Here is a 282,700-nt window from a genome sequence, read left to right on the forward strand (position 1 = left end):
GCAGCATTGCTGCTCCTCTGCCCTCCCATCAGGTGGTGTGGAGGAAGAGAAGAGAGGGATTCAAATTAACCTCACTCATCCTCTCCACTCCTCCTGCTGTCCAGCCCAGCCCCTCTCCTGTTGCCTTTGCATAGCTCAGGAGCAGATAACGTCATCTCTGCCAGGTAACCGCTGCTGTCCTCCTCCAAAGGCATGTGTGTGCTTTAACCCAGCTGCCTCTGAAAGAGCTGGCGTTATGCCTTTCCTCTGTAGCAGGGAAATGAGAGTTGTCCCCTTCTGTCTCCCGCTTGTCTGGTCTCCCCCTCGGCTGCTTTTCGGCTGCCTCCTGACAGCCCCCTCCGCTCTCGTCCGGCTCCTCTGACCTCCTTTGACGTGTTGCATTTCACTGTGACTGGTAACGGGGAGCCGATGAGAGATAAGAGGGGTGACAGTGTTACCGGCTCACGCTGCGCCTGAAAGAGCCAGCGAACGGATGCTCTGCCTCAGCCCTCTCTGCAAATGAATCGATTTTAGGAATTGCCCTGGACCCCTCCCTGGCAGCGGTGGAGCCCATCGGAGGGAGAAGGTGGGAGACGGAGGGGGGCGGCTGTGCGGAGCAGCGGGTGGACAGCTTTATTTTTTTCCTGGCTCTAAGAGGGAAACAAGCCTGAGCTCTCCCCTCCCGATGTGCAAACGGGAAGGAGAAGGTGCTGGGGGACCATGTACCTGCTCGACGGAGGGGCTAGCAGGGTCCCCCATGGCCACGGGGTCCCCCTGGTGCATCGCCACCCCCCTGCTTTGTGCACAGGTTTGCACCGGTTCGCTCTGTTTTGCTGGGGTGAATGTCAGTGCCCGCAGCCAGGAGGCAGGGAGCGGAGATGGTTCAAACAAATTAAAAGCCTCCCCCAAAGAACGGCGGGCAGGGATGGTGACAGTCGCTCTGAGAGTCCCAAGCAGCCGGTGGGGGTGGGCGGCCACCCGGGTGACCGTGTGCTGTGGGGCTTCTGCTCTGTGGGGTGTACCCAGCTGCTTCAGGCGTTTAATTCAGAGCGGGAAGCTGATCAGAGCCTAGAGGAAAAGGAAGAAAATAAGGGAGTAGGGAAATGGGGCTTGGCAAGGCACACAGCAGGTTTTCAGCAGCGGATGGTTGTCCCTCGTTGTGAGCAGGCTGCTTGCAGCAGATAGCTTTAAGCAGGGAAATAACAGTGAATGGATTTTTGTTTATTTTTTAACATGGCATCCACAACAGAGGGATCAAGAGGACATGAAGGTAGCTTGCTGGTCTGCTAGTTGAGTTAATACTGGTTTTCTTTGCTGTTTCCTTGAGGGTCTCCTGGCATGGCTGTCAGTTGCTCTTAGACACCCCTTCCCCTGGACATGCTTCACTGACTTAATCTGGCTTTGCTGTGTGGGGCTGTAGCGAGAATTTTTTTTTTTTTTTTTTTTTTTTTTTTTTTTGAAGCCCTTGTTTTTCCTCCGCCCAGCTGGCGTCAGGCAGTGAGGATGCAGAGATAAGTGCTCCTGACTAGGGGTGGTTTGGCAGTAGGATTTCCCTTCAGGTTCACAGCATCCCTGTATCTGCTGCCTGCTGTAGAAGGCTTTGTGCTGGAGCTTGGGGAGCAGAGCCTGCAGGTGACTTCTGACCGGATCAGACTTCTTGCTTTAAATGTCTGTCCCTCTCCTTGTGCTCAGGTGTTTGGTGACAGGCTGGAAAATCGTGTTAGGAAGGTGCTGCTGGAGGCTAAGGGGTGCCTTCTGCTTTGGAAAACAGGGAGGGAGGAAAACTGGTGAGCTCTGAATAGCCGCAAGAAGAACAAGCGGGGATCCTTTGCAAGAAGAGCAAGCAGGGATCCTCTCTACTATTGTGCTGGTCTCCGAATGCCGTAAGAACAGACCCTTTGGGAATTTATCTGAACAGCTGATTTCTCGGGGTTTCTCATCGCCTTCTGATCCAGACAGCATCCCCTCTCCCAGCTGAGGGCCACCACAGCCACCCTGGGCCACCCACCAGAGGCCAGCTCCCTCAGCTGCCAAGGAGCCACTTGCTGTGGGGGCTCATAGACCTGTTCCATCGCTACTGAGGGAGCCTTTCCAGTGGGCATTATTATTGTTATTTTTTCCCCTTCTTCCTTAATTCAGCTCTGCAGCATTGCACTAAATAAGTGTGCAGATGCCAGTTGTTCTCATGCAGCCCAGAACCTACGGTTGGCTTGGGGAGGCAGGGCTTCCTACCCTCGAAATTTGAGGGATTGCCGTGAAGCATGCTGTGGACTGTCCAACAAGTAATTACTGGCTAAACTTCTCCTGGCTTGTACTGTCTCTCTCTGACTCGCAGCGCTCCCTTCCCAGTCCCGTGGGCTGACGGAGTGTGCGGGGTTGTGAGTGAGCACAGCTGGGGTGTAGCATGCATGAGCGTATGGTGGGACAGGCGCCCAAGGTCACAGGTGTGTGCGCGCTTGGATGCCGTGGGGGCCATGGCTTCGTTTGGGAAGCTGACGGAGTACTTCAGCCTGAGGAAGTCGAGGACGGAGCTGCGCTCTGGGCGGCGGGGCCGGCGGAGCGGGAGCTGTTGCTGTAGTGTCACGGAGTGCAGGTATGGGGTGGTAGTGGCCCATCTGTCCTGATCCCTCCGTGTGTGCACAGGGGGCTTCGGGGTGGGAGATGCAGTCCTTGGTGCTTTGCTTTCCCTTTACCTCTCCTGGGGCTGGGGAGGGGGCTGGGAGCAAGCCAAGAGCTCTGGAAGCATCACCTCTGTCCTGTCTGGGGCTCCTAAGCGGCTCATTGCCATGGGACATCTTGGGCAGGCTCCATGCCCTGGCATCCATCTCCCTGCCCAGGGCACGTCCCGGGTGTCAGCGGTGCATCAGGCATCTGCTGGGTGAATGGGTGCACATGTACCTGCTTGCCTCTGTCTTCTGCTTTCTGTGTTGTGCTGCTGCACTGTCTCCTTGTTACAGTAGTGAGGGTATTGTACAACTGCCCTTCCCTCCCTCTGCCTTTTGTGCTGCCGCATGCAAAATCCCTGACTGCAAGGCAGCAAGAAGTGGCTTCACAGGTGGAGTTGAAAGCTTATGTGTATGTGGTGCTGATGGAGCCTCCTGGTATGCAGTGGCCGGAGAAGGGAGGACCTGTGTCTCTCAGTTGTGCTTGAGGACAGGGTGCAATGGTGAGGGGGCTTCTCTGGGCAGACAGACACAGGGTTCTTCATCAGCTCGTTTGGGGTGTGGATTGATAAGGGGATTGCTAGGGACAGGGAGGTGTGGCATTGGGCTGACTGGAAATCCCCTGGGAGCATGCTGTCGTTAGGGTGCTCAGGGTCATGGCGGGAGGCAGCAAGGCCAGCCCCAGCTGTGGGGTGCACACATTCTTGTTTTGCAAAGTAAACAGAGTTATTGCAATTAAGAAAATTGCTCTGTGCGTGGGTGGCTTATCTCTCCTTGGATATTATGAGCAGCTTGTAGGTCGTGGCTAGTACTTGATGCTGCTCTGGGCTTTTTCCCCTCTGTGAGAGCTCATGGTGGGGCAGGCAGAAGGTTACCAGCCTGAGCAGTGTGTGTCCCCAAATCCTGCTGCTGACCTGCACAAGGTGCCTGCCTGCTTCTGGAGGGGTGCAGGTCTATGTGGGGACACATGGGGGTAAAAACATAGCACCAAGATACCCACTCAGCTTCTTCCCTGCTTGTTGAGCGTCTTGTACTCTGTAAAGATTATTAAAAATGTCTGTGCAGATCAAAAAAAGTTGGAGGTCTGTCAGTTGGGCCGCTCCTGCTGCTCTCTGCGTTGCTGCTGAGACGGTGAGACATGATATGCTGTTGCTCTCTTCCCTCTTCACTCAGTGGTTACAGGAGACTGTTGCCTCTTCCTTGCTTGCTCAAAGCATGGCATGGTTTCCCAGAAACGCAGAAACGTTCGTAGCTGAGCTTTGTTCTGATCTTTCTTGGTGGTGTGCTCTCCATGGTTTCTGCCCTCAGGTTTTTGCTGTGCTGGTGCACACCCACTGGAGCTGGGTGTGAGGAAGGTCAGTTCTTTGGGCGCTGCTAAGTGCGGTATGTGCCTGGGGTTTACTGCTGTGCAGCTGAGCACCGCATGGAGGGCAAGTGTATGCCACATCTTGGCCTCTCCCTGGCACAAGGGAGACAAGAAGCTGCTCAAGGGGCTCTGCACCCTATTGATCCCCTGTGCACAGGGTGCTACAGCCCGGGACCTTGTGTTTTGGGGGGAATTGGGTTGTTTCCTATGTAAAGGGAGATATCATGGTGCCTTCCTAAATCTGGGGCCTTAGCCACAAAAGTGGCATTGCTGGTGTGTAGCTCAGGTACCAAATTTTCGGGGGGGATGCTGGGTATGGACATGTTTGAGTGCTTCTCTTGTGCAGAAGCGTGGCTCACCATGCATCAGTCACAGCCGTTGGGGCTGCTGCCTGTCAAAGCTCTGCTCTGTGTGGGGCTGGTGGATGTGGTTTCCCCCAAGCAGAAGCTTCTCCATGTGCCTGGTTGGTCCAGTGTGGCTGAGCTTGAGATGCTGGGAGCCATGCTCTCCCTGCTCCTTCACGTGCCTTGCCCCCTGTGCCATGCAGCTGCTCCAGGGCAGCTCCTCTGGACTGGCTCTGAGCATGTAGGCAGTGTTCCTCATGCCTCTGACTCTCCCAGCAACAAGGCTTGAGTGCACCTGCAGATACCGAGCCCTTTCCATTCATTGCACGTGGTTGATTATGGAAGTAAAAATCAGTGTTGACTGAAGCACAGGATGCTTTTGAAATCAGTGTCACTTTTCATCCAAGCTACTTGAGATTTTGCCTGTTTTTTCCCTCCAATATCTGTACATTGAGAAGTCCCAGTTGAGATCCCTCACCCAAGCTGAACTGGCTGCTGGCATCCAGAAAGCTGAACACTTCATGGCTGGGATCTGAAAGCAAACAAAAGGCATCTGCTGCTCTGTCTGACCCTGTCCATTCTCTAGATAGTGCTTTTTCTAGCTCTGATGAGCAACTTTCTGGTTTTATTTCATTTCTTCATGCTAATGTGGGCAAATAAAATGAGGAAATAAGATGCTCAGACCCCACATTTCCATGTTCATGGAGGTACTGGAGATCCTGCATCCTAGGCTCAGCAGTGTGATGTCTAATGAACCCCACTGGAGCCCTGCCCTGGCCTTTGCATGGCTCAGAGCAGCTGGGCTCCTGCTGCACTTGCCAAACGTGTAGTCCCCTGGGACCACAGCAAACAAACGTAGGCAGGTCTGCAGTAAAAAGGATGCACTAACTGGAGTTATTAAATTCTAAATATAGTTGTCCCACGCATTCTCAGAGGACCTAACAGATATTAGCAGGTGTGTAGTTATGGTCTTAAGTAATATGCCTGCATTTTTAAACTACGCCTCCAGAATAAAGCAATGCATATGAGGTGGGTTGAGTAAGTCTGCTGGATTTGGGAATTTGTGGGCTCAAACTTGTGCACAGAAGAGGAGGCCCAGCAATAGGATCATCTCTCCCCATGTTCAGGTGCTATTGGCCAAACATTATGCTTGCAGGAGCTCTTCAGCCTCTGATGTGCCCCATGCCCTCCTGTTCTGCTGTGACCTGTGGCACAGAGCTGTGTCGTGGTTTACACCTTCACTGTTACGTCAGCTGGAGGCTTTTCCAAACTGAGACTTGCCCGCTGTGCTCAGCAGGAGGACAGATGCTCTGCTGTGGTGCTGTGGCATAGTTGCCCCATGTTATTAAATCAATTGGACAGTCAGATTGCTGGGGGTTGAGAGGCTCCAGGTGTGACAAGCTGGGGATCGGTGTGTCCCCAGCATGCAGCTTGTACTGGTGAGCTGATCTCAGGAAAGTAAGTAATTATTTGCAGTAACTTTTTTCAATCTAGTAGAAGCATTGATGGATGAACCAAATGCTCAGCTTGACTGGTTTTGGAGCTGTACTGCTTTGTGCAGGATGAAGGCCTGGATCATCGCAGGGGTTGATTTTGCTGCACCTTAGAGGCTGCAGCACTGGATGCAGGTGCCTGTGGGCAAAAGACAGGAGGGGCTGGGGGTGCTTGCTGAGGTTCGGGGGTTTTGTTCTTTGTATTATCGTATGGTGCCAGCCTCGAGGTGTTTGTGCCCAGCTCTCTGCGTGTTGGCAGGATGGGTAGAGAGGATCTGCTGCTGGCATGGAGGAGTAATGAAAGGAAAAGACAGGTTATACAAAATAGCTCATTTATTTAGTTAGCTATTTTTAAACTGAAAGGGTTCCTGCAGCTTTTGAGAGTGGATCAGAAAATTGAGGAGGTTATTATCTTGTAACTGGGCTCAGAAAACAGCCTTGCTCCACTGTGTGTGCCGGGGGAGGCTTCCAGGGCAAGCTGAAGTCTTCAGAAGCAGGCTGGCACCTTTCCAGGCTGCTGGTTTCAGCCAAGGCTGCTTAGCAGTAAGCTAGCCTGGTAGTCCTGGGCTGAGATCCTGGGCGCTTACAACAATTCTGGGAGGATGAGGATCTGGCATGATCTGATGGAGTTAACCATTTTTGGAGAATTTTTCAAGGAGACTGTTGGAGTTGATCTTGGTCTGAATGCAGTGCTGGCATGCAGAAACCCCCTAAGAATGCCAGTCCTTTTGTGGGAGCCATGACTTGCAGCAGTAACAAATGGCACTGTGTTAAAAATCCCAAATACTATCCAGAGGTGGCTTTTGGGAGGCATTTTGTCCTCTAGGCACAAACTTGAAGGCTGTTTGATTTAGTGGCTTTCTCTCTTGGCCCATTACTGGTTTTGGCTAGATCGGCTCACCTGGCTTCAGGAGGCTGATGACACATTCCCTCTTTGAGAGGCGAGAGCTGTCACCTCTCCCCTCCTCTGTGGTCCCCAGAGACTCATACAGTCCTCGCAGAGGGGCTTTGACATGCTTACCTGGAGATTGCTGGTTGTGGAAAGGAGATCGTCAGGATGGGGGAAGAGGGAGGAGAGATTTGTGTCTGGTTTTAGACCTCGCGTCCACCTCTGGGGGACACCTTCAGCCTTGGAGGCAGCAGAACTCAAGACCGCTGAAAACTTAAGGGGAGAAGAGCGTACATCCTCAGTGGGCTCCAGGAGAGGAGCTTTTTTCTGGCTTGGGGGGGGCAGTGGTGTGACCTGTGGTGAGACCTAGGGAAGCCGAGCTTGGAAAACGGGGAGGAGAGGTGCTTGGTTTGTGCTGAACTGGGGAGCGGGCAGGCAGGGTGTTTGCTTTAGGGTTTCAGTGCCTTTTTTCTCAATACCTGACTCATTGATTGGAAGTTGTGTTAATTAGCAATTAATTAAATTGTGTAAGAATTACATTGCATAAAAATTCCAACTTGCCCAGCCTGCTTTGCCTATGTCATTAAATAATCTCCAGCTGAAGGAATGGTGCTCCGGATGATGCTCCACCCTTGCATTGCAGGGGGAGCAAAGGTGGGTCCAGCTGTCCCTGCTGCTCTGTTGGAGTTGGAGCCCATCCTAGGCCTTGTGGGAGGCTGGACCAAGGAGCTGCTCAGGGAGCTGTTACCTCCCCTCCTTTGGCAGTATTTTCCACACTGATATCCTGATTCACATTCCTTGCTTTGTAGTTTGATGGGCTTTGAGGTGGGTGAGTGGGGAGGGGTAGTGGGCAATGTTTTCCTGGCAGGATTGTGCTTAGTTGTTTTTGGGGTGTATAAAAATATCTCTTCAGCTCTGGCAGCACATCTATGTTCAAGCACGTGGTTGTGATGGGGAAGAGGAGAAACTGGTAAGTTTTGGGGCTGGAAAACTGCGCTGAAAGAACAAATCCTGTGCTAGCTGCACACAGCATGAGAGAAATAAAAATGGCAGCAGGTCTTCGCTTCTGACTTACAGCGCAACCTTGCAAGAGTCCCCATCACTGGAGTGTGACTGCCTTGTGTATCATCCTGGGGTGTATCACAGTGGCACTGTGTTAGAAACAGAATGGTTTGGGTTGGAAAGGACCTTTAAAGGTCATCTAGTCCAACCCCCTGCAATGAGAAGGGACATTTTCAACTAGATCAGGTTGCTCAGAGCCTCATCCAACCTGAACTTGAATGTTTCCAGGGATGGGGCATGTACCACCTCTCTGGGCAACCTGGTCCAGTGTTTTACCCACGTCATCATAAAAAATTTCTTCCTTATATCCAGTCTGAATCTACCCTCCTTTAGTTTAAAACCACTGCCCCTTGTCCTGTCACAACAGGCCTTGCTAAAATGATTATCCCCATCTTTCCTATAGGCCCCCTTTAAGTACTGAAAGGCTGCAACAAGGTCTCCCTGCAGCCTTCTCTTCTCCAGGCTGAACAAGCCCAACTCTCAGCCTGTCCTCACAGGAGAGATGCTCCAGCCCTCGGATCATTTTTGTGGCCCTCCTCTGGACCCGCTCCAACAGGTCCATGTCCTTCTTGCACTGAGGGCTCCAGAGCTGGATGCAGTACTCCAGGTGGGGCCTCACCAGAGCAGAGTAGAGAGGCAGAATCCCCTCCCTCAACCTGTTGGCCACGCTTCTTTTGATGCAGCCCAGGATACGGTTGTCCTTCTAGGCTGGGAGCGCACATTGTTGGCTCATGTCCAGCTTTTCATCCACCAGCACCCCCAAGTCCTTCTCTGCAGGGCTGCTCTCCATGCCTTCATCTCCCAGCCTGTATTGATATTGGGGGTTGCCCCATCCCAGGTGCAGGACCTTGCACCTTGTTGAACCTCACGAGGTTCACATGGGCCCACTTCTTGAGGTTGTCCAGGTCCCTGTGGATGGCATTCTGTCCCTCAGGTGTGTCAACTGCACCATTCAGCTTGGTGTTGTCTGCAAACTTGCTGAGGGTGCACTCGATCCCACTGTCTATGTCACTGATGAAGATGTTAAACAGCACTGGTCTCAGAACGGACCCCTGAGGGACATCACTTGTCACTGGTCTCCATCCGGACATTGAGCCATTGACCACGACCCTCTAGATGTGACCATCCAGCCAATTCCTTATCCAGTGAACAGTCCACCCATCAAATCCATATCTCTCCAATTTAGAGAGAAGGATGTTGTGGGGGGACTGTGTAAAAGGCCTTGCAGAAGTCCAGATGGATGACATCTGTAGCTCTTCCCTTGTCCCCTGATGCAGTCACTCCTTCATAGAAAGCCACTAGGTTGGTCAGGCAGGACTTGCTCTCAGTGAATCTGTGCTGGCTGTCTCGAATCACCTCCCTGTCCTCCATGTGCTTTAGCATAGCTTCTAGGAGGATCTGTTCCATGATCTTCCCAGGCACAGAGGTGAGGCTGACAGGTTGGTAGTTCACAGGGTTTTCCATTCCTCCCTTTCTAAAAATGGGCACAATGTTTCCCTTTTTCCAGTCACCAGGGACTTCACCTGACTGTCATGACTTTTCAAGTATCATGGATAATGGCTTGGCAAATACATCAGCTAATTCCCTCAAGACTTTGGGATCTCATCAGGTCCCATAGACTTATGGATGTTCAGGTTTCTCAGGTGGCTCATGAACCTGATCTTCTCATACAGTGTGAGGGACTTGGTGCCCAATATTGCATGGGACACAGTGCTGTGGACTGAGCCCACTCCTTCCAAGTCCCAGTCTGGGAGTTTTTAGTCAATGCTGGCTGTTTTAAACACATGTAGGAGTGAGAGCTGGTAGGATGGAGGAAGCAGCCAGGTGGGGTGTGCAGAGTGGCAGGGCAATGCCTGGAGCTCCAGCGGAGCCTCTGTCTGCCAGCCTCAATGGATGCTTGGGTGTGTCTTGTGTAGCCACCTACAGTATTTAGTCTTGCAAATGTGCTGGACCATTTTCCCCAAGTACTATATCCTGTAGCTTCAGCTGGGTGAGAGGCTTTTAACACGTGGTAAAACTTTCCCCCAAAGAGGCATCTGTAAGGGGCACTGAGGATCTCCCATACGTGACTGATAGTTTGACTGACTTTTCCCCTTTTGTTTTTGACATGTTTTGAACAAAACCTTTCTGCTTCCAAATGACATGTCAATATGGAAAGATACCTGAAAGATACCTAAAAGAGCAAACAAGTAAGGATCTTGGAAGTGTTTTGGGTTAAGTGAGAAGTTTCCACCTGAAATTAGTCAATAAAGTGTTGGTGGCACTTATATTTCAAACTTTGCAGCTCTGACACCTTGCCTGCTGGGAGGCCAGCAGGAAAATGTGTGTGGGTGCATGGATTTGCATTTTTGCTGCAACAGATCATTGTAATCTATTAAAAAAAAAAATTAAAAAACATTGTCCATTGCTACTGCATGGAAATGCTCTGTGCTTGTACCTAACCAGGCTGAGCTGGAAAGAGAGTCCTAAATCCAGTGTTAGTGACTCAGACTGTGGCCTGCTTTGCAGAAGTGCTGAGTGCCCACTAATCCTGTTAACTGTAGCAGGCAGCAGGTACTCAGCATCTTTACAACTTAGCTGGTATTGTTTGCGTGGCCATGCAAGAACAGGAAAATGTGCTTTAGGAGTTGGAGCTGAAAACTTCAGCCTCTTTCAGTTGGAGAGATGTTTGGTCGGGTAGCTTGATGGTGGATCGCAGGGTGCTCTCAGGTTGCACAGCTGGATGGATAGCTGTCCTCAAGCACAGCTTGTGTGTGGTTGGGTGAAGCTTGTTTGAAATTGGGAGTGCTGCTGCTGCTCTTTCCCACCTCATTTGGCATCGCGGCGCTGTGTGGTTGTGGCTGTTGGGGTGACCAGAGCCTTTCAGCTCTTACATTTTGCAGCTGCCTCCTTCACCCTTCGTGCTGGTGGTGCGCAGTGAGGTGAAGGACCACATCTTCCTCCCCTCTCCTCTGTGTCAGCTTTTTCTAAGGCTGTGCAGGTGCCACATCCCTGGTGTCTCACAGAGATGACAAGCCGTCAGACGTAAATGGTTCTGTTCTGTGAGCAGAGTGGCAGTGCCACGGGAGGAAATGACATTTAGCTTTTGTTGCTTGATTGAGCTGTCTGGGCTTTGCATATTAAACCTAAAGAGGCTTTTTAGCTTTGCTCTCCCCTGTTGTTTGCATCACTCTGGCTGTGATCTAGCAGGAAGGGGCTTGGGGAGCGGCATGGACAAGAAATCTCTCTTCTCATCAAACCTGTCCTTGCAAGGGGCCTCTCCACCAGAACCTGACACATCTTGGTTCTCCACAGAGGTTTCTGTGCACTGGAGGATGCCTGGGTGCCTTTCCAGTTCCAGCACCCTGTAACCTGACCAGGTGTGCCTTGCTTCTCTGGTCCACTCTACCTCTTGATGCTCCTTGAAAGTCTGCTCTTGTGGCTGTAGGTAGAGGTGTGTTTAAGATCTCTTCCATGAAAGCACAGGCACATGTGGGCCTGGGAGCAGGCTGGGAAATTCAAGGTTTCTGGATCTGACAGACTGGAAAAGCACGCCTGAGTGCTCTTTGTGTCATCTTTTTGGGTTTTGGTGCCATGGTATCTAAAGCCAAGTGATACGGTTTATACCTGGTGTTCTTCCTTTATGCCTAGCTTCTGGCCTCCTTTTAAAGCTAATCTTTGGGACAGGAGATGAGGTTGGGAGCTGACTATTTTCTGCACAAGCTGCAACTACTCTTTGCCTGGATTAGGCAGAAAAAAATGGATAGTCATCCTTTATTTTGGAATGGTAGTTGGATGGAGTAGTGGGAAGAAGTTATACTGGTATTAAGGGGAATTACATATGTAGCATGACTACAGAAAACTTCTCCTTCAGCAGAAAGCTTTGGCCTGTGAGTCATGGTTGCTAGAAAGACAGTTTGATTCCTAATTCACCCACTGTTTTGGCACTGAGTCACAGCTGGGTGGGTGTGCAGGTAGGAAACAGAAGCACCAGCAATACACACCGTGACTTACGTACGGAGAAGGGGAAGGAAGTGATTTCAGACAGCGGATGTGAATATTAACAGCTTCTAATAAAAGTGGTGGCTGGCAAGGGGAAGATTTCTGAATGGAGGTTGTCCTTGTTTGCCCTTCTCAGCCTGCTCCTGCCTGCACAGGGCAGCCCCTGGGGTGTGTGGAGGATGCTAAACAGCTGGCTCTTGGCTTGTGTGGCATGGCAGGCTTTTCTCGCTCCGCTCATGGAGCAAATGCTGCTCTTCAGCTGGGAGCAGGTTTTGAGGGAGCCCTGCCAGGCACAGGGGACCTATGGGGGTGTTGGCTGCCCTGCTAACAGCTGTCAGGATATCTAGCTGCATTGGCATCGCTTGCCTTTGGAGGTGGAGGGAAGGGGCTTTGCGCTTGCATCCCTCAAGGAGTAGTTGTTGAGCTGAATGGCACATGGGGAGCCTGTGAGGATGGCAGTGTCAGAGCCTGTGAGTGCTTGTGGGGGCAGTGGGCAGAGCCCTGGGAGCAGGGAGGAGATGCTATTGTGATTTAGAGGGGTCTGAGCACAGAGTATCATCTATCCATTGCCCTGCTGGCATGCTCAGCACCCAGGTGCAGGAGGCTGAGCAGGGGATCACCTGTCCTTGGATGCTGAAGGACCTCCTAAAAGTGACCAGCCCTGACCTGGCCCCCATGCGAGGGTGGGAAATCGGAGGCAGAGCAGCGATGTGCCCAGTGCGGCACCCTCCTGTGGGGAAGTTTGAGTGGGTTAATTCCTTCAAATCCCTTGCTGAGGGAACAGCCACCCCAGGAGGAGAGGGCTGCTCCCGAGACACCATCCAGCTGATGGTTTCCTGCAGGAGGTGGGCTGAGATGGGGCTCCTGAAGAGTTGGAGAGGAAGGGGAGGGGGGTTGACAACGGAGACTTTCTCTGGACCCAGAAAGAAATATTTCAAAGAGGAAAGAAAAAAAGGAGACTTCTGTTTAGAATTTTTCAGATGGGAAGACTAGAATACTTTCTTTAATAATTAAAAAGTTTACATTTTTTTTTCCAAATTCTGTGTTTTGTCCTGTAGGAATAGTTGGCAATTATACAAATTTATGCAAAATAATTTTAGTTTGCATTTTTTGATGGGGAAGAATGCAGGTGGGAATAAGCAGCTCCTGGTTAGCTGGGTATGGCAGCCACATGGGCATGGAGGGAGCAGAGCACAGCCCTGACCCTTGCCCCTCACCCGAGGCAGCCCACTGGGTGCAGGAACTGCTGCCTGGAGCACCTGTGTCCTTCCATGGGTGTTTAGTGCTTGGAGCCACCTGTCTTGGGTTTGCGTGGCAAGGTTTTGGTAGTGGGGGGGCTACAGGGGTGGCTTCTGTGAGAAGCTGCTAGAAGCTTCCCCTATGTCCGATAGAGCCAATGCCAGCTGCCTCCAAGACGGACCCACAGCTGGCAAGGGCTGAGCCAATCAGTGACAGTGGTAGCGACTCTATGATAACATATTTAAGAAGAGGAAAAAAAAAAAAAAACCAAAAAGGCCCGGGATGCAAACTGCAGCTGGAGCGAGGAGTGAGAATATGTGAGAGGAACAACCATGCAGACACCAAGGTCAGTGAAGAAGGAGAGGGAGGAGGTGCTCCAGGCTCCAGCGTAGAGATTCCCCTGCAGCCCATGGTGAAGACCATGGTGAGGCAGGCTGTGCCCCTGCAGCCCATGGAGATCCATGGTGGAGCAGGTATCCACCTGCAGCCTGGGGAGGACCCCACGCCGGAGCAGGTGGGTGTGCCTGAAGGCCTGTGGGCTGTGACCCCATGGGAAGCCTGTGCTGGAGCAGGCTCCTGGCAGGACCTGTGGACCCATGGAGAGCCCACGTTGGAGCAGGTCTTCTGGCAGGAATCACAGAATCATTTAAGTTGGAAAAGACCTTTAAGATCATCCAGTCCAACCACTAACCTAACACTACCAAGTCCATCACTAAACCAATTAAGGGTAGAGTAGCAAATTCATATTTCCTGGCTTGGTGGCTGGATTATTTATAATGAAAGTAAAAATGAAGAATCATTAAGACTGGAAAAGACCTCTAAGATCATCAGTCCAATCATCAACCCAACACCACCATGCCTACTAAACCATGTCCCAAAGTGCCACATCTACCCATTTTTTGAACACTTCCAGGGATGGTGACTCTACCACCTCTCTGGGCAGCCTGTTCCAATGCTTGATTACTCTTTCCGTGAAGAAATTTTTCCTAATATCTAATCTAAACCTCCCCTGGCGCAGCTTGAGCCCATTTCCTCTCGTCCTATTGCTAACTACTTGGGAGAAAAGACCAACACCCACCTCACTACAACCTCCTTTCAGGTAGTTGTAGAGAGCAATAAGGTCTCCCCTCAGCCTCCTCTTCTCTAGGCTAAACAACCCCAGTTCCCTCAGCCACTCCTCATAAGGCCTGTGCTCCAGACCCTTCACCAGCCTTGTTGCCCTTCTCTGAACACACTCCAGCACCTCAATGTCTTTCTTGTATTGAGGGGCCCAAAACTGGACACAGTATTCGAGGTGCGGCCTCACCAGTGCTGAGTACAGGGGGACAATCACCTCCCTGCTTCTGCTGGTCACACTGTTCCTGATACAAGCCAGGATACTGTTGGCCTTCTTGGCCACCTGGTCACACTGCTGGCTCATGTTCAGCCAGCTGTCAAGCAACACCCCCAGGTCCTTTTCAGCCAGGCAGCTTTCCAGCCACTCTTCCCCAAGCCTGGAGTGTTGCATGGGGTTGTTGTGACCCAAGTGCAGGACCCGGCACTTGGTCTTGTTAAACCTCATACAGTTGGCCTCGGCCCATTGGTCCAGCCTGTCCAGGTCCCTCTGCAGGGCCATCCTACCCTCCAGCAGATCGACACTCCCACCCAACTTGGTGTGAGACTTATGACTCTGTGGGGGACCCATGTTGGAGCAGTCTGCTTCTGAAGGACTGCACCCTGTGGGAGGGACCCCACGCTGGAGCAGGGGAAGAGTGTGAGGAGTCCTCCCCTGAGAAGGAAGGAGCAGCAGAGATGACGTGTGTTGAACTGACCGCAACCCCCGTTCCCTGTCCCCCTGTGCTGCTCGGGGGGAGGAGGTAGAGAAAATCGGGAGTGAAGTTGAGCCCAGGAAGAAGGGTGGGGTGGGGGGAAGGTGTTCTAAGATTTGGTTTTATTTCTCGTTACCCTACACACGTTCTCACTCCCCTCTCCTACTTAGTTTGGGTAATAAATTAAACTGATTTTCCCTAAGTTGAGTCTGTTTTGCCTATGATGCTAATTGCTAAGTGATCTCCCTGTCCTTATCTCGACCCATGAGCTTTTTTGTTATATTTTCTTTCCCCTGTCCATTTGAGAAGGGGAGAGATAGAGCAGCTTTGGTGGTCACTTGGTGTCCATCCAGGATCAAACCACCATACCACCGGAGCTGGTGTTCATGCCCACTGGCCACTCCGGGCCTGCTGCTGCCTGCCTTGTGCACAGAATTCAGGTCACCGCCTCTGTTAGCTCTTTTTTTGGTGGCAAATCCATGTTTGTGAAAAAACTGGAAAGCTTCAGCTAAAATTTAGATAATGGAAGGACTCTGCCCTGGTGCATGTTATAGAAGTCTCCAGAGATACACCCACAGCTGGCACCCCTGAGGTTGCAAGAGCTTGCCACTTGGAGCAATGGAAACTCACAGGTTACTTATTCCTACCACCTTGATGACCTTCCAAAGGCATAAAAACTGTATCATGTTTATATTCATGAGGAACAGGGGCCATTTTTATCTTGGGAAGGCTTGCTGCTGAGGAAATTCCCAGTCTGCTGTCAGCTGGGCTAGACTGCTGATCCTCTGGTGATCTCTGGTGCGGATGGCTGCAGCCTCCTCCTGCACAAACCACCCAGCAGCCGGTAGGAGAATATTATTGGGGAACACATGGAGAAAACACATCCTGTGACCAAAGCATAAAAGCAATTCACACTGATGGTGCTATTAACCCCTTGTGGTGCTGTTTGATTAGGGTACAAGTGGTTGTGCAGGGGAGGAAAGGAGAGCAGAGCCCTGGTGCTGGGCTGCAGAGAGAAGAGGCACCAGAGACGTGAGCTTCAGCAGGTGTGTGTTGATTCATTCCCCTGGGGCATGTGTGTTGTGAGACCCTGAAGCAAGCAGCTGTGCTGGCTTTTAATGTTCATCTTTTCCAGAGAGAGATAGGGAGAGCAGGAGCTTATTCAAACTAAGGATTTTAGGGGCTGTTTTTTACTCCTGAGGGGTAGCGGCAGGTATGTGCTTCCCCTGGCAGACCAGTCTCTGCCTTCCTCTGTGGGTGCTGAGCTGAAATTGCTCAGAGGCAGCCTGGTAGCTAAGGCTGTGCCCGGGTTCTTGCTTAGAAACAGGATGCTTTTGGGCTTTGCTTCCCTTGCATCCCATGGAACAGACCTGCAGCCCAGCCTTGCAGGGCGGTTTCTTGCCCTCTGTGCTGGTGACGTTGTGCAGTGAGACCCTGGGGCTGGCTGGGACCAAGACCTGAGCCTTCCTCGAAGGAAACCCGTACCTGACTGCTCCTGCCTGGCCTCCGCGCTCCCGCAGCTGGGGCTGCTCTTCTGAGCCTGGCAGCTGATCCACACTGTGCTGTGAAGACCAGGGGGTAGGTTTCCTCTCTGGTATTTTGGGACTGTTTGCTCCTTGCTCTTTTCCTCACAAGGCAGATAAAACCCATTAACTGCCCCCCTGGCCTGGGAGGGCAGAGGCGAGCGTCCACTGTGAGCAGCTGTTACGGGGGGTCCTGCCCTTGCTGAAAGCTCTGCTGCCAGCACCTTGTGGCATCGATTACTCCTTCATTGAAAGCCTTTTTTTTTTTTAGGGAAGTTACTGTGATGTGTCGGAAGCATGAAAATCTGTCATATTGAACAGTCTTGTTGCCCATCTGACCATGGAGGTGACCTGCCTCTTGTACTACTGATGTTCTGGTGCTTCAGAGGGAAATGAAAACCAGCCTAAGGCTCTGGATTAAAGGTGGTGCTCGGGAGGGTTTAAAACAACAATATTCTGTCCAATTTATGGTTATGAATATATTTTTTGACCAGACCATATGAAATAGTTATTTTTGCCAGGGGGTGGTAGTTAGAGCTAGGTCAGCTTTGCCATTGTTAGCCTTACGTGCTGGAAAACTTGGTCATGCTGCAGAAATTACAGAATTTAAAACAAACTGAACAGCCCTGACAGATGTCTCGAGTGTCTTTATGCTTCCTGTGCTGGAGCACGTAGAGTTCGTGCCTGAAGCGTCTCCCCAGTGTTTGTCAGGAGCAGCAGTGTCCTTTCCAAGATGATCTCAGAGGCTTTTTGTCTCCTCCGTCATGTGACTCAGGTTTTGAAGCAACAGGGGAGACCAGCCCTGTGTCATGAGCCTGGGAAAACGGGATTGGGAGTTTGCCTATGCAGCCAGTGGGCATCCCTGGGAGGGCCTGTGCTGTGCTGGGGTGGCAACAGTGAATGCGCATTGCAGCTCCGGTCCTGCCTCTGTGGTCTTGTGCCAGGGCAGGTCTGGTGAGAGGAGGGAAGTGGGTGCTGGAGGTGGCTGTGGTGCTGAGCATCACGCTGGACCCCCTTTGCATCCTCCCTGAAAGGTATTTACAAATGTAAAGGAGGCAGTTATGTATTTATCTTGCAAGTTAGCCAACCTTTTAAAGTTTGAGACAGGATGCTTGTCTTCTGTGTTACCTGCACTTCATTAGCTTTTTGTCTCTGAAATTTTTCAAGGGCAAACAGGAGATGAGTAATCACCACAAAAGAAAAGCAGGAGCCAGGGCACAGCGTCTGTGGTTCAGTGTCTTGTGACGCTGGGAAGTGGGAGATTTTTGCTCTGTCCCCACCCTTGGCAGGTCACATATTACCTTCTCATCACTGCTTTCCCCCATCTTTAAACATCAGTTAATAACGATGGTTAATTAACGATGGTTAATAACGATGTGGAACTGAAATGTTTGTCATTTAAAGCGAGGAACTGCATTACTTTTCTCTGGGCCAATTTGTCCTCTGACGTAATGTGCCTGTTGCGCAGTGGCTGCATCCCAAACATGCTGTATCCCTCCCCTGCCTTGGGGCTGGCCGTTTCTGAGTCATTGGTGTGTCCCGGGGGGCAGCATCCTGCTGGTGGGCTGAGTTTCAGTGTGCAGGATCTTTAGGTAAGCTTCCTAATTCATCTGAAATAACCTTCTTAGTAAGGTGGGGAGTGCAACCTCAGGCCTCTTTCTTTTGGAGAGTGGTCCATGAGCCTCTTTTGTTCCCAGAGGAGCATCCCAGATGCCTTTGGCCATCCTCTTGGCTTCGCAGGTGCCTGGATACCAGGGCCTGTCTACAGGTGCGGGGACCCTGGGACTTTCACAACACTGGTCCCTGAGGGTGCAGAGGTCAGGCTCTCGAGCTGCCGTGAGGGAGGATGGTTGCCTGTTCTGCTGTCGTGCTGGGATTCATGTGTTCACCTTCATCTGCCCTCTTTCTCCATTTATCAGAGAGAACTCTGTGAGCAGGATAAATGTTCACACTCCATAAACGTTTCTGTTTCTTTCCCTGGCCCTGGGGAATTTCTGTCTTTGGACTTTGTTTTTGTTGAGGAGGTGCAACTCCAGCAGGTCTGGGCTGGGCATCTCTGCCAGAGCCCTCCCGGGGGCCCAGTGCCTGCTTTGCCCCTGTTAATTGTATTCAGGTCAGTGTAGCAGGTGGGCAAGAGGGTGCACAGGGCTCCTCTCCTCTGAGGGACATGGAGGGTGTGGTCTTGTGGCATCATAGGGACAGAGCATGTCTGTGCACTGGGGTCTGGTCAGGGCAGGGTGGCAAGGGCCCCCGCGGGGTGCATGAGAGCTGGGGAAGGCCCTGTGGGGGACTGGGGAGAGCTCCCTGCTGGCTGGGGATTCAGTTCGCTGCCTGCAACAGAGCCGGAAAGAAAGGTTCTTTTAATGAAGAAACCAACATACTTTGAATAAATGAATGGCACTGTCTGGCCCCAAGGTATTTCCTTTTCCCTTTTTAACAATTACATTTAAGTAAATGTTGAAATGGAAGCATTGCTATAAAACACATCCATGGTGCTTGGGTTCAGAACTACTGATGTGAAATGTTAGTATTTTTTTACCTTGTTTCGCTGAAGCAGTGTGTGAGGCTGGCCATCCGGGGGTGGCTTTGCCTGTTGACCAGCTTGGACTGATGGGATGGTGCCAGGGGGTGAGTGCTGGCAGAGCGACAGTAGGTCTTTATCACTGAGTAGATGCCCGGTGCGTGAGAGGCTGTCAGTAGTGTCGGCAGTCGCCAGGTGCGACATCGGCTGTCACACACCGAAGTGCTCAGGGATCAGCAGGCAGCTGCTGCCATGAAAAGGCCTTTTGGCCTTTTTCTGGGAAATTTAGTAATTGGCACCAAGCCCAGCAGGGTGGGTGCTGAAAGCAGGGCTGTGTCTTGGGGCACGGCTGGACTTGGAGGGGGCCATGGGTGCTGAATGCTCCTCCTCCAAGTAGCTCTTCTGAAATGTTTTGCTGAGGCGCTCCCTGTGTTTCCTGGCACATGGGGTGTGCAACCTCCTCTCCTGCACCTCCCGGGGGCCCTTGAAGCCCATGTCACCTGTCCTAATTGAAATGCAGTTTTGCAGGGAGAGGAGCAATTATTCCCCTGATGCTGGGTGGTGTTTTGTTCAGTGCTTGGGTGATGGCCCCTGCTGGAGAGATGCACTTCAAGCCAGAGAGATGGCAGGAGAGAAGGCTTTTGCAGACCAGCTGGTGGAAATCATGATATTTATCATGAACTTGGGAAAGTATTTTTATAGCTTCACATGGTTTGTTTTGTTTTTATTTTTAACTTTTCTGAACTTGCAAGCTGAATGTTGTTTTGTTTTTTGTTTTGCTTTGAAATTGTTTCACAGCCAGATAAAAGATGCTGTTTTCAGCTATCATCCTTCGCTGTTCAACCCCTGTTACCTTTTAACAGCATGAAGACAGTTTTGTGGAGCCTTGGCTTGAACTGGGAAGAGAGAGGTGTTTCATGGCTGAACTCCACCTGCACAGGGGATACCAGCTGTGCTCTGTGCAGGCAGCAAAAGGGTTGCTGCTGCCTCCTCTCCAGTCCCAAATGGTTAGAAAGTAACCAAGCATGGTTGTGTGGTCCCCAGTGCAGCACTAGGACTGTCTGAACTTCTTGTGCTCCAGGGATGTTCTTGGGTACAGGGGAGGACATGGCAGCAGCACCTTGCAGGTGATGGAGAAGAGCTGCCCGGCAGCTGTGCAGGGTGGGGAGAGGACTGTGCACAGTGCTTGGCTGTCCCGTGCAGTGATGCTCAGGCTTCTCTGTTAAAATGGTTGCCTCCCTTGGTGGTGTCAGCTGCTCCTCTCTGCTGCTAAAAATGTGGCTCTGTGCAACAGGGGGTCCTGCTACAAGGAAGTGGTGGGTGGTCGCTGCTCACTGCCTGTGAGATGAGAACTGGTGTGGGTCTGTGGCTTCTGCGTTGGCTGCTGGATAGTTAACTCTGATATATATTCTGGGCAGTGAGAAAAGAAGAATTTCTGTTTGGGTGTTTTTTGAATGTGAAGGGAAGATTCCTCAGTGATTTTCTCTGGCTTTACAATTCACAGGGTCACTGGAAAAGTACCAGTGAGTCACAGGTTTGCTAACAGTTGATAAGGTTTCCAGAGCAAACTATGGTAATTTGAACACGTGCGGATGCCCTGCAAAGACTATGCTCTTCCTAAATCCTTGGGCTTTGGTTTTCAAGGCCACCCTGTATTTTGCCCAGTTGTATCACTTCCTCTCGGATGCCTACTCTAGGCTTCCCCACTGCTGTGCCATCCCCTATAACTTCACGCCCTGCCCTCAGTTGGGTGCTGCTGCTGCTTTGGGCCACGGACCACACTGACTTGTGTCCCAGAGGCTGCTGCCACTGTTGCCTTGTGCTTCTGTCCAGAAACAGCTTCTAAGGCACTTGCACCCTCCCCTGCTTCACCTCTCCTCCCGCTGCTTTCTTTTTCTGTGAAGTCACTCTGCAGAAACCAGCTGCAGGTAGATGTTGTCTTGTCTCCTGCTGTGGTACAGACAGGGATGGAGGAGAGCATCGCAGAAATCGCTGCTCATCTCCTCTTCGTCATGGCACACAGCCTCCCTGCAGCAGAGCTCGCACCTGGTGAGCACCGTGCGCTCCTGGGGTGCCAGATGCACAGCTATGCCTTGCTTCGGGCTCTGGGAGCTGAGCTGGCCAGGGCCCGGAGCCCAGCTGGTGGGGTGTCTGTGATCCAGCTCTGCTCCTGGTTCGTTCCCACAGGAGCAGGCTCTGCCTCTCCCCTGGGCATGGACAGAAAGTGGGTTGAGGCACCACGGAGATGACAGTAAAAGATGAACCTTGCACCATGGAGGTGAGCACTGCTGGGAAATCTCTTCCTGCCCTGGCCTCTCCACCTTTTTTTTTTTTTTAATCCTTGTTTGCCTTTTGGGCCTGTGAGCTCTTTGGGATACGTGTTGTCCCCCTGTGCCTGTCACCTTACACCCAGCTAGGTCTCTGCAAGCTGTTTCAGGGAATGGATGTGGGTGTTTTGTTTATTTTTTTCAATTTTGCAGCCATTGCTTGTGGTAAGAGGCTGTGCGGTTCAGGCTGCGGAGGAGGTGCACACCGCTTTTGCCCTCCTCCCCAAGCAGAGGCGTATCTGCCCTTGCCCCAGTCCAAGAGGGTTGTGGTGGGTAATTGCTCCTCTTGGCTTGTAGCATCTCTCATTTTCCTGAATCTAGCTGAAACCTTTGCCGAGTTTTTAAGGTCAGGTTGCTAAGTTACACCTCCTTGCAGGAGCAGGCTGAGCAGTATGTTACAGGCAGGAACAGCCACTGGCTGGGAAGATCTGGCAGTGGTGTCCCTTTCCAATAACCAGGCTCTCCTGGGCCCTATCCCTGCCATCCTCCATAGTCCCAGGCTAATCTCAGCACCTCATTTAGCCGTTCTTCCGCAAACCTTCAGCTTTATAAGCTTGCTTTGCTTGGCAGATTTAGTGAACTAATTGACTGAGGCTGTAGAGGAGCCACCCACAATTACCTGTGAAATGCTGTGCAGGAGGAGGAGCAGCCATTTGGCTTCTCCATCTTGTTTTTTTGAAGCCTTATTTGCCTTTTGGGGCTGTGAGCTCTTTGGGACATGTTTTGTCCCCCTCAGAGCTTGGAAATGGCCTTGCGTGTCAGGGCATATGGCTCTCACCAAGCCACAGCTCTGGAGCAGCCAAACAAGGTCCAGAGCAGCTGGTGCCCTGCTCTTCTGCCCCTCTCCCTCTTTAGCCTTGCTCCCTGGCTTAACCTCCATCCCTCCTTCCCATTTTCCACAAGCAGCCTGGCTCTGGGAAGACTGCAGGGAGCTGGATTAGCACAGTGCACGCTTGGGTTTGAGAGCTGCTGGGACTGAGCACTGTGGCAGGGCGAGGGCTTCCCGCTTCCCAGGGATGGGACATCTCTGGAGGGTCACCATCCTCAGGCATTTCCAGATGTGCAGGAGGTTTTCTTGCTCAGTTCCCTGGGAAATCATGTAATCGGTGAGGTATATTGGGGTCCTTTTTGGATTGTGAGAGTAGTGGGTTTAGGGTTATTTTTTCCCTACTGCTTGCTATCTGCGTTGTGTTGCTGGGTTTCTGCTGTGGCTGGTATAGCGGCTCCTCCATCCTTCCCCTGGATAAGCTGGAGACTGTCTTCTCTAGATTGGGCTGGGAGGTGCCCTCCAGAGAGCAGCTTTGCCCACAATTGAAATAAGCAGGGAGGACAGGCTGGGGCAGGGCGTGCAGTTGCTTGCAGGAGGGATGCAGCACCTGGCTTTCCCTGGTTTAACTTCCATTAGCCTTTTCTCTATTCCTCCCTTCTTTTTATCTCTGCTCAGCCCTTCCCCTCTCTTTCCCTGGGGTGATGGAGAAGCGTTCCCGTAAGGACATCACCATGGGGAAGGTGCCAGACACAGTATATCTTTTGAGATATGTTTTGCCTCTCTTTTTTGCCTTTTTTTGTCACAGTGTTTTTTTGTGTTAGCCTGTTTGCATTCCATAAAAGCCTGGGGAAGTAGTACCCCTGTCCTCCTCGTGTCACTGGATGTGGCTTGGGTGGGGGGTGCTGGAGCAGTCTGCTGGGCTTGCACCCTGCCTGGCACAACCAGCTTGTGCCCTGCGGCTGTCCCCAGGGCTGGTGGCAGGGGACCTGGCCCTAGTGACTATTCTCACATTTCCCCATCTGTCTGCAGACTGGGAGTGATGGAGCTGTCACTGGGCTCCCGCCTGAGCTCTCGCACGCAGCCAGAAGGATTTTTCAACCCTTGTCAAGACTTGATTATGTGCTCTCCTTTCTACCAAAACGCTGAACAGCAGCTAAATATAGGCTGTAACAGTGTTGATTATGGCTTTTCTAACAGCTTTACACTCCATCAGGGATCTTTACTAATAGGATGTGGCATCCTTGATAACATGTAGCTATGGAGCCTGCTTGGGAAGCATACACAGATGCAATGTGACTTCCTAGTGGCATCAGGTTCTGGCTGACAGTTGCTGCTGAGGCCTCTGGAGTTGTGCATGAGATGGTAGATTCATGGAGCCAAAGTGTGCTTGGGAATTCGAGTTCAGATTTCAGATCTAAACAGGTTTCTAGTTGCTTTGCTCTTTCTGATATAAACCATTGCAGCTATGCTTAAAAATTGCTCCTCTAAGGGTGTGAATTCTTCCCTTTTTACCCTTATGTGATTTGTGTGAGTGGCACTGTATGCACAAAGGGATGTTAACACTTAAAATGCTAATGCCGTTCTGCAGGTGATGGAGCTATATGCAGGTACGTTTAAAAGCACTGAGATTTACATGCAAGAAAAAAAGGAATGTTTTGAACTCCGGCAGAGCCCAGGACTTATTTATGCAGCACAGTGATGTGTTAAGTTACAGCCCTGTTGTCTTGTGCCAGTGGAATATCTTACAATGGGAGGTACATACGTTTTACTGAAATAGAAACAACGCAGGATGCTAATTCTGGCTCTGTATCTCCTGGCGTAGCTTGTTTTCTTGTTGATGCAAGTGAAGCATGGGGCTTGGAGTGGGCAGGATGGTGCTGTGTGCCTGGTGCAGCTGCAGCAGTGCCTCTCCAGGGCTGGGGCTGTGCTGTCCCTGCAGCCGTCCCCATCCTCAGAGTGCTCAGTGACAGCTCTGTGGAGCAAAGCAGCATTGCCTGGGAATCAAAGGCAAATACAATTAATGCAGAAATTAATAAATTTCTGAGCCTAAATGTCAAAAAGTCATCCCTGTCCCTGCTCTGATGGGCACATCTTTTAAGGTCTGGGTAAGAGACCCCGGTGGTGAGCACAGGGGCTGCCCGGATCCCAGTGGCTGTGACTCCTGCCTTCTACCCAAGCACTGCCCGTCTCTTGCTGTGCACCTGATGCATTATGGTCCTGCAGGAGCCCTGCACAGTGCCATAGCTCTGCCCTCGCCCCTGTGTTGCTGCTCGCCTGTGAATTACATCAGATGCTGACACCAGTCAGGAGCTGCTGTCACATTTGTAAAGGGAGTGAAAAATGATCATAATAAATGTAGTGGTGACAGGCAGCTGCCCAGGGCAGGAGCTTTTGCATGATGGACTCTCCCTGTGTGACCTTGAGGACTGGCTTAGTGGAAATAGGATAAAATTTAGTGCTGTAACGTGCAGGGAGGCAGAGCGCTCGCCCTGCCATCCACACTGGGAGCTCAGATCTGCATGATGCTCCAGGATGGGTGGAAGATGCCAGATCTGAGCTGGAGGGAGAGCAAGCGAAGGGTGTGGAAACAACCATGGGGAGTGAAAGCTCATTTTCTGAGAGGAGTCTGAAAGAATTTGCCTTAATTGGCCTAGAAGAATGCAGGCCAAAAGGGGCTGTGACTGTGGTGTAAGGGAAATTAATCATGGGAGCAAACACCAGAGACAGGGAATAATTATTTGAGCTAAAGGTTAATATTGGCATGATAACAAATGAGCATAAATGAGATAAGAATTGAATTTTAGATGGAAATTTAAAGGTTTCGTACCATTCAGTATGAGCCACCAAGCAAGGAAACATGAAATTGCTACGCTACCCTTAATTGGTTTAGTGGTGGACTTGGTAATGTTAAGTTAATGGTTGGACTGGATGATCTTAAAGGTCTTTTCCAACCTAAACAATTCTATGATTCTATGATTTGGGAACAGCCTTGTGTGAGGAAGGACCCTTTGCCGAGCCCCCTTGGGGCGTGCTGGGAATCTCGGTCAGGCTCAGGTGTGGGCTTAGACAGTGGGGGATGGGGCAGGACAGCCTTGGGATGATCCCAGCCTGCAGCCCTTGGCACAGGGTGATCCACCCACACCTCCTCACACCATGGCAGTGCTGGGCATCTGTTCCTTTTTATCACATTTCTGGGATCTTTGCAGCATGGCCTGGGCCAGTGTCAGCCCCGAGGACGGCACCTGAGGACTGTCCTTTGAGGGACACTGCGGGGTGAAGCAGGAGAAAGGGGACCTCCTCCCACACCCCACTGCGAGCCTCAGCTGTGGGATTTTGGAGGAGAAGGAGGCTTGTGGTCACACTGCTAGCACGCTGGCGTGCATCTTGGTCACCCCTGCAGCTTTTGAGCCCCATCATCAGACTTGGTTGAGTTTTGACCCCATAGAGACCTTGAACTTGTGTTTCTACATGTTGCATGACACATTCATGACCTCTATAGTGCCTGCTGCGTGAGTCTGCCTGGACCTTCCCCATAGCGCATGTCCCTGGGACCCTTGAGTGACCTGGTTTCCACCACAAAAAGCATTCTGCTGTCTCAGATGATGCCCAGTGCTAAGTGCGGTTTTTAACTCTCTTAAAGGGAATTTGTTAATTTCAGTCTTGAACCCTCTGGTTTGTTTATTTGCTTAATTCTGATTATCTGAGTTTTGAGGTGGGGTGGGTGCTACAATGCTTCATGTGCTGTTTATGCTGATTGTGGCTTGCAGCTCAAGATGCAAATCCTAATTAAAATACACTGGTGAAGACAGAAGGCTTTACTGAAATAGCAGCAGCTTTGCAAATGAAGGGTGCAGTTTGGTGTTGGGAAGGATTGTATGCTCTCAGTCCAGCATTGGCGGCATTGTGTGTTACAGAAGGGTCCTGGCTTGAAGAAGCCATCTCACCTACTGAAAGGGGTATGTCCTGTGTTTTCTCCCCTCAAGGTCTCTGGACAGAAAGCTGCAGCGACCGCTCCTGGGGAAGTCCCGGACACTGCCCAGCATCCCGCAGTCCCCAGTCCTGAGCAGGCTTCCCCTCCTTGACTCCACGGTGTACAGGGAGGAGATGCCGGAGCAGAAGCCGTACAAGAAGCACTTGGCCTCTGACCACCAGAAAGGCTGCACGGTCCCTTCTGCTGGTGAGTGCTGCAGCGCTGGGGTGAGCTTCCACCCCATTCTGCCAGGGGCCTGCAAAATCCTAGCAAACCTTTCCTGCTTCAGGGGCACAAATAACAAAATAAATCCAACCCCAGTCTGTGGGGTTTATCCTGCTCCAAAACTGGCCCTTCTTGATGAGGTTGGGTTTTTTCTGCCCCTCTCTGGGCCTTTCTTTGAGCCTGTTGCTTAAACCTCCCCATCTTTTGTATTATGCTGATGAAAAAGTGGAGTCTGCTCGTGAAAGCCACTCAATAAGGGGAGCTGATGCTCAGAGCCTTCTGCCTCTGGGTGAGCTGCCTCTCCTGCCCACCCATGCTGGGGTGAGCTGCTGCCTCAGTCGCTCTCTGGCCTTTGCGGCAGGCCAAAGTGCCTCTTTTATGGTGTGAAGTGCCTTCAGGCTACTCATTGCTGGTCTTCATCTGGAGCAACAACAGAGAGCAGCACCGCTGTGCTCTTCCTGCAGTCCTGGTCTGGGGTAGGGATTCGCTGTAGCAAATGCTCCCCAGCCTGGTAGTGTGTGTTGGCCTTCAGGTCAACTGAGCGTTTTTATCATGTTGTTTTACTCTTGTGTTAATCTGATGAAACACTAATATGGTTGGGCCAGCTGCTCTGAACAAGTTTATTGGCAAAACCGTTGATGGCCAAAGTGTTTCAGTGCTTTTGGTGCCAGCGGAATCATGCTGGGACCATAAAAATGTTGGAGAAAGGGATTATTAGCACTGAAACAAAGATAAGGCCTGCAAGCCAGGGCTGACAATCCAGTGCTAAATAAAATCCTTATAAAACAGCTCCCTTCAAAGAGCACCCTTGGATTTTTTTTTTTTTTTTAAATGTAACCTGCTCACAGTCAGATCACTGTAAGCTACCCAGCAGAGCAGCTTTCCAAACCCTGGATTAATTTTAATGCTCTGCAGGCTGTGTTTCATTTCCTGGTGCTACTAATTCTCCTAGAATTCGTACACAGAGGGGATCTTGGCACGTCGCTGAGCCTGTCCTGCTGCGCTCGTCGCAGTGGTGTTCCTGGGTGTGCTGCAGCATGTGAGTGACTGCTCTCTGCCACATGCAGGACCCATGGTTTTCCTTTCAGCCTATCAAATTGCTAGAGTGGGTCTCTGCGTGGGAGGAAGACTTGTGGGAAAGCTTGTGTAGCTGACTCCTGGGGACGTGAGGGAGTGGGACACTTGTGAGTAGGTAGGTAATTGCAGGCAACTCCATTGCTTGGAATCAAAGACAGCTTGTGAGGTTTTGTGAGCCCTCAGGATTTCCTGGGTCATGGTTTCCAAGGGCAGACCTGAATAAATGGTGGAGGTCTGCCTCCTGGTAGAGAGCAAAACAAAGTGCTTTGCAGGACTTGTGCCTGAGAGAGCATCCACCATTGAGGGCACGGCATCCAGAGCACCCTTCAGCACCTGGCAAGTCCCTGGTTGGTGTGCTGGTGCTTCCAGGGAGCTGTGCTGGAGATGGAGGGAGGGAGTGGCAGGCTGGTGTAAGACCGTGGGATGAAGTCCCAGTGTTGAGTCAGACCCACTGCAAACCTTATCACCACCTGCTGCAAACGCCTCCTCTCATGTGAGTGCAGACATGCTTGTGCACCATGGAACAGCCACCCTAGAGCAAACCCTGTGCACAGCCCTCCCTGCACAGCAAGTGTAAGGAAGAGCCCTGATTGCACATAGCAAGTGTTTAGGGATGTTGTTTTATTTGTGGCTGGAGGGTGCCTAGGATGCCAAGTATGAAGACCCTTGTAGGTTGGAAGGCTACCTCCATAGCCAGAGCCTTGGATGAATGAATGAGGAGATGTTTTCTGTCCAGATCCTCCCAGGTTCTTTTCCTGGCTCCTTGATACTCAGTTAGGTACTGCTAATTAGCTACTCATTAAGGCTATCAGCATGCTATCGTGGAGCGGGGGAAAAGAAAGATGATTTTCTCAACATTGCCTGGCTATTATATCAGTCTCTTGCAGCCTGGATCATGGGTTTGGCAGTATTTACCTGCAATACACAGCACTAAATTTGTCTGAGCCCTGGGACAAGAAGTGGTGGCCTCGACCAGTGCAGAAGATCTGGCCTTGCTTGCAGGGGTGAGCAACCCTCAAGCTGCAAGGATCGCACCGCTAGCAGGGTGTGGTATCTGGACAGCAGGACAAGACTGGAGCAGTGCATGGCGCAGGAGGTTAACAAGCCCCGGTATGCTGATGAGTAAAGCAGGATTCCCACAAGTACTTATGAATGAGAGCTGGGCTACAGGGTTTCAAGAGGGAGAGAAGATCCTTTCCTTAAACAACTTGTGAATTTACTTTGAGCAGGTGCCACTGCTCCCCATTCGAGGGTGGGGACACATGGCCAGAGCCACCTCAGGAAGAGGCTTGCCCCCAGGGGTGCCAGGTTTTGGCGGGTGCAGGGCTGTTTGTGGGAGAGGTGGTAAGCTCATTGTTGTGGTTTACCCCCAGCCAGCAACTAAGCACCACACAGCCGCTCGCTCACTCCCCCTGCCCTGGTGGGATGGGGGAGAGAATCGGAGGAGTAAGAGTGAGAAACACTCCTGGGTTGAGATAAGAACAGTTTAATAATTGAAATAAAGTAAAAATAGTAGGAGTAATAATAACAATATAATAATAATACTAGTAATAATAATATACAAAGTAAGTGATGCACAATGCACTTGCTCATCACCCGCCGACCACCAATACCCAACCAGTTCCCGAGCAGCGATTGCTGCTCACTGACCAACCCCCAGTTTATACACTGAGCCTGACGTCACATGGTATGGAATAGCCCTTTGGCCAGTTTGGATCAACTATTCTGGCTGTGCCCCCTCCCAGTTTCTTGTGCACTTTGTGCATGGGAAGCTGAAAAAGCCCTTGACTAGCATAAGCAGTACTTAGCAACAACTAAAACATCAGTGTGTTATCAACCTTATTCTCATACTAAATCCAAAACACAGCACTATATCAGCTACTAGGAAGAAAATGAACTCTACCCCAACCAGGACAGTATCCACCTCTTATTCTATACCATCTATGTCATGCACAGGTCCTACCCTTTCTAATGCATTCTAATTAATCACCACCGCTTTCCCTGTCTTGATATATACACACAGATATCATTCCCTTTATCTATGGGCCATCCCTCTAAAATGTCCATTTTGTTAATTTAGTCCATGACTTCGGGTTCCATCTGTCATCACAGTCTTTCAAAGCAGGAGAGATGGTGTGTGGTGTTGGATTTTTGCATGCTGAAGCCAGCTCTGATTCCAACACTACTGCACTTTGCTCAGTTTCATCAAAGTTCATTCTTCATTAAGCTGGGTGATTCTTACTGTAATACCATTGATGTGACATATACCAACCGTAAGAGATAATATACAGTATTATATAGCAATTAACATCATACAGTTCAGTTCATTGGCTATTTTCACCCAAAATCAAATCCCCTTGAGGTGCACATTGGACTTCCCCATCCTTTTGCATCACCCACCAGGTCCTTAAGCAAAAGCCATCCCACGAATGGGTTTGCCTTTGCCCGAGGGGGAAGTAACCCAGACTGTCTTCCCCAGCATATTTTCTTTGTGCACTACAGGGACTTTATCTCCTTCTACAGTATGTAGAAGTTGATTAGGCAGGGCCAGCTCGATTGGCAGATCCCCTAGTGTTGACTAACCAGGTGGCCTTCGCTAAATGTGTATCCCAATATTTGAATGTCCCACCACCCATTGCTCTCAGAGTGGTCTTTAACAGTCAGTCCATTGTATTGTTCTATTTTCCCAGAGGCTGGTGCATGATAGGGGATGTGATATACCCACTCAATGCCATGCTTTTTGGCCCAGGTGTCTATGAGGTTGTTTCGGAAATGAGTCCCATTGTCTGACTCTATTCTTTCTGGGGTGCCATGTCGCCACAGGACTTGCTTTTCAAGGCCCAGGATGGTGTTCCGGGCGGTGGCATGGGGCACGGGATATGTTTCCAACCATCCGGTGGTTGCTTCCACCATGGTGAGCACATAGCGCTTGCCTCGGCGGGTTTGTGGGAGTGTGATATAATCAATCTGCCAGGCCTCCCCATATTTATATTTCAGCCATCGCCCTCCATACCAGAGAGACTTGAACCGCTTGGCTTGCTTGATTGCATCACATATTTCACACTCATGAATAACCTGTGCAATACTGTCCATACTTAAGTCCACCCCTTGATCACAAGCCCATCTATATATTGCATCTCTTCCTTGATGGCCTGAGGTGTCATGGGCCCACTGGGCTATAAATAATTCACCCTTATGTTGCCAGTCCAGATCCACCTGAGGCACTTCAATCTTAGTGGCCTGATCCACCTGCTGTTTGTTTTGATGGTCCTTCAGTGGCCCGACTCTTGGGTATGTGAGCATCTATGTGACGAACTTTTACAACCAGGTTCTCTACCCAGGCAGCGATATCTTGCCACAGTGCTGCAGCCCAGATGGGTTTGCCTCTGTGCTGCCAGTTGCTCTGCTTCCATTGCTGCAGCCACCCCCACAGAGCATTTGCCACGATCCATGAGTCAGTAAAGAGATAAAGGACTGGCCACTGTTCTCATTCAGCAATATCTAAAGCCAGCTGGATGGCTTTCACCTCTGCAAACTGACTTGACTCCCCTTCTCCTTCAGCAGTTTCTGTGACTTGCCATATAGAACTCCATACAGCAGCTTTCCACCTCCGATGCTTTCCCACAAGATGACAGGACCCATCAGTGAACAGGGCATATTGCTTTTCATTTTCTGGCAGTTTATTATACAGTGGGGCCTCCTCAGCACGTGTCACCTCCTCCTCTGGCAATATTCCAAAATTTTTGCCTTCTGGCCAGTCCATGATCACTTCCAAGATTCCTGGGTGACTGGGGTTTCCTGTTGGAGCCTGTTGTGTGATTAGTGCAACCCACTTCACGTAGCATCAGTTGCATGATGAGTAGAGGGCACCCTCCCTTTGAACATCCAGCCCAGCACCGGCAGTCGGGGTGCCAGCAGGAGCTGTGCTTGGTACCAACCACTTCTGAAGCAGCTCGAACCTCTTCATATGCTGCCAATACCTCTTTCTCAGTTGGAGTATAGTGGGCTTCGGATCCTCTGTATCCCTGACTCCAAAACCCTAGGGGTCGACCTCAAGTCTCCCCTGGTGCTTTCTGCCAGAGGCTCCAGGTAGGGCCATTCTCCCTGGCTGCAGTGTAGAGCACATTTTTACATCCTACCCTGCCCGGACTGGCCCAATGGCTACTGCATGAACTACCTACCGTTTAATTTGTTCAAAGGCTTGTTGTTGTTCAGGGCCCCATTTGAAATCGTTCTTCTTCTGGGTCACTTGATAGAGAAGGCTTACAATCAGACTGTAATTTGGAATAAGCATTCTCCAAAAACCCACAACGCCTAAGAAAGCTTGTGTTTCCTTTTTGCTAGTTGGTGGGGACATAGCTGTTATTTTGTTGATCACATCCATTGGGATCTGACAACGTCCATCTTGCCATTTTATTTTTAGGAATACTGGATCTGCTTTGCAGGTCCCTTGACTTTACTTTGTTTTATGGCAAAACCAGCCTTCAGAAGGATTTGGACTATTTTCTTTCCCTTCTCAAAAATTTCTTCTGCTGTATTGCCCCACACAATGATGTCATCAATGTACTGCAGATGTTCTGGAGCTTCACCCTGTTCCAGTGCTGTCTGGATCAGTCCATGGCAAATGGTGGGGCTGTGCTTCCACCCCTGGGGCAGCTGATTCCAAGCATACTGAACACCCCTCCAAGTGAAAGCAAACTGGGGTCTGCACTCTGCTGCCAAAGGGATGGAGAAAAACGCATTAGCGATATCAATTGTGGCATACCAGTTGGCTGCCTTTGACTCCAGTTCATATTGAAGTTCTAGCATGTCTGGCACGGCAGCACTCAGTGGCGGCGTGACTTCATTCAGGCCATGATAGTCCACTGTTAGTCTCCACTCCCCATTAGACTTTCACACTGGCCATACGGAACTGTTAAAGGGTGAGCGAGTCTTGCTGATCACTCCTTGGCTTTCCAGTTGACAAATTGGCTTATGGATGGGAATCAGGGAGTCTCGGTTGGTGTGATATTGCCGTCGGTGCACCATTGTGGTAGCGATCGGCACCTGTTGTTCTTTGACCCTCAGCAACCCCACATATTTGCATATTCCAAATTACAGTCTGATTGTAAGCCCTCTCTATCAAGTGACCCAGAAGAAGAATGATTTCAAATGGGGCCCTGAACAACAACAAGGGTCCTCTGAGAGACCAGGCAAGGTGGACAACTGTTTAATTTCCTCCGTCTCCAAGTCAGCTATGCCAAAAGCCTACTGGTACCCTTTTGGGTCCTTGAAATACCCTCTCCTGAGGTAGTCTATGCCAAGGATGCACGGAGCGTCTGGGCCAGTCACAATGGGGTGCTTTTGCCACTCATTCCCGGTTAGGCTCACTTCAGCTTCCAGTACAGTTAGGTGTTGGGATCCCCCTGTCACTCCAGAAATACAAATGGGTTCTGCCCCTCTATAGTTTGATGGCATTAGCGTGCACTGTGCACCAGTGTCCACTAGAGCCTTATACTCCTGTGGGTCTGATGTGCCAGGCCATCGAATCCACACAGTCCAGTAAAGCCGTTTGTCCCTTTCCTCCACCTGGCTGGAGGCAGGGCCTCTCTAGTCCTGGTCATAGTATTTGTTGTTCACTTCTTGTAAATGTGAATCAAGAGTCCCTTGATTAAGATCTGAAGTAAAATTAGCCATTTTACTCTGTCTGGGGAACTGCTCACTGGAAACTGGAGCTGCAATTTTCCTGGAAGAACTGCCTTTTGTGATAGTTTTTCCTTACAACTCACACACCCGTGAGACTGGGGAACATATCCTGGTGGTCAGATGAGGAGATGTTGCATCTCAGCCATGCAGGAGGAGACAGCTTCTCCCACCTCACTTGACGACTCCTCTGCTTCCAGCCCCAAGGACAGCAGTGAGCCAGAGCTGGGTTTCTTCCCTGCAGAGCAGTGAACTCTCCCTGAAGATGAGTGTCCTGGTTTCGGCTGGGATAGAGTTAATTTTCTTCCTAGTAGCTGGTATAGTGCTGTGTTTTGGATTTAGTATGAGAATAAGGTTGATAACACACTGATGTTTTAGTTGTTGCTAAGTACTGCTTATGCTAGTCAAGGGCTTTTTCAGCTTCCCATGCACAAAGTGCACAAGAAACTGGGAGGGGGCACAGCCAGAATAGTTGACCCAAACTGGCCAAAGGGCTATTCCATGCCATATGATGTCATGCTCAGTATATAAACTGGGGGGAGTTGGCTGGGGGGCAGCGATCGCAACTCAGGGACGAGCTGGGCATCGGTTGGTGGATGGTGAGCAATTGCATCATTGTTTTTCCTGGGTTCTCTCCCCCCCCCCCCCCCCCCCCCCCCGTTGTTTTCAATTGTCTCTTGACTCCTGGCTCTGAGACTTCATCCCAGTACCTGGGCAATGTGCCACCCCCTGTGCAAGACAGGAACAGACAGGCCTTTTTACACCAGCCCCATGCATTAGCGTTGGTGCTGAGGAAGACCTTTTGTGTTGCTCGCAGCAGCTGAGGCATCAGCCTGTCTGTGCTGAGAGAGGAAGTATTAGAGAGACAATTTACATTACAATTTCATTACAATTTTTTATTATCATTAATATTTTATTTTATTTCAATTATTAAACTGTTCTTATCTCAACCCACAAGTTTTCTTACTTTTGCTCTTCAGATTCTCTCCCCTGTCCCACTGAGGGGGGAGGGTGAGCGGGCAGCTGTGTGGTGCTTGGTTGCCAACTGGGGCTAAACCAGGACAGGAGGAAAAGAAAGAAGCTGAAAGGAAGCGGCTGGATTTGAGCTCAGATCAGGACTCTGGAATTAATTTTCCTAATACTCACGGGGATGTTTTAGGTGGCCTTCCACAATGTCTGGATGAGTGTCAGTCTTGCATCTGTGTGGAACTTAGGGTGGGCATATGGCCCCCTCCTGAAACAGCTTTGCTTGTGAAGATGCACGCCTTGTGCTTTCAGCTGGGTAGTGGTGCTGGTTCCTGTGCTCTTTTCTGTGTTGGATGAGAGGAAGACTCCTGGCTCTGAGACTTCATCCCAGTACCTGGGCAATGTGCCACCCCCTGTGCAAGACAGGAACAGACAGGCCTTTTTACACCAGCCCCATGCGTTAGTGTTGGTGCTGAGGAAGACCTTTTGTGTTGCTCGCAGCAGCTGAGGCATCAGCCTGTCTGTGCTGAGAGAGGAAGTATTAGAGACAGCAGGTCTCTGTCCTTGCTGCCCCTCCATCCTTTGGTGCATGTCCTTTCCAACACTTCAAATTCAGAAAGAAGAAAGATTTTGCAGCCATTGTTATTGTCAAGCCCAAGAAGATGCTTAATCTTTTTAGAGGTGCTGATGTTGCCAGGTGTAGCTCTGGACAGCAGAGAAGTGACCAGCTTCAAGGCAGAAGAGCATAAAGATGGTTGGACTCCAGTCTGTGGGCTTGCTCCTGTCCCTGGCATTTCCTCTCCAGGTACTTCCTGATCTTTCCCCTCTGACCTCTCCAGGCTCTGGGCTTGATCATTGATTTACTTGTTTGGTAAAAATCAGGAGCAAGCTCCTTCAGCATGTAGAAAAGCTTTTTGGGGTAGGGGGGTTCCTGGCTCCCCATTCCCAGGGAAGAGGGACTGTAGGCCTTCTGCCTGAGCAAGGGAGAGGTTTGGAGGGGAGCAGCTCTGCAGCTCGTCCTGCTCCAGGGCTGTGCAGAACAGCAAAATCAGTGGGAAACAGTGAGACCAGATGTGACCCTGTTGGTCTGTGGGGCTTGAACACCAACTCCTTCATCCTCAGGAGAGATGTCCTACGTGGAAGAGTGGGTACAGCAGGTGGCTGTCCTTTCCCTTGTACCCTGGCAGCTGGGCTATGTTCAGCCTGCAGCCTTGGCCCTCCCTCACCCAGGGTGGCAGAGCAGTGGTGGCCACTGCCTGGGCATGCTGTGAGGCTGGGAAGGGATGGCCTTGGGGACAGAGGATGGTGTAGGTGGAGGCTGATGCATTGCAGATGAGCAGGGGCAGCAGGACTGGTTCCTCCTTCCGTGTGTGATTTTCCTGCATGGTGGGTGGGTCTCCTCCCAGGCTTGGTGCCTGTGTCGTGGCATTTCCTGCTGTGTCCCTGGAGCGATGCTATCTCGTGGTGGCAGTTTGGATCTGGGCTCCGATTGACGTGTTTGTGCCTTGAATAATCACAGCTTTCAAACAGCAGTTCCTGTGTTGACATTTGGAAAGGAGCAGCAGTAGCTTATTAAATTGAAAGTAGGGGAGGAAAAAAAAAGAAAGATGTGATGCTAGGTAGTGCTGTGCTCCAGGTTGCCTCTTTGCATTTTTAAGCTGTCTTCCTTTCTATTCTTCCCTCTTGTCGTCTCGGTTCTGCTGGTTTTGATTCAGTCCCTTCGGATCCACTGGCAGGACTTTGCATGCAGTGAACTGTCTTTATACCTTAAAAAGCTCGGGGAGCTTGGGGAAGAGACGTGTTTGTTGAGACGCAAAAGATGGAGTGGTCAGTCGCTGCTCTGAGGCTGTGGTGGCTTGTAGTCCAGCCTGTCTCTCATCATGTTCAATGTAAAACCCACAGCCTTGCTGGGCAAACTAGACTTCACTCACTGAATTGTGGCTGGATTTTACCTTAGGCCCTTTATTTGCTTTAAATGCTGGAGGTATTTTGCTCCTCAACCCTGGCGTAGCAGGGTCATGGTAATTCATACTCAAAGATGCCGTGTTTTTCAGAAACCAGAGACAAATGATCTTGCCTTGGGAAGATGCTGCCTGCAAGAGGGAGAGAGTTTCTGAAGACAATCATGTGAGACAGCCTTTTGGGCTGCAATGGCTAATAATTGACCGCTTTTGCAGGAATTGAGCAAGACGGTTTTATTGTTTATTTCTAATGGGTACTGAGAAGTGATTTATGGCTGGGGGGTGGGAGGCAGGGCAGACTCCAGATGTAAAGATGAGATTGGCAGCAAAAAGCATGCGGCATCCAAGCTCCTTGGAAAAGAGAAGAGTGGTGATATTATGGAGACATTTCCTATTGTGTTTTGTTATTTTCCCTTTTGTTGCAATGAAATATGGTCAGTGCTACCTCGGGAGCGCCAGCTCTGCATGATGCTGACTGTCCTCTGCTGCCGCTGCTTTCTCAGTGTCAATAAGGTTTTGTCTGTGGGTGCTCCAGCCCTGCAGTGCTGCATCAGATGCTGCTGCTGGCGATTGGCTGTGCAGAGCTTGAGGAGACTGGAGATCTGGTTTCTGTCCTTGGTTTGGCTGTTGATTTGCTCTTGGCCGTGCCATAAAGAGTTTTCTGGAGGAGGAGATGGCAGTAAATCCTTTTGCAATTTGCAACATTTGTGGTGTCTCAGTTTTCCCATTCATTCACAAAGCAAGATTTATTATCATTACCAAGTACAGAACATGTGAATACCTCTAGGAGAGAGGTTTGATACAGGTGTGTAGCATTAATGCTAGCAGCAAGAACGGTGTGTGGTTCTTATTGTAGGATTTTTATTCCTTTAAAAAAAAAAACAAAACACAAACTCTCCCTCCCCAACCCAAAACATTTTCTTTTGATGTGGAATGTCTTATTGGACTTAGGGTGATGAAGAATAAGTGAATTTTTTTGTTTCTTGATAAATGACCCTTTTAAATGGGATAACCCTATTAGGGTTAAATAGCAGGAAGTTTTTAAGTATTAGGATTTTGGTCTGCTGATTATTCTGAGTAATAATATTTATACAGCAGTAGTGCCTGGAGGCCCTCACTCTGGCCAAGTCTCCATTGTGCTTAACTGTATTTGACCAATTCCTGCCGGGAAGAGGTTGGGGGCTGTGGATATGTACAGGCTGGATAGGGTGGGAGCAGGGCTGTTGCCTGGGGCAGGCAGAGGCAAGGGGTATGAGGTGCTTGTGGCAGGGATGTGCCCTGACCCCCTCCAGGCAGTGAGTTCTGCAGCACCCGTACCTTGCGGCATGTGGGTGGGTGCGGGATGGGCAGAGGAGGTCTGGGTATCCCCACTGGTGGGCTGGAGGGATAGGATGTGGCTCTGATGGGGTGGCATGTCCTTCTGCTCCCCAGGGGAGGCCTGGCGGCTGGAGGACGATTGCACGGACCCCCCCAGGGACCCCCAGCTTGGCACGGCAGTGGAGGATGCCCCCTTCAGCTACTTCCGCACCCGCTCCTTCTACATGAGGAAGAGCCTGTCGGTTGACAACCACCTGGGGTCCCTTGGCTATGCCGTCCACCCGGCGGAGACGAAGGCTGAGCGCGTCAAGACCAAACTGCGGCGGCAATTCGTGAGTATCGGGGCATCTGGCTCCCCTGCGTTCACAGGCACACAGCTTCCCAAAACCACCAATGTGTCGGAGAGCTATTTTTATGCGCAGCATTACCAAAACAACAGAAAAAGAGGCCACTCCAGCCTGGTGGAGCAGATGGTGGCAGCAGCTTGAGTTTGCCCACATCATGGCAGAGCCCCTGTCTGCCTCGCCTGGCAGGGTTTCTGGCTCCCCGCTTTCTGCCGGGCTGTGGCTGGCTTGGAGGTGGCTGTTGCTCAGTTGGATGATGCATGGGGCAAGCGCCTTGTCTCTGGGTGCTGCCGTCCAAAGTATGAAACAAGGTTGAAAGTAGGAAATGAGTTTTCCTGTCCTCTGCCTCACCTGCACAAGCAACTGGGTCTTTCTGAGGGTTTGCAGACGGGCACAGTGAGGGGCTGGGGTGAGCAACGAGCCAGTGCTGAGACCCTGGGGCAGCTCAGCCCTTTCTGGCCCTTCAGAGCATCCTGGTGGTGGGACTGCAGGGACACGTCAGGGCTGTGCTGTAGCTGTGGGAGACTGATCAATGTTTAATGGGCTTTGCCTCTTCTCTTTCCCAGAGACACCTGATATAGGTGTTCATATGGCCTTCCTCCTGCCTTGTTACTAGCCTTGGGGTTGTAATGAGGGCTCAGGTGTCCCTGTGCTGAAAAGCACTCAGAGATGGCTGGAAACGGGTGAGAGCATTGACACAATGGGGGTGGAGGGGGGAGTGGGTGCCCATGCAACCCAAAATGCCACCAAGAGCTGCCAGCTAAGACAGTGGTGCTCACCCTGCCTTGTAGGCTTTAGACAGATGCATCTTTTGAGACCCCCTGCTCCCCTGTCGCTAACTTTCCTCTAGCCCAGAGGAGGGGCTGATCCCCCCTGCCAGGTCACACAGACTGATGCTGCTTCTGGTGTCCTCTGGCCTGCGTCACTGCTGTACAGTGTGATTTTGGGGGCTCGCCCTCTCTGCTTGTGCTTGGACGGACTGTTAAACATAGCCGCTCCTTTTCTTTTCTCCCTGAGAGGACAGTTCTGACCTCGGCAGCATGTCGACGCTTTTCCGTGTGCAGCAGTAGTGGATGCCCGTGAGGGTGAGTCTGTGGGATCTGGTCACAAACCTGGCACTGCCAGCAGCACCCATGAACCGTCTCTATGGGAGCTGCTGCCTCGGTCTCAGGAAGCAGGTGAAAGCCTCAGGGCTGGAGATGAGCAGAAGTGGGATGGGGGTTTGATGAGTGGCTGAAAGATGTTGGAGGTGTTTAAGATGAGGCGATCCTGCTGTGGGGTAAGGCATGGATATCCGCTTTATCTGTCTTTCAGCCTGGATCTGCAGCCCCTAGCTGCGCCCAGAAGAGCAGGAAGGAGAGGAGGTTGCTGAGATGTTGGGTCTTTCAGTATCTCTGTGAGACCTGTCACCCCCAGCCTCCCTTCTGCAGTGGAGATGGGCACAAAAGGCCTGGAAAGACTTGGGCTCTTAGCCCAGCCAGCATCCTGGTGCCTGTGGAGACGTGGGATCTGTCTGTCCCCATGGGGCAACCTGCTGCCCTCCGCCCGTGGGGCCAGCCAGCTGCCTGCTCAGTGCCATGCTGGTAGCTCTGGTTTGCAGAGCTGTCTGCAGCTGGTTTGCTTTGGCCTTTCACTTCATGGGGTTTTGGGGACCTTTAGCTTGCCTTGGTGTACCCATGGAACTGATTTATGTCCATCAAGGAACAGCAGGATTTTTGTAGGGTGATTCCACCCCCCCCCCCCACCCCCACCCCCCTTGCCTATGTCATTTCTAGTTTGTTTTAACAGCTAAAAGATGTTGCTGTAGGCTCAGCCACGGGCTGTGACCCTGTGAGACCTACTGAGAAAAGCAGACTCATCCTACCTGGAAAGGGCATCAGCACGGGCCTTCAGTGGAGGCTCGGGGCAGCAAGTGTGCAGGAAGCTGAGCCCGCAGCTTGTTAGCTGAGGCTTGAGCCGGTATGAGACCAGTATTCCCCACACAGCTAGAGCACCTGGTTTTTGAGTTCAAAGTAAAGGTCCTGCCAACCTGGGGAAGTTAGGTCAAAGAGCAGGTAGCTAGTGCTGGGGTCCATGCCCTCCCAAGGTTTGGTAATTTCTTTCCATCTCCATGCTGGAGGTTTCCCCTGGGTTTGTGTTGTGCCCTGGCCTGCTGTGCGATGCCTGCTCTGCCCAGCCCTGGCTCTCTGAGTGTGGGTGGTGGAGGAATTGGTGCCAGGTGAGAGCCACTCTCCCCGTGCATGGCAGAGCATTTACAGGAGACAATATGATTTGCGTTTTCTTCACTGGCTCATCTGGGACCTTTTAGGAAAGTCCATATTTAGAGCTTGATTCATTTTTCCAGGCTGTTGCACTTACCCAGCTCGTAATGTTAGATTTCTGGCTTTGCTCTTTCCGTGCTGACAGCCTAAGCTGCCTTGGCCTTGCGATGCAGCTGCTCGGCTTTCTATTTTGGGAATTGCTGAGAGGAGAAGCTCCTGATGCAGGGCTTTTGGGGGGGGAAGCCAGGACCCTAACCTGGCAGGGTGGATGGAGATGGGGCAGAGCTATTGCCCGCATGCATCCTGTGTTGTGCCGCTGTCTTGCATCCATTTGATTAGGCTCTATGCCTAACAAAGGCTTTGTGTTGGTCATGGTCATCTAAGCTTCTCCAAGGGATAATTTATTGTAGCTCATCTGAAAACATTTGAGGCTTGCCTCCCTGCACCCCTGGGGTATGGCATGCTGAAGTGCTGCTGGTGTTGCTGAGGCATCTTTCTGCTTCCCTGCCGGTGTGGAGGGAGCACCTGTAAATCCTGCTCCGGCCACCCTTCCCGTGTCTGCTGGAGATGAGCATGCCTGCCTTCTTCCAAGAGTGCGGTGAAGGGCAAATTTTCCCTGGCCACATAGCTGGTGGCACGTGTCTGTGGTCCCGCTGCTGGCATGTGATGGATCTGCACGTACAGATTGCTTGAATTTGCATAATTTGAATTTTAAATGAATTCCAATTCTTGTGATTGTCAGAACGAGTTTTCTAGCTAATGAGCCTTTCCTTTTACCTCCTCTAAGGCTTGTAATGATGGTGACGTTTCCACCTTAGAGAAAGAGGAGCATTCGATAGCTTCTGACATCTGTCTCTCACACGGATCTTCTGTCTTGCTCCAGTGGGTCCAGCATGTCCATACTGGTGGAGCTGGTGGCCATGGCCAAGGCTGGGGCTGTGCTCTGAGACCTTGTGTGTGGTGTTTTGAGTCAGTCAGTGATGGGCAAGGGACTGTTTTGGGTTTCATGCCCAGCTAGATCTGCACTGCCTCCGAGACACACAGTGAGGAGCAGAGATGGGACCTTCTGCAGTGTCCCTTGCCTGGGGGGAGGAGGAGAACAATGACGGCTGCGTTACAGGCTGGGTGAAACTTCTTGTCTTTATAGGAGCCCTGTTCATTACAGGCACCTATTAAACTCAGTATTAGCCTTATGGAGCATTAAAGGAGGTCACCCAGGACTCAGTCACTGTCTGTGATGATTGCTAGGACAGTCAGTGCAGATTACAGCAGGGCTCTGAGTGAATTTGTACTCTTTCCCCTTGGGATTTTGAAGTACTCTGTATCTAGGCCAGTTGTTCTGGTGTTGCCCACTGGCATGATGTTATAAGGCAGCCTGTTAAACAGCACAGATCCCACTGCTCCCCAGAGAGGAAGAGCCAGCAGTGCCTGGGGTCCTGGCGTGCTGGCCGATGGGTCATAAGCTTGATTTGCAGTGGGTGTCTATCCTGACCCCTCTGCTCCTCTGAAATGAAATGCTGCTCTTTGTGCATCACAGAAGAGTTAGCCAGTTTTCCCAGGTGAGATGGAGGAGAGTGGCAGTTGGCATTGCACTGCCACAGCAGCTGCTGCAGCTCTGCCATCCCTGCTGCTGCCACAACTGGCTTGATGCTTCTGCTTGCTTTAATTCATGCATGTTTCAAGTAGGTGAGACTCAAAGTTGTGTTGCTTACCTGGCTGTGTTCTCATGCACTGATTTATTTTATTTTTTAATTATTATTATTTTTTGTATGGTATTTCTTGCAGGCAGTCATTCTGTTATGAAATGTCTGTGTCCTCCAGGAAAGACCTAGAGCCCTGTTTGTCTTGGGAGCTCTACAGATGAGTTGAGCAGAGGTAATCCTTGCCTTACAAAACCCGTAATGAAGGAGAAAAGGCTAACTGGAATGGTAGAGCCTGGGAAAAGGAGGCAGTGAGGAGACCAACTTGCTTTGTGGCAGAAACCTGATCAAATCTTGTGCTCACTGAAGTTATTAATCATGCCTGGACTGTAGGAGGAGGCAGGCACTGGCTGACATGTACCCATCCAGGTTTTCCTATTCCTATGGATTCTGGACATCAGTCCAGAAACTCCTCCTGTTCCTGATGGACACTGCAGTGATACTGGGGAGGTGGAGCGCATGGGTCTGTGCAGAAGCTGCCTCACCCCAGAGCAGTACCAGTCTGTGGGATGTAAATAACCCAGTCTGGGTTGTTGGTGCCAGGTGCGCTGGGCAGAGCCTGGAGCAGAATGGTTTCTGCTTAGTGGGACCCATCCCTGTGTTATCCTGACAGTTTGGTCTTGTTCCTAAGTGTCCAGGGACTTACCAAGCCTGTTGGGTGCAGTTCATCGTCTCCTGTATGCAGCCAGTGCCGGAGGCTCTGGTGTGATGCTTACGGTGACAGCAAAGTCAGGCTCAGCCCTGCTGTAATCCCACTGATGCCGGTGAAATCACACTGGTGGTAACACTCTCCTGCTTGCTTTATTTTATTTGGTTATTTTCTGACATTGCTACAAAACTGCTCTCTCTCATACCTGATTTCAGAAAATGTTAGGAAACAGCCAGTTAATGCTTGTTTGTGCCCTGTAGTTCAGTGTAACAAAAAAAAAAAGAAAAAAATAATAAAAATAGAGGCTGGAGCCATACAAGAGGCAGGTCAACTGTGTTTCATGAAGAGGTGGAGTAGAGTGACGAGTGTCGTCGTGCTGCCCTCAGTTTTGCAAAGCACAATTGCAGCGACTGTCTTAAGGAGGTAAAGGCAAAGGTAGATGAAGGATGCACACTGTATCATCTAATTGTGCCCAACCCCACCTTGGCAAATTGCTCACTTGCTGACTATTGTTCACTGAGGAGTAGTTAAAAAAACATATGAACCTGAAAATAATGTGACACTTGAGCCGGATAGCAGCTTATTCACTGGAGAGCAGGCAGCAGAGCAGTCCCTGGGAGCAGGCACCGAGTTGGAGAGGCCACCTGTGAATCATTCAGCTTTGCGAATTAGTGCGGGAGGGAACTGACACAGTAATGCTTGAAACCAAAACGTACCTGGCTCATTTCTTTGGTGAGTGTTGTTTTCTTTGCAACAGCAGCTTGTAGTGTCCCAGCAAATGCTTTGTGATGCCTGTAGTAAAAGTGGTGATGGTTTTGGAAGAGGAGAGTGTTCTGTGGGTCTGCTCTTAGCGTCCCCACACAAGGGGAAATATCTCCTGTGGGGAGGAATTAGAGGGGCAGCTTTGTGGGGACCACTCAAAGCTAGGCTGGTAGAGAGGGTGTTCCTGGTGGCATATGGGGACAGTGCGATACATCTAACTTTTTCAAAGCCAAACTGGGAACAAGTATCTGTGATAAACAGTGTAAACTGAGCAAGATGGGGTGGATGTGCCTACGGCTGCTCTTTGGGATCCAGGATGTGCAGCCAGTGCCACACTCATGATACAGATTGAAGTGGCCCAGAGGTGCTGTGTGAGGTCAGTGCTGCCAGAAATGATCTTACGTGCCATTCACCATAGGGAAATGCTGCTGCTTTGCTTGGTGGGTGTGAAGGGGCTCATCAGGTGCAAGGGCATCTTCTGGGATGAGTCTTGCTCAACTATGTTTGGTTTTTGGCCAGCCATGCTGGCTCCCCTCCCTGCTGGAGCTGCCAGAGCCAGGTGTCTCTGGCACCCGTCTCCGATCGCTGGGTTGGTGGGTCTCTGAGCTGCAAGGCACAGGCAGGGCAGTGGGATCCCCAAGCAGCAGTGGTTACTTTTCTCAGAACCTGGATTAGACTGGAGGGTTATACTTCTCATGCTCACCTCCGACATGGGCTGTTTCGCACTTGGCTGCATCTCTGCTGTTAGGAGGGGGGAAAATCCCCCAGTGCAGTCTAGGAATTTATTCTGTGCCTTGGGCATGTGATACAAAATTTTGGTTACTCTGTCCCTTATGAATGCAAATGCCTTGGAGAGCTTGGCTGAGACAGGCGCAAGATGGGCAAATAATTATCTCTTTTTTTTCTGCATCCACTGCTTCTGCAGCGCCTGCTGGCTCTCCATGCAGTGAAACCTACTGTCTGGGCTCTGCCAGCCCTTCCTGGCCAGCCTGCCTACAAGCACACAGACTGCTTGGGAGCAGGATCATCCCTCTTTGTGCAGAAATGTTTTTTTGCATGCTTTCCTGATGGACAGAGGTTTATTCTGTTCATCCCCTCCCACCCCCAGCCTTCCCCAGGGCTTTCTGTGCATGTTGGGCAGCTTCATCCAAATCTGGGCAAGGGTTGGACATCTCAGAGGTGTTGTTACAGCACACCGGGAGGATGGACACAGCAGAGAGGAAACAGTCTAGGAGGTTCCTGGAGTGTGTGGAGGATAACTTCCTGACACAGCTGGTAAGTGAGCCTGCGAGGGGTGGTGCCTTGCTTGACCTGCTGTTTACAAACAGAGAAGGACTTGTGGGAGATGTCGTGGTCAGAGGCCGTCTTGGGCTTAGCGACCATGACATGATAGAGTTTTCAATTCTTGGCGAAGTAAGGAGGAGTGCCAGCAAAACCACTACCATGGACTTCCAGAGGGCAGACTTTGGCCTGTTCAGGACACTGGTTGGGAGGCAGTCCTGATGGGCAAAGGGGTCCAGGAAGGCTGGGCATTCTTCAAGAAGGAAGTCTTAAAGGCACAGGAGCAGGCTGTCCCCATGTGCCGTAAGACAAACCAGTGGGGAAGACTACCAGCCTGGCTGAACAGGGAGCTATTGCTGGGACGCAGGGAAAAAAGGAGAGTTTACCACCTTTGGAAGGAGGGGCAGGCAACTCAAGAAGAGTACACGGATCTCATTAGGTCATGCAGAGAAGAAATTAGAACGGCAAAAGCCCAGCTAGAGCTCAATCTGGCCACTGTTGTAAGAGATAATAGAAAATGTTTCTACAAATACATTAACAACAAAAAGAGAGCCAAGGAGAATCTCCATCCTTTATAGGCTGCAGGGGGGAACATTGCCACCAAGGATGAGGAAAAGGCTGAGGTGCTTAATGCCTTCTTTGCCTCTGCCTGTAATAGCCAGACCAGTTATCCCCAGGGTATTCAGCCCCCTGAGCCAGAAGACAGGGACGGGGAGCAGAATGAAGCCCCCATAATCCAGGGGGAAGCAGTTAATGACCTGCTACGTCACCTGGACACTCACAAGTCTATGGGGCTGGATGGGATCCACCCAAGAGTACTGAGGGAGCTGGTGGAGGAGCTTACCAAGCCACTTTCCATCCTCTATCAGCAGTCCTGCTTAACAGGGGAGGTCCCAGATGACTGGAGGCTTGCTAATGTGGCACCCATCTACAAGAAGGGGCAGAAGGAGGATCTGGGGAACTACAGGCCTGCCAGCCTGACCTTGGTGCCAGGGAAGATTATGGAGCGGTTCATCTTGAGTGCGCTCAACAAGCATGTGCAGGTCAAGCAGGGGATCAGGCCCAGCCAGCATGGGTTCATGAAAGGCAGGTCCTGCTTGACCAACCTGATCTCCTTCTATGACCTGGTGACCCACCTGGTAGATGATGGAAAGGCTGTGGATGTCATTTACCTGGACTTTAGTAAAGCCTTTGACACCGTCTCCCACAGCATTCTCCTAGGGAAGCTGATGGCTCATGGTTTAGGCAGGTGTACTCTTCACTGAGTAAAAAACTGGTTGGGTGGCCGAGCCCAGAGAGTTGTGGTGAATGGAGTTAAGTCCAGTTGGTGACTGGTCACAAGCAGTGTTCCCCAGGGCTGTTTTGGGGCCAGTCTTGTTTAATATCTTTATCACCGATCTGGATGAGGGGATTGAATGCGCCTTCAGTAAGTTTGCAGATGACACCAAGCTGGGTGGGAGTGTTGATCTGCTGGAGGGTAGGATGGCCCTGCAGAGTGATCTGGGACAGGCTGGATCGATGGGCCAAGGCCAACTGTATGAGGTTCAACAAGGCTAAGTGCCAGGTCCTGCACTTCGGTCACAACAACCCCATGCCATGCTACATGGCTTGAGGAAGAGTGGCTGGAAAGCTGCCTGGCTGAAAAGGACCTGGGGGTGTTGGTAGACAGCCAGCTGAACATGAGCCAGCAGTGTGACCAGGTGGCCAAGAAGGCCAACAGCATAGAATCATAGAATCATAGAATGCTTTGGGTTGGAAGGGACCTTGAGAGATCATCGAGCCCAACCCCCCTGCAGTAAGCAGGGATTGAACCTGTGAACTCGGCGTTATTAGCACCATGCTCTAACCAACTGAGCTAACCCGGCTGGTCGTGCATCCTGGCTTGTATCAGGAGTAGGAGCAGGGAGGTGACTGTCCCCCTGTACTCGGCACTGGTGAGGCTGCACCTGGAATACTGTGTCCAGTTTTGGGCCCCTCAGTACAAGAAGGACATTGAGGTGCTGGAGCATGTTCAGAGAAGGGCAGCGAAGCTGGTGAAGGGTCTGGAGCACAGGCCTTATGAGGAGTGGCTGAGGGAACTGGGGTTGTTTAGTCTGGAGAAGAGGAGGCTGAGGAGTGACCTTATTGCTCTCTACAACTACCTGAAAGGAGGTGTCGTGGTTTAGTCCCAGCCAGCAACTCAGTACCACGCAGCCGCTCGCTCACTCCCCCTACCCTGATGGGATGGGGGAGAGAATCGGAGGAGTAAGAGTGAGAAACACTCCTGGGTTGAGATAAGAACAGTTTAATAATTGAAATAAAATAAAGTAAAATAATAATAATAACAATATAATAATAATAGTAATAATAATATACAAAGCAAGTGATGCACAATGCAATTGCTCACCACCCGACGACCGATACCCAGACAGTTCCCGAGCAGCGGTCGCTGCTCCCCGGCCAACCCCCCCCAGTTTATATACTGAGCATGACGTCATATGGTATGGAATAGCCCTTTGGTCAGTTTGGATCAACTATTCTGGCTGTGCCCCCTCCCAGTTTCTTGTGCGCCTGGCAGAGCATGGGAAGCTGAAAAAGTCCTTGACTAGCATAAGCAGTACTCAGCAACAACTAAAAACATCAGCATGTTATCAACATTCTTCTCCTACTAAATCCAAAACACAGCACTATGCCTGCTGCTAGGAAGAAAATTAACTCTATCCCAGCCGAAACCAGGACAGTATCCACCCCTTATTCTATACCATCTACGTCATGCACAGGCCCTCCCCTTTCCAATGTGTTCCAATTAATCACCACCGCTTTCCCTATCTTGATATACACACAGATATCATTCCCTTCGTCTATGGCCCATCCCTCTAAAATGTCCATTGAGTTCATTTAGCCCATGACTTTGGGTTCCATCTGTCATCACGGTCTTTCAGAGCAGGAGAGGTGGTGTGCAGTGTTGGACTGTTGCATGCTGAAGTCAGTTCTCATTCCAACATGGTTTCATCAAAGTTCATTTTCATTAAGCTGGGCAATTCTTACTGCAATACCATTGATGTGGCATATAGCAATCATAATATACAGTATTATATACTTAATATTAACCTACTATATTATTATATTAACATGCAGTTAAGAGATAACATACAGTTAAGAGATAACATACAGTATTATAAAACAATTAATATCATACAATTCAGTTCATTAGCTATTTTCACCCAAAATCAAATTCCCTTGAGGTACACATTGGGCTTCCCCATCCTTTCGCATCACCCACCAAGTGCACCCAGGTCCTTGAGCAAAAGCAATCCCACGAATGGGTTTGCCTTTGCCAGAGGGGGAAGTAACCCAGACTGTCTTCCCCAGCATATTTTTCATGTGCACTACAGGGACTTTATCTCCTTCTACAGTACGTAGAAGTTTTGATTGGGCAGGGCCAGCTCGATTGGCAGATCCCCTAGTGTTGACTAACCAGGTGGCTTTTGCTAAATGCGTATCCCAATGTTTAAATGTCCCACCACCCATTGCTCTCAGGGTAGTCTTTAACAATCCATTGTATTGCTCAATTTTCCCGGAGGCTGGTGCATGGTAGGGGATGTGATACACCCACTCAATGACGTGCTCTTTGGCCCAGGTGTCTATGAGGTTGTTTCGGAAATGAGTCCCGTTGTCTGACTCAATTCTTTCTGGGGTGCCATGTCGCCACAGGACTTGCTTTTCAAGGCCCAGGATGGTGTTCCGGGCGGTGGCATGGGGCACGGGATATGTTTCCAACCATCCAGTGGTTGCTTCCACCATGGTGAGCACATAGTGCTTGCCTTGGCGGGTCTGTGGGAGCGTGATGTAATCAATCTGCCAGGCCTCCCCATATTTATATTTCAGCCATCGTTCACTATACCCAAGGGGCTTGAACTGCTTGGCTTGCTTGATTGCAGCGCATGTTTCACACTCATGAATAACCTGTGCAATACTGTCCATAGTTAAGTCCACCCCTCGATCACGAGCCCATTTATACGTTGCATCCCTTCCTTGATGGCCTGAGGCGTCATGGGCCCACCGAGCTATAAATAATTCACCCTTATGTTGCCAGTCCAAATCCACCTGAGGCACTTCAATCTTAGCAGCCTGATCTACTTGCTGGTTGTTTTGATGTTCTTCAGTGGCCCGACTCTTGGGTATGTGAGCATCTATGTGACGAACTTTTACAACCAGGTTCTCTACCTGGGCAGCAATATCTTGCCACAATGCGGCAGCCCAGATGGGTTTGCCTCTGCGCTGCCAGTTGCTCTGCTTCCATTGCTGCAGCCACCCCCACAGGGCATTTGCCACCATCCATGAGTCAGTATAGAGATAAAGGACTGGCCACTTTTCTCTTTCAGCAATATCTAAAGCCAGCTGGATGGCTTTCACCTCTGCAAACTGACTCGACTCCCCTTCTCCTTCAGCAGTTTCTGCGACTTGTCGTATAGGACTCCATACAGCAGCTTTCCACCTCCGATGCTTTCCCACAAGACGACAGGACCCATCAGTGAACAGGGCATATTGCTTTTCATTTTCTGGCAATTTATTATACAGTGGGGCCTCCTCAGCACGTGTCACCTCCTCCTCTGGTGATATTCTAAGGTTTTTTCCTTCTGGCCAGTCAATGATCACTTCCAAGATTCCTGGGCGACTGGGGTTTCCTATTCGAGCCCGTTGTGTGATCAATGCAACCCACTTACTCCATGTAGCATCAGTTGCATGATGAGTAGAGGGCACCCTCCCTTTGAACATCCAGCCCAGCACCAGCAGTCGGGGTGCCAGCAGGAGCTGTGCTTCAGTACCAACCACTTCTGAAGCAGCTCGAACCCCTTCATATGCTGCCAGTATCTCTTTCTCAGTTGGAGTATAGCGGGCTTCGGATCCTCTGTATCCCCGACTCCAAAACCGCAGGGGTCGACCTCGAGTCTCCCCTGGTGCTTTCTGCCAGAGGCTCCAGGTAGGGCCATTCTCCCTGGCTGCAGTGTAGAGCACATTTTTAATATCCTGCCCTGCCCGGACTGGCCCAAGGGCTACTGCATGAACTATCTCACGTTTAATTTGTTCAAAGGCTTGTTGTTGCTCAGGGCCCCATTTGAAATCGTTCTTCTTCCGGGTCACTTGATAGAGAGGGCTTACGATCTGGCTGTAATTTGGAATATGCATTCTCCAAAAACCCACAACGCCTAAGAAAGCTTGTGTTTCCTTTTTGCTAGTTGGTGGGGACATAGCTGTTATTTTGTTGATCATATCCATTGGGATCTGATGACGTCCATCTTGCCATTTTATTCCTAAAAACTGGATCTCCTGTGCAGGCCCCTTGACCTTACTTTGTTTTATGGCAAAACCAGCCTTCAGAAGGATTTGGACTATTTTCTTTCCCTTCTCAAAAATTTCTTCTGCTGTATTGCCCCACACAATGATGTCATCAATGTACTGCAGATGTTCTGGAGCTTCACCCTGTTCCAGTGCTGTCTGGATCAGTCCATGGCAAATGGTGGGGCTGTGCTTCCACCCCTGGGGCAGCTGATTCCAAGCATACTGAACACCCCTCCAGGTAAAAGCAAACTGGGGTCTGCACTCTGCTGCCAAAGGGATGGAGAAAAATGCATTAGCGATATCAATTGTGGCATACCAGTTGGCTGCCTTTGACTCCAGTTCATATTGAAGTTCTAGCATGTCTGGCACGGCAGCACTCAGCGGCGGTGTAACTTCGTTCAGGCCACGATAGTCCACTGTTAGTCTCCACTCCCCATTAGACTTTCGCACTGGCCATATGGGACTGTTAAAGGGTGAGCGAGTCTTGCTGATCACTCCCTGGCTCTCCAGTCGACGAATCAGGTTATGGATGGGAATCAGGGAGTCTCGGTTGGTGCGATATTGCCGCCTGTGCACAGTTGTGGTAGCGATCGGCACCTGTTGTTCCTCAACCTTCAGCAACCCTACAATCGAAGGGTCCTCTGAGAGACCAGGCAAGGTGGACAACTGTTTAATTTCCTCTGTCTCCAAAGCAGCTATACCAAAAGCCCACTGGTACCCTTTTGGGTCCTTGAAATACCCTCTCCTGAGGTAGTCTATGCCAAGGATGCACGGAGCGTCTGGGCCAGTCACAATGGGGTGCTTTTGCCACTCATTCCCGGTTAGGCTCACTTCAGCTTCCAGTACAGTTAGGTGTTGGGATCCCCCTGTCACTCCAGAAATACAAATGGGTTCTGCCCCTCTATAGTTTGATGGCATTAGCGTGCACTGTGCACCAGTGTCCACTAGAGCCTTATACTCCTGTGGGTCTGATGTGCCAGGCCATCGAATCCACACAGTCCAGTAAAGCCGTTTGTCCCTTTCCTCCACCTGGCTGGAGGCAGGGCCTCTCTAGTCCTGGTCATAGTATTTGTTGTTCACTTCTTGTAAATGTGAATCAAGAGTCCCTTGATTAAGATCTGAAGTAAAATTAGCCATTTTACTCTGTCTGGGGAACTGCTCACTGGAAACTGGAGCTGCAATTTTCCTGGAAGAACTGCCTTTTGTGATAGTTTTTCCTTGCAACTCACGCACCCGTGCCTCTAAGGTTGAGGTGGGTTTTCCATCCCACTTTCTCATGTCCTCTCCATAATCACGCAGGTAAAACCACAGGGTGCCCCGTGGTGTGTATCCTCTATATCCTCTCTCTTGAGCATAGGGACGTTGACTCCTAATGGCTGAGACACTGGTCTGTGCAGGTGGGGAGTAGGACAGATCCTCTCTGAGTTGTTGGAACTCTTGGCACATTTTTTCAGACAGTTTTTCCACAGCCGAGACACAGGCCCGTAGGGAGGAAGAGAGCTTTTCTTTGTATTCCCGGAGTTGTCTAGCCACTTCATCCACCGTTGGTGCCTCGTCGTCTTTCCAGGCTAGTATTGCCAATGAGTTGGAATACGATGCTGGTGCGCTCCGTACCACCTTCCGCCACATGGATTGTGTGCACCTGACTTCATCTGGGTCTTTGGGTAACTGCTCATCATTCAGGTCACTGTAAATCACCTCCAGCACGCCTAATTCCCTCAGGTACTGGATACCTTTCTCTACGGTGGTCCATTTGCTTGGGCGGTATAAAACATCCTCCTTGAAGGGATACCTTTCCTTCACGCTTGACAGAAGTCGCCTCCAGAGGCTGAGCGGTTTTGCCCCTTTTCCAATTGCTTTGTCAATGCCCCCTTCCCTGGAAAGGGATCCCAGCTGCTTGGCTTCCCTACCCTCTAAATCCAGGCTACTGGCCCCGTTATCCCAGCATCGGAGCAGCCAGGTGATGATGTGCTCGCCTGGATGACGACCGAAATCTTTTCGCATATCTCGCAGCTCACTCAGGAATAGGGATCGGGTGGTCACCATCTCATTTATGGGTTCTTCCTCCTCTGGTTCTCGTGATGGCCCTGGTTCATCTTCATCCCTTACTAAACGAACTGATTTCCTCGTGTATTTTTTCTTCTTTATAGGGGCAACTGATACCGGCGCAGGTTGGTTCTCTGGTTTAGCCGCAGTGCCTGCCACTGGTGTTGGAGTGGCTGCAGTACCTGTGGTGGGTGTTGGAGTAGCCGCAGTGCTTGTGGCTGTGGTTGGAGTAGCCACAGTGCCTGTTGTTTTGTCATCAGATCCAGAGACCCTCTCTTTCCCTTGAGGGTACTGAATAGTGTTGAACAGGGCTCTATAAGCATGGGCCAGTCCCCAGCATGTTGCAATGAGTTGTGTCTCTTTGGAGTTGCCAGGGTGAGAACATACTTCTTCCAAATACTTTACTAGTTCTTCAGGATTCTGCACTTGTTCAGGGGTGAAGTTCCAAAACACTGGAGGTCCCCACTGCCCTAGGTACTTGCGCATACGATCCCACACACCCTGCCACTCATAACTCTCCAGCCTTGGGGCAGATCTCTGGATGATATTCTTAAATTGCTTACTAACCTTTGTCAAAACCAAAACAATATTCCCAAGAAGTATCAATAGAAGTATCTTAACTGCCCAGGGATGTTCAAAATACTGAAAACTTTCTGTAATGAGGGAGGAAGCATTATAGAATAAGGTAATGAAGGTGCCATTCTGTAGTTCCTCCACAACAAACGTCTCCGAGGGAAAGGTATAATTGCTAACTCTCTCCATCAGGTGGTACCCGAAGTACAGTAATGACTTGTGTATAAAACCCAGATACAAAACCATGCTCAAGGTCAGGATTTTGATAAGGAACCTCCCAATCAAAACATCCTTAATCACTACAGAGCATAGCGCAATGCACGGACCAACACCAAGCTTTAACATGCACAGCCAAGAAAAGAACATGGTACAGATCAGATGAACTAATATCATGACCGGCAACTGTTAACAGATTCCTTAATACACTCTAGATAATCTGTTCTTATCTCAAACCCTTCGTGCCCCACGTTGGGCGCCAAAAAGGACTGTCGTGGTTTAGTCCCAGCCAGCAACTCAGTACCACGCAGCCGCTCGCTCACTCCCCCTACCCTGATGGGATGGGGGAGAGAATCGGAGGAGTAAGAGTGAGAAACACTCCTGGGTTGAGATAAGAACAGTTTAATAATTGAAATAAAATAAAGTAAAATAATAATAATAATAACAATATAATAATAATAGTAATAATAATATACAAAGCAAGTGATGCACAATGCAATTGCTCACCACCCGACGACCGATACCCAGACAGTTCCCGAGCAGCGGTCGCTGCTCCCCGGCCAACCCCCCCCAGTTTATATACTGAGCATGACGTCATATGGTATGGAATAGCCCTTTGGTCAGTTTGGATCAACTATTCTGGCTGTGCCCCCTCCCAGTTTCTTGTGCACCTGGCAGAGCATGGGAAGCTGAAAAAGTCCTTGACTAGCATAAGCAGTACTCAGCAACAACTAAAAACATCAGCATGTTATCAACATTCTTCTCCTACTAAATCCAAAACACAGCACTATGCCTGCTGCTAGGAAGAAAATTAACTCTATCCCAGCCGAAACCAGGACAGGAGGTTGTAGTGAGGTGGGTGTTGGTCTCTTCTCCCAAGTAGTTAGCGATAGGATAAGAGGAAATGGGCTCAAGTTGTGCCAGGGGAGGTTTAGATTGGATATTAGGAAAAATTTCTTCACGGAAAGAGTAATCAAGCATTGGAACAGGCTGCCCAGAGAGGTGGTGGAGTCACCATCCCTGGAGGTGTTCATGTAGATGTGGCACTTTGGGACATAATTTAGTAGGCATGGTGGTGTTGGGTTGATGATTGGACTGATGGTCTTAGAGGTCTTTTCCAACCTTAATGATTCCTAGTTTTACTTTCATTAAGAAATAATCCAGCCACCAAGCCAGGAAACATGAAATTAATTATGACTCTACCCGGAATTGGTTTAGTGATGGACTTGGTAGTGTTAGGTTAGTGGTTGGACTGGATGATCTTAAAGGTCTTTTCCAACCTAAACGATTCTATGATTCTAAGAAGGGATGGAGGAATGCAGCCTCACTCAGCGTTCACTCCAAACCTCCTTCCTTGGCATTGCACGGTGCGTGAAGGGATGGGTCTGGGCACATCAGGATGTTTTACTGTATGCTAAATATCTCTGAAGATGCAGTGGTGGGTGCGGAGGTGCCCTGCTGCACCAAAATGCTTTTGATTCCCTGCTCATGCAAAGGTGACTCTGGTTGGGAGGGGGAGTTTTGCTTAATGTCAGCCAATGTGCCCTGTTGGTTATTGGCTTATGAGGGAATCTGGAAGTGGGTTTTGGTGAGATGTATAAAGGTGTGTTTTGCCTATTTTAAATGTCCAAAATGCAGGTCATTCGAAGTCTTGTTTTTCTGGAGCAATGTCTATCTGTATGAATATCACAGTAATATTTCTGATATTCCTGAACCATGCTCGGCTGCTACTTTGTACTTACCTTCTTAACTTTCCTGTCCTTTCTGCAGTCAGTGGAGGACTTGTCTGTGAGAATAGGAAAAAGACAATTAAATCCAAGTATCACAACAAAGCCAGATGGCCAGAAACACTGACAGACTGCTGGGACAGTGCTGGGCTGTGGTGTTTGTAGAGTTGATTCCCTGGAGCTCTGTGAACCTGTGTAGCTCCTGACCCTGCCCTGGCTTTGCATGGTTTCCCCTGTTTCCCTTTGGGGACTGTAAATTTGTCGCTGCATTTCCCAGCACTCTGCCACTGCTGGGTGCATACCTGTGGTGGGCAGCTGGGATGTGGCTGCGGTGTTTGCCCAGTGGCAGCTCAGCTCTGCCCTATCTTCAGCTCCACACAAGGGTGAGTCTGTGTGTGTTTAATCACCCACCTGCCTCTGCAACAGGGATGGGCAGAGGTTGACAGGCTTACAGGGTGAGGAAAGCACCTGTGACTCGATGCTCAGCATGCTGCAACAGTTTACAGCCCCGCAGGAGGGCGAGGGGATATACGAATGCTGCGAGCCCTGTGATGTTTCACAGCAAGCTGCGAGTAGGTGAGAGACAGCATTTCTTTTCCTTTCAGAAAATACTGGCTCAGCCATGAATTCCTCTCCCATTGTGGAGGTTAGGTGAGCAGGGCACAGCCTGGGAGCTGCCTGTGTCATGTTTTGGCTATCAGGGCATCTTTATGGTGCTCTCAGTGGTCTTGGTGGTGCCCGTGCTGACCTGCTGGGATGGCTGAAGAAGCCTGTGCCTGCAGTCAGGGTGCATTTGTGGCCACAGCCAGTGTGTTAGCGTGGAAAGGTTACAAGCTCCAACAACGCTGGCAATAGTAGAGAAAATCCCAGGTGAGAGCAGCAGGTAAACATGCAGCACTCCATCAGTGCAAATTTAATGGCTTTGCAAAGGGGCAGCTGATGACACCTTAATTGCTTATGTCCATTGTGTGCAATGTTTGGTCAGTGCTGATGCATGACATGCAGCAGGTTCCTGAAAGCTTGCGCACACTCTTCCCTTTTCCACTCTGCAAACCCTTGCCACCAGCCCCGCGGCAGCCTTCCTCCACCCACAGTTAAAAAGCTCAGTGCATCCATGGGGTGGGTGCATAGATGCTGACTGGCGCTATACAGTGTTTACAGCCTGGGGGGGTACACCAGCCTCCACCAGCAAACCTCTTCTGGTCATGGGGACCTGCAGGCAGAACTGGAGTGTGTGCTCCGTCTCTCAGATGGAAGGAGCAGGAATTCCGGTGTTAGAGAGATTTTCCAGTTCTGTGAAGGGAAATTACTCAGCAATTTGTCTCTTAAACCTGTTTGTTGATATTTATTTGATATTCAATACAGGGCAAACTGCATTGCATTTGTAAATCACCTGTAGGAATCCTCTCCTGTTTGTTGTAAGTGATTTGAGACCTGCTGATGGACAGTCTTTCAGGGTTTTGAGAGTACAGTCTCTGACAGTGCCTTAAAATAAATAGATGGTACATGTGGACCCCTGTGCTTGAATCTGGAAGGTGTTTATTGCCAAGGGACAGACTTTGGGTTTAATTTGAATGCTGCCATTTTGCAGGTTGGATACTAGTGTGAACTATATGTCATTTTCCCAGGGCTCTTACAAGAAGGGATGCAAATTGGCTTTGGTCCTACCTTGGGCCTGTCCAAATAACTTATGCAAACTACTAGGAAATAGCCTCTAGATTCAAAATATAATAACCACAATTAAACACTGCCACGATTTCCCTGCAAACCTGCAGTGTTTGCTCCCTCTGCTGGCTTTACTTTGGCAAGGAGCAGCCTGGGTTCAGCTGTGTGCAGCCTGTACATGGATGGGGATGCTGGTGGAGCGCAAGGCTGGCTTGGGAGGTGGTGGAGGGAGCATCCGATGAGCTGACAGGGAGAAAAGTAGCGACTTTCCAGCCTCTGGTGCGTTAGCATTTTGCTTCTGGGCAAGGAGCATCAAATGCACGGAAAGCAGCGGGGCTGAGGAAGAGGAAAGCAGAGTCCTTTGCCAACTTCCAATTTTACTCTGCTTCTCTAAGCTAGACTCGCTAAAAATGTGCGAAACTTGAACAAGTTTTCTGGTTGGTGTTGCAGCCCAGGGTGGGGTCTCAGCGATGCAGGGTGGGCTGGGGATGCTTTGAGCTGCAGGCAGCAATGGTCCAGCTGTGTGGAAAAGCAAATGCTTTTGGATGGCTTGCTCTTGCTGAGCACATGGAGGCTTGTGCTGGCAGGGCCCAGACCAGTTTCTGGTTGGGGAGAGGAGGTGCCTCTCCCCAGCACAGCTTCTCTGCCTGCCTTTGGCTGGTTGTCCCCTCCCAACAGTTGGGTGTGATGGTGACAGTGGCCACACATCTGTGGCCAGGTAATTCCTGGCCTCTGCATTGGGCCAGAGAGGCCCCAGCTGCTGGGGTTTTTCCTGTTAATCCCAAAGCACACAGTCTGGTGTTTTTTGTTATCCTGGTTTCTTTTGCTTCTCAATTCTGGGTTCTGTGGTTTGCCAGCAAGAACGGCTTCATGATTGTGGATCCCTGGATCCCAGCCTGGTTGCTGCTTAGATGAGGCATAGTAAATCACATCCTCTGCTGACCATAGGGCCTCTTGGTTCACCTACAGACCTTTTCTGTGTTTCTCCTGGCAGAACTGCTCCTCTCCTCTTCCTCTCAAACCCTCTTGCTGTTGCTTTCCAGGATATCAGACAGCAAATCTGGTTGCTGTAGTCTGTCCTCTTACAACTCAGAGCTCACAGTCTGCAGGTCTTTGGGTCTTCTCGATCTGGGGAAGGCAGGTGCCCCAGGTTCATGAGCAAATGGTGCAGCTCTTTCCAAATAGAATCCCCCAAATGCCTTTCATTAGCTATTGGACAGTGCCAACGAAGAAACTTTGACAGCCTGAGGTTTAAATGCTTCAGAGTACTTTCCCTCCCTGCAAGCAAATTCATGCAGGGAGGTGCTTGTGCCTGAATAAGCCCTTTTGGACATTGTTGTGGCTTCATATAGGATTCTTCAAGGATCTGGCAAGTGGATTCAGCTGCAGAACTGGGAGCAATTTAGTGTAGTGACTGTCTGTAGGTGGCACTTTGTGTGTGCTGGATGCCATCAGCTGGATGCTGCAAAGCCTCACTAGGTGCAGCCTGCCTGGGGATGCACAGGATACATCACCAGTGTGCTGTAAAGCTTGCTTTTTCCATTAGAAACCATGTGGCTCCAAGAGATGCTTCGTGATGTCGGGGCATGAGTGCAGTAGCAGTTGTGTGCTGCAAGAGGTCTCTGCAGCACTGTGCTTTAGTGCACTGGTACACACCGCAGAGCAGCAGCTCCTGGGGCTGCTTGGACTTTTCTTCTCCTATCTCTGGAAGAAGGGCTTCATTTTACCTATCCCTGCCCTCACTGGAGAGGTCTGAGTTCTCCTCAGCCTCCAAATCCTCATGATCTCCCCACTCCTCCTTGCACCTGGGAGCCTAGTGAAAACTGCCCGAACTCCCCAAAGCATTGTGGGGTCGCCATGTCTGAATGCAGTCATCACATCTGACCATTCATTGTTAATGGGTGCTGTCAGGGCTCTGCGCTCCCCCCTGCATCTGTGCCTGGAGCCGAGGCTTGGCTCTTTGCTGCTGTCTGCTTTCCGGTGTGAGCTGTGATGGTGCGGAGAGTGCTGGGATGTGACCCTGGTGCCACCCAGAGCGTGCTTGTCCTGCTGCAGGCACTCAGGGTCCCAGCACATAATGTAGGGTTTGCTGCCTGCTTGGCTTTGCTGGACATGACTTTGGGGGAACGTTGTTACAGACCAGAAACCGTATCTGAATAGAGCTTTTTCTTGCACAAAGACTGCCTTACCTGCTCCTCCTGCATCTGCAGCTTCCATGGGAGCTCGGCAGTGGCAGAGCTGATCTTCAGCTCTGGCCCTCCCCTGCATGAGCAGCTTCCCTGGCAGTGTGATGTGGCACAAAGGCTGTCACCCTGCTTCATGGGACACTGGCCCATATAGGGGAGAGGTGATGTGTCCAACTTGTGTTGCCATGTGTCTCCTTTCCCCCTCTGTGCACATGCATTGGTGCTCACCCCAGCACGTGGGAACATGCTGGGCACCATGCAGTCTCTCTGGGTGCAGACTGGACGTGTCTCCAGTCTTACACAGAGAGGCTGGGAAAGGGGAGAGCTCTCTGCCATTACCAGAGTCCTTGGCAGGCTTTCTGTGAGCTGTCTCGCTCGCTGAGAGACTTGCGGTGATGTCTGAAACCTCCCAAGGAGCACAGCGAAGCAGAGGTTCTTAGAAGGAGCTGGCAGTGATCTCAAAGGGGACGTTGGAGGCTGAAGATTAAGTGGAGCATTTCCGGTGGGAACAAGATGATGTCTAGGGTCAGGTGTCACCTCACTTTGATGGCAACAACAGTCTTGCTGCTGTTGGGAAGGATGGAAAAAGAAAGGATCCTGAAACCTAAGAGCTGTTTTGCTATTTACTTTGATTCTGTTTTTACTCCAAGAATAGAAACAAAGACGATGGATTTGCATCACCAGGAGCAACTTGAGGAGGGAGGAGGAAGTGGTGGGGCCTCATTAGAGGCAGGAATGTGCTGGCAAGAGGAGGGCCCCGGTGACAGGAGAGGCTGTTTGACCTGGGGGTTCCTATTAGCATTTTGTTCATCTCACTTCTCCCCTTTTGTGTTTTATTTTTTTAATGAGTAGTTTATGAGCTTCAGAAAGCCGAGCCTTATCTCTACAAGGGAACATTTGCAGAGTCAGAAATAGCCCAGGCTTCAACAGAGAGTAAGGTGCCTTTGGAGGCTGCCCTACTTGCATAGTTGGGTCTTGATCTCCTGGAAAGAAAAGGAGATTTATATCTTTCTGCACTGACTATTTAGAGGTCTTTGCCTGTCACATGTAGAAAGCTGTTTTTCCTCCCTGCTGCTGCTGCTGCAGTTGCATCTCCAGTTAGAGCCCGATCACACCAGAGGACTAAGAATAGCTGCAGAGGGGTGGTGATGGGGTGGCTGTATGGCCCACAGCTGTGAGACCTTCAGCCTTGCTGATCCTTGCCCTGGAGGAGGAGAGCTAGGGGAGGGAGGGCTCGGTTGAAGAGGGATGGGATGGATGCTTAGGCTGTGGAGCTCTTGATGCCTCATTCCATGGCAAGGTGTGTGCTTGCTGCCAGCCTGCTGAATCTCTTCTTGCTGAAGCCTCCAAGCAGCCCAGGAAAAGGTTGAACTGGGACTCAGGGCCAACTGGCAGTGGAGTAGAAAGGCAGAGTTATGCTTTTGCGGGTGTGAGATCTTCCCTCTGTTTTCTTTGGCTGTTACAGAGGTGGCTTTCCAAGGTAGAGAGAATAGCTTTTCTGAGATGCCCAGCTACCAGTATGACAGTGTTCAACTTCTGGATCTTCCTGACAGCAGAAATGTCCTGCCTTGTGAAAAGTTTCAGCGCTTCTGGATACTCTGAGGAAAGCACTATGAAAGCTGCTGTCCTGGAAAGACCCTGTGTGCACCCAATTTCCCTGTGGGATGGTGGGTCTTGAGACTCTTGCCTGGGCCCCTATTATCTCCTGGGGAGGAGAGGGAGGAAAGTGATTGCTGGAGGAGACAAGGTCTGGAGCTTCACATAGCTCCTAGGGACATTGACAGGGCCATGTGGGGCCGGGGTCCTTGTTCAAGGACAGGACAAGGAATAATGGTTTTAAACTAAAGGAGGGTAGATTTAGACTAGACATAAGAAAGAAATTTTTTACAATGAGGGTGGTGAAGCACTGGAACAGGTTGCCCAGAGAGGTAGTGGAGGCCCCATCCCTAGAAACATTCAAGGTCAGGTTGGACGGGGCTCTGAGCAACCTGATGTAGTTAAAGCTGTCCCTGCTCACTGCACGGGGGTTGGGGTAGATGACCTCTAAAGGTTTCTTCCAACTCAAAGCATTCTATGATTCTATGATTCAACTCCTCCTGCATTCATCTATGGTAATAACCGCATTGCATGGTGAGGAGGAGACACGTGCATGGCCTGTGGTACACTGGGGCTGGAGGAGAGCATGTGCTGAGTCTGGTTTTAGTTCATGCTGCTTCCCTTCTGGTGGGGATCTTTCCCTTTCAATAGTTGACCTCTGCGTTTTTATGGGTGGGTTCCTCTTTCAGGCTTGAAGGTCAACAGCAAATCCAGCCCATAGCTCAGGGTTTCATCCAGGTTTTTGTTCAAATGATCATTTACTGTTTCTTGTGGCCATTTAAGGTACCTCTGGTGAGCATCTGTGGCATCGGCTCTGGAGCAATAGGTCACACAGTGGCTGCTTGAGTGATAGGACAGAGCATTGGCAGCCCAAAAAGTAGGGTAAATAAGAGTCCAAGTGCCTGATGCTGGCTTGAGAGGGGATTTGTTTTGACTTGCAGACCTTTGCTTGGGGTCTGCACTGGAATTAAGCCTCGTGATGCTCCAGGAGGAACACATAAAGCCACACAATTTCCCTGGCAGACTTTCTGTTGTTGACCCTGTTCTCATGCATGGGAGCATTTAGGGCAGGAAGCAAGAGGTATGCTGGAGACTTCAAGCGGGTCTTTAGACGAATCCAGCCTTTCCCACAGACCTCTGGCTGGTCTTCTGTGGGGGATGTTTAATTCTGGTGTGCTGTGATCAAGGGCCTCAGGGTGACAATACTAGTTGTCTGATACGTCATTCCCAACCTTTCTGCATTGACCCTGCGAGGAGGTACCTTCTCAGGTAGGCGCAGGCCTTTTTACCATCCTTCCGTGTTCTTCTGAGATATGGCATTGGCACTAAAGAGCCATTTGACGTGATTATGCATTGCCTGGTAAATCAGCAAGCTGATTTTTCATCTGAGAAGCTGAGTGGGACACTGCAAGTCTTCAACGTGAGTGTTGCTGATGAGTGAATTAAGTAACTGGAGCATCTTTGGACATTGCTTGCTTCAAGTTCACCTTATGCCTGTTTGATAGGACGTAACTGAGTTGAAGCTGGCTGCAGCTGAGCACTAGTCAGGCATGTTCTCCTGGGACTTGTACACTGATTTAACACCTGCAGGCTAAACCAAACTGGTTTTAGTTCCTGACACGTACAACAGATCAAAATGTTTTTCTTTCCTACACGTGGCCGTAAGCATCCATAGATGATATAACTGAGCTTAATTGGTAGCAGTGCCTGACCTCCCCCCATGGAGATGTCTGTCCAGCCATGTGTATGTGCCAGGGTCCGCTTTTGTGCTTGTATGTGGTGACTGGGAATGCTGAGCTCTGGCCATCTGTCTATTTGGGCTAGATTTTCATGGGAATCCTTCAAAACTGTAAAGTGGTGAAATAGATACGCCCCAGCACATATGCCTGTGGGGTATTGATGGACCTGTTCGTTTTCAGTGGTTGTTTTCAGTTTTACAAGGGCAAACCTGCTCTTTTCAGGCCCACGGCACTTGAGACGGAGATAGGCATGGCTTTGTCTGGTGTAGGGCTTTGTCCCACACCCCGGGAGCCCTCTGCTCCTGCAGTGTGCTCCCCTCGTGGGAGCAGCCCTGGGCTCTGCTGGTGAGTGATGCTGGTTGGGGTGGGCAGCGTTTGGCATGCACCAATGCTTTTCCTTCCTGCTGGTGCAACTGCAGTTGGGTTTGGTTTGTGCTCCTTGTTTTCTGTGTGTGTGCACCATCACGGGGCTCGTGTGTCTGAGGAAGGCTAGAGCACAGCAGCCTCCCTTCTAAGAGCATTGGGAAGCCACAGAAGCAAGCAGGAGCTCCACATGTGCTGCGGACACTTTATTGGAGAAATTAATGACCAAGCTAAGAAAAGGCAGGTTTTTCATTCTGCGAAGGAAATAAATGAGTAAATTACTGTCACAGAGTGGTGGGCAGACCTCAGTAAAGGGGCCCAGGAGTTTCCTGGGGCAGAAGCAAGCCTAGGAGGGAGGAGAGGGTGGTATCCAGCCCTGTTCATCCCTCAGGAGACCCAGCCCGCGCAACCATAAGCAAGGAAGTGTCTCCTTGCTCCCCAGCTGATGCAGGGATGAAGTAACCCCCTCCATGCCCATCCTCCTGGCTGCCCACCTGTAAGCCCGGGCTGGCAGTGACAGAGAGCCTGGCAGAGGGTGGAGTGGATGAGGCTCTGGTTTATTTTAAAACACAGGAGGTCGAGGTCCTTGGTCACTGCGAGTCAGTGTGGGAGCTGCAGGAGGCTGTGGAGATGGTGCAGCTCAAAGCCTGGTCTAAATATATTTAATTACCCTGCATTTGGAGACCTTTTATAAACAAACCAGTGACAAGCCGCCTCTTTTTCTGTTGCCAAGGCCTGTGCAGAAAATATTTAGATCAGCAGCAAAGGCAAATGATCTCGGTCTAGGGACGTGAGGGGTTTTATTTTGCAGGTTCTTCTTGTGTAGGCTTTATTTATTCTTGGTTTTGTTTAGTGGTTCCCATCATACATAAACTCGGACCCTGTTAAGGCACGGATGTGTCTCCTTTCTCCAGGACCATCCAACACCCCCATGAGCATCACTCCCCCTCCTGAAAAAGTTATTGTTCCTAGAAAGCAGAGCAGCGCTGCTGGAATGTTAATTGGGGGAAGTGAATAACCACCGCTACCCTCCGCCTAACCTTCCCCAGCCCCCTCTTAATGAGCAAATTGAATTTATTTAGGCATTGAAGGTCCTGTCTCTCCCTCCCCTGGGCAGACTGAAGTGTCCATTGTGCAGCTCCGCATTGGGATTTGCTGCCATTTATTCAAGGAATTTTTTTTTTTTTTTTAAAGAAAGGCAATTTTTAAGGGGGGGGGTGTGTGCCCTTTCTCTCTTGCTGTGGGGAGAGGAGATGAGTTGTGGCACACAGAAGTGGGCAGGGGAGCGGGTTTGTCACCGTTGCTGTTCCCAGAGTTGACTCAGGCTTCGTGCAGGGGAGAGGATGCACATGTTTTCCCATGTCTCCTTGTCAAAGCCCATGGAGGAGATGTGAAGTCCAGCCCATGTCTGCAGTGGAGAGTAAAATCCACCATGTGTCTTGGCAGGTGCTCAGGGTGCTGCTCTCTGCCAGCTCAGTGCCTGTCCTGGGGCCTCGGGTCCCCATCCCACCTCATGCTCAGCCCAGACGGTGCAGCACCAGTGGAGGGGAGGGCTGTGGTGGGCTGCGTCCGATCCCATGCTGGCTGGAAGAGGTTTTGCTGGTGAGGACGAGGCTTTGAGGCCATCTGGGAAAACCTGCTAATGCTGCCACAGCTGGCATGGGGGGATTGTGGTTTTGCATCTGCATTTCTCAGTGGTGAGTACTCCCATCAGGCGCTGCTCTGACACCCTGTCCCAGCCCCAAGCTGTGGTTTTATGGCTGAGATTACAGTTCCCACAGATGTGCACAGCTGGCTGGGGAGCTCTGGTTGTGTGGCTGGGCTTGTGGCTGGGGCGGGGGGCAACCTCCCTCATCGGAGCTCAGACAGCCCCATGGCGTAAAGACTGTGGGTTTGAAGGGCTCAGGTTTGCCTGCAGGCTTGAAGGTGGGTTTGTCTACCCAAGCATTGGTATTTTTGTTTTCCTGGTCACTGGGCTTTGGATTTACCAGTTGCGCCACTGGATGGGTTTTGCTGGTGGCTGTAGGGATGCAGGTGTCCTGGGGTCTCCATCCCATGCTGCTAATGCCATGACTGTCCCAGGTGTCAGAGTCAGCTGCGCTTGGGCTCCTGACCCTTCGCTGCACAGTGCAAATGCTTTGCTTAGATTAAAGCCAAGAATTTTAAGTACAGATGAGATTGACTGGTGGAGTATCTCTGGTGCTGTTTATTTTGACATTGAATTTATCATACAGGGTCTTCAGACTGTTAATTCCCATATCTCAGCAGGCTGCTATTGCTTGGCTGGCTGGTTGTTGGCTGCAGGTACAGGGCTCTCTGGGGAGGGGTTCATGGCCAAGAGGGACGTCCTGGCATTTCCATAAAGTGCTTCTGCCAAGAGGACCAGGGCTGATGTGCATATAAAATCCTGGAGACTTCAGAGCTGGTGGCAGTGGAGGGGAGAGGTTACGCATGTCTGCTTCCTTGCAGAATTGGGAACTGGACTTTTTTCTTACGTACAATGATTTTTATTGTCAGTGTTCTGCATTTAGTGTTGTTTGGTTGTCCCAGGTTTGACTTGGGAGCCTGACCTAATGTTTGGAGGGAGCCTTGTTTGATGGCCTTGGGGTGGAGATGGAGGTGAGGTGACAGGGTGTCAGTGGTGGGCTGGACCTGGGATGCGAGTGCTGCTCCCAGAGCTGGGTTGGGGAGAGGGTGAGCACCAAGTACACCACCCTGTTGGGTCTCAAAGCTCAAATATCCCCTGCGGTCCCTCCTCGTTGTGGCATGTTTTATGAGGGAGTCTGTAGAAAGGAAGGAGGGTGATGCAGAAAGTTTGCAAGTTTGAGGGCTCAGCTGAACCCCCCAAAATACCTCTCTTCTTCCATGTGTAAGCCTGTTTGTGGATGGGAAGACTGTGGGTAACTGGCAGGGTCACCTTGCCAGTGTGCTGACTCCCTCCCTCCCTTGGTGTGAGGAGCTCTAGCATCAGCTACAAGTTGGGGCAGAGCCAAGGAGCAGGACGTGCACTTGATGCTGCTCTGATGGCATTTATGGGATGTCTTCCCTCCTCCACTGAGGTGTCTGCGCAAGAGGAGGTGAGAAATCCTGGGCCATGCTAAAGCACAAAGCCTTAGCGTGGTAAGGGCAGGGTTTTGCACTGGGTGAGGACGTGTGAAACTGTATTGCACATCTTTTCTTGCAGCCTCTGCAGGGTCCTCCCGTTCATCCCCTTATCTCTCTCTCCAGATCTGCTTTGTCAGGATGGCCGGGGAGACCTTGCTCCTCTTAGTGGCAAGGGCTGCAGGGAAAGGTTTATTTTCATTACTCCACAACCCAGCTGTCTTTTTCCAAGCAGAGGAAAATATCAAACTGACTCACCCTGTGCAAGAGGAGAGGACGGATCCTTTCCCAACGTGGGGCAGCTTGAGTGCTGGAACCCTCCCTTCTGGAGCAGGATGGACGTAGATGCAGTCTTTGGGGTTCAAGGGCTGCACTGCAGTGGGCAGGGAAATGGGATGCGATACTCCCTCTGCACGAGGATTGTTTTGGCTTCAAAGCCTGATGTGGAGCAGTTTCTTATGATGCAGGAAGGTGTCACTGGGACTGACTGCTGGAGCCATGGCTTGCACAGAAATTAGTCTCCCAGGCTGCCAGGGACCGTCCATCCCCTGCACACCACCCCAGTGGCCCACGTTCAGCCCTGGGTGCAGCCTGGCACCCCACAGGAGTGGTGCCTCCTAGAGGTGACTCCTTATGACCTCTTTCTCTCCTGCAAAAACAAACACTTTTTGCCTCTTTACAGCTGCAGCTGGGTCCTGTGAATGGGCTTGTAGTGTCTGGTCACCGTAAGAAGAAACTAAAAACTTGGGCATGGTCCTTGGCCATTGCTGGGTGGTCAGGTGTCTGCTGTGATGGATGCTCTGCAGTGTCTCAGGCCCTCAGGAAGCAAATTCCTCATGTGTTGTGTGCTGAATTTAGGCAGGCAGGCCTGCAAGCTGAGGAGCAGTGCAGCAGCTCCCAGCAGCAGGAGAGAGGTGATTTGTGGCTGGGCTGATGCTCAGCCCTGCCTCATGCTCGGTCCCTGCCCTTTTCATAGGAGAAATGAAATAATCCGTTCTGCAAAGCAACCCACTGGCAAGCTCTAGGTAGCTCCTGTTTCCTCTCCCAGCTCTCTCTTCCAAGTAGCATATGCAGTGTTTTGCACTGATAGGTATTGATTGCTGCCTGCCCCATGTTCAGTTGCACACCAGCTTCATAGCATCTTAATGTGCAGAAAAAACATAAAATGCAGCAGAAGGCAGGTGCTGGATGCTTGGGAAGGGGTCCTAAGCCTCCTTGGCAGCAGCAGCCTTTGCAGGACATGCCCTTTAGTAGGTTTGGTGTTTGATGTTAAGTGTAAGGGTGTTAGTCTCTGCATGGGAACTTGCGCTCCTTCACTTTGGTGTGCATCCCCCCTCTGTGAACCTCTGGGTACCAGTGTTACCCCCGTGCTCCGCCCTGGCCAAGGCTCAGACAGAAGTGAGCAATTTCCCAGCACTTGTTGCATTTCTTTTGCATAGATTAAACCCCGTGTTTTTCCTTCCCGGTTACCTACTCGAGTTGTCTGTGCTGCTCCAGCTGCTCTCCATCCCCCAGCCTCCTGTTCCCACCAGCCCTTGCTTCTGCCCTCCCTCCCTCGCTTCTCCTCCTTCTCTTCTTGCCTTTGCTGTCCTCTGTGCAGCTGCTGCTTCCCCCTTGGCAGTGGGGAGGCTTTGACGGAGGAGGGAGAGGTGTGGGCTGGCATTCCTATGTCTGGGAGTAAATGGGAGAAGCACTGCTGGGCTGCCTAAATGCGTGGTGGCAGGAGGAGGTGGCAGGTCCTGGCTTTACCCATCCCCTCTTTCCTTTCAGTGTGAAGGAGGGAGAGCAGCAGCCAAACCAGCCTGAATTCTAGATCTCCCCGTATTGCATTTGGAGGCTCCTTTTGTTGTTCGTTTGTTGCTGATTTGTATATTCATGATTAAACCCACAGTTGTCCAGTGCCTGGAGGATTTGGAATGAATTAGAATGACAAGAGACATGGTCTTTGCAAATAAAGTAATCATTTCTCCCTGCACTGAGCATTCATCCTCTTTCAAAGGTTCTCTGTGTGACGCAGATTTGCTGCACTTTCATGCTGGGACTGCGGGGAGATGTCTGGTTCTTGCAGTCGTCTTTATTTCTGTGGCAGACATGGGTGTGATGATGTGGGAGGAAGGGACAGTGTGTTAAATGCTCTGATAGTTTTTAATAGTGTCAAAGTCTGCCATTTAAATTGGGACTTTCATGCTAGAGAAAAATTGAAAGGGGAAGATGGGCGTAAAAATCGATGCTATGGGCCTCTGTTCCTCTGCAGCGTCCCTGTCGCAGTGCTTGTTGATCAACCTCCCACCCTCTGGTCCCACTTCCCCTCCTGCTGGAGCTTAATCCTCTGCTGATGGCATCCTTCTGTTGCCATGGAAATTGCCATCTGGCTGGTCTGGCAGTTCACTTCTGCCTGGTGCGAAGAGCTGGAGCTGGATCCTGGTGGTGACCTAGCTGGGGAAGTAGCACCATTCTTGCTGGGTCAGTGGTTGGCACTGTGGTGGCTGGAGGTCAACATGTGCCCTGCAACAGCAGGGGTCTGGGACATGAGTGGCATCAGCAGTCTCCCTGTACACCATGTTATAGTTGTGGCTTTGACTTTTTATTGTGTGTCTGAAGTTTATCAGTCGTAAGAAGTGGTGGCCTGTGCTGCAGATGCGAGTGTGGGTGGTCAGTGACCTGAAGGTCTCTCTCTGGCTGCTGGGGCCTGGCTTCCACAACCAAGCGGTCCCTCTAGCCTGTGTTCCTGGGCATTGTACCCTACATCCACGCTACCATTGCCCTAGCGTGCTGTTCTTTTGGTAAATTATCCCACAACTCATCATAAAGCTTCCTGAAGTGACTGCAACTTTTGCTTCTCACCTTCCTGGAATCCAGGAGACCAGTGTGAGATATTTGCCCATCAAAATCCCCAGAGATGGCTGGGACCTCTCCCCTGGGTGCTGTGCTGGCTCCTGATCCCTTCCTGAGGACAGTGATGGAAATATCTGCTCAGCATTCCTGGCATGGCAAGAAGGGAATTGGTGGGAGTGGTGGCAGAGGGTAGGCATAACTCAGGATGGGCCATGGCCCAAGGTTGTGTGAGAACCATGTCTGCAGGGTTGTGGGACCTGCCTGGCTAAGGAGGGTTGGGGGCAGCCTTGGGAAGCAGAGGAGCAGGGTTGAGACGGGCTTTTAATGTAAATGAGGCAATGAGCAAAGCCATAAGTATTTAAACTAGGCATTCCCTTGAGCTGAGGCTTACAGGAGTGATGGCTGTCCTCTGGTCCAGAATACAGGCACAGGCTAATTGGGGATCAGGCTGTGATGAGGACCATGGTGAGCAGCAGCTGTGTGCCCTCAGGAAGAATGGAGGGGTGTCTCTGCAGAGAGGAGGAGGTGCTGTCTTTACCAGCTGCAAACATTAATCCTCATGATGTGGCTGAGGGCAGGCAGGCTGCCATTGGATCCTCAGAAGGCTGGTTGGTTGCAGTGACCTTGCTAGATGTTTTTCATAAGCTCCAACTTCGTCATGAGAGGAAGGCTTGATGGGTGGTGGTGGGATTTCTGTGGGTCCTGCTCTTCAGGGATTGCAGTGTCCAGGGAGCTCTTCAGGATGACACACAACCTGCTTGTGCTGCACGGTGGTGGCAGTGAGCTCTTGGGCATGTACTGCAGGAAGTTGGTGGTCAAGCCCAGAGGCCAGGTTCTGGGTGAGGGCAGCCCTTCTGCAAATGACACATAATTGGCACTGGCAGGTGACAGATGTGTGGTGCAGCTGTGTCCTTGGGTGCCAGGGCTGGGTGGAAGGAGATACAGTGAATCATGGTCTTGCTAGAGGAGCTGCTCTGTGGTACGCAGAACACCAAAGCTGCTCCTGCAGCACTGGGGAGGCATCAGAAGCGGGGAGATTAATGGGTTAAAATTAAAAATGCTGCATGTGAGAGTCCTCACTGGAGTGTGAGAGAAGTGCTTGCTCCTCAGACACTTTCTTAATTGTGTTGTTCGAAAACCACTTTCATTACATGAATCATTACACCTTTGAAGGTGGCTGCTCAGATCTGGCTGAAAGCTGAGGGTGCGACACCTCCAGCCAGCTGTACATCAGATGGCATTTCATATTAAATGCAATATTTGGATATATACCGATTGAAGGCTTCAACCGATGCTGATAAGTCTTAAATGTCTTCTGATATTTGGTGTGTCTCAAAAAACTCTCTGGTTGTCCAGGCCTTGGTCTAGCAAACTGTGGCAGCAGGCTGTTGGGTGGGATGTACACTGATGCCAAATTGTGCCGCCAGCCTCAGCTTGGCCTGTTGGCTTTCTGGGGCTGGCTCCGCTTGCACCTGCCTTGCGTGGGACAGGATTGGAGGCAGCACATCTTAAGTAATGCTGTGTCTCGAGAAACAGGTCAGTGGCTGCCGTGATTCATTTCCTGTAGGAAAAAAACCTCCATTTGCCTGATCTGATTATAAAGGAAAAATGGACTGGGCTGTATGGAAAAGCTGGAAGTTGTGTAGTAGGTAGGACAACCTGGAAAGTGGGTTTATTTGTGTCTTGTGATTGAAAAGCCAAACAGATGATGGTTGTGCATTCATCCACCTGATTGAAATGAGGCCATAAAACATCAACATTTCCCAATAAAAAACTGTTGACAAAGTAGCTGGTAAGTTCCCGGAAGTAAAAATACTCTTTGAATTAAATGCAGGGCATGCCTTTTGGCAAAAACGAGCTGAGTAAGCCTCCAAGCTAATTTTTTTTTCCTCTTTAAATAGCATGTTTGGAAGATAAGAAAGTAGAAGAAACATTATTTGATAGTGGGTCTGCTTCTGGCAGGGGAAACGCATGGAGGACACGTGGTTGTTTGCTGTGGCTGGGGTGTTGCATACATGTTGGAAAGATGCGTGGTTGGGAGGGCTGACATGTTGGTGTGGGCTCGGCAGTGATGAGTCTCTTCATTCCCTTTTTTAAGAAGTACGTGCGTTGTCATTAGAGGCTGGTTTGGTAAGCCGTAAACAGAGCAAACTTTGCTTAATTGCCAATCCAGATGAGAAAAGATAGTTTTATAGAGATTTATGGGGATAATAAACTAGTCAGGGAAACTTATGACATGTCTAGCTGTGATCAGTGAACCTTTAAAGGGTTTATTGGGCAAGGATATTGTCTGCCATGGGCAAGTCCTGTGTGGTGTTGGATCAGTTGGGCTTGTGCTGTTGGCTTAAAATATTTCAGTTTAAGCCATTTATTTGCCATCTGATGCCTCTTCCCAGAGGCTTTCCATAAATGAGCCCTGAAACTGCACCCTGGGCACAGGGAGAGGACTGGTGGTCAGTCATGTCCTAACTTTCATCCAAACAAGAGAGAGAAGCAGCTGAGGGAGATCAGCTGCAGCAACCCACTGCAGAGCACCTTGTGCAGTACAAGGCTGTGTTGTCTTCTGGTGTTCGTGAGCTTAAAATTGGGATAAACTGAATTTATGTGCCCAAGCAGTTGACTTCAGGGTTTCTGATTGTCCAGATGTGCATGTCTTCCTGCCAGCAACTGAATAATACCGTAAATAAAGTCCTGCCTGTCCTGGGAAAAAAGGAAAGGGGTGGAAAATGGGGAGGTGGTTGGAGGGAAGGTGGACATCATTATGGGGAGGGCCCTGAAATGAGTGTCATCTTCTGTGTCTTGGCAGTGCAGATGTAATGAACAAGCCTTGATTCTCCATGTACGGACCTGGACCTGTGTTGCACAATTTGTAGGAAATCTGTGAGTGAAAGATGGAAAAACCACTGACCTTTACAGATATGAGTAATCTGCATGTCTGTGGGAGAAATCCCAAGTCCCCTATTACTTTTCTTAATACTTTAATACTCACCTAGATACTAAGACTTTGTATAGACTTTGTGTACTAAATTGTCTCAGAAATCTTGAGGTAAAAGCAGGCTGTTTTGGGCTTTTAGGCAGGTAGAAGACAAAAGAAGCTGCTTCACAGTTAAGTTACCACAGGAAATAGCAAAACCTCATGTTCATAAACAGCATCTCTTCTTCACTAACTGTAAAGTGTGTTTTTCTTTGTAGGTAGCCTCTTCTAGAGGCTTAAAAATGGACGTTAATCCTTTTTTGTAATAGTGTCCTTATGGTGTGCCCAGTTATGACCAGAAAGCCTGGGAAGCGTGCGAGGGGAAGGACAGAGCTGCCTGGGTTTTCTGCAGGAAGCAGAGTGATGTTGAACACCACGTGGTCTGTGCAGTCCCCTGGGTGTGGGTCCCACCAACTCCTGGGAAAGCAGTACTGGAGCCCAAGGGTACTGCAGCAGCAGGGAAGGATCCTGCATCTATCTCATCATACTGCCCTGGGCTGGGGGCAGTGCTGGGAGCAGCTAGGTGATGTGGGATGTACTGGGATGAGCAGCGCTGCCCCATCCTGGCTGCACTCTCAGCGCTTTGCAAAGTTGGTTAAAAAGCCAAGTAAATAACCTGTCTCCTTTGCCCTCATTAACTGTGGTCAGGGGCAAACATACAAACAGAAGAGGCAGTTTCTTCCTCCCCAGCTGTAGCTAGTTTTGCCTTCCCTTAGCCCTCCATCAGCCCAAGCAGTGTTCAGGGTGGCTGGGTTGTATGGAGATAGCTTTGGGATGCATCTGTGCCCTGAGGTTGTCCCAGCTTCCTCCTTGCTCTCCACCAGTGTAGCAAAGTCCAGGTGGGACCTCTGGGCTCTGCTGCAGCCTGGCCATGTAAGCTCTTGGCTTCCTTATCTGTATTTCATACCCCAATGAGCATTAAGTGTAATTGATTGCATTGATTCTTGCCCACAGCTGGAGAAGTTTATGGGGAAATGTGTTCCTTTCTTGCTGTTGGGCTGCATGAAACAGAAGAGAGCTGAAAAGGGGGAGGCTGGTGTGGGAGCTATTTTCCCTGTCGTTGAGCTCAGCATTTGAGTAGTTACCCAGATGCAGAGCAGGTGCATAAGTCATGGAGATGGACTTGATTTCCAGTTGTGCTCCCAGTCCTGTAATGCAGGTGTGTGCTCTCCAGGTCTCTCTAAACCATTTCAGCTAACTTTTCTTTATGTACATGCTTAGTGTCTCAGGAAATCTTTTTCCTCCTCTCCTGGACTTTTCAACAGACTGAAAGGAAGGGAAAGCTGGAGCTTCATGCCCCAATATCCCCAAATTGGGGCAGTAATTTTACATCACTTTGTCATTTCTGCAAGAAGGGCTTTGTGTGGATGGGTCTGTCCCTCTTGCACCTGCTGCCTACCCAGGGCTCAGCTCGCTGCCTGGCAGCAATAGCCTGTTAAATGCTGGCTTCCCACTGGCTCTTGCTTGGAGTCTGCTCTGCTCTGACACTGTGCCACTGTTCGCTTGCTGATCTGTAGCTCTGCAAAATTCCCTGTACCTGCTCCAAGAAGAGTGGCTATTTTTGCTTTTCAAGGTGAAAAAGATATCTTTAGTTTTCTTCTCTACCAAGCAAGCACAAAACCAATTTACATGAGAAATTTTTCCCTGTCGCTTTGTGAGCCTGATCTCAATTGGTGATCTGAAAACTGCCAGGAGGTGGAAGCGGCACTTGTACGAATGCTGTTTGGCAGCACAGGGTGCTGTGATGGAGCCACATCCTCTGTGGCAGGTAGGTCTGGGTCAGGATGCTCTGCTCCAGGGGACGGTCCAGTGTGCAGCTGAGACTTGGGCACTGAACTAGGGAGATGCAGGAGATGAAGAAGCTGGCTGGAAAGACGCTAGGAGCACTGGGGCCAGCAGGCCTGATTCTGACTTTGAGCCCTGGGGTTTTTTTGTTTGTTTATTTGTTTTTGGTTTTGTGTTTTTTAATGAACTTGGCTTGTAAGAGGATTTTCTCTCTTTGCAATAAACAAAGATTGTATGAAATGCCTCATCTGGTGGTCCCTGCAGAGGGTTCAGTGTGTGCCTCGTAAGGAAACGTGGTGGTGGTTTGCTTTTCTCATGTTGTTACTTCTTCCTTCAATTACAGGATAAATATTAATACCACAACCACCCACTAAACAGGCGCTGCTTGCCATGTCTTATCATCCTGTCCCTGGGCAGTTGGAACAACTTTACAACACCCTTAAGTTTAAAACAAACACATGCGAAAACCAGTCCCTCTGGATATATTAGAGCTGACCAGCAAATGTGCATGTCATTACCTAAAATATGCTGGTAGACCCAGAAGAGTGAGTGAGCCAAAGGGAAGTAGACCTGCAAAAGGCTTTGGTACTGGATAAAATAGGAAAACTGTTTTTTTTTCCACCCCTCCCCTTTCTCTTCTTGATTTCTCCTGCTGTGAATTCCTGGGTAAAGACTTGCATTTCTGAGGGAAACCCAGGCGCCAAGCTGAAAGACTCATTGCGCAGCCCAGGCACAGAAATGGCAAGGTAGGAGCGAACCAGCAGACACTTAGAAGAACGTCATATGTTTTATTTTTATTTATTTTTCTCTTTTCTTAAAGGCATCAGTGCTTGGATCTGAGTGCCTGGAGTGAATAGCTGCTTGGTGTTGTCCCCTGACATGGTTCAGAGCCCCGTCAAGGTCCTGCAGTGAGAGCAGAGCTTTTGCTGGGCTGGCATCCTGGGGGAACGTGGACAGAGTGTTCCTCCTCTGGTTGGGGTGGTTGGCGCAGAAGGACAGGGACGATGGGGCTGTGTGGACCCTGCGTGGCTGGGGACCATGGAGCTTGGCACTGTCTGGGTCTGGCTTGTTCACCACCAGAAATCCACTGTTGTCACCTCCATACGCACGTATGTCTTCAAGGTCAAGCCCCATCCATGGAGATGTATCTCTGATGAGGACTGGTAACACCGAGCCCTCCATTTATACTACTTGGTACAAATTACAGACATCAGGGCTCCCCTTTCATCCCTTCTTGGTGGGCTTGGCAGGAAAAGTGCTTGCCTTTTCCAGTGGGATTTTGAAGGCGTCCGTTAGTTTGCAGTGTTGATATCTTCTGGTGCTTGGAAGGATTTAGTCATCCTTGTGCAGTACAAGGATCCTGTATCGGCCCTGATGTGAAGGGGAGGCTGGGGCAGAGCTGATTTCCATGGGCTTTGAAGAGCCACACAGCAACGAAGTGTGTAAAGACTTATCATCTTCTTTTTTTTTTTGAGAAGTGTTTTGCCGTTGGATGACTGGCTCGTTGTTAATGTAGAGCAATGATTTTTATTCAGCAACATCCACATATCCCACTGCTTCCCCTCCAAGAAAAACACAACGAGCTGTCTCACCAGTTCCACCAGACTGGTCTCACAGAGCAAACCCCAGCTGGTGGCTTTGTGCAGGGAGTGTTTTTGCATGCAAGATGAGTCACCATCGGTTGCTTGGTCAACAGCAACTGTGTGTTTTCTGTCTCTTTTTGGACAGTTTAAAAGAGGCATGCCAACTCTACCCCCTTTTTTAGATGAAAAAAGAGGTGGGAACCCACACTTGATCAAATTAAAGAAAATTCCAGTCTTCCAGGTAATATTAAAGAATGGCAGTGGCTGCACTGGTGAGCTCTAAAGTCAATTCTTCATCAACTGCTCGATGGACATCTCTCTACCCTCTGTCTCCAGTTCCTAGAGCTCTGTGTTGTCATCACTGCAGTGTCCACACCCGATACGTCGTGCTTCATATTTAAGATACCCTCTTACAATTTTATCCTCCAGGCTAAAAAGGACTGGTGTAAGCTGGATGTTAGTCTGAAAGAAAAATGTTTTCACTCTGTTAACAGCTGTGGTGGAGTGCTTGTGCTGCAGGCTGGGGAAGCAGCAGCAGCTCCCTCCCTTCATCCCCCCCTTTGGCAGGATTTGCAGCGATGCCGGCAACCTGAGTGAAGTTGGTGGTTGGGTTTTCATCTTCTTGTACCAAAGGGCAAACTCTCTGAAGTGGCAACGGACCTGCTGAGCTGAGTAACCAGGTCCCTGCAGACAGGATGTTCTCTGTGTTGCAGGGAAAGGTGGGTTTTGGTTGCGGTTAGGGAAAAACTGCAGATGAAAGCGGTGACAGGGGGAGCAGCTTGCGAGGGCTTCAGGAGAGGCAAAACAAAAGCCCCCACCACGGGTGTGCACGCATGATGGAGGGGTGCAAACAAGCAAGTTAAGTGTCCCAGTCCCTCCCCATCCTTGTGTCGCAGAGCTCCTGGTGTCAGCCTCCCCAGAGGCAGTTTCACTGCCCCATGCTCTGTGTCCTTTCACTTGCTGCCCTCCCTCTCCTGCTTCCCTTGGGAGTTTCTCAATTGCTTGATCATTTAATGCAGGTGTGGAGCGTGGGGTGAAGCCTGACCCATATTGCCTGTCTCCCAGGTTGTGCTTGGCATGTTTCACCCTTCCCTTCTCTCTGCTAGCTGATGTGTGGTGCTGGCCATGGAGAGGACCTCCTGTCCCCTCTGGCCAGGGCTTTCTGTGTGCATCAGAGCTTCATATTTTAAGAGAAGGGTATCCAGAGCTTTGTCCATGGTGATTAATGCTCCTCATAGTGATTACTTTGTGCATGGTTTTCTTGGGACCAGGGAGAACAAGGGCTTGTCCCAGCCATCCTCTGTGAGCTCAGAGGGCTGTCTTACCTCCCTGCAGCTTTGCTGGCCAAGTGGTTCCCCCTGTTAGGGCATGGTGTGAGCTGGGGGGGCTCACTCTGCACACGAGCCCTGCGCAGCTGCGGAGCCAGGCTGTTGGGCTGCCCAGACGCAGTCTGATGGGGGGTGCCAGACTTTATATCTCTACATTGTCATGTCCTAAAATGTACAAAACGATGTGCCTGATGACTGGAGAAATGGAGAAGCCTGGCCCATGGGAGTCAGGTAAATTCCTGTTTAAGACAAAAACGTTTTACAGCTGCAATTAGTCCTTGTTCTTCCTCTCTTGCAACCTGACTGATCCTGTGACACTGTAGCCAGGCCACACACAGGTACCGTGTGTGTGGGGTTCCCCTCAGAGTCCCCCAACTCTGCCAGCACCCCACTGGGGCATGGCTGTGGGGGGCCGGGAAGGGCTACAAGGACAGAGGTCACGCATCCCTTCTTCCCCCTTTTTTTCTTAATTTCCCTGTGGTCGTCTTAGCACCATCAGGACACCGCCAGGCTCGGCTGGGTGTGATGCTGGGAGAGGTCAGGATGTACTCAGGGTTTGAGCAACCCCCCAGGTGAAACACTGTGGGTTTGGGGGTGCTTGCTCCATTCCCCTCTTTCAGCTGCCAGTGCTGGTCTGGGAAAGTTTGGTGGTCGTGCAGTCCTGGTTAGCAGGAGGTGGTGTGTCTTTGTCCGGGGTAGGACAGCAGTCTAGTCCCAGCTCAGGGGCCCTGAAAAAATAGCAAATGGCAGGCTCTGAACCGCTGATGCAACAGCCCAGTTCTCAGCCCTTTCTTGGTGTGCAGAGATGGAATCACAGCATCCTTGCATGGCCTTTGCAATCGGTGACAAATTAGTGGTGCCAGTTTGAAAGCAGGTGTTTTGCTTTCACCTCCCATGAGGTGGGGATCCTGGTGCTTTTCCACTGTTGGGATCTCCAAGAAATTTAGGGATGCAACCCAAGACAAAATGTTTTGCTACACCATTGGCTGCAGGTTGAGTAAGGTGAAGGGTGGAGTGGGTTTCAGAGGGGGAGTGAAGAGCGGGAAGGGCCACGAGAAGGTGAGCCACAGTAGTAAAGGTTTAAAGAAAAATGAAGAAGGCAGAGCTGTGGACATGAGCTGATGTTTAAGTAGCAAAGGACAAGAAAAAACTTTTCTCAGTGGCAGATTATCCTACTTCAGGGCTGCCAGGACCCTGTGTGTGAAACAGCCAGTGCTTTTGGCCACTGTGCAGAGATGCTGAACCAGGTGGGTGGGCATCCTGTGTTGTCCTGTCCTGGGGATTTTGGATTTCTACCTTTCTCAGGAGGTATTTGCTTCAAAGATCCAGTAGGATACATTGTATCTATGCCACTGCATTCCGCACACACACACACACACCCCCTGACGCCCCGCATCCCCCCTTTGAAGCATGTGCACCCTTGCTGCTGATTGCCCTGAGGATGGGCATTGGTACGAGCCCCTTTTGCTGGCCACCGGGACCCCGCTATTCTGGACTGCTAAAGGGCAGGCGCACAGTCTTGCTTTTTTGCCTTCCCAGGAGGCATTTCCCCTCCCTGCATCATCTTGGCGTCTGGCAGTCAGCGGTGTGAGAAACAGGAGAAGGGGCTCTGCTCTGTTTTAATGTGTTTCCTCAAACTCTCTGTGCACCCCAAGTTGCTGGTGCACCTGGTCACCCCCAAGCTGGTGCTTCTGTCGCTGTTCTCCAATGCCTTTGTGCTCAGGGCATGGCCGAGGCTCCTCCAGGTCACGGTGATAGCAACTGGGAATTTTTTGGCTTTCCCTTTTGCTCTGGGGGTGAAGGAGGTGCTGAGCAGCACTGAGGCAGAATGGCCCATCGCTGTTATGAGAGTAAGCCCAGGCCTTTGGCTTTCTCTACAGAGGGTTAATCTTTGGAGAGAGAGACTGCACAGTTAGAGCTGAGCCTCCCTTGCTGTGCACACAGCACAAGCAGGATGGGCCATGATCTACAGCAGCATCTATGGGATGCCTGGTGGTGTGGGCTTGTGGGAGAAGGCTTGCTGACCTGAAGACTTGCTGGATCTTGTTTTGAGGTCCCGCGTGGGGGCTACAAGGGGTCCAACCCGAACACCGATAGCTGCGCATAAAAAAGGCACCAGTATGTTTTCAATTGTGTGAGCGGGATGTATTTAATTTGCTTTATTTTAATTTGTAAGCCTTTGGACAGGCACGCTGCTTATCTGTGCTGAAGCTGCCTGCTGCAGGTGGGTTTTAGCTGTGATGGCTGAGAATCGGGCCACTGTTGTTGGGCACCTGTGTATCAGCACAAGTGACAATAAATTGTTTCACAGCGGGCTGTGAAGGGTCCCTGATTCAGCGCTGGCTGCATTTGTTAAAACGAATTAGTCTAATCCAGGATGCAAAATCCTTGATAAACTGCTTTTTAACGTTTGCCTGCAGGATGCAAATAAGCTGGTGATCTGCACACGTTAGCAGGTTTCTTTATTCAAAATTAATTAATTAGACTCATAATATAGGTCTCAGTATATACCTCAACCTGAACCCTCCAAACTTCCTAATTTAACAATGTATACACCGGTGTATCAATGTATCAAAGTATCAATGATGACTGAGCTGTTGGTTTTGGGTGGCCCTGTGTGTATCTGACAGTGGCTCAGTCTGGCTTGGCCAGTCCCAGAACCGCACTGGGGGCTTTGCCTGTGTCAGCAAGAGGTGCTGTGCTCTTTCTTTTGCTTTTAGAATTTTAGGATTTCCAGTGTGTGGGTGTTAAGAAGCAGAATTTATGGTTATTTTTTTTCTGTCTGGGGAGTAGTTGTGCCAAAATGTATTGGGTGGAAGTGGGAGGAAAATGGAGACTGGGATACTTCCCTGAAGTAACGCTTAGGTGGAGGGCAGAGCCTGGAGATGGAGGATGCCCTGTGCCCTCTTTTGCCATGGAGCAAAGGAGCTTTGTAGAGGAGCGGTGGGACTGAGGGAAGGAGAACAAGTCCAACGAGCTGTTAAGCTCAGCAAGGGTCCCCAGCCAGTGTTTGGGGCTGCAGGCTTGGATCTAGGACCAGACACTGCAATTGATGGAGGTTTTTCAAATGACTTGTGCCGCAGCGATGGGGAGAGATTTCAGCAGCCCCAGCTTGCTGCTGGAAGCCCTTGCCATGACTTCGGACATGTCACACCAATTTCTTCCTTGCCATCTTTGCTCCAGTTGTGCTGGGATCAACCTGCACTGCATGGGCAGAGCCTCCTTGGGCATGTTCTCATCAGCTGCCTTTTCTATGGCCTTTTACCCTTTTCCTGTGTGCACTGGTAGAAAGGGAAAGGTTTAACCCACTAAACCAGTTTGTGCGACAAATGGTCCTTCTTTCTTCTTGTTCTCTCTTTTTTGTATCCTTCAGCCCTCCAACAAGTACCTTCCATCTGCCAGACCATTTCAGGGCGCTGGGCTGGTCTGTACGCTAGGAGGAAGATGCCTGCATTGAAGGAACAATACTGTTGTCTTTTCTGCAGTCGTGCAGCAGCTGGTCTGATTAGTTCAAGTCATCACAAGTTGATACAGATCGGCTGGGCCAATCATAGAATCATAGAATCGTTTAGGTTGGAAAAGACCTTTAAGATCATCCAGTCCAACCATTAACCTACACTACCAAGTCCACTCTAAACCAATCAAGGGTAGACTAGACTAAACCATGTCCCAAAGTGCCACATCTACCTGTTTTTTGAACACTTCCAGGGATGGTGACTCCACCACCTCTCTGGGCAGCCTGTTCCAATGCTTGACCACCCTTTCCGTAAAGAAATTTTTCCTAATTTCCAATCTAAACCTCCCCTGGCACAACTTGAGCCCATTTCCTCTTATCCTATCGCTAACTACTTGGGAGAAGAGACCAACACCCACCTCACTACAACCTCCTTTCAGGTAGTTGTAGAGAGCAATAAGGTCTCCCCTCAGCCTTCTTTTCTCCAGACTAAACAACCCCAGTTCCCTCAGCCGCTCCTCATAAGACCTGTGCTCCAGACCCTTCACCAGCCTTGTTGCCCTTCTCTGAACACACTCCAGCACCTCAATGTCCTTCTTGTACTGAGGGGCCCAAAACTGGACACAGTATTCCAGGTATGGCCTCACCAGTGCCGAGTACAGGGGGACAATCACCTCCCTGCTTCTGCTGGTCACACTGTTCCTGACACAAGCCAGGATGCTGTTGGCCTTCTTGGCCACCTGGTCACACTGCTGGCTCATGTTCAGCCAGCTGTCAAGCAACACCCCCAGGTCCTTTTCAGCCAGGCAGCTTTCCAGCCACTCTTCCCCAAGCCTGGAGCGTTGCATGGGGTTGTTGTGACCCAAGTGCAGGACCTGGCACTTGGCCTTGTTAAACCTCATACAGTTGGCCTCGGCCCATCGATCCAGCCTGTCCAGGTCCCTCTGCAGGGCCATCCTACCCTCCAGCAGATCCAGCAGATAATGTTGAACTTGGGCTTGTAATCTGGCCACTCATATGAGCATCTCCCAAATATTGCTGGTTTTACTGGAATGGTATTTTAGAAGAAGCATAGAATGCCTCTGCAGTGGTGCACTGACCTCATCTTTCCCAAAGGGAAGGGACGAGCATCATGGCTAAAGGGTTAGGCTTACTGGTGACAAAAGGCCCTCTACTGCTTGACCCAGAGGTCTCAGAAGTACAGCTGTGGGGCTCCTGTGCCTCCTGGGCTGGCAGCAGGGCTGTTGGCACCCTGCTTCTGCCAGTGGTAGTAGGCACACTCGAGCAGATGAAGGAGTTGCAGCGGACATAATTTTTGGAAACTGGATCTTCCTTTGAGAATATGGGAGGCGGTATAGCAGCACAGATCTTGCCGGCTTCAATACGTGGTGCTTGGAGAAGTGTGCAAGCTGCCTGGGTAACTGAGGAACAGCCCTCGATACCCTCTGTCAGCTGGGAGACGTAGCCAGGTACCAGTGTCTGCTGAGACACATTGTTTAGTACATTTTAGCTGAGGAGCCCATGGTAATTGAGTCTCATGTTGCTCAAGCCAGGTAGGTCACTGCTAATACTATTTGATAGATGAAAGCCGGAAAGATTAACAGACTTTCCGAATTTTGTACGCAGATAGGACTTTGTAATAACAGTTCAGCAGGGTTTTTTTCATGTGATTCTCAGAACGGCTGTTTTCATTAACTACCCATCCACACCAAGAAAGCAGCCTAGCCTATTCTTGGGGAGGGCTCCTGAAGTCCAGGAGATGTGCTAGCAGCAATACCTGAATACGTGTGTGTACTTAAACCCAATTCCAAAGCTGATGCCAGGAGGCTTTTTGGAAGAGAGGGCTGAGCAGGGGATCAGGCTCAGGACACCAGTCCCATGGACCATGTGTGGCTGTAGCCCTGATCTACACCATACCCTACAGGTGTCTTCTGCCTGCAGTGTCCCCATTCTCTTCTCCCCAGTCCCACCAAATTTCAGTTATTTGAGGAACAAAGTGCCCTACTTTAGAGCCTTCCTAAATCTCCTGTTGGGATTAGGAGCCTGTGTTTCCTTTATTGAAAGTGGAAGGGATGTAATTTTCCATGGGCTGAACCACAAAATCTCTGCTCCCACACTGGTGTCTCAGCGGTCTGTCCCTGGGTCTCTCTTCCCAAACACCACCACTTCTCGTTTTTAACATTTTTGCATCCTATCTGCATCTCCTGCCATCCACTTCTCTGCTTTGGGCAGAGAAAATGAACCTGTAGGTGCAACCACAACAAGGAAAGGTGGAGGTCCTGCTGTTTGGCCTGTTGCTTGAGGCTTTTTCCACTAGCAAATACACTGCATGCGGGTAGTGGGTGCCCTGTTACAGTTGCACAAGCTGGGGCAGAATAGAGAAGGGATTTCTTCAAGGGATGCCTATGGGAAAAACCAGTCTGGAGCCTCTGTCCCTTGCTCTGTGCACTGGGCTGTGCCACCCAGATGTTGGCATCCCTCACAGGGGGACGTGAGCTCAGTATCATGCCTGAGACCACACGTACAGAGAGACCAGACTCAAAGTCTCCAGGTGCTCCAGATCCAAGTTTAACTCACCAGTCTGTGCTGCCTGGGGGTAGTTCCCTCTGTGAATATATAGTGGGTTTAATTAATCATCATCCTGTAGAAACCATGTATTCAGCTGTTTGTGTTAGCAAGGCGAGTGTGTGAGCGGGGTAGCTGTGTCTCTGTGGGTGTGTTATCCTATAGAAATATCTTTCTATAAATAAACAGATAAAGGGATTGCTGCTACGCGATGTCCCTGCAAACAAGCTCTTGGTATGTCTGCAAACCTTCTCATATAAATAACCTCATTCAACAAATAAAGGGCTAAGTGGTCCATCTGGGGATGGGTGTGCTGTGCCTTTGAAGGAAAGCTGGGGATGGTGGAGCAGGCAGGTTCCTCTAGTGTCTGCAGTCAGACACTCCCTTCTCGCCCTGGGCACACTGGGGTGGCTGCAGGGTTTATCCACGATGGCATCGGGCTCCAGTGGTGGCCCTGCCTCCAGTGGCATGATGGCTCAGGCAGATCAGAGCAGCTGTGTGATAGTATTGTGCAGGGAGAAAGGACTTCTGGTGTTCTGCTTTGCTAGACAAGGAGCTGGTTTGTTGGGCTTGCTGCTCCCATTCCCACTGCCCCAGCTCTCAAGGGATGCAGCAGTGGCTGTGACCTGGAGAGTTGGGCTGCCAGCAAGTGCCCAGCTCAGCTCTGGATGGGGAGCCCATCTCTGCTCCCAGTTGTGATCACAGCTGGTGAATTAGGAGAGAGCCAGCTCACAGCACCCAAAGGGAAACCCAGTTTGGCTTCGGGAAGCAGAATTGAACTTGAAGACATGGCAGTATGGGGTTGCTTCAGAAAACCAGAATGGAGATACCTAGTTCTAGAGATGGCCAGGCTGCTTCTGTGTTTCCCCCCGCTCGGTACAGGTGTTTGTGCCACTGCAAAATGGAAATGATGCCTGAACGCAGAGCCTGGGCACTGGTGCAGGACAGCTGCTTCCCAGCCCTGAGCCCGGAGAGCTGTGGTGTCCTGGTGGCTCCTTGTGAAAGGACTGAAGATCACTGAGTGGAAGGCAACCAGCCTGTTTAACAAAAAAAGGCTGCTAGGACAGGGCCTGCCATGGATGGCTTTTGGCTTTGCAGGGGAAAGCTATAATACACTGGCAGAGTCAGAGAGGGGATTTGGATGAGGAAAGGTGGGAAGAGAACTGGGAAAAAGAGGAAGGGGTATAAGAGAGCAGAGCCCTGGGGCAGGAGGATGACAGGAGTAGAGAGGGGCTGGGAGTGAGCAGGAGGAGCACCCCACATCTGGGCATCTTTAACCCCCCCATATGGGCTCCCATCACTTCTCTAGTGCCTGTTGTCATTGCATCTCTGGTGTTGGGAGTTTGCAGCTCTGAACTGCAACCAATTAACTCAAGATAGTTAATAACACATTTGTTGTGTTATTTTACACAATATTTACAAATTTACAATTTGTAAAGGTTAGTTTGAGCACAGTCCTCCCTCTAACTTTTGTTCCAGACAAGGAACATTGGTGTCCCTGTAGGGCAGAGTGCATGCATTTATATTCTGCTATTCATGTGCAGGGAGTGACCAGCTTTGCAAGTTAATTGGCTATCAATTAACTGCAGATTAGAAAAAGACCAAGCAGAAAAGAAAGCCTTTGCTGTATGGTGTGGCCGTTCACTGGCTGACTTTTGCATTTCATAGAGGCTCTTTTGGTAGAGATAAAATAATGTGGGTGATGGAGACTCAGTGCTGCAAAATGCCACATGATCCTGATGAGCCCAACACTCTCCACCAGTAAGTCAGAGCCTTGAGCTGCTCTACCAGTGCCACCCGGCTCCAAGACTGCTTTTTAATATTAAGCTTATACCACACAATGACAAGCTCAGTGAACAGACAGAAATTGTAAATTTTTCTACCAGCTGGAAATTCATGTTTAGTGAATTAACCCTGTGATGACAGAATCACAAGAGAGCAGAGGAGAGCCCATGACATTAGACTTGCAGGAGGGAGCCAGGGAGCTGATTCCAGCTCTTCTCATTAGGAGAGAGTCCAAGATGCAGGTTACAGCATGTGTAGATGCTGACACTGAATCAGTCGTCTCCATCCTACAGTCTGCCACAGAGCTCTGCTCCGGCTTCAGGGGACCCTCTTTACTATGAGGGTGATGAGGCACTGGAAGGGGTTGCCCAGAGGAGTTGTGGATGCCCCATCCCTGGAAGTGTTCAAGGCCAGGTTAGATGGGGCTTGGAGCAACCTGGTCTAGTGGAAGGTGTCCCTGCCCATGGCAGGGTGGGGTTGGAACTAGGTGATCTTTAAGGTCCCTTCCAACCCAAACCATTCTATGATTCTATGATCCCCTCCCAGGCTGATTCAGTCCCTGCTCAATGAGAGGGGCTGCTGCAGCAGCCTGACCCCTCTTCCATTTACAGGGGCACAGCTGGGTTCTCTTGCAACCTGAAGCTCCTTGCAGAGTTGTTTATGCCTCTGTTCACGATTTGTGTGTCTGTCTGTCTGTACGCTGGGGAGCACTCTTGTCTCTCCATGCACATCCTGTGGCTTGGAGCACGTGTGCTGTGCAGCACGCTCAGGAGTCACGGGGGGACCTTCCCATTAGTGGTGCAGCTTTCCTCCTGCTGTTCACCAGCTCAGTTAGAAGCGATTTTGTGGACAAACAAAAGCTACAATTCCAGTTTGTAACCGTGATTTATCAGTGGCTCCATGGGCTGGAGTTGCTCCATGAAATGGTTTTCCCCAGCTGAATGTTTTTGTTTCGGGGAATAGAGAAGAGTTGATGTTAAGGTAGGGCATGAGCTGTGCAAATAGCTGCTCGTACAGTATTTTGAAGATATCTTACCCAGAGCAACTGTTTCATTTCAAGACTCTGCATGCTCAATGTGAACAAGCGAGGAGTTGCTTTGACTCCCCTGCTTTTTGTGGGTGAAGCTTTCAACAACAAAAATGCCCCTTTTTCTCCTTTCTCAAGAGAAAAATTGCAGCTGGTCCACAATATCACTTCTAACTGAAGGAAGGAAGGAAGGTCAGGATGACCACTGGTGCGCTCAAGTGGTTGTAGAGCAAAAGCACCTCTTTGGAAGAGCTCATGGACTCGTCTTTGCTGCAGAGCTTCCCTGTGATCCTGGTGGCACTCGGGTGCCTCAACACAGCAATGCTGTCACTTGTTTTAACACCCGCCCCTTCCTGAGCTGACCCCTAGGGCCCTGTTTCAGAGGTGGCTGTCTTGACCCTGTGGCAAGTCTGGATATGAAGTGGTTTTTGGCTGGCGTGGACCATCCCTGTCCCAGCTGGCAAAAGGCAGGTGCTGGGCTCCATCTCCCCGGGCTGCTCCTGGGCAAGGAGGAAGCTCAAGGCTTATTTTTCTTCTGTGGGTGTACTTTTCTGCCTGAAAAAAGATGCAGTGAACGTAGAAATGCTAAATTAAAACTATACATGGTTTATGGTTACTTGGTTTGACTTTGCCTAGGCTCAGCAGAGGAGCACTCCTTGAGCTGGGCACAGGTCTGGGCTGGGGGACAGTGACCACAGGCATTGCTACCTCCACAGTGCCTGAGTGGGCATGTGGCAGCTGGCTCTACCCTGGTTAAACCAAAGGCATGAGACTGAAAGGGCTCTGGCCTGCTGGTTGGTGAGCTTGGATGAAAGGAGCAGTCTCGAGCCCGGCATCCAACAGCAGCCATCTGAGTTTGTGGTTATCTACTGATGGAAAAACACCTCCTTGCAGCTTCAGGAGAGCAAGCAGGGAGGGTCAGCTTGCTCTTTTTAATGTGTTTCTAAGTACACGTGGGGGATGCAAACTTGCACACTCTTCAAACAGCGAGGAGAAGGGGGTAGGATGTTTTTTCCTCTGCCAGTGCCATTTGTGGCAGGAAGGACCAGCTTCTGAGCCCATCTGCTAGTGCCAGCAATGCAGGGGAGCCTAATGTTTATGCTGTTCTGAGTCAGACGCAGGGGTTTGGGGACCTGATGCTCTCCATTCCTGGAGTTTTCCAAATGCCATTCAGCTTTCAGTGATTATTCTGGGTACCTTTTGAAGAAGGTCAGCGAATGGAGTGTGCGTGCCCATGTCTTAAACTAATACACAATATGTGGTCTTTGGTGCAGCAGCATGGCTGAGCCTGTGTGTAGCAGCAAGTACAAAAGTAGTTTGATTGTGCCCAAGGAGATGAGAAGCCTCCCCAGTATCAGCTCACAGAGGGGCAGTGATAGGCTGGCCAGCAGCAGGGGCTGGGAGAGGTCTCCTTGGGAGAGGTCTCTGGTCTCCTGTGCTTCCTGAGACCGGCAGCCCTTTCTCTTACCCCACAGTATTCACCAGCTGCTCCACTTGATACTCACTGTTGTTCAGCCCCCACATTTTGGGGAACATCGAATGACAGAGGTCCTTGGTGGGACCAGAGGCTGAGGGTAGATGGCAGTCCATGGGTCTTGGTGAAGTGCTGAGCTGTGTATGGGACACAAAGCATGCTGGAAGCCCTGGAGAGCTCTAACTGCGATATTTGGAGCTGTCATAAGTTGATCAAAACCAGATTATCTGCGTTCATCAGATATCTTAAAGGGACCTTCTCACTTCCTTGGGACGTTATTACAAGGCTGTGACCACCATGTCCTCATCTGATCCAGAAGGAGGTTGCTCCGAGCTGAGAGGAGTAAGGGGTGGGAATGAGCAGCCGTGGGGAAAAGCGCTTGGTGGTCCCGTTCAGCACTACCACTCAGAGGTGTTCCCAGCAGCCCAAGGGAGCAGCACAGTGTTAAATATCATTTTAATGTGGACAGCATCCCCCTAAATGAAGCAGAATGCAATAGGAGATGAATCAAAACTGTTAATGGTGGAAAATGTACATGGCCTTTAAAAACTAATAATAGTGTGGGACTCAGTCTGTGTGTCATAGGAGACCTTGAAAGGTTGGTGTTTTGCTCAGCCAAAGAAGACAGGAGAAAAACTCCCACCTGCTGAAATGTCCCATGTTGAACTTACAGTTGAGGGGCAGAAGAGGGAGGGAGAGGAGCAGTTACATGGGGGGGAGAGAGAGGTTTGCCCAAGGGATACTCAACCCATGCTGCCTTCTGATTAGCAGTGATGGATAAAAGGGAATGGGGGAGAGGGGATGGAGAAATCTTCTATTGCCATCATTGCATGGGGTAAAGGGAAAGTCAGACTTTCCCCGTCCTGTGGAGTACCCCCATCCCCTGGATTTAAACACTGGCTTTAAGAGGAGAATAAAAAATAATGAGGACATGGTAGATGGTTTCTTTTTATCTCTACAGCTGAAGAGATAAATGTGACATTAATTATGTGACACAGCTTTGAAAATCATTATATAATCTCTGTTTTTTTTTAAAAGGGGGTTTCAGATTTCTGCCTGGGACTAATAAAGAAGGACAATTTTTAAAAAACTTTAAAGATGATCTGTAGGGAGAGAGTTTGCTGTCTTAATTTTCTCTTCTGTAGATGAAGCTTGTTCAGCTCTCCTGTCTCTCTCATAGAGTGAGCGTGTGTGTGTGTGAAGGAGATGCTGAGAGGGGGAAAACCAGGGTGGCTTGTAAAATTTAATAGGAGAATATGGGCTTTTGGATGGGTGGGGGGTGAGATGGGGCCGCGGGAGGGGGAAGTGTTGAACTGTGCACCCCTCTGTCCCGAGGAGAGACGAAATTAGAGTGGTTAGCTTCACTGAGTAAGCAGTTTGCATGTTTTTCTCGAGGTCTGCAGGCATTTGCCTCCTGAGCTTGGTTGTTATAGAGTAGGCAGAGCATCGAGATGGATGAAGTTAACGAGAGTTTGAAGCGGTGGGTTAGTTGCCATCCCCATCCCTGCTGCAGGCTGGGTGGCTCCATTGACCCTGCCTGGGGCTGACTGGAGGAGTTGGAGGTTTTGCTCTGTGGAAAGCCTTGGTGGGGGCTGGTTCCTCCTCGAGAGCTTGGCTGGGTGTCCAGTTGCTTTGCTGCTCTGCAAAACCCACTCAGCGCTGCTAGCGAGTTTGCTGATGGCCCATCTGACATGCAGGTGAACACCCGGGAAGGTGCCTGTCATGCAGAGGGTGGTTCCCTAGCTGGTGCTGGGGCTGTGCTGGTCAAGAAGCATCTCAAAGAAAAGTGGAGTTTCTCATCAACAAGTGGCTCATGGATCACTGGCCTGAGACTTTTTGCTTGTGGTATCGAATTGAAGGTTTCTGGTTGGGGGTGTTACTGGGTAGAAACAAACCTGAGAAGCCTTATTTGAGTTCACTTCTCAGCTGAGGGTCCAATACAATGAGGAGCTACGGCAGGCTTGCATTTAGCCTGGGCTTATGTGGGAGGAGGGTTGGAGCAGGCAGCCTCATGTGAGTGCAGTGATGGTTGGGGGTTAGAGGGGATGCAAACTCACTACCCAAAGTTAAGAGTTTCTTACAGCGGTCTGTTGGTGAGCATAAAAGGATGTGGCAGTAGGACAGGCAGGGGAGTTTGCTTGGGATGGAGGGAGGAGGTGGAAAAGTGTGAGACTTATCCCTATCTACAGTCAAATCCTTGTGCAGAGCCAAACTGGGGCCAAGGGCTGTTTCGGGGGAGCAGGTGGTGCTGGAGTCTTGGGCACCTTCTGGAAAGAAGCCTTGATCCACAGACAAAGCTGGTTTTAAATAAATATTTTGTAAAATTGGACTCATTAAATGGATAGTTCCTGCAGATTGCTTGGAGGATGCCATGGCAAGGTCTCTTGTGTCAGTGACTTTTGGAGTCAGGTAAAGATGGAGTCCTTCAAGTGGGAGGGGAACAACACCTGTGTGTTTGCTCCCATTTGCAGAAATCCAGTGGTTCTCCTGCTTTATGGATCTTTGCAATGCTAACCCAGGCAGGGTATGTACAGCAGGGTTTTCAAAGCAGTAATAAGGGCTTTTTGTACCAAGAAGTGGTTGGAAATTCATGAGCATTAGGTGTCTAGCTGCTGTAAGTGCTGCGAGGAAGCCCAGGCAGCCTGGTGCTTTCCTGGCCTCCTCCCCAGTGTTTGGCAGCTGGCTCAGGGGTCTCTTGGCAGTGGCTGCAGGCGAGGGGCAGCCTGCAGCAGAGGCAAGCTCCAGGGCTGTAAACATGCCCCACTTGAAAGCGGAAAACTATTTGATTTGCCAACGCCTGAGTCACTGGCGCAGCAGTTGTAACCTCAGTTTGCGGCGTGGTAGACGGTAGAGGCGCTAAGTGAGATTTCATTAGTCAGAACAAAACCCTAAGGCCAGATGAAAACCATGGTGGCTGCGGCTTTTGTAGTTAATTTGGGCTTTAGATGCATCTCTGTTTACCCTGTGGGTTTCTCTGGAGTTGGCTGTGTTGGAGGTTGCAGCGTGGCTAGTTATTTGGAGGAAATAGCTAGTCCACGTAGCTCCACTGTGAATTGGTGCCTGTGGCTCGGGAGAGCTCCAGCCTTGCAGTCGGCGCTGGATCTGTGCAGTACTGGGGATGCACGCTGCGGGGCTTCACACATTTTGTGCACTAGAGGCTGGGGTCTGTAGGCTGTGTATCTGCAGGGCTCAAGCTTGTATGGCATGATGCTTCTTAAAAATGAACTTGCTGCATGGTACGCCAAAGCTTTACTGAGGTTGAGCTTGATTCCTGCTCTGTATTCTGCCCCCACCACCTGAAGAGCAGCCTGCAGAGACGAAATTGCTCTTTCAAAGGGCAAAGCTTTCCCAAGTTTGTTACTGGCTTGATCTCTTGCTTGCTGCTGCTGTTTTGGTGAGGGACCTGCTTCCCTGTGCTCTGTGTGTGGGGCAGTGGCCAGGGGAGCTGTGGGGCACCGCAGGTCCTGCTCTGCAGCTGGGGCTGGTGGAGGGATGTGGGAGCTCTGACTTGTCCCTCCCAGGGACATACCAGGCATCCGTGGCCATGCACCACAGCTCATCTGCACAGGCAGGGCAGCTTTGCTGCTTAGCATGACCTCTGCCTTGAACATGTCCTCCGGGCAGGTGGTTCCTCTCCTCTTTCTCAGTCTCTCCATGCGATGGGCATTTCTCCTGGGCAAGCAGGTACCTGGGGTGAGGAGCAGAGAGGGCTCTCAGGTCACTGCTGCTGTGCCCATCAAAGACCATTGGCTGTCTCAGACAGTGGCATAAGGGATATTGTGCTTTGCAATCACCATCAGGCATGGGGAGTTGGGGAGTGCAGAGATCTGGCAATGAGGAGGACAGCATGGTAATGATGGCCACTGCATCGAAAGGCAGCAGGGAAACATCCTTGTGAGAAAGAGGGGAGGAAGGAGGTTCTTGCTAGCGTCAGTGCCCTCCCCCTCCCTCCGGCACAAGATAAATTTTGGAAAGACATCCCAGAGAAACACGCTGCTGAGTTTGGGTGGGTTGGGTGTCTAGAGTACATGGTGGCTTTGTGATTTTTATAACATTCATCTGCACACTTGCTGATGAAAGGCTAATAATTCCCATATGGGATCTCTCAAAAGGATTGCATCTTGCTACCAGAGATGGGCTGCAGGGAAAAGCCAGGCGGCTCAGGCCCCTTCTGCTGGGGAGTGGGATTTTTCTCCTGCCTCATGCATGGTGGCTGGTAGTCTGACACAGCCCTTGCCCATCAGAGCCTGTTGCATCTTGGCATCTTCCCAAGGCGAGATGATGCTGTGGTCCTCCTCCACCCTCGTGGAGGGTGGCCGGACAGGCTGGAGGACCTGCCTGTGGCAAAGCAGGATTAGGTCACCCTCCATGGTGGCTCCCGCTGTGCAGTGGCTGCACTTGGCAGCGGTGGCCCTGCGTAACCTCCACCACAGGTCCTGCTAATATTTGCTTTATGACATCTTTGATAATGTCTTGTGTGTGCCCAGCGAGGCCCTATAACTCAGCAGCACCGTTCCAGCCAGCATAATTTTAGACCAACAATAACAAAAATAAATCACTCCACACTTTCCGTTGAGTATATATTTAGACACTACTGTACATGAACCATCAAGAGAAAATGATGTGTTTATTGGGGGCCAGCCTTGCACCTCCCAGCACATGCCCCCACGCTGGTGCTCCCCGCACCCCATGATGCTTGGTCACACCAGGATGCAGACCCCAGGGTCAACCCTCCGGGTGCCTGTCAGCATCTCAGTAAATTTTGGAGATTTCCGTGCCCTCACCCAGCGTGGGCTTGAACTTTCCCTTGAACACAGGGGCTCAGTTGAAATTGGCAGAGCCCACCCAGAAGGTTTTGGTGAGGGGAAGCAGGGAGGCACAGAGATGCCCCCTGCGTGGGGCTATCCCTTCCCACCGGCATGGCAGAACACAGGCTCTCATTTACGCTTGGGAGCGGCGTCCCTTCTCCTGCCAGCTGCCTCCCCAGCCTCCTCCTAGCTGTTATTTTAAGCACACCAACCTCAGCGACCACCTTTCAGCTCCAAAGTTTTCTGAGAAAATAAAAGCGTGCAAGCCTGCAGGGTTGTTCTTCCCTGCTGCACTCGGGGAGGCTGCAGGTTGCCCTTTGCTGCTGCTTCCAGCCTGTTTTTGACTGCAGCTTGTGGAAGTACCTGCTTAAAAACCTCAAATGTGGCCCTTGTCGGCTGCCCATGCTGCAGGAGGATCCAGGGAGCACCTCCCACTGCAAAGGCAGATGCTGTCTGGTTTGCAGCACTGTAGGGTGGGTAGGAAGGTGATGTGTAAATGAACATGGAAACAGATATGCTCACCAGTCTTGTACTCCCCTGAGCAAAATTACTGTTCTATTTGTGGCCAATCTGCCATTTTTTTAAAGGATCTGGTTGTGTACTTTTTTTCCCAGTAGAGCTGGGCATATGCGGGAAGTGATGGGACCTCTTGAAGTACAGAAACCCAGGTGCCCTGAATCTTTTGTTGCTTTGGGATATGTGGATGGGGGAGTCTGGGAGAGGAGGTAAGATGTGGCTGGAACATTCTCAGCTCTCCTAGTGAAGAGTGCTTGTCTGTGGTAGTTCTTGAGGCTGCAGGGACTGAACCTTTCCAAATGGTATCAGATTTTTTCCTGTTATTATTAAGAGTTGGTGTTTTGTTCCTCTGTGCGTCAGGATACAGACAAAGCCTTTCTTTAGTCTCTCTCCTGTGCATGGGGCTAGTCCCAGTCCGACAGCAATTCCCTACCGTGTCTCTTCTTGTCTAAAGCCTATTACCAGTTCTTGGTCTGGCAAGCACTTCCAGTCCCTGACCTTTGGGTTCATGGTGCTTAATGTGTTTATTATGAAATGATTTCCAGGTGGTTGCATCTCCTGGCACACGTGGCTGTGATCTCCGTGGCTCACCATCTTGCACCCCATTCCTGTGCAATCAGAGGCTGGAGAGTTAATTTGCAACTGAGCTCTGCTGCTCCAACTCCTTTGCTGAGCTGCCGTGAGCCTGGGGGGCTGCAATGGGCCCTTTTGCTCTTCATCTCCCCCCTGCCTTCCCTGCTGGGTCTGAGGAGGGGGAAGCCCCAGCCCCAGTAGTGCTCTCAAGCCACTAGTGTTGGTAGCTGTGCCTGTGCTCAGTGCTGCCTGAAGACAGGACATGTCCCTTTTTGATTTCCAGCTGGGTATGGATTAACCACTGTGTATCCAGAGGGAATTGCCACCAGCTCCCAGCACAGCAACGCAACAGCAGGTGGGCAAAGCAGAGTGAGGCCTCAGGCTCTGGCTCCTTTTATGATGCTGTTCTCCATGGGAGGGTGCCAGCAGAGCTGGGCAGGGGCACAGCTGCATGCAGCTCCACGTGCATTCTCTTCCTGAGCCCCTTTGCACGTTGCTGGTGCTTACAGGGTGAGCCAGGGTTTGGCCAAGGTCTGCTTCACCCTGCTGCAGTCCTCTGAGCACCCTGTGGCTGCCCACCCAAGGCTGGAAAAGCACAGAAGGTTAGGAACGCCCCAGGAGGGAACAGCGACGGGGTCTGGGGTTTTGCAGTCTAAACTTCTGCCTGTAAAAGCAGCATAGTCCTGGGGTGCATGCACACAGGGAGGAGGCAGCAGGCTGGTGCTCTGGAGGAGACACAGTCTCTGCTCAGCCCAGCTTTGCTAGCGGCCTCGGGCAGCCACTTGGCCTCTGCATGCTGGAGAGCCCTGTCTCTGAGTTCAGATGCCAAGCCCATGCAAACTGCCCAGCTTTCCTCGTGTACGCATACAGCCCTAGACCTGTGCCGTGCTTTGCTTGGGTGCAGCAATGCTGGAGCATGAGTAATAATTCAAATCAAACTAGAACTTGGCTCTTCTGCCCGCAGTGAGTCTTTGACCTGATCTTGCTTTGCCCTGTGCAAGGTCTTTTTTCCACCAGGACACCCACCAGAAGAGAACACGGGAGTGCTTCTCACTGTTTTAAGCCCAGTATGGCATTAGGACCAGGCTTAGATATTGCAAAACTTTTGAGGATGCTTTCCCCTCCCCACAGTGCCTTGAACTACCCCGGCAGCCCTGCTGATCCTGTCCCATGTGGGCATGAAGTGGTGATGAGAGCTGCCAAAGCTGCAGATCTTCTGAGTCAGAGTTGTTGTCCTGCTGCATTGCTTCTTTGTAGTGGGGATTGTCACCTGCCTTTGCTGATCCCCAATGGGACCTCATTTTAAAATCTCCTGGGGATCCATCACAACAGAGAGTGGGGACGGAGAGGGCAGGGTGTGCCTGGGGCAGTGGGAGGGCAGTGGCTTGCCTGGGGGCAGCTGCCTTGAGGCAGCCTGAGTGCTGCCTAGATGGCAGACCTCCCATGTGGGTGGGCATCCTCATGAGTGACCAGCACAAGGAGGAGAACAAATGCATGCCAAGGAGGATTTGCTTGTGGGAGTGTCTTGCTCTGAGGTCATGGCAGAGGTTGCTGCAGGAGCTCAGTGGAGGAGGAGGTGGCTGTGGCCTCCAGAGCACACAAGAGCTATGTGTGGGGTTGCCTTTGAAAGCGGCTGGCCCTTGTTTCTCTTCAGGGCTGGCTGGGACACCCCTGGCATGTCATCTGGAGGCGGGAGATGTGTCTGCTCCTGCAGGATTCACCCAGAAGTTAGACCATGTAAATGATTTTTTTTTCAAGTATCTCCCCCTCTAGACAGCTCAGTCTGGAAGCATGCTGACGGGTGGCCTTGCCCTGCTAGTTTTAGGGATCATCCATCTTTGCTTCAAGGCTTGACAAGGTGGGCAGAGGCTTTTTCACAGTAGCCCATGGAAGCCAATGTTAAGATTTCTTTTGGCATCAGTGAGTTTCAGATAAGAACTGTAATTGCTGCTCAGCACTGTAAGCCTTATCTTTTTGCTCCTGAGCCTGAACTTGCCTGTCTTGGACTATAAATGATGTGCAGCAGTAAAACATATGCGCAGCACGTTTGCTTCAGGGCTGTTCCTGAATATTTGCAATCAAATATCATTAAATCAGCACAGTTCATATCCTGCCATCAGTGAAGCTGTTCAGGCTTGGAAGTAGACTGTGCCCTGGGATCTGCCTGTGCAACTGCTTATATTCAGTAAATGCTTCACTGAGTGGGTCTTTTCACCTTGGCATCCCTTGCTTGGTAGAGCTAATGCAGGAGCAGGAGTCTGGGTTGCACGTGTGCCCTCAGCCACATAGGAGTGTTGTGCTGGAGAAGAGTGGCCGTTGCAGGAATAGCAGCAGCTGGCAGAAGACCTGTGGTCTCTGCATCTGGCAGGAAATGTAGCCCCTGCCGTAGCACAGAGTTACTCCAAGATGTCCACTGGTCCCCGAGATGTCTACAGAGCCAAACCACGCTGCTGCCTTGTTGGCTGGGGGCATGGGTGATGCTGCATGGTCTACATGGATGATGCTGAATGGGTCTGTGTGGCACCATTGTAGGACAGCAGGTCTTTGGCTCTGCCCTGCTCAGCTGTGGAGCCTCTGGCTCCATCCCCAAATCATAGGCTGATTCCCAGAGTGACCCTGCCCTCATCCTTGTGGACCTGCCTAGGGAGCACTGGGTCTGATCCTGACCCTGATTATGGGTTGACATCCCAGCATGACCTCAGACCCGCCTCATCACCAACAACTTGCTGGTGATCTGGACTCTTGCTTGAACTTAGTTGTGATCTCCAGATCTGCTCTGCTCCTTGCAGGGGAGGGATGGTTCTGCCCTGCTGTCCACAAGGTTCCCCTGGCTCCTGGCCCTTGCTGCATCCCAACAGTTCCCACTGAGGCTTGGGAGCAAGTTGGAAGTGTTGCTTGGGGCTGGTAGCAGCCTCCCCAGCATCTGCTCCAGTGGGAGAGCTGTGAAACCATAAAGCTTTGCAGGGATCTCCTTCAAAATGCTTCCAGATGCCTCCAGTGTCGTGGGAGAGGAGGTTCTCGTGCTGGGTCATGGTGAGGTCTTCCCATCTGGAGAATGATGTTGCAGGTTTGCTGTGGTGCCTTCCCCCTGCCTGGAGCTGTGCCAGACACTGAGCCAGGTCCTGCTGCGGCAGAGCTTGGTCACAGCTGGCCAGAGAGCAGTGCAGAGGGGCAGCTGGAGCAGGGTGTTCTCCATGCCAGAAGTGGTCCCATCTCCTTGAGGTGCAAGAGAGTGCCAGGCCACCCGCAGAAACACAGGAGCACCTAAAGGCTGCATGGAGCAAGATGGCCCCAGGATACCTGCTGCCTGCTGGATCCTGCTAGCTTCCTCACAGAGGAGCTGCCCTTGGCCTTGGCTCCTGCTGAGTTCTCTCCCCTTGGAAGGGGTGCCCATGCTGGAGCAGAACTGCTGCTGGAGAGGCAGGGGCTGATGCTGCTGCATGCAGACCTTGAGTTTTTTGGGCTGCTCAAGATTTTGCAGCTGGCAGAGCATCCCATCTGAGTGCAGCCAAGCTATCAGCAGGAGCTGGGATCTGCAGACCCCAGCTGAGCTCTTGCTGATGCTCCCCGCTTGGGAGCAAGAAGTGAAGAGCTGGGGGTCCAAAGGAAAGCAAATGCTGCTGAATATGCAGTACCATGGTGGCTTTATGGAAAGGAGTGTGTCCTTGCAGGGGAGCACAGGGGCAGGCAGGGTGCCACACTGCCTGGGGCATGGCAGCCCCTCAGCTGGGTAGCTGCTCTGGGGAAGGTGCCAACACTAATGTCGCAGTACAGACACTCTTTGGTGTCTGGTGTGCATGGGAAGGAAGAGTTTGTTACCCACTGTGATGAAGGACCAAACCATCCAGCTCCCCTCCCATCTGCCGAGCCCAGGGCAGCAAGAGCTGGTCCATCCTCCACGGCTGGTGCTTCTTGAAAGAGCAAATACTGAGTGTGCAAACCCAGGGCAGCCTGGCATCTGGTCTGTTTTAAAAATAACCCTTGTTGAGCTCTGTTCCCATACTCTCCTTGGCAGAGGAATTTATTACTGATGTGCCTATAAAATTAGTTGAGTGCTTTTTTTTCTCCCCCTCATTAATATGAATGTGGCAATGACAAGCAGGAAGGTTTGGTTCCCTCGGGAGGAGGGATCTCACAGGCATCCTCAGTGAGTCTTTCAGATAGTGCGAGTGCTGATCAAGGAGCAGGGAAGAAATAAATTGCTGTAATTCTGCCTCTGTAGGAGGAAATAAGTGAATTTCTGCCTCTGACGTGACAACATAAACTCCAAACCTTCAGAGGTGCCATTGTGCTGGTGCCCCTCCACATGCACTGTAGCAGGGGACTGCATTTTAACATATGTGTAGATCATGAATCTGGGTGCAGAGGGTCTAAGTACATGTGTATTGGTGCACGTATACGTGCACACACTTGCTTTTTACCCTAGAAACATGAATTTTTGGTTTTTTTGGGCAGGCTTCTCCTCAATAACTGAGAACGAGCCAGAGGATTCTTTAATTTTTTCAATTCTAGGTTTAAAGAATGTAAGTTCTTAATTTTTGAAAGTCTCTTTCTTCCTGAGTTCTTTGGGTCTTTAAGCAAAATAAAATCAAAGGATCAGGCTTTCCCTCCTACTCAGTCATTTATTCCTCTTGGGATGTCTCGTCTGTTGGTTCTTAGGTATCTTTGTGGTTTCTAAAGCATAGATAGTGTTTGAATTTCTGCTGTAGGAGGACAGATCTATTGCCCTAGATTAAGCCAAGAGCTAAGGTGGTGGCGGTCAAGAGAAACAGCTCATCTGTGGGAAAGTTCAGCAGGTGGCTGTCTTTTAGCCAGGCAGCGACTGTCACATTCACATATGTTTCCTGGGCTGGGGCTTTCACCAAAGACCTGGAAAGCTGTGGGGTTTGGTTTCCAAAGCCACAGAAGAAAGGTTTCCTCTCAAGCTGCCTCTGTTGGTGTGGAAGCAGCAAGCCTGTGGTCAGTGGTGTGCCCCAGTGCTCTCGCACTCCTGGCGTGTTTGCACCCAGCCTGGGGCTGACCTCAGTGTGTTTACCTCTGGGGCTGTTCTGCTTTCCACAGCCTGCTTAGCAAGACGTGCACTCGGTTTGGGTTTACGGGGTATTATAAGGCCCAGGAGGCTCTTAGCTGAGGAGAGATGGTATTTCAAGCCTTCTTTCCTCATTTAAAGATTGCTGGGGGCAGCAGGCAGAGGTGTCCTCCCTTGGACAGAGGAAGAGAAGTGTCTCACCTGGCTGCTGGACTGACTGCCCGGATTGACCCAAAGATGGGCTTGTCTGCTCATCCTGGTGATGTGCAGTCTGGGTCTCCTGGTACTTGCTTTCTGTGGTTGTGCCAGGGCACCACAGGCCTTTTGCAGAGTGCCAGCAGGCTGCTGGCTGGGACGGACCATTGCTCCTGTCTGCCTGTGCTGCCCGTTCTCTGCACAGTCCTGTCTGCAGGGTTCACATCTGTATTTATGTCTTTGGTGGCTGCTCAGCCCTGTACTTATTTTGACATTTTCATGCTGGGCTTTGTGGCCTTTAGCTACTCTGTTGGAGGAAGCTCCTATTATCATTTCTCAACACAGCACAAATGCTTGCTGCCTCCTTCCTCCCAGCCAAGAGCCAGCTGGGCATCACCAGACATCTTTTCCGCAATAGGAGGTGCCTCTCTCTCAACCCCGGTGGGTTTTCATACACTTATTTCATTCTCAGGTGCCTGTCTCTGCACACAGGGTCTGTTTTGCCCGGCTAGCTCACGTGCGTGACAAGCATGGGGCAGTTTTGCCCTGTGCCCTCCTGCCCCACATGCTCGCAGGTCAGTGGCTGCCTGCGTGGGCTGGGCAGCCCTGCCGGTGGGAAAACTTGACATTTTTCTACGTAATGCTTGCATTTTGGGAGTGCATTTTGGGAATGCAAGCGTGCACTGCAGGCTTTGTGCTTGAGACGACTCTTTCCTGGTGGGCCACAAGGTCTGCTCTGGATATGTCTGCTCCTTAGCATCCTTTCTGCATCCCTGGCATTTTCGGTGTTGGTTTTGGAGTTGTCAAGGCACTTGGGGCACCCAGTCTGTTAATGAGAGTTAACTGCATTTGGGCAGGAGAGGTCTGTTGGCAGGAATGGGTGGCCAGCCTGAAGATGCCTTGAGAAAGGAAGCGTAGGCCTATGGCTGAAATAAGGTAGCTCAGGAGGCTGAGATTGACACTTCTATACGTTTCTTTAGTGTTCAGCCTAGTGAGACCCAGGTTTTATTTTAGAGCATGTCACCTGGACATCCTCACCGTGCTGAACCCTGCGGAAAAGGAGGGCTGTCAATTCACCTCTCCCTACTTGGTGGTAACTCTTTGTGCCTGTGCCCTCATTAGTTGTGCAGATTTATACTGTAATTTTTTTTGTTGCAGTAGTTCTTGTTCTTAATTACAGGGGAAACCTGTAATCAAAGCAAAAAGCATCATAAGCTTTGTTGCTGTTCTCATCTATGACAAGCAGCAATGATAGCAAGTCAGCTTCTGTTTCCACTTTCCTTTGCTGGTCAACGAAAAACACAGGCAAGTCCTTTGTCCTCCAGGCTCTCCTGGATCTGGGCCATCGGGACCAGCTGGAAACCAGGCACACACCTTTCCTGGTGTGCTCCCACGTACTGCATTGGCAAGAGCCCCCACATCACCTGGGTGAGAAGCAAGCAGCATTTCATTGTTAAAAGGAGCTGCAGGGCAGGCAGATGCCGGACTGGAGATGATACATATCCTGCTGCCACGTCCTGCAGCACTTGAAGATTTGGGGTTAGAGTGATTGATGAGTTTAATTCAGTCTGGTGTTCCCATCCGGATCTCAGCTGCTGGATTGCTCAGTGCTAACCACAAAGTGAGCTGGTACCCAAAAACGTCGTGCTGTGAAGATGGAGAATGAAATTTATCCAGGCAATCAAAGTCTCATATGTGAAAGCAATGTGTTCTTTGCTGTACTCTTCTTGCTGCCTGTGGGTAAGCAACCTGCATTTCCTTCATTTGATGATGCCTCTGATACGAGGGGCGAATGGGAATGAAAATAATTGCTTGGTTATTATTTTTGCACAAACAAAACTTGACTACTGGGTAGCTTCAAGATAATTAACAGAATTTGGTGGTGGTATAATCTATAAGTATCTTGCTCTCCTAGATAATGATCTAAGTGAGCACCTCCCTGCCTTACACACTAAATCTATTCAGGTCAGCTTATAAGGTACAAGGCTTATGTTAATTTTAAAAATGATAAAGATGAATGTTTCTTAAATACTTCTGACTTCAAATACACATTCATAGTTTGTAGCACTACAATGCCTTTCATCTGAGGAGCTCCAAGCAGTCAGCAAGAAATGAGGCAGCTGGTGTCCTTGCCCTCCTTGTGAGAGGAGGCACCTCTGCAGCAGGGCTGGGAGAGCAGCAGCAGGAACGGGTCTGAAGGGGTTCAGCAAATACAAGCAGGGCTGGGAACAGGATCTCTCTCCTGTTTTCAGGTGTACGGCTTAACTATTCAACAGTTGTAACGGGGGGAGTGGAGACATCAAATAGAGCAGATAATTCCTGGTCAAATCTGGAATTATTTTATTAATGCTGTGCTCTGGATGTAGGCTTATCCTCACCACCCAGAGGTGAAAATGATCAGAAGAAGGCTCTTGAGGATGTTCTGCTTTCTCCCTGAGTGGGCTGAGGCTTGGTGGCTGTCAATGGCCATGGGAAGGTTTGAAGGCAGTTGTTCGTACCTCCTTAAGCAGGCTGCCTCCCTGCTAGGGATGCTGCGTTTGGGTAATTACATGGAGGTGGATCAGAGGCAGCCCAGCGTGGTCTCCCTGCTGCAGTCAAATGGATGTTTGGCTCAGAGCAGTTAGTGGTGACTGTTGGGAGACACCCCCATACTTTCTGCTGCTCCATGGGTGCGGCAGAGGCTTTCTCTGCAGAACAGCTTCCCATCAGAAGCTCACCCATAGGTTTTCAGAATGCCTTCCTGCACTAGTCTGAAGTAGGATTGGGTTTTGCATTTCTTTTTCGTCTTCACTGAGTGTCTGCTCAAGATTCTTCTCCAGCGTTATCCGCCAATAACAGCTATGTTCTCCAAAACAGGATTACATACCTGTCTTGAATGTCACAGAAAGTCTGGTGGTTCCAACCCATTCACCTCAGGCAGCAGCTGCCAGGAGCCCCAAAATGAAGGGGGACAGGATGACAGAGGACTGGTAATAGAGATGGAACTCTCCTCCTGTAAATAAGTGCTTTGAAACGTGTTCTGGATGACCAGGAAATTAGTAATTTCCATTTGTTAGCATTGGATCTTTATGAAAGCAGGTGATGGTTTTGCTCATTCTGCATGGGACACCTGCAGCCAGCAGGGCCAGCGCTCTCCCAGTGGCAGCCATGAGGACTAGGTGGCTGGGATGTCCCCACAGCACTGAAACTGGGGTTATGCAGTGTCTTGCCCCCACTGTGCAGAAGCCTGCTGTGGCGGTCGCTGCGTGGAGGATATTCGTTAGTCAGTGTCACGTGCTGTGCTACAAGGGGCTGGCTGGAGCAGAGAGCTCAGGGCTGGGTGGCGGAGCTGCTGCCACCGTGGAGGCGTTGGATGTCCAGGGGTAATGGGGCAGGGACAGCTGGCTGCTTTGGAAGTAAAGGCAAGGAAACATGCTGCTCCCTGCTGAGCACCTGCCCCTCCTGCCCCAAATACTCCCTACCCAACTGCACTGCAGGCACAGAGCCATCCAAAAGCGAGCTGGTCCTCAGTGCTCAAGGTTGGGATGGAGCAGTGCTGCAGCATCCAGACAGGAGCCTGGAGACTTCCAGGCTATTTTGCATTTCCCAGATACTTTGCAGCTGAGGTTCTCAAAGCACATTTCAAATAATAGGCAATTTGTCCTTTTACTGCCCCTTTCAGGCTTGCAAATGCTATTTTCCTTTTCCACGGAAGCAATCTTGTGCACAGTGAAGCTTCTTGGCCTCTCTGCACGCATGGTGTAGCCGAGGCTGGGAGAGGATTTAAGAGTCCCAGTCCTGAGTTCTCCTTTTTGTGCAGCTTCTGCCAGAAACTATGGTTCTCCACAAAAAATAGCAATGGCAAAATAGCTGTGGAAATAGATGCTACATGGAAGCACACTGGGTGATGGGTCCCAGCCAAGCTTCAAATCTGCTCCTGGTGTCAGGGTTTATGAATTGCTGTTATTTTAAGAGGTTGCTTTGTACACTTAATAGGTGTGTGATTGATCCTGGTACCCAGGAGATTGCCTGTTTTCATCAGGTCATTTTTTATTTATAACCTAAAGCAGCTGGAAGTTTCCTCCTAGAGGGAGCAGAGGTCCCTGGAGTCACGCTGGGCCGATGGCAGGGACAGGTCCTTCTGCCGTCTCCAGCCGGCTGCAAGTTGGCATCGGGGTGAGTCCTGAGAGCCATGGCAGCTTGAGCAGGGGGCTCCCTCGCCCCAGCGTGGCAACAGTGGAGGAGAGCACAGTGCCGGTGCGGGGACCTCTCAGCCTCATTTGGTCTCCGCAGGAGCAGCTCTGGAGAAGGACCTCCAGCTCCTCCCAGCCCGCGGCTCCTCTTGCAAGGAGAGGTTGTACCAGGAGAGACAGCACTTGGGATGGAGCCTGCTGTCCCAAGGGGACTCCCCTCCCTCTCTTGCCCAGCCCCTTCCCCACCCATCCATCTGTTTAAAAATAGCTTTTGGGGGTCTATTTAATCTGGAAAGCCTCAGACTAATGGTAAGACTTGCTGGGAGAGGGAGGGAGCGATATCCCTGAGTGTGCACACAATTCAGTTAACCAGCACGGTGTAAAACATGACCTCCCCCTCCCCCTTGCCCAGACTCAATCAGCTATCCCTTTAATGAGGGCCTGCCTCGTGCCTCGGTCAGCTAATTAAAGAGACCATGCCAGTAAGCTGTGGCACCAGGTTGACGGTGGGGAGCTTTTCTGAGCAGGATGTGAAGGGAAGAGGGATCACGCTGGCAGCAGCTGCTTGGCTGGGGGCCCTGTGAATTCAGCTCACCCCCACTGAGCTACTGGAAATGGAATATCAGGTTTTAAAACCCAGTTATAAATATGAGCGCAGGAGCTGATGCAACCCCGGTGGACGAAAGCGAGGTGTTTAGAAATGGGAGACTGCTGGCAGGGAAGGCAGAGCTGCCCTGCTCCCCCCAGCTGTGAAACCTGAGGCGGCCCCCCCAGCTGCGGAGGCGGCCCCCCCGGCTGCGGAGGGGCTCCCTGCCGCCTTCCACTCCCTCCACTGAGACCGCACATAAGGGACAACTTTGGGCTTCGATGAGTGAATTAGCCCATGCAATTAGCAGGCTAGATTCACTCATGGTTCTCTCTCCCTCTAATAAGTGTGGGACTTCTTCTTGTCGGCATATGTATTTAGATATACATACAGTAACAGATGGGTGAGCCGTTGTCTAAGCAGCTGGATGCCCTCTCAGCATCGGTGATGCTTATTGATAGATTTTGTTGGATGCTGCTTTTTCAGTCCCCAAATGTGATTGACGGGATCAGCACTGCCCAGCTCTTCTGCAGGACCTGAGACCAGCTCTGGACATGTGATACTTTTCCCAGCAAGGCACAAAACCTGCTCCTCTCCCTCCCCATGATAAGATGTGATATGCAAATATTTCCCTGCTAGGGAATATTTATTAAGATTTCCCCTGCTCAGAAAGGGTGGGTTTTGAGGCTGTTGCTGCTTTGCCCACAGGAAAGTGCCGTGGTGTCCGAGTCCTGGGAAAAATCTGGGGGCATCCAGGTTGCCCTGTCCCACAGTCAGTCTCCTCTCGTCCTGCACTGCTCACCTTGCCACACCTTTGCACAGCAGCAGCCAGCAAGCCCTTTCCTCTCCCTCCGCAGCATGATTCAGCTGATGGGGTTGGTTGGCACTGGGGCTGCCCGTGGTGTGCAGGGGCTGCCAGCCCTGCTCAGCAGCTGCCTGTGTTGTGCTGGGGGGGAGCTTCATCCATGGGGTGTGTACCCAGCTATAGGTGAAGTCAGACACCAACAGTAGCTGAACTGATGATTTCCCTGGTAGCATGCTGCCTGCATTGGGCAGCAGTTTCCAAGGCGCTTGGAGCATCTTGGTTCTCTCCTTCAAGAGTGGATCTGTGCCGAGGTGGGCCAGAGAGGGGCTGGATGGGAGAGGGTTTTGGGGCAGCATGCTGTGCCCCCGCAGCACCCATGGGTGTTTTCTGGCTGACTCCCATCTGCGGTCAGCTCATCACCTGCAGTGCTTCAGGGTTGGAAGTACCCAGACCAGACCACCTCTGCTCCGGGAGCCTGTGGCTGCTCCAAAAATCCTGTTACCTTTAATAGAAATAATGTCCTGGTCTGACTGGGGCAAATCGGGGTCTCAGTGGGTTTAGATGGGGTGAGGCTCTTGCACTGTAACCTCTCTCAGTGGGTTTAAAGAAATGACTGTAATTTGTTAGGAATAGATCTTTGTTTGGAATTTAGTTAAAGAAATTTGCACCTGCCAAGGAATATTTCAGGCTGGTGTAGAAGAAACACAGAAAAGACTCTCAAGAATAATAAACTCTGTAGGTTTCAAAATAATTTGTCGAGCAGCCTAATAGTTTGGTACCTGCAAAGTTCCTTGCAGGACTTTCCCACGAGGCATTTAAAAGCAGGTGGAGAAGCACTGGGAAGCAACGCATTCAATAAGGTAGGCAGAAACAGAAGTGCTTGGGCGTGGGGGTTGCTGGCTCTTGGCTCTGTGCTGGCACCCGGTGTGCACTGCACCTTTCCATCTCACCTATTTTCCTCCTCAGCATATAGTTTTGTTCCTTTACAGAAGGTAGTCCCTGAAATGAGAGCATGGCACCAGCCCACGAGTCTGCATAAAATAAAATGCAAACCCCACTGTGGCTCCTTGCAGCCCAAACACTGCTCCTCACACTTGGCACACGTTTGTCTTGCAAAGCATGCTGCCACTTTATTCCTGAGTGTCTGCACTGGGATGCTTTGGCCAGGTTTGGTTGTGTCTGTGAGGGGTGGAGCTGCTGTTCCTGCAGCCTCCGAGGAGGGCAAAGAGCTGAGCTGGAGATGTTGGTGCCAGCCCCAAACCCACTTCCCCTTTGGGGACATCGCAGTTGCCAGAGCTGCTGTTTAGAGTGCTGGTGGCAGCATCCCTGCACGCCCCGCATTCCCCAACCCTGTCTGCAGGTGCTGCCCGTTCCTGGCAGCACTGATGGCTCACTGGGCCGAAAAAGATATGCTGATATAGGTGAGGCATGTGCAGTCACTCTGGTATTTTAAGCCCAGCATCACCTAAATCTCCTCTGAGCCCGGGTAGAAGCCACAGTGCTTAAGCCGCCTGTGCGTGTGTCTAGCACTGGTGCCTACAGCCGGAGGGATCAAGCTGGAGCTGGGATTCAGCAGCAAAATCTTCCTCGTGCATCCATGTGCGGAGTCCTTTAGGTGTCGCGCTGGAGCGACGAGTCCCCTGCGAGCCCTCGGCCTCCTCCTTGCCTCCTGCCTGGCCCTCTGGAGACTTTGGTAACTCTGTCTCCTGGCATCTGGCTCTGGGCGAGTCACGAGGAACTGCCACTGCTGCATCGCCTGGCACGCCGCGGGGCCGCCGCCCGCGGCGGCATGTTAGGAAGGGGCTGGCACGGCTCTAGTCTGTGGGTTGGAAACAGTTTTGGGGATCTGTTGAGCTTGCAGGGTCTCCCGGGGTACTGCCCCAGTGCCACTCCTCCCAACCCTGTGGGGGGCTCACACTGATCCCTGCTCCCCTGGGAAAGGTATAAATCAGTTTCCCTTTGTTAGCCAGCCAGGTGTCTGGTTACCCTCGGCTCCAAAGCATCCTCCTCATGGGACCGTGTGCCGTCTCTCATGCTGACAGTTTGCTCAGGACTCTTGGCCGGCTTTGGGGAAAATCTAAGTTTACTGGCGGTGATGTGTTGTCGGTAATGTTTTTGGGGCAGAGGGCTGGGAATTCCCAGGGCAGAAAAAAGCATCTCCTGTTGCTCGATGTCCCATGCACTGGGGATCAAGCAGAAATCCAGCTCTGGGGTGGGATAGAGGCTTGGAAGGGGTCAAAACTAGCAGCTACCCCTACTCTGCATCTGCTCCTAACCCTCTTCCCCAGGATGGACTGTCTGTGTCCTCTGCTGGCTCTGTCCCACCCTTGGTTTTTTGTCGTGCTGTTGCTTTACCTCTCAGTTTTCCATTTTCTTGCCCTAACTTTTCAATTTCTTGTTCCTTTTGCAGCTTGAGTCTTGGCCCTTTCTCCTCCTGCTGCCAGCTCTCTGTCCACCCTTGGGTCCTGAGCTGGTCCCTGGGTCACGCTGCCCCACAGGAGGGGAGAGCCCTGGGCTGGAGGAGAAGCTGGGAGCTCTCCATGGGGTGCTCCTCTGGGGTGGGGGGCAGCTTGGGGGGGTCTCCAGGAGACCCACAGCCCAACATGGCACTGTTTTGAGCAAAGTTGTCCAGGTGTAAAGTGAACTGTGTTTCCGCTGATATATTAAATGGTGCCTCCGGTCCTCTTTTGGGGCCTGTCCAGCTGGAGTGGGACACATTATGGACCCAGCCTCACGTACCCATCCTGCACCTTTGTCATAGCTAAGCTATTTTCAGGCTGTCTCATTTTGTTCCTGCCCTGGCATTTCCAGGGTGAGCAACATCAGAGGCTCCAGAGCTGAGCTGCTGGAGGGGAGGGATTCAGTTGTGGAGCGCTTGCAGAAAGATTGGATCGTTCAGTTCAAAGGTAGAAGATCCCTCTTCTCTGGAGACAGTCCAAAAAGCTCAGAACTGCTTCCAAAACTCAGATTATCTGACCTTGGGTATCAATGCTCTGCCCTTCTGCAAGGTAACCCCTACCAGGCTCTGTGTTCTGGGAGGGGGCTCACCCTAGCAGGAGCCAGCTGAGCACTTGGGGACTGCTGGGGTGCAGACTCTGGTCCCCCTGACCTGATGGTGGCCCTTGGAGCTACCTGGTTTGCAGGAGTCTTGGTGCCAGGTGCTATCCCTCTTCCTCAGGTTCCCCTCCTGCGTGGCAGCACGTGCCGCCCATGTGTCCTGTCATCCAGCTGAGGAGTGTGAGCAACATGTGTGCAGGTGGATGAGAGCAAGGGGAGGCAGAAGCTGCCTCACCTCCTGGGGTGGTGAATTCAAGATACCCCTCCACATCAGAAGAATGTATGATGGCTGGAGGAGGACAACACGGCAGGTCTGGCCCCATAACCCCAAACCAAGCACCTTGGGCATGGCCATCTCCCTTCGCTCTGGTGAACCCAGTAGGCATAGCTTTTGCTGGCAACCTGCCTGCCTTCTGCCACCTCCCCTCTTTCCGGCAGGGTTTGCTGAGCCCTCTCAGTAGCCCTGGGTCACCAGTATTTGCAGCTTGAATTCTGGCCTTGCAGGTCTGGGCTCTCCCTCTGTTTGTGGTGGCTTTGTTTCCTCTCAGTTCACACCAGAAGATGGATGCAGGACAGCTGCTCGCTGGGGGAGGCACGTCTAGGTGTGGAAGGGGCAGACAGGTCCCATTTGACTTTCCCTTGTTAGTCTTAGCCGGTCCCTAGAAGAGCCACCATCGGCAGGAGGTGTCAGTGCTTGAGAGGTGACGAACGTGTCGTCTGCAAGCCAGGCTGGCTTCACAGACCACCTGGACGTCTGCCCTGCAGAGCACGGCTAATCCCCCAGCTGTAGGTCGAGTCTTGCTCCTGCTCTGTGGGATTTTTACTATCCATTTCAGCAGACAGCAGGGTCTGGGGCTGATCTGGTTAGGAGAGGGAGGAATAGAATAAGCAAATAATATTTCTGGCTCCTCCGTGGGTCATTGGCTGCCTGGGAGAAGAAAGCTGTTGTGTTGGGGGGCAGGATAGTTCCCAGGGATAGGGGACCCCCATGGATTTCAGCGTCTTTCCATGAGGCAGACTACAGTGAGGGGGGAAAGTAGAGGGGAGGAGAGAAGCTGCATGGATGCAGTGCCATGAGGAGTGGTACAACACCTGATGCTGTCTAAGGTGCTCCCAGGGCTGGAGCATGGTCCCTCCCAGTCCCTCTGTGTGCCATGCTGGGTGCACAAAGCACCACCAGCAGCTGGGACATGGATGAAACAGAGAAGACATTCCTGTTCCCTTTCCCAGCAAGCTGGAGGAACAGAAAGAAGCATGTTCAGTGCTATGGATGCGGGAGTACAGATGCCTCTCCCCTCCTTTCCGTTCCTCCTGACTTTATAGCGTTTTATGGGGTCAAGCAGGTTCCCCAGGGAGGCTGCCGGCTCTCCTGCCTGTTGGGAGAGGGGGAGGCAGAGCACGGCTCGCTGGGCTTTTGGGACCAGTGTGCACTCCCAGGGTGCAACGCGTGATCCGTGGGAAATGTGGGATGGTGGCGGGAGGGGAAGGGGAAAGGAGCAGGAGAAGGGTGTCCCCCCCGGCCCGCTGAGTGTGCGGCGAATTCCTGCCGTCTGGGCTCATGCGAGGGTATTATCCCTGGGATGAGCTCATGCGCGAAGCGCGCGGGTTATTCGTGCGATTCCGGGTGCTGGGGGCACCGGTGGCAGATTCCCCGGAGTTATGTGCAGTTGCCATTTCCACGCATTCCTGGGTTAACAGCCGATCAGGTTTCACTGTTCACAACCCCATTGAGCGCTCAGGGTGATGACTCCCAACACTGGTGAAGTGGAGAGAAATCCCTTGGCTGTCTGGCTTCTGCTTTCCCTTGCCTTCCCCTTCCTCTTTCTTGATCTCCTCCAGACCCTCTCTCCTCTCTCCCATGGAGTTGAACACGTTGCACGTTCTCCTTCCCCTTCCTCATTTTTAGTTGAGCTTTAATTTGTGATGCTGCTAGAAGCTTGGTTGAGGTTGTCGCTGTGTTGTGGTGCTTGGAGGAAAGCTCCTGTGCCCTTGCTGGCATGCGGACCAGGCTGGTGATGCCACTGCACCCATCAGTGCCCTTGCTCTGCCCCAGTGTAGTGTCCTGCTCAGCATGAGGCAGAAAAGCAGGGGCTGGAGCAGTGTAATTCCCATCTGCACCTTTGTCTGTTTTCTCCACTCATGGGAGGACCTCAGGGAAGGTGGACAGCTGAGGAAGGAGACTTGGCTGTGATCTCTCTGTTTACAATTTAGTCTCCAATAGGTTCATGATGGAACCATCCCTGTTAGGATGTGTATGACTAAATTGGAGGACCAGGTCATCTCAACCTCTGCCCTCTCCCAGGCCATGAGAGGGTCTGCCAGGCTCTAGGGCATCTGCACATGGTTGCTGTGCCACCCATGGCAAAGGACTGTCTTCAGAGCTGGGCTTGCTCAGCTCTTAGCTCTTTTCCCAGTGAGGAAGGGGCAGGGGAACCAGCAGGGCCATAACTTGCAGAAAATTAGCTCTTCTGGGGCTGGTGGGTGCCCATGTGCTGGAGAGGCTCTTGGCCAGCACCAGGCTAGGCTGTGTCCCAGCATGCAGCTCATCTTGCCAGCCAGGGTGGTGGCCCCCCTGCCTACACCCAGCTGGATGGCTCCATGGGAGCACTCGAGGAGAGCTCAGGTGCATCCCCAAAGGGGTGAAGCCAATGCATGTAGGTCAACATGCATCTAAGTTAGTAGCAAAGTGGCTGGAGTCCATTCAGTTGCTTTCCAAGGTCATCCCAGCTTTGAGAGGGAGCCTCTGCATGGAAGCTCTTGGCTATGCTGGCATCTGCCTTGTAACTTCAGGGGGTGAATTTGCTGCTGACTCCTAGTGGCTTGCTCTGCCAGCTTTGAAGTGACCTTCAAAGCCAGTGCCAAGCAGGGAGACCATGGAGGTGATGGTGGGGAGATACCACTGCTCAGATTTCCCTGATTCCATTCAGGGAGTGAGGTGAGTGAAGAAAAAACCTGATCACCCAAAATGAGTTTCCACCCTGAATCCAAGGGTCTTTGAGACCTTCAGGGAAGAATCAGCTTATTGCTTGGGGCTGTACAGGGGAGTGCTTGGAAAGAAAACCGTGGCAAGTTTTGACTAGCGTGGAGTTTATGTGAATTTTCTGTTCTCCAGAATATTGAAGGTGTTGGGTGAGCGAGCCTCAGGGTGGTTAGTGGGCAGGTGCTCTGCAAGTGGAAGTGCTGGTGCTGTCTCTCATGCATCCAGCCCTGAGAGCCACGAGCACGTCCCCTCACTCCTGCTTGCCTCTGCAGGGGTGGGAACTGCATCCCAGTACAATGGGGAAGAGTTGCTGGTCTGAGTGTTCTCTGGATGCTCTAAGTAGCCACCTTTTCTAAGGAAAAAAATGCATGAATTGCCCTTTTTTGGAGAGTTTCTGTGCTGCTGGTTTGTTAAGACATGAACAAGAGGCATTTATAACAGCAGCCTTGGAAAAAATTTGCTGAAACTGTATGTGTTGAATGGGGCAGAGTACTAAGCTCACAGAGACTGATTTTATTGTTCATTCATCTTCAGCACCTTAAAAAACAAAAGATGGAGTAATGTGAGTAGATGGAGAACGTGGTAATGGCACTTCAGAAAAATCTCCTGATGAAAACTGGAAGAATACACCTGTAATCATGGCAAATGTGTGCGCGTTGCCTTCTGCCTGTGGTGCCAGCAGCTAAACCCTTACTATTTAGATAAAGGCATTAGTGTGCAGTCCTGCTCTTCTGGTGAGGGGATCATCTGGCACATTATTATATATATATACTAGCTGTGCATTACAGCTGTGTTAATGTTGTTACATGAACCTTTTTAATTTCCTGCCATTCATTTTTTTTCTGTGCAACCTTAGGATGCTGTGAGTGAAGTTTCCTTTGTGTATGTGGGTGTGTGGAGAAAGAGAGAGGGAGGAATGTGGCTGGTTGGAAAGGAGATGCTTGGCAAAGCTCTTCTGGTCAGGGAGGAAGACCGGAGGAGATGAGGATAAGCTGGGCTCCAACACCCGTCCAGAGTGATGTAGGGGAGGAAGATGGAAAGAAAACAGCCTAGGATCAAACTGACTCAAAACTTCTCCTTGTTTAGCAGGAGAGAGGTGAAGGGTGTTGACATGTTAAGTGGTTGCAATTAGGCCTGGGAGTTAACACCTTATTAAGCGGGGCTGGGGGCAGTTGGCACCTTGTGCCTCTGTGTCTGCAGGCTCAGCCAAGACAACAGTGCAAAGAGGCTTGTTCCCAGGCTTTGGGGCTGCGCTGTTCATTTTTGACATCAGTAAAACTCTCCTGGCTGCTGGGCAAGCCAGCAAACCCTGCTGAGGGGGAAACAGGAGTCCTTCAGCAGTCAGAGGAGGCAAGGGCTGCAGCCCAGTGCTGGCTTCAGTGGTACCTGGTGCTTCCCTCCCTCCGGCTGGCTTTACCACGGTGCGACGGCAGCTCCCAGGGCAGGCACTGCCTTGGCTCAGGTTTTCCATTGGGGCTGCCAGCACCATTCTTGGCTTCAGAAGGGAGGGCTTGATCCTGTGCCCACTGAAATCTGGGGTGCTAAGCTCCTGGGAGCTGGGATGCGGGGACTTGGGCAGTGTGACCTTTCCTTACCCTGCATGACTCCAGCTGGTAATGGAGCGTGCGTGTGCCAGGCACATGCCTTTGCTTCTCCATCCTCAGATATGATGATGTTGACGCAGAAGCATCAGGCATTAGAAAATCTATATGGTGAGGGGCTCTTTTTCTCTTCTTGTGCTGTGTTTTCAATTATTTGCAATCAAAGGGCTAGAAAATATGCTTAAAATTAATTTAAAAAAAAAAAGTGAGATGGTCATGGCATCAGAGGAGTGCTGGAGTGTGAGCTTTAAGGGAAACACCAAATAGTGTAAGGCCCATGGCACAACTGTGTGTGCCGGTCACGCTGCCCGGGGGCACTCTGCTCTTCATTTTGTGCATTGTTAGTTTGTGTAGTGTTAAACGTGTCATGAGCTGAATGAATGATGAGTGGAACTGCTTTGGGATGTCCGTCCCCACACCCCACTGCAACTGCTGCTCAGCCCAAGCAAAGAAACCAGCTGGGTCTGAGGCTTTTTTTGCACGTCAGATCACAGCTTCAGAGCCCTTTCTTACAAAACTTGCCAGGAGGCTGCAACCAGTCAGGAGCTGCTTTGCAGCCCATCAGCTGTCTCTGGGCTTGCTGTGGAGGTGACAGCCGGGGGGAAGGGTTCTCCCCCAGCTACTGTGTGGGGAAGAGGGAGACACCAGCCCATGAAGTGCTCTTAGTCATGCCACAATGCACTTCTTATTGTGATAACCGGGATGCACATCCCCAAGAGCTTTCCATGAGACCCAGCCACTGTATTTGCCTGTTGGCTTTTAGTGGCCTTGTTTGTCGTGGTTCCTGATTCAGCCCATTGGGGTTTGTGCTTTGCTATGAGAAATACCAGGGACACCACTAGACTTTCTTGGGTTGTTGCCCCGTTTGGAGGGCGAAACTCTGGCTGGTCAGGGGGACAGGGATGAGGACTTCCCTGGTGCAGACCCTTGGTGTGGAGCAGGACACGGCCCATTGGGCTGGGGATATTTTGCAGCTGGACTTTCTCCCCCAGCCCAGCTGCATGTCTGTCAAAGGGGCAGGGAGGGACTTTGCGCCCTGTGAAGGGATGGGGGATGCTGCAGGGCACCGAGCTGACGCTGCCTTTGTGGCCCTGGAGGCTCTCACCACACTGCAGGCAGTGGAGGCGGGGGGACGGGGTCTGCAAAGGTGAAGGGCTTGGGGGGCGAGAAGGAGGGGTGGGATTCATCTCCCCGGGGTGAGTGTCCTGCCCTCTGTGGAGACTCTATGGGGACCGTGCCACTTGGACCTGCAGCTGGTGGGTCCCTGTGCAGTGCTGTGAGCCCATTGCTTGGCCTCTGTCCAAGCTTCCCCCCGTCTCCGCTGTGCCACAGAGCAGACGCAGAGGAGCAAAGGCAGCGTGTCCCTAAGCTCCCTGCAGGGAAGATGTGTGTGGTCCTTCCATGGTAGCACAGATCACAGTTGGTGGGGCTGCGTGGGATACCAGAGCATCCCACCTCCAGCCAGGCATGGCGCAGGAGGAGCAGTGCCTGCTGGGACACCCCAGGACACAGCAAGGAGATGGGATTTTCCAATGCTGTTGGTGGCTGGCATTCCCAGATGCAGCTGGGGAGTGCTGATTTGGCTCCCAAGGATGCTTCCAGCCCTCTTCCTTGCAGGTCCCTTTGGGGGAGTGACTGCACAGCCTGGGATTGGGGTGAGGTAAGTCCCTGCTTGGACAACCCATTGTGCTGGTCCACTCCAGCCTCTGGTGACATCTCCGCACCATCCTCTGCCCTTTTCCCTGCTTCCTTCTCTGCTTCCCTTGCTCAGGAACGGGGTAGATATGCCGGCCTCCATGTGAGCCTCTGACCTCACTGCTGTCACTGTGGCAAAGCAGCATGATGTCACAGCGCTGCAAATTCAGAGGAGGAGCCTCCTGGCAGGCGTGAACAGGCGGGAGGGACAGGCACGCTGGCTGCAAGGGGGAAACCATTTAACTGAATCAGAATGGAGCAACGTCAAAAACTGAGATGGCATTAAAGATAAACTGCTGTAAATGTAATGGTTTTCAATGTTTGCTTTTATGTGACAGCTGCTTTTAAAAGCTGGCAGCTCTCCAGGCGGCAAGAGTCGTGGGTTAGCAGAGCGGCTGGTCCTCCAGCAGCGCAGCGTGCCCTTCAGAGAGAGAGGCTCTGCAGTGTGGAGAAGATGCATTTTTGTGGTTCTTGTGGTTCCCTGTGTTTTTTGGGAGAAGGGAAGAGGCGACTGGAGCACAGATCTGTGGTCTGAGTGTGCTCTGGAGCTGGCGACTGGCACTGGGAGGGTTTGCGCTGCCTGTCCCAGCATAGTGCCTGCAGCCTGCCCACTGCGGGTGCTGCTGCCAGGGTCCCCAGGGAAGGTGGGGCAGCTGTGCCCCCTCTTGCTGGTGTTGCTGTGGCTGCTGGCTGAAATGAAGGCACATGCTCCCTAATGTGATGTCACTCAGCTCCTGCGCATGCTTTCAGCTGGCTACCCTGTGAGTGATGCGGCAGGAGCGATGGCCACTACCCCTGCTTGCTGGGCCAAGGTGCAGAGCCCCAGGGCCAGGGTAGCCCAGGACATTGGGGTTTGCTGTAGCCTGAGGTTTTCATGTCTGCTGCTTTGGCACGGGGCTGCATGAAGGCATCTTTTACCCTGACAGCAAACCCATGGTGACAGCTACCGCGAGGGGTAAGATCAAAACCAGATGTACCCCTCTTTTTCAAATGCTAGCTGAGCCAGAAACAGCCCTCTGGGGACAGATTGTCTCGTAAGGGCTTGGACGTGCTCCTTCGCCCATGCTCAGCCTCCGAGCACGAAGGCACAGCTAAGCCCCAGGTGAGGCGGTGCCCTGCCAGTGCTGCCTGCCACTGGGCAGGATCGGGCAGCCCATGGGGCCCTTGCCCAACAGACAGCGTTCCCTGGAGCTCATGCACAGCCCTGGCTAACTAGAAAAGATGTCTTTAATTAGAAAAAGGCAGTGCATAGTATGTGTGGCGCCTGCTTTTAAAGGGCTTTGCGTGTTGCCTTCGTTATGGGTGTGAGAATGCAGCTCATTCTCTTTTTCTTTTAGAACAAATTAAGGACACATTTCACCCATCAGGAGATGAAATAAAATACAAGCAGGGAGTGAGCATGCCTGGCGAGCTCCCTCACCGAATCCAGCCTCATCCCTTGTGCCTCCTCCAGCCTGCGATGGCGGACCCTGTGGTGGGCAGGTGCTGCTGGGCTCCTGCCTCGCCTCCCTGCAGGCAGAATGCCGTTCCCTGCCCACGACCTTCCAGGCTCGCTTGTGCTGCTCCTGTACTGGGGTCATGCTGACCAGCCGCAGGTGGGCAGGGGGATGCACTGTGGTTTGGGGCTCCTGTAGGTGTTGGCCTTGGTGAAGATGTCCATGGCTGGAGTGGCCAGTGGAGCCTGAAGCCCTCGATGGAGCTTTGATGGGAGGCAAATGCTTTGTGGCAGACCAAGGTCTGTAACATGGCAGAATTCCCCTCCTTGGCACTGGGTGCAGGGATGAGACCACTTCATGGGTGCGGGCTTTTCCACCTTTTTTAAAATTTTCTTTTCCTGCTGCTGGGTTTGAACTCCCCAGTGAAGCACCATCTTAGGTCCCTGAGGCTGAGCAGAGGGTGGAGGAAGGGATGGGGAATAAATCTGTTCCCGTGAACAGTTTTGATGTTGGTGATCTCTAGCGAGTGGTTCTGACTTGCCGCAGGGCAAGGACAGTGCAGACAGCTGCCATCCTTGGCTCCATGAGAACCACAGCAATTGGAGCTGGGAGGGGTGTGTTCGGTGGCAGTGCTGGGCTGGGCTGTGCTGTGCTGCCGGGGCTGAGCACATGAGTGCAGCTGGGGAGAGTTGCTGTAGCCAGGAGAGCTTAGGGGGTGGGCACTGCGGGGGGTCTGGCTGCGGGAGCCCTGGCTGGGTGCACAGGTCTGGCAAAGCATCCTTGGGGCAGCCATGAAGGGGCTCCAGCCCCCGGCGCTGCTGTCCTCATCGTCATTTTGACCACGGGGCATCAGAACTGTTGAAGCCTGAGAAAAAAACCCTTGTGCAGCCATCCCTCCCCCTTCAGTAATCCTTTCTGTGAGCTGGATTTAGGGATTCACTGTGGCATTAAATGCAAATAACAAACAAGTCGGTTTTGCGCCAAATGGGGGAGGAAAGCAAGTATGGGAAAGGAGTTTCTGCGCGGTAACGTAACCGTAGCTCGGAGGGGCCCACGTCTCTGCGGTGTGTGTCTCTCTCTGCGTGCCTCTATTTTCCTCTTAATACTCGTGGACTGCTGGCTTGTAATGTGACGACTTTTCAACGTCAATAATGTATTGAATAACAGCATAAGGAACTGGAGGAAGTGTTAACTCTTTCCCTAGCTGCAGCTGTGGTCCCGTGGCCAGGGCGGGGGAAGGTAAAAACCCAGCCCTGGGGGGCATCCTAAGATTGCTCCCCGCACCCCAGCTGCAGGGACGAGAACGACAGGCACCTTGTCCTTCTCCATGTGCTGTCAGGCTGGCTGATGAGTGCAAGGTAGTGGTTTTCTCACAAAACGGTTGAATTAGCTAGGAGTTTATCAATGCAATCGTGTGAAATGACAAGGCATTGCTTGCTGTTGAAATTTGGCATGTCTTGGATTGTTTTTTTCCTGTCCTGGTGACTGAGGAGCAGCTTTTAGCACTTCCAGAAAGGACGTTCCCCACCTGGAAAGTGCCTCTGCCTCTCATCTGTACTTACCCAGCTGGGACCACTTCCCACATCAAACTGATGCATGCTTCCACCGTGTCCTGGTCAACATCTCCTGCCAACCAAGACAGTGGTTCCCTCTTTGCAGTTCCTTGGTGTTGAATGCAATTTTTTCCTCATCATGGAGACTTCCCTGCTATGGAGCCAGCTCTCTGGCAGTGCTGAGGAATGACTGATACCAGCAAGCAGCAGTTGTTTTGTAAATTTGTAAGCACTAATACTGAGGAAAGCGCCATTATAATCATTAAATCTGTGCTTCTCTAATTAAGGCAGAGAATTTCAGCTTTTAACATTTGCAGCAGGTACCCAGGCTGGAGGGCAGCTCTGCACAGAGTGGTGCCTGGCACCCCACTTGTGCTTGGCTGATGAGCAGCAGTGCCAGGGCTGATGCAGCATTTCCCCTGGGGTGATGAAAGTTGAGTTTCACAGCGGTGCCCCCCATACGTGGGTCCGACAGAGACCTGCTATGGTGGGAGCACTGTGCTGAGGCCCCGGACTCGCCCTCCTCCTCCTCCCATCCCCAGAGCCCCTCGGCACAATGGGTCCGACATGCCTACTGACCGCGTGGCTCGGTGCTTGCTCTGCATGGGAGAACTCAGCTCAAACCACCCCCTTCATCCTGCCCAAGCTGGTGCTTTAAAATGGTGGCTTCTGAAATGGGCTTACTGGTTTTGAGCTCTGTTTTAGCAAACCATGTGTCTTCCCAAGCCAGCTTTTATTTGTTTGAGATTTGCAAAGAGCGACCCCTGCGCTGAGGCTGCTGTTGAGGAGGGGGAGCAAAAGAGCAGCTTGGTGGGCGTTGGGCAGCCAGTCAAGGTCAACCCCATCCGTCTGTGGCAGCTGGGGCTCCTCGCTGCTCCCTGCTGCCTCCCCATGCTTGGGGACAGGGCTCAGCATGGCCCTTTTACCCAGTGTTTTGGAGAGTGAGCCTGCTTTCCAGTTCCTCCTGCCCAGCTGCATTTCAGTGTGCCCCATAGCAGAGCAGGATGGCATGGGATGGTGGATTCAGGTGTTTGATGAGAGCAGAGAAGCTGTGCCCTGCTCCTGGCACCATGTCCCATGGCTACCTGCCCTGCTGTGGGATGGTATTGACAGTAGGAACCTTTGTGTAAATGCTGTGAAGATGTTGGAATGTGGTAGATGGGGATGCCAGCAGCAGCACTCATCTGGGTGATGCAAGTGGGACTCACTCTGCAGCCTCGAGGTACGATTTCCTTCTCTCTTCCTGAGCCCCATTTGCTGTGCTTATGAACACCATTCTGGGGATAGCTTCCAGTTCATTTTTTATGTTCCTTGTTAAGCTCCACAGCTACCGATGTGTCCACCAGGTAATGCAAACATGACTGGTGTTATCACCGGAGCAGCATCATCTCTCCACTCGCTTGCTGTTCTTGGGGAAGTTTCTAAAGCCCTATAAAGATGGAGGCCCCAGCTCCCCACTGATGTAAATCAGTAGCAGTTCTCGCTCTGCTCGGAGTGGCACCAATTTATGTCAGCCAGGAACAGACAGCCTGTTCCTACATGCTTGCTGTGTGCCCTGGCCCCAGAGCATCACCCTACAGCATCACCCCACACACCCCGCTCGCCTCGGTGCTGCTGCAGGGAGGGGACTGCAGGGAACGCAGCTGGGAACAGTGTTGGGAACCAGCTGAGTTTAGCAGTTTTCCAGCCAGCATGAGTTCGGCAAAGTACTGTGGGAGACCCCCTCCTCCTGTTTGGCCTCAAGGAGAGGAGGGAATAGAAAAAAAAAAAAAAAGGAAAATGTTGGTTTTGTTTTGGCTGGGGAGCTGGAGCCACAAGGAATGTCGGGTAAACCACAGCTCGGGTTACCCTCTTCCAGCACATGGTGTGATGCTCTGGCTGGGCGGCAGAAGGGGATTCTGTCTCCTCTCCCCACTAATACAGAGCACAAAGTAAAGCCCAGCCCTGGCCCGCAGGAGTTCTGTGGAAAGAGAGAGTTCTGCTGAGAAGCAGCAGCCCACAGACAGGGTTGAGGCCGCTCGCTCCAGGTGGCAAATGGGGCAGAGGGCTCGCTGGGAGCAGAAGCCAGTACAGGTGGCACTGGGAGACCAGTGCTCTCCCTGCTATCTGCTGTGACCCACTCCCCAAAATGGCCAGGGCTCTGTTTTGACTCTCAGTTTTGAGGGATTTGCTTGTAGGTGAAATCTCCCAAGGAAACCAGGGCTACACGGGGGAGCACTCAGGCAGGAGGGAGATGTTCCCCTCCAATGGACGTGAGTGGGATCTCAGCCTCCTGAAGAACGACCCTGCAGGCAGAGGTTCCTGGAGTGAGCTGATGGGTGCGCTTTTGGGCACCCTGTGCCAGGTACCCTGACTGTTGCCAGACCTTGTACTAGTTGGGACCGTTGGAGATAGTGCAGGTGGGAGCTGGTATCACAGGGGACAGGGAATTCACCTTTGTGCATTAACCCCCATGGTACAGGGGACCAGACCAAATGCTGGGGGGACCAGCTCTATGTTGGATTACTGAAAACTCATGCCGAGCCTCAGATATCCCATTGAGTCTTCTCTGCTGAAGAACCAGTATTTTAGCATAGGACAAAACAAGAAACGTTTTTTCTAGAGTACTAAATGTGTGCTAAATGCATGTAGTGTCCTCAGTGCAAAGATGATGGGGACTGGGGCAGGGGGAGCAGCACTTTCCCTTGGCCACCCGAGGCCTTCGGCTACGTGTGCTCCGCAGCAGTGGGCATAGCTGGCAAGGCAAGGACTGCAAGGCAGTCCCTGCTGCGCTGGGGTCTCCTGGCCCCATGTGTGCTGCACCCCTTGCAGATGGGTTTCTTCTCTTGCCAGGTTAAATCTAAGCCTGGACCAAGGCGGAGGTGGGACAGGTTGGTAGGTGGCAGTGACTGCAGTGCGTGGCCCCAAGCCACTCTCCAGACCCTGCTGCTGTTCACTTGGGTGCACCAGGATGCTGTCTGCCCTGGGACAGCTTTCCCTCTCCCAGATCTCCAAGTGATGGCAGCTGGGAGTGGTTCTCTGCTCAGGTTGCTGAAGAGCATCTTTCCTGTTGACCTCTCAGAAGCAGGGCTTGAATGATTGACACATTAGGAGCCCTGCGTGTTCGCGGTGCAGAGACTTCAGCTGAGGGGCTGTTTCAGTGGCAGAAGGGTAGAGGAAGATTTTATACTTAAAGCTATAGGCCTTTTCCATTGTGATAACCTTAATTCAATGCAGGTCACCGACAGCATATCCCTGGGGTAGGCAGGGTTATAAGGCCACAGTAGCTGTGCCACCCGGTACAGAGAAGCACCAAATCATTCTCCTGACATACAGGCACAGTGTGTGTCCATCCAGGTAGACTGCAATGTGGAGACGGATCTCGTTTTGCAGGTCCAGGCTGCCTCATACACAGTACTTGGCACTCTGGGGTGTGACACGTTGGGTGACACCAAGGACACGCTTGGGACAGCTCTTCCACTGTGAATAGGATCTCGTAGAGGGGAAAAAGACCTCATCTGCTGCTGCCTTCTTGTGGGTGAGCAGGCAGAGGGAGGCAGGAGCACAAGCAGGGTCCAAGGAAGGTCTTCTGAGCTGTGGGATGTGGCACCTGCCCTGGGATTGCCCATCCCCCCTGCCCCTTGGATGCCGCTGAGAGCTTTCAGAGAATGGCAGCAGGGACCTGAAAACCCCTTTTCAGCAATGGAGAAGCAAATTGTGTTATTCTTTGGTCTCCAAAATCACTGACTTCAGAGGGGACAGCTCAAGAGGAAGGAAGGAGGACCTGAAACTGGAGCAGGAAGTTCCTGAAACACAAGAGCAGCCTTCATCCCAGTGTGCTGAGCCTCTCCTCTCCTAATGCTTTTGGCTGAGCACTAAGTGCTGTTAAATCTTAAGTGCAAACTCCTTTGAAGTTCAGATCCTCCCTCCTGGTAATAAATCCAGCCATGGCAGTTCCTGAGCTCCTGACATGGATCTTCTGGGTTTACCATATCCTCTTGCTTTTGGTTTTGTTGGGTCTATTCTGACTTCATCACTGCAGGGACCCCATGGATCTGATGGTGATGGGCATGTCCCCCTGCATGGGTGGCTTAAGGTGCAAAGCAGATTAAAAGCACAGAAGCTATGAGCTCCTGGGGGAGCAGAGGACCCGGGGTGTGGGTCCTGCAGGTTTTGTAGGCTCCTTAGGTGCTGTGGCTGAGCACGTCCCCATGGTGGGACAGGGGATGCAGCCTCCTGCAGCGCTGACCGTCAGAGCACCAGACACGGGGCGGCAGCTGGAGGCGGCTGGGGAGACAGGGAGGCGGCAGGGCTTAGTGCCGGGAGCCAGGGCTCGCTGCAGCCGGGGCTCAACCTCTGCTGAGCACTGGGAGGGGAGCGCCGTGCCTGGGGGCTGCAGGATGTGCTTTGGGATTTTCCCTACGGAGAGAAGAGAGATCTGGACAAAACCATTCAGCCCAACAGTTTTCTGGGTGGAGAGCACAAAACCATTCAGCACAACAGTTTTCTGGGTGGAGAGGGCAGCGATAAGATTTGCAGTGCCCAGGCTGGAGGAAAGGGCTCTGTGGTCATCGAGATGCGGTGTGGCAGGATGACACTGCAGGCAGCTGCCCGTCTGCCAGCATTGCTTCATGCCGGCACCGGCAGAGAGGTGGCGTAAGCTGATTTACGGCTCTGGAGCTGGCTGATGCCCCGCAGTGTTTCTTGCTGATTCAAGGGCAGGCAGGTGGGGATGACTTGATGGGGCTGGAAGTTTTGATAAAGATAGCATGGTTTCCAGCCCAGTGGATTAGGCTGGGACTGGACATGCTCTGTGTAAGAGCTCCCAAGCATGCGCCTTTCCCAGTATTTCCCATGGCTGGAGCTACTGTTGAGTGACTGTGGAATTAAAGTATCATTTGCAATTTTCTACATTCCAGAGCAGTGTCAGGTTTTGGCAGAGGGCAGGCTCCGTGTGTGCCTGTGTGCTTCGCTTGGCCTGCAAGCCCCTGAATATCTTGGAGGCCACGCACATCGCTGTAGTCCTTGCAAACTCCTGCTTGACTGAACCAACAGGGAAGTGTAGGAGAGCCAAACTGAGGGCAGGAGGGAGCCTAGCCTCCCAGCTGGTTGGCTGGACAACCAGTTGCCCCCAGTCTAACACTTGTTTCCAAAACAAAAAATTCACCCCAGCAACATATATTCATTTTCCCAGGATTTTGAACGATGGGAAGATTGGAATCCAAATAAACCCAACTGCCAGTGGTTTTAGACATCTCGTACTCCCCCAGCATCAGGCGGGTGGTTGTCTCCAGAAAGGCTGACCACAAAATGTAACCGAAATCCCAGTCTAAACCCCAGTTAACTCCAGCAAAAAGAAAGAAGGAAGTTGTTGTTTCGAAGCAGCCGATCCATCTGCTACCCCTTGTGGGGCCGGGGCTGGCTATGAGAAGCCAGCAGTGCTGTGGCTTTGGGTGCCTGCCTCTGTCTGCGCGGCAGGGTTAAACAAATATCAGCACTGGATTTATATAGCAGTGGAGGATCTCAAAGTGGTTTGCAGGCTGTAATGAATTAAGCCTTGCTATGTTGCTGTGGTTGGGTTGGGATGGCATTTGCAGTCTGTTTCTCTTTTGCAGTAGAGGAAACTGAGGCATGGAAACATGAGGGGTGGGATTTGTCTGTACAAACAGAGACACGGTGGTGCAGACATATGTGTCTGTGCTGGGTGTCTGGACTCCCTTCGTTAGATGATGGAGAGAAATGGGCATCACCAGAGTGTCGTTGGCTCGTGTGAATGGGTGTGTAAAACAGAGGAGTGGAATGGTGTCTTTGGAGATACCCCCATCTTGCCATTGACTGGAGGAGATGCCTCCATTGCAGACATGGAGAGGAAGATGTCAAGCCTGTGCCTGGTCATACTCTCAAGTGACATAAGAAATCTCCAGCAGAAATGGAAGTGGAATTTGGCTCTGTCATGAGCCCTGTGTGTGTTTTAGTCATCTTCCTCCACAGAAGGCTTGGCTGGCTTCACCTCAGCTTTGGGCCAAGGAGTGTACTTGCTGTTATGGAAGTAAACTTGCAAAGGGATCTCCATGGAGGCTGCTTCAGCCCATCTCCGTTTCCTTATCCCAAATGTCCATGATGCCCGCCCAGGCCCTTTTCCCATGTTCAGCTGTGCAGTGTTTTCCTGGCAACACTTGAACTCAACAGGATATGGCCTGGAGCCTCAGCTGAAGATGTGCACAGGACTGTATTTCTGGTGGTGGAAAAGGTGCTCCTAAGTCATCTTTCATGGGAACCATGGGGTTGTGAGAATGCAAAGAAGAGATCTGAAGCAGGCAAACCCATGTGCTTGTGCTGGAGCAGCTCCCTAGGCCTCCTATACACAGTGGGAGTCATTTGTAGATACCAAAATATAGTATTAGGTTGTAGGGCTCTTGTATCCTTACGAAGAGTCAATCAAAAGTGAGATTAATTTGCTTTAAGATGAGCAAAGGTTTCTGTCTGAACAAGGGGAAAGAGAAAAGTCCAGCAGTGTCCAGTAGAGATGAATGTGTAGGGAGCAGGTGTCTCTCTCTCCTTCACTGGACTAGGGAGGCATCTCTAGAGGCCTCCTGATTCTTCACATCCACTGACTTCTCCTGAATGAGGCAGAACACATCAGGTGTTGAGCTCCTTCCATGGCACTGTGACGCAGTAGTTAATATTCCAGCAAGGTCTCCAAGGCTGATTTGGAGATCGAGACATCCTTAATCACCATATTCCTCAGACACCTCTGCTATTTACTTAATCAGCTGCATGGCTTTGAAACAACTCCGATGGTATCTCCTATGAACTGTTTACCATTGTTGTGTGGCTAGTTCATGGGAGGAATGTTGTGAACAGTAAGTAGGTAGTTTGTATATTTGTATAAATACATATACATACACAGCAGTGCTTGGAGAAGGAAATAAAAACCAACTGGATTTTCCTCCTGGTGCTCAGATTTGGGAGGTGAGAGAGGTTCTTTGGTGACGTGGTTATTCCACTAGCATCCTCCCAAGAGATCCTTCTCATTCATGTCCTTTCCTTGGAGCATCTGCAGCTTCTAACTAGCTTGCCGCAAGGTAGAGAGGCAACTGCCCAGGTCTTCTTTGAAACACTTCCCTCTGGTTAACGTGCTTGGACTCCCAAGGTCTCTTTTGTTTTCAGAAACACTGAATAACGTAGAGGTTTTCCTCCAAAGATGCCTGCTCAGTGTAGATATTTAGACACCCCCCTCATGCATAGCATGGTGCCTTGTCAGACATTGGGAATGTTTTCTTATCCCTTTGGTATGTCATTCATGGCAGGATGATGATTCACTCTTGGGACATGACTTTGGGGTAGAGCCTTGGTTGTCTCCAACCCCATCCAGCTGCCCAGCTGGGGTGAGCAGTTTCATTGTGACACTTCCTCAGTACATCTCATTAGAGCACTGCAAAACCGAGGTCGGACATGCCAAGGTTCATCCGAGCGAAGCAGATGAGCTCATAACATGGTTGCCACTGGGTTTGCCCAGTGCTGAGTGCATGTTCTAGACTCTTGACTCATTTCCCAGGACCGAAGCATGCAGCCCACTGTCTAACCCTGATTTCCCCAGCATGCCTGAGGTTAGGAGGGGAACAATAGAAGGAAAGGACCCTCTTGGATTTCCTCTCTTGATATTTTTCTCTGCATTCATATTCATTCTTGCTGTTTCTATTTTTAAATTGTTTTCCTGTGCAATCTGTGTGGGTATGTGCTGCTATATTTAATACTTTGCTAGTATCAGATTTTGCTTTCAAGGGCTTTCAAAACAAAAACAATAAGAATAAATCCTCTTGCAGGAGGTCACTGAGGTGGAATGGCTTTTTCCCAAGTGCTGACATGCTTTGGACTTCTCCCTGCTCCCTGTTCAAGCTTACTTCCCCCTTGCCAAGAGGCCCTTTTCCCCCCATCAGCTGTCCCTGTGCCCAGTGATGAAGATGGCGCGTGGTGTGTGTGGTGCTCTGAGAGCTGGGCTGTGGGTGTGCAGGGCTCTGTGACTGAGTGACTTCCATTTTGCCGGTCATGGAGGGCACAGAGGGTGCTTGTGCAGAAGAGCAGTGCCAGAAGCATCTGTCTTTAGTGTGCTGCACTTGCAGGACTTGTGCTTGCAGGCTCCTTGATTTTGGGAGCTCATTGGTCCCTTGACTTGAAAATGCCTCTTGGTTTTTAACATCAAGGTTTTGACCATCATGGCAAATCTGTCTCCAGCTTCTTCCAGACACCATTGGTTTCTGCTGGAGAAGCTGGTAGGTGTGACTAACCGCTGAACTGCATCAGCTGGCCAGCCCAACTGGATAGGAAGCTGTTCACAGTCCCAACTGGAATTGTCCCATCAGGCATCCCCCGGCTCACCGCTCCAGAGCTTCTGCATTGAAGCTGGGGCGGAACTGACCTGCAGAAGTCCTGCTGATGTCCTGGCCTGGAGGAATGCACCCTTGGTGCCCAGATCTCTGAGCACAGGAGGACAGTGGTCCTGGCTCCCCTGCACAGCTATGGAAATTACCTGGCACTGTCCGGCAGGCATCATGGAAGTGGCTGTGCTGTATTCTGAATTTTCCAAAGTTGGGTTACATAGGAACTGAGGCTCCTACTGCTCTGTTTTATTTTTATTAGCCAAACTATTTAACCAGCAGAATTGTTTGCAGAAGCAAAGCACTTTGGTCCCTGAATGGTTGAGCTTCCGGTTTCTATCCGCTCTCAGTAGGACAGCGATCATGCGCTAAAGCCCAATTAATTGTTAAGAAGATATTTGAGGTTTAGCAGCTGTGTTATAAGATACAGTTTTTACTGGTTTCGACCTCAGTTAAATATGTTTTTAATAGTGGATGGTATTTAATTAAACATAAAATAACAGAGGCTTATTAAATTTAGAGAGACCTTTCTTAGCGATGGATATTGAATGTTAAGTAAATACCAGTTGGTCATTAGAAGCATATTCAGTGTGGTTTCACAGCTATGTAATAGGCAGGTATCTTATTACCAATCTACCCAGTTTCAATGAATACGCTCTTAATAATCAATTGCCATTCATTTAATATATAATAACTGTCCTATTAGAGCTGAACTAGATCCTTGTAGGAGAAAATGGGGTAACCTGGTCCTTGCTGGCTTTTTTGAGTGTTTTTTGTTTTGTTTCAAGTTGATGGTTCATTGAGATTAGCTTTTTCTAGGGTTGTTGAAGATTGGATGACGCTGGGTTGGATGATGGACAAGTAGGCTTCACATCGTGTTTGTGTTGGGACCTGCCCAGAGCCACCACCACCACCGTGGTCAGCTGGGAGCGGGGCGCAGGGTGACAAAGGGGGGCTGCTGGCAGTGCTTAGGGCCGAGCAGAGCAGGCTGCTACCATCCATCCGGGATGCAGAGGGCTGGCAGAGGTGCACTGGAGTCTTGGCATGGTGGGGTTGATGGTTGTGGGGTGACACCATGAGTTGCAGAGTGTCCTTTGAGTGCTTCTTGGTCTTTCTCTTGGGCAGAAATATATTACACAGGGCTGCCAGGAAGGAGGTGAAGCACTGCCATGGGGAAATGCTTTCTTATGCAGGAGATATTAACCTGCAGAACTTGCTGCCACGCAGTATCTTCAAAGCCAATTCATTAGCTGGTGTCAAAGGAGGATGAGACTTGTTTGTGGATGATACGATCAGAAAGAGTCGCTTATGGCACAGCTGATGTTTCTAGTTCATGTTTAAGGACAGACCAGCAGCTGACCCCATTTCCCAAGCTGTTTCTCATCTCTCTGCTCCATGAAGTCAAGTTGTGGTCCCCTGTTTCTTCAAGTTTTTATAGCTTTGTCTTGTGTATCAGCTGAGTACTTTCCAGGTTGCAAAGCATGTAGATTATTGGTGAACAAGGACCCTAAGAGGACTTGAAATGCTCCATCCCAACCTTAAAAAGCAGGTTGTTGCAGAAGTTTGAGTGCAGGAGTCTTTTGTTTTATTTTGAGGTGAAGTATGATTTATTTTGCAAGGCCCACCATGTAGTTGCTGTTCACATTGGTGAGGCGTTACTGTGTGGCACGTTGTCCTGGTTTTGGCTGGGATAGAGTTAATTTTCTTCCTAGTAGCAGGCATAGTGCTGTGTTTTGGATTTAGTAGGAGAAGAATGTTGATAACTCGCTGATGTTTTTAGTTGTTGCTGAGTGCTGCTTATGCTAGTCAAGGACTTTTCAGCTTCCCATGCTCTGCCAGGTACACAAGAAACTGGGAGGGGGCACAGCCAGAATAGTTGATCCAAACTGACCAAAGGGCTACTCCATACCATATGACATCATGCTCAGTATATAAACTGGGGGGGGTTGGCCGGGGAGCAGTGATTGCTGCTCAGGAACTGTCTGGGTATTGGTCGGTGGGTGGTGAGCAATTGCATTGTGCATCACTTGTTTTGTATATTATTATTATTATTATTATTATTATTATTATTATTATTATTATTATTATTATTTTGTTATTATTATCATTACTATTTTACTTTATTTCAATTATTAAACTGTTCTTATCTCAACCCAAGAGTGTATCTCACTCTTACTCCTCCGATTTTTTCCCCCATCCCATCAGGGCAGGGTGAGCGAGCAAGCGGCTGCGTGGTGCTTAGTTGCTGGCTGGGGCTAAACCACGACACACATGCTGTTTTGAGGTGGGAAATGGGGGCTGGCATGCTTGGGAAGAGCAGGCAGGGCTTTCTCCTTACCAGGGAGAGATGGAGCAACCTGGCAGCTTGGCAGCTAGAGAGGAGCTGGAGGGTTTGGCCCTTGAGAAGGGGGATGGTCCCCTGCCCTAAGACAGAACTTGGTCTGGGAGTTACTGTTTTCCTTCTCATGAGCCTTCAAAATCCCATTTTGTACTTTTGGAGGAAGCAATAGACCAGGGCTGTGAATTCAGGGGCAACAGGGAAGGCGTGAGCTTGGGTGTGTGCAGCATGCGTGGCCCAGTTGGGGCGGGAAGTACAACCAGACCACGTCATCCAATTAAGGTTGTAGGTTTAAAATGATAAATACAGAGGTGGCAGCTTTTAAACAGAAAGAAAACTGATGCTGCAAAGCACATTGCCCGTGCTGCAGGCAGTGAGCCTGCCCATGATGGAGGTTTGAGGGTTTGATTTCTGGTGGGGGGCACATCTGCAGAGGGGAAAGCTGGAGCACAGAGCATTTCTTTTCTAGGACTCTGTGGGTAGTCCTATTAGCTTTCTTACAGTAGCACTTTTTTAATTTCTCAGTGGTGCTGTGTTTCATAGGCCATAACTTTTAATTTTTCCCCTTGTTAACCCGCACAGTGGTACTGACTCAGTGCTGGAACAATACATGAGACAGTCAGGAGAAGCAGTGATTCATGCTGCCTGGTGGATGGGATGAGCCCATCTTCTCTGCTTGCTTATTAATTTCTTCTAGTGTGTGAGTCAGGCTCTCCTCGCCCCTGGGCAGGAAAGCAGCCGTGTTGAGTTTTAAATGGGAAGCTGGGAAGGGGACCGCAGGGAGGCTGACAGGTAGGGGCTTCTGCTGGTGGCCACCCTGCTCCCTGGGTGCTGCAGGCTCCGAGTCATCCAGTGTGTGCAGAGGGGACATCACCGTGCTGCCACCCACGTATTGCATCTCCTGCCAGGTCCTGCATAGCAGCGGTCCTAGCTCAGGAGTCTCGCTGCCTTCCCAAGGATTCCCCTGGGCACAGGGGTGAAGTTTGCAAGCTGGTCTTGTGGCCGAGCCAGCTGTATGCAGCACATGCTCTCCTGCTGCTTGGTCACAGATTTGGAGGCAAAGAGAGCTGATTCAGCCACCTTGCCCTGCACGTCTCTCATGGTGTGTGGCACAAGGCTGGGAGCTCCTTCCCCCACCCCAGACCTGTCCACCAGCCTGCAGGCATGTCCTGACACCCATCCTCCTCTTGGCCAGCACGTTCAGCAGCGTTACCTGCATGCTTCATCTCTTGGCAGAAGCTATGGGAGCAGTAGGACAGAACTGAGACCAAACAAGTTCATCAGATGTGCAGCAGTGGTCACAGAGTGGGCAGCCTTGTGTCCTGTCAGGATCCAGACCTGGACTGCTGCAGGGTACCTGACCCTCAGGATCAGCCCCAGCACCAGGACAGCCCCAATTACAGCAATGCCAATTAACGGCAGTGATGGGGCCATGAAAGTAGCTGGGCTCCAGCTTTGCAGTAGGTAAAGGCATGACAGCAAAGCTGGAGGAGCACTCAGGCTGCTGCCTTTGGCTTGGCTTTGACCAGGCAGGCAGCGAAGAAGCTGCACAGCTGCCTGCAGCCTGTGGGAGGTTGCCCAGTGACTCACTAGAAACACATCTGGGGTTGGGGAGACGGGAAAAGTCAAAGCTTCCCCAAACTTGCAGGCTTAAGAGCGGTAAGAGGAATGGTGGGAGAGCAGTTTGTGAAGTCCTGGTTAGTTCTGATCTCGGAGGATGCATGTTGAAAATAACCCCATGGCACCTGTGTGGTGCCAGGAGCTGCCGCTCCGGGCATCCCGTCTGCCTTCGGGGCCATCAGAAGGATGGGGACGTTGTGGGTGCTGTGGGGATGGCTGTGACAAGAGGGTTGAGATCAACCAGTTCCCAGTTGCAGCTGGACTGTGGTGGTGTGAGTGGGCACCTTGACACACATGCCTGGGCTAGCCTCGCCGAAGGGGTCCTTGGACCATGGGGCATTTGAACCGTGGCTCCTGAGGAGCATTGATGATGCCAGTCCTGGGGGTTTGGCATCTTCCTGAGCTGTGGCAGCATTGCAAGGGGAGATGCAAGTGAAGGCATCACGATGGGTTTCTCCCATCTGGCTGGCACTGTTCTGGCAGAGAAATCTCTTCCAAAAGGGCTTCCTAGAAGTTGTGCTATTTGTCCTTGATGTTGGGGTCCTGTGCAGACCCCAGGAGGATGCAGAGGTCTGTGCTGGACTCTCCCTGCCTGAAATTAGGGTGAATCAGTTTCCTTGCATGGGTGAGGAGCTGCTTGTTCACCAGGTTGTCCACTCAGCCAAGAAATTTCCTTGTTTGGAGTCACCCTGGCTGTTGAGTCGCCCTTCCTCATCCAGAGGGTGGGTGCCAGGGCTGCTGTACCCCTGCCTGCATCTGGTTGCCAGGGTGGGCTGGGAGCACACCAGGCAGCTTTGCGTCGTAAGTCCTGGGTGAGGGGCATCACAGCCTGACCCCAACGGGGATTCACTCTGTCTTCCTCTCGTTTTGTTCTCTACCCTCCACAAACAGCCCTGCGTCTACCCAGCTGCCTTGGCAGGCCTCCCCACGTGTCCTCCACCCCGCCAACCCAACCATAAAACCCTCTAATCCGAACAGGCTGGGGCAGAGCAACACCACTGCCATCAGGACAACTCTCTGTGTGTGGTTTCCATTTATTGCAGATTTATTTCCTCTGGGTCACCATCTCTGTTGTTGCTCACTCCTTGGCTCTGCTTCTTGGGAGCATCCAGCATTTACCTTCTTGCAGAAAGGGGCTTTGGGGGACTGTAACTTCATTGTATGTGTCAATTAGGAAAACACCCTCAGGAATTTCCTTTCTGATGCTGCCTGGCTCTACAATAACCTCTGTCTCCGTGTCTGCTGGCTCCCCAGAGCCCGTCCCGCCAATGCAAACCAAAAGGGAGCTGGGAGCAGGCTCAGCTCCTCAGACTCGAGCTTCTGTTCCAACTTCCTCTGAGTGCAGAGCCCCATCTCGTTTCCACTTCTCCCGCGCTTCTTGCTCCCTCTCCGGGTGCTGGAGTTTGGAGTTGTTTTGGAAACCGCTGCAACTCCAGCATGACGTCACCGCGATTTTGTAGTATCTCTGTCTCCATCCTAGTTAGGCGCTTCCTGCTCTCTGGCTCTCGCTCTGTCTTGCCTGACATGTCTACACTTTTTCTTCTCCACAGTTCCCCAGGGATTTCTTTTCAACTTTTTTTTTTTCCTTTCTGCATCTCTTACACAGCAGCTTTTTCTTCCCTATTTCTTTTTTCTTGAATTTCCTTTTCTCCCCTCCTTTCCAAAAAGGGCCCTTTTGCCCCAAAACTGGCTTTCCCAATTCATTTTTTTAGCAGGCAGCCACGTCCACTCTGCTGCTGCCAGGAATCCCAAGGTGCCAGGATGCTCCCAGCCAGCTCTTTCCCCGGGGGCAGGGGACAGGCAGGGGTGCGGGTGACCCCCCAGCCACACCAGTGCCACTGTGGCTTTGCACACAGGTGCGAGGTGGTGGCAGCTGGGCAGGGTCTGGTCTGCGGAGGGTGTTTTCTGCTGCTCTTCTCTGTGCTGGCAGCAGAGCTCAGGCTGCACCTTCCCTCTCCTCCCCCAGCTCCTCTTCCACCATCTCATCTTAGCCCAGCTTTTCTTGCACAGCAAATCTTTTGCTTCAGCCCTGTCAAGCCCTCTGTCCCCACATCCCCAGCCAAACCTCCTTGTGCTCTGATGTCCCTGTCTTCACCCGTCCTGGCCCAGTAGTGCCCATCCTGCTCCCCCTGCGAGCACTCACATCCCTGTGCGAGCTCCCGTGCCACCCTGGGACCAGCCTGTGATAACCAGCACTGCTGTTTCCTGCCCAGGCTTGGGGAAGAGCATATACAAGGTTTAATCATGACTCTCTAGTGAGCATTTACTGAGCATGAAGAAAATATGATTTATTTCTTTAATTTCTTCCCTCGCAACAGCTTAAATGCTGCCTGATTGCAGGCAGACCTCCCTGGGGCCTGCTGAAGGCATGGCTTGCCTTCCTCCTGCCCACACATCCTGACCCCTAACCAAAGCAGCAAGGTGCTATGCTTCCTGTGGGAGCAGTCCTAGAAACTGTGCTTTTAAACAAAACATACAAACATATATATACATATATATAAGAAAAAAAAAATACATGTGTGTATATGATGTCCCACTGCCCTGCAGGAGCTGGGTATTGCTGTACCTGCCTGTAACAAGTGGGTAAACTGAGGCACATGGTATGAGTGCCAGGAGGGTCATGTGATCGTGCCACAGTTGTGAGACAAGACTATTAGTTTTCCATCCTTGGCTGTGCCCGTGGCTTGCCATGTCATTTAATCCCCAGAGTATCTTTTTAATGTTATTTGGATTAAAATTAGTTTCAGGCAGTGGCTGTCTCTTAACGTGTGAATACGCAATGCCCAGTGATGAAGCCCCAGCAAAGATCAGAGGCTTTAATACAAACTCTTATTAAGGTTTTGACTGCTGCTGGGGTAAATGGGGTCTGGATGCAGAAGCTTCTTTATCTCAGTTCAGTTGGTGCTTCCTCTGGCTTTCATCTCATCACCCTGCATGAAGATGTATGTGCGTATTTGTTTTGAAGCAATTCCATCAGCGGATAGTGCTTGGAAGACACCTGTGTTTAGCGATATTTGGGCGCTTTTCACTTGACACAAGCTTGCACTGGATCAGAGGCTCCTGCATCCTCCCCAAGGTGCCTGGAGTCTGTCTGCCTCCTGTCCCTAAAATAAATGGGCAGAACAGCAGCGAGTAACCTGGGTAACTCCTTGCAACAGTGCTGCTGCTGCTTCTGAGCAGACGAGTGGTGGACAGGCTGGGGTTACTGGCTGCCCCACTCAGCGGGTGGTTTGTGAGGGCTTTTATGGGACCGAATGTGGGAGCTGGGAAATAAGGGACCCTGTTTAGGACACAGACCCTTCCTCAGGTCAGAGGCTGCTGTATTCAAAGCAGAGGGTAGCTGTGGCAAGTTTGCACCGAGCATTAATCCAGCAGGGCTGGTGCTGCTGGGCAGGGCTGGGAGTCGCAGCAGGGTTAAGGCAAGGGAAGGGATGGTGAGTTCATTAGCTCCCATGGGACAGCAGAAACAACGTAAAAAGGTCATTTATTGCTTGTGGAGTATTTGGTTTGTGGGGAGAGGAGCTGTAAACTTGTCATACCCTGTAAAAGCAGTTTCTATCACGAGTGCGGTTTTTGTTGTCTGCTGGAGCTATGAATTCCCAGCTTTGCCCATTGGATGGGGTTTCTGGGCTTTCGTGGCAATCAAGGCCAAGAGGTCAGAAGTGGAGCGAGTGCTTCATGAGAGCTGCGGTGCTGGTGTTCCCACCGGCATCAAACACGTAGCCCACTGCCATCAGCCCCCCTGGGGTGTGCCTCTTTGGGATACAGCTGTACCCCGAGCTCAGGTATACGAGACTTCTTCTGCAGCCAGAGGCTGGGGCTGTACCTTGTGCTGCCCATCCCAGTGCCTCAGCACCCACATCTTGCCACAGCCAGAGAGCACGAGTGTGCCTGCCAGATATTGTCCCATGTGTTAGAAAAACCCACAAGTAACGAGCATTAAAGGAGCACTTTATCTTCGCAAACGCAGGGCTTGTGCAAGCCCTGGGCTGTTTCCAGCTGTTACCCTGCTTTTGCGGTAGCTGCCCCAGCCCCGCAGACCTGCGCTTGCTGGGGAGGAGCTGGCAGGGCTGGGGACCGGGGCCACTGGGGTGATGCAGGGTCCTGGGGAAATACTCATACCTTTGTTTTCTAGGGATAGCTTGAGTTCATTTTGCTGCTCTCCGCCTGGTTGTTTCAGATTGCCATGCTGCTAATGCGTGCTGGATGCTCTTCTCCAGGCAGGAGAAAGCAGGGGCAGATAAACCTGCCTCTGAACAGAGACATTTCCATGGAAGTTGCCTCGAGGTTTGCCATTGCCACTTACCCTGGGAAGTAATTGCGGGGAGAGGCTGCAGATGGCTGGATAGGAATCTTGGGACAGGCTGCTGCGCTCCTGGCAGGGAGAGCCCAGCCGCCCTGGGAGGGAGGGGAGGAGGATGAGGAGGAGAAGAAGGAAGAAGAGGAGGAGGATAAGGAAGAAGCAGGGGCCCCTGTGCAGCTCTGAGCATTACAAAGATGGTGAGTGATTTAATACCAGAACTATGGGGGTACCAAAGAGATTTGCTGGGAAAAAGCTAAAATGAATTCAAGGCAGCTATTTTTTTCACATGGTTCATGAAGACTTTGTGGATCTGGTTGTGATGAGGACCAGAAGGGTAGATGGGCTCAGCAAGAAGCCTGGGGGCTGCTGGCCTGTGTGGTGTGGAGGCGACCAGTGCCCAGACCCCTGCATGCAGGAGGATGCACCAGAGGAGGGACCACTCTGGAGGAGGGATCGCGCCGGAGGAGATACCACTCCAGCAGGCATCATGGCAGCTTGCTCCGAGCCGTCGTGGCTCCCTGTTCCGAGCACCAGCTGCTAGGTAGGCTATTGGTTTGGCCCAATATGTTACCCTAGTTTTGAAGGCTTCCCCATGCCCACTGATCTAGAGGTGGGCAGGAGCTGGCGGGGTGGGGTGAGCATAACGACGTGGGCAGGAGCCGCAGGGTGGGGACCAGGGAGTAGGTGCGACAAAGGAAGGGCCGCGGGCGGCAAGAGGAGGAGCAGCAGAGCCCTGCCCAGCCCTAAAAGCCCCAGCTGCTTTTAGAGATGTGCATTTTGCATGCAGCATGTGTCACCCGCCACCCGAGCAACCACTGTGTTTCTGCACAGTCCTTCCGATATGCATCACCTGCCACAGGAGGATGCCCGGCATGAACGTAAGAGTTGCTTTTTCGTGTGCTTGTCGCCTTGCGCATGGATATTGGGCTTGGCTGCCCTCCTGTGCAGCAGCCTGGCTTGGCTGAAGTTGGCAGGAATTATACTGGAGGCCAGGTGGAGTCAGCACATCACCCTTCTCCCTGGTCTCCACGCCTGCAGGGGTGTGAGGACTGTCACCGCGCTGTCCCTCAAGTGACAGCACACTGCCACGAAGGTCCTTACCAGGACTGGGGCCTCTCTGGGCACTTATATCACCCCACCACCCCAAAGGGATTTCTTACACTTGTTTAATTATGCATTAAAACTGGTCCACGGGTCCTGAATGATGGAGGAGAGGGGAGACCGGGGGGGGTTCAAAAGGGGCCAGGCAAGTGCAAGGTGTACTGGGTCCTGTGCTGGGCAGCAGAGGCGAGTTTGATATCTAGCTCTGTGGCATGGCACCTCGGCATAGCTTATTTTGAATATTTGCGAAAGAGGGATGCTGGAGCTGGATGCTGCAGCTGGAGCTGCAGAGCCCTGTGTTTGACCTACTGCGAGAAAGCGTTATTATTTTTATAAAATAAGATGTGGGTATTACATCATCTGTGTTCTTTGCAAGGATTTACTGACGCTGTATCATGTCATAGACATATGTTTTGCTCTTAGTTTAATGAAGCTGGTGTTTCAGATGAAGTCGGATGCAATCTCTGTGGCACTACGTTTATTTAGAGCTCTGCTGTGCAGCATTTTTCCAGGTTGTTGGGGTGAAATCTCCTCTATCTGCAGCAGCGGTGTGAGGGACCCAGGGGAACCCACAGTGCCCTGAGCTCTGCAGTCTCAGCCCAGGGGCTGAAGGGCTGTGGCACCAGAGGGGACTGGGGATGCCTCCCCCTGCATTCACTGTGCATGGCTGCCACCATCTTGGTATTTTGTGGCACCTTATGTGGTGTCGTACATGAGTACTGCCTGGCTCTGAGTCTGGTCCTTGACAATGCCATTTTCTGGAGACCCAGAAAGGAGAAAATAAATAAAAAGGCTGTCACTGTGACAGCTGCTGGTGATATCACCCACCATCTGTGCAGGTGTTGGGATCACTGGGCTCTGCAGCAAGGCATCGGGCTACTGCCCCATTGCCTGGGCGTGCTGGTCCCTGCACCCTGGGCACGGAGGTGGTGCCCTGTCCCTCCTGTGCATGGGGACTGTGCGAGAGACGCAGGTATTTGAGCAGTATATCAAATTTCAAAGAAATTTGGAAGAGCTTCCAAGCACTGAAGGGTTCATCCATTTTTGTTTCTGTCTCACATCTCTGGGTAAAGCTCATGTGTGCCATTATGTTGAATCCAGAAAGGGGTGGAAGGTGGATGCTCCCTCGTGCGCACTCTTGTATTCTCTGTGCTGACAGCAGTAATGCCAATAAAACAAATTTTTGTTTTCTGTGTTCGTTTGATCTGCTGCAATAACAGCATGTGAAACTCGTACAGCCCTCCACTTCCCCGAAGCGCTGCGTGAACATGACGTGCGTCTTCTTGTGACCAGTAAATAGCATTTGGGGAGTGAAAAGAAAAACAGAAAGGTTAGTTTGTTATTCTTTGTGATATATGAAAGAGCTGTCAGCTCCATCCTGAAATCATGAATCCCTGGGTATTCCTGGGACAGGGCGAAGGAATGCATCCTGCAGTATTTTTTCACTTGGAACAACTATTTGGCTCTTCTGGGTCTGAAAAGTTTAACTTTGGCTGAGTAACAAATTAATGATGTCTCTTAGTCACTGTCTGGCTTGGAAGGAAACACTTAGCTGACCTGGTTTGTCTCTGTATCCATCCCAATGCCTTGGACAGGTCTCTTTGCTGGGGCACTCCCTGGGTCTCTGCGTGCCCGTTACTTCCGAACTGGAAAGGGGACTTGGAAAGATCCCTGCTGAACTTTATATTACATTTGTTTAGTTCAGGCAAGGAACTAGCTTGTTGTGCTGTTTCAAATGTGACAGCACGTTCACCGGGGGCTCAGGAGCGGGTGGTCAGACCGTGGGATCACATCCTCCTTCCCTGTGTGCTGCGTCTTGCCACAGTGCCTGATCCTGCGCCAGCCCTACACGCTCTCGGGGCAGAGACGGCTGTAATGGGCTAACAGCATCCAGGTTTCTGTTGATGTGTTGCATCTGCAGAAATCTGTGAAAAGGGAGGATTTTATCCATCTTTATAATGCAGGGTAAGGGGGGGCTCGGGGCTGCCTGTGCATGGGGAAGCTGGCACCTGCATGGTTGGGTGATGCATGCCAGCACCCACATCCCCACCGGGCTGGCTCTGGGGCATCTCCACATGCTTCAGGCTAAGAGGACCCTGCCTGGCTCCCGCCCTTGTACCCTTGCAGAGCTACCCCTAAACCATCCGTGCTCTTCTGCTGCTCAGGAAAGTCCGAGTGAGATGGGCTGGAAAGCCCATCAGAAGCAAAGTTAATTTAAAAAACTCCAGCGAAGAGCTGTTTTTCTAGTGCTGGCCAAGAAACGTGACACTGAACAAATAGTAGAAAATAAAACAAAAAATAAAATTCACATTGGATCTAGAAACAGCCTTTTAATTTGCAGAATCTACAACGTCTGCGTGCAGAAATCTTAATTTCAGATCTGGTCTTTCAGTGCAAATGTCACTTTAAACAGATATTCCTGTGTGCACGTTCTGGTGCCTTTTGCCATGTTGTTAATGGATTGCTCGTTCTGTGAGTACATTCTTGTCTCATTTTGTATCCCCATACATTAAATTGATAGTTTGGGGGATTATTGCTCGTTCCAAGATTACATGGGTGGAGTCCGCTTTATATGGCCATGCTGGTATGTAGTGAATTTGAATTGGCGCAGCAGAAAACTTGAAAATTTGGAACAGATAGCTGTCTCCTATCTTTATATGGGAACATCAGAGTTTCTAGCTTTATTCTGGGGTTCTTGCCATTCCAAATATAATTTATTCTTTTATATAACTGTTTTCATATGATACACTCTGAAGAGTGGATAATGGTTTGGGGAGGAATATAATCATTTATTTTTCCCCTCCAAGGCTGTCTTCCCAATTAATGAGATTGAGAACACGTTCCAAAAATCTATTTTTCCCCTCTGGGCTTTTTCTAATGTACTCAATTTATTCTGTAGTGTGTCTTGCGCTTCCTTTATGGAGTTTGATGCCTAAATATTTATTGGTGGTCGGCCGGCTGGAGCCCATGTAAATACTTGGCATAGTGATGCAGTCTCTTGGCAAGCTTGGGCAGCGAGGGCAGGTCTGGCTGTCCCGGTCCCTTTCCACCCAGACAGGTGGGCTTGGGGACTTGGCAAAGTGCCCCCCCTGCACCACGTGTGCTGACCTGAACCTTGCTGCCGGCTGGGGTTGGCTTTATGGGGGAAGCTGCTTGCTTTTGGGGGATGGAGGGGTATCCTCACCCCCCTTCTCCTTTTTACTGTCCTGCCTATATGAGAAGCAGGTGGCCTGGAGTGAACCAGTGCCTCCTTCCCTCAGCCTTGGGGTGGCAAGGAAAGGATATTCCTAGAGAAGTGTGCGAAGCTCCAGGGACTTCTCGTACTTAAAGCTTCACCTGTAACGTACATCCATAATGTTGTTGTACGTTTTTCTCTGCTTAAACAGCTTGTTGGGTATATATATTTCTTACAATCTCATCCAAGTAAGCAGCCCCAGGCTTTCTGCCCTGCTCTGCCTTCCGTGGCGGTTGGTGTTGCCTTCTGAAGATGCTCATTTTCCAGCTTTCTCTGGCAGTGCCGTGGGGTGCAAATTTAGCCTAAAACCCCTGACTCTGCTGAGCAATTCCAGTGTGGGCTTTGGTGCTCCGGAGTTGTTCTCCCGTGGGCTCTCGGGGCACCTGGGCTCTCCCAGGGCACTTTGTGCTCCCTCTTCCTTCCCCCTTCCTTCCCCCTTCCCCCAGCACTCCTGAACCCATTTTTGTGCCCTGGGGTAGTTAGTGCCCAGTGAGAGGGGCTGTCTGGCAGAGCTGCCAGCCACCACAGGGGTGCAGGCGAGGAGGATGAGGCTGAAGAGCGGGGCTGGTGTCCCTGGGATCCACAGAGGGACAAGGGCTGCGTGGTTGCAAGGAGCAGAGGAGCTTGGATGTTACCATCTGCTCCCAAAAGCCTGTAGCATATTAATTTCAGAGAGCCTTACAGCTCCAAAGAGGGTCGGCTGATATGCTTCAAGCCCTGTTTTTAAAAGAACCGCTTTTGGTTTGAGACTAAACATGAATTTTTAGGCCTAGAGGAGTTATCTTGCGTCAGTGACGGTGGGAAAGGGGTGCTCAGCACAGACCCTTAAGTGTTACTCTGGGCACTGAAGTCGTGCCCACTCTCTTTAAGCAGTGGTTTTGCTCCGTAAAGTGCCTGTATAAATATCATCTTCTCACTCAGTGTCTCTGCTCCCCCTGAGTTACATCTGCTCCCTTTCATGTCCAAAACCGAAGAGCGCATGGTAGCCTCCCATGCTGCCCAGCCCGCCCAGAGCCATCAGCTCCCTGGGGATGAGCAGTGCAGGAGCTGGTTTCCTGGTGCGAGGGGCTCGCTGCTGGCTGCCGAGGGGAAGGAGGAGGATGATGAAGAGGCCAGCTGTGAGGACCACCATTATTTTGCAGTGGGCATGTTGTTCTGCCAGCAGTTCCGCTCTTACTCCAAGGTCTCAGTTAAGAGCATATTATGGTTGTGTTTGCATCATGCCATGGTTGATGGGCATGGAGCTGGCTGCCGGCAGCCAGGTTCCCAGGAGTGAGGATTTGTATTTACATAGTTTGACTCAGATGTTGTATAACCTTGGGGAGCCACTTTCTGGGCCAAAAGAACAAGAGGCCTGCTCTCCAGTGGCGTTTCAAGCTCTGGTTGGATGATGTCCCATGCGAGGGCTGGGTTTTATTCGGTCTCCTGCTGACAGCTCAGTTCATGTTCCTGCAGGTCTTGTGTGCATGGTGGTTATTAATAGCTCATCGGTGGGTGGGTGACTGGACAGGTTGGCTGGATCCCTGCTCCAGCCGGATCCTCTCCCTTTTCCAGGTTGTGTTACCAAAGGAGTGACTTGATGGCAGAGGGCCCTTCCCAAGGGTGCTGTGCTATGGTGGCCATGGTCCTGCTCATCGGGGCAAAGGCATTGCTGCCTGCGTGCTGCCTGGGCAGGAGTCTATGGTGCCCAGGTTCCCCTGCAGAACAGCAAATCTCACGCAGTTGGGTGGGGGACCCCACTATGGGGACCCTCGTGCTGTGGTCCACTTGCATCTGGTGGCTTGTCCCTACCAAGGGGACGAGGCTGCTGGAGGAGAGGGGGATGTACCCACGCATCTCAATTTTTCAGATTGAGTGGAGGGGTACCCCCCAGACCCAGTACTGGGGGGACAGGTGAAAGCAGAGGGAGAAAACAAGGGGGGTGCAGAGGTCTGTCCAAGGAGAGGTGGACCCCGCTGGTCAGAAGGCAGCTGGACTTTGGATGGGACCAGCCATGCTCAGCCTGCTCCAGTGAGGCAGGGTGAGGGGTGGCTGGGTTGGTGAGTGGCAAGTCTGCTCCCTGCCAAGGTGCTCCTGGGGGGGGTCAGGGCCCTTGGACACCACCTGAAGTTCTGTCCTGGAGATCCTCATCCTTGTAGTGCCCATCAGTCCCCCTGGATGCCTCAGGGGAATGATCTTTCCCGGCCTGAGCTGTAGCCCTGGGTCCTCCGCATCCTGGGAGGCTGCAGCTGATTGAGTGGAGCATGCGATGAGGAGGGCGCCCGCTCGTTTGCTCCCCACACTATAATTAGCCGGGTTGGCGGGCAGACCTGCTGTCAGGCTGCCTGACACCCAGCCAGGCTGTGGGGCTGGCAATGCAGCAAGTAAAGTACATGCTGGAGGACAGGGTGTAATTAACTGCAGGCCCTTGGAGCTGAGAGCTGACTACTCGGCTTCCAGCCTTTTTTCTTGCCATTTTTTTTTTCTTTCAGTGATGAAATATGTAACTTCACCTATAAACCGGTATAAACGTGTAGGAGCTGGTATGCCCAAAGATTAAAAAAACCAAAAATGTTTGAAAATACCAGGCAGTGCATGAATGCAACATTAAGGTCGGGCAGCTGACACCCCCTTAAATGAGGCAAAATAAAAAAAAACAGGTTCTAGCAGCAACATGAACTGAGCTGCGCTGCACCCCCTGCATGTGCCGTGCTCAAGGCTTAATGCTATAAATAGTAGCGTATTCGGCTACACATCTCGGCCCTGATTCTGCAAACACTTAAGCCCAAGCACAACTTTTTCTTGATGTGCTTAAAGTTGCAGTAATAGTTTGCAGGCTGTAATCAAGAAAGAGAAATAAAAATAAGGTAGAAAATAGTGCATGGCGTTGGTATTGGCTATCAATGAAGATACAGTCTGAGTGTCTGCTGCTCCTCCCTTGCAGCTCCTGCTCCCTTACCTACCTAATTAATGATTTGATTAATGAAAACACAGAGAGAAGGTGCCCATGCCTGTGAGTGCATGTCACCCTGGATTTTGTTGTTGAGCTGGCGGAGTTTACAAGCTCCGGTGGTTTTGCCAGCAATTTGACAAGTTCTTTGATCCAGAGAAGCTCTGATGAGCAGCAAGTGCACTGCTTGGTCTGTGCCAGTCCTCAGCATGGCTTGGGGAGGTCCTTCCGGAAAGAGAAACTTTTTAATAAAAAGGCTGTTTGTGCATGCATGTGTATATATGCATAAATTAATTTTTACATGCATGTAGCAGTACAATAGGGTTGAGAAAAAAAGTTTCCTGGATGAGCTCTCAGTAGAGAAATGCTTTGAAGTTCAGGTCTGCCTTAACGTGGTGTGAGCTGCAAGGGGTTTGCGGGTGAGCAGCCCCCATTGGCATGGGGAGCATGGCCTGGGAAGAGGCTTGGCTGGAGAAAACAGGGGTGGGAGAAGGCTGGGGGAGATGCTGAGAGGGGGTGGGAAGGCAAGGGAAGGTGTGGTGGCAGGGGAGTGAAAGATGAGTGCAAATGGACTTGTTGACTGGGGAGTGTTGGCAGATGCTCATTAGCAGACTTGCTTTTTCTCCCAGTAGGAAGTCAGGCTCAGGGATGGAGCCTGACCTTGTTACCCCAGCTGATGAGGAACCCAAAGTCAGTTGTGAGGGTTCGTGCTGCAGCCAACCCAGTTGTGTGCATTTAATTGCCAAATGAAAGGAGGCCAAGGGAGGAGGGGGGTCACTGGGCACTGCTGGATGGCAGGGCTGGCAGGCACCAGGGCTGTGCTGGTGTGGCTCGCGGCACAGGGGCTTGGCTCCATTCTGACTTGGTCTGACATGCATGCGTGTGCAGATCTCTGCTCCTCTGTGCAACACACCTGCAACGGGTGCGCTCCGAGGAGGAGGAGGAAGCAGAATTTAATGATGTTGGGGAGTTTGGCACTGCTCTGGCTTGGTCTGGCCCTCTTTAATACAACCTGTCGGCAGGGCCAGGGTGAGCTGCTGAGATGTGCTCTGGAGTGAGGGGCTGGTAACAGGGCTGCTTTCCAGGAGAACCCATCTCATTGCTTTCCTGGGGGTCAGATGCAGGTTGGGTGAAAGATGAAGCCTGTTTTCCAAAGAACCAGGTTTATATTTGCATTTCAGCCCCTAGGAAAACACCAATGTCTCCCCTCCTGGGTCCTGGATGTGGGGGTAGATTGAGCAACCAGAGAAGAGCATTTGGCCTCTGGTAAGATGAGATGCTGGAGCGTGGGTGTCCACCTGCTCGCAAGAGGCCGTCTTGGCATGGTGAGGTGGTGGGTTCAGGCTGCCATCCAAGCACGGCTGTGGTGTCAGGATGCACTGGCCAGGGGAACCGGTGAAACACAGGACCTCTTCCTGGGTGGGTCCGTGGCGCATCCGCTGAGAAATGCTGCTTGGAGGACACCACAAGCTCCTCTGGCTCACTGGTGTGGGTTGAGCTGCTCTGCTGCGGGGTGGCTGCAGGGCTTTGTTTCTGTTCCCTGGATTGCCTTGGAGTACCTCACATGCATAGCCATGTTTCCCTTCTCCTTCCCCCCAAATGGTCCAAAAGCACTTTCCTCTACTTCTTGGCATGTTTTCCACCTTCCATTGGACTCAAAGCCCAACTTGAATGTGTGTCAATGCCCTGTGTGCATGCACAGGTTCAGCGCTGTTTGCAGGCAAGTGTGATAGCTGGTTCAGACCGGGTCCACTGCTGGGCTGGGATGAGCTAGCCACTGAAGAATGAACATGTTAGAGCCATTGGCATCCTCCCCTGGCTGGGTCAGGTCTGCAGGGAATCACCCGCCACCTCCTCAGAGCCTTTGTAGTTGAGGAAGGAGGAGGCAGGATCAGGATGGTGAGAGGCTGGGGCTAGCACATGCAGAAACGCTGGTGGCTCACGCACCCCCCCATGGTCCACTGGTGCTTCAGCTCTGCCAAAATGCCATCCTCTGAGAGACCAAGGCCCTTTTCTGATTCCTAACGGCATGTGTCTTCCTCCCTCCCTTGAGCCAGCCCTTTCCATCGCTCCATCTGGGCAGTGCTGCCCTGGCCTGACCCTTCCCCTGCCACCAGATTTTGTTCTGCCTTGTGACCCACCCTTTCTTAATCACCCCTGTGTTCTGGCAGGCAGGTGAGGATCTGCTCTCCAGCAAGGCTTGCCTTTGGAGGTGCAATGCTGCACCCAGCCAGGTGGCCTGGAGCTTCCTCCCAGGTGTGAGCCAGTTTGCAGCACTGCCACATCGAAGGCAGGAGCTATCACCATGATTTTCAGCTGAGCAATCTGGTTCATCCAGCCTGAAATTCAGGTTTTAGGTTTGAAGGTTCTTCTGGCCTCGAATTTGGGTTTTTGGGAGACTCAGGGCTGTATTAGCTCAGGGCTCTGGTAGTGCTGGGGCAGGGTTGTTTCCACAGGTATGGTACTGGGGGTAGATCACGATGGCAGGTAGGATGTGTGCCGGAGCCCATGGAGGGGAGCTGGTGTCTGCAGGGAAGGAGGCAACACTCCCACAGCCCTTTGGTTTCTTGGCCAAGCCTGTGCCAGAGGCCAGGGGCTGGAGGGACATGGGGGTGCATGCTGTGCCAAGCCCTGGGATGCTCTGGGCGGGTGTGCCCTTGCTCAGAGGGATGCTGCTAGCTGGGGTGGAGCAGTGATATCTCCTCCTTCCAAGTAACCCTCTCACATCCCAGGCTCTGAATTTTATTCCCCTTCCAACAGTCAGGCATCAACTCCTGATTACTCATAAATGCAGCATGTTGCAGATACACGGAGCTTGACGAACGGCTGCACCTGAAAGCACAAACTGCCAGAATCCATGGGTGAGAAGCCGGGATGGGGGGGTACAGACTGTGCAGGCTCGGTCCCCCCACCCTGCCCTGCCCTGGGGGCCAAGCGCCTGCTGCCCATTCCCACATACCCCTGGAATCTGCCCAGGCCAGCTCAGGGACCCGGCTTAGGGAATGCTGTGGCTGGTGGGGCAGGCACAGAGGTCCCAGCAGGTGATCAGGTGTGGATGGCAGGTTTGCAGCCTAGACCACTTATTGGCGTTGGCCCACAAGTTTGTTTTGCAGAATTGTCTTCTAGCAAGGAAAAATAACTCATCCCTCGTTTTTTATCTCTTTTGTTTGTGTGGGCATTGATTACACTGGGACTTACTGAGCCAGATTTTATTGGAATGACTTAGAAACCTGCCACCTGCAAGCAGCTGCTTGTCTTCAGGGATTATTTTGGTGTAGTTTCTAAATAATTGCATGAGGCTTCTTCGGCCTTGCTAATAACTTTGTTCTCCAAGGGACACTGCCCAGAAAAAGATGAGCTGAGATTACGCTCTCCTTTTAGGAGAGGAAAAAGTACAACAGGATTGATGTCTGCTAGCATGAATAAATAAATAATACAGTACCTCTGCCTTAGCCCCTCTGTGAGCATCCTTGTTTCCAACCCCATGTCTGTTATCTCCTCAGCTTGGCTGAATTTCAGAATTCAGAGCAGTCCTTTAAATTGATCTCATCTTTTCTGTCTGCAGCATGTTGTGCTAGTTCTTATCAGGGACCAGCAAGGCTGGCTCTGGAGATGAGCTATCCTAGGGAAGCCTGCCTGGTAGCTTATATACGTTGTGTAATTTGGGCTTGTTAAATATATGATTTAAATAACTTGCAAAATAGTTTACTTAGTGCCTGAAATGTGAAATTAAGAAAATAATTTCTTGTTGGCCCGGATTCTCATAGGTTTGCAAAGGCTTTGCAAAAATTCTGGGTCGTGTTTTAAATAAAGAGATAAGCCCACAAATGTCTTTGACGTTTTGTATAAAATCCAGTATTTAAAAGGAGCTTGTTTTGCAGTGCCGAAGGGAGCTGGGTCATTGCGTGTAGGGCCGTGTGATCGCCTTGGCCTGGTGAGGAGGGTTGGGAAGAGCAGTGCTGGGAACGCCACTGGGAAGATGAGAGGAGCTGGTTGCCTGGGCTGCGCTCAGGTCCACTGGTTTTGATGCCACTGGGCAAGCTTTAGCGATGGCCCGGATGTAGCTGGGTGTTGCTCTACTAGTTTGGGAGGCTGCATTTTTACACCCCTGCAAAGGTGCTTTGTGAGAACCTGGGCATGGGTCCTTATGGTGACTCCTTTATGGCAAATAAAAACTACTTTGGGCTCTCAGTTTGTCTTGCTTTAGTGTAAAAGCACCAGGAAAGTTGGTGTCCTGTTGCCTTCCCTTTTCCCTCATAGCATTTCTAAGGTGTTTCCTATGACATTGCACTTCTCTACAAGAACAGAAGGGCTCTGAGCATCGCACAGAGAGGTCCTTTAATCAAAACTAGGGCAGTGCAAGCCTGGCTCAGGTATTCTTACGTGGGGAGGAGCAGCAGATAGCAGTGGTAATGACTGTGAGGCAACACTTTCTTAATAATATTGGCAGGTAATCCCCGCTTCTTGGCAGGCTGCATCCTGGCACCCAGGAGCTGTGGGCTTGGTGTCAGTGTCCCCTTCTGCTGCTGCCTCTGCTTGGGTGGTTGTTTCCTGTGCAGAGAAAAGAGATTAAAGACGGTGCCCAGCCACATCCAAAAGGGCAGGCGCTTGGAAGGCACGTGCCCAGGGGGAGCAAGGTGTCGGGGGCACTGCCAGGCTCTGAGGCACATCATCTGGGACAGCATCCTGGTGTCCCACCTTCCTCTCCTGGCCCTGCCAGCGGCAGGATTGTGAACGCCGGAGGGATGGATGGTGTAGCCTGGCAGCGTTTTGGTAGCTGCATTGTCCAGCACCACGTGCCGGGGCAGTGGGGGCTGCTCCTACACCTCCAGATGCCCCTGTGCTGCCGGTCCCCACAGTTGCTCACCTCCATGTCTTGGGAGGAAAGGATGGAGATGGGCACAAGCCTCGCTTGTAGTATTTGTTTTAAAAATACACACCAATAAAAATTACTCTCTCCATTATTTCATTAAGGGATTTAAAATGTGCTTCCTAAATCCTGAGTCATCAATGAAGTGAGCAAGCAAGAAGCAGTGGGTCCCGCCGGAGGATGACTCACGCTGCAGGGCGGCTTGGGGCTTGCAGGGGACTCTTTGAACTGGGGGATGCTCTACTCCCTCCCTTCTTCCAGGGATGGCCAGGGTCTCCCCAGCATCCTGAGCAGCAGCAGCAGGAGGTCTCTGGGAGCCTCTGGGGCTCCCAGATTTATTTTAGGAGCTGAGCCATCACACTGTAGCTGTGCCTCTCTGGAGACCCCACCTATGCCTTGATGTGCAGGAGCCACCAGCAGACAACTCTTCTGGAAGCCTGTAGGTCAACCAACAACAGTGCATGCATGCAGGCTGGCATTTTATTTTTTATTTTATACCTGCATAGATAAAAGCCTCCAGATCCCATATCAGTTCAGGAGGAATTGATCTTTCCTCCCAGAAGGCAGGGGAAAATGCCAGCTCACCTTTTGCTCATTTTTGGGAGCTCTCTGCCTCCTGCAGTCCCCAGGCACAGGCAGGAGAAGAAAAGCTGGTCCCAGCTCCCTGTAAGGCCAGAACTGCACCAGTCTCAATGGTTTATCTAGTCAGCTTTTTCAAAGCCTTTCAAAACACTGCTCTATATACCTCCCACTGGAGCTGGTCCAAACTCTGTTCAAGCTCAGTGCCAGGATGTTTTTCCTAAGATCCAGGCCATGTGTTCCCTTTACCCCGCTCTGCTTTCTTATGTCCTGTCCTTACCTCGCTCTGCTTTCCTATGTCCTGTCCTTCCCTTGACCACTTTTGCGTAATCTTCCTCTCCTGCGGATGCCAGCTGAGACCGCGGTACCCGGTGTGATGGGACAGACGTGGTGGCTGGTGGCACTGTCTCAGCCCAAGCTGCTACGCTGGGGGAGATGCTTCGGCTGCTGCCCCTTCATGCACCATGCTACAGCGGGCAACACCCACGATCGGTGCTGCCCACAGCCTCCCATCGTCTATTCCCTAAGTGCTTTCTAATTAATACCTTTAAGCTGTTGGTGAAGGCCAGCTTCCCTGCTTGGGAGGATCTTTCCAGGTGCTGCTCTGAGCTCTCTCAGTGCTCCTGGACAGTTGTACCAGGATGTTGTGTTGTCCGTGCCCTTGGCAAAATGCCTTGAGCGTTTTATTTTTACTACAGCTACATCTTATAGTGAACTGCTGCACAAAGTCAGGCCAGCCCCAAGGTGCCCTGTGGTCTCTTAGGGCATTGCTGCCTTCTTGCCTCCTGCCAATGGCTCTGTGCTGCTTTACTTGTAGTTTTCAAAGCGGAGTGTTGTTTAGTTTATCCTCTACCTGGTTTATTAACCTCCTTGCTGGACAGTCCCTGTCTGTGGCTCCTGTTGTGACACCATGTGTGCCTGTGCTCACTTCTCCTTCCACTTTTTCATGAAGATCTGCTTAGAGGTGGTCAAAAACATGTCGTCCTTGCCTTGGGTCTTGCTGCTGGCCCTGACCACCTTCTCCTGCCCAGGCAGGAGGCTCCTTTGCCAGCCTCCAGCAACCTCTCCTCCATTCACTGGTGATTCTTGTGGCCAAGTGCTTTCCAGCTGCTCTCTGGGAGCCCTCTGGATCCATGGCCACCTTGGTTTTGTGCATGCTTGGGAGAAGGAAATGCAATGTGGTGGGATGGACCATGACTGCTGGGCATGGCCCCTTTCTCTTCTGGGAAGAGAATAAGGAGGCAAAGGGCCATGCAGGGGCAATATGGGGAAACTGAGGCATGAAGAGGGAAGAAAAGGCTCAAGGCCAGACCTTGGCGTGGTGGTAGAGCCAGGAGCTGATCCACAGCTCCTGGTCTTGCTCCAGGCCCGATTCCTTGGACATGTTGCTGGAATTCTGCTTTTCCTCCTCATTTGCTATTTTCTTAATAAGCTTTAAAATCAGCTATTTTGGCTAATCATTGCTGTGATCACTCCCCATTTTATTGGGTTTTTCCCCTCTCTGCAAAGTTAGTGCCTCATTGTTTTATTCCAGGTATCTAAAACCTTGTCAGTTTTCCATGACTTAAAAAATAATTGCTTGATAAGCTCAAGGTAACCCCTTCTCTTAGCGTGCTTGTGTAGCTCATCCTGCCAGTGGCTTGCGGACTGCACAGGCTCGTGAGCCATGGAGCATGCTGAGGGCTGGGCAGGTTGCCATGCCCGTGGTGCTGCTCACCTGCAGCTGTGGCACAGCGCCAGCTCAGAGCATGCGGCTTCACTAGAGCTTCTCCACCTCCCTTGTCTGTGAGAGCTGAACTTGCAAAGTGATCCTTTCTTTTTCCCCAAGTTTCCATGTGGTTTTCCCTCATTAGGGATTGATTTCAGAGACCTGCACCTCCATCCTAGCAAGAGATGAGGGGAGGTTAGTGCTCGTGATACCCATGACTGTGTGAAGGGGCTACTGCAGATTTTGCCATCTCCTGCACTGGGAATACTGGTGATAGTGGCAGTTCCCCAGCATTTTAGGAAGGTGAAAGAGTGTCAGCATTGTTTCCTGCTGTTATCAGTACTCTAGAAAGGTCAGGTACTGTCTGGAGCTGGCAAAGGGCCTATAGGGTTGATAAGAGCTTTTTCCCATGGGTGAGGGGTCTAACTGTGCAGGATGTGGGTTTTCCATGTGTCGTATCAATGGTGTTGAGAAAGCTGTTTGCAAGTGGTTTCTCCTTAAGTATCAACAGTTCTCTGTGATCCCTGCTAGCACAGATATCAGATGGAACTGAATTTGTCATGGCTTGTCACCCTCGTTGCAGCCGATCCATGGTTTAGGAACTGGCACCCTGGGTTTTAGGTATCAAGTTTAAAGAAGTACGGAAATATCTCATGGGAATGCTGTGCCCGAGGGAGTGGAGGTGTTCCCGGACGTGCTGCAGGCTTGGAGGATGGGTCCCACCGCCCAGGACATTTGCTCTGTGCAGCTACTGCTGTGCTCCCTTCTCTGCTGCTTCAGGAATGCATAGAGTCGTTGAGGAGATCACCCAGTCCAACACCTTGCTCAGGGCAGGGTCACCTACACCTGGTTGTCCTGGACACTCAGGACCATGTCCAGTTTGGTTTTGAATGTCTCCAAGGCTGGACAGTCCACCACATCTCTGGGCAGCCTGTGCAAGCATTTGACCACCCCATTCTGGTGTCTGGCCATCAATCCCGTGGGGCTTTGCTGTAGCTTCTGTCATGTCAGAGGAGGGGAAGCAGCAGAGAGAGCCAAAGGGTGCCACCGTCTCTGCCCAGTGGGGATTGCTCAGAGCCCATCAAGCTTTTGCACACCGACACAGCGTTTGGCACATGGACAGATGAGATCTTCCCACCCTAAAGGGCTGCTCCTTGTGCACTCCAAGTTATACCCCAAGCTGGAGCTCAGGTGCATCCCCTGGCCCCATGGGCATGAGACATGCAAGAGGGTGGCATGCATCCAGCTCCGTATATCTGGCACTGTGGGTTTGGTTGCAGCCTCCCCACACCAGTGTCTGACCAACACTTCTGTGCTGGGGAGAGGGTCAGCCCATCTTGCTGGCTTGGCCAGAGCTCCCTTTTGGGAGGGTGTTTTGGTGACAGTGGATTCCTGCATGCTTAAAAGCTGGGGCCCTCCTCGCCCCGCTTCCTTTTCAGTCCCAGGGTGGGAGCACCCGGTGGCTTTGGCCAGGGAGGGGAGTGCCAGTGGGGAGCGCTGGGAGAGCTTCTGTGCCCCTGATTAGCATTCGGCCCTGCTGCTCCTGCTGCTTTGGCTTCACACTCATCATTGCCTGGCAACCATGGAGCAAAACTACAACAGCAGACCCAGAGCCTGAGTGTGCTTCCTGTGAGCGTGCATGCACGCTGGTACACGCCTGCTGCCTGCGTGGGGACAGGGTGGGTGGAGGGGCCACCCCATGCTGCTGCCCACCATCCCCCATCCCAGCAAGGTGCATGGGTGAGGACCGTCCCTGAGAGGAGGAGGAGGAGGAGGAGGAGATGGCGCTGGCAGTACGACGGCTTTGCTGACACCCAGGTTTGGTGGGTCTGTCTGTCTGCCCTGGTGGCACCTGCCGCGAGCATCCTGCTATGTCCGGCACAGACTGCCCCTCTGCATCCCTTGGGTGGTGGGGGCTCTTCCACATTCAGCAAGCACGTGCCATGAACTGGGGCCTCGGAGTGGGGCAGGTGGACGGCCTCTGCTGTGGGTGCCTCCAGGGCAAGGCATGTTGTGGGAGAGACTTGGACATATGTGGGTGTATACAGCCCCATTGGACAGTGAAGCAAGGCACGGCGATGCATGTGTGCTCTCTCTGCATGTTGTGCAAGCGCCCTGCCTTGCACCCGAAGCGGGGTCTGTCGGATGCCCGTCGCCCCCTGTCTCCCTGTGGGGAGGCTCAGCCTGGCTGGGGTCTCCCAGGGGACCCTGGTGTTCCGGCGGCCTGGGTTGGGATGCTGTCAGACTTTTACTAGACTGTGCTGTTGGTGGCGCTTGGGAAGATGCTGGTGCGCAGGAGCCTGAGCATGCATCAGGCTGTCTCTGCTTCCTAGGCTTGCACATGCTTGGGGTCTGATGTCATTTTTCTCAGCAGAAGAATTGTGGTCTTGTCCCTGGGGAGTGGCTGTGGGCCTCAGGCTCAGTCCCCTGCCCTGCCTGAGGCTCACTGCAGGCAATGGTGACTTGGTTTCACTGCCAACCCTGCACCTCGTCCTCTTTGCAGCTGGGTAGACTTGAGAGGACATGATTCACCTCCTGACACAATGTGCCACACTTCTGCAAGTGATGGGAGACACAGACATGCCTGAATACATTGGGTTCAGACCTAACACATCCCCACACCTCTGCTTTGACTCTTTCTTTTTACATCCTTGGTTGTTGTGGGCTCTGCCTACGGCGTGTTTGTTGGCTGGAGGTCCTGAGCTGCCTACCCTGTCCAGCCAGTCCACACATACCCACCAAGCAGCAAAAAACATAGGCGCATGCCTTTTCCTGCTCACCACACATCATCAGTGATACTTGCTTGGCAAAGGGTTAAAGAAATACATCTCTCTTTTGTGTCTTGCAGAGCCTGGGGTCAGCAGACAAGAAGGACTTTTACCAGCCAAAGTAAGTGCCAGTAGCTGTGGTGAGTAATTGCATGGAAATTCCCAGTTGGTCCGTATTACCAAGCAGCTCTGTGGCTTGCTAAGATTAGACATTTCAATGTACAAGAATAGCTGCTGCAATTACACAAGTGAGGATAACGGTGGAAGGGCTGTCAATCATTTTGGCTTCAGGGCATATGCAAATCATTAAATCAGGTCAGAAGGAATCATGACAGCTTGACTGAGCGTAAGGGACAGAGCAGGGACCTGATGGCTGGGAGCAGGGGATGCAGGGGTGACCTTTCCCATCTCTGGCTCCCTCTGCTCTGGGTTTGCACAGCTGAGCTGCTTTGGAGAATTGAAGGGTTTACTTCTGTGTTGCAACGGGCTGATCTTGAAGCACGTCTTCCGCAGCCCATGCTTTGACGTTGATGTCTGTTGTCTTCCATCCATTGTGTTTTGTAAAGCATTGTGAGCCGCAGGGTTGAGAGGAAAGGAAGAGGCTTTCTGGAGCCACCATATTCATGAACATGACAAAGGATCTGCAAATCACCCCACAGTTGGTTACTTAGTGCGTGTCCTTGGCCATGGCTCTGAGTTGGCTGCGATGGTCCATAAGCAAACAAGCGAGAGTGGAGCACTTACAGTTGTCAGCCTCTGAGACCCGTATTAAAATACAAGCAGAGCTTGCACTCACAAGCCAGTTACGTTGTTGCACCCAGCGTTTTCAGAGCCTCGCCACAGCATGGCACCTTCAAGACAAGAAGGTTGTCTCTTTGCTGGAAAGATGTGTCTGATACCATGATTATTTGGATAAGGGCAAACTCTATTAAAAGCCATGCTGAGAGGTTTGGTTCTGGCCCTAACCACTAAGCAGCTGTGCATCGTGCTGCTGAGCACGTTGCATGTGTTGCTCCTGCTCTGTTTGGGGAAGCGAACATCTTTATGTTATCGCCTTTTTTCTTCTGAAAAAAATGCCATAGGTGGTTTTGAAGTTGTGGAACAGTGCTCTGACGTGCAGGATTGTCAGAGGAGCATGTTTTTGGAAGATTCAGAAGGGATTGGGTTGAGGAAATTTCTCCTCCAAAACTCACTGTCCTTTTGCACTTGCTCTTTCTTTGCTGCTTTCCAAAACGTTCCTGCAGAGCTGATTCCTAGCAGTGCCCAAGCACGCAGTTAGCACTGAGGTAGCATGCTTGGTCCAAGTTACTCTTAGCATCAGAGGAGGCACGTCCAAGGCACACCAGGGGTGACACCGGCTGTGTCACAGAGCACCTTATGGAGCTGCCTGCTTGCTGTCTGTGATGGGGAGCAGAAGTGTAAGGTGCGTGCATGTTCTTCAGTTACCTGCTTGCTCCCCTTCCTTTATGCCACCAAAAGTTTTTAAAACTCAGCACTAGTCTCTTAGGTCTGTACTGAAAAGTCCGATTTCAGGGAGTTCCTCTGTCTGCTTGCCCTAAGGCAGTGCTGATCATCAGCTTTCCAAGACAGTTGGCAGCTAAAGACTTCTGAAAATACAGCCAGAGCCATTTCCCAGGCTGTTTAATCCTGCATGGCTTTCTGGGAGATCAGAGGGGTATCCCAGGAGGTTATGGAGTCATCATGGACACAACGACAAAATGAACACACATTTGGCAAAGACTTACAACTAACTCTGCTTTTGTGACCTCTACGAACAGTTGTCCAAGATTTCAGTGCTTCTTATTGTAGCACTGCTGTGTGCTCATGTAGTGTGTGTTTTGTCAAGCAGGCTTAAAAAAGATCAAAGCATCTCTAGTGTCCCTATTCCGGCTGAAGCTTTTGTGAGGCTTTAAGTAAGAGATCTGGAGGAAATATGTAAAGAGCTCTTACTTTTCAGTAAGTAAGAGAAACAAGGGATGTTTCTCTACCTTAAGAGGGAGAACATGGGCTTCCCATCTCACTGAAGTTGCAGAGCTGTTGGGTCAGTGGTGGGTGCTGGTGCAGAAGGTCTCATAGATACAGGGTGCCTTATCGGTGCTGCCTTGTTTCTCTGTGCCACGAGGCTATGGAACCACCATGGTTTGGCTGAGCAGCTTGTGATATCAGCTGTGACCTGGCTAATCGTAATATTTTGTGCCCTATCCTATTTACATTCATCAGTGGCTGGTTTTGGGTTGTGACCGGTAGAGTTTGTGGCCGTGATGTTGCCTGGTACCACTGCCCCCATCCAATTTGGTTTTTTCATCCACTGGCTGCTGCCAGCACTGTTGCTGTTGCAGGCAGACCTGCTCTTGCTGTCGCAGCCTGTCTGCAAGGCTGGGCCAGGCGCCTTATGGAGGCTGTCAGCCTCTGGCAGGACAGGAGCTGGTCTTCCTCAGCAGAGAAAGATCGCTGGCAGCTGCTGGAGGTCTGATGGACCTGCCAAGGGCCCAGGAGAGCTCAGCATTTCTGCAGCAGCTCCGGAGACATGTTTCCTGAGCCCTGGGCAAGGTGGCGGCGAGCAGCCAGAGCATGGGAAGCAGCTGGTTCCCAGAGGTGAGCTGAGCTGTGCTGGTTCATGAACACATCTGTGCAGTGAGGTTGGTGATGTGAGAGAAGTCTGGCAGTGGATGCCTGGCCCTCCGGCCCCCATATGCCAGACTGGACTCGACCATGCCTCTGCTTTTCCTTTCCTGCGCTTCAGAGGCAGCAGTTCACCATGCCGACCAAACCCCCTGCACTGCAGAAGTGGTGTCAGAGCATCCCTGCTCTCAGGTCAGTGGTTTTGGGCTCTCGCAGCAGATGTAGGTTATAGAAAAAGAAAAAGGACACAGACACTAGAAATCTGAGCAGTGGATTTTACCACCATTTGTCCTGGGAGTGAATCTTGTTCTGTTCCTGCCATGTTCAGAACCTTTCACTGATCGGGTGTCCTCCTCTTCTTTAGACAGTAGGTTCTCTGTCAGCTGTGTTTCTTTGTGTCACCCTGAGTGATGCCTTTCCTTCCTTTGTTGCCTCTGCCTTTCAGAAATGGAAATGCTGTCATATGTTCCCTCACCCCATAGTTACCATTGGTCTGTCTCAGCCAGCAGTAGGGTGTTTCCTAAGCACCTGGAATAGTTCAGTGCTCATCAAGGGTATGGAGAGGTGTCTACCTTCATCCACCAGCCTTTGATGGACTTTACACTAGTCTCTTCCCCTCTGCCCTTGGATAGACTCATCCAAGAGGTTAGAAGGTACAGATCTCCTGCTGGGTTGCCCCAAATGTAGTGTGGCAAGCACAAAGGAAAGTGTAATAAAGGTGGACCTCCACTGCAGGAAATCAGAGGTGCCCAGAACAGAGCCACCACAGCTGAAATAATGTTGCTGCCCGCTCTGGGGGAGGCACTTTTATTTCCAAGGGTTTCAATGAAGGTGGTTACAGAGGTACCTGCAGGAGTTGGCCCATGACAGGAGTTGTGACTCCTGGCTTTTTGTGTGTCTGGGAGGTAACCTTCCTTCTTTCCATGTTAAATGGAAGGGTGCTGCTTGGGTCAAGAAGGCTGAAGTGTTAATCTTAAAAAAAATTACATTACCTGAGAACTGTATGGGCTAGAGACCACTTTAGGAAGAACAGGCACGCAAAGAGCTCCCATAGCTGAAATAGGAGCCTGGCATATGGGGAATGGCCATGAGTCTAGCAGTGAGCCAATATCTACATGGGTTTCCTCACCTACGCTGGCTGCTCCAGGCTCGTGCTGTATCCCATTTGAACAGGTACAGATGCCTTCCTTGCACTGAGTTTCCAAAGCAGGTTGTTCAGATGTCAGAACGATATATCCTGACCTAGTAATTCTCGTCTGATGGAGTTTGGACATGTCCCTCCCCCACTGCAACCCTGCCTGCAGCCCTGCTCCATCTGGGGTCTGGCCAGCATTTGTAGGGACCAGGAAAGAAACACCTCATGGGTTGAGTCCAGCCCCTGAGCTGCTTGCTCCTTTGTCACCTTGGTTTTGGAAGCTGCTAATACAGCTGTAATGTTGTTAGTATATCTAGGTTTCTGGAGGTCCTTCCACATTTCTGACAGAGAGCCCTTGACTGCTTTGTCAAGACAGTTTCCTGAGCAAGGAGCTGCTGGCTGAAGACCCAGGGACGCCATGCTCAGAGACACGAATAAGCTCTCCTGGGCCAGGTGCTTTTGCCTAATAATGCTCCTGGCAGGGCTGGTTGGAAGTGTCTTGACAGGAACTGAGAAAGGCTAGTGTGTTTGCTAATTCTTCCTGTCATATATTTGCTCTTCAGTGTCAGGCACCAACTGGAATTCAGTTTCTTCAAACCCAGAAAGAAATTTTGGTAGTAATAACAATCATAAAAGCCCTGGCAAATGTAGACTGAAATACCTGGGTTTAATTAAAGTGTCACTGATTTGCTGCAGGAGCTGCTTGTGCTCCCTCCCCTTGCTGTCTCCTCTGCTGAGAGCAGTGCTCATCTGTCAAGAGAGTCATCACTTGGGAGCAGTTAATATTTGCCAGGCACTTTGAGGTGTCAAGAGAGACACTGCTGTAGCGACACAAAATGCTCTCCATTGATCTGCTTGTTCAGTCCCTCAGGACAATGTGGCCATGCTGAAGACACCTGATGTCTCAGAGCCCACATCTGCCTCCAGCAGAATCCCACAGTCCTTTTATACAGGCACCTCATGGCTTTATCTCTACTTGAGATTAAAGACTGCTACCCATCTTCTGTGCTTAAGTCTCAGACATGTAAACACACAAGGAACCTTTAAAACCACCTTATATAAAGCAGCAGCTCTTGTTTGTTTTGCTTTGCAGTCTTCATTACACCAAGATGTCTCTGCAGCTAATTCGTTGTCACCCTGCTCTTAAGGCAGAACATTTCATCTCTTAGACTAAAACCTTTCCGTGCCAGCACTTAGATGAAAGTGAGTGTTTCATTGCTGAATCATTATTTTGTAAAACTGTGGTGTTTTTAAGGATCTAGAAATCAGTATTTACATCTTGGAAGCATTAAGGACCATCATAATAAGCTAGATATGTTCCTAAGCTGGATGTTCATTTCATTCCATCCTTAACATCCTTAACATTATTGTTATAGTAATGATGACAATAACACATATATATGCTACATTTGACTTCTTTTGTAGTGGCTGAGAGTCATTCAGCTGGGATGCTCTTCAAGTAGCTCAGGTTCACCTGTAAAGTGCCAAGCAGTGGGAGGAGAATGCATGGGGAAAGGAGGAAGTAAGACAGTGCGGGTGATGCAAGGGAAGTGGTGAGGTAGGAGAAGCAATGCTGAGCCCAACTCTCTGTACTGAAGCCATGGTGTCATGGTTTAACCCCAGCCAGCAACTAAGCACCACGCAGCTGCTTGCTCACTCCCCCTGCCCTGATGGGATAGGGGGGAGAATCGGAAAAGTAAGAGTGAGAAACACTCCTGGGTTGAGATAAGAACAGTTTAATAATTGAAATAAAATAAAGTAAAATAGTAGTAGTAATAATAACAATATAATAGTAACAGTAATAATAATATACAAAGCAAGTGATGCACAATGCAATTCCTCACCACTCGCTGACTGATACCCAGACAGTTCCCAAGCAGTGATCGCTGCCTCCCAGCCAACTCCCCCAGTTTATATACTGAGCATGACGTCATATGGTATGGAATAGCCCTTTGGACAGTTTGGGTCAACTCTTCTGGCTGTGCCCCCTCCCAGTTTCTTGTGCACCTGGCAGAGCATGGGAAGCTGAAAAGTCCTTGACTAGCATAAGCAGTACTTAGCAACAACTGAAAACATCAGTGTGTTACCAACATTATTCTCCTACTAAATCCAAAACACAGCACTATGCCTGCTGCTAGGAAGAAAATTAACTCTATCCCAGCCAAAACCAGGATACAAGGAATACTCAACACTGCAAGAATCTGCCCCAAAACTACCTTCACAGGGTTGGAGAGTGCTCCTCCCAGCTTCGGTTGTAGGAAAGGATGAAGTGCCATCACCAACATCTCTGTTGACAGTGGGATGGCAGAGCGATGGGGGGGGTGGAAGAGAGGTGCTAACATCTGTGGGGTGGATGCCCCTTGGATGGGTGCAGGTTGGCAGCTGAAGGGGAGCAGAGCCCTCCAGAAGGGACCATGAGCATGGGCTCCTCGCTTCCAGCCCCAAATCCTGGCTAAGCCAGTTTTCTGAAGAGTTGGGGGGTTAAATCCTCAACACACAATGTAATTAGGTAAAGAAGATTGTGATGCTGGTCAGGGTATCCTAACAGCAGAGTCTGACGCATTAAAACTGGGTTCCAGGCAGGTGGAGGGGCTTTAAGCCTCTCTGAGTGCTGGGAAAGGAAGGGAATCCTTGAAAGGTACTTTGGAGAAATGTCGTGGTTCAAGAAATGCCAGTCTGGGGATGGAAAGCAGAGCTAGCCCAGAGAAGAGAGGGAGCGGAGGGTTAGCAGAAACAGATATGAGTGGTGGGAGGTAGCTCACAGCATGGCAGAGTTGCCTTGGATGTTTGCAGCAGGTGCAGGAGACTGGCTGGTACTCCAGCCTTTGGACAGTTCTGCAGCTTTCCTTCTGGCCTTCAAAAGGTCTCCCGCACCATGTGGTGTGCTGATCTTTTAAGCTAAGGTGGCCCAGTCTCTCCCAGTAATGCCCTGAGCCCAGAAAGGCTTCTGGACATTTGGCTGCTCTGGGGAGGGGGGTTCTGCCCTGCTGGCAGCTCCTTGCCATGATGCTGTTTGGAGGGCAATGGGTGCTGTGGTTTGCCACTCTGGGTCTGTGCAGCCCCTCCAGCCCTGGCAGCTCCCCGAGCGGTGCAAGTGTGCCACTTCAAGGCTTTGTGATGGGGCAGGAACTGACAGTCTACATCTCCAGACTCTTGGGAATGGTTTTGTTCCCCCAAGAACATTTGCTGTGCTGGTGGGAGCACCAGCTCCAGATCCTCTTAGCTCTGTGGCTGTGGAGGGAACAGGACACAGCCTTGATGGGGAGCAGTGCTGGCAGAGATTGATTGGAAGCTCAGAAATCAAGGAGGCAATAGCCCCGCTGATTCACCCTGTGGCATCTGGGCTATCTGCCCAGGCTAATATCGCTGTTTGCTTTTGAAGCTGGGAAAGCTGATGCCGATCCATGCCCAGCAAAGTGAGTGGGCCCCCGTGCTAAGGGTCCGGCTGTCCTGCTGCTGTCCCCTTCTCCAGGCAGCCCGGGAGAGCAGCACTGGGTTATGTGCCTGATAGGTCCTGCTGAAGACCACTGTTTTTGTAAAGTATGAATGAATATAACTCTTATTCATTTTCTTTTTTATTGCTTGTTATGTGGAAGTGCTCACCCTAGGCCCCGATGCCTGATGGGGCTGGAGGACCATGGTGGGGTGCTCTACACCCAGATTTATGAGGACAGAGATGCCCTGGATGGCACCAGGACCCTTGATACCTAGAGTTAAGTATCTTGGCCTGACGGAGGGCGGGACAAGGAGCCGCTTGGTTTCAGTGGTCCCTTGAGCCCAGGGGACAAGAGAAGGAGTTGTTCAGTCTGGTTGAACCCATGCTACCCTGCTCTGGGTGGCCCAGGCCAGGGGCCCACTGGACCACCCTCTTGCAGCGTACTTGTTCTCCACCTGGAAACAGCCCTCCCAAACCTGGTGGTAGAACAAAGTTTTGTTTTTTGTTGTTTCTGTGCAGCTTTTAACGTGCTAAGTGAGGTTGCGATGTAGGCTCTTACTGTGCTGGTTGTCATAGGAACTTGAAGGGCTTTTTTCTCCTATCCCCCAGCCCCTTTCTTTAAACCAAAGCAGGGTTGGGTCATCGCCCCGTGTCATACCCCCCACCCCGTGTCATACACCCTTCCACCTAATCTCAGTTCCAGTCCAATTAAAAACCTGCCTGGCCCTGATTCCCCATCTCCAGCACTGCCACACAAGGACTCGGTGTCTTTATGCTGTGCTTCCTTTTGTCCCAGCTGAAGGGGACACTGGCCCTGTAGCTCTGGGTGGGCTTCTGTCCCCACAGAGCCTCCACCAGGGTTGGGGCTGGTCCTCAGCCTGTGTCCATCTGTGGTGCCTCTGGGTAGGAGAAGATCCCTTCACTCACCATGGGGAGATCCCTCTGATACCAGGGAGCTGAATGGGCATGGCCGCTTGGTGCCTGGTTGCTGGAGGTCCCCAGTCCTTTGGTGGAGACATTGAAATGTCATCTGCCTGCCCTGCTGGTGTGAACCGGGGGCTGCCTTCCATCGCAGGATGGGAGAACGACGCTGCCAACTCAGAGCCAAGACCGGCACAGAAGCCACCTATGCACCAGCTGCAGCCCTTGCGTATTTGCTATGCTCTGCATTAATCATGGAAAGGGAATCGAGCGTAGGAAGATGTGGGCATTTTTAAACAAAATAACCAAGGCTGCGTTTTCCCCTAAGCAAGAGAGCAAAGTGTTTGCTGCAGTGAGTCAACACAGAGATGCTTTTGGCATCCCACCCACAGCAGCCATTGGTCCCACAGCCGGGCACCAAGAGGGAGAAGTGGGCCAAGGTGTTTCCCAAGCTGGTTGGCCAGCAGTCTCTGCTGGTGTTTCTCCAAGAGCTGTGAGACGTCCTTTCCCTTATGCTCTGCTCCTGGCACAAGACTTGACAGGGTGTCCTCACAGCTAGCAGGACTTCTAGCTCTTCAGGGAGTTAGCACCCATCTTTGCTGCTTAGTGCCTTCCCAGCTCCTCATTGCTCCAAGACCTGTGCTATCTCCTGAGTTATCAATCTTCACCGTGGTGTGTGGCAGGGGTTAGCCTTGGAGCTCCAGTTATCCACTGGGATTCACTTGTGTGGGATTTAGGTATGAAAGGGTCTATTAGATCATGCCATTTGGTCTCCCGTGTGCTGTAGAGGGAGCACAGAATTTTTGTCAATAAACTCAATATAGGTCAAATCTTTTGCAGCAGGATATTTTCTCCAGCCCTCGGGTCAATTTTGTGACTCATCCCTCCAGCCACTCTGCTTTTTTAGTGTCCCCTTTCAAATGTGGGCACCTTAATTGCAAGAGTGTTTCTGTGTCAGTCTCAGCAGTCAATACATGTAACTCTCCTCTCCCCCAAGAACTGCATCAGCTCTTTTCATCACAGCATCACATTAGAGCTTTGTGTTGGGTTGATCACCCATGGTGACCCTTGAGCCATTCTAGAGGCTCTCTCTTGTCTAGGATACAGTCCCTGTTCATAAATACGGCCTGAAATCCTTTTCTGTAGGTGTGTCATTCTGCACTGGGCTGCATTAACATATACAGTGTATGAATGGGCTCAGCATTACCAAGAAACCTACATTTCACTCTCTCCTCATCAATATTTACCATTACATCAATCTTCCTGTCATCTGCTAATTTTTTTGAGCGAGGATTTTGTATTTTCTTCTTGATCATCGAAGAAAATATCGACTAGCATGTTCCCCATGGAGCCTCGCTAATGATTCCCCATTGACATCATCTGTTTGAGACCTGTCAGCCGGCTTTTAATCTATTTAACGTGCTTTATTGATACTGTATAGTACTATGTTCTAAAATCAGAATGTCAAGAAGCACTTAGCACTCTGCCTGCACAGCCGTAATGTACATGGTGCCTTTTTCAGCTCAGCCTGTATTCGCTGAAGAGTGACATTGGGCTCATTTGACAAGATCTCTTACCCACAAAGGCACGCCGACTGACTTTAATTATAACTTACATCCTTTAATTATTTCTTAATTTAATTCCAGATGAGCCCTGGCTTCTGGGTCTTATATCAGGCTGACCATTTAGTAGTTAACTAGGTCATCTTCACTGCTGGGTGTGAATATTGCTGTGAAGGAACCATTTGCCATCTGGATGTGGCAACCCAAAGTTTGCTCAAAACAAGCAGCAGAGCCCAGAAAACTCTTCCCAGCTTTGGGTACACGTTATCTGCGCTGGCTGTTTAGTGCTATTTGGCCACCTTAGATGTAGGTGAGGATACTAATGGTTTAGGAAAGTTTCATCTCTCCTAGGAAGTAAGTACTTTACTCTCCTTTTTTCCCCAAACACAGAATAAGTATTTATTGACTGTGTTTGCTTTTTCTGCATCATTATAAGCAGTCCTGCAGTCTCTGCTTAAAAATGGTCCTGTTACTGCTTACACGTGGACCTAACACTAGAGTTTGTTTGGCTCCCAACAGTAGATTTTGCATGTCCAGCCATGCATTTTCCTCTTCTTTCCCCTTCTTTAGTTTCCCTTATCAGTTTCCTACACATTGTAATTTTTCATTTGTATTGACCACCCGTTATTCTATATCCCATTTCCACTCTGAGCCTTCATTTAGCAAATGGGATTTTTAAGCAAGTTGCTTGTTTTCCTAACTATGAAATTGGGACTTGACAGACATTCAGTGAACTCCCCTTAAAGTACTCTTATTTTTTCACTCTACTTTTTCAAAGTCTTTCTTGACAGTCAGTTTTATCCCATCTCCTGGGATGTGAAAATACCCATTTTGCAGTACTGAGCATGTGCACTGCTGCCTGCCCCCATCGTCTCATTAGTCCATGGGGGTTGCTGCCAGCCTGGGCTGCCTCTCTGAGCAGCTAGCAACTGCTCGACCTTTTGTCACCTTCTGTGCATTAACTTCTGCATTGAAAAGTTATCACCTGTGGTGTTTAGAAAGGTGTGTGGTATTTTACTGCTGGCTCTTTCTATCCATCGAGAACATATATTTAGGGTTGAGCTCCTGCAGTCCTATGCTGGCTCAGGTATGATGTGCTGTGCCTCTTCCCAGTCCTTGGTGAGAAGATAAATCTGTATTTTTTCAAGCACTGGCTGCTAAAATTTCTGTAATTCTAAAGATAAAAATACAATGGCATGTATTGTAAGTATAGTGCCCTCCTCTTCCTTCCCTGCCACCCTTCCTACGTGGAAACTTCTGATCACATAGATCATCGTAGCAGGTTTCAGTAGTGTCAAGTGTGTTACATTTCTGATCATGAGTGAAAATTTCCCATTCCTTATGCTCCTTTCTCAACCTCGCTGTCTTGCATCATCTCAAGAGCTTGCTGCTTTGCCCATCAGCACAGCACAAGCAAGATCTCTGATACCCTTTCCTGGAACAACCACAGATTAATCTGGCTTTTTATTCAAATACACAGTCTTGGTATTTTCTCTCCATGCTTTCACCCGTGGTGCCAGATAGAAAGCTGGGACACAGAACCATCAGCAGCTACATCAGCCTGCACTTGCTTCAGAAGCTTATCCTTGCCTAAGACCACCCTCACCATGGCCAACCTGGCTAGTATCTGAGCACTTTGCTGTGTGGCAGCACTGGAGGTTGCCTTGTGCTCACCTGCCAGAGACGCTGTTCTTGTAGAAGAGCATTTGTTGTTCCTGACCTTGCTGGTAGGCAGCATCTCCTGGGAAAGATCAGCTGTTTGCAATGTCCAAACTGATCCACGCTCTTCCCAACCTCACGTTGTCTCCAGCATGGTTGTCTCCTGCCTTGCTCTGGCAGGGACTGCATCTGAAGCACAGCATGTGCTGCGGGTGGTGGCTCTGCAGCCCTTCTCCAAGCTGCCTGAGCTCCTAAGAAGCAAAAATTGCCGGTGGTGGTGGAAATGACAGTATTAGCCTTGAGAGCAATCAGCCAGGTCTCTGTGAGCTGCAGCGTTGGTGTTTCTCTGGCTCTTTGCTCTGGGAGGGATAATCAGGCTGCATACGCTGATTTACTTGGGCTGTACTGAGCAGACTGTGGGGAGACATGTAGATAGCGCTAATTTGCTCAGGGAACAGTGTGTCTAAGGGCATTAAAGGAGGAAAATACGTTGCCTTTACTGCATCCTGACAAAGCGGTGTGCACAGAGGTGAGATCAAAGGCTTTGAGGTTTCCTGCATGTTTCTGGCATTAACAAAGAGAGGATTCAGAGTAGTGCGGTGACTCCCAGGAGATGTGCAGTGGGAAGGGATGAGGGTGCGGGTGCTTGGTTGTCACTTCAGGCTTGGGACATCATGTAAAAGGGCACCACCTGCAGTGTCACCATCTAATTTATGGGGAAATGAATTCCTCCTCCAGAAGTGCCTCATCTCTCCATGGACTGCATAGTGAGTCTGGGCAGCTAGCTCAAATCTCTATCCGTCAGTCTTGCCACTGATGGCTTTCGACACATCCAGAAGATGCAGCTGACGTTAGGATGAGCCTATAATAATTAGTGAAGAAACACTGGATAATGGTATTTATACCTAATTAAAGACTTGACTGAATCAAACTGTGGATAGTACAGGCAGGTTGACTTTGGGGAGACTTTGGGGCATTTTACTGAGTGGTTGTGGGAGGTCTGCTAAACACCCAGCCACCAGAAAACACCTTCTTTCCCCACGGTAGATGGAAATGTGTGCAGTGCTTTGAGGAAACAGGCTGGAGAAGGAGGCAAAAGGAACCCTAGGACCTGCAAAATCCCATTTTTACATTTAAAAATAGGAAAGCCAAGCCTCCCAAAAAACTTGAATGCCTCAGGAAAACCTCTGGAGCTGACAGTGCTCAAGCAGGGGCTGTTACAGGTTTTTCTTTGTGGTATGAGATAGGAAGGAAAAAGCACCCAGGGAGGAAAACCTCAGCTGCATTCATTCTCCCCCTTGGATGTCAGAGATGCTTTGTTTTCCAGAAGTGCTTATTATTCACACAGCTATCTCATTAGACAGCTGAAATACAGCTCCAGCTTGGGGCTTGTCATGGCCCGGGCCCTACCGCGGAGCTGTGCAGTGTCACGGCTTTCCACCAGGAAAGTACCAGCCAGCAGGATGGTACTTGGTGCTTGCCTTCGGGCACCAATGCCGGTGGTAGTTTGGTCATCTTTTCCCCACTGCATTCCTCTTTTCTCCCTCTTTTAATCAAAGGTTTTGTCTCACGATCCTAGGCTACCGTCTAGCAGATGTGTGGGCTTAGCATTGCTTGTCTTGAGGGTTCTTCAGCTCTTGACAGCAACATTCCCAAAGAAGGTACAGCACAAAAGCTGCTATCTCCAGCCATTTCCCTTGTTCCCAGATGTTTCCAGTAAGCCCCTCTGCCTGCACACAGCATCTTGATTGCCTGTGTCAGGGCCAGGCTGCCAAGCCTGGTTGTGCTGGATCCCTGTTCTGCAGTGCAACCGCTTGGCTTTGCCATTTCCAGACCAACTAGACAGCTCTGACAGTGAGAAGGACTCTGCTTCTGGGATTTTATCAAGCTTCGGTGTCCCCCCACCTTCTTTCCACTGGCAAGTGTTGATGAAAGCTCTGGTTTGAACCAGAAACCAGTCTCAGACTTCTCATCAGTTTCTAACCATCTCAGACTGGTTTCTAACCGTCTTGGTTTTGCTGCTGCAAATTACTGGCTTCACAAGCAGAAGTTGATCTCTGAAAGCAGGGGAGGAGGCAGCATGGCTGCCGCTGAAGACATTGGTCCTGCTTCATTGAGAGCATCGTGTGGAGTCCCACCTTTGGGATTTTGTTGGCTGGCCGGAGCCACCAGTGCTATCACCAGAAGGGACCACGTGCCATCCCAGTGTGCTTTGCTGCAGTCGGTAGTGAGTCCAATGTGATGGATCCCACCTCCTCCCACTGGTGCAGACCATGGTCCTGGGGGATCTCCTAGCCACAAGACCCTGCTTGCCCGAGCAGCGGGAATGATGGAGGGGGTGTCAGCCACAGCAAATGTGAAACCCTAACTATTTGTACACAAAGGCCATGCTGAAATCCCCATCCTGGTCCAGACATCAGAGGTGTCATTTTTGATTTCCCAAACACAGAGAAAGCCCTTTCAGCCCTGGCCTGCTCAGACACTGCAGCCTTAATGTCCAAGCACCCAGCATGTTTCCACTCCCCTCAAATGCATCAATCAGGTCTCGGTGAGGCTCTGAAAGAGCCAGTTTGTTAAACAAACACACTTAGTGTAAAAAGTTTATTCCAGTTAATTAGGACTTCATTGCAATGGAAACAAATTACCCAGCTGCCATCTGCCAAGGCAAACAGCAATGGGGGAGGAGGGTCCTGGCCAGCCGGGAGACAAACAACTATCTCAAGCAACCTTATTTATGGCCTTTTTATGTATTTCTCTATTTATTTGGACATTCCTGAGCTGCAGAGCTAGGTTATTGCTGAGCCACATGTCCCAGCACTTGCACGGTGTAGGCTGTCATTGGTGGCAGGTTATCTGCCTTTGGGGCTCCTGGGCAAATAGCCAGCACTGGCCCAGGTGGGTGCTGCCCATGGGGACCCAGGGGCTGGTGTCTGTGTCCATGGGCACATCCCTTTGGGCTTTTTTGGGGTTCTTGCTTCAGAGATGGAAGTGAGGTGCTGGATGTGCAAGTGATGGGCAGGTCAGGGTGAGCTGCTGGTCCCTGCTTGCCAATGGAGGTGGAGGATACAGGCGTCCCCGGATGGAGCAGCGGGGTAGGGAGGCACTCAGGATGGCTGGGGGCTGGCAGTCACTGGGAGCTTTGCATGAGCCAGGGACTCCCATGTTTCCATGGTTCCCTGCCCTTGCAGCAGGATGCCCTGTGTCTGCATTGACCCTGGGTATGAGTCCCCATCCCCACTGTACCCTTATTCTCCCCTCCCAGCCCAGGCAATTAACTTTTAGGCAGGAGAGGCGTAAGCAGTGCCTGATGAGGCTCCCACTCATTTCCAGCTCATTTTATTTAAACAATCACCCCATCGACACCCTTTTTTCCTCCTAGAGCTTTTATTGAAAAAGAGGGAGAAAGGAGAAGCTGGGATGGGGGATAGGGAAGCTGGGATGCATGCAGGGAGCAGAGCTTGGTGGGAGCCAGAGGCCATGCGATTCCTGCGGGAGCACTCAGGGAGCCGGGCAGGATGGTGCTGGCTCCCACAGCCAGCACGCGGAAGTGACAGATAAACGTGCAGGATTAGCAGCGTGTATCATTGCAGCAGAGCAGCATCCCCTTCCTGGAGCATTAGTCACCCGAGCCTGACGCCCGGCGGGGGAGGCAAATGCAAGTCATCAAATTACCTCCTCCCGCCTGCTCCAGTCCCTGCTCCCAGGTGGCCTGTCCTTGCTTCATGTCCCTCCAGCTCTGCCCTTCATAACCAGAAGGTGGACTGTGCCAGGGCTGCCATGGCCGGCGTGGGGACAGGCAGAGGATGTTGGCCCTGGGGATGTGTGGGAGCAAGCAGCACATCTCCACTTGGCCGCGGAGATCGTCCCCCCTGTTGTAATGGGCAGCGTGGTGGATTGGGGTGGCACAAACATGGGGGCTCTCCTGATCGCCCTTGGGGATGCATTCTCCCCTGCAGGCCCTGGGGACATGGAGGACAAGAGCAGGTTTCTGCCCTTGCACTGGGACCTTCCAGTGGGCTTAGATTTCTGTTGTGTGCCTGGTGGATAAACACAGGGCTCTTCCACCCTTCTCATCTACTGCAATCGCATCCAGGCCAGATTTTTCTGGTCCTTGAAGTCCTGAAATTCACATTTGAATTTCACATTGTGAGCGAGTTGCCATCCGGAGCCTTTTATACACTTTCCAAGAATGTTTCTGTTGCCTTCTAGCTGTGAGATCTCCGTGGCCCACGCTCTGAGGTTTCTGTCTGTGATGGCACGTGTTCAGGAGGTGGAAAGCCTGGATCAGGGCACACATCCTTGGAGAGGCCTAGAAGGGGGCAAATAGCAGAGCCGATCACTGATAGCTACAGAGATGAGTCCTGAGACTGGACTGATCTTATTTGTGGGGTGTGGGAAAGATGGTGACCAGCACTGGAAAGGACAGATGTGGCTTCGTTTCTGGAGCTTGGAAGGGAGCAGAGGAGGGATTGGGGAGTTTGGCACAAGCATCTTGGTTCCTCAGAGTCAGCTGGTCCATCTTGAGAGGTAACTTGAAAACACAAAGATAAAAACAGCAAGGAACCTCAGTGTCACATTTCCCTGTCCAAGAGCTGGGCTCTGTTGGACGTAGTCCACCATTGCTTCAGAGGCAGTGAAGCCCCCTTGGTCCCGAACCAATATGCATGGGGGTCTCCGTGCCCCCACTCTCTGTGGGAGCCTCAGCGGGCAAAGCCAGAGTGTGGAGTGCCAGGCATCTCCCTCCTCCAGCTGGCAACTCTCTATTATTAGGGATTTTAGCTTTCTGTTTCTAGATTGACTTGTTGTCAGTGTTTATTTTTAGCTTCTCCAGTGCCTTGCAGATTCCTCAAGGGATTCTTTCTTTCCCTCTCCCTCCTACAGGTTTGTTTGTAATGTAGCTGCGTTGATTTGAGCCCCGAGCAGGAGCTTTCAACACTGGTGGGGGCTGCACTGCAGTGCCTGTGGAGCAAATTACCTTTGTGGGTTTATCTAAGGTTGATGGGTCCGTGGGGTCTGGGCGCCCTGGGGCAGCCACCCCTGCAGAGACTGGGGTGCTGGGAGGGAGCATTGCCACTGGTGCTGATGCCTTGCAGTCATCACGCAAAATCACTGTCAAAGCATGCCGTCTGGCTGTTGTCCCCCTTGCTCTTCTCAGCGCTGCCCTCCCTGAGATTTCTCTCTTTTCACTACCCAGGGGAAATAATTCAGATCAGCACCATGGTCCTGGCTGCATGGAAACAAAACCCAGGGTCCTCCTGCAGCTCCACAGCGAGCTTGGGTGGAAATTTTTAAGCATTTTTTTAAAGCCCTGCATAAAGTAATTCAAAACAAGTTGTGAGTATATTTTGGACTCCAGTGGAGCTGTCGTCGTCGCCTCACTTTGCCTGCTGGCTGTCCCAGACAAGGGCTCACTTTAAGCGTACCCTTCTGCCGAGCAGGGGGTGAATGTTTTCATTCCTAATTTAGAGCATCCGTCCTGCTGGGGTCCAGCCCCCCGTCTCCTGCTGAGCCTGGCGTAGCGCTGGGAGCCCCGGGGGCTCCCTGTAGCGAGTTTACCTGTCACCACCAGCTCCAGGGCTGTGCTAACATGTTCGTTAGAAAATGTGACTGTCTTTGGACTTAGCCTCCTTCTTCTTGCCCTGGGTTGGCGCTTGGTGGGGGATGTGTGAAGGTACAGTTTATGCTCTGTTTTTTCCAGGATTTCTGTTATTTTGTAGAGGAGGGTAAGTTTGCTTATTTTTAAACACCTAAAATGTAGATTGATATTCAGTGTAGGTTTGCTGTTTCTCCTGGGGAGAGACAGCACTGGGAGGTCCTGTTCAGTTATGGCTTTGGTGGTGGTAGCTCCATCACCACTGTGGCCCTGATCCAGGAAAGTTCGTTTTTCTGAAGCATTGATCCCCATGGGCTGCTCTTACCCTGGGAGATGAGCATATGCCTAAGTGTTTTGTTGGACTTGGTCCTGTAAAAGCAGAGTCCCTTCAGCAGCTGAGGGAACCAAAGCCAACGATTCAAGCAAACCCTGAAAGCCACTCACAAGGCCACGAGAGTTAGATCCCCTTGCAGCAGCAAGGCCTGAGCATCATGGTGTGGCAGCTCCTCTTCCTCTCTGTGGATTAACCAGCTGCAAGGAGGCATAAGGAGAGCTGGTACCATGGCCACACGTTCCCAAGGTGTGGGTGGTGGGACATACTGAAGGAGAAGACAGGGAGCAGTGCCTGCAGTGGTGCTGTTGGTGGCTCATGTTACACAAAGCCATTGATCAGCCATCACCTAACAGTGCTTTCTGTCATGGTCGGGCTATGGCTGGCTGAAATCATGCCTAGGGTTAGCAGAGGGGCTTGGGGTACCTCTGCGATGAGCCTAATGTCAGACACTGCTTTAATCAAGCGACTTGGTGCTGGAGGTGAGAGGTTTTGAATGTGGTCCCAGGTGCTGCGAAGTGCTGGGGCCACAGTGGACTTTCCCCTCTCTTCTCTCAGCTGTTTTGCTTTGGGGTCTGACTGCAGCTTTTCTAGGGTTGAAGTTGTCACTGAGGTTTTTCTGATCTTTATTTTTGTAATGTTCATTAGCACAGTTTCTATCAAAGAACAGCACGTTCCCTCCCTGTCCTCGTTTTCTCCCCAGTTAATAACCCTTTGCTGCTTTGACTCATTTGGAAAAAGAGACAGTAGCTTTGGGAACGACTCCTGGTATAATAGACAGACGTCAGCATTTTCAGTCTGATCTGAAAAGCAGTGTTAATTCAAAGAGAGGGCTCAGTGAAATAACTGCAGAAGGCCCACGTTACGTGTCTGGGGAGCATTGAGCCAACCTGTATCAAAACATGGCAGTGTGCGTGTGTGCCTCCGAGCTGCTAAGAGGTGCTCTGAACCCAGATGGTTGCTTTTCTTTTCAGAAATGGGCTGTAACAGCAGCATTCTGCTCCTCCCTTCCCTCCCTGAAGCTCTGCTTTGGAGATACTCATTGCTGAGACTCACGGTGCAATGAAAACCCTTGTAACAGGGTTGAGTGGTGCAGGAGAAAACCTAAGGTGTGAGAGATTGTACAGCAAAGGCTGAGCTGTTGCATGCACCGTGGGTGTTGGGGGCACATGCTGGGGAGCAGTGTTTTGGATGGGGTTGGATGGGAGGTGGTTATGGTTTCTGAGCATCTGCTCTGCTCCTGAAGCCCCCACCATCTTCCTCAGTTGGGTTTTATTGGTGCTGAGGAACAGACCAAGGCCACGACACTGAGGTTTGAAGTGAGCAGGGACAACCATTGCAAGACCATTCTGCAAACTTTCTGCCCTGGGAGGGGTGGAGCAAGCGCCAGCATTGCATCCTAGTGCTGAACCTGCGGGCGTTAGTGGCACAACCCCATCCTGAGGACCCGCGGGTGTTTACTGGAGGTAGGGAGCCTGCTTCTGGTTTGGAGAGTCAGGAGGCCACCTGCCTGGTGGGACACTTCCCTATAGAGAAGGGGTACATACCAGGCGGGGCTGAGTCACCTCGGAGTAGGGAAAAGGCTGTGTCTGTTGGGTGGTTTCAGTAAATCTGGGATTTAGTTCCAGGGGAGATCAGGATCGCAGTGTGGGTTTGGAAGTCAAGGAAAAGGAAGCAAGAGGCATCAGCGTGATACCCTAAATCTTGGAGACAAGGTCTCCCCTCTTACCTGTTGTGGCCTTGGCCATTTCAGAGTACTTTCTCCACTGCCTGTGAAAAGCATAACTGGCCCAGAAACATCTCCAACCACTGTTCGCCTCCAGAGCAGAGGGCCCAGCTCTGCAAAAGAGGCTTCTTTCTGCAGAGCCTCCAGAAACTCAACTCTCAGCTGCAGTGCCCTGTGGACCCGCTGGCTGGTTGCATCAAAAGGTGGTTTGCTCTGAGAAGTTGGAAAGTACTCACTCTGTGAAGGCCTGGATGGGATTGCAGCAAGGTGTGAAGGGTGCTGTGTCCTGGGGGACCTGCTTCCCATGGTGTGCCCATCCCACAGGCAGGATTTGCTGTGTACTGAGATGCGTTTTCAGCAGTGACCTGTGATGTGTTCTGTGCTGGAGGATGGAGGGGAAGGCAAGACACCCGGAAAGCATCCATGCTGCTGTTGCCAGCATGAATAATTTACCTCTTCTTGATTCTTCAGGGCTACAGGTTTTCTTCAAGGACAAACCCTCCTGTGTTTGTCCACCTCCTGTGGTTTACCTTTCATTGCTGGCTGTTTGCTTTCTAAGTGTCTGAAACCACTTTTAAAGACTTCAGGCTCCCAGCAGCCAGCACTGCAGAGCACACCACACTGGGGTTTTAAGTCAGCTGATGCAAAGTCTTATGTCATGGGTTTGTCGTCGCATTTCTGTGTCGTGCTTGCGTTGGTGGGCAGATGTTCTCCAATGGTGCAGAGTGCCTTGCACAACCATGGAGTAGTCTCGTGGTCTGACACATGAAGCCCAAGCCCATGATGAAAGGCAGACAGTGAGAAGGTCACCCACCATGGCACGTCTCTAGCGTTGGCTTTGCCCAGTGCTTGTGGTCTTTGCTGCAGGATTCCTTGGTTGGAAATGAAAGTGTCTCATCTCCTGCATCACTCCAGGCTCAGTCCAGGATGAGATGCAACCCTCTCACATCTCTGTCCCCCCCACTGCTGCCCTTGGTGTGGTCATGCATGAAGGGCATTTTAGGTGCAGGAGCTCTGCTGATGGGCAGTGCTTCATCTGGAGGACGTCAAGTGCAGCTGGTTCTCCTGCTGGGAAGTAACTCTCTTGTACGAAGAGGCCCCTGTGTCAGAATAAAATGCCTTTCACTGGCCTGGCTGGCATGGCTGTCCTTCATGGGGTCTGAGGAAATGGGCCGGATGATGATTTAATGATGCTGGGCATGGTGTGGTGGAGACAGCTGGCTTCCGAGGAGCTCAGCTCCCTATGGGTGTTCAAATAGCAAAGGCATGTCTCTGCAGCCTTTGGGGATAGGTGGATAATAAGAGTTAATGGGGAAATGGAGGCATGGAGACTTTAGCTCATAGGTGAGGCCATGCAGCCCAGACTGGTGTCCTTTGATTTTCATAGTACCAGATGAAAGCCATTGTGCTGGGCCCTCTCGCAGTCTGGCCTGGAGGAGGACCCTATCCCCATGCTTACTTACTTGCTGTGGTCCCTCACCTGGCCGGTTCTCGGCCGGATGCTGGATGGAGACATGCCCCCCACAGGGACCACATCACTGACAGATCACAGTGAGGTTCCCAGCCCTGGAAATGGCTTTGGCCCATCTGGCTTGGCTCCTGCTGCAGCACATCCCTCCTCCCAGACATTGATGCTTGGCTTTTGGATGGCTCATGTCAGAGCTGAGGCCGTTTGCTGTTCCCTGAAGGTGGCAAGTGCCTCTTGCTCTCCCTTGCCTCATTGCTGGAGTCCCTTGTGCCCCGGGCACTGAGGAGCTCTCCTCTCACTTGGCTGCAGAAATGGGCTCAGTATCCCAGAAATTCAGGCTTTCATGTGGGAGCCAATAGTCACACAATCTCCATCCAGAAACCATCATTATCGGCCGCTTGCTTTTTCTTGGTTTCTTTGAACTACAGCTCCCAGGATGCCTGAAGATATGCAGACATCCCAAAGACAGTGGTTTCCCATAAACTTTTGGGGTTTCATGCTTTGCAGGCAGGAATGTTTTTATTGCCTTGCAAATCCCTTGAAGTCCCTCAAACCTCCATGGCGCTTCCCTGCCGTGGGGCAGACGCAGTGGCTGGAGGCAGCCACAAGGGAGGAACGCCAAGGGCTTTTGTCTCCTGCTTTTTTCCCCTTCTTGCAAGAGGGACCTTTGTAAATCCCTGTCGTGCCTTTTCCAGGGGACTTTTGGACTGGGAGGAAGTTTGGACAAGCTATGGTTTGCCTGTAGGGATGCATTTCCCATTCTTCTTGTCCCTGTTATTTCAAGGGCTGTTAAGCAGTGTCCTGCATCCCTGTGTGCATTGCTGGGCAAAGCAGGGGAGATGCTAATGGGCAAGTGCTTCAGGCAGGGTGGTGAAGGGTTTTCACCGAACTGGGAAGAACTGGGGACACAGGGAAGAGAAAAAGATGCAGATTCATGCACCAGTGCAAGAGAGCCCAGTGGGCTGGGTTTTAAATCCTGACATGCTCACAAGACCTAAGGAAAAAACAGAGAAGGAAATTTCCCCTTAGCATGGGGAGATGTGCTTGTAACTGCAACCTGGTGGGTCCCCATCTCACAGCCCCCAGTGTAGATCCACCCCTGGGCTGTCCAGGGATGGTGCATGCTGTGCCCCCACGGCTCTGCATCTTCCTGCTGCCCATCCTGGGACTGGGAGGAGGGTGCTTGGAGTGGAGCAGGGTCTATGGCATGGACCCAGCTGCCCCTAATAACCGCTTACTTTCTGTAGGAGAGGAAATGCAAAGGGCAGAATACGGCTGCACGTAACTCGGTGGCATTTTATGGCATTGTTCTTCTGAATGTAAAAATATTTTAATGAGTTTTTTCCATTTGGTGCTGGCGAACACCAGTGCTATATCTTACAGTCAGACTTGTGGTATTTTGCCTTCCCCCTTTTCCCCTTTGGTGGGTTAAAAAAAAAAAAGCCCAGCATCCTCCATAGGTTGGGTTTTAATATGTATTTCTTCTATAGGTGCTACTTCACCAGTTTGAGGAGCTTTGTGAATGAAACACAGAGGTGCTGGGTGCCCTTTGGGGGCCACCAGCACCACCAACCACCCGGCTCTTGCAGGAGGCAGCACAGGCATGGGTTAGGCTGTGTGTGTCCCCATGGGACACGTCCTGGCCCTGCTCTGCACCGTCCCTGAGCAGTGAGACCAGCAGGATGATGCTGGGGGTCCATTTCTGGGCAAGTGTCCTGGTGCCTCTGGGGTCTGGGCTCATTCCTGTCCTGGTGCCTCCGGGGTGTGGGCTCATTCCCTGCCTTCCCTCTCCCATCCTTCCCTGAAGCCCCCTGTGCAAGCACACCTGCATGCACAAGCACACCCGTCTGCACAAGCACACCCACGTGCACGCACAGCTCCTGGCACCTGCCTGCCCATCCCGACAGCAAGCGATGGAGGCAGGCGGTGTGGTCTGCTGGAGGAGGTAGGTGCCAGCCCAGAAAGGAAAACCATCAATACTCTGTGGCCGGCTTGCATTAACCACATCACTCCTCTCCTGCACTTGGAAAAACCTGGCTGTCAGTCAGCTGCCAGAATAACAAGCTTTTCCATTCCTGTGCGCAGCATCAGACGTGGGGCCATTTAAAACAAGAGCTGGCTCCAGTTCGAGTGCAGTGCTCAGACTAAACAACAGCACATCCCCCTGGGGCAGCTTGTCCCCTGCAAAGGGGGATGAGACTGAAGTCACAGCTGCTGGGGCAGATCGGGACAGCATGGTGGGGATGCCTGGACAGCATGGTGGTGCCTCGCTGTGTGTGAGCTCAGCCTGAGCAGCAGCCAGAGCAGGTGGAGGACGATGAAGGTCCCAGGAGGGGTGAGCCCCTCCAGGGACCTCCTCGCCCATCTCTGCTAATTGCACGTGAGGAAGGGGATTTGTTGGGGTTTGTCCTTTTCTCTTTTTTTTTCTTTATTTTCCCTGGTATCTTTTTAATTAGGATCAAAGCTTTAACTGCTAGGGGTGAAATTCTGAAAACTAGCTACGAGGGCTGTATGCAGAGCTCTCCTGTTTCCCTGGCAAGATGGGAGCAAGTCTGCACATTTCTCTGCCTTGGCAGATGTATAATCAAGCACGCTCACGCAGTCTGGCTGGAAGAGCCCAAGCTCTCTGTCCTGCTGCTCAGGAAGGAGTGATATCTTCATTAAAAATGATAGTAAAGGGAAATGATAGAATTCTTGAAAATAAGCAAAGTGATGGGGATTTTGCCCAAGGAAAGGAATTTTTTGCCCATTTTATTTTGTAGGGTTTCTTTAATTGTTGTCTGTAGTTGGTTGGACTTCTGTTTTTAAAGTAGATAAAGCTAATTTTGATGGTGAAGCATATTCATACATGCCATTCATGAAATGGTGCTTGTCAATGATATTGCTTATGGTAGGGAGTCAGAAAAAGGTCTTTACTTACATAGAATCATAGAATAGTTTGGGTTGGAAGGGACCTTTAAAAGTCATCCCAAGCCCCCTGCAATGAGCGGGGGCATCTTCAACTAGATCGAGTTGCTCAGAACCCTGTCCAGCCTGACCTTGAATGTTTCCAGGGATCGGGCATCTACCACCTCTCTGGTGGAAGTGCTCACCAAGCCACTTTCAATCCTTTATCAGCAGCCCTGGCTAACTGGGGAGGTCCCAGTTGACTGGAGGTTAGCAAACGTGACGCCCATCTACAAGAAGAGCTGGAAGGAGGATCCGGAGAACTACAGCACTGTAAGTCTGACCTCAGTGCCAGGGAGGGTTATGGAGTGGATCATCTTGAGTGCCACCGCATGGCATGTACAGGACAACCAGGGGATCAGGCCCAGCCAGCATGGGTTTATGAAAGGCAGGTCCTGCTTGACTAACCTCATCTCCTTCTGTGACAAGGTGACCTGCTTAGTGGATGAGGGAAAGGCTGTGGATGTTGTCTATCTAGACTTCAGTAAAGCCTTTGACACCGTTTCCCACATCATTCCTCTGGAGAAATTGGCTCCTCATGGCTTGGATGGGTGTACATCTCACTGGGTAAAAAGCTGTTTGGATGGCCAAGCCCAAAGAGTTGTGGTGAATGGAGTTAAATCCAGTCAGTGGCTGGTCGCAAGTGGTGTTCCCCAGGGCTCAGTATTGGGGCCAGTTCCGTTTAATGTCTTTATCAATGATCTGGACGAGGGGATCGAGTGCACCCTCAGTAAGTTTGCAGACAGTGTCAAGTTGGGCAGGAGTGTTGATCTGCTTGAGGGTAGAAAGGCTTTACAGAGGGATCTGGACAGCTGGAGTGATGGGCCAAGGCCAATTGTATGAGGTTCAACAAGGCTCAGTGCCAGGTCCTGCACTTGGGTCACAACAACCCCATGCAATGCTACAGGCTTGGGGAAGAGTGGCTGGAAAGCTGCCTGGCTGAAAAGGACCTGGAGGTATTGGTTGACAGCAGGCTGAATATGAGCCAGCAGTGTGCCCAGGTGGCCAAGAAGGCCAACAGCATCCTGGCTTGTGTCAGGAATAGTGTGGCCAGCAGGAGCAGGGAAGTGATTGTCCCCCTGTACTCGGCACTGGTGAGGCCATACCTGGAATATTGTGTCCAGTTTTGGGCCCCTCAGTACAAGAAAGACATTGAGGTGCTGCAGTGTGTCCAAAGATGAGCTGGTGAAGGGTCCAGAGCACAAGTCCTGTGAGGAGCGGCTGAGGGAACTGGGATTGTTTCGTCTGGAGAAAACAAGGCTGAGGAGAGACCTTACCACTCTCTACAACTACCTGAAAGGAGGTTGTAATGAGGTGGGTGTTGGTCTTTTCTCCCAGATAAGAAGTGATAGGACGAGAGGAAACGGCCTCAAGTTGTGCCAGGCAAGGTTTAGATTGGATATTATGAAAAATTTCTTCACTGAAGGGGTTGTCAATCATTGGAACAGGCTGCCCAGGGAAGTGGTTGAGTCCTCATCCCTGGAGGTGTTTAAAAGATGTATAGCTGCGGTAGTTAGGGACAAGGTTTAGTGGTGGAGTTGGCAGTGTAAGGTTAATGTTTGGACTCGATGATCTTAAAGGTCTTTTCCAACCTGAAGGATTCTACGATTCTATGATTCTCTCTGAGCAACCTGTTCTAGTGTTTCACCACCGTCACTGTAAAAAATGTCTTCCTTATATCCAGTCTAAATCTACCCTCTTTTAGTTTAAAACCATTACCCCTTGTCTTATCGCTACAGGCCCTACTAAAAAGTCTGTCGCCATCTTTCTTATAGGCCCCCTTTAAGTAATGAAAGACCACAATAAGGTCTCCCCAGAGCCTTCTCTTCTCCAGGCTGAACAACCCCAACTCTCAAAGCCTGTCCTCATAGGAGAGGTTCTTCCAGCTCTTGGATCATTTTTGTGGCCCTCCTCTGGACCCACTCCAACAGGTCCATGTCTTTCTTGTGCTAGGGACTCCAGATCTGGATGCAGTACTCCAGGTGGGGTCTCACCAAAGGAGAGCAGAGGGGCAGAATCACCTCCCTCAATCTGCTGGCCACGCTTCTTTTGATGCAGCCCAGGATAAGGTTGTCCTTCTGGGCTGCGAGTGCACATTGCCAGGTCATGTCCAGCTTTTCATCCACCAGCACCCCCAAGTCCTTCTCTTCTTTTAAGCTGTTTTACAGCACCAAATGTAACAGGATCTTAATGTGACAAGGTGGCAGGCGTGGAGATCCCAGCCTAAATACTGCTTAGAGTCTGGAGAGAGAGGAAACTTCCAGATCATCTTACATCATCTTCAGGATACCACCTCTTCTGAAGTCCCATAGCCCCATTCACAGGCCATGTTCATATTGGTGGGCACAGGGTCTCTCAGCAGCATGTCCCACTGCCTCCTTGCTGTGTTCACCCATGGGATGCTTCCTGGCTTGTACCCACGTGAGGATGGATTCCAAACAGGATTGTGCATGCCCATGGGTGATGAGGATGCCCAGGGAGGGAGATGATACTATGCAGGTCCTGCCCCCCTCAGCGGCACAGGTATGTCAGGGGTCTGCAGGGTGCAGTGTGACTCACCAGGCTGTGTGCACGCGTGCCCAGCATCTCTTCCTGCACAGACAGCTGTTGGTCAGAGGCGGGACAGTTGTTATTGTCAAAATGCAAATGAATAAAATCATTGTTTTGGCAGAGAATTTTTAGGGGAAGGACATGCAAATTTACCTTCCATTCAGAGTGTACATTGGTATTAAAATACAATGTTTGAAAGCCAAAACAAAGGAACATTTTAATTTGGGACTCATCAGATGGTTCCTTCTGCTTGGATGCGCATCAAATTCTTTGCAGCAAATGCTGTAAGTTTGACAAAACTCTGGTATTCAGAGAAAATGAGAAAGAAGTTCTAAAAATGCCATCCATTTCCAGGAATTGTTGCTGCTTTCATTTACCTCTGCTCTCATGGAGCAACTGGGCTGGTACCGAGTACTAGACAGGCCAACAGGAATACGCTTTGGAAAATGCAAGTAGGACATATGGTTGGGTCCCTTCTGGGATGCTGCTTTAATCTGGCCTCTAAATAGCTCAGAAAAGTCAGCCTGGGGTCCTCGGAGGCGCAGGTCCCAGGAGGTCTGGTGGATCCTCGGAGCATACCTGAAGGGTGCTGGTAGACCTCATCATCAGGGTGGGAGCAAGCGGGCAGCAGGGTCACAAGGCTGCCCAGATTGCTGACAGAGGCTGCACTGAAGGGATGTGTTGTGTTTCTTTCCTTGTCCTTCTTTATAAAGACCCTCCAAATAAAACCTCCTTTTCCACAGCGCTCGGAAACAGCTGCACTGCCTATTTAAACGCACCCGTGACATACCTCCATCCTTACCCCCCTGCTTCCCTTCTCCTTTCATCCTTGGGTATATCTACCCACCATGTGTTGCAGATCAGAAATAGAGACTAGCCACAGACTTGCTAGTTGTAATGCAGCCTGGTAATGCCAACTATAATTAGCTGTATGTATCAAAGCAGTTTTGCTGGCGGAAGTTTTTTGTGACCCATTATCACACTTTAAACAGAGGATCCCATCTGCTCTGCCCAGCTCCTTGCTGCAGAGCCAGGTCCTGCAGAGTCCAAGTTGGTCCTTCCCAGGCAAGCCAGCCCAGCATCAGTCTAGGTGCCTGCATCTGCCAGGCTTGTGAAGAGCCAGGTCTGGCAAAGCAGTGCTCATTGACAGTCTTTAAGAGCTGCTTACGCCCCCCAGTGCATGGCAAATGTTGGCGACCACCAAGAGATTTGCTGCCATGAAGTCCCTTCCCTGAGCCCCTGGTCACCATGGCTGGCCAGGTGTGCTGTGCCAGTGACATGGGACTGCCCTGGGTGGCGGTTATCAGGGTTTTGCAGCTCTAACCCATCTCTCCTTTACAGCTTTAGGGTACTCATCAACCAAGAGACAGCTTGTGTTGATGTGTGCTGTGGCACAAGGAGAATGGTTCAGGTTCTCTGAACCGTTCAGGGTCTCAGGATCAACTTGTCTGCAGCATCATGTCCCAGGGCTGTCAGACATCTCTCCTCATTCCCTCTTGTCGAGACCTCTAGCTTCTTTCTGTACCATCTCATGCAATTCCTGCCCTCTTTCCCCATCTGCAGCATCCCCACTGTCCCTCTCTCTGGCCTCAGGAAGCCTCAGCATGCTGGCCAGCTGTCCTCCCCTTGCAGCAACCCCCTCATTGGGTCAAACCAGGCATCACCAGCTTTGCTCAGTGCCACCATACTGGCTGGTTTAGCTTGTGAAGGACTCATCCTCGGCAGGTGGGTGAGCCAGTGCACTTGCAGAGCTCATCCCCTTAGCAGTGCAAAAGCCTTTGGCTTCTTCTCTGCAGCATCACCCAACCTCAGCACATCACACAGCTCATGAGCCCGGTGTGATAACACATGGAAAAATTTGGTTGGGTGGATATGCCCAAATTCATCACTTGCTCAAACTGTGGCTGCCCGCAGCTGCTTTGTCGCACTGTCTAATCTGTCCTGAGCTCATCACGGAGGTAAACGACTGCTTGTTCCACTGATGTGCTGTTCGACACCACCATGCTCAGGGTGGTGGTGAGGGAGACTTCCTAATGTAATAGCCTGCAGGCAGACCTTGGGCTGTAATGGCATCATGTCTCACAAACTAGTCACGGTTGACTCAGCCCAAGAAGTGGGATGCTGAAGTCCCAAAGGAAACACAGGGACTTGGAAAAACTGTCGATGAGTTTCTCTCTCTGTGTGGAGCCAATGCCCTGCCCTTCAGGTGAGGAACCAAACCTCCTGAGATGCTCTCTGCTGCCCTGCCGCAAGGAGTGCAAGCCCAACGTGCCTTGGGGAAGGCACCTCACTGCTGCTTGGGTTTTGGCAGGAGATCACCCAAGCTTCCCATTTCCAGCCCTGGGCAGCATCTGGGGAGTGGGGGGGTGAGCCCCCAGAGGTGCAGCAGAAGGGCAGTGTTCCTGTACAGGCATGGGAGTTCATCAGCAGAAGTCCTGGGTGGGCAACCTTGGCAGGCAGCGATAGCCACGTGCAGTCAGTGTTTGTCCTTGAGCTAAAGGAACATAATGAGGGCAGGCTTCGGTCAGGGGGTCCCCAGCACTTCCACCCACCACTCGCCTGGAGCTAAGGTGTGCAGCATCCATTTGGGCTTGGGAAGTCCCTGTGGGCAGTGTCCTGTGCCTGTCACCCGATGACCCCAAACAGTGGTGGAAGAGCTCAGTCCATGCCTTGTGCACTGCAACCCCAGACATTGCTTGTGGATTTAGGAGATTGAGGAGGAGGAGGAACGTGAGAAAAGTGGAGTATGTGGCTGGCTGCAGCTCACCAGATCCCCTGCGTTGTCACCCATGAGGCCATGGAGAATGGAGACCAGTGGCCAAAACCACTTTCCTGGGTGGTGAGGGGAGGAGCAGGACAGCCTTGCAGCATGTGGAGGCTCTTGCGGCTTCCTCCTCCGAAGTTCACCTGGGGACCCCAGAAGTTTTGGTGGGAGTTGGGGCAGTTTTCAGCATCACTACCTCTGCTTTCTCGCCTTTTCAATAGAAACAGATAGTGAAGCAGGGCTGTGCAGGGTGGCAGGGGCTTGCAGTGTCCTCTGGGAATGCCAGTGGGTTTTGGTGGCACATTCTTGCATCAGGAGTGCCACAGAAAGTCCAAAGCCAGTGGAGGTGAGCCTGAGGCATTGTTGCCTTCTGCCTGGTGGTCTCTCCACAGCTGAGCCTGCTCCCCCTCATCCAAGCCCTGTCCCTCTCATCTGAGCCCAGTCCTCCTGTCCGAGCCCGGTCCCTCCATCTGAACCCGGTCCCCCTTGGCCAAGCCTGGTCCCCCCATCCACGCCCAGTCTCTCTGGCCGAGCCCGGTACCCCCAGCTGAGCCTGCTCGGACTCGTGGTTATGTAAAGCCCCGGCGAGCACGACCAGGAGATTCTTCAGTGTCGGAATCTGAGTCACATGGGGCTGTTTTATTTCCCCCTCTGCTAATCTCGTTTCTATAGAAACAAGATTGGGAGGAAAAAAAAGAAAAGAAAAGAAAAAGAAGAGCCAAGCACAGAGCGAGCGAGAAACCTTAGGTGATGGGTGAGGGAAGCGGAGGTGGTGGATGAGGAGGTTGGGCGGCGTGGGTGGGAGCAGGGGATGCCGGCCAGGATGGGAGCGTGCCTGTGGTTGTGTGCGTCGAGGGGACAGGGACTCTCCCAAAGAGCCACTCTCGGATGAGCTGCTCCTCCGGCAGCGGGCAATCAGCAGAGCCTGGAGGGAAGGGAGCAGAGGCTGTGCAGGTGAGTGAGCATCGCTCGTGCACCTCCCGGGCATCTTTCCCCAGCACAGCACGGCACAGCATGGCACACCACAGCTGTGCACCAGGGGTCCTGTCCCCGGCTGCTGCTTTGGGGACACGCTTGTGGCTAGAGCCACGGTCAGTGGGCGCCATGCCTGAAGCGTGCTGCTGCAGCAGGCTGGTGAGCAGGGTTTGACAGAGCAGCATTCGTGGTTGACGCTTGCCTGGAGGCTGGCTGCGTGTGCACGGCTGTGCACATTTTCTTTCTCAAGCCTCTCTCTCCCGAAAGGCTGCTCTGCCTGCTCAGGAGGCACCTTTCCAGCTTCGATTATTTTTCCTCTGTTTTATTCTAACAGCACCTGTGCAAATAAAATGCTCACAGGAGCCAAACCCTGTAGCTGCAGGGAGTGCAGAGAGCTGTGCTTGCTCCCAGCCCTACTCACCCCGAGGCAGCATCCGGCTTCCCAAGGCGAGGCTGCCACCAGGATGCCTGTGGGGATAAGCCCAACTAGAAAGCTGGTTTTGCAATGACTGTTCCAAAAGGGAGGACCAGCTGAAAATGCTGCTTGTTTGCCTGCTCTCAAGTGCCTGGGCTGCCCACAGCCACCGCATGGCTTGTCCCCAGCACTTTTGCTTGCCTGTGCTAATTCAAGAGGCTGGCGGCTGCCTGCCAGGAGCTGGGTTAGTTCAGAACCATGTACAAGCATGTGCTGGCTCCCGAGTCTTAAGGTAGGGAGTGCAACAAGTGGGAGTTATTCCTGCCTGGGCTAAGATATCTCCATCTCTGTGGGATGGATGGCTCGTGCCTGTGCAGTGGTGAGGGCTGTGGCTAGGTATGTTGGTGGAGCAGGAGCATTGTCGGTGCTGCCAGTCCCATGTCAGTGCCTGCACCAGCACTGCTTCATGACCTCGGTCATCCTGCACCCATGGCATGGTGCAGCTGTACCTGCATGGACCACAGTCTGCCCTGCAGCTCTGGCTATGGCATGCCAGGTCTTGCAGTGCCAGTGGCTGGGTGAGGCACTGCATGAGCACCCGAGCTTCTGTGGGCACACACTCATTCTGATGGCTGCAAACTGCTGAAAGGCACTGCTTTTTGCAGAGGCAGCCCACAATGTCCCTCCAAGCGCCAACAAGGGGAGAGGGAGGACCATGGAGCTGAGGGGACGGGGATTTTGTTTGTCATTGCTTTCCAGTTGTGGCATGGGGGACGCAGCAGTGAGGCATTGCAAACCCCCGGCCGGATTCGCGCCTATGCACGGCTGGTGAAGCCGGAGGGATGAATCGAGTCACAATGTATTTCTGTAGTAAGTCAGCTCTGAGAAATGTCATTGCTCATCTGTCTGCCCGGCCAGCGAGGGGGTGGAGGACGGCGCTTCAGACCCTTGTCCTCATCCGAAAGGGCAGCTGAGCAGATTTTTGTGCTGGGATCCTGCGTCCTGTGATGGCTCAGCAAGCAGGCTGAGCCACAGGCAGGACAGGGCCGGGCTGCCAGCCCACCGTGTCTCTGCTCTGCCTGCATTCCCACTGCCTCAGCGAGCCAGGGGCTTTGGCAGTCACCCATACTGGGGTCAGACCCCCAGAAAATATGCCTGGTGGAGGGATGGGCATCAGGCTGGTGTTACACAGCATGTTCCGGCAGCTCAGCTGGCATGGGAGCTGTGTCCTGCGCTGAGCCAGAGTTTTCCCCTGTGGCCAGGCTGGGCTGTGCTGGCAGCGAGGGTCTGAGTGCTGCTCTGGGCACCCTCCACTCATCCTGGTTAAACACCCCAAGGGGCCATCAGCACACACCAGGCTGGGGACAGCACTGTCCCCATCTCCCTTCAACAGCAGCATCTGCCTCTGGCTACCCCTGCCTGCTCTGTGCGTGTGGCGAGGGCTGGGTGCTGTGGCTGATGCCAGGGGGTGTTTGCCACACCAGGTCCTGCCACCCCCACATGCATGCAAAGCGGTGGTTTTATGGGGAAGATGTCGTGTGCAGGCTTTGCATCCCCACGCCCCACCAGCAGCATCGTTCCTGCCTCCCCGGCGCTGCCAGCTCTGCTCTGCTGGGAGGCTTGGAGGGAAGGGCTGAGGATGGGTATTGCTGCAAGAGTCTCCAGGACCAATAATTATTTCTGGGGAAAAGATGCTATGTTCTGACTTAAACGCTGACATGGGACTCTGAGCATGTGTAATCTGGCTGACAGATGGCAAGTCATAGAGGTGTGATTTATGATACAGCACAGTAGCTGAACAACCTTCTCTGGTTGTCAGGAGACAATTCTTCCCAGCGCTGCGGTTGATGTTTCCATTGATGGTTTTCCCCACATGTCCCCTCAGCTCCTCAGCAGTGTGTGGGGACTGCCAGAGAGCCTTGGAAGGTGCCGGTACAGCAGGCTGGGTCCGCCAAGCCCCGACAGCACTGATGCTGAGCTGCTGCAGAGATGCTTCTTCTTATGGTGGGGTGGGCAGGTCACCCCAAATCCTGCCCAGGCTGGACCATGAGCACTCCCATGCAGCAGGCATGGGGGAGTTTTGCTGGATTTGTCTCTGTCCCATGGCTGGGATGAAGCTGGCTCAAAGCAGCAGTGGCTCTCTGGGGCTTCCTGTTCCCCAGACTGACACTTGTAGTGCTGAGTGTGCTGATACTGATGGGAGAAGGCATGAAAATCTTGCTCATCAGTGAAGTGCACAAGAGAACAGATGCTGACAGCCATAGGGAACCTACCTTACTGACACGGCCTCTCCATGCCTCAGTTTCCCTGCCTCTACCTTAAGATCCCTAACATTGATCTTTCTCAAGGGACAGGGGCATCTGTTAGTGTTTGGAAAGCATTTGGGAAGTAGAAGTGTGTTCCCAGCAGCATCCCGCTCCCCATGTTAGAGGCTCACTCCCGCTGCCACCCACAGAGCACAGACCCTGGGCACAATGCCCAGCGCGGCTGCGGGAGCATCCTGATCCTGGGAGCATCCTGACCCTGGGGGTTCAGAGCAGCCCCAGCGTGAGGAGCTCAGGGAAACTGACCCACAAGCAAGGCCTCAGGGGGCAAAGGGGGTGGGGCAGAGCAGGCTGCCGGCATCGGGCTGCATTTGCCTGCGTGCAGCCATGGCAGAGCAGGTATGATTCATTCCCTCTTCTGCAGTACAGTTTATGTAAAGCAGCACTGTATAAATAGCCAGATGATAATGTAATGTGCTCATGGCTTTCTAATTAGTGATGCTTCTGCTGGAGCTTTTGGGTCCAGCGGAGGTGAGAGGAGGCCGTTTCGTACTGGGTTGAGAGAAGCTGGATGAGTTGCTGACAGCTCTCGAGGAGGAGGTGCTGACCCATCAGAGTGGTCGCAGCTGTCTCCCTTAACCTGGCTGTGAGCAGTTGGAGGTGCTGGTTGAACTGCTCTGTGGCTGGTGAACTGCTAGGCTGGAAAGTCAGTCTAGAGAGTGAAAGCAGCACTCAGCATCTCAAGATTCTTGGTCACCTTCTGGCTTGTGCAGTGCCATGCTGGGGTGGGGGAGTAGCAGAGAGGTCACGCATCCCCAAGCACCCAGGTGGCTTCTCCAGCCCCTCCAGCACACCTCGCGTGGGCCATTCCTACCCCCAGGGATTTATAATGCTCCTTCATGTTGAGCCCTTTCAGCATGTCACTCTGTTTTCCCCTGCCAGCTCTTCTTGGTGGATGTTGTTGGCTCTATCCAGTGGGTGCTCCTTCCCCACTTGGTGCAGGTAGATGTGTCCGGGTGAATCTCTTCGGTATATAATTGTCCCAGTGGTGTTGATCGCACATACCAGCACAATAGAAGCACTTGTTTGTTGCAGGGTGCAGCTACCTTCTTGCATCCATGCAGGTGGTTTGGGATTCCCCAGCTCCCCATCCCTGCTGGGGACCAGTTTGGGAGGGGTGGCTGTAATGGTGCAGGGAGTGTGGTGGGGATGGGGTGAGCATAGAAAACAGGACAGCGTTCTCCAGGCAGTCCCCAAATCTGAGGAGATCAACATCCCCAGTGTCCTGGCAGCTGGGGATGGAGCCCTCACCCCTGCAGGGTAGCAGAAGCCTGTCCTGGGGAGGTGGAAAGCTGGGCAGCATTAGGACTACTGCAGCAGGAACAGTCAAATGCCGTGGAGGAGGTGCTGTAGGAAGCCAGCAGCACCCGTTCCCGCCACCCAGCCCCATCCCCGGGTCAGCCCCGGGCCCTGCTTGCCCTGGGGTCCACACCGCACTGAGGGCTGCTGCAGAGCATCAGCGGCCTCCCTAAATTGGGATCTTATTCATTACAGCCAAGCTTTGACACAAGATCAAAGGAGAGGCGAGGTGGCGGGGATGTTGTTAGTGCAGGGCTCTGCTTGATGGGCTTTCACAAGGCGCCTGGATCACTCCTCTTTGAACGCCTCTTCCTCCGGCTGTGAGTTGGGGAAAGCTGGGGTTTGGGTTTCTTGTTGGGTTTCTTTTAAGGAAAACCTCATCCTTTACATCAAAGTAGTATTTCTTCTCAAGAATGTAAAGAATGACCCTGGAAGGTCTGAGCGGCTCTTTCCCGGCGGTGATCGGAGAGACGGGAGCCTTCTCCAGAAAGCTGTCTCCACCCCGTCCCCAGCAACAGCAATTCATAAGCTGAAAAATAAATCAATAACTGGAGTTAATGAATTGAAGATGTCTGTGTTTAAAATGTATCAGGAGAAAAACTGTTAGCTGGTCATGGTTGGCTTAATTATTGTGAGGAAAGGCGGGGACCTCTTGTTTCTGAGAAATACCTTCTTTTATTTCTTTTTTTGGAGGTATTTTGTTTGGTTGAAGCCAGTCAGAACTCGAGAGGAGAGGAGGATTGGCTTCAGCAATGTGGGTAGTTTCAAAGTCTACTCCCAGGTCTGTCCCTCATTGGGACCTCTGTCTAATCACTCCTGTCTCTTTCCCTGCCTGGTCTGGGGCTGACTGAGCGGTGGGAGCAGATTGTGCCAGTGCAGGACTGAAGGAGGAGGAGAGGCAGTGGCTGTGCTGGTGTGCATGGCAGGGCTGCCAGATGGCACCAGTGCCACCAGCCTGGTCGTGTGCCCAAGTCAGGCTGTCCCAGCTCCCCAGGCTGCTCCTCCTTTGCTCCCACCTCTTCTCCTGGTGAATTGACAACAGGGACAGGTTGTGGTGCGTGTTCGGCTGCAAGCTGGGGGTGCTGGCCCTCAGCACAGCAAGCACTGGAGTCTCTGTGTGCCATGGACTGGGAGACAGCACAGTTGTGCTTTGGGACAGCGTTTCTCTTCTGGAGAGAGCCAGGGTGGAGGGGGGTGTGCAGCATGGCCCCAGAGACTGGGGATGCTCTTCTCCCTGGTCCCAGGAACTGGGAGTGATGCTGCAGCATCCTGCCCAGTGGGAAGGGGTTTGTCGGTACAGATGGGTCCTGTGGCTGAACCCATTTGCTCACAGGTGTTTCTGTTTCCTCCTCCGAAATACCTCTGACGTGGGCTGATTTCTATGTCAGCCCTCAACAGGAAAGCCATCTTGGTGTTTGAAAGCCCCAGCTGGGCTTTTTACAGGGGCTCTGGGGCTTCCCTGAAGGAGTGTGCGGCCGTGGCAGAGGTCCACTTCTCTCCGCTGATGCTTCCGTGGCTGCCTGACTCCTCTCAGGCAGGCACTGCAAGAAGCAGAAGCAGTCAGCATTTCTTCAGTGTTGGCCATTACCGGTTAGCATTTGGGCAGGAGCATACGACCTAGGAAGGTGATTTTGCTGCAGTGGGGAGCAGGACCTGGTGCTAACTCAGCCTGCCAGGCTTGCAGCTTCAGTTTTGCTAACAGCATGCCATGGACCCGTGCTGGTCCTGGCTTCGCGAAGCAATGCTAAACCTTCTATTGCTCCACTTCTTCCCCACCCCAAGGCTGGTGCCGCCCTGTGCCAGTGCTGCTGACCCTCCAGGACCCCCCTCCTTTCAGCTCCAAGCATCACCTGGCTTTGTGCCGTGGACCTGCCGCTGGGAGCTGGGGTGCTTCAGTGACATTAATGCCTTTCCTCTTCCCTTCCCCAGGTCGGAAAGCAGCCTCTCTAGGTTTGCCCACCGCTTGTCAGTTAAGCAGAAGCAGGAGAAGAGAAGGAAAGCTGAGTATGCCTCGGCCGAGCTGTCTGCCTTCCGGCCCAGGTCTCTGAGCATTGAATGGTAAGAGCTGCAGGACAAGGCTGGAGGGAAGGAGCTCCTGCCTCTCCAGTCCCCCTCCTGTCCCCTGTCCCCACTGCTGTCACTCTCTGTCCCTGTCCAAGCAATGTCCTATGGGACAACACCCCTTCAAACCCCTCCGTCTGCTGCAGAATCTCCCTCAGGGTATCAAGCCAAAACATCCCCCCTCGCCCCAGTGCAGGGAGCAGTGGGAAGCCCCAGACAGTTCCTTCCTTGGGGGCCTGAGCCATGGGGGTGTTTCGGGGCTCATGTGGGATGCAGACATGTGTGTCTGCTGGGCTGTGGCATGTGAGTGCACGACCTTTGGCAGCCCCTGCTGCCGGCTGCTTCTCTCCTCTCCCCTTCCCACCCTACGCTCCTTGTAGGAGCTGATGGAGGATGCATCCCACAGCCCCTCACTGCCTGACACATCTCCATTAGACAAATCAGAGTCAAGAGCCATGGTGGGATGGCCACAGCCAGCGTGGGGGCATCAGGAGCCACAGGGGCTCCCTGCTAGCGCCATGCCCGGGGTGAGTGATGTGAGGGTATGGGGCTGCCCCAGCACGAGCCACCCTTCGGGGCAGACCCATTTGCCCACTGTGGAGGGATGCAGTGCTCCCTTCATCCCCAATGCTGCAGCTGTGGTGCCTGCGGGGCCCCTCTTGCTGAGCACAGGTCTCCAACTGCAGTCCCTGCTCGAGCAGGGAGTAATTTATCCTGGGTTTCTAAGCTCTGATGCAACAGCCTTGGAAGCAGATCACAGTGAACCCTCCCAGTGTTAGAGGTGACCTGCTAAGGATATTTAAAAGAACTGGAAATTGCATTGCTTTCTGCTTCCTTAGATGGATAAAGAGGGTAAAATTTAAAAAAAAAAAAAAAAAAAAGAAGAAAAGAAATGCTTAGAAATTGCAAGAATGTCAGGTTTGGTTTTCATTTTCCCTGCTGTTTTTGGAGATCTTTCTGGCATTTATTGTGTGTTCTAACACTTCAGCAAGAGGTTGTGGAGTCCTCCTCAAAGGCTTCCTCTATCTGTGAGGTTAGTTAGGCATCAAAGCTAACTAGGTATTAATGAGGCCAGACAAAGAATTTAAGCTATTTGATGACAGATTGCTTTCTTCTCCAGTTGCACAACTTTCTTCCCTTTGCTGAAACGATGTCATCAGGAAAGCTGTTCTGCGATTACTATGAATCTTCCAAATAGACAAATATGTGAATTTGTAATATGCCAAATCGGAAAAGAAGCAAAGAACTCATTAAAAACAATTGGAGTTTCTAATTCCTAATAAAGAAGCAAGAGAAGTCAGTAAATCTCTTTTCTCCCTTTAAATGTCTCTTTGAAGCCCCCGGGTCCCATTTTAGCCCTGCTGTGTCAAGGTATATTTGTGGTACATTTTCACTCACTCTGTAGCATTTTCCTGGGAGAAGCCATCTGTCTTATATTAGTTTGCAAAGCACCTTTGTACAGCAGCAGCACCGCAGCAGTCGTAGATGATGCTATTTTATGTGTTTTTTATAAGCCAGCTTGGAAATGAGCTCTGGGTGAGGAGGAATCATCTTTGTCTTCAGTTTGCCACATGCTGTTGTGTTGGTCATTGAGGCTGGAAAGTGTGAGGCCTGAAAGAGAAGGACTGGGTGTCACTGATCCTGCAGGGACATAGGCACAGCTGGTCTGGCCGGGGGGAAGATAATTGCCCTGCAGTTGTGGGTTTTATCTGTGGCTGGAGATACCTTGAGCTGGATCAGATGTCCAACCTGGCAGCCAGGCTTGGGTGGGCCGTGGCACTGGGACTTGGGTGCTGGGGCTTGCTGGCACTCAGCGGTGGGACACAGCAGAGGGGTGACCCAGGGGGGGGTGCGGTGAGGACGAGCTGATTGGGCAGCAGCAGGGCAAGGACCCTGCCTAGTGCCTGCTCCCCGAGCATCTCAATGTGCTTGTTAAACCTCTCCCTGTTGCCGTGGTTAAGCAGACAACCCAGGAGCCGTGCTAGCTGTGTTGTTGCAGTGCAGGAATTTAATTGTCTTTTACATGCACACAGCCAAATTTCTAAAGAGTGACTGGGGGCACCTGCACACAAAGCATGGAGCGCTGCCTCCTCAGCAGGATGGGCATGCTCGGGCAGGTTTTCATGCATGCCTAGTCCACACCTGCACGCTTGTCCCCAGGAGGCACTCAGAGGCTTTTCCCATGCAAGCACCAGCCTCCTCTGCAGCCGTGACCTGCAGAGGGGGGCACCTGGCCTTTTTCCTGGTGTGCAACATCATTTCTCTCATCCCCTGTACATCTCCAGGGATCTGTGATCATTATAGCAGGATCAGCATCCTCGGTTAGTCGTTCCAAACCGTCGTGCTGCACACAGGGGCAGGGCCTTTGGACCAGTGGGTGTCACTGCCACTGCTTGCCCTGTGCCTTGCACAGGAGGTCCTGGGCTGCAGGCAAGGCTGCTGGGCGCTGGTGCTGATGGAAAGCATGGCTCATGCCGTTGCAAATCTACAAATGCCTAATTTGACTTCCAGAGCAAATATCTACATGAATCAAATCTGTATGTATAAGCTTAACCCAAGGTCACCACTACATCATTTTACCTGCTTCTGTGCAGAGGATGAATATTCACTCTGTGTATGATGGGGGGTTCAGCTTATCCCACTCAGGTAGGAGGGGGTTGGGAGAGCAATTCCCTATGTTTTCCCAAATCAGTGGCTTCTGAGAATCCTGCCCATCTTAATCCCAAGGCTTGAAGGCAAGGAAGAGCTCCTGGACCTGCTGTTACCTGTTGCCAAGGAGGAGGCAGAGATTATAAGCACAACATTATCAGTGCCCATTGCTTTGAAAAGCTGGGTGTCAGTCTGGTGGAGGGATTAATGTTTTCTGCTTGAAATTCCTACCAAAACACCGTCAATCCAACCCCTTGTGTCTCTGCCATAGCAGAAAGCATCCTTACCTCTTATACCCACGCAGGGCAAGCTGAGCCAGTTTTCCAGCGTTCCCAGTTGTTCAGGTACTCAGGGCTGGATGGAGCCAAGATAGAAGAGAAGGAGCTATACAGCATCACAGTGTCTGCCTGACACTGTCTCCTGTGCTGAATGCTGCCAGGTGGGATGGGGAGAGTAGATCCCTTCATCTCCCCTGGGCCCTTCTTCCTGTCTCTGGGGCACCTCGAAGCCCTGCAGGGCAGGGTCCCTGGGTGATGGCAGTTCTCTGGGCCAGGAGATGCAGTTATCTGCTGCCACAGTAAATAAGGTGCTGAATGTCCTGTGCTGCCTACCCAAAAGCACAGGGATGCTCCCATCGCAGGTCTCATGGTCTATGCATATGTCAGAGCATATCTCCTCTGCTCACTGGGTGGGATGTGCTCGCGGGTTGCGTTTCTCCCCAGGCACAAGGCAGGCTTTATTCGCATGGCACGTGTTTATGTGCTGCACCAGGCAAGCAGAGCACGGTCCTGCTCCCAAGCATGGCTGTCAGTGAGTGAAGCCTCGTTAGTTCCACTTATTAAAAAAAAATTGCTGGGGGAGAGGGAGAGAAGGCAGGGAAAAAGTGAAGTATTGAGAAAACACTTCTTTCATTCATATGTTGTTTACTGAAATAAATACTTCATTATTAGGCTTTTTTTAGGCTTTTTTTTTTAAAAGCCACCACCACAAAGTCCCCAGTGTTAGGGCCTGTGAATGTGCCATATCACCTCAGCCTGTTGCTCCCGTGAGCCGGTGTCTTGCTGTTAGGAGGTGCCCAGAGAGAAGCACTGTGGGGAGCAGAGCAGGGTGAGGCTTTCCCAGGCTTGGGGGAGAAACCTGGGGGCTGCTCCTGTCCCGTTTTATTTAGCTTTGCTGATTCCTTTCTCCTCCTCTTTGCTGGACAGTGCACGCTGTGGCTCTCAGGGCACCAAGGCAGCTTGAGCTCTAAATGAGGCAAAAACTGGCAGTTGAGGCAAGGAAGGATTTTGGGTCCAATTTATTAAAGCTTTGCTTTCTGTTGGTCTGTGATATTAATTTAGCTCCAAAGCCTAAATAGCACGAAGGTGTGTGAGACAAAAGCACTCTTTATTTGAAGCTCGCCACCTTCTGCTGTTGGAGTGAGGAAGTCGAAAGCTGGCAGCTCCCGTAGAGGCCTCCCGCTGTCCCTACAGCAACCCCAAAATGCCAGCAATACCTTTTCTCCCTCCTTAGGGTGAATTGAGGCAAAGAGAGCCTCCTCTTCTTTTGTGCCTGTCACCTGAGAATGATCCACATTTATCTTTCCTCTTAAGCAAGTCTTAATCCAATAAAAGAGCTGCAATCTGCTGGTTTACTCTTGCATGTGCAGAGCCTGGGAGCCTCTGTCCCACGCTCACATCCTTCCAGCTCTGGTGCTCATCGGGAGTTCCAGCCCCAGCAGGTTTGTCCTCCTAGCATCCATTTGTCTCTTCCTTTTCCTTTCCTACCTTTTGGTCTGGTTTTCCTTCTTCTGTTTGTTCCTATGCTTGTCTTCCCCCCCCATGCTTCTTTTCCCATACTCACCTCTTGTTGTCCACCCTGATTTTCCTCTCTATTTTTTTCTTCTTGCTGCCTTTTCTATTTGGGCTCCTCGAGTTTTTCATCTCGGACAGCCTCCCTATGATCCATGGTAGGAACAGCCTATTCCCATGGTGGCTCAGGAAAAATGCAGTGCATTCCTCGCTTCCCCCATCCCCTTATCTCGGTTCTGCTTGTTGGCTGCCCACCACAAGCTGTTAAAGCAACGCTGGCAGGAACATGTCGTCTGGTGGTTAGTCAGCCAGCCGGCTCGGGTTCAGTCCTGCCTGTGTCTTATTTTGCTGCCTGGCCCCTGGCACGTTGCTGAATCTCAGTTCCTTGCTTCCCGTCTGCCAAAGAGGGGGATGCACAGAGACCTGCCTGCCCAGCAGCTCTGAGTGCAGAACATGCCCACCTGGATGGGAAGGTGTGGAGTGGTTTTCCCACAATGTCCCAGCACTGGGGCTGAGTGTAGTGGCTGGTGGGCATCCCTCTTCGATGGAACCACAGTGCCATGAGGGCAGGAGCTGCAGCCGCTGGGCACAGGAACCACGCTGGCACCATCAGGCTGGCAGAAGCATCACACGAGACTGCTGCTGTACTCTGCCCCATGTTTCAGGTTTGATTATAAAGCAACAGGTTTTTAATGGAAGTGTTTTCATGAAAGTTATTTAAAATTTTATAATGCAATAATATTTACCCTTTCAGTTTAAGTGGTCTTGTGTGGTGTGGAAATTCTCCTTGAATTGCTGTGCTGGGGCATGAAATCCGTGCCATGGAGGTGCCTGGCACTGCTCAGCCTCCTTCCATAGCTGCTGTCAGCTGACATGGTCAGGCAGTGCAGACAACCTGTCCCCACTGGCAGGCTCCTTGCCTTCTGGCACCCAAGTGCTGTGGTCCCATGGGGGTGCAGAGCCTGTGGGAGGTGCTAGGCTGCTGGCTGATCCATCTGACTGTTCCTGAGCCAGTGCGCTGGAGAGCTGCTACCGCAGACTTCAATGAGAGCCTTACAGTGTTTCCATCGCAGTAGTCTATGGTCATACAGGACTTTCCCCAGGACTTTTGCTTGACAGTCATCTGTTTTCCAGGGGGAGCCAGCGCAAAGTGAATTGTCAGCAACTTTTTGGAAGACAGGGAGGAGCAACACTGTAAAGACAGAGGGCTCAGAGCTCCTCCGGGTTTCACAGCCCTATTCAAGCTGACTTACTCCTGACTTATGCCACATGTCCAAGAGGAGGCTTGGAGCTGCTTCTCTTCCCAGCTGAGGAAGCTCTTAGCGTGAGTGAGGGAAAAGAAGAGGGAAAACCAGGCCCTGAGTGTTTCAGTGGAATGGGTGGAGTGCCAGAGCCCGGGAGGTGTGTGGGCATCTGGGAGCCAAGAGATGCTCTGGTCAGGCTGAGATGTGGGCACCATGTCTGCACTGGCTGTGGTGTCAGGCAGCAAGCCTTGCCGAGAGCTTCGCCTCCCCCATCCCACCAGTCCTGGCCATCAATCCAGTGTGAAACACAGCCGCCCCCGGCTCGGTTGTGCCGAGCACAGGTCCTGGACAGGCCAGCACAGCGTTGAAATGAAACGCGAGGCGCTTTGTCTTGACTGGAAGCGCTTTAAGCCCTCACTCGGGAACAATGGCCAAGCTATGGGGTCATTTGTTCTGGTATTTCAGCAGCTCCTCATGATTTATGGGATGTTTTGTTCTGCTGCTTGTCTTAGCTTCCCCCTCTCCACCCTCCCTGTCTCCATCCCTTCTCCATTTCATCTCCTCCTCCCCCTGCTCCCAATTCCCCTAATAGCTGTGGAGCCTCTGTGCCTTATGAAGTCATGGTATCTGTGACTTATTGAATTAGCTGTATGGGAGCTGGATGTCCACGCCATACTGTGGTCTACTGGGGTGTCCCGGCTGCCTGGGGAGCCAGCCCGCAGCAGGGCCCCTTGCCCAAGGGCTCCAGGCAGCCTGTGCATCGCCCCCAGCATGACAGATTGACGTTGCCATCAGCAGGCCGCTAGAAAGTCATTTTACAGCTGATAAATGCGGTTGAGAGGGGCTGCAAGCCCCAGTGAACAAGGTCGTCCCTGTCTGCAGAGATCCCCCTGTACTGGGGCAGGAGAGGGGGCTTGGTTGCCTGCTCTCGGTGCCACCATCCCCCCACCCTCCCAGGACACCTCTCCATGGGTGAGGTGGACACTGGTTAGGGAGCTCCAGAGCTTTCGGTGTTGAACTAGGCATGTGGTTCAAGAGCTTGGCTTCATCCCCAACACCCTGAGGATGGCCATGGTCAGTGCCTCTGGGTGTATGGAGGGAGCAGGAGTTTGACCTCCCCCAAAGCGGTGGGACAGTGATTCACCAGTGACTGTGAAGGACTCGCTGATGAGGATGGGGAGGAGCAAGCCCTTAAAATATCTCCCTGAAAATTGGGTTTGCCTTTAGGAAAGCATTTGAAAGGAATGATTTATTTGTGGAAAATCACCTTTTATCTTCATCTGTGAGTCATCTGCAAACAGAGGCTCAAGGGTAACTGCTGTTCACAGTCATACAGATGCTCCTGCTGCAGCCCAGGCAGGGCTTTGCAATGGCAGAGGAGTCACGGTCCATGCAGCTCCACTTCTGTCGCCCCATGCTGCTGGCAGGGAGCTGGGAGCACCCTGGCCAGTGGGTGTGGTTGGGAAAGGACGGCAGCACAGGGGGAGTTCAGGGCTGTCCAAATCTGTAGGGTCTGTGCAAGGTTTGTGCCTCCACTCCTGATGCCACAAGCTTCCATCAGCCTGGGTTCCCTCCTTGTCTGGGGAGAGGCAGCTTGGCTTGTGATTATGATGAAACTGGAGAGGTTGGGAGAAGACCAAGGGCCAGATCCTGTCTGTGTGCAGCACTGTGACTTGGTGCTGCAGGCACTGGCTCCAGCAGGTCCAGTGGTCCATCTGCATTTGTTTCTCATGTCACTTCATCAGGAAAAATTGAGCCCTCTGGGAAAGTGGCAGAAGGAAAATGTTCAGAGAAGACTGATTTCCAGGTTCTCCCTGTCTGGGACTGGAGCCCTCAGCCAGATGCCTTCCTCACTGAGAGCACAGGAAGCAAATATCATTTATTTAAAAGACAAATTCAAAATATTGTGTTGATGTGTTGTTCTGGCCACTTTCCTCTGCTGGTAACTGGTACCTCCAAGCCCCACTAAGATTATTTCTCAGTGCAGCATATCCATTATCTTCAGCAGACTTTGATTTCTCTCAAATAGCCTAATTAGAATCATTTAGGTTTGAGAAGACCCTTAAGATCATCGAGTTCAGCCGTAAACCTAACACTGTCAAGTCCCCATTTGCCTGATTTGTTTTGTTTTATTCTCATCATCTCTGCCATTTCCCATGGCTTGGATCTGCAAAGCAGGATGGATGCCTTGGTCCCTGTTGAGGAGTGTGGAAGACGCTCTTCATCCTGCAGGATCTCCACTGGTTCTTCTCCATGGATGTGTCCATGCCCAGAAGGTGCCAGTTGCCTGGATTTGTACAGCAGGCAGCCCAAACCCCATGGTTATGCTGGGGGGAAAGTGCAGAGATGCCACAGTTCATGGTATGAAGGGGAAACCTCATGGATGTCTGAATCATAGTGTGAGTCAGCCCCTTCCTGATGGCCCCATGGATCCTCCACACCAGCTGGTATTCCCATAGTGCCAGTGCACTGGATTTGAAGGGTCTTAGCTCTCCCAGTCTTCTTAGCCAGCACACAAAAAATACCTCCATATATTTCTTTTAGTGGGAACATTTATAATACTCCTGGTTTCCTACTAGTGGCTGGATCTTCAGACCTGCCGGCTTTGAACCTGGCTTCTCTGTGAGCCAATTTGCACCCAAGGAAGGGCAGTGCAGATGAATCCTGAGTCTGGAGCAGCCCCAGCAAGGCAGGCAGTCTGCCCCAGCACCTGGCTGCACTTCCCCCAGCCCTGGGAACAGCTTTGCCCTGGGAGCAGATGGGATGCTTGGGTCTTGCATGGGTCTTGCTGCTGATGCTGCCGGGGACACTGGGGTCAGGAGGCACAGGAGCATCAACATTTTCAGATAGTCCTGACAGCCGGCATTTCCATGGTATTCGAGTACTTTTAATCCTCCCTTGTCCCTTAAACAGCGGTAGTCCCTGTTGCTCAGGTTTTCTATGCTTTTAGATAGTTTCCTACTGGGTGAGAGACTTCTGCCTGCCAGAGCTTCAGGAACCACCTGTTTATCTTCCTGGAGACTGTCTCTCAGTGCCAGGTCAATATTGGACCTACTGGCTTGGATGCTGGCAGGATGGGCAGCACTCAGTGGGGAGGCCAAACTGGAGGTAGGAGTCTGCCCAGGACACTTGGGACACTGAGGATCAGGTCCTTAGGTGTGTTGGGATCTCTCTCCACCTTTGCTTGAGTCTTTCGTGCTACCTGCGCACTCACTCTTCCCCATGGCTTTGCTTCACAGCCATCCCTCTTACCCACCTTTCTGCTGGTTTGCTTGCTTTTCAGAGGAGGTTTGTGAGACCCAGTGAACTCCACATCTGCTGAGCCTCATGCCGGTGGAGGTCAGGGAGAAGCAGTTATGTTCTCCCTCTGCTCCTCACTTCCAGATTTCTTCCTGTTCTCCCCAACATTGAAATACTCATTCATCTACCCCAGTGCATCCTGCAGGAGCTCACTCCCCAGGGGCATTCCTCTCCCTGTCCCACTTTGCCTCTGTTGCCTTTATTTGTACTGTTAACAAGGAGGGTAGGATGGGGATGAAGATCTTCTGCCACAAAGAGCTGTTGGGAAATGTGGAGGAGGTTCATGCTTTATTTTGTCCAAAGTGGAACTGGACACCTGGCAGCAGCTGCCAGTGTCATCATGAGAAACTGCACATGGTCTTCACTCTGCCCATGGTGCAGAGGTTCACCTGAGCCCTCTCCAGGTCTGTTCTGACAGAGTCTGGTTTCCATCCAAGAAGTGTCCCAACAGGGCCTGTAAGGGCTCACCAGTTAGTAGCTGGGAGGCAAATCTCTCCTGCCTGAAGTCAGGGCAGGCTCCATACTGATGGTCTGCTGTGAAAAGCTGTTGTTTCTGAGCTTTGAAAAATGAACATCTGGCATTATGTGGTGGCATTTGTTAAGCATGGCCACCAGAGCAGCTGCTGAGCTGAGCAGAGCTCCAAGAACCATCTCTTCCTGGAGTTATCAGGATTGACTCTGGCCCACTGCCCCAAGAGGAGCCATCATCACCTTCAGTGGGATGCTGTGGCTTGCTGAGTTGATGTTCTCCATGCAAACCTTACAGGTTTCTGAGTATGTGGTTGTTGCAGCCTCTGAGATGGCAGGGACTGCAGGTAGATCTGGCAGCCTGGGCTCTTCCCACAGTCTTGTTTCTCCTCTCCACCCTCAGGCTCCACATTTAAGTGCTAAGGTGGCCAGGGGAGAAATGACCCAGGTGAGGAGAGAAGTTCCCAACCCAAACTGACTCATCAAAGTTTCTGAACTTCACCCATCATGGAGGAGAGAGTGCCCTGGGCTGGGGGCCAGGCATGAAGTGCTGGCCTGCAGCATAGGGGACCTGGCTTCTTCTGGCCCACTGAGCGACTGAGGGCAAGATCTGCCCCTCTTTGTGCTTCAGTTTCTCACTCTTTAAAAGGAGCACAGCAATGCTGACCTGTTTTCTTGGGCACTTTGAGATCTACTAATGAAGGAGCTGGCTGTTGTGTTAGGACACTTGGTAACTAGAGTCTTCTGCTGGCAAACCCGTTCCCCCAGCCCCAGGGACAAGATGTAGGCTGGCTCCGAGCTCACAGCTGGCAGGTCGAGCTTACTGTTAGGCTTTGCAAGTTTAGGATGGCAAAGAGAAGAAAGAGGAGGCAGTTATTCTGGTCAGAGGTAGTGGCAGGAGTGGAGGTGGGCATATGACTCTTTCTAGGTCTGGGGAGATCTGGGCAGGTATAATGATAAAACATTATTTTGAGTTTAAATGTCACTGTGCACTAGGCTCTGGAGTCAGAGGGTGCTCGCTCTTGCTGTGTGATGGAGTCTTCAGCCTTTTTGCAAGCCTGGCCTACATCAGAAGATGCAAGCTTGAAGGAGAGACTCGTCTGTGTGTCAGTCCCTGCTACCATGTGTCAGGGAACAGCCTCAAGGGCAGAGACGGCCTGGGTAGGCTGGGTTTCTGGTGCTGGGAGGGACTGCTCTGCCTCTGGTCCTTGTCAGAAAGTGAAGTTGGGTGAGGGCATGGGTTTGTGGGTGAGTAAGCAGGTCACCTGAGGTCTGACATGTGCCAAGGCGCTGCCAGGGTGCCTTGTCACTGCCCTGTTGCCCCTCATGGGCCGCCAGCCCACCTCTTGTTCCATCCTCCCTGCTGCAAGCAGGACTGCCAGCGCTGCTGCGCTTCAGGGGCAGCTTAGAGCCAGGTCCTGCCATGCTCTGTGTCAGGCAGGTGCTTGTGGTTAGGAGGGCTGTGTCAGGTTTCCCTATGCACTGAAATCCCGCAAAGCAGCAGGCCTAGGAAGCAAGGAGGCTGCTTCTGAACACAGATAAGCTGGCATGATATTAAGCTAATGCTCCTGCTTTCCCTGTCTATGCCTGGTGTCTTGCTGGTTGTCCAAGGGGCTGTCTTCTGACGGAACCTCAGCTCGAGAGTGTGTTCTTGGAGCTCCTTGAGTGAGGAGGTGGATAAGCTGGTGGAGCACTTGCCTGCTTTCTGTGCAAGTGGAAGGCTGATGCTGCTAAGAGGTCCCATCCTCCCAGCACTCTCCTGGCCCTACTCTGCCCCAGTCACGAGCTCTGGAAGGCTCATGGCAAGCAGAAAAGCAGTTTTGTTCATGGAGCAGAGGTCCACTCAGGTGAACTTCACATGAACTCACATGACCGTTTTCTTTCCTGACAATGCAGGCAGGTCAGGAACAGGGTGCTGTATTGCACAGGGACCCAAGGCTGCTTTCCTGATGCACCAGCATGCTCCTGCTGTGCCATGGAGGAGGTGTCTGCTCTCTGAGCAGGGATGAGCAGGGTGTCTCAGGAGCATGAGGGTGTCTTCGCTGCCCCTATCACTGTTCAGGGGATGGCAAGGGGGAGGAAGAAGATGGCAGCACCCACTGTGTGTTGAGGCCACCAGCTCTGTGAGATGTTTCCTAGCCTCTTGGTGACGGAGGAGCCCAAGTGGTTTAGGTCTGGCTCAAAGCTCCTGCTTGGTGTAACCATGTGAACAGGGATCTCCCAAGTGCTTTGAGAGATCTCTGAGGTGCTGGGGTTGGAGTAGTCTCCTCTCACCCTGTGCTGTCACCTCCCATCTCTAGGGCCACCTGTGGCCATTGGCCCCTGCCACCTTTGCTCTTCTGTGCTGCAGTGAAGTCATCCTCCTGTGCTGCCATGGAAGGGTGAGGGGCAAGGAGCAAGGAGGGCACCCCTCGCCCAACACCCCAACACGTTGATTGTAGGTGGAGCCAGCAGATGCCTGTGGTTAAAGCTATATAACACTTTGCAGTGGAAGTTTGTTTGCTTATACCTTTGCCAGACTTTAACTGTTTGGGCTGAATTTTTCCATGCTCACTCTGCCTCAGGCTGAACTTTCTCCTTCCCCCCCTCCCCCAACCCCATTTTAGCAGAAAGTTGGGGAAAAATGGTAGCTTTGCCAGATTCTTTTTTTCTCCCGTCTCTTTGTTTGAGGACTTCTGGTGCCTCCATGCTCTGCAAGAGAGACTTGAAATTTGGCAGGGTTGGTGCATTCCTGGTGGAAATAAACACAAATTTGGTTAAATTGTTAGCCTCTGGAAAGCATAGCTGTGCATGCTTGGAAGAGCTCTTCAGAGGCTAGCTGCTGAAGTCCTCATCTTCTGTAAAGAGACTCTGGCCACTGCACCCGCTGCTCTCCAGCTGCACCAAGCACCGTTCCCATCTCTAGAGGCACCCCCTTGCCCATGCAAGTTCAGGTCAGGAGTGGTGACTGCAAGGAGCCTGAGTAGTTGTTTGGTGCTCCTCATTAGCAAGTCTCAGAGCATGTTACAAAAGATAACATTGTCTTTATCTACGTTTCCCATGCATGGAAACTGAGGCACTGGCTGTGGGCATCACCTGCCTCTTGCCCTCAGCGATAGAGCAAGGAACAAGAGCTCAGGTCAGCTTGCGTAGTGTCTTGTCTCTAGACCAGGAGAAGCTGAGGCAATGCTCAATGAGAGGAGAGAGCGTTTCCCAGTGCTCCCATGTCCTGTGAGACCTCGGGAAAGGGCATTTGCACCCCTGCCTCTCCCATGCTGCTTAGCAGACCTGGTCACATCAGTGCATGGATGGATGAGGGTGTCCTGGTGGTCAGAGGTTTGACCTGGTGATTACTATGATTTTTAACATTTCTCTTTTATATTAGGGTGGAAATCTTTTCTACTTGCTGTCCTGGGGGCTCTGACAGTTCCTCCATAGGCTCAGTTATCCTCAGCTTGGGCTTCTCCACCTGATGGTATCTCAAAGCTTTCTGCAGCTAGAGGGAGAATAAAGTGACATGAGTGGGAAAGCTCTGGTCTGATGGAGGCAGCAGACAAACCTCAGCTGGAAGGAGGCCTGGCTGGTGATGAGGTGTCCCCAGCTAGTGCCGTTACAAGAGCACTTGAGCCCTTGTGGGGTGTTTTTATGGCAAATGGCAAAAAAAGTTGGCTTCTCCTCTTGGACTGCAGCCTTTGGACCCTGACTCCACTGGAGATGCATGGAGAGAAGGTCAGCTCTGGCATCCATGAGTGCTTTTGTAGTTGGGTGGCAGTGAACAAGCTCCTCTGGCATTGCACTGGGTGGTGCTGGCATGACACCAGCAGCAGGGCTACATGGTGGGGTTGGTCCCTCCTGTCAGAGGAGAGGACCCCAGTGGGTGCTGGGCAGGGAGCTGGTCGTGGAGTGAGCCAGGAGAAAATCCTGGCGTTAAGCTGTGCTGAACAAGAAGCCAGCATGAGACATGCCACTGGCAGTCCAACGAGATCCCCAGTGCAGGGGGTGGCTGTTCTTGGTAGCAGTGCCAGGGACACCCTGTGGGTAGCGGCCAGCGTGCACCGTACTGCCGGCTGGGTCCTGCTGGTTGTCTTCCAGCAGGAAAGGGGTTTTCTGACTCCAGTAACATTTACCAGCTGGGCAGCAGCTCTGGAGCCGGGTGTGTGCGTTTGTCTGTTCTTCCATTGTGTCTTGGCCGTCGTCTCCTCCTCCCCGCTGAGATCAATGTCTGTGGCCTTCCTTTTATAACCCCTTTGGGTGTAGCTCTGGAAGTCTTCAGCCAGCGGTGCTGGTTTCCATCGTGCAGCTTTGGCATGCTTGAGGAGCTTGGTCCCCATATATCTGGATGGCTTGGGTAGGACGATGGACTGGAGGGGGGTTTCTACCGGAAGGGACATCTCAGTGAAGGGCTGGGGAGATGCCCTGGAGGGCTGCAAAGCGCAGGTGGGATGTAGTGTGTTGGGGATGGAGACCAGCCACAGGAATGGGGGAGTGAGCTCAGATGACCTCCAGAAGTCCTTCTTGGGCCAATTTTCTACAATTTCATCGTTTTGGGGAAGAGGTGGTTTCCAACAAAAGGCAGATCTCACTAGTGTATTCTTCCTGGTGGCACCAGGTGGCGCAGGAGGGTAAAGGATTTGTTTGTCATCCCTGCAGGTCTGGGTTCCAATTGATTGCCTGTCACTGCTGTGATGAGTCTGTAGGTCTCAGCCTCACTGCACGTGCCAGGGCCAGGCAGCGGCGATGCGGCTCCTGGGAGCCCTGTTTCCAGCAGAGAGAGGAGCTGAGCCAACATTTGAACTGTAGCAGGGAGCCTGGGTGCATGGGGGCTGCAGAGCCCCACCACCCCAGGAGCAGGGCATGGCAGTGTGGAGGAGCTGGTCTCAGGGAGGAGACCCCCAATGGGTCTCAGCGAGGTGAGGAGGAGGCCATGTGGGATGTTGCCCTGGTGCAAGGCTATGCTGAAACACAGAGCATTCCTCCCACCCATGCTTGAGTTGTCATGGAGGAAGGTAAGTTAGTGCTTCTTCCTGGCTCCCAGGAGGTCCCGGGTGTTTCACTGGGGTGTGGTACATGGCAGCAGCCCTCAGAGGAGGTGGGGCAATACCATCCTGGCCCCTTCTCCCATTGGGACGGTGCTCAGATGCAGCCGCTGGCCCTGTGCAGGCAGGGGATGTCACAGCAGCTTCTCCAGCAGCCTGCCCCGCTCCCTTCCAAGAAGTGAGTGTCAGGGCCCAAGCGAGGGGACAGCACCAAGCTTGGATGAGCATGGTCTTACATCCCTTCTCACTCCTCCCAGCATGGCAGCCAGGCCCCAGCTGCATGGCTGAGCATCCCCACACTGAGCATCCACCTTCTGCTCCAGCTGGGTCCAAGCTGGGGCCCTGCAACCCCATACAGATTTTTTTTTCCCCTCCTTGTACCTTCAGTGATCTTTGAGACCAGGCATCATATGACTCAGCTTCTGCATTTGATACCCCCGAGAAGAGTTTGCACACATGCATCTGTGGCACAGAGCAGTGCTCGTTCCTGGCAGGACAAGCTGGGATAGGATTTCTTCCTGAAGGAGGGGCAATGAGTCCCCACTGCTCATCCGCTTTTAATATGCGGAAGTCTGATTTAGCCAGGATGGTGCCAGCAGGTCGGGGGTGTCTTCCAGAGCACTGTTGACCTGCTCCAGCATCCCTGCTTGTGAGATCCTGGAAGGACTGGAGAAAGCGCTGTTGCAATGCAGAGCAGGTGCTTGGCCAGTCCCTCTGTGCTTTGGAAATCTGTCTGTCCTCCTGTCCCTACCTGCAAAGGTCCAGCTGGTTGCATGTGCCAGAAGCATCGAGCACATTTTGGGTGCTCGGGCTGAACTGCTAGTTCTGGCAGTCGGCATGGGGCATGGTCAGCAGAAGTTGACACCAATGTAGATCCTGTGAAGGGCAGTTTGGGAGCTGACCTTTAGGTCCTGTCCGTTTCTGCTGCCCAGTCACTGCAAGCAGCTCAGGTCCAGAGGCAGCTCCTGACTCGAGCAAGTAGCACCCAGCCAGCCCCTGGGACCCAGTGGCCTGGGCAGTGGTGTTGAACTCCCTCTCTGGGGTGCTGGGCGAGCACAAGGTCACAGACCCGGCAGTGCAGAGGTTTGCGGGGGGCAGTGGTTTGCACGGCACAGGGGTTTGCAGGGGGCAGGAATTTGCAGGGGCATGGGGTTTGCAGAACACAGGAGTTTGCAGGGCATAGAGGTTTGCAGGGCGTAGAGGTTTGCAGGGTGGCTGCAAGCCCCAGCTGAGCCAGGCCCCAGTGCTGCACGCTTGGCTCTTGGCACCAGAGGACTGGCTCCATCTGCCTCCTGCCCAGCAGCAGCAGGGTTTTCAGGTGATCACAGGGCTGTGGTCACACCCGATGCTGCCTGTTGCTGCCCTGGGTACCTGGCGCTGGGGCAGCTGCACAGGGCTTCCCCATGAGCTTCGATCACGGCTCGGGGCAGCCCGTCCTGCTCAGTCCTATCTCCATCAGGTTCCAGTTAAAACCAAATGTGTTCTCTAGCGTAAGCTGTGCTGCTGTTTAAGCCCTTCCAAAAATGAAACAAATACCCACGGACTGCAATTTGAATTGCAGCTCAATTAGAGCTCATTCCCAATGCGATCATAAAACCTCCAGTACGAAAACAAACAACCCAACCAAACCACATCCAAGCCTGACAGCATCCTCTGGAATGCCTTTAAAATAACAAGGGGGGCAGAGGAAGATGAAAGCGGCATGGTTGGTGGGAAGAGGGCTCTTCAGCCCTGAGGGGCAGCCCAGAGGTGGGCTGAGCAGGTGTGGGACAAGGGCGCTTTGGGATCGGGACTGGTGTGGAAGTGATGGGTATGATGGAGACAGGGCAGCTTGGCATCTGTAAAGGGTTAGGCTGTGATCCCAGCAGGATTTAGTGGGGCAAGGAAGAGGAGGATGCATAGGTGTTTTGGAGTGTGGTAGTCGTGCTCTGAGCTGCTTCGATGGTGGGTATTTGAGCAGGATGGGGACGGGGCGGGGGCGCGGGGCCGGAGCAGGACCGAAGCGGCTGGAATGCGTGTCCCGCGTAACCCTGGCTTGCACCGAGTCCAGCCAGTCTGGTGCCGCGGTTCGGGTTTCACAGCGGACTTTAAACCCAGCCATATTTAGCGTGCGCTTTGCTGGCCTGTCAGGGAGGGGAAGCCACAGCACAACTAATAAAAAAAGCCAAACAAAAACAATGTAATTAAAGAGACTCAGCACTGTGTGTTCCCATAGCAAGAACATTTACCCAAGACTTCCTTGCTCAGATACTTAATGTCAAGCAGCAGCTAAAGGCTGGCATTGTGGGGAGCGCTGCAACGAGGGTTTACCCTGGCTGGGGGGTGGGAGCCCAGGGCAGAGCGCAGCTCCCAGTGGCAGATCTGCCATCCCCAGTGCCCGTGCTGGTGGGGAGGCATTGGAGGCTTTTGGCACTGGGAGGTGCCCCAGGGACAAGCAGTGCTGGTGACAGGGGGACGCTGTACCCCAAGCAGTGGCTGCTGAACCCCTCCAGGCAGGGACTTGGTCTGTAATGCACACACCCACTTAGCTCAATCCCCACAGAAATTTGGTAGCACAAAAGAAGAAAAGCAGATTTTCTAGGTGTGAGCCACTGGGCAGGGCAGGCCAGGAGCTCTGTTGGGGTAAATGCTCATGATGAAATGGGCTGGAATGCAGAGCCGAGGGCCTGACATGGACATTGTTTCTCCCCTCCAGCATCTCCTTCTTGACCCAGGTCCACGGATGGAGTCTGTGCGAGCGTCTGGCGTTTTGTCTCCCCTCCCTCAAGGGATGACTTGGGGTGCCTGGAGCCAGGCTGTGCCAGCTGGTGCCCCCTTTAGAGCAGCTCAGGGCTAGTGCTCATGGGCTGATGATAGTCAGCATCATCTGCCTTGGCTAGAGAGCCAGCCATTGTGCACCGTCCCGTAGCACGGTCCCTGAGGAGAAGTGCCCCAGTTTCTTGGCAAAGTTGTGTGAGGTGTATATGCAGGCAGGGCAGGAGCAGCCCAGGAGGGCCGTGTGTGTGTGTGCACAGCCAGGACAGTGCCACTTTGTGATGATGGTGGACGTGCAACAGCAGTCCTGACCATGATGGCAGACTGTCACGAGAAACCAAGGAACTGAAAGTCTTATTTTGGTCATATTTTAATGGGGGTTGAGCCACAGGCTCCTTCTGGGCTCACTTAAAAACAGCGATCAGGATGCTTAATTAAAAAAAAAAAGAAAAAAAAGAAGCAGCAGCATTATCGTGTTGCAGCAGAATTTGCCCGAGTGTCTCTGCTCCCTTCCTCCCCCAAATACACTGCTGGGCCTGCAGAAACGGGGTGTTTTGTGTGAGGCCTCCACAGACTGTTAGCAAGTGATCTACTTGGTTGGCTCCGAACCTCTCTTGGAGTCCTGAAGTCTCTGTCTGAATCCCCGATTCAGAGCTTGTGATTTAGGAGGGACGTACAGTGGGGGCGAGTTGTGTCGCCAGGCTCTTCCCTGCTGTGCTGCACCAGGGGACATGGCCATGCCTTGGGAGGACACTGCCGATTCACCAATTGGCCCCATGATGTGGGACATCAGGAGTCCAGCCCACATGCTTTCCTGCTGCCATGACCCCTCCAGCAGCTGGTCCCAGGGGTCCTCACTGCATGCTGCAGCTGCTGCGCTCCCAGTGTGAGCATTCCCCAAGGGATGCAAAAGCCTCCTGATTCAGGGAACAGCCTGGACAGTGAGGCATGATGCTGATTCCCTCTTGCTCCTGCGGGGGAATCCACTTCTTCCCCTGCAAAGGTGCAGGGTGCTGAACACTGGTGGGACATTGCAGATCTTGCCCAGGATGTGCTCTTCTCCTCCAGCTTATTCGGATACCGAGCTGCTGGGAGTCAGCTTTCAAATCCAATGCCGTGCCATGATGCGGTGGGCTGTGTGGCCATGGGGTCCACTCTCTTGGGTCACGAGCTCCTCAAGAAGCACCTACGTGCACTGTGGCGTGCCTGGTATGGAGATGGCAGAGACAATATGCAGTCATACCAGCATTGCCAAACCACTGCCTGATGCTCGGGGACACCCTGCACTGACCCAGGTGCTGTGCAGCAGCTCCTGGCCTTGCACCATGCTGAGCTCCTCCGAGCATTGGGCTAACAGTTTCGGGCTTCTGGAGCTCAGACAAAAATGTACTGGCAGGAGCAGGATCTATATAAGTTAGTTGTTACTGCTAAACAAAAGAGGCATGCTCCTTTCGGCTCCATTCAAAACAAAACCCAGTGGGTTTGCCAAGTGGGGATAAAAGAGAAAATCTGTAGGAAACAAACAAACAAAGCCCTGGATCTGGTTTGGTGCCTTCCCCTGGACCCAGGTTTCAATAAGCAAGTGCATTTTCCAGGCACGCAGACGTTTCCATGGAGCAGGAGTGTTTTGCTCTGTCTTTGCATGGCCAGGTCACCACACAATATTTAAATACCTTTGAGGTCCACACACCTCAGGATGGGTGGTGACTGGTGTGCAGACTGCTCCCATTAGTCCTGCTGCCTTGCAGGGACGCTAAGCACAGCGTTTTGTCCTAGTTTTGACTGTGCCTTTTGATGGGTTATCAAATCCCACTCTTTTGGAAGGGCTCCCCTACTAGTGCTCCATTTTGGATCCACTATTTCCCCAGTCCTGAAAAATTGCGTATACTCAGGCAGAAAGAGTGGAAAATGCGAGTGCGTCAGCAGCTTCTCTTCATGCTGGATGCTGCACTTCTGGTTCATGTCCCCATGAGCTGAGAGGAGCTCCTTTGTGTGTTAGGAGCTCAAGTGGATTCTGCTGTGGAGTATTTAGTGTCTGAGTGTTTATGGCCGCTGCATGTGCCAAGGGTGAGTACGGCCCTGGTCGCGGGGTCGGGCTGAGCATGCTCAAATGAGGAAAGACCCCTTGTGCCCAGATTTCTTCGGAAACAGCCTGTATGTTCATCTTGCCAGCTGATCTCTTGATGTAAGCTCCCAGTTTGGGTTGAGGTAGGCTGGGTTGGATTGGCTCTCCGTGATAACTGGTTTTTAGGCTTCTCCTCTCCTTTGCCTGTTCCTTCATTGGATAATCCTATGGACTGAATTGGACTGTGGTTCAGGAAAGCATCCCTGGCAGCTTGTGCTAATGTACCACTGATATCTACAGCGCCACGATGCTACAACGAGCTCTGCAAGGACCCAGTCCTTCTCCTCCTCCATGCCCCAAGCCTTCTCATCCTTTCAGAACATTAACACCTTTCATCCCCTATCCTTCGGGCTCCCTTTTTCCCCTGCACAGAGCCCCATGGCTTGTCTCTCTGCAGCATCAGGCTGCAGATGGTGGGGAGCAGCTTCCCAAAGTGACAAGCTGCCCACGCCGACCCTGACGATGGGAGCACGGTACTGAGCTCATGTCTGCTGCTGCGGGCTGGAGTCTGCCCTCTTGCTGCCAGCACAGGCAGGCACCCGTGAACTAATCCCTTCCACAGCCAGCGTGGAGGGTGGCAGAGACCAGGCAGCCTTGGTTTTTGGCTGGAAGGCCATTGCCACTAGCAGCATCATCGCTTGCACATGAGTCTTTTCACAGCCCCAGTTCCCACTGGTGGGAGGTGGTGTGGGATGGCCACTGTGGTCCCTAGCAGCCACATCTCGTGACCTCCAGGCAGGACGGTCATTGCCTGCCTGTCTGGGTACCTCCAGCCCCTGTCCCCAAGATGGGAGCACGTGGCAGCAGGGAGGACAAAGTCCCCCTGGGATGTGCACGTCTGTTGCAGCAGATGCCCAGCGTGGGCCATCCCTGTGGGTGCTAAAGGGAAGGACGCCAGGTTCTGCTGGGCTCGGGGTGGGCAGGTCTCCTTCCAGCCAGCCCGGGGTCTGGGCTCCACCGGCAGGACAGAGCAGCCCTGTCTGACATGGACTGGTTCTCTGCTGGAGGCTTGGAGAGGCTACACCCTTACACAAAATGCACTTAAAATCATATAATTACAACAATTATTAACACTGCTTACTGGGCCAAGATCTGCAGCATTGGAAACATTAAAACCCAGAATATGCAGAAACCACAACATTACAAACTACCCAGTGGATTTGCTTGTATTCGTTGCAGAAGGAGGGATAAAATGAAGTTGTCTTATGCACATCCATCCTCATGTGCTTTAAAAAACCAAAAAAATCCTGATTACACTGTTTTCATGAGATAGGTCTGGCCAGCCCCAGTGCATCCCTTAGCAGAACCTCAGCTTTTTCCGTGGAGTTTGCTGGTACATGGATGTCCACACTGCCTCCCTGATGGCTGCAAATGCATCCCATGGCCAGAAAACTGAACTGCTGGGGCAGGCAAAGCACCCATCTCCTGCTGCAGTGTTTGCGGTAGGTAGGTGACTAACTAGCAACAAGAACTGGTTGGGGTTGAGATAAATTTAGTTCGGCTGCAGTGAGACTATAAAGGCAGAGGAGGTGGGACCTTCTCCCACCACCTCCCTGCAGGATGGGGCTTTGCCATTGGGGTGGCCTGGTGCTGGCTGGTCCTACCTTGAGGGCACGACATCTGTGGGTGTTGTTTTCAGCTATCAGTTGCTCCACCACAAAGTTTAGCTCTAGATAAATCAAGACTATTTCACTGAGTCCAGATGACTCATAACCACAGGGCAGGAAACTCTTTTATCTTTGGGGCAGCCCTTTTAATATAGATAGATGTTCACTCCTGAGCTCTGAATAATTTCCGTCTCTTTACTTCTCATTAAAAGCAATTCAGATGAGGGAAAATAGTGAGAAATTTCTCTGTGTCACCTCTGTTTCTACCATCCCTGAGAGAACTTCCTCCAAATTGTGCAGTCTGCCTGTACTGGGTCATTTGCCATATATTTTAATTGGCAGAAAAAAGTGCTTTTGCTCCAAAGCACCACTCCTTTTTTAAATCTTTATTCTGCAGGCATGGATGGAGCAGGGATCTGTTACAACAGGGTCTAGTCCGGCTTCCAGAGAGGTACTTTTGGGGTCTTCCTTCCTTTCCTGATGTGGGAGAGCATTGTTGCCTCCTTGGATGAAGGGGAGCTGCAGAGGAATTGGGCATCTCATTGACGAGCCTGCTAAAAGAGCTGTCTTCACCTCTGAGCAGCAGCTGGAGGTGGAAGGTGGAGGACTTGGGCAGCAGGGAGCTCTTATACATAAGAGAAAAGGCAAGGTTTTGCTGGAGTCTGGAGTTCCTTTTTGCTCTCAAGTCGGTTATTTCTGTTTCCTAAGTATGTCAGATAGCACTTTGCTTCTTGGCCTTGGTCCATGGGTCAGGACGTGCCTTCCTGGTTGCCTCTTCCTGCCAGAGTGCCCTGCCTGCACAGGCACAGGTGGCCTTTCTCTCTTAATTTCTGTCTACCAGTGGCAGCAGAACTGAATGATGCTTTTCTGCTTGTTTGATATCTGGGATCTTGTATTTGCCATCTTGCCACAGAGGCTTGTACGTGCCCTGTGCAGAGCCCCTTGGCATGAGAAGTCTTCAGGACTGTCCATGCCAGGAGCTGATCCACATCCATGAAGAAACACGATGTGCTTAGGCTGGCATGGCTGTGAGCTGAAGACTGCGTCCAGACCTGGGTAGGTCCCAGTGAGCCCACGGCTGGTTCTCCAGCACTTCCCTGTGTTGTGAAGGTCTCTCCCCATGTGGTGATGCCGTCCTGGTGGAGAGCTGCTCTCCTTCCTCCCCACCAGAACCAGCAGGACCCTGCTGCACGGATCTCACCAACCATCTCTGCATGGTTTCTTAGGGGTGTGTTGCCACCTGAAGCTCATATGGTTGGTGTTCACTGTCTGTCTGTCTGGTCTGTAAGGCCCTACATTCAGATAATGCCCATCCCTGGAGGTATCCAGGGTAGCAGCTCAACACTGTGGCTTGGGCCACACTCGAGACCTCTAAATCTGTAGGCTGAAGCCAGTGAGATGAGTGATTGGCAGGAGCCAACCACCCCATCATTTTCTGCTTTTAAATATCACAGTAATAAAAGGTAAAATCATTAAAGGACTTCTTCAGCCCGCTGTGTGTAATCTGAAATAAGGATGATGCACGTAACGAGGTTGTTCTTAATATCCTGCCTCCTGATGATGGCTTTATAAACATCATCATCACAGGCACAGCATCACAGTAGCATTTTGTCACGTCCTTCTAGACAACTCATGCTTTTTATCACGCTTACCCCTTGCTTGATATTTAACCAATAAAATGATACAGGGAAGACCTTGCCCCTAAATATATGACATTATACACAGGGCTATGAGGTCAAAACTGAGAGAAACTGTGTTAAACATAGTTGTGCTAAATGCTGTTTAGACCCGATGCTCCTTGTCTGGGAACTGTGCCATGGGCTATGGCAAGAAGGGGACCAGATGTTTGACACCAGTGAAAACTCTCAGTGCTTTAAGGGATGACTCATGGGCAAAAGCCCCACACAGCAGCGAGGCCATGCTCGCACTGAAGACGGGGACTTTGCCCGCTGGGGATGAGGTCTTGGTGGGGACTTGAGGGTCACGGCTGCAGGGAGAAGGGCAGCTCCCCCTCTGGGAAGCCAAGAAAAGATGCCAGCTTTCCTAGTGACTTGCGCATATTTATCATGGCTATTTAAAGTAGAAATCAAAATCAGAGTGAAGAAAAGATCAATGTGGATGGAGAAGGTGAGGAACAGCTGTGGAGCCTGGGTCTGCTGGTGAGCAGGAGACTGGAGGTCACTGGTCCCCACTGGGACCTGGTGTTCTCTTGGTGCCATTAGAAATGGCATTTTGCCCATTCCCTGCTCTCACTTTACTTTCAGAGCGTGTCCTTTGCTGGAATAAAGACCCTGAGGAAAGTCACATACCAAAGAGGGCTGAGGGATGGTGATAAGTGCAGGAGACAGGTTCCTGCTAGATGGATGGATGTGGAGGTGCACGAGGCTGTCCCAACCCAACTGCATGGCAGGCAGCACTCACCCAGCACAGGGCTGGGGGTCTGTTGGTCCCTGCAGCCCCCACTGCCGAGGGAGTATGGGCAGCCCCAGATGGGGCAGCCCATCTCTGTAGGAGCTGGATGGTGGAGACTGGGAGTAAGGAGAGATTTCCCTGGTGTGATGGATGGGGACCAGTTGCAGAACTGAGCAGCCTGAGCTTGCTTGGGGCATCCTAGCTCAAGAGCAGTGTGGGGCCAGACCGGTCCTTGGGTCTGGAAGGAAATGTCTCACCTGCAGGGTTCATATGTGCCCCTCAGGACCCCCCCAGGGCCAGCAGCAGTGATGGGGAGGAGGAATGGACTTGCCTCAGCTGATAACAGACAGATGAGGGCATTGCTGGCACCAGCATCTGCCTCGCAGCTGCTCACATCGGTGCTGTCCTGGCACTGCTCTGACTCTCCTGGGTTGTGCCTCAGTCCTGACACTGCAGATGTGCCTCTGCCTTTCTGGCACATCCTTCATGTCTCATTTCCCCACACCTTCTTGCCCTTTCTCAGGTCATCCTCCCCTAAAATGACACAGCAGATGCGGGACTTGCAGCTGGCACAGGCCAGGAAGCCACCGGGCCCTTCCTCACCAAATGCGGCCAAGAGGCTTTACCGAAACCTGTCGGGGAAATTCCGCGTCAACTACACATCCTTTGACGAGGGCAGCCTGGCAGGACGGGGCGAGAAGGAGAAGCTCCGCAAGTCCTACCTGGTTAGTGCCCACTGGCTCCATCCAGTGCTGCTGTGGCCAGGAAGATGGGGATGGACAGTCTGTGTGTGGGTGATGCTGTCACCTGGGTGGAAGCCCAGGAGTGCGTTAAGTGAAGCCACCCTGGAGCAAGTTCAGCTGGAGCTGGCCTGGGTGTTTACTCATCATCATCCAGTTGTGTCTGCAAAGAGCTGATGCTCCTGAGCCCCTGGAACCAAAGCAGCCCACCCTGTTTGGGTTTGTGGGGTGCTGGTGAGGGACTAGGGTGTTTGGTGGGGTGGAGGAGGGTACTCTGTGCTCAGCTGCCCTGTGTTTCTCCTTCCACCCAGTTCCAGAGCAATGCTGCCCTCTTCGAGGCTGTGGAGCTGCAGGACCTAGACAGGGTTCAGGAGCTGCTGAAGCAGTACAGCCCCGAGGAGCTGGACCTCAACACCCCCAATAGTGAGGGGCTACTGCCCCTGGACATCGCCATCATGACCAACAATGCTCCAATCGCTAGGGCCCTGCTGCAGGCGGGAGCAAAGGAGAGCCCACACTGTGAGTTGGTGTGGAGGAGCTGTGCCGTGCCTGTCACCTGGGTCTCCAACCTGGTGGAGCGGGGCATCCCAGGCAGTGGGGTCTGGGTAGGGAGGTGGTCACTGGGCTCGGGGAAACTGGTGCAGGCTGTAGCAGGGGCTTGAGTGGAGCCCTGCACTTGAGTGGAGCCCAGGAGCAGAACATGGAGGGCAGGGTGGGGTCTCAGGGTGGGGACTTGGTGCCAGCAGAGCCTGGGCTTGCCCTAACCACCTTGTCTTCCTTCCTCCTGGCTCCCCTCCTGGGACCCATGGCTGTGCCCACCCACCCCACAGTTGTGAGCCTGGAGAGCCGCTCGCTGCACCTCTCCACACTGGTGCGGGAAGCAGAGCAGCGCGTCAATGAGCTGATGGCACAGGTGGTGAACGAGATGCCCAACACCGACTGCTCCGAGAAGGAGAAGCAGCTCAAGGCCTGGGAATGGCGATACCGGCTTTACAAGCGCATGAAGGCAGGGTTTGAGCATGCCCGTGAGTGCCCACAGGAGGGCTTGGGGGACCGGGGTGGGGCAGCCCCTGCACTGGGGAAAGGAGCGAGGCTGTGCGTGGTCCAAGCACAGGACTGCACCAGCACTTGTCAGTGGATCCCCACACCCTGTAGCCAGGGCTTGCTGTATGGGTGCATGGGGGATGAGCGCTCCGGGAACATGTCCCTGGGCACAGGGAGAGGCCCAGGAGGGACACTGAGGGGTTCAGAGTGACCATCCGCGCTGTAGTGGTCCCTGCGCTCTCTGTCCCCAGGAGTGCCGGATGCCCCTACCAATGTCCACCTCTCCGTGGCCAGCAGCTCCTCAGTGCAGGTGACCTTCTGGGAGCCCCTGAGTGTCAACTCGGCCGTTGTCACCAAGTACAAAGGTAAGGACCGGGGTCCTCACAGCAGTACAGGGGACACACAGCCATGGCAGGTGCCTTGAGTGTGCCAGCAGGGCATGCTGGGGTGCTTACCCCATGCACACCACACCAGCATGCTGGGGGTGTGGGCAGTGCTGCCAAGCCCCTGTCAAACCACCTTTGTGCTCTAGCACAGAGGAGCCAGGGCTGCATGCTGCTGGACAGCCCAGCCACCACCCAAACAGTTTGAGCTGGACCAAACTGCTGTCCGGCCCCAAAGCAAAACTCAGGGTGCCACTTGTTTGCTTCCCCCTCATTCTGCACACCAGGGGGGCTTTGCTTTCCTGCCACTCCTGTGCCCCTCACCTACTTAAACCAGATATTTTTGGCTTCTGGAAGAATTTCCTCCATCCCCAGCTCCTGACCCATCATTTGAGGGTGCTGATCCTGTCTGATGTGGCTTGGTGAGAAGGACCACAGCTCCCCGTGCCGTCCCCCCTGCTGTGGCTCCCCCTCTCCCCTGCCATCACTCTGCTGCCTCCAGCTCCGGTGCTGCCCGTGGTCCCTGTTGCAGCTGCTGGCCCCAACATGCTGCAGCCAGCCCTGATAGCCTGTCCCTGCTCCGAGGCCACACAGCACCTTGGGGTCTCTCTCCTTTCAGTGGAGTGGAGCTGCTCCCCCACCTTCTCGCCGCCACTGGGGGAGGCTGTGATCGACAAGCTGAAGAACCTACACTTCACCATCCGGGGGCTGGTGTCGGTAAGCTGTCAGGGTGACCTGCAGGGATCCGGGCTGCTGGGGGGGAGAGCCCACAGCCAGGAAAAGCCACTGGCCATGATGCAGCCTGTGGGATTGTTCCCTGCAGCTGATGTGGGGAGGGCATGGGGCATCTTTTTAAGCAGGAGGAATAGGATTGTGCCACAGTGGTGTTCAGCACAGCCCATGGGCAGAGCTAAGAGCGTGAGGCCAGGAAAGGCATCTGTCTGTCCCTGCATGGCCATGGATGGCCTAGCAATGGTAAAGTCCCCTGCACAGGGTGCCTGGGGACTCTCAAGTGAAAGGCAGAATAGGCCCATTCACCAAATGCCTGATTTATCCTCTGTCCCTGCTCCCACCTTCACCCGTGCTCCTCCTGGGCAATAAATCAGTGGCTCGTTCCTCTGCCACCTGCACAGATCACCCCCCTGCACCAGCCCCATCGCTCATTGGAGAGGGGGGACGAGCCCCGTCTCCATCTCCAGGAGCTCGGCAAGGTCACGGGCTGGTTGGGGCTGGGGCTTCCTGCTGTTTTATCTCCCTGAGAACTCTAGCGGCCACGCTGCCTGTCAGCTGTCCCCTCCCTGGCGGCTGCCATCCTGTCCCTGGCATGCATTGGGCTGGTGGGGGAAGAGACACGGCAGGATTGGGACCACGGTGGGATGGGGACTGTGGCAAGATGGAGCTTGGGATGGGAACACAGGGAGATGCTGGGATGGATGGGGTTGCCCTTACCAGGGAGGTGCAGTGCTGAAGCTCCAGGGTGGGCAGGCAGGCAGGCAAGCAGGGACCACCGGCTCGAGGAGCAGGGAAAGCCGTCGATACAGTTAGAGGGGCTTAGCCAGGGCAGCGGTGCCAGAGCCCCAGAGCTGCTGTCGGGTGGGAGAGCTGCCCTGGTGCACAGCAGGATGGCACTCAAGTGGAGCCTGGAGCAGCACTGCTGCAAGGAGCTGGCCTGAGCCCATCAATCATGCTTTCAGAGCTGCTTCGCAGGCTCCTGTCCTCCTTCATGAGTGCCTGGAGGCCTTGCAACATCTGGCAGCTTGACTGAGCTTTAATCACTGTCGGCATGCCACAAGCCCTTGACAGCGCTGGGCCAGCTCCCTCTCTCCAGGGGTCAGATCCTTGCGCATCCCAGTAGGAAGGCAGCACCCCGACCCTCCAGGCTGTGGAAGCCCCATGTCTTTGGGGCCAGAGCATCTCTGGCAAGGGGCATTCACAGTGTCCCATCTTTCCTCTGCCTCCCCCCCAAAACCAGCCACCCAGGCTGTGGGGATTCTCTAGTGTCTAATAACAAGAGTTTTGTACAGCTGGGGGAGGTCAGAGCCGGTGACGCAGGGTGCGGGCTGCCAGATTAGTACTTCTCATGCTGTACTGGGCTACGGGGGGATCCTCCTTCCCTCGCATGCCAAGCCGGGAGAGGTGCTGGTGTGCTGAGTGTGGCTTCCCTTCTTGCAGGGCACAGCTTACTATGTCCAGGTGTCTGCCTACAACATGAAGGGTTGGGGTCCCCCGCAAGCATCTGTGCCCCCTTTCGCCATCCCTTCCAGTAAGTACTACTGGGAATGCCCACAGGAGCTGGCACTGGCTGTGGGATGAATGGGGGGAGGAGGCAGCTCCCTGTGTCATCGGGTTCCCTCTCACTGCTGGGATGGGGTCTGATGGACCCAAGAGCAGAGGCAGCATTTGGAGTCCTGGGCCAAGTAGGGAGGCTGTGCCTGGGGGTCTGGAAGGCTTCCTCCAGCCAATAGGAGCTTTGTCAAATATTAATTTTTCAACCTGAAATTCTCCTGGCTGCCTGGTAAAGCCTGAGCCATTTTAGGCCACCTGGATCAGCTCATCCTAAGGAGGAAGCTAGGAGAGAGGATGTTTTGCTTTCTCAGTTAAAGGAAGGAAAAACACCTCTGGGTTTTTTAGCAGAGGTTTGTAATTTAGCACAAGGCAGCTTGTGGGAGGGGTCACTCCTTACTACTTCAATGACATCTGCCCCAAAGCGGCCAAGCTTGTGCAAAACTGCTGTTGGCACATGCTGAGGCGATACATGGTGGAATGCCCCAGCTCAGCCCCTGGAGATGCCCCACAGGGCTTGGAACTGTCCTGGTCCTGCATGGCAGTGGGCCTGGAGCCCTCCCTGTGCCACTGCATGCTCTTGCCCATCCAGCCCAGCTCCAGGGACCTACGTTCCCTGGCACCGAGCTGGGAAGAGGGTCACGAGCCCCACCAGAGACCAGCTCTGGGCTGTCAGCACTCACCTTCCCACACTGGCACCAGGGCAAACAGGGGGGAAAGCCACCCAATTTCACACAAGGCACCCCAGGGTGCTGGGGGAGACAGTCCAGGAGGACTGAATGGAAGGAGCAGCCCCAAAGGGTGAAGTTCAGGGCTGAGCAGGCTCCGAGGTGGCCTCTGCCCCTCACCACTGGTCCTGAGATGGGTCTCTGCTGCATGGTGGTCCCGCAGGATCAGCACCATTGGATGTGTAAGGAGCCATGCGCACCTGGGGAGGCTGAGCCCATCCCAATGAGCAGGCAGCAGGGCAGTGGGTGCACAGTCCCTGCCACCATGCTTGCAGGCAGCGAGGAACCAGGCATGCTGCTGCATGTGAACAGTGAATGCACCATGTACGTGTCGAGGTGCAGGTCTGACAGCACGTGAACAGCGATGGAGCCAGAGATGTGCAGGCACCATGCATAGCTCTAGCTGCAGATACACAAGCACTATAGCACCGGTATGGAAAGATGCAAAAATACATTTGCATGTATATGAATGCATAGAGCGAGCCTATCCATGCACTGCATTGCCCTGGCTTTACCCTGTCCTGGCAGCGGGTGTCAGTCATGTTTGCACCACTTTAAAGTCCTTTTGCCATCCCGCACGGGTCACGTTCCCTGTGACCAAGATCCACGCAGCATTGATACAGAGTACAGCTGAAGTGAATCAGACATGAGTGGGGTTTATTTATTTTTATCTCCATTAATATTTTTCCCTTCAGTAAAGATCCCTCCCTGGCCCAGCAGAATATAGTCAGGCACCTCCCTGGGTGTTTTTAAAGCTCCTAAAAATAGTGGCGAGCCCCAGCCAAAGTTAACAGAGCTGAACTTTCCATGGAAAACAGCAGCAGGCAGGACACAGGGGGTGTTTAAAACAATTAATGTAAAGCTAACATAGAAGCACCAGCGGGTCCCCAGCCCCACTCCTGGTCCTGCTGCCGTCTTGCAACAGGTAGAGCTGCCAGGAGAGCTTATTTATGTGTTTGCTGAGGTGAGCACAGCTCTCAGCACTTGCCTGGAGAAAGCTGCAGCTCCAGGGAAGACCTGGAGGAAGACACTGGAAAGAATTTTATTTTTTAAGGCTGGTGAACTGCAGCAGCAACAGACGGGACCTTGTTCTTTCCCTCTGTCATGTCCTTGCCGTGCTGCAGAGTGGCTGATGGCCATGGGGTGCTGTGCAGAGCCAGGGCGCTCCTGGGAAGACGGGTGCAAAACTGGGGATCTCCCAAAGCCCAGCACCCATGACTGCTGCCATGCCATGCCATGCCTGTAGGACACATAGGTGGGGTGCCAGGAGGTGACCTACCATGGGAAGGAGGCGATGAGAAGCCCTCTTTCTTCCAGGCTGAGGGGTAGGTGCTGGGGATGATGGGCCTGGTGCTTGGGGTGATGCTGGTCTGTGCTCCACAGACTGGCGGGAGTATGACGGCCGGGCTCCACGGCGAAGGGGACAAGCTGAAGCTCTGGACCATCTTCTGGGCCAGGTGAAGACCATCCACCAGCACTGCGTTTGCCACGGTGAGTGCACGGCACAGCACTCCGGAGAGGCTGGGGTGGGGGATCCAGCTGGGCCCCCCAGGGTTGTGACATGGTCTGGGGAGCTGGGGTGGCACCAGGAGTAGGCCTATCCCATGGATGAGCTTTGCAGGGAGACAGCTCAGGCAGTGGAGACCTTGGCAGAGGCTTCCCACCAGGCTGGCATGCCATGCCACCAGGCTGCTGGCATGGCCCTTCGTCTCCTGCTGCAGCATCGTCTGCTCTCTGCTTCCCAGAGCCCTGCAAGAACCAGCCGCAGAGCAGGAAGCACTCTGTCTCCAAGAGCCTCAAGCACCTCTTCCACCCTGGCAGCAAGTTTCTCAAGACACTGAAGCGGTGAGAGGCTGATGTGCAGGGGTGATGGAGAGCCCATCTCTCAGTGGGGACATAGGGCTGCCCATTCTGGGCACGGCCAGGAGCTGCATGCACAGGCCAGGGACTGGGGGTACTCAGAGACGGGTCCTTGCCTGCAGCAAGCTGGTGGTGTCAGTGGAGATGAGTCCCATTGCCCAGAATTCAAACGTTTCCCCTTGGTGTATCCCTTTGGACTGGCCAAGCTGTGCCCATACCCAGATCCCTGCACCATCTCTCAGCAACACCCAACACCCCACCCTCCTCTAGACCCCACCACCCACCTTCACACTTGGTCTCCAGGCACTCCAGCATGTCTCCTGCACAGGCCTGGCCTCGTCAGCCTCCCTTGTGCTTGTCCCAGGGCATCGGCCATGGCATTGGCCAGGCTCGCCTTCCCAGCAGCATTGGGTTCCTGTTCCTGCTCCTGTACTAGCTGTGTGCTGCTTCTGCCACGGGCTGTTGGAGAAGAGCTGAGACCTGGGGCAGGGCATCTGCTCTGCCCTTGGGAGAGAGACCCTTTGGAAAATGAAGCTGGCAGCTGGGGGTGACACTGAAGTCTGTCTTCCCTCCCATGCAGGGGCCTCTACCTGACAGCCATCTTCTACAAGGACGACAATATCTTGGTGACCCATGAAGACCAGGTCCCTTTGGTGGAGATTGATGACACCTACTCCTGCCTGCTCATGCAGGATTTTCTCTGGTTCACCAAGGTGGGTGGCCCAGGGACCCTGTGCTGTGCACTGGAGCACAGTGGCACTGTGTCTCCTGATACATCTCGGTCTGTTGGGCCACCACCCTGGATGCTGCTGAGATGATGGCCACCGCGATCTGCGGAGCACCTGTGCCAAATGTGCATGGGGCACTGTGGGGCCTTCTCCGGGGCTGGTTGGGTCTGATTTGAGGCTGGGAGCAGCATCAGGGGACGCCCCATGTGCACAAAAGTGAGCACAAGCTACTCCAGCTACTTGCACCAGACAATACAACATCTGGCAACTCCTGGGCTTCCCAGGACCTCTGCTGTGCCTCCGGGACCTCTGCTGTGCTTCTGTCTTCCCATGCTCTGTGGGGCAGAGTGATGCTGAGAGCCAGTTGTAGCCCAGGAGTGCCGGGGTGAACCAAGAGGACATCGTACACCACTGCTGCCTTCGTCTGGCAGCAGCTCCCCCTCTGCCCTGGGCACTGGGGCTTGGCAGTACAGGCAGCCCACAGGCTTGCTGTTCGCCGGTGTTCATCATGGACTGAGAAACCACCAGGGAACAGCATTTCCACCCCAGCCCCTGGAAGCCCAAAGGTGGGCGATGGACTAGCACCATGCTCGGCAGCCTGCATGCCACAATGGGTGGGCGATGGACCAGTGCTGCACTGGGCAGGGCTGGGCAGGCTGCGTGCCACGACAGGTGGCCGCTGCCTCTCCACAGGGATGCCAGTGGCTTCTCAGCCATTTAACTGCTTCACCACAGCATCATGCCATGCAGCTCTGCCTCTGTTGTACAGAGCAGGACGTACACGGTGCTGCTGCCTGGTCCTCTGCTGTCCGTAGGCTTAGTGAAAGGGCAGGTGGGCAGCTCAGGGCCAAAATCTTTTGCTGGATGGTCCTTATCTACTGAGAGAGAAGGCTATTTTCTCCCTCCCTTTCTTAGCTATCTTCTACTCAGGCTTAAGAAGGTCTCAGTCCTAGATGAAGACAGATATCTGAGTGGACACGGCATGGTGCTTCCCTTGGGTACAGGCTCTGGAGGCATCTCGGGGTGCCTGTGGCATAGGAAATTGCACCCCTGCTGAGATGTGATATGTGCAGGTGCACTTTCCTAACTCAGCTCAAACAGAAAGGCAAATGGATTTCCCCAAAACACCTTTGTGTGAACCAGCTGCAGGCAGCGGTGGCTAGTGGTGACAGCCTTTCCATGTGCTGCAGGTGTCATGCATGTGGGATGAGATCCTGTGGCTGCGGCAGTGTGTCACTGTCTCCCAGTCATCCTGTTCCTGCATCCTGCAGACACGCTTCAAGATGCTGCTGGCCATCTCACAAATGCAGGTGAGGATGGGCCTGGCAGGGAGTGAGCACTTTTTGGAGGGCACTGTCAGCCAGGCTCCCTTGGGAGCAACATGCACATGTGCCACAGCCAGGAAAACCCAAGGCTCTGGCAGTCCTGCCCATGGCTCGGTCAGCAGCAGCACCGGGTGCCCCTGCCTTGTCCTCCCTGGCAGGACCCCGGTCGTGGGGCAATGGGGTGTCAGGCTTCATGGCAATCTTGTGCAGAGGGACAGGGGGCTGCCAGTGGGTGCTTTGCAGGGCAGGCTGGTTTCCAGCAGGCAGAGGGGAAACCCCCAGTCATGTCCTGGCTGCCCAGACCCACAGAGCGCTGTGCCTTGAGGATGTCCCCTGACCTGCTGCCTTCTCCTGCCCTCCCATCCCATCGTGCAGGGGCTGCTGGGTGTCCAGGACCTGGGTCAGGTCTTCTTCGAGCCTGTCAAAGACAAACAGGGCAACATCCTCATCGTCACTCTGAAGGAGGTGAAGACCAACCAGACCTTTGAGAGCGTCCGCTGGGTTCCCATCTGCAAGCTGCAGACCAGCCGCAAGTCCGTGTCTTCCCCAGAGGAGCCCACTGCTCTGGACACACTGCTAATCTCCATCCAGGTGCTGCGCCAGTGCTGTCATGGCAGGGGATTGCAGTGGGCTTCTTTGTGGGACCACCAGTGCTCCCTGCTCCTCCTCGGGCTGGAAAGGCCATGGCAGAACACAGGCTACTGAGGGTTTGGTCCTGGCTGCAGGCAGAGGGGGAGCGGAGTCCAACCAGCAAGTAAAAACATTGTTTTGGGTTTTGAGCTTTGAGGGGAGATACCAGGTTGGTGCCAGATTCATGCCAGCAGCACCAGATTGTACCTGCTCTGCCGCTTCCCATCTCCTGGCTGGGCTGGCTGTGCCACAGCAACTGGCATGAGGGCAGGAGAAAGCCCTGCTGTGAGGGCTTGCTCAATCCAGCAGTGCCTTTCTCCTCAGGACAAGCTGGTTTACCACCAGCGGAGCAGCCATGCCCTCTCCCCGGGCCTCTACCTGGGCTACCTGAAGCTCTGCAGCGCCGTAGACCAGATCCGAGTGCTAGTGCCAGAGCGGCTCCCCAACATCCTGTGTCATGTCAAGATTCGCTCCAACCCCAACATCTCCAGGTGGGGCTTGCAGGGCAACTCACCCAGGGCAGCCAGGGTCCTCTCTCCCATCCAGCCTGAGAGCACCCATCACCTCATGCTTCTGCTCTTGGGCTCCTGGCAGCAGCGTAATGTTCCCTCTCAGCCCCAGTGCCTGCCATGCAGGGCAGCCTGGAGCTGCAGCAAACTCAGGTCCCCTTCTACCTCCACAACTCCCACATCCCTTGGGGTGCTGCACCGTCTGGGGAGGAACAGCCAAGCAAACACAGCTCTCATAGCAATTGCACATTCAGGTCCACCCTGAGCTGCTCCCTCCTGCACATGTCTGTCTCTCCCTTCTCCAGGGAGGAGTGGGAATGGCTGCAGAAGATGGCCAGCATGGAGGAGCCCATTTCTGCAGAGCCAGAGGCTGAGACCTCCCAGAACCACTTGTTTCAGGAGCTCCAAGTGGCCATCAAGGAGCTGATGACCCTGATCAACATCCCACTGCAAGAGGTACAGTCAGGTGCCAAAGTCTGGGGAGGAAGGAGGGGAATGAGCCGTGCAGCACCATGCTGGTCACCGCGGCAGGCAGGGTCCCACCGCCCCTGGTCCCTCTTTGCGAGCCTGAAGCATCAATCAGATTTTAGTCCCATGCAAATAGAAGGCAAGTGGTGGACAGCCAGCATCTGAAGCATCTGCCTGCCCAAGGACAGTGTCCACAGGAGCTGTTTGTCTTACCGTCACATGCACCTCCGAAGCAAGGATGTTGAATCTGGGTTTGCATTATTGCCTGACATGTGGTTTGGTCCTGGGCTCAGCCCTTGGAGCATGAGACCGGCCAGCTCTGCCCCTCCAGAGCAGAATGATCCCTGGCCAGCCATGGAATGGAGCTGCAGCGTCCTGGACCAGACTGCATGGGAGGAAATCCTTCCTCCACCATGCTGAGTATTCGCTGGGAAGGTGACCACCAGCCCCAGTGCCAGGCATGTGCTTCTGGCCAGGCAGCTGTGAGGGCACCTCTCTGAACAGGGCTGAGACCATGGCGGTGGCACTTCGTCTCTGAGACGCTGTTGTAGTGACTTTGACCAGTAGTTTAGAGACTTTTAGGAGAAGTAAGAGGGGTGTGCAGGTTATGCCAGAAGCAAGGAGCCTCTGACTGTGTGCTGAAACAGCAGTGTCCCCTGGCTGTGGGTGGTCCCTGAGGACTTCTCTGTGGATGAGGACTCAGTGGAGGGCCCACCAGGTGATGTTTGCAGCTGTTATCTGCAGTGTCTTCTTGCAGGCCAAAGATTTCCGTCTGTACAGCCAAGAGGTGCTGGACTTTGGGGGCCAGGTCTCCTTCCTGCTGTTGCTGCCTCCGTCAGATGACGTCTGCACTGCTCCGGGCCAGAACAACCCATACACCCCTCGCTCTGGCTTCCTCACACTGCCGCTGCAGATCTTCGAGCTAGGTGAGGAGAGAGAATGCCAAAGCCCAACCTTGCTGGTCTCCTTGTCCTCTGAGGCCTCCCAAGAGCTGGGATGGGCAGTGAGGTGGGCGGGAGCTCCCTTACCTCCCCCAAGAGAGGAGGGATGGAGGGGATGCTGAGGGCTCTCCAGGTGGGCTAGAGTGTTTGCCTCCTCCCTGCATTGGGTGAGTGCAGAGGAGCCCACAGGGCATCCACAGCAAGGGACCTGATATTTTTCATTCCCTTCCCAGTCCACTTCTTCACGTATGACCGGGAGTTCATCATCCAGTACTGCCAAGTGTCTGCCCTCCTGGAGCTGGAGTCGCTCCTCTCTCAGCAGAGCCTCAGGGAGGCCTTCTCCGACGCTGAGCTCTCCACCGCGAAGCAGAGGCACCAGCAGGTTCAGGACTACATCCAGGTACACAGAGTGGGAGCACACTAGGAGGGAGCCAGGCTCAACGGTGCCCATGGGATGTGGCCAGGACAGTCATGCCCTGGATGAGCTGCAGGAGTGTCCCCACCGGGGCCGTACACCACTGTTCCTGGCTGTGACCCTATGGGGTTTCTCTGATGGCAGATGGGCAGCAGCAGGCAGAGCTTTGTCTAGCAACTTCTTCCTGCAATGGTCATGTAAAAAAAACCTGATTAGAGACCTGGAGGCTCCTGTTCTGCAGGCCCCCACCTTGCTAGAAAAGGGCCTGGAAGTGCATTTTGGTATGGATGTGCGAAAGAGCAACCCATGCTACCCCCTTTCCCAGCACCGCTGCCTGCAGCACTTAGGTGCTGCTGAACCAGCAGCTGCTGGTGGCTGAAGCAGCATCTTCCCACCTGAGAGCACTTTCTTGGGATTTCCTGACTTGGGGATTCCCCCAAAGCTTTTGCCTCTTGGAAAAGGTGTGTGGGGAGAGCCTGTGTTTTGTTGTGGGTTTTTTTTGTTGTTGTTACTTGCTTTTTGAAAGGAATCCTTCATTTCCTATTTTGGCAGCAAATGGAGGAGATCTGGCGTGAGATGCGCTGGATTATGGATGCCCTGCAACACGCCCGGTACAAGCAGCCCTCTTGCGGGGTGTCTCTCAGCGGCTTCTTCAGTGAGGCTGGCAGTGCAATGAAGGAGAAAACCCAATCCACCTCATCCCACCTTGACTACCTTCCCTCCCCAGCGCCCTCACCGGAGACCAGCCGTAAGCTCAACTCCGGTAAGGACCCAGCTTTGTAAAGCTCCTGCCTGGTGGGCTCAGGGTGCTGCCTGTGCTTGGGGGGAATGGGAGGGCTTCTCTGGCTGGCTGCACCGTGGGGGTGTAGGCAGGGCTGGCATTGGGAGTATGGGCAGGGTAGTCAGTCTCGGTTGGGGCAGGACCTGCCCTGCCTGTGCCTTGGCGAGCGCAGCACGGGGGTACGGCAAGGGGGTAAACACTCAGCAGTTTCCTTGGACGCTATCTGGTGCGAACCCTCAGCCGGGGTTGCCGACAGCAAGGCTGAACCCCTCTTTGCTTCTCTTACGCCCCTCACAGACTCGCACGGGCTGTCAGACGAGGAGGGCTCCTCAGAGGTGTTCCTGGCCACCGACAGCGACTATGACTCCAGCAGGGCACAGAGCCCAAAGGAGCTTGACCTGGTGTACTCCTCCTCGGGACCTGAGTGCTGCAGCAGGAGAGTTGCCCGCACCCTCCGGGACAGTGCCCCGGATGTCCTGCAGACCCACGAGCTAAAGACCACACCACCGCCACCACCGCCACCAGAGGAGCCCCGGCCGCCCCCTGAGCTCTACGACAGCGACTTTGTCCTGCCCAGCCGACAGATCGAGCTGCTGCGCATCACAGAGAAGAGGCAGGCATACTGTGTTCGAACCAGCAGCCTGGACTTCCCCAAACCACTCTGCCAGGCAGCCAGAAAGTCCTGCCCTGGCTCCGTCGACAGCTCCCCGACAGAGAGCAGGACTGCAGGCCACTGCAGCCAGCTCAGACTGGGGACTGGCTCCATGCCCAGCCCCAAGCACGGCCAGGGTGGGCAGGGTTCTGAGCCCGTCTTCCGGACACGCTCGGCTGAGTGGACTCAGAGCTTCCAGGAGCAGCCAGAGCAGCCTGGGTACTTGGCCGACCGAGGGAAGAAGCTGGGCTCTGTCACCTTGTGGGTCTGCCCTCAGTATGAAACCGGACTCTCCAAAGAGACCAGTGTCAAGGTACTGGAGCCTGCAAAGGGCACTGCTGCAGCTCTGCCGTGCCCGGATGGAGAGGGCTGGCAGGATCAGGAGGCAGGCAACAAGGGCTCACATGCACTTCACCTGGCACTGCCCTCTCCATCCTCCGCCATTAGGGAGTGAGGTCCCCTGGAGACCCACAGCACTCCCACCCCTTGTTCCTTTGTCCCTGCAATAGTGACAAGGCTCGCATCAGCACGGAACAGGATGTATGGCTCTGCAGGAGTGATAGCCACTGCTGGGGAGGGTACCCCGGGATAGCCACCCCGGTGAGCCAGGGCCACGGGTAGGGTATTTTTGAGGGACAAGGCAGTGGAGCCATGGTTCAGCTCTTGGTCCATGGTTCAGCAGCTGATAGTGGGTTAGTGCCAGCTAGAGTGAGCAGGGCATGAGCAAAGGTCACATTGATGGGTTTCCCTCACCACGTCCTGGTGTTCAAACACATCAGCCCCCCTGGCTGAAATCCAACTATCACACCCCTGCCCTGTCCCCGGCCCTCCCACAGCCTCTCCTCCTTGGGTCTCTGCTCCCCTCCCTCCAGCCCTGAGTGCCTTTGGGGATGGAAGAGCAGGAGCCGCTTGTCTCCGGCCTGTGAAGGCAAGCAGGCAAAGCTGCATCCTTGCTGCAGGCATTTGGGACCACTGAAGCCACTGTGTGACCTGGTTCCTCTCCGTGAGGGCTTTGCTGCTGAGAGCTGGCACCCCCAGCTCTGATTACCCTCACCTGCTCTGTGTGGGTTCCCCCATGGAGGAGGACCCCAGGGCATATGTCTTTGGCAGGTCCCCCTCCGGCTCTGCCACCTCCTTTGCTCCCAGCCACAAAGCTCCTTCCCCTGGTGAAATTTCCCAGTGCCCAGAGTGGAGGCTGACAGACCAGCCTGAGCACAGCCTGCCCATAAAATGGCAGAGGAAGGACAGAGCCGACAGGCTGATGGGTTTTATTTCTGGGGAGTTTTGATAGCTGGTCTCTCCGCACCCAGCGGGGACATTAGAAGCAGAGGGTAATCTGACTCGCAGTATTTATTTTTCATTTGAGAAATTACCATAGATTTCTATGCAACTGAAGCACAGCCCTTGGGTTCCTGGCGGGCTGCCCACGTGGCTTTTGAAGTTGCAAAGCTCTGGACATGCCTGCTTGAAAGCGTTTTACGATGTTCTTCTCGAAGAAAGCCAAGTTCAAAGGAAAGCCTCCTCGGCTGGCATAAATCAGCTGAGTCCTGCGATGATTGTTCGGAGCTGGCAGGGTTCACGTGGGCCGAGGGCTTGGACCACCCTGCCAGGGCGCTGCTCCGCAAGCCCTTACAGATGTGCCAAAGGAAACCGTCGCCTTGCCCGGGCAAGGATGGATGTCCCTCTTCAGGGCCTTTGAAGTCAAGTAGTAGACTCCTGATGGTCGTTAGCAGCCAGAGCCCAGATGAGCTTGTTTTCTCGGCTGTATTTGGGATTCAGAGGGCAGTCCCCAAGAAAGCAGAGAGGGAGAGCAAGGGTAGCTGTTGGTGGGAGAACCCTGAGCCTGTGAATGGGATGAAATTTAGTACCACTTCCCAAAGAGGCTTCAGCTCAGCACTGGTAGTTTGTCAGAGCTGTTGTGGTTCAGCTGGTCTGACAGTCTGGATCCTGCTCACAAGAGGGACTTCACTAGGACGCTTCAGTAGTGCCAGGAGCAGTGCTGGGGCTGAGCCCTTTCTGGCCACAGGTAATGGGGTGGTGGGGCAGCCTGAGCAGAGCAGGCGATCCATAGGTGATACATGCAAGAGTTGAGCTGTAAGGACTCAGGGAGTGCAGTGGAGGCAAGAAAGTGGTGCATGAGTTGGGGCCCCAGCACACCAGGCATCCCAGGGCATAGCACACCTGCAGCTCTGCACTTGGCTGCTGCCACTTGTTCAACAGGCATCTTTGAAGCAGCTGTTCCTCCACCCCAGTGATCACCATTGTAGGACATGCCGTGTGCTGTCTCTGGCCACCAGTTCCTCCTCGTTCCTCCCCCTTACCATCCATCTCTCCCACCTTTCTCTTTCCACAGCTGCACATCACCAGCCAGACGTCCGCCGGGGAGGTGGTGAAGTTGGTGGTGCTTGAGATGAACGACATCTCCCGTGGCATGCTGGGTGCCTCGGCTGCCTTCTGCTACAGTGAGGAGCAGCTGGAGCACTTTGGACTGGTGTTCGCCTCCAATGAGAGTGAGCAGTGGCTTCCCAATGAGTTCTTGCCTCTGTCCCTCCAAACTACCCGGCCCGAGGGGCGGTTCTACGTCCGGATCAAGGATACATCCCCTCTGGTGCTCCAGTATGGGCCAGCGACCACTGTATGAGAGGAGGAGAGCCGGCCGGGCGGCTCAGGGACCTCAGCTTCCAGAGAGCAGACAGCTCGTCTCTGATGCTTCCTTCTTCCACAGACACCCTCTCATCAGTCATCCGCGCGGTGGAATGGAATCATGCTGGGCTGTGTGTTATTTGTTTGTGTTTGTTTTTTTTTTTTTTTTTTAACCAAAGAGACATCAAGACTCAGTTTTTCTGACTGCAGAAGAAGAGGGTGGAGTGCGGAGACCTCAGAGCTCGGGAGGAATCTCTGCAGGAATGGAATTTTTGAAAGTAAACATTTTTAAGGGGAAAGGGGGGGAGAGAGAGAGGAAAAATATTACAAGAAGCAGCAATACCTTTTTTTTCTTTCTTCTTTTTCTGAAAAGCCTTGTTTGGGATTCACTGAAGGCAAAGCCACAGAGGATTGCTGGGGAGGGTTGTGGTGTCAATGAGGAGAGGGCACAAGTCACAAGGACAGCACTGAGAAGGGTGTGTTCCTATCTGCCTTCCTTTCACTGTACCTGGAGAAACAATTCTTGCACATAGTTCTTGGAACAAAATGATAATATTATTTTTTTCCTGAAAAAAATTAATAATAATTGTGCTAGAGACACTGGAGTTGTGTAAGAGGTGAAGACTCTTTGACTTGTTTCAAAGGCAACAGGAACCCATGCGGCCAGCCCCACGCACACACAGACATGCACACAGTTGTGTTGATACCACCACTAGAGGTTGCAGCATCTGCTGCAACACCCTGTGCACCAACCTGGGATTTTCTTTCCTCCTTGGCTGCCATTTTGTTCTGGTGATTGTGCTTGGCCTCTCTTGTATGTCCTATAGCATGACATTTTGTTAGCCACTAGGTCTCCTGTTTTAACAAGGTTATTTTTCTCATCTCCTGTGGTCCATAGTAAAGATGACTGCTGCTGACTACGTATCACTCTTTTCCTTCTTGTGGCTTGATGTGTAGTGTTCCTTCATCCCCCAAATTAGCCCTGATTTCAAGGGCTGGGTTCATCTTTCCCAGGAGTGTTTAATGGGATGCTTTCCACCCAGTGGAGGTTTATGTTAACACGCAAATCGCATGTGTGAGAGCAAAGCACAAATTAAAAATGTTTTTCTGGGCTTCGTTGCTCTGTAAGGCAGTAAAATAAGCTTTGGCATGCAAAGGCAGTCACCTCCATGTGGTGTTGGGCCCAAGCATCTGCAGTTAAATGCATTAATCCAGTCCTGCAGCCTCCACCGAGGGAAGAACACCAGGAGAAGAGCGTGGAAGGCAGCAAGAGCTCACAGCTGTATTGCAGCTGGCGCAAATGCTTTCAAGCAAGTGGCAGCAAGCAAGGTGCGAGGCTGGCAGTCCTTCACAAGGTGAGACTTTGGTTGCTGATGCACCTGTAGTGGCCACCTCACTCCCCTTCTCTCTGCATGGAGAGGTTAGGGCTGGGCAGCAGACCCCCGTCCCTGGATGCCAAGGTGAAGGCAGGGGCTTTGTGGGCAGCCGCGTGACTGCTGTTGCTCCTCAGAGATTCGTCATTCTTTGCCATGTTGCAGAGAGCCAGCAGCACACTGTGCGGTGCGGGCAGGAATATATCCCGGCATGAGCCCTTCACCGCCCCATGTCAAAGCCACTCTGAAGGGGATGATCATGTGCCAGCCCCTCAGCTGGTGCAAATCAACAGCACCGCACTGACGTCAGTGCAGACACGGCTATGGGACGTGGAGGCAAGTGGCAAATGAACATTTCAAAAGGCACTTCTCCCATCTTCTTTCCCCTTCGCTCATCTCCTGCCTCGAGTTAAAACCAATCCCACTTTCCCAGGTCAAGGAAGAAGCAGGTTGGTGAGTGTAGAGGTTCCCACTGAATTTGTCCTTGTTGGACATCCATGGGGATCAACATCCAGAAGAGGCAGGAGCTGCAGGGTAGGCCCTTCCCTAGCAAGATCCTGTTCACATGCGTCACCTACTGATGCTCACTCAGAGCCTGGGGCAGAGGAGAGGGAAGGCACAACTGGTGGAAAAATATTAAGTGGCTTTCTGGAAGTCACAGAGTGAATTCAGTATTAGAGCAGGGCTACGTACAGAAAGCTACATGTGTTCCTGATGCTTCTGAGCACGGGTCCATGTAACTCTTGCTGCCCTTTTATTTGACCCCAGAGGGGAAAAAGGCCTCCCATTTTCTTAAGCAATTGTTCTCCCTTCCTAGAAGCCCTGCTCCATCGAGAGATGGAGTGACCCAAAGACAGACTGACTCTTTGGTTGGAGTATACATGGGGCAAGCTCTGCAGCTAGACCCTGCTGGGATCTTGTTACCCACATTTCTCAGTGCAGAGCCCCTGCCCATGGGAGGATCTCAGTGGCTGTGCAGTGCGTTTCTGCAGGAGTTTCTCTGGCTGCATAGCAGGATGTATCACTTGGCTGTAGGGAACAAAAGTGGTATGTGGTTTCATGGGAGTTCCTCCTCTTGCCTGGAAGAGGAAGAGGGGAAGAGCAGGAGCCTGGGTAGAAGCAGAGTTGGATGCAGTCAGAGTGGGAAGGGTGGGAGTTGCATAGCAGTCATGTAGGAAACCCTCCTACCAGGGGCACTGGGACATGTGATGTCCTGATGGAAGCTTCACTCCTCCACCAAGCACATTTTCAGCCTTGTGAGATGGACTTTAGACACCTCTGCCCTGTGCTGGTAAATGATGCATGATTAGGTGGGGCTACCATGAAGAGCAGAGCAAGGAGGGCCTGGGTAAAGAAGAGGGGTTTCTGGGACAGGCTCTGCCACACAACCTTTTTTGAAGAATGGCACTTGGAAGGTGGTTGCATCTTTTCACGTTCTCTGCCTTGGTGGCTTTATGGGCACATCCACATTTTCTTTCCAAATAGGTCCTGAAGCCTTCAGACACTCTGCCCTTCCCCATGGCCAAGGAGTAGGAGCAGAAGCTGTGTAGGCTCTGTATGCAGCTGTCTCTAAGACTATAATCTCAGTTCTAAGTGCTGTGGGGAGCCGATGTGGCTGCTTGAACCAGCCTGGAGCCTTGAGCTGTTTACATGAAGGTTGTTTTTTAATATTTGAAGGCTATGTCACGTGCTCTTAAGCAGGATGGTGTTACAGTTAAGACTGGGCCTTAGTGGCTCAAGGGCCTAGGGAGCATTGAGGCTCTGGGTTAGGTGGCTCAAGCTTTGCTCTGTCACTTCTTCACCCCCCTGTGCCTCAGTTGCTCTCTGTTTCCTTCTTTCTCCAACCCAAAGCCATGCAAGTGGCCCGAGCAGGGCTGGTACGGGGCTGACAACCTCCCACCAGCTTCAGCATCGCATCACTCTGGGCAGCTGGCATGGCGTGACGAGGTGTTGCTGTCAGGCAAGGACAAGCCAGGGCAGGCACTCTCAGCAGCACAAGGATTAACAGTGTTTGCCCTGGTAGGTCTCCTTGCACTCTGTGCTAACTGCACTGGTGGCAGAGGTTTGGTGAAGGGGGCTTTCTCAGTGGGGATCAGCGTGGCACTCACTCTGGCATGTGCACCATGCCACAGATGATGGAGGAAGATCGCCAGAGCACCTGGCCTCAGCCCTGCTGTCTCTTGGCATGCGTGAGCAGTGGAGGTGGAACTGGAAGAGGCATCATTTTGCTTGTAGCAATCCCTTTTCCCCAGTATTTTAATGAGCAAAGCAGGCTAAAGTCCAGGAGGGGCCCAGGGCGGGGACTGTACCTATGCAGACTTGCACCACTGGGCACAGACATCACTGTCCCTGCAGTGCCTGTGTCCCCAGTACTGCTAGCCAGAGGCACTGCCAATATCCAGGCCCAAACACCACTGTGCCCGTACATGCATGCACCCACCTGTGTGCCATACACCCACCTGAGCCCAGGTGAGCACCTCCTGTGTGCACTAACTCCCTCCATGCTGGCATGCCACCCAGATGCCCTGCACACACACCCCGTCCCTACCTGGGTGCCGTACACCCCAGACAACCCTGCATCCTGGTGGATGGGACACCCTTAAAAATCTCGTCTGGATGAGGGCAGATATAAGCAATGCTTATCTGGGAGGTGGGGCAGAAGCAAAGGTCTGGGAGAGACGGAGAGCAGCCTGTTGTCCACAAACCTGAGCTCAATAGGAAAGCTCGCTAGGCCAACACTGCTCATCTCCTGCTGACCTTAAGCCAACAGCAAACCAAATAGCAGGGGTTTCCCTTCTAGCTGGCAGCATGCAGGGTCTGAGGGCAGCAGTGGGCATCGCATAGAGATGCATTTCCTACCTTTCCTGGGAGGCAGGGACCAGTCTCCTCAGCTGGGATGTGTGGTCTCCTCTTCCAGGTGCTGTGGAGCACCAAAAGATGACGCTGCAGAACAATTTGTACTTTGTGAGGGTTTTTTTCATCTCTTTGTGAACATCACTTCCGTCACTAGTAGTGTTTAAATGCAGATCAGTGGATTAGTTTTTGCTGTTGGCAACAGTCAAAGCCAATTGGCTTGTCCAGTGCAGCAACCAGGTCTTCTGCTTCCTCTGCTTGGAGGTAAACCCAGGTCCAGAAGCTCAGCAGGAGAAACCTGGCATACTTCCAAGAAGGTTAATCAGAATGTATTAGTTTACATCACCAGAAGAGCCATCCCTGCATGGTATTTTGCTCACATTGTATGGATTCATAGAAATAAACCGGAATTTTGACACTCTGAATTTCCTCCCCGAAGTCAGGAGCTTGTTGGCATCAGTTCTAAAGCATCTGCATTTCTTTTCCCCCATCCAAAGGAAGTTGCTCAGTTTATCGGACATGAATCCAGCTTTGTGTTTCCCAAGGTTTGGCTTTCTGAGTCTGAGAAGTGGGGGGGGGTTTATTGGCCTTTTTACTTTTTGCCACCTTCTCCCCCTGCCCCTCCCCCCCCCCCCCCTTTTTTTTTTTCCTGGGACACTTCTCTCTTGTGTTTCTGCTTTGGAATTTCTTTCCTTAGTTCTGGTAATGGGGGAAAGCTGAAGAGCTACCCATTCTATAAAGCAGCTGCAATGTCCACAGAGGAGAGATGCTCTGAGTCAATCTGTTGAAGTCAGTGGAAGCCTTTCTTCCCTCAAACAGGAGGCAAGAAAGCGATCAAGAGCTATGCCAGCCATCCACACACAGTGGAAGTTCCAGGGCTATTCCAGCACACGCGATTACTAAGTTAATTATTGTTCTATCATGTGTAGGAACTCTGTGCAATTACTGTGTGGTTGCATGGACTGTTTACCCACATAGCTTATAAATAGAGCCGTATAATTGAAATGTGGTGTGATCAGATTTATGCTGGGTGAATCAAGGGGTTGCTGAGTGCCCACACTTTCCATCCCCAGCACAGATGCCCGCTGAGGATGCAGCTTCACCGAATAGCCACTGAGCAAAACACTGTTGGCCTGAGGCTTACTGTCAAATAGCCTTTGCTCAGACAGCCCAGGTTTCCCCGAGAAACCACACACTGGTGTACTCTGTACGCTATGGGCAAAGCCACTTCCTGTGTGGAACCAGGCTGGACAATGCAGATTTTACACCAAGATTGCAATTTTCCAACCACAAAGACACTTGGATTGGAGGAGATGGGAGTCCTGGAAACGTTAGCACCATCAGAAAGCTCTGGCTGACTTTGGTGTGTCTAGGATTTTTTGGCTTTGAGGTTCTCCAAACCCACCTATAGACCAGGCAGAAAACAGCTCTTTCCACCCCATGAAAATTCCCAGGACACAGGAAACTGTTCTGTTCCCAAAGTGACCTGAGAAATAAACCACCATGAAAACAGGAACTGAAAACACGAAACTAAAAACTCTTGAGCAAGCAATAGTGCTTTATTTTATTTTATTTTCCACTTAAAAAAAAAAAAAACCCGAACACTAACTTTTTTTTTTTAACCAAACTAATTTTCACTTGAAAAACCAAAACATGGAAACAGGCCAGTGAATATCTACAAGTTTGTTCTAACTCAAGAATTTTGGAAGATACCATTTGTTGAAACCAACAATCTATTATGAAAATTTATATTACGGCTAAAATGGCATTTTTGGTGGGAAGAAAAAAGAAAAACCCAACAGATTATGTGTTGAAACAACGTTTTTGTATGGTTATTCCCTCAAGCTCCAGCTTAATCCAATAGACTGTAAACCACATGCTTAAAGCTGAGCATGCACTCTGATGACTCAGGCTTCAAAGAACCTTTGGAGATGCAAATGTGTTTGTCCTGAAGTAGTTTAATTTGATCTGTAAATTAAGATAGCAACAAGAGTATGATTTTGCTCCTCTTTGACCATTTTTGAGCTGCTGGACCCCATTCCTAGACTTGCTGTACCACTGCTTGAAATGAGGCAGTGGGCAGCAAGAGCTATAGCCACTGACTAAGAGCAGAGTGGCATTGTGCACGTCCTGCACCTCCTTGCTAGGGAGTAGCTGGCTAGTACCCACTTTTCACCTGACTCAGCCCCTGGGAAATCCCAGGCTGGAGCTGGCTGCCCAGCCTGCAGGAGATCACAGCAGCTCCACTGTCGAGGTGCAGTTTGCTGTGGCAGAAATAGCTGCAAGTGCTGCTCCTGAGCCAGCCACATTCCTCTCTTCCCTCAAAGCCCTCTGTGGTGCCCGCCACATCCAAACCACAACAGAGCACTCTGGGCAGACAAATGTCACTGCTGCTGCTTGCAGTCATAGAGGGCCCATCACCATGATGGTATCAGTTGACCTGATTCCCAATGTTTTCCCTTAAGACAGCTAGTTTCCAACAGTGCCTTAAAACTGGAAATGAAATGCACTAAGTCCTGGAAATCCATCCCACTGAGCTCCTGACCATGCTGCCTGGATAAGGGGGCAGAGGGACAAAGTGTCCCAGAAAGGATTAGCAGCGTGTGCTGTGGTTCACGGGTGAGCATTGTGGTAGAGGTGCGTACTAGGAGATGTTATCTTCCCAAGTGTTGTGCTATTTCTGGCCCTAGCGCTGCTGTTCCTGCTCCTTCATGAGCAACATGCTCAGTTAATTGATCTACATTAAGAACAAATCCAGCCTGGTCCCCCACAGTGCCATTCATTGATGCAAAGCTCAGCATGTCATGGGGTGGAGACTTTCATACAACAGCATGGCTTAGATGAGGGCAACACTTTTGTGCATGCTGGATTTTCACTCTGCCCACAGTTTACCCTGTAATGACACCAGTAAGCTGAAACCAGGTGCTGAAGTCTACTAAAGTTATCTTAAAGGATGCGGGAAATTACCAACTAATTATAGATCCATATATCTTTAAAGAAAACTTCCCTTTGGTGGCATTTGGTAGAGCAGCCACAAATACCATGTGTGTTTGGGCACAGAAGCAAGGGACGGAGAATACACCAGGGTCCCACTGTTGCACCTTGCAGTCAGCATCGGTAAAGCATGAGCGTAGATCACACCACCAGGCTGGTGGGCACACCCTGGCTGTGCCTGGTTGCATCCTCTCACAGGGGCTGCCTGGTCCTGCCATCGCACCCATTGCAAGCACTGAGTGAGAAACCACAGTGAGGTGGTGGTACCCGGCATGCTCGGACAGGGAAGGAGGGTGGGACCCAGTGCTGCGAGGTGTCCTGGAGGGGGTCAGCTTTCTTGGTGTCTAATGAAGAGTTCTGCAAGGGGAAGACCCTGTGATATGGTCTTGCAGTCGCTCCACTCTAGGCTGGGCACTGAGCATGGATTAACAGTGCACCCAAACTGCCACAGGGATTTAAATCCCAGGTTTTGTTGTTTTGGCCATAAGTGGAAACATACCTTTTTGCACCAGGCTGATGCACAAATATTTGTACAAAGTCTAGGATGCATGATTGACTGGCTCAGGGTCAGCTGGTGACGTGCTGCTGTGGCAAGCAGAGACAGAGCCATGCTAGCAGAAGGCTGTGGCCCCTTGCTGGTCAGGCCTGATCACACAAGGATGTGCATGGTGGTGCAGACGGGCAGCTGGGACACTGCCAGGGGCTGGGGTTCCTGGATGGATGCCCACAGGTTAAGTAAAATAGAGGTAGAAGATGTGTTGGAGAGTCTCTAGGAAACACCCATCTGGACAATTTTGTCATGGTGTTTCCTTCCAGATTACTTCCCTAGCCCTCCTGCTTTGCTAGGTTAATTCAAGGTCAGGTCTCAATGAAGTCGACTGGAGAGTTGCCCTTGTCACCGGTGGGACCAGAGATTTGGCCTGGGAGCAGGCTGCTGGACAAGGGGTGGTGATCCACCACCACAGGGAGTGCCTCTCACTTGCCATGGCTTGGGTCTTGTTTTCTGGTCCAGATTGTGACGGGGAGCCAAGAAAGGACACTTGTTCCCTCCATTGGCCATTATCTCCCATTTCCATGTGTGGCTGGTACAGGACAAACCAAGCCCTTTTTAAGTTGTCACCAATTGCGGGTGACTTCACAAAGCCAAGCTCTGTTATGCTGTCATGCTCTGGCTGGAGGAGGCTTTGATCTGGGTGTTTAATGAAGACGTTAATTGATAGCACGTGGAGAAGAATTTGAGCAGCTCTGAGCTGTCTCCCAGCCCCTCAGATCCCAGAGCCATCATCCCCTTCAAAACAGAACAGAAGAAGAGTTATTACAAAACAAATCATGTTTGTATAGGCGCTTAAAAAAAAAAAGTCCTCTCCAGCTCTGTTAAGCTCATATTACTGGCAGAGCTGAGCTGAAGCGACCATGTGCACCATCGAACGCCTTCAGCAAATTAAACCAGCATCAACGAGAGGAGAAACAAGGCACTGCTGTCCAGATCCTGTCCAGACTGAAGCAAGACGAGACGCGACGCGGGGCGGCTGTGGGTCCCACTCTGCTTGGCAAGGTGCCTGCAGCGGAGCTCTGCTCCTGGAAGCGCCTGTCCCCAGCAGAAGGGAGACTTCTGCCCCCTGGGAGCCCACGCCTTCAGGCCAAGGATCCCTCAGCCCCAGCGCTTTGGGGAGCTGGAGGTTTTTCAGTGCTCAGCTCCACACGTTCTGGCAGCCATGGCTTGCTGCAGACTCTGTCCTCCTCTGCCCAGACGTGCGCTAACTGCAGGCAGCGCCAGGCCCTGCATAGCTGGAGCTCGCATCCTTCCGGACACGTATGTTTCTCCTAGCTGATGGTGCACATCCAGCTCTGGCCACTGCTGGCAATATCCTCTTCCCAATGGGGCTGTGGGTTACCTACTGGCAGCCAGCTGTGACCTTGTTGCTCTTCTCTGTGACTTTGTCTATAAGATGCTTCCATTCCTTGCCTGGTCCAACTTACCTGCACCCCAGCTAAACACCCAGCGTACTGCTGGGAGACTTGGGAGGATGCAATATTTTGAGACCTCTCCCCCTCCATCAGATTGGATTGGAATTGGCTGGTGGACTGAGAAGTTATTAGGAACAGACACCCCCAGACAATGTGATTGCACAAGCTTCATTTCCTTAGAAAACCAGGCCAGCAGAGCAGGAGTCTGTCAGTAAACATGCTGATTCCAGGGTCTTTTCTGTGCTGCTCGCAGGAAAGAGCACACAGCACTGGCACCCAGCCCGCACCACCAAACACTGCCTTTTGCTCAGGACGTCTGGACGCAGCTCGTCTGTCAGAGGATCAGCAGCCTTTGAGCGGAGGGTTACGTTGCCCATGGCTCTTGGTGATTGCCAACAACCCAAAGTTCTCCCAAGGCAGGTAGGGTAGATGATGTGGGGTGAGCTGCTGATTGCTCCCATAGTACACAGTGTGCACCAGTGGGCACCAGTGGACTTGGACTCAGTCCTGTCTGGCAGGTGTTGTTAGACTCCACTGCTGCCCAGAGGTAGACATCATGGTGCTTATATCCAGAGCCATCCATCCTCCATGCTCAGAAAAGTGCAGGAGGATGAGATCTCCCCGTGGGATATGGTCCCTGCAGCCCAGCCTCTCTGTTTCCAACTTGCCTTCCGTGTGGGACTCAGAGCTGGGAATCCTGGGGCAGGGCATTTTCTCCCTTTCCTCACCCAGGCACTTATCCCTGTGCTTCCCAGCCTCTGGAGTCACAGCCTCCCTGCAGCCAGGCTGGAGGAAGATCTCTTGCAACACTGGAATGCTCTGCAGTCATTACCTCTCTCCCCAGAAATTTTTGGGGTCAGAGGACATAAGTCTCAGTAATCGTCCAACAATGTCAATGGAGCTCCGTTGATTTACACCAGCTGAGGATCAAACCCCTCCCTTTCCTCTCCCATATTTAAGATATTTTCCAGACTTCAGATGTATTCAGAGGAGACAGTTGATGGCTCCTGGGTTGTTGAAGAGGTTCCAGCTTTGATCCTGGCCTGGAGTAACATGAATATGGTGGCTATCCTCGCTCTGCCTCTACGTGGAAAAGCCACGGTCCCACAGTTTGCTGGCTGTCAAGCTGGCAGACTGACTGGGACAGGCATTAGGGAGCCCACACACATGCTGAAGGCCTCTTCAATCCGAGATGTGGCTCCATCACCATTTCTCTCACAGCCAGCACAAGCACACTCCCGCATATGCCGTCACTGCTCCATAGTATGCTATGGACCCCACCACCTCGGTTCTTCGTTTCTTCAGCTACAAAAAAATCCAGCTCACTGAAGCTTTCTTTGCATGGTCCATCTCAGGGCTCACCTCATCCCTCCTCAAGCCTTTGCCAAGCAGGACATCACTGCCATAGAGCCAGCAGAGCAGAAGCAGCACTGCTGAGCTCAGGATGCACCCACTGGGGACCAGAAAACCCAGCTGCCTAGACCATGAACCGGTCTATATGCAAGAAAAAAACACCCATGAGCATTGAGGCAACCTCAGTTTTCATGCGTAACAGTGAAAGTTTATTCTGAGCCCAGTGTTTTGGTCTGGGCAGCTGGGCCAGTCTTGAGGGGAAACACAGTTAATATTGCTGATAGCTGGATCCAATTTATAAGGCACTCAGCAGAGACAATCATCAGGGAAGGAGACAAATAATCTTCAGGCAATTAAATTTAATTGTTCCATCTGAAGATTATTTATCTCCTTGCCTGATGAACGTCTCCTTGAAGCGCCTAATAAATTGAATCCAGCTATCACTGATAGTGTCTGCTTTCCCCTGGCAGTAGGGAAGGGTGTGGAGAGCAGAGCAGCACTCAGCTCTGTGTGTTGCTTAAGATCTGTCACCTCGAAACATCTTTTTAGCAGACTTGAAAGTGTCCACAGGCTTTATCAATACACTGCTCATACAGAGAGCTTGGCAGTCCTGGGCTAGATCGTGCAAAAGCTCCCAGGACAAGGTGCTGGGTGGAATGAGATCCCATGTATTAGGTTATAATGTCAGGCACCAGTGAAGATTTCGAAATATCTCTGTCTGTCTGTCTCCACTTCATTAGCTTTCGGTCTGGCTGTTTGTGAAAAGGGCCAAGGAGGAGAAAGCCCCGCAGTCTGGAGTTGGCTGAGAGCTGATCTGCCACAGCACAGGAGTTTGGAGAGGGGTTTCCCATGGGATTATGGAGCACAGCACCACTCCTGGGAACTCCCCTGGGGCTCTCCATCCCTGCCAGTGAACATCTTGTGCCCCGAGCAGGTCAGTTTAGAGCTGGGGCAAGACCTGTCTTTTTTAGCACACTTCTTCAGTTGCAAATACTGTACTTGTCTTCTCAGTTGGCCCTTTTTCATGTGTTTGCTTGTTTGTAGCCTGCATGGAGATGGGTCTGCGCTGGTTGGGAGGCCCAACATGTACTTCCAACAGGCAAAATAAGGTTGGTCCAGGCCAATTAAAGTGAAGAAAGTCTTGCAAAGCAGTGCAGTCAGGAGATCATCCCAGGAAGGGGGAAGAGGCGTCGGTGAGGAGTGTGTGGAGCCTTTCTCCCAAGAGAAAAAGACTAACTGCAGAGCAAGTTATGCTCTGGATGGTCTGATTTCCAGGAGGCAGGATGCGTAATCCTCATTTGAGATCATTTAACCACCCAGACAGTGGATTGCAGCCGTGCTTATGTTCCCAGAGCTCCTGATGGACAGGTCACTTGACCTGTGAACAGCCTGTGCTCTGCCTGTCCATGACCTGTTATGAGAGCTGATTGCAGGCTTGAGACAGTGGTAAAAGCCTTGGGAGTCTGTGGGTGTTCTAAAGGATGGTGCGGTTTTCTAAAATCAGGTCTGTATTCACCATCCAACCGTTCAATAGTTCAGTAGTATTTAATTAACATTGAATTTGATGGAATACATAATTTTGGAATGCTATTTACAGTGCTAGTTTTCTTACATAAATCCATGTGTCAGAGTTTTATCTATTATTATAGTCTTTAAAGTAGGCAGATGTGCCTTCATGGCCAACTGCATGTTTTATTAATGGGCTAAAACTATCAGATGTATTGTAAATCACAGGATATAGCCACCAGTCTGGTGCTTCTCTCCTCCAAAGTCCCAAGGCAAGTGAGCTTAATTGCCTGAACGGCTTGTAACAAACCGTGGGGCACATGCTCACTTCTCCCAACCACTGGTAGTCCCCTCTGCCATGCCATCACTGCCTCTCCTCCTGACCACATCTGCTCCCCTTTGCCTGCTCTGGAGGGCATGCAAACGTCCAGTTGGCACATGCAAACCTTCACATTTACATATAGATAATGTAATTAACGTGGGCTGCTCTTCTCCCTTGACTCCCTATTTTGCCTCCCATGGTTCATCTGTCCCCTGCCCCTCTCTTCTCCACCCTCTGCCTTCCAAAGTCAAGGGGAGGAGCAGGGGACCTAGGACCTCTCCAGCAGAGCTGCATTCCCCAGACCTTTTCTTCATTCAAGCCCTCACACTTGTGTGTATGTTGCACCCAACTGGGTCCTGTCTTGCTCAAGCTAACAGAGCAGCATCTTGCTTCATTTGAATATTTGCTAACAACTTAAATGAGCTCTTTTGCGGGATTGAAAATACTGCATGGGTGATCACACCATCGGAAATAACCAGGAAAGGCAGGGGAGGGACATGCCAAAAGTGAAAGCCAATGTCAGGCTGAAGGTTTTGTTGAAAAGCGTTTGGCAAAGATGCACTGCCTGCAGTCAGAGCCCACCCAGCAAGCTCCAGGCGCGCAGCAGGGCTGGCAAGGGCCCATCCGGGACTGCTAGCTTCCATGCAAGTGCCAGGACTGTGCCCAAGGACATCACGGCCAGAGGCTCAGTTCAGAATCGCCACCTTCCCGATATGACCAAGTTTTGGCAGGAGCAGCCTCCTCCCCTCCTGCATGCTCAATACAGAGCAGGAGCTCCCTCGGGATGCTCCCAGCAGAGGTTCCCCAGTGAGCAGCTCTGCTGCTCTGCATCAGCCAGCGTGCTGTGGAAGCACCAATGGAGACTCAGACCCTCTTCTGCAGACAAGCCTGGCAGGTTTTATGCCTTGCTGATGACAGAAATACCCCATTGCTGCTAACAGGGAGCATAGCCAGCAACAGGGCTCACTAAAGAGGAATTAAGAGTATTTTTGGAGGGCATCTGTAGTGAGTGCAGGTTAGCTGCAGCACTACACGACTAGTGCTTAGGATGATGCTGTCTGCAATGGTGTCTTATGTAGATGAAGAATGAATCTGCAGTCTTTGAGGTCTGCTCCTGAAAGAGGCTTGGAGGCCCCCTGTCTGCAAAGGGAGGTGTTCTCCACAGCTGGCTTCGTGGAGGTGTGAAGGACGAGCCTTTGGCCCAGGCACTGGCATGCTACTGACTGCTGCTCAGGTCCTGTTCCCCAGCAGCATCAATGTACAGGAGAAGGGATGGGGGAAGGCTAGGAGGAGACCGTTTTGGTTGGAAAGCACTCGAAGATCTGGGAATAGCAGGAGCAGTCCATGGGCAAAGGGAGCCATGGCGATTGCAGATGAGGAAGATGGCAAGGAGGAGGGAGTGCAGGGCTGTGCATGATCATCTCCACTTTGTGCATCTGTAATGATAGCACTGGACATGAGCACAATACTGAAATCCTAGATTTGTGCGTAATACTCCACTGGGGACAGATGTCCTCTCTTGTTTTGTACACTGTAAATGCAATATTGGTCCCAAACCCAAATGATTCCCCCCATCCAGCACTGTCCCCCCTCCCATCAGCTGCAAATGGCACAGATGGCTGGAAAAAAAAAGAATAGCTATTTTTAAAAAACAAAAAAAAAAAACCCAACCCTGTTATTTCTGCATTTTTTCTGCATGAGGACACTTCCTTCCTTCCAGGAGAAATCAATCCAGTACCAAAGTGTTAACCGCTTCCCAGCCGTCTCCTCCATACAAGGTGAAGTTGTGCTGGCCCCTGGCAAATGCCCCACCTCACTGCACTCCCAGGCTGCCCCTCCTGGCCCTGTGGCTTGTGAATTGCCCCTTGTTCCCTGGGGAGAGGGATAGAGGAGGCTGGAGGCACAGGCAAAGTCATGGTGAGCCCTCAGGAGGGCCATGCGGGTTGCAGGAGATGCTGGACAGAGAAGGCTCCAGTCACGCAGCAGAGCAGGAGAGGGTGAAGGAGCTCAGCCTGGCTGTGTGCACAGTTGGCTTCCCAATGGATCAGGAGCAGGATGCATCCTTGGCAGGGACAGACTGCTAGCAGCTCGGAGGGGCTGGACGGGCTTGCCAGCAGACCGCGTCCTTGTGGGACTGCAGTGCACTGGCAGGACTTAGCTCCTAGCAGTGCCAGGGACAGGCTGAGCATTACCTGCTCCTGCGCAGGGGCTCCTCACGTGTCCTCCTGACCCAATTCAGCAGACCCTGCTACAGGCTTTGGGGGCTCCTGTTGGAGGTGTTTAAGAGCCTCAGAAGGGTAGTGGGGTGGAGAGATGGCTTGGATGCTTTGGAGAGCCTCTCAGTGCTTGCTGGTGCCAGTCTGCTAGCAAAGGTTGTGTTTCTCACCATGAGCAAGTTCCTAGCAGGATGTGGAGTCCCTCTGGCCATGCCCCAAGCAATTTCAACTCTCTGATAGGGGTTGAATCCACCACCTGGAGAAGAGCCATCAACAAGGAGCTGCCTTCCCCTCTCCTTGGAGAACAATGTTTCCATGCAGCAAGCATGGGGGGACCCCAGTGGTCCAGACCTGCACTGGATCTTCTGCAGGACCTGGCCCCAGGCAGGGAGAGCTGCCCAGACACTGTGCAGGAGGTAGGAGCGGATGTGATGCCATGGGCAAGCAAAGCCAAGAGGCAGCCAGGGGGACTGGGCTGGGGGAAGAAGGATGCAGATGGATGTGTGGGCAATGGCCGTCAGCACTGTACTGATAGGTCACCTGCACCCACACAGGAAGGAGCAGGGAGGCACCAGCAAAGGTGTGTCAAAACACAAACCAAAATACCACATTCAAACTCCTCCATTTAAAGAGCAGCTGCCGTAGGACCAACTGGCGGGGGAAAACGACCGGCCTGGCTGAATAGGGAGCTTTTGCGGGGACTCAGGGAAAAAAGGAGAGTCTACCGCCATTGGAAGAAGGGGCGGGCAACTCAGGAAGAGTACAGGGATCTTGTTAGGTCCTGCAGGGAGGAAATTAGAAAGGGAAAAGCCCAGCTAGAACTCAATCTGGCCAATGCTGTAAAAGATAATAAAAAATGCTTTTATAAGTACATCAGCAATAAAAGGAGAGCCAAGGAGAATCTCCATCCTTTGCTGGATGTGGGGGGGAACATTGTCACTGAGGATGAGGAAAAGACTGAGGTACTTAATGCCTTCTTTGCCTCAGGATTTAATAGGCCGACCAGTCATCCCCAGCGTACTCAACCCCCTGAGCTGGAAGACAGGGATGGGGACCAGAAGGGAGCCCTCATAATCCAGGAGGAAGCAGTTAATGACCTGCTATGCCACCTGGATGCTCACAAGTCTATGGGGCCAGATGGGATCCACCCGAGAGTACTGAGGGAGCTGGCAGAGGAGCTTGCCAAGCCACTTTCCATCATCTATCAGCAGTCCTGGTTAACAGGGGAGGTCCCTGATGACTGGAGGCTTGCCAATGTGACGCCCATCTACAAGAAGGGCCGGAAGGAGGACCCAGGGAACTACAGGCCTATCAGCCTGACCTCAGTGCCGGGAAAGATTATGGAGAGGTTCATATTGAGTGCGCTCAACAGGCAAGTGCAGGTCAACCAGGGGATCAGGCCCAGCCAGCATGGGTTCATGAAAGGCAGGTCCTGCTTGACCAACCTGATCTCCTTTTATGACCTGGTGACCCACCTGGTAGATGATGGAAAGGCTGTGGATGTCATTTACCTGGACTTTAGCAAAGCTTTTGACACTGTCTCCCACAATATTCTCCTTGGGAAGCTGGCAGCTCATGGCTTGGACAGGCGTAGTCTTCGCTGGGTAAAAAACTGGTTGGGTAGCCGAGCCCAGAGAGTAGTGGTAAATGGAGCTAAGTCCAGTTGGCAGCCGGTCATGAGCGGTGTTCCCCAGGGCTCCATTTTGGGGCCAGCCTTGTTTAATATCTTTATCGATGATCTGGATGAGGGGATTGAGTGCACCCTCAGTAAGTTTGCAGATGACACCAAACTGGGTGGGAGTGTCGATCTGCTGGAGGGTAGGATGGCCCTGCAGAAGGACCTGGACAGGCTGGATCGATGGGTTGAGACCAACTGTATGAGGTTTAACAAGGCCAAGTGCCAGGTCCTGCACTTCGGTCACAACAACCCCATGCAATGCTCCAGGCTTGGGGAAGAGTGGCTGGAAAGCTGCCTGGCTGAAAAGGACCTGGGGGTGTTGGTAGACAGCCAGCTGAACATGAGCCAGCAGTGTGCCCAGGTGGCCAAGAGGGCCAACAGCATCCTGGTTTGTGTCAGGAATAGTGTGGCCAGCAGGAGCAGGGAGGTGATTGTCCCCCTGTACTCAGCACTGGTGAGGCCGCACTTCCAATACTATGTCCAGTTTTGGGCCCCTGAGAAAGAAAGACACTGAGGTGCTGGAGCATGTTCAGAGAAGGGCAACAAGGCTGGTGAAGGGTCTAGAGCACAGGCCTTATGAGGATTAGCTGAGGGAACTGGGGTTGTTTAGTCTGGAGAAGAGGAGGCTGAGGGGAGACCTTATTGCTCTCTACAACTACCTGAAAGGAGGTTGTAGTGAGGTGGGTGTTGGTCTCTTCTCCCATGTAGTTAGCAATAGGACGAGAGGAAATGGGCTTAAGCTGCACCAGGGGAGGTTTAGATTGGATATTAGGAAAAATTTCTTCACGGAAAGGGTGGTCAAGCATTGGAACAGGCTGCCCAGAGAGGTGGTGGAGTCACCATCCCTGGAAGCATTCAAAAAACGGGTAGATGTGGCACTTTGGGACATGGTTTGGTCTAGTCTACCCTTGATTGGTTTAGTGTGGACTTGGTAGTGTAGGTTAATGGTTGGACTGGATGATCTTAAAGGTCTTTTCCAACCTAAACGATTCTATGATTCTATGAAAAACAAGCACTCCCCCAGGCTTTGAGACCCATCTCATGATGTAGGGGAGGAAGAGGGAATCCCCCCTTGTGATTGTGATCTTAGAGCTGCTGGGAAGTGGAGAGAGGCTCTCAGCTCTTGAGTCCCCCTTGGACTGCCTGCGGGGGGGATGAGGGTCCCTCAGCACTCGAATGACAAGTGGTTTGTTTCCATGGGACTCTGGAGGCGATGCTACTTGGTGAGCATAAGTTCTATTTGCTCTCCAGTGAGGGAGCGGTTTGCAACACCCGGCCTGAGCGTTGCCCCCTCCCCTGTGCCCTGAGGCACACGGGGGTGAGAACCCCTGTACGAGAGCAGGGCTGGCCCCACTTTGCAGGGGACATGCTTCTCCCACACATCCTCCACGTACAATTTCACAAGAAACTCCAGAAAAAGCCCCAAATACTTGGATTTTACTGGTGGAAGAACAGTTGGCAGAGGGCTGCTGCCTACAGAGCTCCTTGAGCCCCTGCCTGCAGGTGGTTGCACACAGAGACCCAGTGATAGCACAGACCAGGGTGGGATGAAACCCTTCCGAGGGTCCGCTGATACCCAGGGGGAGCTGAGAGATGCTGAGCAGCACAGGGAAGGAACAGGGCAGAGGGGGTGGGAGTGGGGAGTGCTGCAGGACCCTCCAGCATGGCTATCCCACCTGGGCCATGTGCAGTTCCCTTGGCAAGATCCCTGTGCAAAGGGAGCTACCTTACTGGGATATTCCATCCAAGGGGAGCTAGCTACCTTACTGGGATCTTCCATCCAAGGAGAACTATCTCAGGGGATCCTCCATCCAAGGTGGGCTACTTTACTGGGATCCTCCACTGAAGGAGAACTCCCTTGGCAGGACCCTGGCCTGTCCCTTCTCAGGATCCAGCTGCCTTTGGGGCAGCTCCTTGGCCAAAGGGGTGGTACCTCTGCCCGGCTGCCCCCATCTGGGGAGGGTGCGGAAAATAGGAGAGGACAGGGAGCTTTGGAGTAGCAGCACCGGTGTGGGGATGAATGGGGATCAGGAAGGATCAAGCCAGGCTGAGGGGATTGGGAGGGCTGGGAGGGGTAGGGGCAGGGCAGCTGTGTGATTTGGACTCAGCTGGGGCTCCAGGCCATGGGACAGAGCTGAGGGGGTCGAGATCTGGACCTGCCAGAGGGCTGCATGGGGCCTGGGGGGGACAGACTGAGGTGCATTCGGGGGCTTTGTGTGCACAGCCCGCACAACAGCTGCTGGCAGTATGGTTGGCTCCAAAGCTGGTGTTGACAGTCCTTCACTTTTATGGGAACTAAATTTACCCAGACACACGCAAAATCAAAAAAAAAAAAAAGGGGGGGGGGGGGAAGATGGGGGGTTGGAATTAAAATAAATTGCAGCAGTGCCGGCATCTGCTCCTTTGTGGCTCAGTCTGGGTTACGGAGAGGGGAGGAGAAGTCCCCAAAAGGGAGTAGCACTGGTGTTTACTGCAGCCCCGAAACATTCCCCGTTTGCAAGCCGAGTATGTTTTCACCGTGTTGCCTCAGGAATGCTTGACATCCAAGATGCCAAAGAAATGTACCCGCTTGGTGGAAAATAAAGCCCAACCATTTTCCATGGGTTGGTCAATGGGTATGTTTGCTAGTGTATAGGGGCAATAACGTGCTGTGTTGTTAAAGGGAGAGGAGATCTGCGGGAGCAAAGAGGCTCTGACAGAAGAAGGACATGATACTTGAAGCTTTTACCTCCTTCCTTTTAAGATACCCTAGAACTTTTGCTTAAAAGATTGGTTAATTTTTTATTTCCTTTCTCTTCCCTCCCATCCCCCAAGCCAGAGGCAGCACTGTGGTGATGGTGTTTTCCTTTGGTTGGTTGGTTTCTTGTATTTGGATGCCTTGTCTCCTCTAAGTGCAAGGCAGCAGACCCAAAGCATAGGCACAAGGCAGGACTGTCTGTTCAGTTGGCTGCGAAGATTTCCAGGTCAAGCTTCCAAGGTGGTTCTTTTAAAGGTGGAGATATTCTGGAAGATGCTCTACCATTTAAAAATATGCTGTGCCTGGTGCCACGTGGGCACATCTGCCAACACTGTGAGTTCAAAGAGCAAGAGCCACACACCTGGGCATTGCACACTCCTGTCTCCATCAACAAGCATTGCATCGTGGGCATACCCTGCCTGCTGTGCATGCAGGCTGCAGGCATAGGCAAACCGGTATTCCCAAGGCGTGCACAGCCTGGCCAGTACTGAGGGGTGTCTCTTTGTCCAGGGTGGCTTGGAAGAGCAGGGATGCTGGCAGGTTGCAGCGGATCCAGTGCCGGCTTGGCACTGGGGGTACAGAGGCAGCTGGGAGAGGGTGCTGGCATGATCATCCATTCTCCTTGCTGCAGGAGCCCACTGCAACATCGTGTTGCCTCTCTGCAACAACACAGGCCAGGCCCAGGCTTCCATTCAGAAGATGAAAAAACATCCTTATTTTTAAATATCACCACCACTTTCATGGACATTTAACACTGTAAACAAACTTCGCGGCCACGGTTTACAGAGAACCTACTTGTCAGCAGGGTTTGTCTGCCGGCCCCCCCTGGCAGTTGCAGATGCATGCTGTTCCCTGAGCTGTTTGATTAAACTGGTGCCCAAACAGAGGAGCGGAAGAAAAGGTTTTGATGGTTTCGTGTGTGGCTAGAGAAGAAGAAAACCAGCTCAAGTGGGTACAGTTTTCAGAAGTTCAGGAGATCTCTATATTTAGCTGCCTGCCATCTGATTTTTCCAGATGACAAGTGTGCCACTCTTTCTAAAATTGAATTTTTGTCGGGTATTTTTGGTTTGATCCTTAATTTTTTAATTAAAAGAAAGATGCTGAAAACAATTAGTCACTTTTTAAAAATTGTAGCCAACAGTTTCTTCTGCTTCATTCAGCTGTGATGTGACTGGGGCCAGAAGTTATGCTCTGGGCGGAGGTGGGAAACCAGGGTGGCTGGCACTGATTTGGCATTTAGTGGGTGTGTAAAATGAGTGAAAATTATACCAATCTGTGAGTTATTCTCCGAGGAGTAAGCGCAGCCTCTGAGATGAACTCTGAAGTCAATCGGAAATACTCCCTGTCCCACCAGGGCTGGACTGGGCTGGGGATGAGGCTTGCAATGCTGCAGGCTGTGCTGAAGTATGTGCACATTTGAAGTGCAAGGATGGGAGCTCTTCCAGTCCAGTGGTTACTGTTCCTGCTCTGTGCACTCATCTTGCACGCATGAGCAGCTCCTCACCACTCTTCTGCGCAGCCTTCCCCTGCAACACAGCTCATCACATTTGTTTGTAGCACGGAGAGGTTTGGCCCGGGCTGTCCCATGGGGGTTGTGTGTGTTTTACTTCTTGCAGTAGCTGTCTGGAAGGAGCCTGGTAACTTGTAATGCCACCAGTGCAACAACATTGGCTGAAGCAAGAGCAAGATGGACATGGTACAGGGTGATGGGTGCTTCATGCTCCTTCTTTTGTGGATGGGAACCATTGCTGTGCACAGCAAAGGAGAAAAACTGATGGCAAATCCAGTTGCTGGCACATATAGTCCATAGCATTTAAATAAGCCCATATCTTTTCTGCTTTACAAGGAGCTGAAGGCTGGTCGCACGCCAAGCTCGGTTACAGCAGCGGTGTTGCCAGCATGCATGGCATTCATGCTGGTGCTTTCCCATCAAAGCCCCAGCTCCTGGAGTCATGCAATACGGCAAGGGTTTCTGTTTTCGCTGGATAATCTCCCAGGCCTTCCAGTTGTGGAGAAAACTGGTCCATTAGGAAAGAAATGCAAAGAACCCAAATGCGTTTAATTACCTCCTGTAATCGGTAGCCGAGCACATCCCTGTCACCACTGGTAGCACCACTGGCTGCAAACCCAGAGCAACTCTTTGAAACCCAGTATGGCTGGTGTGGTTAACATGGGGGTCTGTGAACATCTCTGGCCACAGAAAGGCCAGTTTGTTTTTGCAGCTCCTGGGAAGGCTGTTACATTGCCTGAGCTAGGGGAGGGCTCACATGCAAACCGGGCTGCAGTAGGTGTAGGAAATCAAAGCCCCCATCCCCTTCACATCCCTGGAGTGCAGTGGATGCTCATGGGCTCCAGCCCTCCCATTCAGCCACTGCAGGCATCCACCCACCCCTCCATGCTGTGCTGCCCCAGCACCGTTCACACACACCCGTGGCCTGAGTGCTGGGAGGTACAGGCAGCCCAGAGGCAGCAGGCACGCTCCTTCGCGGGACTTCAAAGCAGACTCCTTTGTGTGTGTGCATGTTTGTTCCCCTCCCCTCGGTACGGCTGCTCTGATCGATGTGACATCACCTAGAGACAACGCAGGGGGACCAGACCCCACCATTGTCCCTGGGCTGGGAGGCTATGTCCGTCTCCTAGGAGGTGGGAGCTGGGGCTCACAGGCATGCTTTCATCTCCCTGACCTGCCCCACTGGTGAGAGGGCTCTTCCCAAGGCACCAGCCTGGGGAGAGGCATCCCCACTGCACAGCAGAAGGGACACGAGTGAGAGACAGACGCACTCACAATGTTTAAAGACATCATTAAACATCCCTACCCTGGAAACCTGCACTTGCCAGCTACATGCGTCTGTTGCTTTTCATTAAAGAGAGCCTGCTCTTTTCAGAGTGGTGTGTGTGCAAGTATGTGCAAGTGTGTGTGCTTTTGGCCCCTCCTTGGCACCCAGGGAGAAGGAGGGCGGGAGGCAGCCTGCAGCCTCCTGCTTGCTGGGAGCTGCTGGGTCAGGGCTGGGAGCCATCCCAGGCACATGGGGACAGGAACATGGGAGCCTCCAAGTAAGTTATCTGAGGGTGGCAGGGATCCCGCAGAAAACAGACCAGTGTCTTCCCAGACTGAGAGAGAGAAGGCACCCTGAGGCTGGATGGCGGAGGAAGAAGACTCCGCCTGGGCAGGGGATGGGGGAAGGCTGGGGAACCCATTTCTTTCTGCAAGGGACAAAATTTTGCAGCTGGTCTTTTTTTAGCTTTATAAGGGCAGGGGACCTTAGGCAGTGGCCAGGGACCCCCAGACTTTCCTGTGCTGTAGCAGGAGCAGAAGGCAGTTCCCCACACAGCCTGGACCCCTTTCCTGCCCGCCATGGAGGAAATCCCCCAGATTAGCTGATGGGGGGAGTTCCCATCACCTTCCACCTTCAGAGAGACAGGTGGAGGGGTGGGACCTGGGAGAGAAGAGAATCCTCTTTCAAAAGCTGGCTGGAAGGGAGGAGCAAGCAGCTGCCTGCCCCACAGGCAGGAGGAGAGAATACAGACCTGGTGCATCCATGTTGGCCACAGCCAAGGTGGGGCTGCAAGCCACCACAATGGAAGCAGACATTTTGATGCCTGGGCCTTGCCTTGGCTGCCCATCACAGGCAGCTCTCTGGGAGGAGCACATGCTGGCAAGCTGACTGGGACAGCAGGTCTGCCCCATCATCTCCCAGTCAAGAGGAGAGACACCAACACCTGGGTGCAGTGCCTGCTGTCCCGCAGGGGTGTGTTGGGGAAGGGTTTGTCCTCTGGAGGGCAGGGTACCCAGCAGTAGCGACCAGTCCCCATTTTGAGCAAAGTGGGTGAGGAGGTGGCATCCATGCATAGCGGGGTCAGAGGGCTTGGCCCTAGCAATGTCGGCAGGACAACGTCCTCATCCACCCAGAGCAAGGAACAGGACAGGTGGGTTGGGGTCACATCTGGGGGAAGTGCCCAGTATACTGTCAATAAGATGGGTGCATGTGAGGGGGTAGATGGAAAGGTACAGAGGAAAGGACAGATATTTGAAATCTCAAATGCAAAGGGATTCCTGCTCCTGCCATGATTACCTGGGACCACCTTAAAGACCTGCTGCCACTGCTGGTACCCTTCCCCATTTCCCCTGCCAAGAGTGCCACTGACTTGCCACAGCATCCTAACTGTGGGCAGGAAGATGGGGTCTGGGCTTTGACAGTCTGTGAGTCAAAGATCCCCTTGATACTAGCCATAAATATGTGATGTTCTCAACATAATGATAGGCTTAATGATAATGATTGAGGCCATCTCCTGTGAGCTGAGGAGACCACTCTTCCACTCATGTCTCTCTCAGAAACTTATGCCAGACTAGCAGCTCCTGAAAGCAGATGGGTGCAAGGCATGGCAGGACTGTTCAGGCTCACACCAGAAGTAGGAAGATCTTCACTGTCAGCCAGAAGTTTTTCCACATCATCCCAGCAGGAGATCTAGCAAGCCTTGCCATGTGGACAGCCTCCCCAGCAGGGCTTCATAAAGCAGCCCCATTTTGCAGTGATTTGGAGTAGTGTGGTTTTGCCCCCACTTGCTGAAGCAGTTTACCTCCAGAGCCATGCGGGGACAAGGGGCAGGGGCAGGAGAGGTGAGCTCTGGCCAACAGTCCACATGCCCTGTAGTCCCTGGGTCATACAGCCCTATAGCCTATACCCTGTAGTATCTCAGTGCCATGATCCGCCTGATGTGTGATGGTGGAAACAGGGTGAGATGCCCATGCTGAGCAGTGACAAGGCTCTTTCAGGCAGAGGCTGGACATCTGCATGTTGCACAGTGCTGGGGAAGGCCTCAGAGTCTGCCATTCACCACGTCTTGGAGGCACAGGGAGTCCCTGCCTGGCAGGAGGAAGAAAATGGGGCAAACAAATTGCTCAGGGACTGGGCTTGCATCACTGTTCAGGTCTGCAGATGATGCCCAGAACTGGTGACACTGGGAGGCACTAGGAGGGAAAGTCTCTTGCATGATCCAAGGGAGGCAGGTCTGGAGAGCTAGAGCAAGGTCTCTAACTGTGACCAATATCTACAGCTCAGCTCTAGGATGGGGCCAACGTGCGGGGAGGGTGTTTTTCTAGATCTGAACTTAGCAATCCAACACTAGCATGGTGCACTGCCTGGGACATACCTGCTTGGCAGACGAGCATAAAAATGTCCGTCGCTTGCCTCTTCTGCCGCCACAGTGCAGTGGTGCTCAGTGCTACATGTGCAGAAGGAGCAGGGCAGGGTGGCAGGAGCTGAATTTCTCCTCAGACTGGTCTCTCCCCCTCAGTGCATGCTGCCCTAGCAAGCCTAGGCTACCCCAAGAAAAGTGGGGCACAGTTTGGGAGCTCTCTGATCTTCCTTATTGCACCCCAGGTCTGCCTTCCTGGACCACCATGATGCACTCGCACTTCACGCCCACATGGTGAACTGGGGCTGTCCCCACTCCCACCAGCTTGTGAGGGGGTGGCCAGAACCCCAGCTGAGCTTGCGTCTCACTGAGGCATTTTGCACCTTCTCTCCAGCCAGCCAGCCCCTGGGGTGCAGTGGGACCCGACCACGCTGGAGAGTGGAGAGCTCTTGGGATAGACCTGTCATGGCCAGTGCTGCATTTACAGACCAAGACAAAGTCAATCTACATTATTTGTTGTTGGGATTAACTGATAGGGGAAGCTCTTCTTGGAAAGGACTGGACTTAATTATCAGCACATCGTTAGCTAGCAAGCTATCTCCTAAGCTGGGAAGGTCTGAGCTGATGCCATCAGTCACTTCTAACAAGGTGGGCTGTAGTTTATGGTTTCTGATGGGCAGTGCAATTCTCTGTGGCATGAAGGAATTGAGCAATTGCTGCTATGTAATGTCATCTGTATCTGGTAAGAAAAAGAGAGCCAGCACCTGAACGTGGCACTGGAGAGGCTGCTGCATGTGTGGAGTGGAGAAGAAGGTGATCTGGGCATAATGTGCATGATATATAGCCAGAGCACGCATAGATGAACATCTCACATCCAGTCTAGCACTAGAGTGGGATGCATGAACATTGTTTTATGCTGCTGGCCTCAGCTTGCATGCTGCACACTTCAGCTGGGGCTGCATGGACCAGCACTGAGCCCATGTGTGTTGCCATCTTCTGAAGGCATGGCAGGAGAGTCTCAGAAGCTTTGAACCATTGCCCTGGGGTCCGCTGCTGCCCTCCTGTCTGCCTCCCTCTAGCTCTGCTCCTTCCTGACATGCATGGGAATATAGTCTGCTCCCAGATACAAGTGCGTGGGACTCAGCCAAGCAGCTCCCATGCATGCCGGACAACTGAGCTCGGCATTGGGCTCACTGAGAATGGGGGCTTTCCATGAGTCACTTGGAGGAAGGAAGTGTTGTGGTACAAAATGTTACATGTCCATCCCAGAAGGAAACACGGTTATAAAGGTGTGGAAAGCCATGCTTCAGTGATACGAACATGAGAGAAATCCTGAGCGAGATGGCTTAGGGTTGGACTCTGCTGGTAAAGGCATATGGGAAAGCTGCCAGATTGATTTCCCATAGCAGCAGTAAGCAACAGACTCTGAAGATCCAGTCTGGAGCAGGGCAGACATGAGCCTAGCAGGCCTGGACGAGCTTGCCTGAGTCAGCATGAGCAGGGCCAGTGTTTTGTTGGTCACTGGAATCCAGAGCAGCAGCAGGTGATGGAAAATGATACCATGGGGCCATGGGCTCTTCCCACCTGGCCAGCCAAGCCAGGGTAAAACCAGATCTCCCATGATGTACTACCACACCTAGGCAATGGGCATGGCTATGTGATGCTGCAAAGATGCCAAAATAATGAGCTTTACCCTTACAAGTTTGTCCAGAGCCATTGGTGCTTCTGACACAGTTGCTGTGACAAAACTACAGTGAATGGCTGATTTGGGGGGGATTTTTTTTTTTTTTTTCAATCCAAAAGAACCTAAGAATGACTCAGGCTCCAGGGAGCACCTGAGCAAATCGGGACCTGATGCCCTGGCCCCCCAGGACAGCAGGGTTTCACAGCATTTGCTGCCACTGGGACATGTGCTGGGATCTGTCATTCCCCTCTTTCTATCGAGTGGGAAGATGTTAGCAGGACAGGGATTGAGAAAGGCCCCGTGTTTTGCTTGGCTTGAAGGAAGAACCCTTGTAGTGAGGGAAATAGGGGCAGTAAAAATGACTGCTTGGGTAGAGAGGGAGGCGCACAGGCCAAGGAGCTGATGTCAAGGCACTGGGGGCCGTGGGAGTCTTCCCCTGGCTTGGCTGGGCTTTGGTGGAGGAGGAGACAGACGGCCTGTGGCACTGGCAGAGACCAGGAGACCGTGCTGGCAGCACCCGAGCTGCTGCCCTTGGAGGTGATGATGTCTCTGGGTTGTGATTCCCAGCAGGATCCGGAGCCCTGGCCCTGCCTGCAGCAGCGTGCTCCTCTCCTCCCCTCTTCTCCTCTCCATCTGGTCTCTCCTGAGCTTCTGTTTTGGACCCTTCTGCATTTCCCGTTCCTCCCCCTGCCCCGCGCCCTGCCCTCCCGGGACTGGAGCTGCGGGGGCAGGCGGCAGGCAGCGAGGGGGGGGTTAACTGCGGCGCAGCCCTAATGCAATCCAGCGCCTCTATCTAGAGCTCTGGTATTACTGGCTGCCATTACCATACTAAATTGTATCTGCGCTTCAGGAAAAAAAAAAAAATCCCATGCTGTCTCTAGAACTGGCTTTAAAAAGGATTACACATCAATACCCAGCCACCCTGCTCACCCCCACCCTCTGTCACCATTGTTCTTTCTGAGGCGCTCCTCTCACTTTGATGATGATCACTGGCAGAGTTTCAAAACTATGTATTATAAAATCTTCAAAAAAAAAAAAAAAATCCAGTTGCCATAACGTAATGCAGATTTTTGTCACCGCTCCACGGCTTCTGCTTTCAATTTCCAGTGAGGGGGAGAGACTTGGTCACAGTCAGATGGAGACCAGCTCGCATCCCCACTCTGTGGGCCCCCAGGCAAAATCCCTGGAATTTGTTCCTTACTGTTTGAAGGCAAAGCCGAGGGAGGAGAGTGCAGAGGGGAGAGAGGGGAGAAAAGGATGTGCCAGTCCATGGGGCAGATAGGCACAAACCCAAGCTGTGCCCCACGTGGAAGTGGCAGCACATCTCTGGAGCTCACCCCGGGCTCAGCACACCTGAGTGTGCTGAGTGAGGTGGGAAAACTTGCAGAGGAGTGATTTTCCACGGAGAGGTTGGGGTTATCATCCTGCAAGGTTTTGAGCAGTGATGCAGGGTCTCAGCCTGGCTTTAGGCTTTTGATGTAGCCTGTCTGTCTGTCTGTCTGCCCTGCCCCAAACCAAGCATCCATGCAAGGGGCTGCTTTTTGCTCCCACTGAGCTCCTGCCGCTGGGTGCAGCGGAGTATCAGCCCTGCTGCAGCCCTCCAGTTAGGGGACTGGGAGATCTCTGAAGGCTGGGAAGGCTGCCGGCAGGACAGGCTGGGAGGACCCAGTGGGACTGGACTTCACAGCCAACAGTTCTGCCTGCGAACACCCTTGTCTTGTGTTGGGTGCCAGGGCTCTGGCTCTGCCTGCAAGAGCCCCTGCCTGCCCCATTGCTGCTGTGCCTGCTCGTGCAACCTGTGCGTGGCCCACTGCAGATGGGTGAGAAGAGTAATCTTTGCCAGGTAAAGCTCCAGCTCTGACAGCTGAATTGAACGGTTTGCTGCCTACCTCATGGGCTGTTATTCTGCCCAGAGCTGCTCTGCTCATGTTTGCTGACACAAGCCAAACAGTCTGCTGCTGGGATCAATGTGAAGAGCAATCCAGGTACTCCGGTATACTGCACCATGATATTAATTGATCAGTTTACCCTCTGTCCGCTGTCTCAGAAGAAGGTTTTGCAGCTGCAGAGGTTTGGGAGGGTGCTGGCATAGTATTCCTGAGCATAAAAAGACCTGGAACACTTCTGAAAGAGTGGTGATACCAGGGCCATAGCCCATCCACTGCAGTCTCCCCACAGAGTCTGAAAATCAGGTGGCCTTTCCCCAGGCTTGCAGCCCAATTAGGAGATTGCCATATGCCATCACTGCCATGCTGGGAGGGACGGAATGCAGCTCTCCAAGTGAGGCATGCCTCGAATTTTTGGAGAAAAGGAGCTGTTTCTGAATAGTTGAGAAGTTTCCAGGATTCCTATCACTGTACTATGAGAGCAGGGCTCACTCTGAGCCAGGCAGACAGGGTCAGCCCTTGCCACAGAGCAAAGGGACCTGGTGGTGTCCATGGCTCAGGCGCACCCTCTGCCATAACCACGGTGAATTTGGAGTTGGTCCATCAGGAGCTTCTTGGTCTACAAAGGTTTCCTGGGCACCAAAAGCCATGTACCACTTCTGTGACTTTTCTTTCCCTGGTGGTACCCTGTACCTGAATGGACTGGTAAACAGGAAAACTCCTGAAGTTTAAGAGTGTCCTGAGGGACCTTCACTCCTCCTGCCTCCAGAACACACCTCACTGGACTTGCAGCTTCTCAAGTGGGAACCGCATGCAGTAACTGGAAAACTCAAGTAGACTGGGGAGAATGGGGGAACATTTTGGCTTCACTCTTTGAGAACATCCATGAGTTTTTGCAGAGGCTTTTGCTTTGGAAGGGTTAACCATATTCCACCAGGAAATGGTGACCCAACCTGTAGCATGCGAATGTGGATACAAGTCATGTCCCAGCCCAACATCTTCATTTGTGGAAGCCTGCCATTTTACTGGGGACAACAGCACTGCTGGGGACAACAACACTACAGCTTCAGTCTAGGAGTACTTGGTCATCCCATGACTGATTAAACTATGGATAGTTGGTAGGCAGCTGAGCACATTTAAAAACATAAAATGACCCCTCCATCCATTGCAGGTGTCAAGCAAGTCCTGACTGGAACTGTCACTGCTCCTTGTAGTCCAGGAATGTCCCTAACTGTGTCCCTTATTGCTGCCACCTCTTGGCTGGTGGCTGAAGTCTCCAAATGGTAGTTATCTGGAAGGTCAGTCTGCACTTTTGTTTCCCGAGTCTTTACCAAGGACCACAGAAAACTGTCTAGCCTGGCCATAGCTGCTCTTCTCCCCCCACTGCTGGTCTTCCATCCTTCAGCCCCCTGTGTGTCCTCCAGCTTGCCCTCTTCCCCAGTGCTGATCCTGTGGGTGGGTGCAAAGAGTACAGCTGGGAGGTGAATTGGTGGAAAGCATCAGCTTCACAGCACTAGTTCTTAGAGCCGACCCCACCGTCTGATCCTAAAAGGGAGCATTTTTCGGAGAGTTATGAGCCTGTGCAAACACAGCTTTATAAGGCAGCATCACTAATATGGAGCATAACCTTCCTACCCACAAACATCCTGATACCCTTTCTGGTGTGAGTTTGGCTTTGTAAGCCAAGCCAATCTGATCAGGAAAATCCTGGGGAGAAAACAAACAAGGAGCCCCAGGAGGAGACTGGAAGCCGCTTTCCAGAGTCAGAGCAGATGTTGTTCAGTAGACAATGATACCACAGATATGCCTTGGCTGGCTGATCTGTAAGGACACAGCAGCCTGGCCATGGGGCAGAGAGGGCTTTGTCCCTGCACTCCCAGCTGCCCTGGCCCCGCTTCAGCCCCTCTTCCCTCCATAGCACTGGGACAGGCTTCAAGAGCATCAAGGAGATGGGGGAGCCCTCCGTGTCACCCTCAGCCACCCCTCCTTCCCTCCCCCTGGGATGGCATTTCAGGGTCAGCTGCTTTTGTCCGGGTGCTGGTGCCAAAGGTTGTGGAAAACCCTTTTTTCCAGCTCGGCAATGCCCTGCTCCTCCCAGCCACGATGTCTGCAGCTCCACGCAGGGGGGAGAGGCCAAAGCCGCAGGGAAAGGACTCCTTTTTGAAAAATTTTATTTCCCTTCCACTTCTCAGCACTGCCGCAACCGTGTCTGTCCCGTGTGTCATGTTCCACCCCCCCCGCCCCCCGATAATGAGCTGTTGTCTTGTGCAGCATTGAGAGCTAAGTAAGCATGAAAAATTGGAACAATAAAGAAGTAGTTCTGGGACAGCAAAGCCCCTTGTTTGACAAGGCTAATTCCACACCCCCCAGCCTCATTTTCTTTCAGCCACCTTCCCCCTCCTTGCTCCTCCTTTATTAAATGAACTGGCTTTTATTGGGGTGGAAGCTGGGTTTCCTTTTCCCCTCTTGCCTCCCCCTCTGTTCACATGTAATTTGGAGAGTTAATCTCCTCAGGCAGGAAATGTTGTTTCTTTCACTCTTTCTCTCCAGTCCTTTCCATTTGGCTCTTTTAATTGGGGCTCAGACCAAGGAAATGGCCACACCATGGAGCCCGAGCAGGAAGAGGGCTGTTTCTGTTGAGGGGCCCTGAGCATCCCTTCCCACTGACCCAGCTCACGTGCTCCCCTTTGGCAGATGCACCCTCCAGCCAGGGATGGGGCTACCCAGTTCCCCTTGGCTGGCTAGACACCCAGGCTGGCCTGGGGAAAGCTGGGCTAGAGATGTTGGTTAGCATTTCTGCTTCTTCTCTGAATTCCTCTTCCTGCTTCAGGTCAAGTCACCCAAATGTTTCAAGACATAACATCACCCAAGGCCATCTCCCTCAGCTCTCCAGCAGTATGAGGGCACTTGGCTGCTAATATTTTCTGTACAATCTCTTTGAAAGACATGACATCGTAAAACCTCATGGAAATTCTCCAGATTTTTCCTGATGCTTTTCCCCCAGTTTCCTTTAAAGAAAATAATTCCATTGTAGTGAAAAATAGAGAGCTGGGTTTCTCCACCCACCTTCTGTCTTGTCTCTTTAGGCTGAAGGAGATTTACAGCAGGCGCTCTTGCTGGCTGTGAGTATGTGGGGCACCTGGCCCAGTGTGGATGTTATCTTGGGTGGTGCCGGTGAATACAACTTGTAGTAAAAGAAACCGTGATTGATAGTACTGTGAGACCTGATTGCTCAACACTCACTAGCTGAGGACTTCCTTCAGAAAAGACAAGTAGAACTTCAGTCCATGCTTCACTTAAAGGCAGGGCAAAATCATGCTGAGCTTTTAATAGAGAATCCCAGGAAGCTACTGGAAACTCATGGGAGAAACACTTCCTAGAGCAGAACAAAGCTGGGAAGCAATAGGCACTTGGAGCCTGCACCAGCCTCTGAAGGTGCTGGCTTGGTGTGTACCAGTGTGTGCAGGGAAGCACAAGGAGGTTTGAAAGGCTTGTGATGGGAACAGCCATTGGAGCCTCATCTGCTGCTCAGAGCAGAGTCCTGCTTCCACCGTGCCCTTCAGATGGCAAGGTGTGCTGGGGAGAATGCTCTGGGACACCCTTCACACCTCCTGCACCAGCCCTTGGCTGCTTCCAGCTCCTCTAGAGACCCAGCCAAGGGGGATAAAGTGCAGCGGCTCCCGGCAGGGCTGGGAGAGGCCAGTCAGCCACCAATGGGCCGGGAAGCTCTGGACACTCCAGTCTCCTCCTAACCACAGTTTGGCCTGAACATCCCAGCTCTCTGGCAGCCAAAAGCTTTTGGATCACTCTTTGGCACAATTTATCACTCCCAACAGGGCAGTGATTCGTGCCGGGAGGCTAATTAACATTAATTCACTCATGCCTCTATAGATAACCTCTGGAGGAGGTGATGGGCTGGGGCTGCACATTTGTCATCTGCCATTGCCTACGGGACTCGATGACAGTGCAGATGGCATCAGCGTCCTGCATCCGTGGGGATGTGGAGGACCTTGCCTGTGCTCTCTGGCTTCAGGCACTACCTGGGAAGGAGAGGCTCAGTGGGTAGCTCGCAGTCCTGCTACAGGAGAGGCATTGCCCTGCTGCAACATGCACCATGCAGAGGATGATGGCCATGGGGTGCCCTGCTTAAATACTTGCTGAGAAAAAAGGGTTGCCTGAGTGTGCCATGCATGGCAGAGGAGACTGGGCTCTGAGAAAAGCAGCTGGATTTTAGGACTAGATAATCAGATCCTTGATGTGAATTGGTGCTGTCCTGGAGAGAGCAGTTTGGCTGATCCATACTGGGTGAGTGTCCAGCCTCTGGAGCGGGAGGCCGGATGGCTCAGGACAAGGATACTTGGAACGGGGATATTCCCACTTGGATATGAACCCAGATGTGTCCGGCAGGAGTTGGAGGGAGGGAAGAGAGATGTCACTACAGGCAGAAGTATCTGTGACCCACAGGCTATCTGCCATTTCCTCTCTCATCTGTTTGGGGACACTATTAGTCCAGTAAGGCCCTCAGTCTCCAGGAAGCTCAGCTCCCACTGACTGCACAAACCAAGGGGACAGACTTTTCTGGAAGATTTTTTAGGCAGTGTGGGAAATCTTGCTCTTCCCCATGCCCTGTGCCTCTGCATGGGGACTAGGGAGCAGTCCCCAGGCTTTGCCTGATGCTGGCCGCAGAGCATGCACGGACTGTGCATGGGTCATGGCTCACTGACCTGGCCTCAGGGCTGCATGAGAGCTGGCTTTGCAGAGAGAGGTCGATCTGTGCATGTAGAAAATGAAGGGCTGTATCCTGCTTGCAGGGACACTCGTAATTCCCTGCACAGGTGCTGAGGAGTGCTACACCTCTCTTTGTGCACGTCAATATCATCCGGGTGGATGTGGTTCCTTTTATTTAAAGCAAAGCAAATTAAATCCCAGCAGCATCCCCTTGGGCTAGCCAAGGTGCCTGGCTCCACTTCCAGCGCAGCCTCACCCTCCAGCAGCCTCAGCCCTTCACCTCCACTTCCCTAAAGCTTGAGTACCTGAAGCCAGGTAAGAGTGCTTGTGCTCAGGTTGTGTTGCAGAAAGCAGGGAAAGGCAATGTGCCCTGCTCAGGGCCTCCTGTGCTGGGCAGGGCAAGCAGGAGCCTCCCCAGGGCAGGGGCAGGGCTGGACTGCACGGGCAGCTGTGCTCCCTCCATGGTATCACAGCATCACATGGGGCTGGACCCTGGGCTGTAGGATCCAGGCAAGAGTAGGAAGATGAGCTCTTCAGGGCCATCCACAGCTGCCTCAAGAGGCTGCTCATGGCTTAAGGCTCAGACCAGGAACAGGCAGCAGCGGGCGTGACACTGGGACAGGGACAGAGGGGCTGTCCAGGGGCTCACAGGGATGACATGGTGCTGCTGGGTACAAGTAAAGCCTTTTGATGCTATCCGAGTGTTGGTAGGGGAGGGTGACAGTGATGGAAAACCTACAGCAGAAGCTTCTCCTCACAGAGCCTGGCCAAGATTGAGTGAGCCCTGGGTCAGGACAGTGCTGTTCAGCAGGAGCTGCAGCACATGGGGCTGAGCATCAGTGCTATGGGGGGACCCCAGGGCCTTGCCATGGTGCATGAGGGACATGGGATGATGTGTCTCACCCAGCTCACCCATCCCCAGAGGGCAGGGAGGAGAGGGTTAACCCACTCCCCCAGGTCCTCAGCTCTTGCAGAAGATGATGCCACACTCTCCAGCTCACCGCCTGCTGCCTTCCCCCTCCCTCCCCGCTGCCTGTCAGAGGTCTGAATAGGGAATTAGTTTTGCCTGCGTTTAGACCTCTTAATTAGCTATTCTTTTTGCTGGGCTGGGGAAGAGGAGGGGCAAGAGGAGACCCTCACGCACCCCCAGCAGAGCCCTGGCCCTGCTCCTGGAGCAGCACAAAGGAGCCCAGCAGGCAGAGCCATCGGAGGGCGCTGGGGACGCCAGGACCTGTCAAAGCTTGTTTCCCACCTTCCAGAGCCAACCTTTTCTGTCCCAGCCAGGAGACAGCCTGCCTTAATTGGGCTGAAAATCTAATCATTTGTACCTCCGGGCCTGGGAAGGGGGCAGGGGAGGGTGTGCACAGCCCACAGCCTCAGAGTGCAGCAGGGCAGCTGGGCCAGGGCTGGAAGGATGTAGGCAGTGGGAGGAGGGACAGGAGTGAGGATGAGGGTGAAGCATGTAATGGGGAAAGACAGGATGGAGATGAGGCAGGATACGGGTGAGCAGAGTCCCAGAAAGTGCATAGGCTTGTGGAGGAGCTGAGAGGACACAAAATTTACTTTTTTAAGAAGTAAATTAAAAGTCATTCCTTTGAAAAGAAAAAAAAAAAAAAAAGTGAGCAACTGAAGGGTGTAAGGGAAAAAGAGCAGCAAAACATGTGTTAGCCACTTTTCCTGATCTCCATATGCTCTGATAACTTGACTGAGGCTGCCCTTGTGGTCCTCGCATGTCCCACCAACATCCAGAGCTGGAGGCACTCCTGCACCACAGGTGTTGCATGTGCATGGCCCCACTCCCATCTCAGCATCTGCTTTCTTATTATGGCTTTGGCATTGCTCTCCTGCCCCTTGGGTGCTGGAGACTTACCTCTCCCACCTCAAAATAACATGTGCAAGCCTTGCCCAAAAGAGAAGAGCAGGGAAAACTATGCCCAGGAACAGCCATGCAGCTTCTACCGTCACTGATGTTCGTGGGGCAACGACTGCTTCAGCAGCTGTGTTCCTGCTTTATTTCAGCTACAGGTTTTCCAAAGCTCAGGCTGCCCATGTTGCCTGTGATATTAGGGTAGGGTCGGGAAGTGCCAGCCATAATCCTAAGCTGTGTTCAGCTCAGTCTCCATGGCTTTGCCACCTACCTGGTATGTGCAAGCCAGGTTTGCAGAGTGAGGACCAGCCCCAGGTCCCTTGCATCTTGCCAGTGCTGCTCCTCTGCGTACACCACTTACATCCTTCCTGCTTTAAACACCTTTACACAGTGGCTGGAGGCCTCCCCTTATTCAGGCTGACTGTTTTCAGGCAGTATCGTAGGAGCAGCAGCAGAGGACAAGCCTGTGAGCAGTGCAAGCACATACAGGCCATCCAATTGCTCATGTCTTTTAGCAGTTTCTTCAGTACTAGATGTTTTCACCAATACTCTCAAACCACACTTCTTTTACTGCCCTCTGTTTAACCTGAGAATGCTTCGTGTCTCCAAAATAATGCACACAAACCAGGGTTCTGCAGGTGCATTGTCCCTCTCCTGGGTTTTATGTAAAGAAACAGTATTCTCCCCACAGTTCCTTCATCAGCTCCAAGCTTTGGACCTTATTCCTCAAGACACTGTCTTATTAATTTCTCATCATTTTTCCTGATGATCTATATAAAACAAAAAACAAACTCCAAAGTCAAAGTCTTTACCAGAATTTTATTCCTTCTCCTTCCATAGGGGATCCAGACCTTCATGCTCATGCAAGGGAGGGTGAAGGAAACACCCCAGTGAGGAAGCTGTATGCCATGGCTCTGCCCCATCCTGTGCACCAGCCTGCCCACTGTGGCCAACCCAGCAGCAGCATGGCAGCTGGGCAAACTGGTTTGAGCCACAAGCACCCTGTAATCACAAGCAGCAAAGTCCAGTCTGCACACCGTCTGCTCCCACACTCCCTGCCCAGCATCCTAAACCAGACCAAAGGCACAATAACAAGTTCCAGACTAGAGGGTGCAACTAGATAAGCAGGAGAGATGGAGGCACCAGAGTAGCCCCTGACTGTGGAGTGATAGATACACTGACAAGGCATTAGTCTGACACAGCGTGGAACTAAATTGTGGACTCATTGCCAGGGGATGCTGGTAGAGATACAGAGTAAAAAGGGTCAAGAGTGGAGACTCCGGCTAAAGGAACCCAGGGCAGAGAGAGACTCCTGAAACTGAGCTCACTGTGGTCCAGTGGACGTGAAAAACCTCCAGGGTGTAGGAAACAGAGCAGAGCATCAGGGAAGAAGAGGGGTGAGAGAGCCTGGAGAAAGCCCTGGTGTGTGCAGGGACTGAGACCCAGAAGTGGGCAGCTGCGCAACCCAGGGCACAACGTGCAGTGCGAAGTGGCTGCCCGCCACCATGACCACAGCCCTGCCATTAGCTCCATGGCACAGCTGGATTGGCTGCCCTGGGATCCTGCCAAGCTGGACAATGGTCTCAGCCTGGGCACTGAAAGAGCACCAGGCATCAGTTCTGCACCAGGAGAACCTCAGAGCTGCTGGTAAGATGCCTGCAGAACAAGAGATTTTATTACTGGGAGTTGGGAAGAGCAGCTATTCAGCAGTACCACTCCTGGCTGGGCAGGCAGGGAGCGCAAGCCAGGGATTTGGCTTGGTGCTCATCTGTCCCAGGAGGTCCTCAGTGTGTGAGGAAAGGTCAAGCCCTAAGGGTTCAAGGGCTTGTGAACGGGTCTGGGCACAGAGGGCCAGGAACTGCTAACCTTGCAGCGGCAGCATCTCTGGGCGGTCATGTGCAATGAGGAGGGTTTTGAGCCCTGGTTTCAGAGGATTGGTTTGGGAGAGGCTGCTTGGAGGGTGAGGTGATGCAGGAGAGCACATAGCTGGGATGGGGCAGGGTGCCAGGGTCTCCAAAATTCCCACCACTCTGCAGGATGCCTTTGCACAAGGCATCTGTGAATGCAGCTGCAGAGAGCAGCAGAGTGGGCTGCAGCGGGTCCTGGGTCAGCTGAGGTAGCTCTAGCCCAGCCAGTGACGATGACAAATTGCAGGCAGATAGAGGCAGGCGATCTGCCCTGGTGATACCCTTCCATTTTCTAGCAATTGATGCCTTAGCAACTCCATGAGCCAGGAGCGGTATGCATGCCGTCCCATGTAATAGCCACCACAGAGTCTGCCCTCGGTGAATTTGTCTAATCTCTTTTCAAAGCCGTGTGTATTTTTGGCCTGCCGGCATCCTGTGGCGATGAGGTCCACAATTTAATTACACGTTGCGTAGGATAGTAATGCCTTTGGTCTGCATGGAACCCAGGGCCAGCTCGTTTCATTCATAACTTCTCCCTGTAACCTCAGCTTCCTGATTCCAGTGGAAATTAGTCAGCAAAATTCTGGGACTCCCGTGACTGGTGTCCTTTTAGCTGGAGGAGTCTTTGGAGGCATGCAGCCAGGGCTGGCCTTGGTGGAAAGCACAGGGAGTTTAAGGCGAGCAGGATGCCCGTGCCCAGTGGGGATGGAGGGACTGGGCTGGGTGATGCTCCTTGCCAACCTGCTGCAGCGGGGAGAGGATCTGGGAGACCCATATGGGGCCAAGGAGAGTGACCTCAAGGGATTCATGGGCACTGGGGTTCCTCGGGCAGCTTGTGTCATCAGTTGGAGGCATGAAGCTTGGGGCAAGGGGTTGGTGGGTGTATGACATGGGAGTGAGGTCATGAAGCAAAGCAGGGTCACAAGACGTTGAAGGACTGTGGCGGTGCTGGAGCCTGCACCAGAGGTGAGCAGAGCTGTAGCGGGGAAACCTGGAGCATCTCCTGCTGTGTTGCCCTGGAGTGGGGCTGCCTTGAAGAGTAGAGCAATGGGGACCCTCAGGGGTTTATTAACACTGATGTAGACACTCATCTTTAACATTGCTACCTAGTATATCTAATTTAATCTCTTGTGAGTAAAGGGGGCATGCCAACATACGAAAAGTACTGCTTGAATAACTAGTGTCCAAATCTTTCCAGCCAAGCTGAAGAGTTAAAAAACATAACAGACAATGTGATGAGCTACAGGATAAGAAAATGGATTTTAGTAGATTATCCATGTCCACAAAGCCTGGCTACAGTGAGGCTTTAGCATGGACAGTCTCCAGCCAGGTCCCAGTCAGTGCTACATACCTCCTGGCACAGGCGCAAGATTCAGGTTTACATTGTATCTTATTTGTGCTATTATTGCTTCTGGATTTGTGACAGAGTCAAGAGTGCAAGAACACAGCAGGAGCCCTGGGGTTGACCAGGAGGTGATGGGACAAGGACTGTGGATGTCTGAAGGCACTGAGAAGCACGACTGTAAGTTGACTTGGATAATTCAAGTTGACTTGAATAATTCAAGTTGACTGGAATAATGAGGAACGTCCTTTGGCACAGAAGGTCGATTAATCACTCGCTCACTGGACAAAAACAGCCAACCCCCTGCTGCGACCTGGAGCAGCTTCAGGGCTGGGCTTCACATTAGCATGGAGGGAAGGGCAGGATGCTCCTGTGCAGCAAGTGCTGCCTTCTTCACTCTTCTCCAGCAAGGAGCTCACATCTTCTCTGTCCGTACCACCCTGCCTGCAGGTTCCTGCCCTGCCAGCACAAGCCCCCAGATGCAGTGTGCTGTAAGTGCTCACCTCCTCATACCCCTTCCTCACCTTTGCTCTCTACATCATGCATTCCCCACAGGCAGCCAGGTGCTGGAGCAGGAAGGTCTGGACAGCACTGAATTAAGTTTTTTAGATGAATAGCTTACTGCTTTTTTTGTTAAATGCAGGTTCAGAGCAATGAAGACTTGTCCTGAATTTAGATCAAATTAAGCAAACAGTTTCATCCAGAGAAAAAGAAAAGTCTGGAAAAGTTTCATTCAGACATTGAAAAATGAAATAATTCCTATGGACGTTTCTGCCCAGTTGGTGAAACAGAGCTGGGCACCCCATGTATATGCTGAGGGAAAGCCCAGTTACGAGGGTGCAAGTGCAGTTGTCCCTCCCTAGTGCACTCCCAGTCTCTTGCAACTGGTGCTTGTATCCCCTCTCCTGTGGTGTGTGTCCTGGCCCCCACACCATCCTGCAGCAGCCGGCTTCCCATACAGGGGCTGCGCGATCACTGCTCGCTGAAACATGGAGAAAACCCTGCCTGCTGAGGAACTCCAACAGGAACCATCAGGGTCCTGGGGCTTCCTCCCCTCCTCTGGCCACCACACAGGCAGGAGCTACCCTCTCTGCCTGCTGGCATCTGTCCCCAAATGAGATCCCCGGTTGGGAGGGCTCTGAGGGTGATGATCCAAGGCTTTTGGTTTCTTTAACAGTTTTTGATGAAGAAATCACTGTTTCTCCTGGTGGATCCCATAGCCCACAGAGGGCCCAGCCTGGATGGCATGAGCAGGAGGGACTTCTTACCTGGGAGAAAAGGCACTGAAGAGCCCATCCTTGCATTGGAGCACACGTTTCACAGCTCTTCCCAGCTCAATGTTATTCCTTCCCTCTGCTGCTTCTTTGCTGCTGCCCTCTGAAATGTCCATCAGGACAAAGGCCACATCAAAGTGTCAGCTGTACCAAGAGCATTTCTCTTGCTCCGTTTATGGTCCCCTCTGGGCCTGATACAAGATCCACAAGCTTCTGGATGCAAATCCTAGTTGTGCAGCATCTTTTGCAAGCATTTGCATGGGGCGAACAGGAGTGAAACTCCCCACATCAAAGCAGCAGCTCCTTGCACCCATGAAAGGCTGCATGGGATGGGAGGGCGAGTGGGAGCCAGGCTCAGTTCTGCCACTCGTGCATTTGAACTCCTTTGCCGCTAACTTTCCAGCCGGAGGGAATGACTGACAGAGACTGATGGTGTCTCTGCCTGTGTGTAATCTTAGAGCTGGCTGGATTTGGGAAATCTCTTTCATTGCTTTAAAAAAATAAGCAAGTGACTAGACTGAAGGGTCCCGATTAAACGGGAAAATCTGGGCAAAATGCAAATGCCTTCTCAGGTTCTTGCCCCTGCAAACCATGTTGTGCATCCCAGGGGAGGGTGGTGAAGCCCAGCTCAGGCTGCAGTGCAGGAGGCACAACCAGGGAGGGCCAAATCCTGACCATGCCACACCTATGTGAACAGGTCCTGAATGCAGAGGCGGAGCTCCCCTCCAAGCCGCCCAGATCTGGAGACGTCTTTGGATGAGGAGCACTTTGTAGGCACTGGGATGTGCTGCTGGTCCTGCAAGCCCTCCCCTGACTGCTCCTGCCTGCCCTCGATGGGCTGTGCTCCGGGATATTCGTGCCCTCCACTCTGCAACAGCTGCCTTCCTCCTGGGCTTCAGACTCCTCAGGGTCTGAAAGGAGAGTTACAACCAGTCAGAGATGATGTTATTATATTGAGTTATTATTCACAGATGGGCTTTTTCAAACAGGAATTTAGGGAGGATTTGGCACCCACCCCCTGGCTCTGCCTGCTACCTTCCTGCGGGGTCTCTGAGTCACCTGGCTCCATGTTTATCTCCTGACATCTCCACAGCATCTTAGGGACAAAGAAAGATGGAACTGAATCAATAGAAAACAAATACACTGGTAGAACACAGCTGGGAGAAAGCTGCATGGGTCTAGTATAAACTTCCCCAGGGGGTTGACCAAAGCCTATAGAAAATGGGAAAGTTGTAGCTTCTGCAGGTTTTGAACCAGGTAGCAGGATTTCCAGCCTGCACTCAGGAAAGCTGGGATGCTGCTGTGTGTCTTGTGTTAGAAAGACCTTTGTCAAACATAGAACCTTGTCTTCTGTAGCTGAAATAAATTGAATTTGCAGACTGGAGTGAGAAATGCCAGGTGGAGCATCTGCAGCAGCAAGTTTCCCAGCTGCCTGGTAATAAGGCTATGGAAGAAAACAGGAGGCATGAGGCAGTTGGCTCTGTGAACTTGGTTTAAAAGCTGCAGCTCAGAGCTGGTGTGACCTCCAGCACTGAGCTGCAGAGGATGCTCCGAGCCAGCACCAGGGTCCCCCATTAGACTGTGTGTGAGGTGTGCCAGGGTGAAAAGAAATCTTTTCTATGAGGAGGATTACCTGGACACCAGAACGCCTGCTCTGCCCCTTCTGGCTTTGGGACATGATTTGTCATGGCAGGAGGCAGCTCAGTGCTAATCACTCTCAGGGGCTAAGCTCAGCCCAGCCACTGGGTTCCCTGGGATTTAAAGACAAAAGGAACTTGTCCCTCACACAGCCAGTGCGGAGCCGACTCTGCTTGCACTGTGGGGCAGGAGGTATGGATCGGAGGGAGAGGCAGATGGGAGAGCTCCACAGCAAAAGTGTCTTCCTCAGGGTAAACACGAGGCCTCATGCCAACATAGGATCCCATTTTCTGTCCTGTGTCAGCCCATGCCTCCTGCTGCTTTCTATTAGCTTCTCTTGGGTAGGGACCCATGTCACTGCAGCGAGAAATGTCCCCCCTGGAGCTACATGAAACAAGAGGAAGCAAACCCATGGACCTTCTCTCCGACTGACCCTTGTCCCTTATTGTACAGGAAAAGTATCAGGCTTTGGCAGTATTAAACCTTGCACACACACTCCTAGGATTGCTCTGGCCTCCACAGACCTCGGCTTAGTGGGCAACGGGCCCAGCTCCTCAGACACTGAAGTTCCCTAATTTCTCACCATTTAAGCTCTCTCACCCTCCTAGCCCTGCTCTAAGAAAGACCCAGCAAAGACTGTGCAGGCACATGAGCTTGGACCAATGTGCTCCAAGACTCTGCAGTGTGCTGGAGAGAGGGGCACGAGCCACCCACTGTGTCAGCTGGCAAGAGAATCCCATGGGCACAGCAGCATCACAGTATGTTTATGGGAGCAAGTCTCTGCCTCCTGAGGCCACCTGCTGGGGCAACCCTTGAAGATGAAAAAATCAAAGAAAATAAAAAATCCTTGAAGGTTAAAAAACCTTGAAGATGAAAAAATCAAGATGACAAAATTCATCCATGCACATTTGCCTTCAGTTCAACTCCCATGATACAGCCCCTTTGCAGTGGAGTATGGTGTGTGTTTGGAGTGCCACACTAGGAAGAAGACATGGGGTGCAGATGCAGTGTGGCAGGTCACCCAGGTCCCTTGGAACCTCAGCATGGAGGTGTCCCGGGGTAGCAGTACGTTAGCTGGCACAGCAGCAATTCAAACTCTGTGGAGCTGAGTACAGGTGAGTGAATCACTCAAGTACTTCCTGTGCACCCCAGGGGGGTCAGCAGCCAGCACTGAGCCCTGTCCTGGCTGCCACCTTAGCTGGAACTCCCTTGGCTCCCTCCATCACACATCAGTTACAGCCACAACTTGGTGTCCCTTGGAACATCATCGTTGTGGTGCTCCCTTTGGCCTCAAGCTCACTGTGGAGGTACACAGGCTTGCACCCAGGCGAGAGCCTTCAGCACCTTGGTGTGGAGAGGGGGCGTGAGGGCAGGCTGAGACTGCTGGGACCCAGCCTGCCAGGGCCGTATAGGAAGGAGAGCTTGAGCCAGTGCCTGGGGCAGGCTAGAAGAGGCAGCAAAAGGGAATTGCTGTGTCCTCCAGCAGCATTTGCTGGGGGATGGATGTTTGCAAGAAGAGACGCATGGGGAGTGGGCTGGGGATGGGCTGTACCTGGATCTTTGGTCCAGCTGCAGTTGGAGGAGGTTCCTCATAGCTGTGTTGGGCAATGGCTAGGTGCGTTGTGCAGGGCTGTGGCTTGTCCTGTTCATCTGCATGGCAAGAGTTCCCATTGCTGGCTGCCAGTTCTCCCTGCATTTCAGAGTGGCACAGGGCAAAAGGTGGGGCTTGTCAGAGCAGAAAGGAAGGGGTGGCAAATTTGGCAGTCTTGTGTCACCAGGTTGTCCTGGGGCTGGTCATTTGGGTTTGGTTTACACTGGCAGCAATGCATTCTCCCTGGAGAGTGGCTCGAGAGTCCCTGAGCCAGAGTTGCTCTCTGGCCTGGCCACCCTTAGTCGTTGGCCATGTCCCCGAGGCATGCTCTAGCTCTTTTATTTGGGACATTTTCAAAAAATAGCTGCCCTGGGCAGTTCTCTCTGCCTTGCACTAGCGTTGACAGCAACTGCCACGTACAACATGACGTGGCAGCATTACTCTGTGTCAACACATGTGGTGACAGATGTATGCCAAGCGGGTAGAAATCTCAGAGCTCCATGTTGTTGTTTTTTAATGGTGGCAGCTGTCCAGGGATCATTCCTGGTCTCTCTGCCAAGGAGAGTTCCTGCAGGTCCCCTGGGAAAGGAGAGCTCACCCTGGCGAGTTTTTGAGGACTCCATCATGACATCCCAGCTTCTGTCAAACCCCCAGGCAGTGCAGTGGGCGCTTCGGGCTGGAGTGGGGTCAGGAAGATCAAACTGCTCATCTGCGGACTTTCCTTCTGCTAATTCCCTCGCTGGAGGTGAGATCTCCCCACAAGCGCTGGGCCAAAACAACTGATGCATGTAAATATTTACAGGGCGAATGACAACAAAACTGCTGATGGCTGCAGTGAAACAACCCTTCTTCTTCCTTCCTGCAATGGCAATATCTGCCCAGATGGAGCTGTGCAGAGGCCACCAGCCTAGTCAGTAAGGTCGATCAAGTGGTAAGTGTTGTAGTCACTATGAATGGATTGAGACCAACCAAACATTTTCCTCACTGCAGCCTTCTCCACCACCCTGGGCATCACCTGTCCCACTTATCTAGGCTTTAGGCAATAGCAAATTGGATGTAATCAGTCCCGAGCTGTAAGGGAAGAGGGAGGAAACCCCCCCCCCCCTTGGACTTCTTCACATGTAATGGCAATAGGGTAGTTTTTTCTGAAGCATTTAGGACATCTGGCAATACTGGAAATGTGCCAGGATTTGGGCAGACTGTTGACTGAAATTGGAAGAGCAATTGCTGGGCTCTAAGGGACAGCAGGGAAATGGGGGGCTGGAGTGAATGGTATCGGGTATGGGAGACCAAGGTGCTGCAGCCAGCGCACAGCACAGGCATCCACAGTGCAAATGTTGAAGGATGAACTCCAGGTAGCTAGTGAGGACTGTAAGGTACAGCTGCACAGAAAACAGGGAGATACAGGGCCAGGCGTATGGCAGGAAATCAGTTGGGATCATAAATGGGTGAGGCAGCAAGGGTCGGGGCACAACACTGTGGTGCCAAGAGGAAGAAAGTCACAAGGAGCTTGAAAAGCAGAAAAATACCTCATGATAAGGACAAAAAAGGATACCAGGAAGCTCAGAATAGCAAAAACACCCTACTTGGTATACAGAAAATGTATTTCTGAGGCACAAGTAATACCCTCCCTGGAGCTTCAGGGGTGTTTTTTCTTTCCTATCAGCTCTTTGGCACATCTGAACTTCATGCAGGGTAAGTGCTGGGGCAGTGCTGAGCTCCCAGGAGCATGGCTATGAGGTGTCACCAGGCTTCTGTTAGCTCAGCTTCTCAGAGGAGACTTTTGCCAGATGCTCCTCCACAGCTGCACTGGGGAAGGGCAGCACTGGGCAGTCGAGGCAGTTTTGTCAGGGCTGGTGGCCCATGGCTGTGGAGGAGGGAGCTGGGGTACCAGACCTGCACAGATTTAAGCCCCTAAAGCAGAAGGTGGCTGGGGGCACCTTTCTTACCATCCCATTTCTCTTCCCATCCCATTCCTGATGGGGCGGGAAGAGAAAGCTGTGAGCTGGTGAATAACTTCATTAATATCGGGACTACTGAACTGCTTACAGAAATTAAACTTTAGTAGATCTATGATGAAAATGAGAAACACTGTGTGTGTTTGTGTGTCCCTGTGCCCCATTCATTTGACCCTTACAGTGACATTTTTGCCCCAGGAGAATCCGGCCAACTAGAGACACCTGAGTCCCGCCCCTGAGCTCTGCTGCACAGAGGTGCGTGCCAAGTCCTGGGTGGCTGTGTAGGCTTTGCTGTCTCTGCTTTCACCAGGTTTTGGGGCCAGCCAGCCACTCTCAGCCTCTGAATTCCTCCCGCTTGCAGCAGACTGCAGGGAACCAGCGAGACCATGAGCTGCTGAGGGAGGCTGCTCTGTGGACCCCTGCCAACCACTTGCCATGGCATACTTTGGGAACTGCTCCTTTAGACCCACTGACGAGAGCAGGGTAATGTCTTTCTACTGGAAAATAAACATACCTCTAATGAAAACCTGGTGCACTGTTGTTTAGTCCTTTTTTTTTTTTTTTTTGGTTTCTTAAGTGAAAATTAGGGCTTTTGTCTTGTCAGACCCAAGCCTTTCCCCATACTTGCCATGCCAGCCCATCAGCATTATTTCTCAAGCATAAAGAGAGCCTGGAAAACTTAAACAAGCAAATAGAAAGCAACAGAAAAACCCAAAAAAGACAAAGGACATTTAGCTGGGAGTTGTCTTCTCCTCTTCTCTTCTCTTCTCTTCTCTTCTCTTCTCTTCTCTTCTCTTCTCTTCTCTTCTCTTCTCTTCTCTTCTCTTCTCTTCTCTTCTCTTCTCTTCTCTTCTCTTCTCTTCTTCTCTTCTCTTCTCTTCTCTTCTCTTCTCTTCTCTTCTCTTCTCTTCTCTTCTCTTCTCTTCTCTTCTCTTCTCTTCTCTTCTCTTCTCTTCACTTTCCTCTTCTCTTTTCCCCTCTCATCCACTTTTTAGGTTTCCAGGTGTGGGCTTCCTGGTCTCCTGGGTTGGGCAGGAGGTTTTTTCATGGTTTAAAGTGTGAATTTGAAGCTTTTGTATATACAGCAGAAGGAACAGGAATGACTTTGTAAAAAAGATAATTTTGTTCTGTACCTTTACCCTGGGCTTTGAGTTAAATTACTGCTGCCTGAAACAAGCTAAAAGACAAAAAAACCTTGTCAGTTGAATAACTGTGTTGTTAAGACAGTATCACTGATGTTTTGCTGCTACTGGGAATTTACTTGCTTGAGGACCCTTCCAGTGAAAACAGAGTAGGCACCGCCTAAGTTTCAAATGTGGAATAGAGATGACCTTTTTCTTTTGTCACAAAATTTTTCAGGTCTTCTTTAGATGGCAAAAGGGTGCCAGATAAGGGAAAGAAGCAAAAATAAGTAGTTCGCAACCATTTTAGCCTTCAGAAGGTGCCTTTAACATCACGTCTTTCTTCTTACATGGAATTATTTTGATAAGACTTTTCTGTATGTGATATGTACTCCTTCCAACTTTAAATCCTTTAATTAAGGGCTAGATTGTGAGTTGGGCTGTGTGCCCGCAGAGAGCAGTAAGAGGGAAGGTATATGAATGCATAGCACTGCCCAGCCTCTTAGTTCATGCACACAGCCATAAACAGGATTTTGCCCCAGTGCCTCTGGTCCCAGAGAGAAGAGAATGGGAAGGGGCGTTTGGCTGGTGGACCCCTCGGGCAGCATCAAGCCTTAAATTTCCTGCCTAGAGGCTTGTCTTTATTACCCCTGCCCCTTGAAATGTTCAGAAGAACGCCAAATGAAATGCTTCACAGTGGCTAGTACCAGAGCATGGCAGTTAGCCTGCCATGAGCTGCCCACTAGAAAGGCTGAGAGGGTCTTCCAAGCCCCCTGCAGACCTTGATGCCTTCCCCCCACTGCCCCTAGGACATGCCAAGCACCATTTTCCAGGGATCTTGCCTCCAAAAGGGGAAACCTTCTCCAGCCCACCCTGGAGAGCCTCTCCTCTCCCACAGGGGACCTGTCGAAGTGATGTGAGTGTGCCCAGAGCAAAGCCATCTTCGCCTGGTGCAGGATGATTAAGAAGCATGTTTATAAAGTCCAGGAGACAGCTGAAGGAATTAAGTTACTTGAGTGCTTTGGGATCCTTCAGGATGAAAAATGCTGTATACATGTCAGATTTTATTATTACAATCACAGTCAGATGTTAATCCCCTCACCGGGATTTACTAAGGCAGCAGTGCCAACAGCAGTACATCTCACTGAGTAATCGCCCCGTTCCTGACTCTTGGGTGTCTCTGCCCTAAGCTGCTTCTCATTACTGTGTTTGCTTTAATTCTGACACTGCTGAGAGACCCGCATTTTCCCACCTAGCAGTGAGCGAAGGCAGAGTGCACCTTTGCCTGCCCATCGAGGCTGACTTTGGCTCAAGAATCGCATGCGTATTGGGATCGGGAAATCAGTAATGAGAATGCTTTACTGATAATACTCAGTATCAAGGGATAACGATACGCATCTCTTTTGCAAACTGTTTTGAGAGCGAACGATAAAAGGATCTGGGGAGCAGTATTGTTTCATGACTCTAATTGCAGAGTGTGTGTGAGCCAAAGGAGTGAAGAAAAGCTCAGAGTTCAGCAAACCAAGCCAGGATCATGATAGCAGAAATACACAACAAGGGAAGAAAGGCTGGATACATTTAAACCATGCACTTTAATCCTGTGCACTGTAAGTAACCAGGATGCACTGTGACTGGCTCCTGAGCCAGTGCACAGCAGCATTATCTCCCTGAAGTCCAGGGATTGATCTGAGTTTATGCGCACTCAGGGCTGGATCTCTGACCTCTCCATTTTTGGAGGGGTTGTTTTCCTGTCTGAAGCCAACATTTGACATTTCTGGGATGATGAAGAGACAGAAACCTGGGGGAAATGCCCCATTTGTTAGTCTGCTGAGCGAAGCCAGCTCCACACATGCTCAGCATGCACTGGTGGGGCACTCCTGGACAGCCTACCATTGCAGCCCTCTGCTTTGCTTGGAGGGTCATAAGCGCATCACGGTGAGAAACAGGCCCCGCGATCTGCCTCATTCCATCTGTGCCCTGCCTTGGCCCCAGTGGGTAGTTGGTTATCTCATGCCTTTGGGAGGGAGTGACTGGCATGGGCAGGAATGTTCTTACACACTGTCAGCCTGGAGGAACCAGCTGTGTGTCCAATTTCTGGACATGGTTCAAGTGTGAGCTCAGTGCCAAGCAATGTGGAGGTAAAAGAGGTGAGAAGGGTTTGGGTTTTTGCTGTGTTGACACACACCAGGCTCCCACCCTCTGTGCCTCGAAGGTTGTGGGTCCAGCTCTCCGCCAAGAGATTTAGCCCCACAGTGCTGAGAGGGGGGTGAAGAAAGAGCCACTGATTTAACCTGGCTTGCTATCACACCATGTAGCGCTGAGGGATGCAGGGACACTTTATCTTGGGTGAGAGTGATGCTCCTTGGAAGGCTGTAGCCTCCCTTGCTGAGATGCTGATGCTGGAGTACATCCGGTGGTTACGCTCTGGTGTGCTGCCCCAGGGCTCCTGCCCAGGAGGGGCTCTTGGGACGTGGTGCCCTACTCATCTTTTAGCTCTGCATGCAGCTGGAAGAGGGCTTTGCAGGTGGCATGGGCGCTTCTGGAGAAGCAGGCATGGTGGGGCAGCAGAGTGGTTGTGGAAAGCAGAGGCAGAGGCAGGGCCCAGCTACCCAGGAGGTCTGTGCCAGTGCCCGGACCGCCCTGGGCTGGTGCAGTCAGAGGATGCCGAGGCCAGGCAAGTGCTCCTTCTTGCTTGGGGGCCAACGCTACGAACCCAGTGCCGTGCCCACTGCTGGGCTTGTGGCCTCGGCGCCTCTCCGTGCGTGGCCCTGCAGCACTCGCGCCCCAGCCCGGGCCAGCGCCCTGCGACCGCCGCTCGCCCCGGGGCCGGCAGGTGGGACGAGCTGTGCGGCGCTGGCCGCTGCCGGGGGCGGCGGCAGGACCCGGCGGCGGCCGCGCGGGCGCGGCTGTCACTCAGCGCGCGGCGAAAGTGACAGCGGGGGCGGGGCGGCCGCGCGCCGGGCGCGTATTTAACTTGGGCGGCGAGCGGCGGCGCGGCAGTGCGCGGCGGGCGGGCGGCGGGGCGCTGCGGGCGGGGGTGCGCGGCGCGGCCGAGCCGGACTGCACCGAACTGCGCTGAACCGAGCCGAGCCGAGCCGAGCGGAGCTGAGCCGAGCGCCGCCGAGTCGAGCCCCGCCGGCCTGGGCTGCACCGCACCGCGCCGCGCCGAGCCGAGCCGGGAGCGCAGGGCGCGGAGCGGGCGAGGCGCGCAGCCGCGGCTGGATGCGCTGAGTGCGGCGGGGCCGACCGGGCCCCCGGAGCAGCGGCAGCATGGGTCGCCGGGGTTGCTGAGCGGCGGCCGAGCCCGCCCCTGCCCGCCCCCGCAGAGGAGCAGCGCGGAGCGGCGGGCGCCGCCAAGGACCGCGCCGGGAGCCGGGGCGCGCCGCCTCGCCTCGCCTCGCCGCGCCGGTGCCGGGGACCACCCCCCGCCGAGGATGCCCCGAGGGGCCGCGGGCCGCCCCAGCTGCTCGCTATGAGGAGGAGCCCGGCCGGGCCGCGGGCGCTGCCGGCGCCGCCCGCCGCCGCCGCCTGAGCCCCGCGCCCCGGCGGTGCCCGTGCAGGGGCCGCCCGAGCGGGCCGCGGCGCCGTGACCCTCCTCCCCGCCCCCTCGCCCGGCTATAAAGGAGGGTTTTATTCTCGGGCTCCGGTCTCACGCCAAACCCTGTCACACCGTCTAGACAAGCTGTCGTGGGGCTCGGCCCAGCTGTCACCATGGCGATGGAGACGAGTCCGCTGTGAATTTTGGGGGGGGGGGGGGGAGCGAGTGAGACCGGCGGCGGAGGAGGAGGAGGAGGAGGAAGGCTCGGCCGCCGCCGTGCCCTGCCCTGCCCCGCCGCCGCCCGCGGGGGAGGCACGGACCCCCCGGCGCTCTCGGCCGCGGCTGGAGCCGGCCCGGCGGGGAGCCCCGGGGAGCCAGCGGCCGCGGGCGCGGAGCGAGCCTCAGATGCGTCTGTCACACAACCCCGGCCGAGCTATTTAAAGTAACGGGCCTCGCCGGACTTTTGTCTCTGCCTATTTATGAGTCCCCGGGAGCTGGCAGGCGCCTCCGGGCAGCGCTAGGAGCCGAGCCCGCAGCGCCAGCCCCGCGGGGAAGCCAGCGCCGAGCCGGGGCCGGCGGGGGCCCGCCCGGAGCATGACGGCGATCCGGGCGCTCCTGTTCTGCTCCTGCCTGGGGCTGCTGCGACAGGGGGGCGGGCAGCCCTTCCTGCGACTGCGACCCTCGCCCAGCGACAACCTGCCCGTCAAAGACATCGTGGAGCACCCGGATCCCGAGTACGACCCCAAGGAGCAAGACCTGGACGAGAGGACTCTGAGGAAGAAGCTGGGCAGCCATTTCGACCCCGGCTTCATGGCCGTGGCCGTGCCGGGGCCGGCCAACGCCTCGGGCGCCGAGGAGGCGGCGGGGCGGGGGCGGGCGGCGCTGCCCGCCGAGCTGCGGCGGCTGGAGCTGGGTCCGCCCCAGGGACCGCGCCTCAAGGTGGGCAAAAAGGCGCGGCGGAAGGTGCTGCAGTGGCTCTGGGCGTACACCTACTGCCCCGTCCTCTACACCTGGAAGGACCTGGGCGTCCGCTTCTGGCCCCGCTACATCAAGGAGGGCAACTGCTTCGCCGAGAAGTCCTGCTCGCTGCCCGAGGGCATGTTCTGCAAGCCCGTCAAGTCGGTTACCAAGACCTTCCTGCGCTGGCACTGCCAGGGCTGGTCCAGCCAGAAGTACTGCACCTGGATCCCCGTGCAGTACCCGCTCATCTCCGAGTGCAAGTGCTCCTGCTAGCCTCCCTCGGCCCCTTGCACTGCCTTCTTTTGTCGTTTGGATGATTTTGGGGGGGGGGTGGTGATGGTGGGTTTTTTTTCCCCCACTCCCCCAGCGCGGGTGGGGGGGAGGAACCGGGTTTTTTGGGGTTGGTGGGGTTTTTTGACTTATTTTAATGTTATTTTATTTGAAAGGGGAAAAGCAAACCCAGGAACTGCAGGGCAGGCCAAAGGCACAGTAAAGCACTACAATCAGATGTCTATTTTTATACGTATATAGCCTTCTAACAAAAGGAAAATAAAAAACTAAAAAAAAGAAGAAAAAATTACCAGCCATGTAAATAGAGAGATTTTAAAGGAAAGGGGGAAATCGCAGCTGTTTTTTATTATTATTATAATTATTATTGTTATTATTATTATTTTAAAGACATAGGACCACATTTTAAACCCATCCCCACAGAACCTGAGCATTTCCCTGCTGAAGGGAAGGGCAGAAATTTCCTGTAAAGATGATATTATCAAAAGGAAAAGGCGGGGGGGGGGGGGGTAAGAAAAAGAAAAGAACAGCAGCATCCCCGAAGATGGTTGTTTCTCTGTGCTGTATTTTTTTTGTCTTCTTCAGACCTTGTCACTGATGTTTGAACTAATTTGCCAAGCTCTCTAGTTTTTTTTTTTTTTTAAGTGTATAACAATTAATTAAGGAGGAAATTTTAAAGAAAAGTACAAATCTATGAAAGAGTGGAATCGTTTTGTTGTGTGGGAATACATATAGTCGTGTAGAGATGTTAAAGGAAATTTTCTGTGTACAGTTTATTTATTTTTAACATTTGTGTATAGGAAAAAAAGCTAGAGATTATGCCAGAAACTATTGGAAATGTTTACTTGAATATTCCTTTAAAAACATATCAATGTAAATATGAGCTATCACTGATCAAAACATTTTTAGCAATAAACTCTATCTTTGAAGAAAAAAACCTGTGCGGCACCCCAGCTCCCTGGGAGACCAGCGGAGACTCGAATTCTTGCTTGCAGCAGGTGATGAGTAAAGGGCTTTGGCTGGGCTATGCTGGTGTAAATCGTGAGACGCCCTGAAGGCTGGTAGTGCTCTACCAGTTTACACCTCTCTGGGATCCTGCTCTGGGTTTTCTTTGCATATATAACCTGCTGGGGAGAAAAAAAAGACCGGAGAGAAGTGGCTCATAACGCATAAAAGAGCTGCAATGTCCTGGACACGAGGTGTCATCTGAAGTCCTTGGGAGATTCCTGCTTTGTGTCGCACACCCCGGGCTCCCGCATGCTCTGTGGCTCTTGGATTCAGCTCTCCTGCTGGCAGAGGAAGCGGTCGAGGTTACCGCCCTGGCTATCAAAGTGCCTGACACAGCTCAGCAGCCCCGTGTGTGTCAGAACAAATTTTTTTTTTTCCCAGCTGCTGCCACTAGCACAGGAGGGAAGGATGGAGATGAGCCCTGTGCCCAGCCCTGCTGCTGTGACTGAGCCCTGGGGCTGGCATCTCTCCCCTGCGATGTATCTGGGTGCGTGCTGGGGTCCGGAGGAAGCACTGATCCTGCAATGGCACTGCACGCCCTCAGCTTTCTGCCCTTGTGCACCGGGGCTGGACAGGACTCCCTGCTCTCCCACTGGAGCTCATGGAGCCAGGGCAAGGAAGAGACAGGACGGCTCTGCACAGGCAGGTTGCCGGCAGACAGGCCAGCTGGGGAGGAGCCCAGCACTGGTGAGCGGGGGCACTGGCAGTGCAAGCCTGCTCCTGATGGAGATCTGTCTGTCTGTCTGTCATAGGGCTTGGAGCGGGGCCCTGATGGGCTGCCAGGCCATCCCCCTGTGTGCTTCGCGTGGGCTGCTGGTGTTGGAGGGGAAGGTCTGGCCGTTCCCTCCAGTGTCTGAAATGCACCCGGCATTCCCGAGGAACAAACTGCTGCCAAAGGCTCTTGCCAGTGAGGAGCCATGCTCCACCAAGCTGTCTGCGGAGCAGTGGGGAGACCCCGTCCCCCTCCAGCTCGATGCACAGCAGAGGAGAGCAGCATGACACCGAGCCCATGGGAAGGTGCTGGGACCCTCCGAGGGGTCTGGCTCACATCCCTCCATCTTCCTCCAAGGGGACTGTGGTCTGGCGAGCACTGCTGGAGCAGGCCTGCAGAGCCTGGAGGTCACTCATGGAGAGAGGCCAAAACAGGGAGAGGGCTTTTCTAATGGGCATGGTGGGGATGAGGCGAGAGGGAAAGTGACATCCAGCAGCTGATGTCCCCGCAGAGCCCTGTGGCCATCCGCTCAGCCCTGCACAAGGAGGCAGGTTGGCCTTTCCGCGCATGCATCAGTGAGAGACCAGGGAAGGGGGGGATGCGGAGGGCAGGGTGGAAAAGAGACCTCGGCGAAGGCAATGTGCAAAACATCAGGGGCATTTGGGAGAGGAAGGGGAAAGCTCATTTTGCAAGAGGAACAACATCTGTGGTGTGGGGGCTGAACATCTGTAGGAGGGAGCATGGGGGGAGGGCATTCTGGGAAAATATTTCTGACATAATCCCAACAGTATCTGGTGTGTTGGGATTTGGTTACAAATGGCCCTCTAACGTCTTTGTGCGTTTTGTTCTGCTGGTTCCAGGGGCACACAGAGACCCCTGCTTTGTGCTAACCTGGGAAATAAACCATTCGCTGGGCTCAATGGCTGGGTTCAGTTGTGCGGGGAAGGGGGGGTGGGAACGGGGAAGGCGAGATTTGTGTGAACTCCAGCGAAAACCAGCCTAAAAGCCTCCGTGCCATGTGCTGGGGGGAGGAGGGGGACTGCCTCCATCTCTGGGGAGAACTCAGTGGTCCCGCTTGAGATGACGGCTTGTCTGGAGGCAAAAGCACGAGAGCCAAGAGCTGAGGTGCTCAGTGCGGGCAGGGGCCAGGGAGCACAGGGTGGCCCCGCAGGGTGTGTGCCAGCTCGCTGGGCCCTGCCGCACCAACCTGCCATGGCGCTGATGTGTGGTCACCTCGTGCTGATGCACAGTCACCTCGTGCCGAGGCACCTCCTGCTCAGCTGGTCCGGGAGGCAATGAGTCGGACGTGTGACGGCTGGGCCGTGGGCGTGATGGCTCGCCTTGCCTGCTGAGCCTCAAAGGAGTGAAAGACAAAGGGGAACAAGCCTGGTTCTTTGGTGCGGTTATTTCATTGTCTCCCCAAGCTGCCTGTGATTAAGGGACAAGCTGCGGGGGGAAAAGGGGGCAGAACTGGCAGAGCCCTGAGATGTGGTGGGTGCCAGCTTCTGAAGACATGGGTCTTTCCCCCTGCACTCTGGGGTGATGGCCTGGGAGATGGGACCAGAGCACCAAGGGTGGGTGGCATCCTCTAGGTTGGGTCATGCTTGTCATCATGTCGGCAAGAGACGTGCACGGCTGTGGCCACACACTGGCAGGCGTGTGCACGCCCACTCCTGGGCACCCAGCCAGTCCCTCCATTCACTCAGTATTTGCAGGGGGACCCTGTCCATGCCCTGCAAAGCCACAGTGAGCCACACACTTTGTAGTCTCCTTTCTCTGCACTGAGTCTTGGGCTTAAGCAGAAGGTGGTTAGCAGGAAGATCAGTGGTTTAACCCCTTCTTCCTTTGGGCAGGGAAGAGCGGACGTGGTAGAGGAGGGTCCATGGGACCTGACAGCTGCCCCATGTGCTACAGGCACACATCCACTGGCACAACAGGGAAGTGAAGGTGGCTCTCCTCTCCACAGCCAGCTCTGGCCAGAGCTCACCCGCTCTAACACCATGTGCTGTGCTGGGGCAGCTCCCTTGGCTGGATCACGTCCGGATCTCTTCTTACAAAGCCTGGCTTGGAGCAGAGAGGCCCTCTCTCAGGTCTGCAGAGGTCTCCATCTCTTACTTCTGTGTGTCAAGGCCCTTCTGTCACCTGGTGAATTGCTCTCCCATGCACGAACCCCCAGATTTAGATGATGTTTGTCTTGGGAGAGAGGGTGAGCTCAGGATGGCTTCTGACATTTGACTCGGTGCAGAGGCACTTTTCCATTTGCCTTTCACATCCTGGTTTGGCTTTGACACCAGCAGCAGGTTAACTCTTTAGTCTCTGTTGCCAAAGGGTATTTCATCCCCATTTTCCTGTGCCACCTCGCCCTGTTTAGCTCAAGTCCCCACAGCTAAGGCCGGTCTCCAGGAATACAGTTTCTGTCGGTGTGCTGGCTTTGCCAGGGTGACCCAGATTCACAGGGCCAGAGCTCGCAGATGTCTAATGCCAGCTCTTGAGATATCCGACTCAGGCCCGGGTGATGATCTAAGCCCATCACTCATCATTCCTTGAAAGGCAGACGAATGGTCTGGAGGCAGTAATTGGCCTTCTCAAACTTTCAAGCCCAGGCTAAACTGGGACTTTTCTCAACATGCAAAATTGTGCTTGTTTCCTCCCCTGGCATGAGCATTTGCTGTCACTTGTCTTCACAGCCTGGCATGGCCACCAGGAGCTGTCAGGGAAAGCCAGTCTCCCTGCATGCCCTGCTTCGTCTACTAGCAGGTCCCTGGTGAGCCCATCCTGCTGACCGCTGCTGGCTAGGAGCTCCAGGTGAGCTGGACCTGCTTCCTCCAGGCACCCCCAGCTCCTTGTTAGTCACCATGATGAAAAACATGCAACAGTGCTGAGGTTAACAGCACCAGTACAGGACAGGGTGGACCGTATTGACTGCAGGTGTGCCCCATGGGGTGGGCAGAGGTGGGGTCTTGTCTCACCATCTCCCGGGGGCTGGCAGGTACGAGGGTGGGGGGTCTGCTTCCTCTGTGCAAGACCCACCTCAGGCTGCCTTTATCTCTGCTCCTTTGCAATTCTCCTTAGCTGCCAGTGTCTCCATGTACAGTAAACCCAACCACATGCCCAGTCGCTGCTCGGCAGAGCTGGGCCCTGACCCCTCACCAGCATGAGTGTGAGGGGATGCAGGGAGTATGTAGGGCTTTACTCACTGTCACTCCAAAGGTGTCAGACAGACTGCTGGTTCATCTGCAAAAAATGTGCATGAGCCTCCCTCCCCCCTCAGTGATTAAAAACAAACATTAACAGCAGCACCATCCAGGAGACATGGTTGCTCTTCGGCGTTAGCTGTTTGGTATTCAGCTTAAAATGTCAGACACCCCGTCAAGGAGCAGGGACCACATCATGTGGTGCATGGGAGCCCAATCAGAGACGCAGAGCCACGAAGAGCAAATCACAACTAGCTGGGAGGCAGCACTCACAAGCCGACCATTGGCTAAAATGGCTCTTTCAGGCAGCTGGTGAATGAATCCATTCACAAAAAAGCAGGGCTAGTTTGCAAACAGCAAAACAGTCTACATATTTTTTTTTTTGCACTGGATGAGTCTGCCAGGGAGACACCCAAGCCCTGAAGCAGATGTGTGGGACGTGGCTGGTGCAGTCACGTCCAAGCCCAGCGTAGGTGCAGTGAATTCAGGAGGACCGATTCCACCTCTCAGTTTGCAGGCCCCGCTGTTCCTTCCAAGGAGGTTCAATGCCCTGCTCAGAGAACCTCAGCCTCCTGCCAAACTCCCTGGAGTGGGGCCGAGACCTCCAAGGGCCCACAGACTACAGTTGGGGTGTGCTAGGAGACCCTGCTCTCCAGCACCACACAGATGTCCTGAAAAGGGAGAGGAGCCCTTTGCAGAAGCCCACACTCCCAGAAAGCTGACAGAGTGTATGATGGGAAAGGTTCCTCCTTGGATCTGGAAGCTGGAGGTGAAGGGTATTACTTTGGGTAACAGACAGAGCTGGGGCATGGTTCCTCACAGAGTGCCTGGCTAGATCAGCCATCTCATGTGCCTTGTCACCCGCAAACATGGTCCTTGGAAAACAGTTATCTCCCCATACTGGAGAGCACACAGCAAGGTGACCAGCCAAGATCACTGGCCACCCCCATTAGTTAGGGCCTGGTCCTTTCCCCCCAAGGAAGTCTTACAAGCCACTACAAAAAGCCAGGGCTTTGGAACTAGTGCTGCCAGAGCTGCTGGGGGTCCACAGTGAGGACCTGGATCTCCTAGGATGGCGATTCCACCTGCTGAGCAGCAGCATGTCCAGTGCACACCATGTTGGAGCTCCTCTGTCCTCTGCTTTGGAGGCAGCCTTTGGGGAGGTAACAGGAGGCAGAGCTGAGCAGCAGGAATGCTGAGAAGGGAAGTAAAGGCTGCATCTCTGGGTGCCAGGGCAGGACAGCCTTTGGGGAGCAGACTCTGAGTCTGGGGTGGGAAAAGAGAACAACAGTGCTGGAGAAGGAGAGCTCCCTGTCTTGTATGCTGGCTCGCTCTAGGGAATCACATACAGGTGTTCAGGTCTATAGGCTTCTTGGAGGGTTGTGCAAGAGCCATCAGATCCCCTCTGAGGCCGTCTGAGTCTTCAAGCGTTGCCTGGTTTTCTTCCATCCCATTTACTGCCAAAAGACACTTTGTCTCCAGGAGATGGTACTAACAAAGGACTGGGCCTCCAGTTTTGGCTCAGTTTATCTACTTTATTGGGACAGGGACCATATTTCATCCTGGAGCTGAGATTAAGCACTGAGCTGGATTTGGTGTTCCACTCTTTGCCTGTATTTGACGAAAGAGCCTACTTTTGCCTCCTCCCTTGCCACAAGGAACTGCAGCCAACAATCCTCTTGGACATCTCCTCGAGCCAGAAAAGGCAGCATGCAAGTCAATATGTAGCTGTGAAGCTGGACTTTGCTGCTAATAATGAAGGACGTTGGTGAAGGTGTGTGTAGTGTTGTGGTACCCAACAGGAGCCTTTGACCAACCTGTACCAGGAGGTCCCTTCAGCCCAGGCTGCCCACTGGCTGCTGAACTAGGCTGTGGTGTGGTTTTTCTCCAGGAACATGGGAGTCTGTCTCCTCCCAGACATTGCCCTGGAGGTGGTCCCAACGGGGGACAGGTGACCCCAAAGCAGGCAGACGGACCCCCAGCCAGGCATGGACAGTGGTCCCCAGGTGAGGGCTGTGGCACACTGCTGGGGCCTGCCCCTGGGACTGAAGCAGGACAGGTGCCCCCCTCGCTGGTGAGGCCGAAGAGACCATAGGGAGCCGCTGCGACAGCCCCCCTCTGTGGCAGAGGCATCTGTGTTGGGGCTCTGGCACTCGGCTCAGTCTGGGCTCCAGAGAGGCCAGGTCTCTCGGGGAAGGTTCTGTGCAGCGGGCCTGGGCCAGGGACTCCTCCTGGCCCGGGGCTCTCAGGGCAGCAGGCCAGGCGTGCAGGCCGGCAGCGTCTGGGGAGAAGGACCCTGCCCCGGGGAGGGGGAGTGCAGCCCGCGGCCTGCCCCAGCTCCAGGGCTTGTCCCGGCCCCGCGGCCTCCCGTCTCCCTGCCCCCGCCTCCTCGGCGCCGGGGCCGGCAGAGCCGGGCAGGGCCCACGCGGGGCCGGCGCCTGGCGCAGCCGCCGCGGGCACGGTGACCCGGGAGGAGGGCGCCACCTGGCGGCAGCGCGGCGCCAGGCGGGCCCCTCCTCCCCGCCCCGCCCGGCGGGTCCTGCCCGCGGGGTCTCTCCCGCCCGGGCCCTCACACGGCCTCTCCCCCCCACCCCACCCCACCGACCCGGCGGCGCCTGCAGGCCGGTCCCGAGCGCCCACCACGCCTCCGAGCGACGCCGCGGGTTCCCCAGGCCTATGGCTGTTGCCAGTCCCGGTCAGCTCCCTCCCGCCACGCTGCGGGCAAGGACCCGTGTGGCAACCCGCGGGCTGCCCTTGGGGCCTCACGGCCCTTCCTGCTCTTGGGGGCCACGGGGGGCGACTGGCGGAGCCCCAGCACACTCCACAGGGCTCACAGCCTCCAGGAGCAGGGAGCAGCCAGCCGTGGGCCCTGCTCTGCTGCCAGCGGCAGGGACATGCTGAAGCCTTTGCCGAGTGGTCTGGGAGAGGGATGATAGAGTGGTGTTGGAGAGGAGCTCGTCCCGCCAAGGGAGCTGTGCTCTCTTGTGGAGCAGCTGAGGGCCCTGAGGGCCAAAGCTTTGAGCCTGCGTTGGATGACGCATGTTGGACACGCAGCAGCTCTCTGGGAAGTCCAGCATCTCACCAGCCATCCCTGATCCTGGAGGTCCCCTTAGGCCACCCCAGTGTTGCAGATGCTGCCTTTTCCTCTGGCCATTTGTCGTGGTTTAGCCCCAGCCAGCAACTAAGCACCACGTAGCCACTCGCTCACTCCCCCTACCCCGATGGGATGGGGGAGAGAGTCGGAAGAGTAAGAGTGAGAAAAACTCCTGGGTTGAGATAAGAACAGTTTAATAATTGAAATAAAGTAAAATAGTAATGATAACAATAACAATATAATAATGATGATAATAATAATAATAATATACAAAGCAAGTGATGCACAATGCAATTGCTCACCACCCGCCGACCAATACCCAGACAGTTCCCGAGCAGCGATTGCTGCTCCCTGGCCAACCCCCCCCTTCCCAGTTAATATACTGAGCATGGTGTCATATGGTATGGAATAGCCCTTTGGACAGTTTGGATCAAATATTCTGGCTGTGCCCCCTCCCAGTTTCTTGTGCACCTGGCAGAGCATGGGAAGCTGAAAAGTCCTTGACTAGCATAAGCAGCACTTAGCAACAACTAAAATGTCAGTGTGTTATCAACATTCTTCTCCTACGAAATCCAAAACACAGCACTATGCCTGCTACTAGGAAGAAAATTAACTCTATTCCAGCTGAAACCAGGACACCGCTGCAGCAGCAGTGGCAGCCACTGGCCAACAAACAGACCCAAGAAGTCCAAAGTCCTCCATGACTTTCCTCTGGGCTGAAGTGAATTTGTTCTTCATGAGGAGCTTTAGGATGCCTTGAATATAAAGGCTTCCCACAGGGACTGACTAAGCAGCCCTCCATCCTCCCAAAGGGAGTGGTGGAAGAAGCACAACCAAAGATACCCTGCGTAGAAGAAAGCAGGTATCTTCTGTGAATGCTCTGAGTGAGGTGGGATTCATCTAGGCCCCTCCATCTCTGTTGCCTATGTGCTGAATGTCTGTACACAGTTGTCCTGGTCCAGGTCCAGCCTTGTTGTCCAGCTCAGTTACTTCAGTAAGCCTTCAAATTGCTTAACAAATACCACACAAATGTTTCAACCCTGAGAATTTGTACTCTGGGCTCAAAATGTGATTTATCTTCATCTATGTCTGCAATATTTATCAGCCCCAATTAAGAGAATGGCTGCGCTCTTTAAATTGTGGTTCTAGTCAGAAAAACCAAGTGGAGTCTCCTC

The 282,700-nt window shown here is 52.3% G+C and overlaps 2 protein-coding genes across 2 annotated transcripts; both read left to right on the top strand.

The window, feature by feature from the left end:
• Positions 1 to 2,387: 2,387 nt before the first annotated feature.
• Positions 2,388 to 223,597, top strand: LOC104028017 (ankyrin repeat and fibronectin type-III domain-containing protein 1). The gene is made up of 23 exons (XM_075718985.1): positions 2,388 to 2,572; positions 25,948 to 26,141; positions 37,277 to 37,494; positions 148,399 to 148,439; positions 183,974 to 184,102; positions 207,993 to 208,194; positions 208,521 to 208,728; positions 209,040 to 209,234; positions 209,505 to 209,618; positions 210,256 to 210,353; positions 211,809 to 211,899; positions 214,031 to 214,138; positions 214,393 to 214,492; positions 215,088 to 215,220; positions 216,426 to 216,545; positions 216,936 to 217,151; positions 217,515 to 217,681; positions 218,005 to 218,155; positions 218,925 to 219,093; positions 219,342 to 219,508; positions 220,076 to 220,286; positions 220,602 to 221,269; positions 223,310 to 223,597. Exons 1-23 carry the CDS (start codon positions 2,388 to 2,390, stop codon positions 223,595 to 223,597), a joined length of 4,173 nt encoding a protein of 1,390 aa, XP_075575100.1.
• Positions 223,598 to 272,863: 49,266 nt separating this feature from the next.
• Positions 272,864 to 273,502, top strand: LOC142594594 (noggin-2-like). The gene has a single exon (XM_075719094.1). The coding sequence runs from the start codon at positions 272,864 to 272,866 to the stop codon at positions 273,500 to 273,502; it is 639 nt and encodes a 212-aa protein (XP_075575209.1).
• Positions 273,503 to 282,700: the final 9,198 nt, after the last annotated feature.

Source organism: Pelecanus crispus, chromosome 11 (assembly GCF_030463565.1).
Source record: "Pelecanus crispus isolate bPelCri1 chromosome 11, bPelCri1.pri, whole genome shotgun sequence".
Taxonomy (NCBI): Eukaryota; Metazoa; Chordata; class Aves; order Pelecaniformes; family Pelecanidae; genus Pelecanus; species Pelecanus crispus.

Bases quoted from the DNA above. Each gene is read 5' to 3' on its own strand.
- LOC104028017 (XM_075718985.1), top strand. From the start codon at position 2,388: ATGAGCGTATGGTGGGACAGGCGCCCAAGGTCACAGGTGTGTGCGCGC. The intron at 217,682-218,004 runs GTGGGGCTTGCA...TCCCTTCTCCAG, and splicing joins TCCAACCCCAACATCTCCAG to GGAGGAGTGGGAATGGCTGC. The intron at 218,156-218,924 runs GTACAGTCAGGT...GTCTTCTTGCAG, and splicing joins TCAACATCCCACTGCAAGAG to GCCAAAGATTTCCGTCTGTA.
- LOC142594594 (XM_075719094.1), top strand. From the start codon at position 272,864: ATGACGGCGATCCGGGCGCTCCTGTTCTGCTCCTGCCTGGGGCTGCTG.